This window comes from Camelus ferus, chromosome 18, assembly GCF_009834535.1.
Source record: "Camelus ferus isolate YT-003-E chromosome 18, BCGSAC_Cfer_1.0, whole genome shotgun sequence".
In the NCBI taxonomy this organism is placed as follows: Eukaryota; Metazoa; Chordata; class Mammalia; order Artiodactyla; family Camelidae; genus Camelus; species Camelus ferus.
Genome location: NC_045713.1, coordinates 35,467,857 through 35,753,866, shown reverse-complemented (window position 1 = coordinate 35,753,866; position 286,010 = coordinate 35,467,857). Strand labels below are relative to the sequence as shown.

General features: G+C 48.4%; 3 protein-coding genes and 1 long non-coding RNA gene across 6 annotated transcripts; 2 read left to right on the top strand and 2 right to left on the bottom strand.

The window, feature by feature from the left end:
• The first annotated feature begins 55 nt into the window (after positions 1-55).
• Positions 56-126,107, top strand: ABCC1 (ATP binding cassette subfamily C member 1). Its single transcript, XM_032460972.1, is given in 34 exon segments — positions 56-195; positions 37,161-37,337; positions 39,827-39,952; positions 42,479-42,616; positions 44,895-45,020; positions 55,157-55,218; positions 56,950-57,081; positions 65,128-65,358; positions 66,009-66,186; positions 67,372-67,533; positions 70,581-70,673; positions 72,348-72,551; positions 81,704-81,850; positions 83,455-83,542; positions 85,973-86,048; positions 88,296-88,422; positions 91,125-91,301; positions 93,074-93,241; positions 94,867-95,050; positions 101,751-101,780; positions 104,767-104,857; positions 106,687-106,819; positions 109,868-109,951; positions 109,953-110,076; positions 112,094-112,404; positions 116,997-117,196; positions 118,547-118,673; positions 119,251-119,352; positions 121,600-121,746; positions 123,013-123,171; positions 123,888-124,054; positions 125,127-125,321; positions 125,865-125,913; positions 125,915-126,107. Coding segments are annotated over 34 exon segments (4,623 nt in total). The 5' UTR covers positions 56-147; the 3' UTR covers positions 125,975-126,107.
• On the bottom strand, positions 98,339-100,274 carry LOC116657614. Its single transcript, XR_004312799.1, has 4 exons — positions 99,841-100,274; positions 99,704-99,746; positions 98,589-98,674; positions 98,339-98,452 (listed from the first exon to the last, which is right to left on the bottom strand). It is a non-coding gene; the product is annotated as an uncharacterized LOC116657614 (long non-coding RNA).
• A 6,156-nt stretch (positions 126,108-132,263) lies between the features above and the next one.
• Positions 132,264-200,779, bottom strand: ABCC6 (ATP binding cassette subfamily C member 6). 3 transcript variants are annotated; one of them, XM_032460973.1, is made up of 31 exons: positions 200,565-200,779; positions 199,473-199,655; positions 197,974-198,099; positions 197,689-197,817; positions 195,956-196,081; positions 194,629-194,690; positions 191,914-192,045; positions 187,337-187,540; positions 185,968-186,145; positions 183,088-183,249; positions 180,414-180,506; positions 164,175-164,234; positions 163,320-163,466; positions 161,664-161,751; positions 159,245-159,320; positions 157,446-157,572; positions 157,104-157,280; positions 154,907-155,074; positions 153,818-153,992; positions 152,519-152,594; positions 150,104-150,224; positions 148,027-148,234; positions 143,813-144,123; positions 141,672-141,871; positions 139,596-139,722; positions 138,459-138,560; positions 137,630-137,776; positions 135,456-135,614; positions 135,213-135,379; positions 133,122-133,316; positions 132,264-132,817 (listed from the first exon to the last, which is right to left on the bottom strand). In XM_032460973.1, exons 1-31 carry the CDS (start codon positions 200,598-200,600, stop codon positions 132,709-132,711), a joined length of 4,371 nt encoding a protein of 1,456 aa, XP_032316864.1. In that variant the 5' UTR covers positions 200,601-200,779; the 3' UTR covers positions 132,264-132,708. The 3 variants fall into 3 exon arrangements, with proteins under 3 accessions (XP_032316864.1, XP_006179144.2, XP_014410024.2); XM_006179082.3 differs by having other exon boundaries at positions 164,031-164,234; positions 200,565-200,778; XM_014554538.2 differs by lacking the exon at positions 195,956-196,081 and having other exon boundaries at positions 164,031-164,234.
• Positions 200,780-203,482: 2,703 nt separating this feature from the next.
• On the top strand, positions 203,483-254,357 carry LOC102509479 (nodal modulator 1). The gene is made up of 31 exons (XM_032460970.1): positions 203,483-203,799; positions 207,449-207,538; positions 209,073-209,118; positions 212,233-212,333; positions 213,000-213,106; positions 214,924-214,996; positions 216,459-216,611; positions 217,111-217,248; positions 217,580-217,669; positions 220,145-220,250; positions 220,444-220,594; positions 224,795-224,969; positions 226,622-226,763; positions 227,735-227,866; positions 228,469-228,605; positions 230,138-230,225; positions 232,876-232,939; positions 233,514-233,609; positions 236,684-236,902; positions 236,992-237,074; positions 237,958-238,117; positions 238,263-238,389; positions 239,924-240,037; positions 240,911-241,038; positions 241,943-242,084; positions 245,860-245,943; positions 246,987-247,097; positions 248,852-248,953; positions 250,582-250,701; positions 253,258-253,350; positions 253,718-254,357. Exons 1-31 carry the CDS (start codon positions 203,635-203,637, stop codon positions 253,847-253,849), a joined length of 3,669 nt encoding a protein of 1,222 aa, XP_032316861.1. The 5' UTR covers positions 203,483-203,634; the 3' UTR covers positions 253,850-254,357.
• The last annotated feature ends 31,653 nt before the right edge of the window (positions 254,358-286,010 follow it).

Here is a 286,010-nt window from a genome sequence, read left to right as displayed (position 1 = left end):
CCGCATCCCCGTGACGCGCTGGCCAACCAGGCGGCGTTGCGGTCCCGGCTCCCTCCGCCGCTGCCTCCCGCCCTCGCCGCCGCCGCCGCCGCCACCAGCAGCCGGGCCCGTCCGCCCGCCGCTGCCCGCCGTGCCTGAGCCGGCCGCATGGCGCTCCGCGGCTTCTGCAGCGTAGATGGCTCCGACCCCTTCTGGGTACGTGCTCGGCGGCCGCCCGAGCCGCGTGGGGCTGGCGGCTGGTAGCGGGAGGGAGGGCGGTCGGCGGGCGGGGAGGCCGGCCGGCGGAGGGGAAGCGCCGTGCTGGGCGGGCCGGGCCCGCAGCCCCAGGCACCCTGCCGCCCCGAGCGCCGCGCTCCCGGCTCTGCAGCCGGCCTGGAGGATCCGCTTTCCACCCCGCCCGCGGCCAGCCCCTTCGGGGGTGTAATTGATGGGGGAAAACTTGGGTGACTCGGTTCCCGGGAGGCAGGGCGTTGGGGAGGGATTGCTTGTGCCGGGCTCTGGGGCTTCTGGGGAAAGGTGAGGGGCCAGAGCCTGGGAGAGGGGGCTGAAAAGAGGGGGCTCAAAATAGAAAAAAAAACCCTTTCTATTTTGGGGTTCCCGTTCCAACTAAAAATAACCTCCCAGGGAAGGGGACTCCAGAGATAAGGGAGTGTCTCCCTGCTTAAGTTCCCCCATTTCCTCTGTAGGTTGAGGCCCCCCTTCACAAACACTCGGTTACCAAAGGAGTGAGCGGGGGAGGGGGTCAGGCTATAGAAAGGGGCTTCCAAGTGACAGGGTTGAGGTTTGCCTCTCCCCAGTTATTTTCCATCCACATTACTCTCCTGCTTACGTGTTTTTGTCACCTTATACTTTGTTTCTGCTTAATTACTTTGAGGGGAGTTTGGGGGAACAGGGGAGAATCAGCAAACTTTGGGGTACAGCCAGGAAAGAAGGTAGGGCTACTCAACCCTGCCCTGTCTTGCGTGAGCCTAGGGTCTGGTTTGGGGTACAGCTGAGGATGCCCAGGATCCTGGTAGCGGTGGGCGTGCCGTTCCACCCCTGTAATTTGAGGCGTCTCTCTGTGGGGTCCCGCTTTGGGTTTTATCCCCTGGCACGGTTTCTTCTAAATGTTCTATGCTGAGCGTGGCTGGGTCCCTGCCGTCCACTCTCTGGTTTAATCCCCAGTGTCTTGGTCTTTAGTTTCCCTCTAATGCGATTTGCCTCTGTTACAGGAAGCAATTCTGTGTCCTACCGTCTTGAGTAATTGGTAAACACGGTATGCAAATCTGGAAAGGATAGTTTTTCCACTTTACTTAAGAATCAGGAGAGAGAAACATCCTGGGTTCTTTGGAGGCAGTGATTAGCATCCGAAAATATCTTCTTGTTCTGTTTTGTGGTCCTCTCCTTGCAGACTGCATTTGAAGTGTTGAAAAGTCATCCTTGAGGGCCCCATGGGAAAGCTTTATTTTTTGGCGGTATTACTTGATAGAGCAACCAAACATATCTGGGTACGTCTTACATTTTCAGGCCAGTGGGATCTGAGATTTACTCTGGGGCTGGAAATAGTACAGATGCTTTGCATTCAGGGTCCAGGAATGATTGGAGGGCAGACTATTTGCAAAGTAGGATTCTACTTAGCAGAGAGGAAAATCTGAGGAGTCCTTGCTCCCCATACCAGGTGTAACAACAACAAGATGATTTCTGCAAAAAATCAGATGGGGAATCTGGTTTAGTGTTGCTGTGAACCCTGATGTATTTCCTTGTTTTTTTTCTTCTTGTAAATTACAGAGGGGAAAAAATAGGCTACCATAAATTAGATTTTGTACTGGGTTGTATTTTGTTGATGGCAGCTGGCAGTTGATGGCTAACCAGGTTTTCAGTTTTCCAAAGTTGAATGGGTTTGGGAGTGTCCTCTGTTTAGTCAGCTGAAGAAGCTCATCTGGGGGAAACCAGTTGTTTTTTCTCCTCTCAAGGACTTATACAGAAATTGCCAGGTGTTTGGCCTTCGCCACTGCAGGCTCTTCCATCTTACCCAGTCCTTGGTCTTGCAGGCTTTCCTCTGCCCCTCCTCCCTCTGGATTTCTGGACTTGCCAGATGTCCCAGTTTTCTGAGGTGCCCTGGAACCAGAGTTAAAGAGCAGGCAGCTGGGACATGAGAATTTCCAGGTAGCAGGAGAAACCAAATAGAATAGAAAGCAAGCGACTAATGTGTTTTCCAGGGCGTACACTCAAGGGCAAGAGAGACTGGGCTCCCAGCCATTAGATAACTGTGTGGCCTTGGACAAGCCAATATGCCTCTCTGGGCGTCAGTTTCCTAATCTGTAAAATAGGAGTAGCCGCCCTACCCCTGCCAAGGTCTCAGTCTCTTATTTGTTGAGAAGAGTAAGTGAATTCATCTGTGTCAGTGGCTCAGCCCATGCCCTGCACAGATTTAAGCAATCCTTATTATTATCCTCTCCAAAGATGACGTTGTATGTTTCGAGTTGCTTGTCCTTCCTGTGGACTCATTTTTTCTTCCACTAGGGCATGGGATTGGGCCACCCACCCACTCATGCCAGGTTCCTCCCTTAACTAAGGTCATGTGTTTAGAAATCTGGGCGACTAGCCCACCTGAGACTCTTATCAGAGCTTTGTTCCTGGGCCTTTGCCTGCCTCTCAGCCCCAGGAAATGTCCAGAACAACCAGGATGGGGAGGAACCTGTGATGAGGGTTCGGCTGACTTACTGCCTTCACTCAGACAAATACTCCAGGATGGAAAACCAAGAGGACCTTCATTATCTAAATGGAAAATAGGGGCTGAGTTGACCAGCGCTTGGCTTGCTTTCTTTATTGGAGGTGGCTGGCATGGGGCAGGTAGGAAAGGCTGTTTTGTGGCTGATGTTTGAATGATGGATAGGAGAGTGGGCTTGGGCCTCCCCTTGCAAGTTAATTTTTAAGAAAATATTTGTTTTTTTAATACGTTGCATGTCCGGCATAGAAAAATCAGAAAATGTCCTAAAGTAAATGATAAGTTGGTAAGCAGTAGAGTAGAATGGTGGCTCTGAGCAAGTGCTCACATTCCTGGAGTTCAGATCCTGGCTCTGCAGCTTGGGCGACTTACTTTTTCCCTCCATACCTCAGTTTCCCCTTGTGGATAATGGCGGTGATAACACGGTACCAAGCGAATCCTTATCAGGTGCTTGGAATGCTGCCGCTGGGTATATAGTTAGCTCTCAGTCCATGTATGCGGTCCACTAACTGGAATTCTCCAGTTAATTTTTGTACCTACTGCTGCTGCTGGGAGTGGATGGAAGTGGCAGATCCGTGTCATGGTTCATGGCATCCTGCTTACCAGCCATCCTCCAACTCAGTAACCCTTGGAGTATTCGAATTAGCTGCCAAAGGGTGGGAGAAGAAGCTATTAGAAGTTCCTCTTGGGGTAATGTCTGGCCTTGGAGTTGGTCTAAATCCTGCTGTAATAGCTCCTTTTGGCTTCACAACAATCTGTGAAGAGCCATCCATTCTCCCAAGTTTTTCACTGGATTTTGGATTCATCACTTTGCCTTCATCCCCCTTCCTCTCTTCTCCTTTACACCCACCCCTCCTTCCAGTCTCCCCCCTCTCCCTGTGGAGTAGAGCCAAAGGGACCCTGGAACTGATGGGGTCCTCCCCTCTGCTCACCCTGCTTCATGGATGTTGATTCAGGCCCAGAATGGCAGTGTGACAAGGTAAATAAATGGCTTTGGGAGGAGAAAAGGGACTCAGAGAGGACAAGGCGGGGCAAAGGCTAGTCCAGGGTTCCCAGGCTGCGCTCCGGCCTTGCAAGAAGGAAGCCCCAGCGGCCCCTTTTGGCTTACAAGGAACCGTGATATCCTTCCCCCAGGGGACCAGCTCTGATTGTGATAGTCTTGAGGGAGCCTCACCTCTGGAACTCGGTGGTGGATGAAAAAATCTCTTTCCGTTCGTGTTCTCAACTTTTTGGAACCGGTGTCTCCACCTGGGTGTCTCATGGGTGTCTCCAACTTACTGTATCCCGCACAGAACTTGGAGCCCTCCCCACCAGCACTCCCCCTCTTGGTTGATGGGAGCCCTGTCCTCAGAGGCTCAGGCCACAACCCCACATCTTCCCTGACTCCCCTCTTTCCCTCCCATTTCACATCTGCTCTGTCAGCAAATCCTGTTGCCCATTCCTTCAAAATGTTTCAAATCTTCCTGCTTCTCACAAGCCTCCCCAGCTGCCTCTCTGTCCAGAGCCACCATCAGCTCCATCCTGCGTTTGCACATTCCCACCTCAGTGCTCTCCCTGCTGTCCTCCTTGACTGCTACTGTCTAGGCTCAACCCAGCAGCCAGCAGGATCCTGTTAAAGACACAGATCAGATCCTCTCCTCCTTCTGCTTAAAACCTTTTAGTGACTCCCCGCTTTCCTCAGGGTAAAAGGCAGAGGGCTTAAGGTAGCCTGTAAGGCCTGATAGCATCTGGCCCCATCACCTCTCTGACCACATTGCCTGCTACTTTCTGTCTCCCTCCGCTTCAGACACGCTGTCTACCAGGCTGCCTCGGGGCCTTTGCACTTACTGTTTCCCCTGCCCAGAATGCTCCTGCACCTTTCAATCCTTGTTTAGGTGTCATCTCAGGCAGCCTTTTCCTGACTCCCTGCCACTTTCTTGTCCTCCCAGTCCTTCCCCCACCCCACCCCTATCCCACACCACTTACTGCCATCTAATACACCAAATCTTTTGTTTATGTTGTCTGCTCTCTAAACTCCCACCAAAAGATCAGTGTCACAGGGGCAGGGGTTCTTGCCTGTGTTTGTTTTCATGGCCTTAATCCCAGCACCTGGAACAGTGCCTGGAACATAGATGCTCAGTAAATGTTCAGTGAACAAATGATATGAAGCTTTGGAATGACTTATGAGCCAAGTTGAAGCCTCTTTCCGGAGCCCTCTAAGGATGAAATAGTCACTACACCAGTCAGCATTGAATACTCAGGTAGAGTGAGCTTTCCAGCTTCCACATCTGCCTGCTTATATTTTATCTTGCAAGGGTCAGAACTGAGTCTTGTCTGTCTGTCCCTAGGACTCAGTGCCTTGCACAGGGTAGGCACAATTAACATTTGAATTTCAGTGTCTGAGGGATGGGTTCCATGGGTGTGGGAGGTTAGATCTAGCCCCTTAATATGCTGGTTTGGCTTTCTTTTAATTATGAATTACTGTAATTGCTACTATTTACCGATTGGAAGGTTTCACAGAAAAATCTAGATTTCTGACTTTGGCAAAATCAGAAGAGTTGCATAGCATGAGGGCCTGCAGTTTTACATGGCAGTGGTCGGCTGGGGCTGTCCCTCCAGAACAGGCCTGCTCGCTCCAGGTTGCCACAATCCCCCGCCCACTTATTGCAGCCTTAATTCTAAGGCCCCGTGTCCATTGCCTTTTTTCATTGTGCTTTCTCACCTCGTCTGCTTCTCTCCCTGGTGGAACCCACCTGGCACCTATGTAGGCATTTGCATTGGCTTCTGCTTTGAAGCGCAAACTTTTGGTTAAGTGACTGGGGCTGATCTGGCTCACTCACTAGTTTGATGCTGCGAGTCTGGCTCGGTCCTGTGGGCAGGAGGGGGATGGGTGCACTCATTATGGATGCCCGGAGAACTTAAGGCAGGTGTCTGGTTTGGATGTTGGCTCCAGATTTTCATGGTGGGGTAAGGTCTGCATTTTATCAGACCTTAATGATCGGTAAAACTCTAGCCATAAAAACTTGCCCGAACATTTGGCAAAAAGAAATGAAGTGCTAATAACATGGGTTGGGATAATGACAAGGACTTGAACATCCTGAGGTGAGTGCTTCCCCCAACCTGGCATGGAAACTGGGGCAGCGTCCCCTCTGATGGGGGTGGGGAACCTCTCCTTACCTCTCCCAGGCTGAGGAAGCCAGTGTCAGGGAGGGATGGGAGGGGTGGAGCAGTTTCTTAGCCTGGCCGCTCTGGCTCTGGACATCTTGTGGGGTCTGCCCAGTGCATTGCTGGACTGTCAGTAGCATCTCTGGTCTCTAACCCAGTAGCTTCTCCCCCTGTTTTGGCAACAAAAATGTCTCCAGACGGCGCTGAAGTTCCCCTGGGTGGCAGAGTCCTAGAGCCGCTGGTGTGGAGGAATCTGGAGGAGAAATCTGGGCAAGACTTTTGCATTTTCCAAAGAGTTCTGAGACTTGAACTTCTCACATAATTGGCTTATTGGGGTTGCCTTGGAGAAGCTTAATGAGACGGTGAAGAGGTTAAACTCCAATTAGGCAGAGAAGGAAGTTGCAGCTGTTTCCATGCTGTTTGCCTCTTTCCATCATGGGCTGGGCTTTTCTCCCCTAATCCATTCTGGTTGCGGGGAGTGTGTGTGAGGGTTGAATCCAGGGTGAAATGCCTGTTTTTAGAGGTTAGCTTTGAAGCATTGCTCCTTCATCTGAAACTGCCCCAGGATAGGTGGACAATTACAAAGTCAAGAGTACACTTAAGTGTCCCCTTGGTATAATTACGGGGTTCATCTGCTGGGGGAGGTTGCCAGGTTCCGGAAGCTGGGTCTGGATGACCAGAGAGGGTGGCATCCAGTACTCCTCAGGTAGTAATTGAGGCTTTATGGGGCTTTTCCATTCCATCCCAGTGTGTTGTCTCTTTGAGAACCTCAGCTTTACCTTTTATTGGCCTCTTGGGTAACTATCTGTGTGGGAATGCCTTCCTTTCTGGAGAGCATTTATCAAGTGCCTAAGTTTTCCCAGCACAGAGAACTTCAGCGTGCTCTTTAAACACTGGGTTCATTCTCTTGTTCTTCCCACAACCTGTTTCTCACTCTTTCACTTAGTCAATCTTTTATTATTAATTGAGCATCTACTCTGTGCTTCTGGCACTGTTCTAGACCCTTCGGATACAGGCATGATCAAGCCGTGAACTGGGAAGAACTGGGGTGCAAGCTGTGATAGGAGTATGTCTAGGGAAGGCCTTTCGGAGGGGATGACATTTGACCTATGACTGGAATGGCAAAGCTGGCTGCAACGGGCTGGAGGAAGGGAGTACCAGATAGAGGGAACAGCAAGTACGGAGGCCCTGAGGTGCTTGGGGTGGTCAAAGGAACTGGAGAGCCTGTGTCATGAAAGTCTTGCCTGGAGCATCTGCAAAAACACAGAAAACACTAATAAAATGGCTTGTGGTAATAATAAGGGCCTGGAAACTCCAACTAGGAAGCTTACTGCAGCTCGGAGAGGAAATAGAGTGATAGTCATCGGCTTCTGATCCATTTATGTTTGAGACTCAGGTTTTTAAAAAAAAAGTTTCTATTTTTAAGTCTCATCTGTTTCAGAACGGTAGCTGCACCATTCAGAGTCCGATCAAGTTGGGTTTCCCCACTGCTCTTAATTTCCCTCCAAAGGCTTTTCATGACCTGTTAAGATCTTGAAATGCTTTCCTGCGTGATTAAGATGACTTTCTATAGATCGCTAGAAAACTCTTTTAAAACTAGATGTTGAATTGATCTGGAAGCTCTTGCATGGTAACTTTTTCCCTTGTGCTCTTTTAAAAAAGTATCTTGTTAAAAACTTTTTGAAAAAAAGTTTTAAAATTCTAGAATAAAGCTATATTCTAGAAGAATATACAGGGAAAGTAAAAATTTCAGTACTTCCCCTACCGGTGCTGTGTTCACAGAAGACGCCATTGGTGGTAGTTTCTTACTTGCCCTTCTAGAAAAAGTCCGAGCATATGCAAATATGTCTGAAGAGTGAGAGGGAATGGGCGGGGGTCGGGGGGGAAGGTGGGCAGAAAATGAGAATGGGTATCTTTTTTTCCTCCCCAAATAGGTTCATATTCTAAATTACGTTCTGTATCTTGCTCCTTTCACTTACAAACCAGCGTGGATTTTCTTTCCATGCTAAGTCCTTGCAAATTGAAAGAAAAAGGAAATAATACTTCATTACAAGCCGTGCGTTCTTCCATTACGTGACCGTGCCTGTGTATTCACCCAGTCCCCCCTCGGTTACCCTTGGGGTGGTTGGTTCCAGTTTTCTGCGTGAAGAACCCCGCCGCCTCTTTGCGCTCTGTGCCAGTAGGTGTAAGTGACTAGCAGAGTAAATCCCCCATGAGAAATTGCCTGGGTTGGGGGATACGTGCATTTTGAAATCTGATAGTTCTTATGTCAAGTGGCAGCTGTAGTTTATATTCCCATGAATGGACTCACCAGCATTTATTAAGCACCTGCTGTGTGTGCTTGGCATTTGAGGGCATTGGTTAAGCTGGGAATTGACCAGTCCCACATTGCTTCCCTGTGTATGAGAGGGTTTTGCCCAGCAGAGTTAAACCTTACGGTCCAGACAGTGCTTGGTTTTGGTCCAGTTTTATAAAGAAATAAGTTTAAGTTTACACATTCTTCTCTGTTTAAGAAGTTCTTTTATGCCAACAGTTTAACAACATGTAAAAGTTTTACTTAAAATCCCACCATGCTAATACAACTCTGATTTATTTTTTACACATAAACCTTCTGGTTTAATTGTACAGTTTTCTGGTTCCCAAAGTGACACTCCTTGTGACAAAACACCACCAAGATATTTAAATAAAGTGTTAGCTCTGTCTCTAACCGGTAACTAAAGTATTCTTCCAGTTCTTTCTCTGTAATCATAGAAACGTTTCTAAACATAAATAATATGTTTAAAAATAAAATGGATTATGTTATAACCATTACTCTGCTTATTATTTTTTCTTAACATTTGGTACATGGTGATACCTAGAATGTCACTAGTAATTTTTTTAGCAAGTTATGTAATATTCCAAGTTAAAAATTTGCTGTAATTTGTTCAGCTGTTTCCCAATTAATAATGTCACTTGTGTTATTTCCCATTTTTTTTTGTTTCTGTAAACAATGCTCCAGTAAGCATCCTTGTACACGGGTTCAAATTATGTAAATTTTAATTTTTAATGGGTATTGGCTGGTTATTTTTGAGAAAGATTGTAGCAAGTCCATTCTTAGCGACGGACTGAAAACTCCCATTTCTCTGAATCATTCCCGGCCGGGGACATGGCCAAATTTCTGTTAATTTGATGGATAAAAGATATATCTTATTTTCACCTGCATTTCCCTTAGAAGTTAGAAGCTGAACATGCTACGACATATTCCCTGGTGGTTTCACAGTTTTCTGTGCACGTCTTTCTTTCCGTGATCTTTTTTGTGCATCTTTACTCTGGTTTGCTTTTTCCTGTTCATTTACAGAGGTCTCGGTATGTTGGGAATCTTGCCCCTTTGTCTGTCGTGTGTGTTGCGCATATGTTTCCATCAGGTGGGCAGAAAATGAGAATGGGTATCTTTTTTTCCTCCCCAAATAGGTTCATATTCTAAATTACGTTCTGTATATTGCTCCTTTCACTTACAAACCAGCGTGGATTTTTTGTTGGTGTATTAACATCTGATTCTTGTCCAGGTTCTTATGTGGTCTTGCAAGGTTGCACTTGGAAAGTGTAGTACCATTTTCTATCCCACGTTTTCATTTATTCTTGTAAGAATTTTCCCATGTTCCTGCACAACTTTTGTAATTACACCTTTAAATGTCCAAGCAATAATAGTTCCTGTATTGGTGGACTGTAATTTACTTAATCATTGCCTGTGGTTTGGCATTTAGGTTGCTGTTTTCCCCCTTCTTTTTGTTCCTTTTAAAGAAAACCTTGTAATGAATGTCATATAGCTTGTGCCGGTTGACTTATTTCCTTAGAGCATATTCTTAGGAGTAGAGGGAATATCTCAAATCATTTGAAAACGTTTTGTCCTAGCTACAGCCTTGCTTGTTTTTTAAAAAAGTGTTGGCTCAGTTCTAGCAGGGTCTCTCAGAGTGCCCATCATTTTTGTTGTTGTTTTTATTATTATTAAGAGCTGATGAAAGGCAGTGCCTAGTCCCTCTGATTACCCTTACAAGCCGGGAGGCCAGTGGAAAGTTGGAGCTGCAGGGTGCTGGGCAAGGTGACCTGGAAGTTATAATTTAGTTAGGTTATCTAGGAGCCCTTTGATAAGGCTTCTTCCTCAAAATCATTAATTTCACTAACCCAGGGTCAAGGAGAAGAGACATGTGGTAGATTAGACTCTGAGGACTGCAGTTGCAGTGTAATGGGCCCCTTCATTTTTTTTTTTTTTTTCCCTGTTACTTCGGTCCACCGAGATCCCAAGGTTCACACTTGGTGCTGGGGGCAGGGCTGGCCCATTTCCAGGCTCACTTGCATGTTTGGTGGGGAGGGGTTGGAGAAAGGGCTCACCCCCTGGGTCAAACCCTCTTTATTCCCAAAGACGGTATGAGTTGGCAGTGGTGGTGAGAATACGAGCATTGGCCGCTGCAGGCATGGGGATGTGTATGGCTGGGGTCAAGAGACCAGGTTCAGGAGCCTGGGTTCGAAAATAGGTCCTGTGAGTTCTCAGTGTGCGACCTTGGGCCAGTTACTTAACTTCTGGGAGCCTCAGTGTCCTCATCCATAAAGTGGGGATGATGATCATGCCATGGATCTTGTGGAGCTGTGGGGAAGAAAAGAGGCAAGATCTAGAGGATGCTTAGCAAAGCTCAGCAGGCCCTAGCTGCGGTTCTGAAGGAGGCCAGACAGTGGTGGACACTTGGGGACAGGGCAGTGGGGATTTCTGGTGTGGCGATTCTCTTCTGGTTTATCATCTTACATCCTCTGAGCCTATGCGGACCTTCGTAGAATCAGGACGGAGCCCAGCCTGACCCCAGGGATTCAGACACTGGTCCCCAGCATCTGAGGATTCAGACTAATTCACCCAGTTGTTATAGGGTGTCTGTAGGATGTCTGGGTCTGGCTGAGGCATGCTGGGGTATCAGCTGCCAGCTCTGAAGTTGCACTGTTGGGTGGGGAAATTCATTCTGCAGATTTTCTTTGTAGTTTAGGATTAAGAGGACTTGCTTAACTACCTAAATCCATGACATATGAGTGAAGGTGGGCAATGACAGCTCTGAAAGCTGCTGACAGATGCATGCATACTTGGGAAGTTCCAGGTTTTCTGTTACTATAAACATGGTAGTGATTGAATTTCTTAAAGGGACTTTTTTCTTTTCTCTTATTCTCTTCTTTGTCTTGTATTACAAGAGGTACAGTATAAAATGAAACAGTACAGGAATGAGTATGGTAAAATGTGAAAATCCTCCATAATTAACACTCTTCTAGAGATCACCTCTTGTTAGCATTTTAATTTTCAGTCTCTCTTCTCTGCATATCCTAAGTATAAGGTATTTTTTAGATTTTTTTGGGGGGGGGTAATTAGGTTTACTTATTTATTCTTAGAGGAGGTCCTGGGAATTGAACCCAGGACCTCATGCATGCCAAGCATGTGCTCTACCACTTGAGCTATACCCTCCCCCTAAGGTTATTTTTTAAAAGCAGGAATTTCATGAAAACGTATTCTTTATTTTAGTTTTCATTTACTGTGCGTCTTGGATTTGATCCATTTTTAATTAACATATTTACTGGAAGATGAAATGTCAACATGAACCTAATTAAGTAATTTGCTAATAATTGTTCCCTCTCCAGGCAGTAGGATAGCCTTGTTTTTTAACTTCTGTATAAGGAGAATCTGGGGAAAATGTGAAGCAAGGTTGTGTGGGTGTTGGATGGACAGGTCTTCCAGCCTCTTGGGTGCCCCTTGCAGGAGACAGAACCTCTGAGGGTCAGTGCCCCAGACCCTTGGATTGCACTCAGAGGACAGAGCTCTTGCCCATTGGCCCTGTGGTCTGGCCCCATTCAGTCGACGTTCTCTGAGGGTCTGCTGAAAATCCTTGCCCTGAATTTGATACTGGGAATCCAAAGATGTGCAGAGCAGAACTCCCGGCCATCCTTGAGCTTCCAGTCTTGTGAGGAGGTTGAACAAATGAATGGAAAATCATAGCCGTGAAGTGCTGTGAAGGGGAGCTCTGTGCTCAGGGAGTGTGGTGGGGGGCGAAAGAGGGAGGGGTATGATCTGATTGATCGAAAGAAAGGAGAGCCTATATGAGGATATAGGTTTGGTTGTTGTGGCAAAGACCCCCCCAAAACAGTGGCTTAAGATAGAAGGTAATTTCTCTCTGGTGTAAAAATCCCAGCTTAGTGTGGCAGCTCTGTCCCTGAGGGTGTCAGGTGCCCAGGCTCCTCCCATCATGCTGCTCTGCTGTCCCCAGGTGCTGCCCTCATTGTGATCAGGATGGTGCACCTCCACACCCACATTCCAGCCAGAGCCAAAGGGGCAGAAGGGTGCGACCCAGAGGTCACTCACATCACTTCTGTTCATAACCCATTGGCCAATGACTAGTCTCATGACCACATGTAGCTGCAAGGGAGTCTGAGAAATGTAGTTTCCTTTCTGGACAGACTTGTACGCAGCTGAAGATTGTGTCACTAGGGGTTAAGGAAGAATGGATATTGGGGTACAGCTATCAGTTTATTACATAGGCAAAAGCAGAAGGTAAAAGTGTTCTAGGCAGTGGGAAAAGTGTGCACAGAAGCTCCAGTTTAACAAGGAAGGCTAGTGTGGCTAGAGCTGGGAGAGAACGGGGTGGTCTGGACTTCTAGACTTGGATCCTCTGGGAAGTCTTGGTTGCTTGCTTTTCCCTCTCCTCACTTAGCCATTAGCTCCAAGGCAGGGGTATTTCAAATACAATCCTTAAAGGCAGTTTCCTTTCTAAGTGTTGCAAATAACCCAGCTAAATCAGTTCTAGTCCTTATCTCTGTTTTGCTATGTGACTTTGGTAAGCTTATTTTTGTAAAGAAAATAGCATGCATCAAAGATTACTCTATGTCAAGTAGTGGGCTAAGCCTTCTCTCTATGTACATTTTTTAGGCTCACGGTAATGCTGGGTACATGCTCTTATCCCTTTTTGATGGGGAAACTGAGGCACAGTTAAACTTGCCCATGTTCACACAGCTAGGGATGTGATAGTATTCAGACCCTCCAGTTTGACCTCAGAGCCTGTCCTCTTCCCGACACTGTCCCACTCTCAGTCATTTGTGTGTAGTCTTCATGATTTTGACATTTATATCTCACTTCATACCCGTTAGGATCACATTTGGCAGCAAGAAACAGAAATCATAACTCCAGTAGCCTAAACATAAAAGTATTTATTTTTTTATGTATCAGGAGGTCCAGTACCTCTGGCGCTTGCTGGCATTGGATTAGCGACCCATTGGTGTTAGGGCTGACACCATTTTCTCTGTCTTTCCCTCAAGGCCCCAAAATGGCTGCTACAGCTCTAACCATCACATCTAGGTTCAAGGTAGGAATAGAGAAGGACCACACCAGCCTCAGCTATCTCTTTCTATTCAGGAAAGTAAAAATCTTCCCCCAAAGCCCTTCTGGCACTGTAGACGTCTCATGTCTCCTTGACTAGAGCTGGATCACATGACCACCTCCAGCTACAAGGGAGGCAAAGGAAACGAGCCTTTGGTTTTATGCTTCTTGAGTGGGAGGCAGTAAGAGACAAGGGAGCTGGGAAAGGCTATTGAGTAATCTTGCCAGTTGTGTCTACCACATTTATTAAACACTTTTCTTTAAATAAGTTCACTTTTTTTTTAAAACCTAAAAAAATTTATCCCAAAAGGAATGTTCATATCACTTTAGAATTTTATGAAGTCACAGGTTTTTGATTTCGCCTAATAGCTATTAAATATGTCACTACTAAAATGAGAAAATAGGATACTCTGCAAACTGCCTAGATCAGTGGTTCTCAACCCCAGGTATTTTGCCCCCAGGGGACATTTGTCAGCATCTGGAAACATTTTTGTTTGTCACAACTGGAGGGAAAGTGCCACTGGCATCTAATGAGTAGAGGCCAGGGATGCTGCTGACATTATACAAAGCACAGGGAGGCCCCCAATAACAAAGAATGATTGGGACCCAAATGTCAATAGTATGAAGGTTGAGAAACCCTCACCCAGACTCAGACCACGTGCTGCCATATTTTGGACAAGTCTAGGATTTGTTAGTCACTCAACACTCTCCGTGCAGTTCTGTTTTCTCCTTGGGAGACTGTGTATCAGGAACACTTTACATCTGTGGCTGCTTGTACTTTTCAGGCCTGTTCCCACAGCTCATATCAGATCTCCAGTAAACCTGAGAAACAGTTGACATGTGAATTCAAGATGTTGCTCCTCCCCCGGTGCCTTGTAGAAATTAGGCAGCTTACGGACCCGGAAGTCGTTAAAATAAGAACCCTTTTGCCAGGCACATCCTATCTGAGTGCGTGTTTCAGAAAGAAACTGTGCCCGCAGAGAGGATTTCTCTTGTGGGGCCACGCAGAAACCATGGCTCTTTGGAAAGGGTTGTACGAACTTAGTTGAGGAGGAGATTTTTTTGCGTCCTCTCTGCCTGGGTTTGGCAAAAACAACATGGCCTGGGCAAGGGCCTGGGGAAGGAACTGTGGAGACAAGAAGGCAGCTGGCAGATGGAGATTATCAGATCAGGCTGCTGGTAGTTTTGCCCGAGGTGGCCTGGTCAGGTAGCTTGACAATTACACTCATCCCTCCACCCCAACTCCATTAAAGTTAATTGAGTTGTTGTGGAGCGGTAGTGAGGAGGCGGGCGGGGGTGGTGATTGCCTCTCTCCTAGGGTTAGCTTGACTAAGAAATAAGGGCAATTTTCATTTTTCTTCTTGATTCTGGAAACTTAGAAAAAAGCCTCTTGCCATCTTTCATGGTGCAGTAAGATTAGAGAAGAGGCCAGTCTGAAAGAGGCCCACCGCATCTCATCAAATCCAAGAGGCCGGCCGTTGTGACATGCATCCTAACTTAAGAGATGCTAATGGGCGGTGTAAATGTGGCTGGCAGAGGTGGTAGGATACATTGACTGAGAGACACAGATCTATGATTGTGTGAAGAAACACAGGCCTTAGAATTAATGCAGCATGACGAAAGTTCCTAGTCCCTCCCTCTTCTGTGTATTAATCCTCCTGTTGCTGAAAGTCTGATGCCAAGTGCTGGGGACACAATGTGGCAAGTGGAACCTGAGCCTCCCTGTCTCATGGAGGCCAGTAGTGAAGGTGCAGAGGAAAATAGCCTCACAGGGAGTCAGAGAGTAGCCTGTGTTCAGATCCTGATTCTACTGCTTGCCAGCTGTGTGACCTCGGTCAAGTGACTTTACCTCTCTGTGCCTTCGGGTTCTCATGTGTGCAAAATGAGGATAATGGTAGTGCCCACCGGACAGAGTGGTAAAATTCAGTGAGTAAATATACGGGGAAGGTGCTTGCCCTGTTACTGTAAAGTGCTGTTACCAGTACCATTGCTCTGTGGCCGCTATGACCATCTTCATCATCATCATTATTTTTACACAGCAGTCCCCGCTCTGGTCCAAAGAGAAATCTGAGGATCTGGGAGGAGGCCAAAGTGGAAAAAGTACTGGACAGCTGCGTAGGCCCGTAGGTTGGCCCCTGACTTAACCACAGTTAACTTCTGGTCTTCTGGGTAACACAGCCTCCTGGGGCCAGGCCAGGAAGCCTTTTTATCCTGTGCCTCAGTTTCCGCATCTGTGAAATGGAGAGTCGTCATAGGCCCTGTCTCCCCGTAGGTTTCTTTTAGAGATCAGACAGGTTGAGACTGCCCGGGTCTCTTTAAGGACTTGCTATGAGGGTATCTAAACATCTCCTGGGAAAAAAAGACCTCCCCTTCCACATCCCCTGCCCACAGCACCGGCTGTTCCCCTGAGTTGGGATCTCCCCCTAAACCCTTAACCACAGCTCATAGGTAGACTGTGTCCCTGCTCTTGTTCTTGGTCTGCTTTCACGTGTGGGTTAAAACCCCTCATCAGAGGGCGTATTCTCAGGTGGCCAGTGCCTGCCCCTCTCTCCTGGTGGCCTCTCCTGGGCTGGGGGTGGTTCATGACAGCTGGGTCATTTTCAGCAGGAACCCCTACTGCTGTTTGCTTGGCTCTTGCGTGTCTGAGAGCTTCCTGGTTGTCACCGTGACTGGCCCTGCATGAGAAAGTCGCTCCTTTGCTTGCTGTTTGAGTTATTTCCTTTGGACCTGTGCCCATAACTAGGATTGTTGGGTCACAGACGGGGACAGAGTCTCGGGCTTTTCTTTGTCCATTTCTGGGTTGCTTTGCAGATAGATGTATTCACCCCTCCTTCCATTTGTTGAACGAGTCTTTAATGAGCATCTCCTCTGTGTGACTAAATTAAAAAGACAGGATGCTGCTTTGGGGAGGTTATAGGTAAGAGGAAAGAGACACTTAGACCTCAACAGGGAAGCACTTGGTAGTGCAGACTTGCAGGGCCTTCCCTAAGCTCCAGGGCTGTTCTAAGCTCTGTATAAGTGCTAATGATTTCACCCCGACACTTGTGGAGTAGGGACTGATGGGGAAATGAGGACAGAGAGAGGCGAAGGCAGCCAGCTGGTAGATGGCAGGGCTGAATTCAAACCCAGGCTGTCTGGCTCTAGTCTGGACAATAACCCCTGGTGCCCCATAAACAGAGGGGGCCCTGAAGGAAACACACAGGATTTGGTTCTAGTGAAGAATGGGGGAGGTAGCACTTTAGACGGGTAGGCCTCTCCTCCAGCGTCACAGGAAGGATGAGAAGGAGCTGGCTAGGCCAACAGCATTCCAAATCTGGAACAGCTGGTGGGAGGCCCCGCGGTAGGGAAAAGGTGGGTGAGATTGGAGAACACTGAGGAGGCCATCACGGCTGGAGCATCAGAGATTGGGGGAGAGGATAGTGGCTGAAGTGGGGGCATGACCGTGCCTCACAGGACCCAGTGAGACTGATGATAATAACTAACACTCGTGGTGCTCACTGGTCCCAGGCACTGTACAAAACACTTTCCATTTAATCCTCGAAACAACTCTATAAGGCTAATAGACTGCTATCATCACCCCCGTTTTACAGGTGGGGAATCTGAGTCCTGCAGAGGTTGTGACTTGCCCAAGATCACCCAGCTCATATGTAGCAGAGCTGGGATGAGATCCCAGCTGTTTGGCCCAGAGTCTAGGCTCTCAAGGGTGGCACCACCTCTGCTGTGAATGGAGTTTCCCCAGTTGTCACCATAGTAGCCTGTTTGACAGTAGCTGTTGTGAGTGCTTCCAGGTCAGTGGCGTGGTAGGAGGACTCCGGTGGGCCAGAGTGGAGTCTTTCCAATACACTGTGCCAAATGACTCTGGCTAAGCCTGGAGCCAGACAGATGAGAGAATGTCTCCAGGGGGGGTTTAGCATTCCAGTGGGGGCCTTTATGAGCTCTTGTACTCACTCCAGCAGTGATGACGACAACAGTAATTTGGTGGAAGTAGCAGCAGCAAGCTCAACCGCCCAGTGGCCACCCCCTCCCTTAACACTGAGTATTAATAGTCCAATGAGAGGTGAGCGGCTCCACATCAGAGAGGTAGAGTGTTTTCCCCAAGGCCACACAGCCTGGAAGCAGTGCTGATAGGATTCAGGCCTAGGCCGCCTCCTCCAAAGCTTGTGGTTTTGACCACCAGGTCGTGGTCCTCCCTTCAGCAGTGCCTGCTCCCGGGCAGTGTGCACTGTGACGCCACCTGGTGCGGACAGGGGAGCACAGAGTTCAGATTTCAGTTCGGTGTGGGGAGACCTGGGGATGATGGGCGAGCTGGGACACTCCTTGGGTTGGAAGGCTCTGGGGCGGGTGACCAAGATGGTGTTTCTGGAGGATTTCTTTTGAGGATGAGAGTGACTTTCCCAGTTTCCTGTTCTTTGTTCTTATTCAAGAGAAGAGAATGAGAAGGCGGAAATCTTCCCTCTCGGTTTCACAATTCCTCGGAGCTGTTGCAGCGTGTGGGTGATGCAGCACTTTTCCTGGTGGAAATCCTGAGTGATGCTCCACTTAGCTTTGCTTAACTCAGTCAAGCTCTGGCCTGTCCTCCCAGCGCTGTTTGTGACCCAGTCCCCTCCTGGCACTTTGTTCCACTTCTTGACACATGCCCTAAGCTTGTCCAGCGACAGCCATCTGTCCTGCTGTGTGCCCCTCTTAGAGGGCCGTTCCCGCCCATCTCCACATTGGCGAGTCTTGCCCCCTCCCCTTGGATTTTACCTATTTCAAGAAGCCTGCTCTGTGTTCCCATGTGGAAATAACAACAGTGACGGTAACTTCCACTAATAGAGTAGTCATGGCACCCATCCTTCGTCACGTGCATACTTTCTCAGGGAAGCAGGACCTGCAGCAGGGAGCCAGCCTGCCTGCATTGAAGTCTACTTTGGCCACAAGGATGTGCCGCCTTGGGCAAGTTCCTTTACCTCTCTGTGCCTTGGTTGCATCTTCTGCAAAATGAGAATAATAGTTCCAACTTCACAGGGTTGGGGTGAAGATGAAATAATGTAATGCATGCATTTAGTCTTCCCAGTGACTGAAAAACAGGTATTATCCTTGCCACGTGGACGAGAAAGTGGAGTTTTCTTCCCGTTCAGTTTGTAAATTAACCCTTCTCTTTTTTCTGGATGTGTCTTGCCATTTATGTGTCTGTCTTCCATGACTTGGTGCTTTCAAACTCTCTTAACCATTTATGTACCTGTCGTACCCTCTGCACAAAGTTCTAAGCTTCTTAAAGGCAGGATACTGATGTGGATGTGTGTGGTTCTCGCCTGTTACAAAGTGGGGCTTAGTAAATGTGTAAGGTGAATGGATGGGCAGGGGGACAGGTCTTTAGTGTCGCTGGGTATTGGTGGCAGGAGTGAGGCCAGATGGAAAAACTGTTAGGGCAGTGGATCAAAACTGGGGCAGTTTTGCCTCTAGGGGACATTGACAACATCTAGAGACATTTCTGTTGTCATGACTAGGGGCTGAAAAGAAGGTGTTACTGGCTTCTAGTGGGTGGAGCCCAGGGATGCTGCCAGACACCCCACAATGCACAGAACAGTCTCACAATAGAGAATTAAATGGCCCACAATGTCTCTGGTGCCAAAGGTGAGAAACCTTCGGTTAAGGGAACAGATAATCTAGTTCCAACCAAGATGGCAATGGGAAAAGACATCGCATTAACATTTTTTTAACAAGTGCAAATGAGTCCTGTCTAGATGTAGCCTCTTACTGAGGTGATAAAGTGGGGTCTATGTTTGTTTATTAAATTTTTCGAAGGGTGTTAGGTTTCTAAAGACAGCATATGTAGGGTGAAGATTTCACACAGTCAAAATGACTGTTGGTCTTATTCATCTTTTTTTTACAGCTTTATTGAGATATGATTCATATGCCGTGTAATTTGCCCATTTAAAATGTACAACTAGGCAGCTTTTAGTATAGTCACAGAGCTGTGCATCCATCACCACAGTCAATTTTGGAACATTCCATCATTCCATTTATTCATTTCTGTGTCCTTAAGACCCGGCGGGGTGTGTGCCTGGTGGGATCACAAGTGTTGGCTGCATCCAGTGTACAGCTTGCTGAGACTTATTCCAGTGTCAGCGCGTAGATTCCACAGGTGCTTACCGGGTGCCTGTCACGTGCCAGGAGCTGCAGCTGCAGCGAGTCGGAGTGATGTACATCGAGGAACCAAACCTGGGCATTCACTGCCCTCGCCGAACTGACCATTTAGGGGGAGAGAGGGATGCAGAAAACATAATGTCTTAAATTATTAGCTTTAGATGGAACCATCAGAAATTGCTGGCATTCAGTAATTCTTGATCTACATCTGGAGTTGGCAAACTTTTTCTATAAAGGGCCAAGTTATAAATATTTTAGGCTTTGCAGGCCAAGAGGCAGAATTGAGCCACACCCTTGGTAAAGGTAAATTGTTGTTTTTATATTTTAAATTAAAAAAATAGTGAAATCCATTCCTAGTTCGGGGGCTGTACAGAAGCCAGTGGTGGGCCAGGTTTGGCACGTGGGTTGTAGTTTGCCAGCCCCTGGACTATGCAAATGGCAGTTCATATTGGTTCGTCTTAGTCGTATATTAAACATAATGTATTATATACTGTATTGCATATTCTATAACTAGTGTAATGTAAAGTATTAAATAAGATGATATACAAGACACTGAGAAACAAATAATATCTGAAAGAAGTATTTAATGACAGTGTGGTGAGTGTCCTACAAGACACATAGTGTTCCATGAGGTAGTTAAATGTGGGATTTGATGTGTTTGAGCAGGGCTTGGGGAGTTGGGCAGGCCTTCCTGAGGAAGGGGTGTTTCAGCTGAGAATTGAAGGATGCCTCTGAGTTGAAGACAGGGCAGTGGGGGGAGAAGGGCTATGAGCAAGAGAACTGGCTGTGCAAAGGCCCTGAGGCATAGGGTGGTCCATGAACAGTGAGCTAGGGCTAGACCCAGAGGCTGTGGTGAGGGGTTTTAGGCAGAGTGATGGGATTGGGGTTGTTATCCCCTTGATTGCTGTGTGGACTAGAGGGGGATTGAGTGACCTGTTAGGAGACTGGGATGGAATAAACATTCTTCAGGTATGGAATGAATCAAATCAGTCACATATCTTCTAGTGGTGCATCACTTTTTTCTTACATTATTTCAAATTATAATTCAAAACGATTTTGTATTTGTCAAAGGTCGTGACTATGTCTTATTCTACCAAACCCATGTGATCTCATTTCCTTGATGGTTTCTCTATTTTTCAGTGGCTTACTGAGCACTGCCCAATAGAAATATAACACAGGCCACATACGGAATTTTAATTGTCTGGTAGCTACGTTAAAAAAAAAAAAAAAGGTGAGGTGGAGAGGGTGTGAAGAAAAGGGAACCCTTCTATACTGTTGGTGGGAATGTAATTTGGGGCAGCCTCTATGGAAAACAGTGTGGAGAGTCCTTAAAAAACTAAACATACAGTTACTATATGATCCAGCAGACCCACTCCTGGGCACATATCCAGGGAAAACTCCAATTCAAAAAGATACCTGCACCCCAATGTTCACAGCAGCACTATTTGCAATAGCCAAGACATGGAAACAACCTAAATGTCCATCAACAGATGAATGGATAAAGAAGTTGTGGTCTATATATGCACAATGGAATACTACTCAGCCATAAAAAAGAATGAAATAATGCCATTTGCAGCAACATGGGTGGAAATAGAGATTATCATACTAAGTGAAGTAAGTCAGACAGAGAAAGACATATATCACTTATATGTGGAATCTTAAAAAAATGACACAAATGAACATATTTACAAAACAGAAAGAGACTCACAAACATAGAAAACAAACTTATGGTTACCAAAGGGGAAAGAGGGCAGAGGGATAAATTGGGAATTTGGGATTAGCACATACTAACTACTGTATACAGAATAGATGAACAACAATGTCCTGCTGTATAGCACAGGGAACTATATTCAAGTTTTGTAATAATCTGTAATGAAAAAGAATATATATATAACTGAATCACTTTGCTGTACACCAGAAACTGACACTATGTTGTAAATGAACTATACCTCAATTTTAAAAAAAGGTGAAATGATTGTAATAATGTATTTTATTTAACCCAGTGTATGCAAAATATTATCATTTCAACATGTATTTTTTTTTTCTTTTTTGTACTAAGTCTTTCAAATCTGGTGTGTGTTTGACAGCCCATCTCAATTTGGCCTTGCTTCATCTTAAGGGCTGAATAGCCCCAGAAGGCTAGGATTCCTGTATTGGACACTGAAGGTGTAGGTGATATATTTTATTTTGTTATAAATTAAGCATTATATAATACTTATAGAGCTGTAAACCTCCAAGAATTACATACTCCTTTATTTACTGATTCCCCCCACCTTTACTGAGATAGTTTTGACATACAACATATCTAAGTTTAAGCTGTGCAGCGTGATCATTTGATATACGTGTTTATTGTGAAATGATTGGCACGATTGGTTAGTTAACACCTTCATTCCCTCACATTTATTACCTTTTTTGTTTTCATTTTATGGTGATAATTTTTAAGACCTACCTTCTTAACAGTTTTCAACTATACAATACAGTGTTATTAACTGTCATCACCATACTGTACATTAGGTCCCCAGAACTTACTTGTCTTATAGCTGAAAGTTTGTACCCTCTGACCAACATCTCCCCATTTCCCCCAGCCCGTGGCAACCACCGCTTGACTCTCTGTTTCTCTGAGTTTTTAGATTCCACGTATAAATGACAGCATGGAACTGTTTGTCTTTCTCTCTCTGACATTTCACTCAGCCCAGTGCCCTCAAGGTTTGTCTGTGTTGTCACCAATGGCAGGATTTCTTTTATTTGTGACTGAATAATGTTTCATTGTGTGTATGTATGTGTGCGTGTGTGTGTCACATTTTCTTTACCCATTAATCCTTTGATGGGCATTTAGCTGTTTCCTTGTCTTGGCTGTTGTAACTAATGCTGCAGTGAACACGGGGTGCAGATAGCTCTTCGAGACGGATTTCATTTCCCTCGTGTGTATTTCGTCATGTTTTAAAGACTGCATTTCCATAGGAATTACTGGGTCAGCGTTTATCTTTAGCTTTGGGATTCTCATTGAGTATCTCCAGGTTATCACACTTAACCTGGGCCACCTTGTTTTCTGCCCGTGGAGCTTATGAGCAATTAAGTGAAGCCGTGTTGGTCTTTGGGTTGGGCTGTTCGTGTTTTCTTTGGCTTAAGGAGTAATTTCTAAGGGAATTCATTCTGTCATTGTATCATTGTTTGGAATAGCAAAAGCTTGGCAGCCACCCAAGTGGCAGGCAGTGGGAACTGTGCAGAGGGGACGTGCTTATGGGGAAGAGGGAGGCAGAGTAATGTTTTACTGTTTGCCTTTATGTATGTGTGCATATATACACATATATATACGCACACATATTTCACACATATTTAAATTTGAGTCATATGTTGCCTATTACGTGAAACTTAAAAATGAATGAATATTTTCTGCTGTTCCCAGCTCCTGTCATTCTAAGCAGCTCCCCTGTAGGGGAGACAGGGATGTAAGCCATCCTTCCGGAAGGTGTTAGAAGCACCCTGGGCCAGCAGGACCCAGGACCTCATGGAGCAGGTGCTGTGGGGCTGAGTTTGACTCAGAGCAGGGCGAAGGGCTAGGGCAGGTGAGGTGGGGGCTGCGGAGGCCTGGGGAGGGTCAGCTCGCTGGGGGTACCACCAGCCCTTGTCTCCTGCCAGCTTTCTGCTGTATGAGTTTTCTGTGGCTGCTGTCACAAATCAATGCAAACGTTTGGCTTAAAGCAACACAGATTTATTCTCTTATAGTTCGGGAGGTCAGAAGGCCAAAATACAGTGCTGGCCTGCCTTCTGGAGGCTCTCAGGGAGAACCCACTTCCTTCCCTTTTCCAACTTCTAGAGGCCACCTGCATTGCTTGACTCGTGGTCCTGCATCACTCTGACCTCTGCTTTTGTCATCACATCTCCTCCTCTGACTCCATCCCTCCTGCCTCCCTCTTTTACCTTGTAATTTCCTTGTGAGTCCCTGGGGCCCACCTGGATAATCTCCCATCTCAAGGTCCTCAACTTGATCGTGTCTGCAAAGTCCCTTTTGCCACGTAAGGTAGCATCCTCACTCATTCTGGCGACTGTGGTGTGGATATTTGTGGGGCTCTGGCCAGAACAGTTCCTGGCACATTGTAGGAGCTCAGAACATCTTTGCTGGATGAAAGAATCATTCGGTGAGGCTGGAAATGTAGAAGGGACATAGCAAGGGCATGGCAGTAATAACAATGGTAACAGTGATGTTTGTTGATGCTTCCTTTGTGCTCAGGCTCATGCTTAAGTAAGTGCATGTTTACATCATTTCATTCTTATTCCCACTTTACAGATGTGGAAACTGAGGGTTGGTTGCTTGCCCAGTGTCACATGGTGAGAAACTGCACCTCCATCTGCCTGATAAAGGGTGTGTTTGGGGAATATGGTCTCTAAACTTAGTAAGGGCAGGGATTCTATTAAAACAGGGTTTCTGCCTCAACAGTATTGACATTTGGGGCTGAGTAATCCTCTGTTGGGGGGCTGTCCTATGCAAAATATCCATAGCACAACCCCTGGCCCTACTCCAACAGTGACACCAAAAATGAATCCAAGCCTTGTCAAGCTGTCCCCTGGGGGAAAACTTGCCTCTGGTTGAGAACCAGTATCTGAAAACACAAAGTGGATGATGGCATATCATATCCACAGTCTGCATGTCACTCTGAGTGAGGGTCAGAGTCCCAGCAATGGCCTGTGGGTTCTACACAATATATCCTTCCCTGTCTCCCACCTTCCTCCCTAACTTTACCTCCCATTACTCTTGAGTCATATTGCCATCTGTTATTGCTCCCAGATGTCAGACATATTCCTGCCTCAGGGCCTTTGCACTTGCTGTTTCTGCTGCTTGGAGCACTCTTCTCCAAGATAGCCAATTGGCTTACTCCCTCGTACCCTTCAAGAATTTGATACTCAAATACACCTTCTCAGCAAGCCTTCTCAGCCTTCCCCCTTTTCTGAGTCCTTTTTATCATCACACACACACACAGTATATTTTATTTAATATATAGTTTGCGTGTGTATGTATTTCCTCTAGTTGACTGCCTCCTCTCATCAGACAGTCAGCTCTGGGAGGGCAAGCCCTTTGTCCTGCTGTTCACCGCTGGGTCCTCAGCACCTAGAAGTGGGGGGCTCCGTGTATAGACAGATGCTGCCTTTCTTATTGACTTCTGTGTCCCCGGCCACGTTCCTGTGCTTGGTGCATGCCTGACCCCTCACATGTCCCTGGAATGTGACCAAATGGAGGATTTGGGGAAGCTCCAGAGTCTGATAAGAGGAGAAGTGGCTGGAGATGAACTTGGCAGAGTGGTCAGGGCTGGACTGAGAATGCGAGGACAAGTGTGTGCTTTTTGGGGAAGGGCCCCGGTGAGAGGCCGCGTGGTGGGGAGCGTTGGGGTCAAGGCAGGTCGGAGCAGGCTGCCCGCTGCTGACACGCAGATACCTGTGATGGGCAGTCCTGGCAGTTTGCTTCTCAGCGCTGCAAGTCCTGCTTGGGCCCGAGTCTTCGTTTTGTCCGTCACTCCCGTCTCTTTCTCGCCAGTGTTCAGTTCTGCAACTTAGGTGTGAAGGTTTGGTGAGAGTTCGGGGATCTCGCCTGGACCCCTGGGGGTGAGGCCTGGATGCTGCCCTGCCCCTCCCCCCACGTTTCTGGGCTTTATTCTTAGCTCTGGTGAGTCAGAGAGGGAGGGAGGGCCAAGGTCCAGCCCGCAGCGTGATGCTGGCACCGGCCCCTCTCCCACCATGCCGCCGCCGTGCCTGGACGGCCGCCCTAATGCTGTGTCCTGGGTCGGGGCGGGTGGCCTCAGACCTTGCCCAGGATCTCTTTCAGGACCGTGTAGGGCAGTGGAGGCCCCCTGCTGTCTCTGTAAACAGGATTAATGTCCAGGAGCCCAGCAGGTCCCCTGACCTAACTCAGGCCACCCAGCGTTTTTTCTCTCTTCCCTTTGCTTCAGAGCTGCCCGCTTGTCTGGATCTGGCAGCTGAGTTCTGAATATGGCCTGTCACCCCCACCTCCGCCTCCACCCCTCCATGGTGGGCCCAGTCTTCCGTTGTGTCCTGCACATCTCCTTCCTTCCCTTTGCTGAGGAGCTTCCCCAGGCTCTGGAACCAGCCTCTCTGGGTTTGAATCCAGGGGCCACCAGGCACCGCCCAGGTACCTTACAGCAAGCCTTCTCACCTCCGTTTGCCTGACTCCCTCTCTGCAAAGTAAGACAGAACCTACCTCACAGGGTGATGATTGCTATGGTGATGAAATGGAGCGATGCACGTTAAACCTGGAGCACAGTGCCTGGCATTACAGTCAGGCTGCCGTCTTATTGTTTCTGTTACCGCTATTACTAGCCTGAATTTCAGCCCCCTGGGTTTGCACCCTGTGCCGTCCGTGGCCAGGGTTGCTGAGCTGATCGATATACCCTCCTGGTTCCAGCCCCTGTGGCCGGGAGGGCAGGCTAAGCGCGCACCCCACACTCTGAGTAGTAGGGTGCACTGTTAGTCCTGTTTTCCAGATGAGGGGCCAGGGTGGGAGGGATGAGCTCATTTTCTGAAGGTCAAGAGCCAAGTGAGCAGCGATGACTGGGTTCAAACCCAGACCCAATGGGTCCAGGGTCTCCACTCTTTGTAGCTGTTGCTGTTTGTATTCATTTTATTTATTTCCTTTTTCCTTTCTCTCTCTCCCTCCCTCTCTTACATCTCCATTTATGAAAAGGTGGGCGGGCACGTGGGTCTCTTCCCCGTGCCTTGTGCATTTCCCCGCCTTCCCGATCTTTGCACGGCCGGATGCTTCCGACCCCTCCACCCTGCTGAAACATCCCCTTCCCAGACCCTCACCCTGATACTTGCTGTCCCAACACCCTTCCCCTTCATAGCAAGTGTTGCCCTTTGTAGTTATGTTTTGATTTGCGACCTTATACTGTTAATGGACTGTGAGTCTTAAGGGGGCTGGTCTGTGTCTGACTTATCCCCAGATCCCCATGGTTAGCCCAGAGCTTGGCACAGAGTAGGTACTCAGTACATATTTATTGTATAATGGAATGAATGAGTGAATGAATGAATGAAACCTTACACTTGTGTTTGTTGTTTAGTCTCTTGGCCAAGAACTGAATCTGGAACATTTTGGGTCCTCTCATTTAACCCTCCTGGTCATTCTACAGTAGGTGGGTCCTGGAATTAGTCTGATTTCACAGATGGAGAAACTGAGGCCTGATAGACCTAGAGATTGTCATACTAAGTGAAGTAAGTTAGACAGAGAAAGGCAAATATCCTATGATATCACTTATATGTGGAATCTAAAAAGTGACGCAAGTGAACTTATTTACAAAACAGAAAGACTCAGACTCAGAAGACAAACTTCTGGTTATCCAAGGGGAAAGTAGGGGGAAGGGATAAATTGGGAGTTTGGGATTAGCAGATACAAACTTCTATATATAGGACAGATAAACAACAAGGTCCTACTGTAGAGCACAGGCAACTGTATTCAGTATCTTGTAATAACCTATAATGAAAAAGAATATGTATATATAAATAACTGAATCACTTCGCTGTACAGCAGAAACTAACACAACATTGTAAATCAACTATCCTTCAGTTCAGGAAAAAAAGAGAAAGAAACCAAGGCCTGGCAAGACCACTACATTAGGGGAGTTGGGGCAGTTTTGCCCCCCAGGGGGACAGTTGGCAATCTCTGTAGATACTTTAATTGTCACAGCTGGCCGTGTACGCCACTTGCAGGTTATGTGACCTCATTTTCTTATTCTGTAAAATGGGTTTGATTATAGTACCTACCTCCCAGGGTTGTTGGTGAGGATTAAACCTGATGTGTGCTACTGGCTTCGATTGCACGGAGGTCAGGGATGCTGCTGAACATCCTTCAGTGCACATCCCAGCCCCTCAAAACAAGGAATGTTCTAGCCCCAGATGCTGACCTTGAGAAACCCCTTTTTTCAGGCACGTATCTGTGATCTGGAGGAGGTTAGAATCCAGACCTTGAGCCATGTGTTCCTAACTGTCACCCTGTGCTGCTCACATTGGGTAGAGGGAGTTGTAGGAGATTTCTGAGTCAGCACACTGCTTCTCCATACTGTGCACACGGGCGTGGGATCCCAAAGGCCTGAGGACAGCGTTGCCTTCCAAGCTGCCATAGGCTGGACGGTGAGGCCATTGACCTTGCAGAGCCCTTCACGTTCCAAGCACCTGGTTGAGAGGTGGTGGAGCCCAGGAGCTAAGAACTCAGTGTCAGACTCTCTGTGGGTTCAAATCCCCACTCTACTTCTTCCTGGCTATGGGAGCCTGAGCCCATTCTGTAAACTCTGGGCCTCAGAGTCCTGGCCTGAAAAGGGGGAGTTTCCACAGTCCTGACTTTGTAAGCCTGTTGGGAGGTTTAAATGGACTCATGCTTGGAAAACACTCAGCATGGGACCTGGTGTGGCAAGTCTGGCTGTTTGATAGGCATCTGATAAATACGTGCTTTCTCTTTATTCCCAGCTCAGCATTTAGAAATTTCTACTCTTATATTCCTGCTGCTGCTGTTTATTTGTTTAACGTGTGAGCAAGTCTCATTATTGTTATTTTTTTAGAGGTAATATACACAGAGGAAAAAAATATCAAACTGTACAAAAGATAATAAAACAAAAACTAGTAATTACCTTCCTCTCACCCTAACCCCTGGAGATAATCGCTCTCCATGTTAACAAAAATGTTAGCTTTTGTTATTCTTGTCTCCTGCTAAGAAAATTTCCCTGCCCAGACAAGCATCTGTAAACCCTTCCATTCTGATTTTAAACAGGAACAGTAGAAGACACATATGATAGATGCAAACGGGACATTTTTCTGTGTATGTAGAGATCTCTGCGCTGGGGTTCAAATTCCTGGCTGTGTATATCGCTGGCAGGCTATGTGCCCCGGCCTCAGTTTCTTTATCTGTAAAATGGGTTTAATTGTAAGCCTGCCTCCCAGAGTTGTTTGGGGTGTGAAGTGCTTAGATCAGTCCTGTTACTTGCTTCTAAGAAACTTAACCAGCCATCACTCTCGTGGTAGATGGAAGAAGGTAGCACACATTTCTTCATTTTGTTTACGTCTGTGCTCCAAGGTCATCTTGGTGCAAAGACGTTTTCTGTCCACTTGATACAAAAATAGCAGCCGGTGCCCACCGTGATCCTCTGTCCCCTGTATTCTTCTTCAGGGCGTTTGTTGCCTAGACACACACATAGTTATTTATTTAGTACCTGCCTCTTGTGATAGAATGAAACTGTGAGAATGGAAACTTTTTTTTACCTCCAAATGGTATTGGCATGTAGGAATCTCATGATAAATAGTTGTCCGCTGGGCCACGGAAACCCTATGGTTGGAAGTTGGGACACCTGAATTGGAAAACCGATGCTCAGGCCCCAGGAGAACCACCCAGTACACAACAGGTCGCGTCACTAAACACCCTCAGGGCAGCTCTGCTCCCGGGACGCCAGTGATGCCAGCAGCGGTTCAAGTTTATAACCGCATCCCCTGCCTGTTGTCAGTCCATGCTCTTCTCTGCAGCCTCCTTCCCGTCTTGCAGTCGGCCAGCCCAGTCCCTGGCAGGGCCATTTCCCTTGTCCTCGCAGGCCCCAGCGAAATGTCCCTCCAGAAGCTATGTCGGCCATGCAGGGACAGTAGGAGCAGCACCACGGAGACCCTGGCCCCTGGCCGAGGGGACACCTGGTGCTCGGGCGCTCCCGCGACAAGCACCACTGAGTTCCCTGTCCTTGGCCACTTCCTGCCTGAGCCTGGCAGGACTGTGGTGGCTTCTGAATCTGACGCAGCTGAGGGGAGCAGTGGTGCCCCTGGAGGAGCGTAGGATGTTGGGGTGGACCTGAATAAACCTGAGGGCATGGAAGGCGGAACAGTGGACTCCCCAGAGATGTCCATGGCCTAATCCCCTGAACCCATGAATGTGTTAACGGCTCCGTGGCCGAAGGAATGAAGATTGCAGGTAGAACCATGGCAGCTCATGGGCTGACCCTGGGCACGGGGCATAGTCTTGGGTTATCTGGGTCGGCTTGAGCTAATCACCAGGGTAGAGGGAGACAGAAGAGAGGACTAGAGAGGTGGCAGCGCGAGGACTTGGCCCGATGCTGCTGGCTTCAAAGGAGAAGAAGGGGCCGTGAGCCAGGAATGTGGGGGGCTTCTAGAAGCTGTAAAAGGTGAGAAAGTGGGTTCTCCCTGAGAGTCTTCAGAAGGAGTGCTGCCCTGCCAGCACCTTGGTCTTAGCCCAGTGAGACCCATTTCAGATTTCTGTCCTCTAGAGCTATATGATAAAAAAAAAAAATCTGTGTTTTATGCCATGAAATTTATGGTAATTTGTAACAGCAGCCATAGGAAACTAGTACAGGTTATTTGGTTCTGAACTTGATGGCATTTTGAGGACTCAAATCTTCCTCTTGGCCCAGGTTCCCTGTGGGTGAAGACATGCCCTGCAGAAAACCCTGTGAAAATTCATATATTGCCCATCACGGGGAGTCAGCCTTGGGAGTGGGGTGACTCAGTAGTCAGGCTTTCTAGGTTTGAGCCCCAGCCTCATCCCTTACAAGCTGTGTGATCTTAGGCAAGTTTTGTGACTTCTCTGTGTCTCAATTTCCTCATTACCAAATGGGGATCAATATAGAGCCTCCCTTCTGTGTGATCATGAAAATTAAATGAGTGAATTCATATTTAGTGCACATAGTTGGTGCTCAGTTAAAGGTAGTGGTATTATCAGTAGCTAAGATTTTTGTATTGAAAGCATAGTGCTCTAAGCTTTATTTTTATTACTGATGTAAGAATTAAGGTTACTGACAATAGCTTTTTATTGAGTATTAATATATGACACTGAGCTGGACACTATGTGTATGTAATTTAACCTTTAGAATAGCTTGAGGAGATAGGTATGCTTAGCCATAGTAATAGATGAGGCTCAGAGAGGATAAGTAAATTGTCTCAGGTTGCACAGCAAACAGAGAAGAAAACTGGACCTGTAAGAAAAGGGACGAGGGGACAGATACGCTTTTGGGGAATGGGGTGGGGATGATGGAGAAAAGGAGTGGGTTCCGAAAGAGGATATAAATAATAGTAATAATTAACGTTTATTTGGGCTTTTATCATCCCCTGGGGAGGAGTTGGCAGTAACTCCGTTTTGCTGGTGGGCTATTTGACTCCCAGAGAAGAACAATGACCTACCCAGGAATGTGCTAATAGTAATGGTGTATCTGGACCCTAAATTCATTCATGTCAAATTCTGAATCGTATTGTTGTATAAAGGTTGCCACAGTGGATGAGAAGTTGTATTACTAGGATGCTTGTATTGTAAGTGAGAGCAAATTTATTTTAGATTTGTGTAAATAGTGAATTTATTGGAGAAGTCCAGTGGGAAGGTGGTCTGCAGGTGAAGCTTGACCCAGAAGCCCACAAGAACATGAAGCACCAGTTTCTTCATCTCTGCCTTTTACTGTGTCAGCTTCATTATCACACTTCCCCTGGTGGTACCTTTCTTTTCTCCTCACAGCTCTTGGTCCTTCCTCTATAAATGGCTGAGACTCCTGTAAACCCCACATCCTCATCCTGCGTCACTGGGGACAGGACAATGTGTGTCTTTGCAGTGTTTGTATTGACTTGGATCAAGTGTCTGTTCTAGAACTAATCACCGGCACCTGGGTAAAGGAAGCTGCTGATTGGCTGACGCTAAGGACCTATCCCTAGAGCTTTGCCCCAAGTGTGTGGCTGAGATTAGAGGATTTGTTTATGAACAAGAGCCCCAGGGGTTGTTGCCGGAGAAGGGAAAATATGTATAGAGTTTGGACAATATACACCCACTGCAGCATAGCCTTTGGGAAGGTGTCTTATCTCCTGGTGCCTTGGTTTCCTCATCTGTGAAATGTGGATAACAGCAGTGCCTCTTCTCCTGAGGGCTGAGTGATGGGCCTGGCCCATCAGTGCTCAGAACGTGTTGGTTGCCATTATTCCGCAGAGAGAGAGAACAGTACGAGATGACATCACACAGTAGAAAATTTATGGACTCCCAAAGCTCATGGGCCAGGCGGACTTGGACTTGTTCCCCAGATCCTCGAATGTCAGGGCTGGGGGCAGGGGTGCATTATAGGGTGATGACGGTGTCTTGTAAAGAGAAGCCTTGGTCGGGGGACTTGGGGAATGGCTTTTCTCTAAGATTTCCTTGGGCCAGGTTCCTGGAAAGTGCAGAGCCTGGGCCAGCGCTGGTGACTGTTGCCCGAGTCACGTCTCCCTGAGCTGAATTTCCTTTCCCAGCAGCTGGGCCGATTGAAGCTCTGTTCACAGAATCAGGGAGCAGCGGTCCAACCAGCTTGATTTCCAGAGTTCCCTGTATTAGGAGGCAGAGTCCTTGGGGAGGAAGACTGGGGGCAGCTGTTGCCTCTGGGGTTGGGGACACCAACTAACAGGCAGTCTCAGTGTGTTGCCCTTCTTTAAGCCTTCTAGCGGCTCTCAGCATTCCCTCTTTCCCCTAGAAACCCCAAATAGAGGGGGCCTGTCTGCAGGGGTGGTCAAGGGGTCTTCTTGGACAGAGGATTCTTGAAAGTCCCAGCCAGTGAGGGACACGCAGGAGGCCCCTGACCCTGTTACCGTCACTGCTGCGACAGGTGTGGTCAGGGCCACTGTTGGCGGGTGGTAGGGGCAGCGGCCGAGGCAGTGGAGGGCAGGCAGCGGGAACGGCCTGCTTTCTGCAGCAGTGAAAGTTCACAATCACAATCAGGTTTCCTCTTTTCATGCTCCACCTCCCTTCCGCCTCCCTCCCTTTCTGCTCTCTCAGTCAGGGTGACCATCTGGCCTTGAGCAGGAAGCTGCCTTCTGAAGAATAAACCCCTTCCTTTGCTAAGCATTTCTCCAACCTCTCCGTCCCCCAGGCTCCCTGTCCTTGGATGCTCCCCGATTTCCTCTTGCTCGCTTCCTAACTTGAGCTTTTTTTGTCCTGTAAGCTTCCTGAGGCTGGGTAGTGCTGGGGGTATTATTATTAATTACTGGTGTCTGGGACTCAGAGCTACCGCTTCCACTTCCCATCTCTAGACCGTGCCAGCCTGGGCAAAGCTCCTCTCACTCATCATCTCAGTTAGTATTTCCTCCCAGGTCCATGTGTTTTCCTTACCACACTGGTGAGGAGACTGAGGCTTGGAGAAGTTAAGTGACCTGCCCAGCTTCCACAAGGTCAAGGCCTGAATTTCAATCCATATCCACTGGACAAGAAAGCTGAGTTACAGCCAGGTTCTACATGGATGGATTAAAACAAACAAACAAAAAAACAGAAAATAATGCTGGGGAAGGGAGGCATGGTTTGGGCCATTTATTTACTCAGTAACCTCTGGGTACCTGCTGGGTGAGGAGGAGAGGAGTAAAAGTAAATACCGTACAGTCCTGGCACTGAGGTTGTTCCTTGCATGGTCCTTGCAGGATAGGTATTGACAGATATGTAAGAAAATCATTGCAGTATGGTGGGGTCTGATGTTTTAGGGAGTGAAGACGAAGGCTTTTTAAAGGAAGTATCTAAGTTGGGTTTTGAAGGATGAATAGGAGTTTGTTACTGTTGAAAGACAATGCAAAGAGAGCATCCAGCAAGATGTATCCCAAAGGACCATTTATTTGACCAGCAGTTGGGGAATGCCTTAAAAGCAGGGATCATGGCCCTACTGAATCTCCAGTGCCTTTAGCAATGCCTGACACATGCTTGATAAATGCTCCTTTGAGTGAATAGCTGAGTTGATACATTGGGGAACAGGGTGGGAGAAATTGTAGAAGAAACAGATGGGGTTTGAATGTGGAACGCCTCATAAACACAGCAAGCATAGGCTCTTAAAGATGTTTGGGAGCTGTTGGAGGTTGTTACCCAGGGGAGAGGAGTGATAAGATCTGCCCCATTTATTAACACAAGTGTTTAAGTCAGTGATGTTTCCTCTAAGGAGGAGAACCTGACTGATTTTAAACACAGAAAATGGGAAGATCTTCCTTTTTTTTTTTGTATTTTTTTTTATTGAAGTATAGTCAGTTTACAATGTTGTGCCAATTTCTGGTGTACAGCACAATGCTTCAGTCATACATGAATATACATATATTCGTTTTCATGTTCTTTTTCACTGTAAGCTACTACAAGGTATTGAATATAGTTCCCTGTGCTATACAGTATAAACTTGTTCATCTATTTTATATATACCAGTCAGTATCTGTACATCTCAAACTCCCAACTTATCCCTTCCCACCAACTTCCCCCTGGTAACCAAAAGTTTGTTTTCTATGTCTGTGAGTCTGTTTCTGTTTTGTAAATAAGTTCGTTTGTCTTTTTTTTTTTTTTTTTTTTAGATTTCACATATGAGTGATATCAGATGGTATTTTTCTTTCTCTTTCAGTTTCATTCATCATAGAGAAGGAAGATATTTTCCACTATCAGATTGGTAGAGATCAAAAGCTTGAAATATACTGTGGCTTGGGAAGTAGTTACCCTTGTACCTTGTTAGGTGGAGTGTAAACTGATGGTACCCATTTGGAGACAGTGTCTGTTTACATTTTAAGTGCATGTACCCTTTGATCCAGCAGGTCCACTTCTAGGAAATTATCTTAGAAATATGCCTGCTTGATATGAAATGAGGCATTCACTAAGTTATTTATTCACTGCTACATTGTTTATGAGACCAGCCCGATGCACAGTCAGCAGGAGACTGGTTAAATAAAGTCAAGTCTATCCATACGATGGAATACAAAGCAGCTGGAACAAAAAATGAGGAAGCTGTCTGTGTGCAGTGAGGATGATCTGTAAAGACCTGTTATTAAGAGGAGAGAGGAGGGTACAGAACAAGATGTGGAGTATTCTGCTTTCCATTTGATAACAGAAAATACGTACTAATTTTTGTTATATATGCATAAGATATTTTCCGGAATCAATGCTGTCGCCTCTAGAGAGAGGAACTTAGAGGGGGTTAGGGACCAGGATTGGAAGGTGACTCGTCACTTGCACCCTTTGTTCAAAAGAAATAAAACAAAACTATCAAGAATAAAAGTAGATCGAGGGGCACTGATAGAGATCATTTTCTAATATTAGTTAAGTAAAAAGAAGCAAGGTACGGAACAGGGATGTATTATGGTACCTTGTGGGGAGACAAAATAGAGAAGCTGCATTTGGAAGCACACACCAGGTGTAAGCAGTGGTAGTTTTGCCTGTGGGGTAGGAGGTGCTGCGGGTTCAGGGAGGAGGACTGATTTTTCACAGTTTACCATTTTGTGCAGTTTGGAAAAGTTTTAGCCCACGAATGTGTTACCTATTAAAAGTAGATTAGTACAAAGAGTGAGGCGTATGTGGGTGGGTGGGTGGGTGGGTGGATGAGTTGATGCGTGGATGAGTTCACGGATGGGTGGGTAGTATGGCGTACCTAACATGGAGAGATGTGTGGATAGATGAGCTAAATTTGGCTGCAGTGGGGAAGACTAAACCAGGGGGCGGGGCGGTGCTGGAAGCAGGGAATGATTAGGAAGCGATTGCAGAAGTGCAGATGGGAATCAGGTTAGTGAAATGTCTCAAGCGTGAATGGAGCTTCTTGTACGCACAACTGCATTTATTAAGTGCCAGCATGGTTTTCTTACTGGAAAGGCAGCTTTCTTTGGAATGGGCTTTCTCTGGCAACTGCTCAGAAACTTTTCTGTCTGTAATCATCACCACCAACAGTTTTAATCCTCCTTTGCACCATCACGTTAAGAATTACATGCCGCGTGAAACCAGCTAAAATAATTAGTCTTTGGTATAAAACCGCTCTTCTCCACGATCAGATTATTATTTCCAGGGCTGTCTTCCAAATGCCCAAGTCCACAGAGGCGTGACCTCTGTCCTTTTTTAGGGTTTCTTTGTGTCTAGAAGTTTCCTAGCTAAATCCCTTTGTGTGTGTTGACCTTTTGAAGTTTGCTTTTCAATGATTCCTTGTTCTTGGTTCTGGAAAAATAACCACGTATATCATAGCATAATTATACCTCTGAAGAACCAGTTTGGGTACTTGCTTATTCAATACGTTGGTCTTTTCTCTTTCTATCTCTTTTTAAAAGTCAAATTCTTTCTTTTTTAACCATCTCAAATGGTTATTTTACAGCGTATGCTTCACTAGCGTGAAGTATATTCACACTGTCGTGCACAACTGTCTCTTTTTGGGAAAGCTCAGAACATACATTTTGCTCAGTGGTCAAATGTATCTTTAAGTGAAATGTTCTGCTTGTTTCCATCACTTTCTCTTCTTCAACGTTCTTTGATGTTTTTAAAAAGCTCGCATGGAGTTGTAAGAATCCAGGTTCCTCAGAGTTCCTTGGTGGTCTCACTTATCTGATTGTGGGAGGGCTGTTGGGATCAGAGCTGTCTGGAGGTATCTGGAGGGTGGGTGGGGAGGTGGCGGGGGATAGTGGGCTGCATGAGGATGGCCAGCTGGAACTCATGGACCTTATCCAAAGACTGGCTACTCCTTAGCTCTTCTTAATGGTTGTGAAGCACAGATATGGACCCAGTCCTGCCAGATTTTCTGATTTTTTTTTTTTAGTAACCAGATATCCAAATTTTTATATGAAATTTCCTGATTTTAAGTGTTGGCAGCTAACTTAGGATTTTTTTTTTAAGCATGCTTAAAACACCAGCAACAATAACAACAAACCCATCTGTGGGCCAAATTGGCCTGGGGGCTACCAATTTCAGACCTCCAATTTTTTCCCACCTGATTATGGTTGAGATAGGAAGTTGCAACCCCAGGATAGGGTAGTAACTTTCCCTAAAGTAGAATAATGAGTCAGTGGTCAGATCAGAGCTTGAAATACGTTTTTCTGTTACAGAAGGCTTAAGGGCTAGTTGAAGTTTATTCTTGGGCAGATATACCTGACCTATTTATGTATAGGTTCATCATGTCTCTAATGAAATGCGGGTGGTTTCTTAAAAAATAAAAGTAAAACAAATTTGTTTTACTAGTTAAATGTTGGAACTCCAGAACCAAATTGCCTGAGTTGAATTTGGCTCCGGATCTTACCAACCGTGAGATAACAAATCACTGAACCTCTCTGTGCCTCAGTTTTCTCTCCTGACAAAGGGCTGATAAAGTAATTATAGAATTAAAGGAGAAAATCCATATAAAGAACTTAGAATAGAGCCTAGAACGTGTAACTGCAATCTGGGTATTATTCATGCTGCTGCTTCTAATGGTGGTGGTGGTGGTGCTGGTGCTGATGATTATGATGAAGATGGTGGTGATGGTGATGGTGGTGATGCTGCTGCTGAAGATGATGATGGTGGTGGTGGTGATGGTGGTGATGCTGCTGCTGAAGATGGTGATGATGGTGGTGCTGACGCTGCTGATGAAGATGGTGGTGATTATGATGACCGTGATGACGATGCTGATGGAAGTGATCGAGATAATGGTGATGGTGATGGCATTAATGGTGGTGATGATGGGCATCATGGTAATGGTAATGAAGAGGAATATCAGAAAGCTCTTAATGTACAAGATCGTAAAGTAGGAATGATTTATGTGACTAAGGGACTCTTCAGTTTACAGAATACCTTTCCTTGAAGTGGCAGTCTCCATCTTTCGTACAGCCATGGAACTTGCCACAGGTCCTAGGAACTTGTCTTTTAGGTGAGATGAGACTTACCTTCATTCCTCACTCCTTGTTCGTAGTCTTTCTGGTTGCTAAACTTTCTAGTTTGCATGTTCTGCCCGAGAGGGCCTCGGTGTTGTGCAACCCCTCGGAGGCTAGTTTTGAGCTCCACACGAGCCCCTCACCCCTCTCTGGGGCTCCCCGTTGACCCCGTGCCTGTGTCTCTGTCCGCAGGAGTGGAATGTCACGTGGAACACCAGCAACCCCGACTTCACCAAGTGCTTTCAGAACACGGTCCTCGTGTGGGTGCCTTGCTTTTACCTCTGGGCCTGCTTCCCCTTCTACTTCTTCTATCTCTCCCACCATGACCGGGGCTACATCCAGATGACACATCTCAACAAAGCCAAAACTGTGAGTCACGTGGGATTTGATCAAAGCGGGGTGGGGGTGTGAAAACTGACGCGTTTCTTCAACTTAATTGGCCCTGAGTTCCTTATTCTAGGAGACAGAATTACAATGTAGGAAAAGGCTGGGGCGCTGAATTCAGACATGGGCTCAGATATTGGCTCTGCCACTTCCTCGCTGTGTGACCTCGAGCACATTTCTTTTTTTCCCCAGTTTTATTGAGGTATAATAGCATACTGCACTGTGTAAGTACAAGTGCACAGCATAATGATTTGACTTAGTCTATCATGAAATGATTAGCACAGTTAGTTTGGTTAACACCTACGATCTCATGTAGATAGAAAATTAAAGAAATAGAAAAAAAGGTTTTTTTTTCCCCATGAGCAAATTTTTTTTTTTTTTTTTTTGCATCCTTGAGCAAATTTCTTAACCTCCCCGAGCCTCAGTTTCTCCATCCTTACAGTGAGGATGATTGGATCTATCTCAAGAGATTATCCGGAGGTCTTCCTACCTGACCAAGGATGTCTTTTTACTTCAAAAAAGAGTTTTTATCTTGAAGTAGTTTCAAACTACAGAAAAGTTGCAAGAACTCCCCCAGCCCTGTATACCCATTACTCATAGTCATCAATTTTTAACACTTTGCCACATTTAACATTTTAATATTGTTCCTGTCTTTTGCTTTCTCCATATACACATTATTAATTTTTTCTGGATCATTTGAGAGCAGCCAGCATCCCCCACTCCCCTTTACCCCTCCCTGTTCCTTCAGTGTATCTTTTCTCAAAACAAGAGATACTCTCTTATGGGACAACAGTCCAGTTATTTTCAGGAAATTTAACATGGACGCAACACTTAAAAAAACCCAAACAAACCTACTGTCTACATTCCAGTTTTGTCAGTTGTCCCGATGCTGTCCTTTCTAGCATCCCCTCCCCCTCCCCCAGTTCAGGGTCACACATTGCATTTGGTCACACTGTCTCTGTATTCTTTTGTTATTTTGGAAGCTCTTTTCACCTTTCATTTGTGTTTTATGACACTGTCAAGTCTGGAGAATGTGGGCCAGTTCATTTAGAATCAGCGCCTCAGCTCTGGCTTTGGGGTGATTATTTCTTCAAGGTTAGATTCAGGTAATGCCTGTCTGGCTGGAAAACTACAAAAGAAAATGTGGGGGTCCTTCCCTGAGTTACATCTGAGGCCGTGTGGTATCCATCTGCCCCTCGCCGATCGGCTTCATTTTGATCAGCTTCTCAGTGTGTCAGGTTCTCCACCACGCAGGCACTGGTTTCCCCGAGTTAAGGGTGAGCTTTCTGGGGGAGACCCAAGAAGAGCGTGTATATATCCTGCTCCTCATTCTGCTTTCTCCTCTTGACCTAGCATGTGTGTCAGTTCTTTTAAATTCCCCGTTCCCCAAGATTTATTTCTGTAAGCCTTTGGCAAACAGGAAAACTTAAATTAACTGAAGCTGTCCCCTTGCGTAAAGTACCATCACCCAGACTTGCCTCCTTCATACCACAGTTCGAGCCAACCTCAGCATAGTTTCTACTTCCCTCTCAACTCCATCTGACGTCTTCCTCTTAGATCTGTGGGAACACTTTATACTTTGCTTGGGGAACAACATTTCGCTTTAAAATGTAAGTCAGATTTTGTCCGTGCCTTCCTTGCAAACCCTCTAGTAGCTTCTCATCATGGGGAATCAAATTGGGAAGTCCTCTCAGTGGCCCACCTTAGTCTGGCTTCAGGCTCCTCTGCAGCCATCTCCTACCACATCCATGGCTCATGCCACAGCAGCCATAAATCTACTGAATGTGTTGCTACCTCAGGACCTTTGTACTTGCTGTTCCCTCTGCCTAACTTGTTCTTTGCCTCAAATAGTCACTTCTAGCTCCTTACTCAGATGTCACCTGATGGGAGAGGCCTTCTCTGACCACTCTGTCTCACCTCTTTTGTTTCTTCTCATATCACTTAACCTCTCTGGTATTAAATTACGCGTTTTTCACTTTGTTTCTTGCCTGTTTCCTTTCACTAGAATCTCATCTCCATGAAGGCAGGGACTTTTTTTTGTCTGTTTTATGCACTGTTGTGTCCTTGGCACCTTGGAAAGTATGTGGCTCATGGTAGACCCCCAGTAAACTTTGGTTGGATGAATGTTACTGAATAAATGGTCATCGTGTGAGGGGCCCTGTGCAGGCTGCTAGGGCTGCAGATATAGGTAAGCCAGAGATGTGAGTTTTTACGCTCTGGGGAGAACAGTGACCAAACAGATGAAGTCGTGCCTGGGGTGTGGGAGAGGATACAGACCAGAGTGTGATGGCCCAGGTGGTGGCTCACCCTACCTAGGACTTGTCTATGTTTCTGAGGATACACGCTGTATCTGAAGACCACAGCTGATGGCTTAGGGGCTGCCTGGTTCCCCCCCGAGGCTGAGCGTTTTGCAGGGCTGCAGGGGGAAATCCCAGGGCTGTCCGTTGTAAGATATGTCTGTACTTCTCTTCCAGGCCTTGGGATTTTTACTATGGATCGTCTGCTGGGCAGACCTCTTCTACTCTTTCTGGGAAAGAAGTATGGGCAAGCTCCTGGCCCCAGTGTTTCTGGTCAGCCCAACCCTCTTGGGTGTCACCATGGTAAGTAGGGGCCGGAACTGCAGAGACCAAAAGTAGTGACTGGCGTTTAGAAATGAGAAGACCTCACGGTGAAAATCTAGAAATGTGGCTGTTAGGTGAATTTGGTTTAGTCTTGGAGGTAGGGAGGAAAGGATGATGGAGCTGAGACCTAAAGGATCAGCAGGATGTTAAATAGTTAAAGAGGCTGGAGGCAGAAGATGATGCAGTTGGAGAGAATAGCATGTGCAAAAGTCCTGGGGTTGGAAGGAGAAATGGAGAGTTGGCCTGTGTGGCTGGGACAGAGAGAGTGAGGAGGAGAGGAGGGGAGTTTAGATGGCAGGGAAGGCAGAGGGCTGACCTTTTAGGACCTTGAGCTTCAGGGTAAGTGGGTTTTGTCTTGTTTTTCATGTCCAAAGCTGGGTTCTAAACCTTTTTTATGCCATGGGCCCCTTTCTTCTTTGCCAGTCGGGTCTCCTTTTTAGAATAGTGTCTTTAAAATCACAAAATACATAGGATTACATAGGAAACCAATCACACTACACACACACACACGTACACACACACATAAAGATTTTGTGATATACATTTGTGTTTTTACTTCAGTTTAATTTACATAGAGTTAAATTCACTTTTTTTTTTTGTGCAATTTCATGTTTTGATCAACACATATTGTCATGTAACTACTGCCTCCACCGTTGGGATGCAGAACAGCTCCATTGCCCCAAAGGGTTCCCTCTCGCTGCCCCTGTGTAGTCAGCCCCTCCCTCCACCCCCTCCCCAGCAGCCACTGCTGTGTTTTCTGTTCCTGTTGCTTTACCTTTTCCAGAACGTCACATGAGTGGAGCCATGCGGGCTGGAGCCTTTGGAGTCTGACCTTTCAGTTCCTGTGGTTCCGAAGATCTTTTTTTTTTTTTTAAGTCGCCCAGTGTATTTGATTGTATGGATTCAGCACACATTGTTTATCCATTCTTTGGTTGCAGGACATTTGGGCTGGGGAACCAATTATCTTTAATCACAGTTAACAACAGATCAAAAAACAAAGTAAAAATATATGTGCTTTCTTATTAATGCGTCTGAAATCAGGGTCTACCAGCAGGTGTGGCACCTCCTTAACTTCTGAATAGCGACTGACCGTGCATGACAGCGGGAGACATCTTCAGCTGTCTATTTTCAGATACAATTCCAGTGGTGGCAGAGCCCCCGGCACTGCTGATGCCGCTGTGGCTTGTTGCTTTCACTTGTTCTTGGTGGTGATATAATTCCCCAAGGGGGAAAGTGAGGCTGTAATTGTTTCCCATCTAAGTTTGTGGACCCCTGGGTTCTGTCCAGAGCCTGTCCTCAGACCCTGGGTTAAAACCTGCAGTTCTAAAGGGAAAGGTTTTGAGCAAGGGTGACGGCATGCCAGGCTCTGATACTTAAGAGATGACAGTGGTCTCTGAGTGGAGAATGGTCACCTGGCATGAAGGGATGGAGACTGGCATCCAGGGAGACCAAGGATGGGCTTTGGTGGCAGAGCCAGTGTGAGATGCTGATGGATTAGATGTGGAAGTGAGGGAGATGGGGGACGGACAGACGGGGTGTTTCAGGTTCGAGCAGCTGGGGAGGTGCCGTGGGTGACCGTAGCTCCTCGGGAATCTGGCTCATGACTGTATCTGGGGAATGGCCTTGGCGTTTCCTTCTTTCAAGGAAAAGCAGCTTCATTGTTTTCTGTCTCTGATCGTTAAGTCACGTGTACAGTGGAAGTCAAAGCTCCAGGTATGAGGAATGAAGTAAAATCCCCAGGCCTCCACCACCATCATTGTAATGAAGTTCCCTGAAGACAGTGTGTGACCGCAGCAGGTTTAGTAAGCTTTGCTTCCTGATCTGCAAACTGGGGCTGACACCAGGTTGCCCTGAGTTAGTGTGTGTGAATGCCTCCCACACGGTGACGGGAACAGGAACTCCATAAAGGAGAGCATCACCACTGCTGCCCAAGGCAGAGGAACCAGTCAGTGTCGGGGCTGGATTTCCTGCTCTAAGTCCAAGGTCAGCCCTCTGCCTGTTTTTGTAAATAAAGTTTTATTGGCATGCAGCCATGCCCACTCTTCCATGTAGTGGGTGAGGCTGCTTTCACGCTGCAGTGCAGGCTCAAGGAGTTGTCACGGGAACTCTGTGGCCCACAAAGCCTTCAATATTTACTCCCTGGTCCTTTAAGAAACAGTGTGCTGGATCTCTGTTGTAAACTGAGCTTTCCCCTGACTTTTCCAGCCTGTCCTGCGTTTGTCCATGGTCTCCTTAAATTCCCACAACTCTCGAGTTAGATACTGTTATCTCTGTTTTGCATATGAGGCAGCAGAGGCTCAGAGAGGCTTGGTGACTTGACCAGGGTCCCCTAGCAAGGCAGGAGCAGAGCTGAAACTGGAGCCAGATCCTCCCCAGGCGGTTCTGGTACCACTGCCCCGAGGGCGGTCCCTCCTCCAGGCCTCTCATCTGCCAGCCCTGGACCGTGGGGGCCTTCGGGGCCTGGCCTTCTCCTGACGACTCCTGTTGTGTGCTTCTCTCTTCCAGCTGCTTGCTACCTTTTTAATTCAGATCGAGAGAAGGAGAGGGGTCCAGTCCTCAGGGGTGATGCTAACTTTCTGGCTTATAGCCCTACTGTGTGCCCTCGCCATCCTGAGATCCAAAATCATGACTGCCTTAAAAGAGGTAAGTGGTGGCTTTGGTGTGCATTTTTCTTAAGCGGCCCCTGAGAGGTGCTCCTTCCTTCTGGCTTGTGTGGAAATCACGTGTTGCCATGGGAACCAGGGGATGGCTATAACACTTGGGCCTGGCTTCTTCACTAGGGATTTCCCTACCTCACACAACCTTTGTTCTAGAACCTTCTTTCCTTTGGGCCCCATGTGACTGTGCAGCTCTCAGGGCAGGAGCCGCAGGCAGACACACACCTCCCTGTGAGCCTGTCAGTGGTAGCAGCGAGGCAGTCGGCTCTAGGTGTCTTTCATCTGGAACAGAGCCTGGCGGGGAGCAATGTTTGCAGAGCGGCTGCTCCCCCAGGGGCCCTGGACTTGCCCCTGCATTACGCCGGTGCCTTCAGCCGCTGCTCTGGCTGGGAAATGGTTCCCGTTGGCCACCATCTGCTGCTCCTGGGAATTCTGACCTTTCAGACTCTTCTTTTGTTCCCTGCTGCCTTCGAGCTAATCAGGAACTGGTGTCAGGCAAATGGAACGTTTGTGGAGCGCCCACAGCTCAGACTGTCTTTAACAGTGATGGCAGCTAGCATCCACTGAGTTCGTGTTTTCCACATGCCAGGCAGGGACTGAATCTTTGTGAATAATCTTACTGACTCCTCACCATCACCCTGACAGAATTTCTCAGCCTCGGCACTGACACGTGGGGCTGGAGACATCTTTGTTGTGGGGGGCTGTCCTGTGCTTTGTGGGACGTTTACGGGCATCCCTGGCCTCTATCCACTGACTGCAGTTGCCTCCCAGCACCCCCGGAACAAAAATGTCTCCAGACACTACCAGATGTTCCCTGGGAGGCAAAAATCACCCCAATTGAGAACCACTGGTCTGTTTATAGATAGGGAAACTGAGGCACATTGAGGTTATGTAAGTTGACAAAGTCCCATGGCCAGCATGAGCAGAGCCAGGCCTTCAACGTAGGTCTGTTTCACTCTCTAGCCTGGGGCTCCTCCCCCTTCTCAGACACTCTCACCAGGCAGTGTGGACCAGGCAATGTGGACCATGCTGTTACTTCCCAGGGGAGGAGGGCCAGGGGGGAAAGCATGTCATCCGGCCTGTGGCCTGAGGGAGTGGGCCTTCTGCAGGCTGCTCCCTGGGCTCTGTAGGCTGTTCCCCCACCTCTGCAGGCTTCTCCCCCGGCCTCTGCAGGCTGTTCCCCCACCTCTGCAGGCTGCTCCCCCAGCCTCTGCAGGCTGTTCCCCCAGCCTCTGCAGGCTGCTCCCTGGGCTCTGTAGGCTGTTTCCCCACCTCTGTAGGCTGTTCCCCCGGCCTCTGCAGGCTGCTCCCCCACCTCTGTAGGCTGCTCCCTGGGCTCTGTAGGCTGTTTCCCCACCTCTGTGGGCTGTTCCCCTGGCTTCTGCAGGCTGCTCCCCCACCTCTGTAGGCTGTTCCCCCGGCCTCTGCAGGCTGCTCACCCACCTCTGCAGGCTGCTCCCTGGGCTCTGTAGGCTGTTTCCCCACCTCTGTAGGCTGCTCCCTGGGCTCTGTAGGCTGTTTCCCCACCTCTGTGGGCTGTTCCCCTGGCTTCTGCAGGCTGCTCCCCCACCTCTGTAGGCTGCTTCCCCACCTCTGTAGGCTGCTCCCTGGGCTCTGTAGGCTGTTTCCCCACCTCTGTAGGCTGTTCCCCCGGCCTCTGCAGGCTGTTCCCCCACCTCTGCAGGCTGCTCCCTGGGCTCTGTAGGCTGTTTCCCCACCTCTGTAGGCTGTTCCCCCGGCCTCTGCAGGCTGTTCCCCCACCTCTGCAGGTGCTCCCTGGGCTCTGTAGGCTGTTTCCCCACCTCTGTAGGCTGTTCCCCGGCCTCTGCAGGCTGTTCCCCACCTCTGCAGGCTGCTCCCTGGGCTCTGTAGGCTGTTTCCCCACCTCTGTAGGCTGTTCCCCCGGCCTCTGCAGGCTGTTCCCCCACCTCTGTAGGCTGCTCCCTGGGCTCTGTAGGCTGTTTCCCCACCTCTGTGGGCTGTTCCCCTGGCTTCTGCAGGCTGCTCCCCCACCTCTGCAGGCTGCTCCCCCACCTCTGTAGGCTGCTTCCCCACCTCTGTAGGCTGCTCCCTGGGCTCTGTAGGCTGTTTCCCCACCTCTGTAGGCTGTTCCCCCGGCCTCTGCAGGCTGTTCCCCCACCTCTGCAGGCTGCTACCCCCGCCTCTGCAGGCTGCTCCCCCACCTCTGCAGGCAGCTATCCCGGCCTCTGCAGGCTGCTTCCAGAAAGTGATCTTTCCTTCCTCCTCCCCTCCCTCCCATTTAGGATGCCGAAGTCGACGTCTTCCGAGACACCACTTTCTACATTTACTTTTCCCTCGTGCTGATCCAGCTCGTGTTGTCCTGTCTCTCAGACCGCTCACCCTTGTTCTCCGAAACCATCAACGACCCCGTAAGTGTGGTCACGGGTGATCACAGAGACGTGTGTGTGCCCATGTGTGTGTATGCAAGAGAGAAATACACAGTGCCAGCTAGGGTTGGTTTGAGCCAATGTCCTCCATCCAGGATCTCATTCTGTCTTCCCTCAGACTCCTGGAGGTAGGTGACATCATCCTCAGATGGAAAACCTGAGCCCCTGACGTGGCCAGTGGGGATTTAAGGAGGGAATCTGATGTGTAGTTGTGAACCTGCTGTGTCTCGCAGGCCTGTGGGTTTTCTCGTTTGGCAGGTGTAGTGGTTTTAGATGATGTGAGCACACATTTGAAAATCAGGAAATTTTACATAAATTCTAAGTGTCTAGCTTTTCTAGAAAAATGAGAAGTTCTGGCAGCGTTAGGGCTGTCATCCCACATGGCGGCAGTTGACCAGGGCTGAGGAGCATTGCCCCGGCCTACACAGTCCCCAGCACTCCCTGCTGCTTACCTCGTCTGTGGTGTGTGCCCAGCCCTGGAGGGATTTGAGACCCTTGGTCTCTTCTGTCAGTTTGAGGGAAATCTGTCTGTGCAGAAGGACATCAGTGGGCGGTGTGGGGGTGGCTGCTCTTCCTACAGATTGAAGGGAAGAGGACACAGTGGTGTATCACCCTCGCCTCTCTCCTTTCTCCCTCCATCCTCTTTTCTTTCCTCCTTCCTGCCCTTCTCCCCTCCCCACCTCTACCCAGTGCCAAGTGCCAGGCCGAGATCTGGGCACAGGGCTGTAGCAGTGAATAAAGCTGAGTTCTCGCCCACTTGAAGCTTATGTTGTCAAGGGTGCACAGACAGTAACTCAGGACCCAGGTATGTATCACATCAGTCGGGTGGTGGTAAAGGCTGAGAAGAAGAAAACAGGGGAAGGAAGTGGAGATGATGGTTGGGGGTCATGTGCAGTTTGGGGAAGCAGTCAGAGAAGGAAACCTCATTGGAGCAGAGACCTGAAAGAGCCAGCTGAGTAGATACCCAGGGGAAGAGGTTCTAGGCAGAGGGGTGGCAAGTGCAAAGGCCCTGGGGCAGAGCTTCCTTGGAATGTCACAGGAGCAGCAGGAAAGGCCACTGCAGCTGGAGCCATGAGAGGCAGGAGAGGGCTTGCAGGATGGCCTCTGAGAGGTGGGACGGTCGCCTGTGGGCTGGGTGAGCTGTTCGGACTTTATTCTGAGAGGGGTAGGGATCCTTTGGAGCATTCATTTGATGCTTTTTTCATGGTTAGTTAGCTACTAACAGATGAAATTGCAGTAGGAGCAGTTTTCAGCTGTGGTTCTGTTGGGTTTGGCTTGAACCTCAGCAAAAGGCTGAGGCTGCCTTTGTGGGTGATGAAAGGACCTGCGGGGCATTGCTCGGAGGAGGCAGCTAACACTCCCAGCGTGTGCTGGGGGAACCCGTGTCCTAGAGTGTGTCCCGAGAGGCCCCGTCTGCTATCTCCCCTCAGGAAGGAGCTGGTTGGAGAAATTAGCAAAGTGTGTGTGTGTGTTCATACATGCATATGTATGTGTATGTGTGTGTGCGCACATGGGTGTGTGCATACATGCATATTTATGTTCACATGTTTGCATGTCGATGTGTCTGCACGTGTGGATTTGTGTGTTCGTGTGTGTGCATGTGTGTGTGTTTGCTGGTGTATAATGTTCACAAGGGCAGTGGCTATGCCTGGACACCTGTGGGATCCAGCCCACACCTGGCACTGAGGAGGGGCTCAGGTGTCTCCAGCTGTTGTATCTGCTGCTATTGGTGTTTGTCGGTGGGGTGTGTGGCCTTGGAGTGTGGCCATCCAGGCTGTTCTATGGAACCAGGGATCACACCGAACAAGTCACACCTCCCTGAGTGACTGCAGACCCTGGGGTGCTGTGAGGGCGAACCGAGCTGGGAGAGGCAGATGGGCCCACGTGGGTGGAGATCGCCCTCTGGGGCCTGAGAAGCAGCCTCTCCCAGTGGACCGGCCTGCTTAATGGGCAGTTTCTGAGTTCTGGTCCTCTCTGGGATCTGCATAAAACTCTCTCGCTTCTTTCCTGGGTGTGTGTGCACGGGGGTGACTCACAGAGCTGACTTCCTCTTCCTTTTGTGCTTTTTGGATTCCTGGGGCCTGCTTGGCTGGACTGGGGCCACTAGGGGCCAGGTCTCTGACTCTTCTCCCAGCCATTCTTTTTCTCTTGTGGAAATCAAGGCTTGGAGAGGTTGTCGGGCTGTTAGGTCCTGATTCACAGCCGAAATCTGATGGTGAAGGCAGTGTGGTGATGGGAGAAGAGTCTCATTTTGGAGTTGGGCAGACCCTGGGCTCTCATTTCACCTGGGTCCCTTTATCCCTTCAGCAGACATTTATTAAGCACCGGTTGTATACTGTGCTTGGTTCTGAGGACACCACAGTATGTGGGAAAATGTGGTCCATGCCCTGCTTCGGTTATGTGTTACTCCATGACAGACCACCCTGAATTCGGTGTCAGGAAATAGCAATAGAACTTCATTATTACGTTTCACGGTCGTGGGTGTTGGCAGGACTCAGCTGGGTGGTTCTCACTCGGGGTCTCTGAGAATGAGTGTTCCTAGAGAGAGACCCAGGTTTAGAAGCTGTGTCACTTTTCAGGACCCAATCCCAGAAGTCACACAGGGTCACTTCTGCCATCGTCTCTGGACTGAGGCAATTACAAAATCTTCTGAGTGCAAAGACTTGAGGGACATGGACCCCCAACCTCTAGACGGAGGAAGAGCGTTGCCTGGCCCTCTTTGGAAAGCACAGCCCACCACATGGCCCCAGAGGTTGTGGTCTTGCTGGGAGAGAGCCGTTATGCAGGTCAACAGACCAATGACTCTAATTACAGTTGACGAAGGTTGGGACTCAGGTTACAGGACTTTCAGATTCGTGACTCTGGGCAATTCAGTCCTCCTTTGAGGACCTCAGTGTCCCCTTCTTGAAAACGGGATTGAAGCTCGAGTCAGTGCTTGCTACACCCCCTTCGCACCCCAGAACTGAGGCCCGCTATCTGGGGAAGGGGACAGCGTCAGTGTTCTCTCTGCTGTCTCCCCGTCGTCTTTGGGTTGGACATCACAGCAGAGCCTGGGAGACGGGGAGAGTCCAGCTCCTGTCACTCTCCCATCCTCAGAGCAGCAGTCACACATCGCCTGTCCTCAGAGAGAGGGGTCAGCCAAGCCCAGGGTCAGGCGGGGCCTGCATGGAAGCTAGCAGTGCTGGCCTGCTCCCCGGTCCCCCCTGCTGAGTCACCGAGCCGCTGTCCTCCCCAGTTGGCCCTGTGCCTGATGCGTGACTCAGAGCTCTGTCCTGGCCCTGCTTCCCTGGCAGGGCTGCTCCCCTGTGCATCAGGCCCTGGACCTGGCTGGGCTTTGGGAGCCTGGGTGAGGCTGGCTCAAGGCAAATGTGGCAAGTAGTAGACCCTCACTTCTCAAAGTCAGGTCCTAGAACTGGCCTCATTGACCTTCCCTGGGTGCTCATTAGAAATGCAGAACCTCAGGCCTGCTGAGTCCTGCCAAGTCAGGGACTCATGTCAACAAGATCCTTGGGTGGCTGAAAAGCACCAGTTTAGCACATTCTAAAAAATAAATAAATAAATAAAGAGATGCTGAGCTCTGGCTAATGATTTGCACGATGAAGTGTCTGGGGGAAGGATACTAATGTATTTCAAAGTTGATTTTAGGCACCAAAAATCTTAACCGGCTGGTTGGCTAGAGATATGTGACAAAGTAAGTTTAGCAAAATTTTGACTTGGAGAATCTAGCTGGTGGGCGGATGGGTACTCGCTGTGGAAGTCTTTCAACTTTTCTGGAGTTTTGAAATGCTCTTAGTAAAATATTCCAAATGTGTGGACAAGGACTAAAAATATCTGTCACACCAAATGAAAGGTCAAGGGTGGAATTGGGTGTCACCATAAGGATTTGGAATTTTGATCTGATGGAGGATTTCTCTGCCTAGTTGGGGTAGTAGGGTGACACACTGAGGTTGGACATGTTTTGGAGGATCCTTCTAGCTGAAAGGAGGACACATGGGACATGGAGAGGCTGGTGGCTCTTAGGAAGCCATTGCTGGGGTCCAGGCAGCTTGAGAGGAGCGCTAGGGTGGACAGTGACCTGGTGTGTAGTAGATCATCGAAAACCAGGTTAAGAAAGTGGACAAGTTCATGGGAAAAGGGCAACGTGCACATGGTATGTGCTGCAGTAGAAGAAATTGTGGTCCTGTGCCCGGAGGAGGTTTGCACAGCTGATAAGTGGCAGAGCCAAAAAAAGAAAACACCAGTGTTACAAATTGTACCAACGAATTTCTTATTGTCGGGTGTTTAGGTGGTTCCAGTGAATAATAATAATAGCAGCCTTGTGTTAATACGTAAAATTAACTTACTTAATCCTTAAAGCAACCCGAGTTTGCTTTAAGGTGGGGCTGTGAGTCTCCCCCTATTTTATAGATGAGGACACTGAGGTTCAGAGTGGTGAAGGGTCTTGCCTAAGTTCCCAAGGCTGGATCAAGAGCCCTTCTACTGGGTGAGCCCTTCACATCTGAGCATGTGTCAGCATTACCTGGAGGGCTTGTTAGAACACAGGTCATTGCTGGGCTTCTCAATCAGCAGGTCTGGGGGTGCCCAAGCATTTCCATTTCTAGCAACTTCCCAGGCACTTATGGGGCCGTGTTTGACAACCCCTGGTCTTAGCCATGCTGCTGCCTCAGGCATCCCTTCCTGCTGGGCATTTTGGCTTGCTGAGTCGGAGTAACTGGCAGAAAACTGAATCAAAACCAGAAAAGGTGGGTGGAGACCCAGAGAATTCCTGACGAAAAAGCCAGAAAGCCCAGGGCCCCAGACCAAGGTCCTCAGAGTGCCCCTCCCTGACCCCGTGCGAGGTAAAGGACGAGCCCTTCTGAAAGAACCAGTGCCTGGGGCTGTTGTACCAAATTAGTTTAAACCTCATGATTTCTGGCCACATCGCTCAGCGCCAGGTATAGCTGCCAGGGAATGCAGCCCTCTGTTTGCATTAATCTCCCTCGTTCTCTTTCCCCTCCTGCAGCCAGGGCCCGTCTGAATGATTCTCCTTTCTAAATGAAGTGGGGGATCAGTTAATGAACCTCCTTCCTCCCGGGACAGGAGTTACCCTATTCCAGTCTCACAGGCCCGGAAACCCCACACTGGCAGCCCTGGCTTTTTCACGTCGTGAATTATGCCAGCAAGTTCTGCTCGGCTTTGGTTGAATGGAATGTTGCCCAGATCCTTGTCCAGCCGCCTCCCTTTTTTTTTTCCTTCTTTTTTAATGATCATTTCTTGACTACTTCAGAACTCTGTCTGTTATCACACAAGGCCTTTCCTATCAGATAGGGACTCCCAGAAACCTTACTCCCAAACTGATGTCATTTCTGGTGCCGGTGACAGGACCCGTGTCTGCCCGCTGTGACTTCCAGTAATCTGAAAATCTGTGTCTGATTCCAGAGAAGGGTGGAGGACTGGGGAGACAACTTGAGAAGGCTCTTGGGTTGTACATGTTAGAAACTGAAATGTTTGTGCTGCTAATCCAACCTTACTGCACCTGGAGGGTGAATTTTGTCACCGGGGCTGGAATTTTTAACTAGCCAGAGTGAGGATTAGTCTTTACCCACCCTGTGGGCCATCATCGGTCACAGTGTCAGGGGTAGGACTCCATGTGGGTACCGTTGGGTATAAAGGGAATGAATTCACCAACAGGTTGCTTCATTTTTTTTTTCCTCCCAGTTTTATTGAGAAATAATTGACGTACGGCACTGTAAAATTTAAGGTGTGTAGCATTGATTTACGCATGTTGGGAAACAATGACCACAGTAGGTTTAGTTAATAACATCTATTGTTTCATACACATAGAATCAAAGGAAAAGAAAAAAGCAATTTTTAAATTTATAAATGTTAAAAGAGATGAAGATGGAATTCCTCCTTCCTCCCCCTCTCCCCCAAATTTTATTGTACTTTAAATGATAATCAGTAGTTAGTGCTGGCATTGTTAGGACAATGTAACCATTGTTCCCTGCAGACTCTAATAGAATACTGTGTTTACATCTTTTTTTTTTTTTTTTTAAATTGAAGTGTCATTGACCGGCAGCACAGTTTGAGGCGCACAGCATGGTGGTTCGCTATTTCCATGCATTACAAAATGATCACGATAAGTCTAGGTTGCTTCATTCTTGACCCACCGCTGCTGGGGTTGCCTGGTTTTGAAGAATGCCAGGTCTTGTGAGGCCCCTGTGTGGGTAAGCCTGACACCCCTGCACTCGCACCAGGCCTGTGTGCAGGTTAGAAGAAGGCGTCTCGCCCCCTCTGGGCAGGTGAATTTGAGAAATTTCCCGCTTAGGCTGACGCAGCACTGCCCTCCCACCCGCGGCACAGGCGCGGGCTGCCCTTCAGCCCCGACTCGCCCCCTCGGCTGGGCATCTTTGTGAAGGGGTAGTTCTGTGTTGATGCCAAGACTGAGAGAAGACTGGATTCAGAGGCAAAAGGACGTCGCTTGGCGCTCTGGTTTCTCTCAATTTTTTTTTTTTAAGTATATTTTTATTGAGGTAAAGTCAGTTGACAGTGTTGTGCCAGTTTCTGGTGCACAGCACAACGCTTCAGTCACATAGGAACATACATATATTCATTTTCATATTCTTTTTTACCAGAATTTACTACAAGATACTGAATATAGTTCCCTGTGCTGCACAGTAGGACCTTGTTTATTTATTTTACATATAGTACTTAGTATCTGCAAGTCTCGAACTCCCAATTTATCCCTTCCCACCCTCTTCCCCACTGGTAACCATAAGTTTGTTTTCTGTGTCTGTGAGTCTGTTTCTGTTTTGTAAATAAGTTATTTGTCTTTTTTGTTTTTTTTAAGATTCCACATACAAGTGCTATCTATCATAAGGTATTTTTCTTTCTCTTTCCCTTAAGAATCGTCATCTTTGGTATCTTGAGGTCTGACTTAAGCAGGGGGCAGGCAGCGTTCTCTGTAAAGAGGCAGACAGTAAATATTTTAGCCTTTGTGGACCACGTGGTCTGTCGCAGCTGCTCGGCTGTGCTGCTGTAGCCCCGAAGCCGACGTGGACGACACGGAAATGAATGGGCATTGCTGTGCCCGAGGAAACTGTTTTGCAAGCGGCCAGACTGTGGGCCTCCGTTTGCCAGCCCTGATGTGAAGCATCTGGTACAGCATTTGGTGTGTCATGGTCTGCAGGAAACAGCAGACTTGCTGCTGAGCTTACTGCTAGTGTCACTGCTTGAGCTGTTACTCTGTGCCAGGGGCCGTTCTGAGTACTTCTCAGGCTTTATCTTACTTAATCTCATCATCACCAAGTAAGTTGGCCAAGGCCCCTCAGCTGGTAAGTGGCAGAGCTGGGATCCAAACTCTTCCTCTAACCAAGTTGTTCACACATGAGCACCGCCTGCACCGCTCCCCCTGCCCCTTCCACCCCCAGCCCTGCACCCTGTGTTTCGTTGTTGCTGCAGCTCTCACCATGGATAGTTACATATTTGTATGCATCTTGATTTGCTTACTGTCCGTCTCCCACAAGGTGGGAGGTGATACGGGGTGGAGACCTCACTGTCTTGTGTGTTATCTCTGTCTTGGATGTACTTAGCTGCCTCCTGACATAGAAGCAGGTCCACCCTCAGTATTTGCTTAAGAAATAAATGAATCATTGCCAGCTGTGTCCCTCCCAGTCCCCTTCTCTGCCAGCACCTTAGCTTTTCACAGTGGGTAGGAACTGGGCTACAGTTGAAGTGCATTTGCCATTCCCTGTTAACCCACCCACTCCCGGAAGAAAAAACCAACCAACAGAGCAAACGCCACCGCCTCCTCCAGGAATAATGTTCCTGCCTTAGGTTGGAAAAATTCCAGCTCACGAGACAGTCCCATGGATCTCCTTTCCCTTGTCCCTCCTCGCAGTCCTGTGAAGTAGGCTGAGCAGTAGGACTAATTGCTCCCATTTCCTAGATGTGAAAACTGAGACTTGAAAGTGGACAGAAGTGTACAGCATGGTGTAATGAACTGCCACGGACTGTTTACCCTGTATCGCATGTTAACATTCCAGTCTGTACCTCTGAAAGACAAGGAATTTTTAATTCTTAATAATTTTTTATTTTGAAATAACTTGACTCACAAAAAGTTACAAATATTATAGAGTCCTGTAACTTTCCAGTTTTCCAATTTTCCATGGTGATAATATCTCAGAGATAAGGATTTTAAGCAGTGAAACAGCGATACCTTATGTGGCCTAAAAACATAGATAACAACCCTTTAATATCATTAAGCATTGTAGTAATCCATTGTGGTTGCAAAATGGTACAGCCTCTTACATTATAGCATTCCTCCTTCATTTGTTAGCTGGACCATTTTTATGCAAAGACACTTCTCATCTCTTTGGTCATCCTGGGGCATCATAGACAAATGCTTCTTTCCCTTTTCTGTTTTCAAAACGGCTTGATTCATTAGCATCGTTCATCAGTGATACCAAGAGGCTTTCCTTCTTTTCCAGTATCAAGATGAACCTGTGTTTTTAAACATATGTGATGTGCTTCAGTCCTTTTGACTTATCGTCTGTATCGCAGCTCATATTGTCCCTTTCTGGGCTCTTGGGAGCCACTTCTGGTTGCTTCTGCAGCCTTAACAAGCCGCCTCCTGTCGGGTGTGACAAGATGTTCAGGACTTACTATCTTGTACATTTCTTGCGCAGCCACTTTACCAAGGAGAGTCTGGGAGTTAAAAACAGAAACTCAGTGCTGGGGCCCACCCCAAACCAGCTAAGTCAGAATCTCGGGATGAGGGAAGGAAGTGAGGCAGAAACAGGGTTTTTTTCACGTGCTCCGAGGCTGGATGGAAAACCCCTTGGGTGTAGTGTGTTCTCTCATCGGGCTCTCCAGTGCCTCATCTGTACAATTCTGGAACGTTAAGAGGTGTCCTGAGCTAATGATCTCATCATTGCCTGGCGACCCCACCTTCACTAACACTTGTGTTTCAGAATTTAGACCTGAACATATTGGCATTGCAAGCCAGTCCTTGTGTGCAGTCCCTGAGGCTCTGTGCAGCTGATCCATTCCTTGTTGGTGTGGTGTTGAACTGAAGGTCATCTCTGAGCTCTGGGAAAGAGGTTCTTTGAAAGCTTGCTGAGAATCTGTGGATGACTTTCTGTTGCCCTTGGGATGGAGACCAAAATTCCTTATGTGGCCTCCAGTGTGGACTGCTCAGGCCTCTTCTTGGTTCTGGGAGCCGGCAATGTTCCCCTCTACCACAGGGCCTTTGCATGGATGCGTCTCTCTGCTAGGACTGTCCTGCCTCACCCTTTCACTTATTCTCTCCTCACTCTTCAGACCCCAGTTTGAACGCCTTCCCTGACCTCTGTCAGCTAGATCAGCCCAATGAGGTACCTGATGTTTTGGGGCTCACATTGTCTCCCCTGCTGCTAGCTGTGGGACCCCGGGCAGGTCTTTTCATTTCTCTGCTGTTCAGTTTCTTAACCACAAAGTGAGGACAATGTTTTTACCTACTTTGTAGCATGGTTATGAAGATTAAACACTTAAAACAGAGCTAGCTAGCAGAGAGTGTTTGCAGGTTGTATATTATTATTATGATGATGATCAATATCCCGGAATAGGATTGTGTGTATTTGCTCAGATCTGTATACAGGTGGTAGGCACATAGTAAGTACGTGCTCAGAAAATACTTGTTGAATGAATGAATGAATGAATGGAAGAGATGAAGTAGGAACAGTAGTAACTCCATACTCAAGGTTCTGTGAGGAGGTGAGATGACGCTAGTACTTTGTAGAGTGCCTGACACATTGCAGATGCTCAGTGCACATTTACTGAGTAAGCAGACGAGTGAAGTAAAGCGGGGACAGCAGGAGCACCGGGTTCACCGCGTGGCTGTGGGGACTAAGGCAGGTATGGGACGTGTTGTACCATTTCTGTGCACAGCAGACACGCAGGAAGTGATTGTCCGGTGAAGCTGGAGGATCTGCCATGTGTTTCTTTCAAGGCCACTGGGGCTCAGGAGAGGAATTCTTTCGGGGTGCGAGTTGGTGGCGTGAGAGTGGCTGCTGGTCTCCTGGGAGGGAGAGCGGGCATAGGTGAGAAGTTTAATTGTCCATTTCCCTTTTGCTCCCCACCCTGTGTCTTCTTTCCACTAGAACCCTTGCCCAGAATCCAGCGCCTCCTTCCTTTCCAGAATCACCTTCTGGTGGATCACAGGGTAAGTCCTGGCCCCCAGATGGCGGGCGGGGGCTGGGCTATGAGTGTGCAGCTGGGGTCCCTGCTCTCCCTCCCTCGCTCTTTCCGGCAGAGCTGTGTCCTGAATGTGCCCTGCCCTGGGCCCGGGGTCCAAGACTCCGACCCCGTCCCCGCATTCAGGTGATAAATTCATGGACCTAAATGTCTTGGGCCTCTGTGGACAGCTTAGCCTGGGCGGCTGTGAGCTGCACTAGGGGTCATTATTATCACTGGTGTTGTTTCCCCCCATTAGAAAAATTGATGCTTGAGCACCATAGGAAAAATGGGTGAGAGAAGTGTGCAAAGAACAACAGTAACAAAGCACCAGAGAAGGCCACCGTCTGCAGCTCAGGACATGCCCATCTCACCCTGCTTCCACTTGGGTGGTTTTTTCCTGCACATTGTCAGCATCTTACTGGGGATTATTTAAATCCCTTCCCCCTCCCCCCATAAGCACTGTTCCTCATCTTTATAAACTTTTAACAAACATGTTTTCTTTTAATTAAATATTTTTCTTAATTATTTTTTAATGACTGTTAAAGAACATCGCTGGGACAGTTGGTGCGCTCCGAACACGGGCTGCAGGGCAGGGCAGCCAGGCTCACAATTCTGATTTGGGTTATTGTTCTCTGGTTATTTCAGAGCATGTCCTTTCTCTTAGGGAGATACACCCTCAGGTTTAGGGGTAAAGAGGTGTAGAGTCTGCAGCCTCCTCTGAAATGGTTCAGGAAAAAAGATCCAGGCATGGTTCATTTTTTCACGCTTCCCGGATACCGCGTTATGTACAAACGAAAGGTTTGTCAGTGCCCTGGGTCAGGCACATCTGTTGGCACTGTTTTTCCAACAGCGTTTGCTCACTTCCGGTGTCTGTGTCACATTTTGGTAATTCTCACAGTACTTCAAGCTTCTTTGTTTTTATTATATTTGTTATGGTGGCCTGTGATCCTTGATGTTACTACTGTGACTCGCTGAAGGCTCAGATGATGGTTAGCGTTTTTTTCTAGCAAATAAAGTATTTTTAAGTTAAGCTCTGTGTATTGCTTTTTAGACATAATGCTGTCGCACACTTAATAGACTATAGGAAAGTGTAAACATAACTTTTACGTGGGAAACTAGAAAATTCCTGTGACTCGCTTTATTGCGGCGTCTGGAATAGAACCCACCGTCTCGCCTCGGTCTGCCTGTATGAGTTCACATACATGCGTGTTTAGAGGTGGAGACAGATTGAGCACATGTGGCCATGTTTGACAGTGGTGAACCCGGTGAAGGGTAAACAGAATTCTTTGTACAATTCCTGCGATTTTTCTCTGACTTTGAAATTTTTCCAAATAAGAAGTAAAAGTATTAGATTTACTCTTTTATTATGAAAGAGTTCAAACCATAGAAAGGCTAGTCTGATAAACCTCAATACACTCATCACTCAGTTTGACGATAGTTAACGCTTTGCTGTATCAGCCTTAAAAATTTTTCCTCCTAAATCATCTGCATGTATCTCTAAAACAGGAGGCCGTTTTTCCTCGGTGACCTATCAGAATTAGCAGTAATGGTTAGTGTGCCCAAACATCCATCCATATTCAGATTTTCCTGAGTGCAGGGCTGCCTCCATTCGCAGCGGACCGCCATGGCAGGGAGGGCGGGCTGGCAGGCATGTGTAGAGAGGGCCATTGTCCTCCTCCCGACGCTCATCTCCTCCCCTCTTGTGTCTCGGCTGCAGGATGATGGTCCGGGGCTACCGCCAGCCCCTGGAGAGCACTGACCTCTGGTCCCTGAATAAGGAGGACACTTCAGAAGAAGTCGTGCCCGTTTTGGTGAAGAACTGGAAGAAGGAATGTGCCAAGTCCAGAAAGTGAGTGTCAGCCCTCCTGCCACGGGGAAGCCAGAACTCTCTAGGGCGACCTGGTCATCTCCCTCCCTCCACTGGGGTCCGGAATGGTGGCAGTGCCACCTCTTCCTTAGCTTCATCGTTCCGAGGAGGTGGCTTCACTCCTGCAAGCCTCAGTTTGCTCATCTGCAAAATGGGGTAGAGTCTGACGTGTAACCAAGGCGATTTGGGAAGAAAAAAGGAAAAATGTCAAGTGGGTGAATGATTCTTAGTCGCGCCCTCGGCGAGTGTGGGCCTGGGTGTGCAGCTCTGCCCTCCCGGAGCCAGTCTCGTTTTCTCTGCCCCTCCCTGAGCACCCGGCATCTCGAGTGCCCTTGCTGTTTTAAGTGTTTGGGTTCAGCACGCCAAGGCCGCTATTCCATGAGGTATTCAGCCTGAGAAGCCCCAGTCGAGGATGATTTTGACGCTCCTGGATTTTTGTTTTTCAGTAGACATTGCTTTTTAGAGCAGTTTTGGTTTCACAGAGGTCCTGAGCAGAGAAGGTGCAGAGACACATGCACAGCCTCCCCCGAGTCAGCATCGCCCCCAAGGGGCACATTGGTCCAGTCGGTGAGCCGACATTAGCACATCGTCATCACCTGCACGTTCATGGGTTACGTCAGGGTTCATTCGCTCCTGGTGTCCGGGATTTCAGACAACCCCCCGCTGCAAGCTGCATGCCACCTCTTGATCTCTGTCTTCGGGTTATTTTGAGAATCAGGCCAGGGCCTCCCCAGCACATACCTTATTTCATCAGGTCTAAGACGTCATCAGCCTTGTGATGCATCATTATTTTCTGCACCAATGAGAAAGAAAAACGGCTACCAGTTGAACCAGGGCATGTCATTGACTTTAGAGGCATCCTGTGTCCAGAGGAGCCAGATGAGACAATGGATGGTGGCTGTCTTTACTCCTGTTGTCTTTATGGGGTGGGGCCTGTGATTCGCTTTTGACAGCCGGCTGAAGAGGGGGCCAGCCTGGTGTGTAGGACTCCCCACAGAGCAGCCGGCCTTCCAGGAGCGAAGCCCAGGCTCGGGATCCGATTCCTCACCCGTTGCGGGAACGCCCAAGTTCCAGGTCTTCAGTCAGGCCCAGGCAGTGGGTGGGAATTTGGGACATCCGTGCTGCTGGCCTCCACGACACCAGCAAAAGACTTAATGCCTCTGTGCTGTGGCCCATTCGGGGTGGCATAGATAGAGAAGTTGCCTCGTGGGAGGCGGATTGAGCTTGAGCCTCTGTGGCCGAACGTTGTGAGGAGATGGCCGGTGTTCTGTGCACATGCGGCTGCAGCCGGGGTCCATGACCTAGCTGGAGGTTCTCAGGCAGAGGTGGGGCCTCCGGGTCCCTTCGACCTGGCCCTGCAGCATCCTTCCTGATGAGAACACTGCGTTCTCAGCCTGAGTTGCCCAAATCTCACCGACCACTTGGCTCAGTCTTTTCCCCATGGTGGGTGGCAGGGCTGCCCACCCTGGCGTCCCTTGAGGCTCACCCAGTGAGCGGGTGCTGGAGATGTGGGCGAGGCCGGCCACGGGGCTTCCTGGGAAGAGGACCAGCTTTCTACGTGGAGCTCCATCTCAGGCTTGGCCCTTCCCTGATTCGTTCAACAGGTGGTTCCTGCTGATGTGCTGGGCGCTGTTTAGACCCTGGAGGTTCCAGAGAGTGGAACAAAACAGGCTTCTTGTTTGGTGCCACTTACATTCCATGTGGGACACAGGACGTTGGGAGTCAGGCATACACTGCTGAGAAACTTTGGCGAGCGAGTGTGATGAGGAGGTTAAAATGGGGGCATGAGGGCAAGAGTGACTGAGGGAACTGATACAGGTACGGACGGCGGTCAGGGGTGGCCTCTCGGAGAAGATGCCATTTGAGCAGAGATTCGTGTTGAAGGAGGGAATGGGCCATGTGCAAATGTGGGAAAGGGCTTTCCGTTTGATAGGAGCAGCTAGTGCAAAGGTCCTGCGGTGGAAGTGAGTGTGGCATGCATCTGGAGCAGCAGGGGGCCAGTAATGCTTGAGTGGAGTGAGATATGTGGAGAGCAGGAGGAGGTAAAATGGGAGGAGGAGTTGCCTGGCTCTCAAAGGCTGTGGTACTAAATGCAGTGAGAAGACAGAGGTGGGCTTTGTGCAGGGCAGAGGCATGTCCGGAGCTCTGCTTCAGAACAAGAGTTGGGCTGCCCTCGGGAAGGTGGATCGTGGGGCGAGAGTAGAGGCAGATGTGAGCCTGAGCCAGCCTCTGTGCCCCTTACGGGCATGGGTGCTGATGGGGAGAGTCCTGTGCTCTGTGCTCTGGGTGCCCCCGGGGAGCAGGTGATGGAGGCCTGGGCAGGGGGGCTGCCTTGGCTTCCTGGCCTCAGGTCTGGACTCCCCTCACCGCCAGCTCCTCTCCTCACCCCTGAGGGACTCCTCTCAGGAGTCGGGTCTGAACTGCTCCTCCTGCCACCACGTCTGGGTTTTAAAATCCAGTGCTTCGTTGGTTCTCATCAAATGATTTTGAGTTTAACAAAATGGAGTGGAAATTTCTTGGCGTACAGCCTCCCATAAGTTAAGGCCATTTTGGACCATGGTTGCTGCTGGAGTGACTGAAACATGGTTTAGCGGCTTTGGAAAGGAGTTGGGCGTTTTTTTAAAAAAGTTAAGCAGTTCTGATACCACCCAGCCATTCTACTCCTAGGCATATACGCAGGAGAACTGAAGACATACATGTTCATCAACCTGTATCGGAGTGTTTGTAGCATAGAAGTGTTACGTGTGCTGGCCAAAGCTGGAAGCAACCCAGGTGTCCATTAACAAGTGCAAATCACGGCGTAGCCTTCAAGGGAGCACATCTGAGCAAGGCGAAGGGCTGAACTGTCGATACACTCAGCAACGGAGAAGTCTCGAAATAATTACACTGAGTGAACAAAGCCAAGCAGAAACACATACTCAGTGATTCCATATATACAATTCCAGAAAATGAAAGCAGATCTGTAGTGGTGGGAGTCAGCTCAGTGGTGGCCTGAGGTAGAGAGATGGGAGGGAGAAATTGCAGAGGGCAGGACAGCTCTGTGGGTGTGATGGGTGTGTTCGTGAGCTTGGTTTCCCTGATAGTCTCGTGGGTGTGTAAGTGTGTCAGAGCTCATCAAATTGTACAGTTCAAATATGTGCCCTTGATTGTAACAGCAGTTACGCCAGTAAGGCTGTGTGTAAAAAAGCAGTAGTGTTCAGAGAAGAGGTGACCATTTTACCTAAGAGTCTCTATTTCATAAAGGAATGCAAATAGCAAATAGCAAACAAAAAAACAAAAGAAAACGAACCCCTCAGAAATGTTAAGCTGTTCTCAACCTTTCAGACCCATTGCCCCCTTGAATAGCAAAAGATTCTGTGGCACCTCCTTTATTGTACTTTAAGGAGATATATAAAAGGAACCCACCCATGTATCTAATTTAAAAAATCAGCATAATATTCTTGCTTGACTTGAACAGAAAACTAAAAAGGGGGGAGGATTTATAATAAAATGCCACTTATTTCTGTGTGTAAACGTTCAGGCACATGCTAGCATGTAGAATGAAGAGTCACTGCTTGTTCCTAAGTGGAGAATTCCCTGCGGCAGCTGCAAATCCCAACCTACCTGATCTGGTGGCTCTAGAGACCAGAACCATCGCTGCCCTCATGAACAAGTTTTTGCAAGGTGGTGACTAATGCTTGGCAAAATTCCAAACAAAACTTAATTTGTGCAATAGCTGCATTTCTGAAGAGAGTCAAGGTGTATTTAAAGTTGCAAAAAAAATGTACACACTATATGTGGATTTATGTCAAAGATGGAGTTAAATTCTAGGTGTAGGTGATTTTAGGCAGGCTCTTAACCTGCATGGACGGTCTGGTGGGACCTTTTTCCTTTGGGACGGTTCTATGTGGCAGAGAAGATCTGGTCTCTGGCCCGATCTTTGTGACCATCAGAGAACGAGAAACCCCCTTGACAGCCTGTTTTTGAGAAACAAAAAGCACTCACCAACAACAACAAAAAGTGGAAGAACGCTTTTGAGTCATTTATATTTTGTAAGCAGCACAGTCAGAATCGTGCCAGGACTATATGCTTCCCGTGCCGAGGCCTGGGTGGGGAGGTGGTTGCCGCTCCCTCCCGCCTGTGGTTTCCCAAAGTGTTATCCTGTATATTGTGAGTGCTAAGGAGGATGAAAATGTGCGTGAAGTTTGTAAAACCCATTCTCTGCAATTGTAGGTCACATCTGCCCTCCTATGTTATACCGGGTATTATGAGTCACAGAGTACGTCCAGAAAATTTAGAATTTTCATTGAGCTATGACCTTTTGGAGCTTGTGATTTTGCCTTTGCCGCAACATTAAAGGTCTTACGCATTTAGCAAATGACAAGCGAAGCCTGCAGGAGCTCCTCGTTGTCCTTTGGTTGATTCACGCCCCTCCCTGTCTGTTCTCTCTGTTCTGCTCTGGTCACCTGAGGTTCTTGGAAGGCTGTCTCACCTATTTTCAATATCCTTTAGCTCCAGGCCGGCTCATCCTATTCCTTCTGCCTGGAGCACCCTTTCCTTCCCCAGGCGGACCTGCTCCCTCATCCTGCAGGTCTCTGTTTGGATGTCACCTCCTCCAGGAAGCCCCTATGGTAGCCCCCCTCACACAGGCTTGTGAAGTCACCGCTGCTGATCTGCTTCTCCCACCAGGCTGCTCCATGGCGGGGCTCTTCCCAGTGCCTGGCCCAGAGCAGGGCGTTCGCAGCAGACAGATCGATGGGCACCTTTGCTCACATGGGAATCCAGACGAGGGAGCAAGTTCCTTTTCCTTCCCAGCCTCCAGCTTCCCCACCCCTTTCTGTTCCCCTGTCCTGGGCAGTTTTCTCCTGACTCAGACCTTCCCTCTCCAACTTTCCTTTCCCCTCCCAGCCAGACCATTCACATGCCCTGCTTTCTTCTTCTCCCTCCAGGAGCGCCTTCCTCCCTAGGGGGCCTCTTGTTCACTTGGTATTTTTTGTTTCCTGACCCTGCCTTAACTCATCCCTTCCACTGCTCTTGACCTCTCCCACCCAGGCCTGAGCCTTCCTCCTCTGTCTGCCTGAGACCGTCTCCCGGGCCCTTTGGCCACCCATCTCCTGGCCACAGAAAGCAGCCCTGGCTCAGTGGCAGCCCACACAGGCCCAGCGCCAGGGCCCAGCTTAGGAAGCAGTGCAGGGAGTGGACCAGGAGGGGCCTGCGGCGCTCCCTTCTCCCTGCCCTGCCTCCCTGCCCTTCTTGCCGAGAGGATGTGTGTGTGCTGAACAAAATCCTACTCGAGGTCCCCGCCAGAATCCCAGCTCCAGGGGAAGTCGGGGAGATGAGCAGGGCGACCTTGTGCGGTGACACTGACATCATGAGAAATGATTTCCCCCAAAAGATGCCCACACCCTGATCCCCAGAACCTGAGTGTGTCACGCCACGTGGCAGAGGGACTTTGCAGATAGGATTAATGATCAAGTTCAGGGTTTTGAGACGGGGAGACAATTCCGGGTTACTTGGGTGTGCCTGCTGAAATCGTCACCCGCCTCGTTAGAAGTCAGAGAGACGATGCCACGCGGCCGACGTTGAAGGTGGAGGCGGAGGCCATGTGCCCGGGCATGTAGGCAGCTTCCAGAAGCTGGAAAAGTTGGAAACAGATTTTTCCCTGGAGCCTGTGAACTCAGTTTAGATTTCTGGCCTTCACAACTCTTGAGATGTTAAATTTGTGTTGTTCTAAGCCACTGAGTTTGTGTTCGTTGGATACAGCAACCCTGGGAAATTCTCCAACTTCACACAGAGTTTAGATTTTATTCTGGATGCGGTGGGAGGCCAGCAGTGGAGTCCAAGTAGGAGAATGATGCATTTTAGGAAGGTGCCCCCCGGCTGCCGTGCAGGGAATTGGTTGTCAGGCAGCGAGAGTGGAGGGAAGTAGAGGGAGCAGTGAGGAGGCTGCAGCAAAGGTCACTAGCATGAGTCAGAGGCTGTGGTGGTGGAAAGCATGGCTGGATGACTGCACACATCCCGGGGGTGGGAAGGACAGGACACGTGCCTGACTGGGCCTGGGGAGCATGGAGGAGAAGGGGTCAAGGATGAGTCCCATATTTCAGGTCCTTTCCTGGGGTGAGGAGCTCCGAGGGGAAGGACACGGACTTGACGGAGCCCAGACCTGTGCCCACGGTTTGGAGTAGGGTCAGAGGAGGGAGCCAGGGCAGGTTGGGAGGCTGTGGTCTCCAGGAGGGCATTTCAGCTGGTCCAGACGGTCAGATGCAGCATAGATGGGAGAGGCAGGAATCCTGCGTGAGGGAGTGCTATTCAGGGAGCTGATGCCATGGAAGAATTTTGCAAATTGTGAATGTTAGGTTTGGGTGGGGGTAAAGCTTGGGTGTATATTTCAGGGATGGAGGCCACGTTTGACCATTTGAGGATGTTTCTTTGATTGCATTTTGGGAGAGGGAAGCTGCATCTGTCACTGCATAACAAGTTACCCCAAAACGTAGCAGCTTTACATAGCATGGACATTTACTGTCTCACACAGTGTCTCTGGGCTGGGGGATCTGGCCAGCTGGGTGGTTCTGGCTCGGGATTCTGTCATGGTTGCAGTCAGGATGTCAGCCGGGACTGCAGTCATGTGAAGTCTTGACTGGGACTATGGATCTGCTTCCACACTGCACATGGTTGGCAAGACCATGCTGGCTATTAGCTTAGCTAGGTCTCTGGTTGAGTGTCCCCACCACCCAGCAGTTGGCTTTGCCCAGAGAGAATGGTGCAGTGTTGTGGCATGAAAGAAGCCATGGTGCTTTCTGCAGCCTTGCCTTGGAAGTGACACAGTCACTCTCCATCATTTCTGTAATTTCCTTCTTTGAGTGGGAGAGGACTCAAGGCGCCTGTACAAGGGCTCTGATTTCTCAACATCCTTGCAAATCTTGTTGTTATCGGACTTTCTAACGATAGCCATCCTAGTGCTTGTGAAGCAATATCTCATCTTGGTTTTGATTTGCATTTCCCTGATGACTAAGAATAAGTTTCATGTGCTCATACCATCCTGCATGTCTTCACTGCGCCTTTTAAAACTGGATTGTCTTTTTCATATTGAGTTGTAACAGCTCCTTATGTGCTCTAGTGACAAGTCCCTTATCAGATTTTTGATTTACAAATATTTCCTCCCATTCTGTGGGTTGTCTTTTCACTTCTTGAAGCACGGAAGTGTTTTGGTTTTTTTTTTTTTATCTTTGATGAGTTTCAATTAATTTTTTTTCCTTTTGTTGCCTTTGCTTTTGGTGTCATATTTAAGAATCCATTGCTAAATCCAAGGTCATAAAGATTTGCCCCTGTGTTGCCTTCTAAGAATTTTAGAGTTTTAGCTCTATGTTAGGTCTTTCACCCATTTCGAGTTAATTTTTGTTTACGGTGTGAGGCAAGGGTCCAGCTTCACTCCTCTGCCTGTGGCTGTGTGATTTCCCAGCACCGTTTGTGGAAAAGATTGTTCTTGTGCCATTGAATGGTCGTGACAACCTTGTCAAACATCAACTAGGTTTATTTCTGGATATTTAAATTCTGTCTCATTGGTCCCTATATATGCCTATCCTTATGCCTGTCTTGGTTACGATTGCTTTTTAGTAAGTTTTGAAACCAGGAAATGTGAATCCTCCAACTTGGCTTTTCTTTTTCAAGATGGTTTTGGTTATTTTGGATTCCATGTGAGTTTTAGGATTAGCTTGTCCATTTCTAGGAAGGAGCCCGCCGGGATCCTGATAGAGATTATGTTGATTCAGGAAGGTGATTTTGGTTGTCCTTCACCTCTTTTAACTCATTTAATTTTCACAAAAGTAGGAGGCAGGCCCTACTTTTGTCCCCATTTTACAGGTGAGGAAACTAAGGCCTAGAGAGGTTAAAGAACTTGTCTGTATTTACCGAGCAGACTGGGATCCTGAGTCTGTGGTCGTAAGCACTGTGTCCAGCTGTCTTTCTGTGCGGAATGGTCCACTTTGGCCAGGCCTCCCAGGGGATGGACTGATTCCCTGGCAGACCCCACAGCTGCTTCTCGTGTTCCAGGCAGCCGGTGAAGATCGTGTACTCCTCCAAGGATCCCACCAAGCTGAAAGGGAGCTCCAAGGTGGATGTGAACGAGGAGGCCGAGGCTCTGATTGTCAGGTCCCCCCAGAAGGAGCGAGACCCGTCCCTGTTCAAGGTGTTATACAAGACCTTCGGACCCTATTTCCTCATGAGCTTCTTGTTCAAGGCCCTGCACGACCTGATGATGTTTGCCGGCCCGGAGATCTTGAAGTAAGGCCTCCCCCGTCATAGCTGGGCACCTCTTCCCATCCTTGACTTCCCCCTTGCAACACCCCTGCCCCTCCCTTCGGATCACGTGCCATACCCAGTGTTGGGGTGCACTCTCGGCTAGGGCTCTCCATCCCTAACTGCTTTGCCTGGTGCTTTGCTTTAAGAAAACCGTCTTAATCAAGGCCACGCTGGTTGCAAGTAACAGAAACCGACTAGGTTCCCCTAAAGCCAAAGGGGGAGGATAGAGGATTATCTTGGGAAACCAAGAGCAAGGAAATGTCAGATGGCATGAAAGTTGCAAAAAACCAGAAAGGAGGTCACCTCTCTCTCTGTTTACCTACGTGCATGCCCACCTCCCCCTCTCTCTGCTTCTCTCTCTGTGTCTCTCTCTTTGGGACCACACGTTCATTCTCTTTCCCTCCTTACCTCTGCCCCTTGTGCTCCCTGCTTGGTCACTTTTGGGTGATGACCCTGGATGAGCGTGCTGGGCCACCTGCACGGTCGCCACCACGTGGGCTGGGCTCCCACTCACAAAGCTGAAGCAGTGACGCCCGGTCTGGGAGAAAGTCAAAACACTGAAACCAGGGAACCTGTCCCCGCACATGTGTCGCAGGCTTGTCACACCGGGCCCTGTCCTCGCTGCCCTGCAGGTTGCTCATCAACTTCGTGAACGATAAGAAGGCCCCGGACTGGCAAGGCTACTTTTACACGGCGCTGCTGTTCGTCAGCGCCTGCCTGCAGACCCTCGTGCTGCACCAGTACTTCCACATCTGCTTCGTCAGCGGCATGCGCATCAAGAGCGCTGTCATCGGGGCCGTCTACCGGAAGGTGGGTGAAGGCTGCGCTGGCTCGTCCCCGGGGCCACCCCGGAGCAGTGGCACGGCGGGAGAGTCAGGCGTGAGACCTTAGCCACGCTGACTTCAGGGGTGAGCCTGTGCGATGTCCGTGAGCCCCCAGGGTCTGCTGCGGGTAATTGAATTTCTTCGGTGGCACGTGATTTGGGGAGATCCAGGTTCAGATCCTTGCTCTGCTAGTAATATTCTGAGTATGAATATTCTGACTTTCTAACTCCATCTGAACTGAGCAGATGGTACGTTCCCTGGATGATAAATACTCAGCTGATATCCGTGCACAGGTAGCCTTAAAGGAACTGGATTATCTCCTCGGTCCCTTCGTTTCTTAGCCTCTGGGCCCTGTGCGTTGGGAAGAGACTCTCCAGCAGATTGTCAGGAAAGATGGACTTGATCATTGGTTGTCAGCCCTCTCTGTGAGTTAGACTCACCTGGAGCGCATCAGGATCTGCCGAGGCCCAGGCGGCACCCCCACCAGTCAAGTCAGGATCTCTTGAGGGTGGGGCCCGGGCATCAGTAGTTCTAAAACTCCCCAGGTGAGAGTATGAAACCACATTAAAAAACCAGGGCGAATTTTCCCTCCAGGAGATGTTTGGCAATGTCTGCAGACATGTTTGGTTGTCATAATTGGGGGTGAGGGCATCAAGTGGATGGAGGTTGGGGACGCTGCTGAACATCCTTCAGTGCACTAGACAGCCCCTCAAAGAACGGTCCAGCCTCAAATGTCAGTAGTACCAAGGATGAGAAACCATGGCCAAGACCTTGGTCCTTCAGCCTGATCTGGGGACCAGCATCACCTGGGTGCTTGTTAGAAATGCGGAGTCCCACGCCCTGCCCCAGTCCTGCTGAGTCAGTAACTGCACCATAACAGACTCCCTGATGGGGAGGGAAGTGAAGTGTGTGAAGCCCTGGTTTTGGCGACCTCTGAGGTCCCCTCCGTACCGAAGAGCTCAAGATGGACAGGCAGTGAGCGCTGTCGATAAGAGTAGGGGCTTTGTGACAAGACACATGAGCTGGGGAGGCAGATAAGCGGGCAGGAGAGGCGAGCAGAGCAGTGGCCTTTCCACTGTTGAGCTGTCTTCTTCCTCCACATGGGCCTGGAGGGAGGGCCCAGGGCTGTCACCTGCCACACTCACCCTCTTCCCTCTCCTCTCTCCCGCAGGCCCTGGTGATCACCAACGCAGCCAGAAAATCCTCCACCGTCGGGGAGATCGTCAACCTCATGTCCGTGGACGCCCAGAGGTTCATGGACCTGGCCACGTACATTAACATGATCTGGTCAGCCCCTCTGCAAGTCATCCTTGCCCTCTACCTCCTGTGGCTGGTGTGTGTTTGACGTCGTTCCCGGGGCGCATGGGGAGGGACCTCCATGTGTGGGCAGCGGGGGCGGGGGAGTGGGTGTTGTGTCAGTGATAAGAACCTGCATAGCGCACTGGCGTTTCTTGCCATCATTCACATTTTATTTCCTGGCCTGTCAGCCAGTTCCTTTCTTCAGTTGTTGGGTTATGTTCTCTGTGGTGGCATGTTATTTGTTTGCATTTGTTTCTTCTTGACAGTGTATACAGTTAACAACCCTATAACATTCACACTGTATTTCTCCCTCTGTATCCTCCCAAATGCTAACCAAACTCACTTATTCACTAGTCTCAGATTATGTTGGTCAAGAGTCTCTTGGTTGTAGGGGGTAGAAATCCATCTTAGAGTAACTTAAGCAAATAAAGAGAATTTTGTGGGTGAACGTAACTGAAAAGTCCAGGGGTTTGGCTTCAGATATGGATGGATCCAGGAGTTCAAACAGTGCTGCAAGGACTCATGCTTTTTCCTCATTCCTTGGCCCTGTGTTTCTCTGAGTTCACTTCTTTCTCAATGGGCTTTCTTCAGATGGCTCCATAGCTCTGGGCTTATATCATCGTTATGGATAGTGGTGCCAAGAAAAGAGAATACACTGTTTTCCTCTTTGCCGCAGCCAGAGTCCCAGGGAGCAATCTGATTGGCCTGACACAGTCCTATTCACATCCATGAACAAATCACTGTGAAATAGGAGGCAGAGTTCTCTGGTTAGGCAGCCTGGGTCCCATGCTCTCTCTCATTGTGTGGAGGTGGGAGTGACAGCCCTTCCACGTGGGGGAAGGGCAGTTCCCAAAATATAAATATGACGAGCAAAGATGCTCATAGCCTCATACATGCCTTATTCTTTTCTACCTCTGAGCGTTTGCACATCCCTTTCCTTCCACCAGGAACTCCCTTTTCTCTTTTCTCACGATGGATGAAATCCCACCCAAATTTCAAGGCTATAACAGTTGCCTCTTCCACTGAATTTTTCCCCCCTCAGTTAAATGGACTTCCTCCATCAGAGAGACGTCTTGGGGCATCCACTTCCCTAGAAAGTGCCGTCATGGAACACTTCTTTTAGAGCTGCCTTCAGAGATGGTTTGTGACCTGCTGAGAAAATTGCTTTGTTTTAGATGAGAGTTGCTGAATGTGTTACTGGTATCTGGGGCTGGGTAATTCTTTTTTGTTGGGGTAACCGTCCTGTGCATTGTAGGGGGTTTAGCAACATCCCTGGCCTCTACCCACTAGGTACCAATAACACTACACCTCCCCTCCCCCACACTCCCACCACCACTTGTGACAAGTGTCTTCAGGCGTTGCCACATGTCCCCTGGGGGAATACTCCTCTCTGGTTGGGAACCACTACTTTAGACCCAAGATAGAATTTCTCTGTTTGGTGATCAAGAACACAACATAGGATAGTGTCTCTAAGCCTCAATGTCCTCATCTGTAAAGTGGTGATAACAGGGGAGCCTCATCATAGTGACGTTGGGACAGCTGAATAAATTAGTTCACGCAACGTTCATAGAGCAGGACGCGGTCCACGGGCATGCTTGGTATCTTTTCGTGACCGCTGCTTGCTGTCAGAGCTGATTGCAAATGTTTTAGATCGCTGGTGAAAGTCACCTTCGTTCTCAAAGGTTGATTAATCCTCACTGGGCAGAGAGACACCACAGAAACCATTAGGGGCAAAAGCAGCATTTTGGGGGGAATTCGGGCTGGAGCGCCCGAGTGTGGCTGCTTGGAAGGGACTGCAACACTCTTACCTTAGTTCCGTCTGTCTGTGTCCACTGAGTACATGTGCGCTGGGCCAACTTCTCATCCTGTCTCCTCTCATTTGTGTGACTTGGAAGTTGAAAAATGTCCGTCTGTATCTTGTCCCGGCCAGGGTCACTTAACCTCTCTGGGTGCACTTTCCTTATCTGCAAATGGGATAATGGACCAGTCTTGCAACCTCTTACCTACGAGTCCCCAAATCAAAAAAGCTCTGAAAACTGAACATTTTTGTTTTTTCTCTCCTGCTGTAACATTTTATTTTTCTGATTCCCTTACACAAGTAACAGAATTTGTATTCATATAGTCAAAAATGTGTGGAATATTGATATTGTTGACATCATTTAGGGAGTTCTCTTTATTAGGCCTCAATCTCTAAAACGTGTTTTTGACATCAGTTTCTGAAGTAAAATAATAGTGAAAGTTTTTCTTGACACATTTGGTGGCAAAAACTGACCTGATGTGTGATTTATAATGTTGATTATCCATCTCAGTGGGAATATTCCTCTTTTGCTGCTGAAAAAAAATCTGTGTTTGCTTATGGAGTGCTGTTGCCAGGCACCAATGAGGGTGTGATGTATGACTGTACCTACCTGTGTCGAGGTCCCCAAGACCACTCCAGGTGGGTGATTCACTAGGAAGACTCACCTGTCATTTATGACAGTGAGATTAGCAACATCCGGCGAAAACCAGGGACAAGCTCCCGAAAGTCCTCTCCCTGTGGAGTCACGCAAGATGCACTTAATTCCCCAGCAAAGGGGTGTGACAGTTTTGACAACAAGTGTGAACGTTACCAGCCAGGGAAGCTCGAGAGAGACCCGGCTTCCTGGGGTTTTACTGGGGGCTGGTCACACCGGCAGCCTCTGGGATTAATCAGCATAAACCATATTGTCTGAACAGTTTAGGCTCAGTGAGTCACTCTTATCAGTCCTGAGAATAGTGGGAACCCTCCCAAAATCCAAGTGCCCAGACGCCAGCCAAGGGCCTTTGAACAAGATAAACCATCAGGCGGCCTGCGTTAACTATTTTCTGCTCAACATCCTGTTACCTTCCTGAAATTCTTAAGTTCAAATTTGCAGAACTCAAGCTGATCCCCAGGGTTTCAGATAAAGGATCATGGACTTGAATGTTCTTAAAGAGTTTGTGGGACCCGAAGAGATGCTCAGGGATAAACCTGAAAAGTAACACGGCTGCCCCAAACTCACATGGGGTGGCTCGGCCCGTGGGAGCCCCGTGCTAAGGCCTTTGTTCTCGTTCCTTCCGTAGAACCTGGGCCCCTCCGTCCTGGCTGGGGTGGCCGTAATGATCCTCATGGTTCCCCTGAATGCTGTCATGGCCATGAAGACCAAGACCTACCAGGTAGGCTCCAAGCTGGGCCCCTGCCTGAGGCCTTTCCACTTGGGTTTTAGCTGCGTTCCTTCTGCACAGGCCTGGGGGGTTTCAACCTTGCCTCCCTGTTGGAATCCCCGGGGGAGCTTAACAAATGCTGATGCCTGGGCCCCTTCCCGGGATTCTGATTCCCTTAATGTGGGTGGGACCTGGGCAGGGGGAGTTTTTAAAGCTTCCCAGGTGATTATACTGGGGCTGCCAGGGTTGAGAGCTCCTGAAATAATTAGACTTCCTGGGCCAGTGACCGAAATCACTCTGAACCTCCGGGAAGTTCCTTATTTCCCATGAGTGTATTCCTTTGTGTCTGTGTGTATTTTGAAGAGCTGAGTAAAAATCACCCATCTTTCCCCTCACCCCCTCATCCCCCCCCTTACCTTAGGCTGGTCGCAGTGTCAGACTCTTTATTTTCAGAGATACTTTGTATTTCTTAAGTTTTTAAATACCCAAGTAACAGAGTAATGCCTTCTCATTATAAACAAAAATTTCAAATAAAACAAAATTACGCGAATTAAAATGGAATGTCCCTTTCTCAATCCTCTCAACCACAGTGAACACACTGAAACAGATCCTTCTAGATCTGTGTGTTTGTATAGAGATCCGACTGTAGAGTTAGTCTCAGTGTGTATATGTGTGTTTTGTGGTGGTGTTACCATGTGTATTCTTACCCAGACGGTCCTGTCTGGCAGCACGATAGTATCATTTGACGCCACGCCGAGGGGATTGCTCTGTGGCGTGCCATATAGTCTGACTTCATTCTCTTGAACTCGTGCCTAATGGTCCATAGCAGAGATGGGCCGGAGTTCAATTCTCTGCACCCCTGTTGATGGCTGTTTCTGATGTGCCTGTGGAATTTCAGCCGACAGAGCTTGGCCACACTGATGATGCTGTAGGAGAGATGTTCCAGGACGTGGGCCTGTGGGAATTCGATGTGGGGAGGGGGGGGGCGGAGGATAGACAAGGAAGGGGGCAGGGGGCTGTGTCCCCTTCATCTTCTTGTGCCGGCTTCCCTGAGCCTCTGAAACAGTCACAGCCTTCAACCTCATGTTGCCTAAAGTGTCCTCTGGGACCCAGGAGTAACACACCACTTAGTGATACTGTTCTCATGAGCCTTAAATAACTAAATGCATGTGAAGTGCTTAGAAAAGTGCCATGTGGAAATGCCAGAGGACAGTAAAAATAACAGCCGTGTGGCGTGGGCACCCAGTGGTCGGAATTGGTGCCGGCTGGTACAGAGACATTTCGGCATTTTCACCGCGTACTGGCTGCAAGTCAGTAAAGAAGATAAGAAAACGGAGGCAAACAGTATCATCTCTCTTGTGGTTGGATCAGAATAGGGCCTGGGCCCTTTCCTCCCTGGATGCTGGCAGGGCTTTTCTTGCCTCTGGTCCCCCCTTCTAAATAGAAGAGTTTTCTCTGACATCAGATTTAACGTGATTCAAAGCGGGTTTTTCCCTTGATAAAGGGATCCTCTGGAGTGCTCTGTGGGTCAAGAGCTCGGGTTCGTGGGGAGTGGAGGGCCAGCTTTCTCCCCGTCAGGGAGGCCCATTTTTAGTTAAGGGGGTTGTTGAGGGGTGGTCTGCTGCCTGGGCCAGCACTGGGCGGCCAGTCCCCCAGGTGTGGTGTTGAGTTCTCCCCTCTCTGAAGGTGGCCCACATGAAGAGCAAAGATAATCGGATTAAGCTGATGAATGAAATTCTCAACGGGATCAAAGTGCTAAAGCTTTACGCCTGGGAGCTGGCATTCAAAGACAAGGTGCTGGCCATCAGGCAGGAGGAGCTGAAGGTGCTGAAGAAATCTGCCTACCTGGCCGCCGTGGGGACCTTCACCTGGGTCTGCACACCTTTCCTGGTGAGTGAAGCCAAACCCATCCTGGCCCGCATCCTTTGATATTTTACTTTGTTGTCCTGCCTGAACAGTGCTCAGAAGCCACTATTTCAGCAAGGCCTTCTCCGACTACTCCTTTTTAAAACTGCCACCCCTGCCTTTTATTTCATTCACAGTTTCCCTCCCAGGGGTTTGCAGAGTAGCCAGTTTAGGAAACTGTTACAGGTTCATGAAGAAATGAGAAATTTGTGCCGGAATGTAAGCCGCAGCTCTCTGCTTCCTTCATTGAGAAAGTCTTGCTAAGAAAAACAATGTCTGATGAACTAAATTGCGTGCATGGTGCTGTAGCTGAGTTTCATTCTGATGTCAGCTCCTTATCTACTGCCAGCTGGTCATGGGCTGTGGGTTGGCAGTGGCCCATGGGCCACACTTGGAGTGACAGTGCCAGACACACTCTGAGTCACTTATTTCATGAATTGTCTCTTTCCATTAGAAGGTCAGCTCCAGGAAGGAAGGAATTTTTTTATTTAATCTTTTTTTTTTAATTGAGGTATAGTCAGTTTATGATGTTGTGTCAATTTCTGGTATACAGCACAATTCTTCAGTCATACATGAATTTACATATATTCATTTTCTTATTCTTTTTCACCATGAGCTACTACAAGATATTGAATATATTTCCCTGTGCTATACAGTATAAACTTGTTTATCTGTTTTGCGCATAGCAGTCAGTATCTGCAAATCTCGAAACTCCCAGTTTATCCCTTCCCACCCCCCTCACCCCTGGCAACCACAAGTCTGTATTCTGCCCCTCACCCCTGGCAACCACAAGTCTGTATTCTATGTGAGTCAGTTTCTGTTTTATATGTAAGTTCTTTTTTTTTTTTTTTTTTTTTAGATTCCACATATGAGTGATGTCATATGGTATTTTTCTTTCTCTTTCTGGTTACTTCACTTAGGATGACAATCTCCACAGGCCATTCTTGTTGCTGCAAATGGCATTATTTTTATCATTTTTTATGGCTGAGTAGTATTCCATTGTAGAAATATACCACAACTTTTTTATCCAGTCATCTGTCTATGGACATTAGGTTGTTTCCATGTCTTGGCTATTGTAAATAGTGCTGCTATGAACATTGGGGTGCAGGTGTCTTTTGGAATTAGAGTTCCCTCTGAATATATGCCCAAGAGTGGGATTGCTGGGCCATATGGTAAGTCTCTTTTTAGTCTTTTGAGGAATCCAGGAGGGCAAGGATTTTTGTCTTTTCTGTTCACTGCTGTATACTTGTACCTAAACAGTACACAGTAGGTGCTCAACAAGTACCCGTCATTCATTGGGAAAAAAAATTCAAACCATACAGAAGGTTGTGAAATGTAAAGGATATTGTCCTCCCTTCTACCTGTCCCTTTCCTCCTGAGTGACAGTTTTATATGCCTTTTTGGGAAAAAAAAATATACATATAGATATTTTTAAAATATTTGTAATATATTCAAGTAGAATGATACTTACATGATGTTCTAGGCCTTTTTGGGATGTAATATATACCGTCTCAGGTCATGCATTCATATCTGCTTCGTCTCCCTTAGTGATGCACCAGAGTTGACTTAACCCGTCTCCCGCTGCTAGCCCTTTTAGGCTGGTCCCTATTCTTTTCTGTTGTGACCCATGCTGCACTGAGTGTGCCGAAACACGTCTTTACTTTAATGGGTCTATCCCTGGCCGGCCAACTTTGGAAAGTTTAAAGATAATGGTGCAAGGTACTATTTTCTGAAGCTGGCTGCAAACTAAGAGACCATATAGAGATGGGCCATGGAAACCTTTTAAGCACAGTTGAGAGTTAAGAATGGTTAAGGATTAGGGGTAGGAGGGTATAGCTCAGTGGTGGAGTACATGACTAGCATGCACAAAGTCCTGAGTTCAATCCCCAGTACCTCCACTAAAAGTAGTAACTAAATAAACCTAATAACACTCCCCCAAATAAATAAATAAATAGAACAATAAAACAATTAAAAAAAAAGGAATGGTTAAGGATGACTTCAGATCATGTCCGCCATGTTTGTTTTTTCTATCTTTGTATTAACTGTGTCACTCTTTTTCTTTTTTTTTTAATGCTGTACTAATAATGGCTATTACTTCTTAGTTATGTTGGCAAATATATATTCTTGAGGTTTCTATGACTAAAACCACACATTTTCATAAATAAGAAAATTTTCTGTTAGGCTGCCATCCGCTTCATCACAGTGGAGTTGCAGGTGGAATGTTTAAGGAAACTCCTGCCTTTTCAGCGTTTATCGAAGTGTTTATTCTGACACTGGATTTTATCAGGTTCAGCTTAACGTCTCCCAGAGTCTTACCTAGAGCACAAGAATGGATGGTGGGAAGCAGAGATGCTCAGACTTGAGTGAGCCCCAGGGTGACCTGGAGGGCTTGTTAAAGCGCAGCTCGCTGGGCCTCACCCAGAATGTCAGCCCTGCTGGGTCTGGGTGAGCCCTGAGTATTTGCATTTCTAACGTGTTCCCAGGCGCCCCTGTTGCTTTTGGTTCGGGTTCCACACTTGGAGAACCACTGGAGAAGATCCCTGGTACCCAAGAGTGGGGCCGAAGGACGGGCAGTATGGGCATCACTGGGTTGCTTATTAGAAATGCAGACTCTCAGGCCTTCCCCAGACCAGCTAAAGCAGAGCCTGAATTATAACAGTCTCTCTGTAGGTGATTAGTATGCACATGGAAGTTTGAGAAACCCTGGCAAAAAGGAAGAGTAAGCAAACCTTTTTCTGTATAAGACCAACTAGTGAGTGTTTTAGGTGTTCTGAGTCCTGGGATCTCTGTTGCAGCCGCTCATGTCTGCTGGTGTAGTGCAGACACGGCTATGGAGAACACAGAATGGATGGGTGTGGCTGTGTTCCCATAAAAATTATGTATTTTACGGGGGGAGGGTATATAGCTCAGTGGTAGAGCGTATGCCTAGCATACATGAGGTCCTGGGTTCAATCCCCAGTACCTCCATTAAAAAAATAAGTAAGTAAACCTAATTACCTCCCTGCCCAAAAAACAAACAACAAAAATTAAAAAAAATTAATTTACAGACTCTGAAATTTGGATTTCATATAATCTTCATCTGTCATGAAATATTATTATTATTATTATTATTATTTTACTCATTTTAAAATGTAAAGTCCAGTCTCAGCTCACGGGCCCAGACACAGACGGGTGGGCCACGGGCCATAGCTGGCCAACCCCTGGCTTAGTGGAGTGGAGTGTTCTTCTGAGAGTCAGGACCCCTGCTGAATTCTGCTGCCAGCCCACAGTGTGACCTGGACCTGAAGCCGGTCGTTTCGCCTCCCTGCGTCTGAGGTTCTGAGCATGGAAGATGGAGGGGTTAGGCCACAAGGATGTCACATGCAGGCCCTGTCCTCCCCCCGACTCCCATGCCCCTGGAGACATTCCCCCGGGCAGTCGTGGTGCTCCCTCCCGCAGAGTTAGGCTCAAGCAGCCCTCCAGGTGGCCGCTGCCAGTTGCCTGGAGTTGCTCAGGCAGTGACGTCTCTTAGCTGTTCTGGGACTCTGTGTTCCCTAAGATCCCTTCCGGCCCCAGTGCACCAGCATTCCAGCCTGGAAGGGTCTGCCATCTCATTCTTTTCACACTCAGTCTCCCCGACTTTCCCCATGTCTTTAACGACTCTGTCTGGTGTTTTTTTTTTTTTAATGAAAATATAAGATTGGATAGTAGTTACAGAGGGTGTTTGTTCTGTTATTTTCTTTAAACTGTCCAATAGTGTTTCCATGTTAAATATACCTGTTAATAGTCTAAATATATGGTACATTTTATTTTAAAAACAGTAATGTATTCACATGGTGCAAATAGTTAAAGCTGTTTCAGGGGGTCTACAACTGAGTTTCTCAGTCCAGCACCACTGACATTTGGGACCCAATAATTTGTTGTTTCTCTGGGGAGGGGGGCATCCTGTGCACTGCAGGAAGTTTAGCAGCATCCCTGGCCTCGACCCACTAGAAGCCAAGTGGTACCTCTCCCCTCACCTTCCCAGTCATCACAGTCAAAAATGTCTCCAAACAGTGTCAAATGTCCCCTAGTTTAGAGCCACTGGTCTGCAGTGGGGTACTGCTCTTTCCACCCTCCACAGACCCCCGTCACCTAGCTCCCTTCTCTGTACCAGTTTCTTTTGTGTATTTCCAGAGAGAGTCTGCATCTGTACCAGCACGACACTGACTATATGCAATACATGTAATTAAACATATACAGCTCTCTTGTTTACTTTACTTGTACACAAGTGATAGCGAATCACACAGAAATCCAAGGCATTCGGATTGCACTTCTTTAAATAGGAAAAGGTCTGTGGCCAGTAGGCTCAGGCCACAAGGTGTGCAGTCCGTGGGTTGTGTTACACTTAGAACGGGGGAGCCTTTCCCCATAACCGTCTGCTTTGCACGTTGGATCCTCTGGCAAAACCTGCAGTTTCCAGCTTGTCACCCGAACTGCTAACCGTTCAGGTATCATCTCCTGCCCTGGCCTCAGTTAGGAAGCCACAGCAAGAGCTTGGGAGTGGGACTGGCTTTTCTTGACCTTGAATTTGCCCCTCAGTTTTTGGGCGATGATGGGCTTCCAGAGACAGAGTTGGTTGAGCTGCTTGGCGTGAAACAGATGAGCCCGGGGGGTCAGTCGGGGACCTTGGCCCTGGCCGAGACACCGAAGGCTCTGACTACATTAGGATAAAATATGTGGTCCTCGGTTCCCTTGGAAGGTGTTTGCATGTTCTTTCCACTGGTGAATTCCTGCGCTTCAAGGGTGATGAGGTGTTTACCCACCGGTAGGTGTGATAGAAGACAGAGGCCCTGGGAGGTCAGGCGAGAATGGGGACGCCATATGGCGGGATTGATGGGGCTGTTTTTCTGGAATATGGAGCCTGGCATTTATCATGTCCTCATGTCCACTTAGTGCACTTTCCTAAAATAGCATCCTCAGGCAGCCGTCAGTATTTAGCATTTGCTGTCTTGGAAGATTTGAGAGCTGCTTGCCTTCTATGTGTCTTGAATCCCCCTTCTTTAGAATAATTATCTTTCCATATGTCAATTACCTGTTGTGCAGTTCTCTGCTGACCAGAACATACATGGACCTTGCTTTTTTTTTTTTTTTTTTTTTTTTGCTGTATCCCTGTAACACAGGGAGACTTGGCAGGTGGTACACACTCAGTAGGTTTATGTAGAGGAGTGATTGAATGAATGAAGATGTAAATGTATCATTAGTCAGAAACTATCTTGCAAGTGGCAGAAACCTAACTTAGATCCACTAAAGTGAAGAAAAGAAAGAGATTTTTGAGTCACAAAACTGAAAAGTCTAGGAAAGTGCTGGTTTTAAGCATAGCTGGGGTTTCAGGCATGACTGGATCTAGGTGTTCCAAAGATAGTATTGGGATTAACTTGTTTGTCCCTCAGCTCTGCTTTCTCCATGGTGATTTCTTTGTCAGATGGGTGCTCACCATGCAATTACAGTTCCTCCTGTCATCTCAGTAACCACTGTAAGGAGAGATTCCCCCTTTTCCCATTAGTTCCTGCAAAGCTAGAGATTGAATCTTGCTGGCCACATGCTTGTCCCTGAACCACTGGGGCCAGGGGGACGAGCTGCTTGGATTGGCCAGGCCTGGGTCACGTGGCTTCTGTTGGAGCTTGGGGTGGGGTGTGGGCAGTTTATCTGTGGCTGAAGCTCAGGGACTGAGACTGGGGGAGGTTCAGCTCCGCAGGGGAAAACTGCCATGTTGTTACCAGCAACAGAAATAGATGCTGGCCAGGCAGAAAGAACAGATGTCCACACGAAGAGACGTCAGGTTTTTGAGGCTGGGCTGGGGTAGATGGTGCAGTCACTTGCCCCATTTCTCAGCGTGGAGGCACTGTTAGCACTTAGTGGGGATTTTTTTGCATCTGTGATCCTCACCCATTGTAAGGCTGCAGCAAACTCCAGCTCCCCCCTACCTGCAACCCCAGCCACCTCCACACTCTTCCAAACACCTGGATAATTCCTGTTCTTCACTAGCCCGTGAGTCTCAGAATCTCCAAACCTGCCTCACACTGTGCCCAGTTAATAATTGAAGGGTGAATGAGTGCCCTCCACTTCCTGGAGAAGCTGGAGCTGTGGCTCTGGCAGGGGCCACGTGATGTTGCTCCCTCTGCTTCCCATGCTGCCAGCAGCCACCCCATCGGCTGGGCCACGGGAGCTGGTATATTCTGGTGGTGAGATGCCCGAGGCCTGGTTTTCTCCTTTGCTGAAGACATACCCCGTGTATGCTTTTGTGCCTTCGGGCAAATCCACCCTCCCACCCACCCATCCATCCATCGGCCCATCCATTCATCCATCTACCCACCCATCCACTGTTTACTAAGTATCTGCCATGGCCCACTGCTGTCCTAGGCACTGATGATAGAGCAGTGAATACTGCAGACAGAAATCCATGCCCTCATGGGGAGTTCATTCATTCTAACTGGGAGCTGCAGACAGTAAACAATGAGCATAATAAATTTATCAAATAATATACTAAACTGTCAAAAACGCTATAAAAAAAAAGATTCTGGTCAGAACGATAGGGAAGGCTTACAGTTTTCAAGTAGGATGTTCAAAGGCTTAACTGTGAAGGTGACATTTGAATCTTAATCTGAGGGAGGTGAGAGGGCCGAACAGGGACAGCGAAGAGTGAGTGCCAAGGCCCTGAGGCAGGACTGTGCCTGCCCCGCAGAAATAGCCACAGGGGCCAATGGGGCTGGAACAGAGGGACGGGGCGGGGAGAGTGGAAGGAGAGGAGGTCCGACGAGTACAGAGGAGGGTCGTTTACACATCTGGGGGGCCCTGGGGCCTGAGTCAAGACTTTGGCTTCTGTACAGAGGTAGAATAGACTGATTTTGGAGAGGTGATTTTTAAAAGAGATTTATTATTTTTAGTGAGATACAATTCACCATTTTTATGTGTACAATTAAATGATGTTTAGTATATTCACAAGGTCGCACAACCATCCGCACTGTCTGGTTCCCGGAACATCTCCACCGCCCCAGAAGGAAGCCCTGCACTCACCGGTGGTTACTCCCCACCCCCCCATTCCTCCCATCACCCTAGCCCTCAGCGCCCACTAACCTACTGTAGATTTGCCTATTCTGGACATTTCATTTTGGAATGAAATCATGTAACACGTGTGGCCTTTGTTGTCTGTCTCGTTTCACTGAGCATCTTGTTTTCAGGGTTCATCCATGTCACAGTGAGTGTCAGCCCTTCATTCCTTCTAACGGCTGAATACTATTCCTCTGTGTAGATGTGTTTAGAGAGTTTTGAGTGAAGAGAACCTCTGGTTGAGAGGCAAGTGCGTCATCATTACCTGGAAGAGGGGAGCTGGGATGTGCAGCCATCCCAGGGATCAAGTGTCTGTGGCTTTTTGAGCACCTAACCTCCCTCTTGGCCACGGAGCCTGGAAAATTCCTGTGCCTTACCTCACGGTCACCTCAGTCGTTAATGTCAGAGCCAGAACAGCAACCAGCTCTGCTTTCCAGTGCTTCGTTCTTGGGACCCGGTTAATTGATTCTTTGGAAAAATAGTCCAGGGAGTCTGGACTGAGTCCTGACACAAGAAATAAAACAGCTGCCATCTACTGCATTTTACTGTGCCCCGGGCACGGTGCTAAGCACTTTATAGAGAGCCTGATTTCTTGCTGCTGGAAGCCCTGCCAGTGTGCATCCTGATCCCCATTTTATAGATGGGAAAACAGAGGCTCGCTTGGAGAGGTGAAGTGATGTCACAGCCCAGAGTCACACAGCAGATAAGCAGGCAGAGCTTATGGTTTTAATTTTTAAGATATACAGCCTTCTAAAGGGTCACAAAGAAGTGAGGCAGCTGAGACCCTGCACATACACTGGACCACAGCCACACCAGAATCTTGGCCACACCAGGATCTGCTGATGGCTGGCCATCTGCTTTGAGCTCAAAAAGAAGGTCCCAGGGCAGTTTATTTCCCCAGGGGCTAACATGGAGGTGGAGACCTTTGTCCATCTGCTCGGGGTCCAAGGTGTTCCAGGTGGCTTTGGTAGTGTGGACCAGGTGACCTTGGGGGTGTTACCAGCCTCCCCTGTCAACACCTGGCACTGCCTTCACTGGCAGGAGGACGAGGCACCGAGAGCCACCTGTTGATCTTTTACTTCCCTCCCAAGCCGATCTGAGCAGAGCAGCGCAACCCTAGATTATTCAGGGACCCCTTCCTTTTTCCTGTTGAGGGAGGTGATGTCTCAGAACAACCAAACCCAAATTCCAGTTGGCAAGGTAGCAGAATCCCAGGACCCACTGCAGGGCTTAAGGCAGGTCTGACTTTGTGGAGAGGGGAGTGCCCTTTGGAAGACCCTTGGACCTTTATTTTCTTTCTTTCTTTTTTTTTTTTTAAAGTGTTCCTTTCCTGGGGGTATAAAACCATATACTCTGAGCTAAGGAAATTTAAACAGTGGCCGAATCCTCCACCTCTACCCTCATTTCACAGATGAGACAGTGGACGCTCGGGGAGAGGAGGTGACATGCCCAAGGTCTCAGTGTTCCTTGTGCCCCGGGTCCTTCTAGGCATTGAGGATACAACCGTGTACAAAACAAAGTCCCTGCCTTTGTGGAGTTTACGTTTCAGTGCAGGAGACAGACAGTAAATACCAAAATCTTACAACGTAAGGTAGAAGTAGGTGCTATGAAGAAAAATAAACTGGGATAAAAGGATGGAGAGCTATAGGGGGCTGTTCTGGGTTGGGCAGCCTCTCGGAATGGGGAGAGAGAGTTGCCAGGCAACCATCTGGATGGGAAGGTTGTTTCTGGCAGAGGGAACAGCAAGGACAAAGGCCCGTAGGTGAGCTTGCACCTGTTGGTGTCGAGGAACCCCGAGAATGCCCGTCCAGTGTGCCCAGAGAAAGTTGGTGGGAGAGGCCAGGTCTTTGGGCTCCTGGTCATTGATTTATCAAGTTCATTGTTTGAGTGTTTAGTGAGTGCCTGCTGTGTGTTAGACACTGCCTCGGGTGTTTCTGCTGCCTCCAGCAGCCAGTCATAGGCCCCTGCGGCTCACGGGGTGGGATGGGGAGGACTGGGGACCACGCTGCCCCGGGGGGACTTGTAACTACTCCTGCGACTGTGAATCTGACCCAGCGTCCTGCTTGCAGGTGGCCCTGTCTACGTTTGCCGTCTACGTGACTGTCGACAAGAACAACATCCTGGATGCCCAGAAAGCCTTCGTGTCCTTGGCCTTGTTCAACATCCTCCGCTTTCCCCTGAACATCCTCCCCATGGTCATCAGCAGCATCGTGCAGGTACAGGCGAGGCTGGGGGACTTCAGGGAGGGGATGTCTGGGGAAACAAAGCAAAAGGGCATGGAAGTCCCCCTGGAAGCAGCCGCCTCTGCGTTACCCCTCCCACTGTGCCGGGGTGGGGGGCTTGGTGAGGCCCCGACTGCTGGCTTCAGGCTCTTTTTGGTCCTGCCCTGAACTGAGAAACACCTTTAACTTCTTGAACTCACCCTGGAGTATGTGAAACAGAAGTTGTTGCAACTAGGGTTTCCCAGGATCTGCAAGATTCTTTCTGAGACATCTGGTCCATTCTGTTCTGATTGAGTCTGTTCCACCCTGCCTTGTCCTGTCCTGTCCTGTCCTGTCCTGTCCTGTCCTCTTTCTTCAAAAATTCGGCTCTTGACCTCCTATCTTGATTTTGCAACCCACTCGTAGTCCTTGGCCCAAATGCCCTAGAATTCTCCAGTTCCAAGAGGTGATTCTGGAGAAGAGACCGCTCAGTCACACCTACACCCTCTGAAGCTCCTGCGCTTTCCTGCTGACAGTGTGTCTCACATTCTTCTCCCTAGCCTTGCACACTTTGACCTGAAAACTCTATTTTTAACCACATGAACAAGTCAGCCTTAATATTTGGTTGTATAACCCTGGTCATAGGCTTGTTAAAATATGAATATAAACCAGCACATAAACCCCCTTCTTATTATGAACAGTTTCAAATGTACACAGAAGTGGAGAGTATTATGGTAATGATGTGTGCCCATCACCCGGATTCAACATTTTGCCACAATTACTTCATCTAATCCTTTTTCTGTCTTCTTCCCTCCCTCTCTCCTTCCCTCCCTCCATTCCTTCCTTTCTTTGCTGAAGAATTTTAAAGCAAATCCCAGACATCTTGACACTTCACCCATAAGTACTTTAGCATGCATTTCTTTTTACGTAATTATAGTACCATTACCGTACCTAACAAAATTAACGGTAATCTCTTAAAATAATATCCAATCCATATTAAAATTTTCTAAATTGTCTGACAGTCTTTATAGTTTGAATCAGGACCTTTGCCTTTTTAAACATTTCTTTTTACTGAACTATAATTGACATAAAACGTTGTGTTCAATGTGTACAGCGTGGTGATTTGATACGTGAATATGTTGCGATGCCATTATCACTGGACGCCTCTGTCACACATCTGTTACGTCCTATGATTATCATTTCTTTTTTGTGTTGGGAGCCATTAAGCTGTGGTCTCTTAGCAACTTTGAAGTTTATTTCTCCAGTATCATTGGCCGTAACCACTGTGCTGTGCATTCAGTCTCCAGGACTCGTTTAGCTCCTGGTTGCAAGTTTATCTTAAATGCAACCATTGTCTTTGGCTGTTTCTTAAGTCCCTTGTCAGCTAGAACAGTCCTCTGCCCTCCTTTTTAATACCGGTGTGGGCTTTTAAACAAAACAAAAAGAACCCAAACCCATTTATTCTGCGGCATCCGCTCAGTGTAGGAAGTACAGAGCCTTCAGAAGAAAGGAGGATGTGGGCCCTGCACACCCAGGGAAAACCACTGTAAGTGATCCTCGGCCTGTTTTGCAAAAACACTTTTAAAAATAACCACAGCCTGTCATTGCTTCGTGTGTAGGCAAGTGTCTCCCTCAAGCGCCTCAGGATTTTCCTGTCCCACGAGGAGCTGGAGCCTGACAGCATCCAGCGGCGGCTCATCAAAGACGGTGCGTCCTGGGAGAGCGGGCGACTGCAGGGCCTTACCTAGCGCTGCCCAGGATGGCGGACTTGACCTTGGGTCTTCTAGCTCTCTTGTTGAGAGGCGGCCCCCTGAGCGAGGCCCACCCCTGAGGGCCAAGTTCCGGGGCCTGGACCTTGATCCTGCTCTGAGTAGATGAATGGGCAAATCAAGGACGTTGGAGATTGACCCCCCCCCCCCCCGCATCCCCACTAGCTTTGCATCCCTGGGCAGGTCACTTCCCTGCTCTGAGCCTCAGTTTCCCCACGAGGGCAGTGGAACTCATGGTGCCTTTCTTTGGCGGGGCGTTACATGGATTTTTATTGGTAGGTTTGTTTATTTTGTAGCTTATTAATTTGTCCTTTCCCAGCAGACCTCCTCTGAGCAGGGATTTTACTTGTGGCTGTATCTCCAGGCACTTAATAAAAAGCATTCATAGTGCTGACAGTAGTGACCACTTTTCGCTGAAATGACATTCCCACCATACATGTCCTGTCCTCACCCATCCATACGTAGCTCACTGCAGCTCTCCGAGAGATGCTGCGGAAACCCCCATCTGCAAATGAGGAAACTCGCCCAAGTAACTCACACAGCCAGTAGGAAGGAGAGTCAGGACTCACACCCACAGCCAGTCAGCAGTTTGTGCTCCCACCCACCGCAGTGTCTCCACACTGAGATGTACTGAACACCTACTGTGTGTCGATCACTGTTCTAAGGACTGTCTGTTTTGCTCCATTCCCTCCTCATTACAGCCCTATGAGGCTGGCCCCATTCTTACCAGTCCTGTTTTTACAGGTGAGGAAAGTGTGGCACAGGGAAGTTAAGTAACCCACCTGTGGCTCTCCAACAAGAAGGTGGCAGCAAAATGATTTTCAGGCTTCCCTGACCTCTACCCACTAGATGCCAATAGCACCCACCCCCACCCCCCAGTTTTGACAACTAAAAATGTCTCAAGACATGATGCCCCTTGCGGGGCAGAGTCGTTCCAGACTGAGAACCACTGCTCGCTGCATGTCGCTGACCTGTGGTTGTCCAGTTTCTGCTGTCCTGAGGACTGAATTGTACCCCCGTCTCTCTATCATACACACACACACACACACACACTTACACGTACACGTATACAGACACCCCCCCCATGCCATCTACGCCAGGATTGGATTTCCCTGCATGACACAGGGCTGAAATTTGAGGCAGCCAGGGAAGTTTCGAGCTCCTGGAGTTGTTCACAGCGCACTGTGAGTGTCACGTGATGTTGGAAAACCCCTGGGCTTCAGTCCAGCCTCAGCCCCCTTCCTGCCCTGGTGGCGGTTAGACTGAGATGTTTATCTACACTCACTGGGTGCCAGGCAGGGCCCCCGTTGGCAGCTCGGGGCTAAGTCTTGGGGCCAAGTCTTGCGGTCTGTAGCTTGACCAACTCAAGTGGCTTTTCTTAAATTCCTTAAATAGTACCTTTCAACTTCCTCCTTGTTCTCTGTTTTGGGGGGGCGGGCAATGGGAGAGGAGGAGATCAAGTTAGGTTAACCAGTAACTTCCTCTGTCTGCAGGTTTTGTGTCTTTGATGGGTAGGGGAACTTATTTCTTCATTTGACAAGTTAAAAACACCCTCATCTTTAGGTGGTTTTAAGGTGACTTATAACTAAGAGTCAAAAAAAGTTGTTGTAAGTGAAGGGCATGAAGTAAAAAGAAAATACGGGGGAGGGGAAGAAGATGAAGGCAGAGGTGCTAAACACCTCAGTCACAGAGTGCTCCCCCCACACCCGGCCCCTCCCATAATGCAGACTTTGTCTTTAACGCCCTCCCCTCCCCCGCCACCATTTCCCACTTCCTGTCCCATCCCTGCTGTTTACCGTGAATGACTGGTGCTTTAGAAAGACTGACGTGCTGTGATGTGAGCAGGGTGGCGGGAGGGAGGGGGGAGACAGAGAGAATGCTGGGAAGTGAGTTACCAGGCTGCTGTGGAATCCAAAGGACCCTGATTTGAATGTAAAGGAAGGGCCTGAAGGTGTAGGGAGGGCCAGGGGCCAGTCCAGCCTGATGGACAGGCATCCTCACGAGCCCGCTTCTTATGCCCTGTGACTCTGCTAGGCCCACCCAACCAGAGCTGCAAGAACCTCCCAAGATGGGTGAGGGAGGCCCCCGGGGCCCCCCTTGCCTTTCCAGATGATGCAACCTCCTATCTTTCAAGACAGAGCCCTCTTGGGGTTTCCTTCTGCTTTCTGGGTCTAAGGCTGCCTCAGAGCAGCTGGTTGGGGGTCTTCTTTAGAAAGTGTAACTGATGTAACCAGATAATGCCTAGTCTGAGTGTTTAGTGTCTGGGGTTGACCAACTTGATTAGGAGGAACAAAAAGTAAGAGCCTGTTGCTCACTCTCAGGCCGTGGCTTCATTTCTGCCTGACTTGTCATCTCTGGTGCTTTTCAGCCGGGATCACAAACAGCATCACTGTGAAGAACGCCACATTCACATGGGCCAGGAACGATCCTCCCACGCTGCATGGGTAAGCAGGACGTGGAGAGAGCTGTGGGGCTGTGGGCAAACGTGAGTTTGAATTCCCATGCTCCAGCTGTGTGACAAAGAGTAGGTCACTTTCTGAGCCTAGTTTGGCTCATCTGGAAAATAGGTCCTGTCATACCTGCTTGGGCTTCAGGGAGGAGCAGGTGAGAGTGTATCTGGCTCCGAGGGTTCCCTCGGATTATAAGTAACAGAAACTTTGCACAGATAGACTTAGGCAACAAAAGGAAATTTCTAGTTCACATAACTGAGAAGGTCCACTTTCAGGTACAGTGTGATCAAGGGACTCAGTGCCATCAGGGCTCTCTCCACCTTGTCTTGTTCCCCTTCAGTCTGTACGGCTGCTTTCTCGGGTGTCTTCTCCCATGATCCAAAGGTCCCCCATCCACTCCAGGTGTGCCTCCTCCGTCATCAGGAGGCCCACTTGCCTCTCACGGCCAGGGTGCGTCATGTGCCCCTCCCTCAGCCAGTCGCCGGCCAGGAGAGATGGAGTACACTGACTGGCCGAGCCAGGTCTGAGGCTGTGATGCTGCCCCTGGTGGCAGGCAGGCTGGGTCAGCTGAAAGGAATTCTTGTCTGCTTAGACTTGCTGTTGGGATGGATTTGTTCTCTGTCCTCTCCAAGATCCCCTGTCTGCCTGGCTCCCCCTTTCTTACCATTTCCACATCTGGGACCTTACCCACCCACTTCTTATTTTTCCAAATCACAGCATCCAGGGAATTGACCTAGTTCCTGGGCAGTTTGTCAAGGGCCTCTAATTTCTTTTTGACAGGAGGCCTTGCTCAGCGGCTTTTAGAGGCCTCCTTAAGGAGGCCCCCAAACACAGGGCCAGAGGTGACATTTTTAGGGGCCATATTTATCCCCAGTGCCTTAAACAATTATCCCTTTACTGGATAGCAAATCATTGCTGTTTTATCTTGGGAGGCGGGGACAGGCGAGGGAACAAACTCTAGAGAAAAGAATCTGTCCTTTGAAAATTCATGGTGGGATTGCACGTTTAGGAAGTTCTTCCTTATGTCTGACTTAACTCCTGCATGCTTCAATTTTAGCTTTTCTCTCTTGCCCTGCTTCACAACTAAATAGCCTCTATCTGTCCCCATCCTTCCCTCTGTCCTTCCAATCTCCAAGGCCTTCTTGTTACAGTCACCATCCCCCGCCCCATGAATCCGCCTCAGATTTCTCCATCCGAACCTTCTCTTGTCAACCTGTAACGTATTCCTGTCTCACCTGGACGATTGCAGGAGTTGCCTCACTAGGCTTCCTGTTCTGTTCTGGCCCCGTGATCCATTCCCATCACAGCACAGAACAGAAGAATAATCAGCGAGACCACACAGCAGGTTCACAAGCATCAAACAATCAATGGCAGCAAAATCCATCAGCATCATAGGATGTTGAAATCATAGTAGCTGCAGTTGGAAAGTGCAGCCAATGTGAGTGAACCCGAGGAGGCCCTGGGCGTGCCCGCCTCCCCTGTGTGGGTAGAATCTCAGCTCCAACTTTGCTGTCAGCAGTGGTCGCAGTGGGCAATGGTCCATTGTCCTGTGACAGCCAGTCTTGCCTGCAGAACACTGAGTTCGATTTATTGTACTTCACCTACTGTTATTTGTCAAAGGGCGATTTCAGTAGAGACGCGTTTCTGAAACTCAGACTCACCTGTGTCAGGCCCCGTGCGTGGCTCCCAGCTGCAAAGCGTGTCCTTTGAGGCACTGCTGGGTCTGGCCACCACCCACCCGCCTCTTCAGGACTGGTCTCACTCTCCCTGCTTCATCCTGTGTCATCAGCATGTCTACCTCGATCTCGTCTGTGACTTCACATCCGTGGGCCTTTCCTCAAGCTGTTCCCAGGTGTCTGCATCTGGGGTGTGCTTGTTCTTGCTCACTCTTCCTCCAGAGTTTGTTTTGAAGTGTCCTCTTCCTCTGGGCACCTGCATCAGGCCCCCAGGCAAAGTTAATCGCCTCCACTCATCATGGCTTGGTCCCTGGTCCCTCAGGTCTCTCCCGTAGCCTTTTCTAAGATGCAGGTGCATCCCAGCACCTGTCGTGGGCCTCATTGGTGGAGGATTCTGAGACCATTCACTGAACTAAGCTCATCTTAGAAACGGTGGGAGGAGTTTCCAGACCTTGAAGGCTCGTGACAGCCCTGCCTGCCGTCTCTCTCTCCCACACAGGCACCCCCGGCCCGCCTTAGTTCGGACAGGGGTGTGGCTGAGCCCAGATGTGTCGTTTCGTTTCAGCATCACCTTCTCCGTTCCGGAAGGTTCCCTGGTGGCCGTGGTGGGCCAGGTGGGCTGTGGGAAGTCGTCTCTGCTCTCAGCGCTCTTGGCCGAGATGGACAAAGTGGAGGGACACGTGGCTATCAAGGTAGGAGGAGGCCTGGGTAGGGGTGTGGGGAGCTGACGGCCTGAGGGAAGGCCAAGGGCACTGCTGGTTTCTTTCTTGACGACCTTGTTAATGAAGTGGGAACAGTGAGTCTCTCTCCTCTCATTCTGTCTGTCTGTCTCTTGACATTCTTTCTCCTCAGTGTTGTAGAAAGCAGGATTTTGGTGTTATTCCCTGCCATGTCTCAGCACCTAGGATAGTGCCTGGTACGCAGTAGGCACTCAATAAATACTTAGTAAACACACAGATGCTCCCTCGTCCGCCGGCTGCCTCTCATTCCCTCCTCATCTCCGCCCTGCAGTGTGCGTGTCTCGTGGCCTCCTTACGCAAGAGTCCTTCTGGCTTGTTCTTTCTCTCTGATTCTCTGTGTATCTCTTTGTATAAATGTAACAAAATTTGAAATTTTTGAATTATGTTGTTGGACTATTTTCTTAGAGAATTCTTTTTAAGGGAACTATTTAAATTCTGAGTGTTTATTGGGTTCTTAATGTGGGGCTAAACAGGTACTGTGGTTTTATTGCTTTTAAATAAGGAGTGTTTTGAACTAAGTTAAAATATTCCTTAAGAGAGAGTTTAAGAGGCTGCTTTAGGGAACGGATGAGTCCCTTCAGAATCCAGGGCCTTGTTTTGCGTTTAGCTCTTTCTCCATGCGGCCTTTCCCTGGGGGACAGATTCTCTCCTCGGAGTTTTATTGACACCAGCATTTCCTAGAGCACGGTTTGCAGCAAACTCATTTTGTCAGGATATTGGGGGAATAAAGAGTCCTGGGCTCAGGTAAGCTTGAGAATAGTGCATACTCTATGATTCCCTCCCTCTGGAGATTTAAAATAAATGATAATAAAATAAAGGCTCTGAGAAGTCCTGCAGGGAGAAAAAAATGTATTTACCTTTGGTTAATCCAGCGTGTCCCAGGCATACTTTGTACCTCTTTGTTGTCCATGCAGCAACTCCTTCCATCCCTAAAGTGACTGTCTCCTGGAAGGTACTTTGGGGGATGCTGGTTTGTGCCGTTTTTATTTCAGAGCAAAATCCTTTCTTTGCTGATTATGTGATGCCCTTGAGCCTAGTGTGTCTTAGAAAAAGTTTTAATTTCAAAAGCCAGGTCCAGACTAATGACATTTAGCCATTGTTTTAAGAAATGATCTGTCATTACTTTCAAATACATGTTACAAAGTAAGATTAACGGGCAATGTGTGCTCGGTTAATGGAAGAAAATTCCGCATCACGGCGGGATCCACATTGTGTTCTGTTTCCTTTACCCCAGGTTTGCACAACCACAGCACATTGACATTTCAGGCCGGATAACCCTCTGCCATGGGTTGGGGGAGCTGCCTTGTGCATTGTATAATGTTTAGCAGCATCGCTGACCTCTACTCACTAGATGGCAGGAGCAACCCCCATCTGTGACAACCAAAAGGGTCTCTTGACATGGTCAGATGTCCCTTGGAGGGCAAAATTGCCCCTGGTTGAAAACCACTGTTTTAAAGTAAAAAGCCTTTAAATGTAGAGCTGACGGTTCTAAAAAGTCAGGCTGCTCTGACTTTTTGGTTTGATGGGGTTATAGATTTATTTGTGACTGGTTTTGTTTTTTGTTTTTTGTGTTTGTTTGGTTTTTTTTTTTGCCTTGATAAGGGGAATACTAGAAATGAGTCTAAAATGTTAATTTTTCCCAAATATTTTAGTTGGTAGGGCCTGTGCGTACCATGTCTGAATTATCTGAGGGGTCCAGAGTGAGGCTTTGTGACAGCTTGGCCTCTTGCAAGTTAGGCGTGAGCAATTTATTTATCTGAGAATGAAGATTAGGAGTCCCAGCCTTGTCCTCCTAGAATTCCTTCATGTAAGAATCTCCGACGGCTCCCCCTTGCCCTTTCAGTAGAGCCCACGCTCCTCACCAAGACCACCAGCCGGTGTGAGCCACCCCTGCCGCCCCTCAGTGCACTCCTGCCCATCTTCCCCTCACACCGTGTTCCAGTCACACCAGCCTTCCTGCTCCTCAGACGTGCCAATTTCTTCTCTTCTCCAGGCCTTTGCACATGCTGTTCCCTCGGCCTGAAATGCTCTTCTCCCTTCTCTTTATCAGGCCAGCTTATCCTCACCTGTTAGTCCTCATTTAAATTTTTTTTTGCAGTTGCTAAAATATATGAAACAAATGCCCTCCCCCTAGTCTTTATTCTCATGGCATTCTTGACACCTTACCTTAGTGGAAGTAAAGACCAACAGCTTCAGAAATGGACAGTTTTATACAGAAGTCCTTGCTTAAATTTCATCAAGGAAATTTCCTCAAGGACTCCTTCCCTGACGTACCACACTAAGTCTCCCCTTTTAAAAGACTTTTTTTTTAAGTCTCAGTATTTTTCCATCCTGGCATGTATCATAACAATAATCAGTGTTTGTACCTATAGGCATTCAGTGAATTGTTACTAAATACATAACTGTAATCTCATCAATGAGGATTTCAGCTCTTGAGCTCCCAGTATTGGAGCCAGTGATTGACCTAGTGTGGGCTCTGATCCCAGCCCTGGTGTCCGCAGTCCTTTGGGCATCAGTTTCCTTTTTGTTAAAACCACAGGTGTGATGAAAGGATCTTGTGAAGTAGGGCTCTCCTGGCAGGTAGGTGGGTAGTCCAGCTGCTGTCATGTTAACCAAGTCTGTCTGTCTTGCCGCCTTCTCCATTTGCCACCTAGGGCTCAGTAGCCTACGTCCCACAGCAAGCCTGGATTCAGAATGTTTCTCTCCGAGAAAATATCCTTTTTGGACGCCAGCTTCAGGAACGGTATTATAAGGCTGTGATAGAAGGCTGTGCCCTCCTCCCAGACCTGGAAATCCTGCCCAGTGGGGACCGGACGGAGATTGGTGAGAAGGTCAGTAGACTTCAACACAGCCACTGTATCAGTTAGCTATTGCTGTGTAACAAACAACCACAAAAATCTGAGTGGCTTACGATGTTAAACACTTACTCTGATTTACGTGTGAGTCGGCTGTGACTGGGTAACCCAGTTGGGTGGCTCTACTCCATGTTGGGGTCAGCTGAACCTGGCTGCAGGCTGGCTCAGGTCAGCTCCATGTAGCTCCTTGCTGGGGCCTAGGTGATAGGGCAGCAGCTCCCGAGGGGGAAGCTCTTCTCATGGCAGCAGCAGAAGCCCAAGGGAAGCAAGAAAAAAATGGTGTTCCTTAAAGCACACTGTCCTTTCCACTCACAAAGCCAATCACTTGGTTGAGCTCAAAGACAAGGGACCAGGAAGTACACTCTACCTTTGTAGTCATGTGACTGCAAAGTCACATGACCAGAGACACTATACAGGGAAGGGGTTTGTCATAGGTTCACATGTCCACAGTCCCTTTCAAAACAGTGATAATGGTAGAAGCAATAATACAATAGCTAACATTTATTGAGTAATTTCTATGTACCAAGCACTGTGCTAAACATTTCATGCATATTTCGTCCTTACAGCAAGCTCACGAGATGGGATTTACTGTTAATCCTGTTAAATGGTTGAGGAATAGGAGGCGCAGAGAGGCATAGCCCAAGCCCCTTCCTGGCTGGCTTGTGCTCGCGCCCCCTGGTGGTTATGCGGTTTGCGCTGTGGTGGTGTGACTATGCCATGGCAGCACCGAAGAGCTTTCCCACCTTTGTTCTTAGTTACAAGCTACTGGCTCCACCGGCTTTCTTAGTTGGTGAGTGATTTCTTTTACTTGAGCGAAATCTGCAGCTCGTTGGAAAGAGAAAACAAATTATTAGGGCTTTGGGGGGTTTTCATGTAGCAAAGGAGCCTGAGTTAGTGTAAACAGAAAATCACAGGAAGAACTGAGTTTGATACAAATGCATCACATGGAATCCAAAGGCTGGAATATGGTGGGGGCTCAGGGGGGCCGGGACAGTCAGCCTGGTTCCTCCTCTGTCTTTTGTCTCTGTTTTTCTGCACATCAACTTTGTCCTTTCTTCACAAGTGTTTCTGCTACTCGGAGACTCCTCATTCTCCCTGGTTTAGGTCCCTGTGTCAAATTCTGGAGGGAGAGGACATGATTGGTTTAGTTTAGGTCTGGTATTAGCCACGTACCGAAAAGCTGTGGTCAGAGGGACCCTCAAAATGAACCTGGCTGCCAGGACCCCACCTCAGAGCAGGGAGAGAGTGGGCATCCCTTGGGAGAGGGGCTGAGCAGTTAGCGCAGTGGGTGTCCATTTTGATTCCAGCCAGATGTGGAAGTGATGATGGTTTACCTGTTGCAAGAGGGCTGTGTGGTCCACGTGCCTTGATTGAGATTAGAAAGTGGTGCCCTTCGTGCAGGACGCAAGCTGGGTTTCAACACCCTGAGGGCACAGCCTGCCTCGACTGTGTGGCTTCACCAGTGAGCGATGCAGAGTAAGGACCAGACTCCAGGATCAGGAGCCTTTCCTGTAGCCAGCACCATTTGGTGCCACCAGCCCCCCTTTCCTGACTGTGCAGAGCACCGGGACTTGAACTCCCGTTGGTGCAGGCACAATCTCATGCTTTTTCCACCTGCTATATCAGTGGGAGGCAGGTGCAGCCCTCCGAGGCCTCTGGCCACGGTCTGCTGCATCCCAAGCAGGTCTCCCCCTCTGCCTGTCTCTGCTTCCCAGGAGACCCACTCTCCTGCCACTGTCTCTCCCCAGGGCGTGAACCTGTCTGGGGGCCAGAAGCAACGCGTGAGTCTGGCCCGGGCGGTGTACTGTGACTCTGACATCTACCTCTTCGACGATCCCCTCTCTGCTGTGGACGCCCACGTGGGAAAGCACATCTTTGAGAACGTGATTGGCCCCAAGGGGTTGCTGAAGAACAAGGTACCTGCTGCAGGGACGGCTTGGGGTCTGGCCCTCATTCTTTGATCAAGTCACAATGTGTGTCCCCTTTGAGAATCCTTTACTTAATTGGACTTGAGAACATATTTCTAATCCTTCCCTTGGCAGCCTTCCCAGGACAGTCTTCTTGCTCCTGTCTTTATAGGTGGACGTCCTGGGCACTGGAAGTCAGTGCCTCCACTTGGCCTAAGGAAGCCTCTCTTCCTGTTTAAATAATGGGGATGGCTTTGCAGAGGGAGGTCCCACCCCAAGATCCGCTGTGAGCGAGGAGGCTGTGGGCTGATGGACAGAGGTTTGAGCAGGAAAACTGCCACCATATCTTTACATGACAGGAACTGGTTCCTTTCCTCTTCTGTTATTTGTTTGTTTGTGTAGGGGAATTCTAGGGCAGGAAGGTGTGCTGGCTTTTCCTCACCTGCCCCCATTAAAGATGTAGCAGATTCGGAACACTGAGAGGAAAACGGAAGCAGTTATGCGTAATCCCACCACTTAAGGGTTTTTTGGTATTTCTTTCCAGTCTTTTTTGCTGTATGAGCTTTTTAATAGGGTTATCACATCATGAATATATATATTAAGCATCATGCCCCTTAATCTGTTGCAAGCATCCCCATGCACACCACAAAAATTCTGTATAAACGTAACCTTTAATTAAAAGATGTTTTTATCAAAGTAATAGATGCCCATAGTAACAAAATCAGAGACTATAAGAATATATGTAAAGTTAAAAAAGAAAAAGATTCTCCCTTATCCTGCAGCCCTAGCTCCTCCCTCAAAAGCAGGGGCCAGCAGATCTGGCCTGCTGCCTGTTTTTTTGTGCAGCCCACCAGCTAAGAATGGTCTTTACATTTTTAAGTGGTTGAAAAAAAGCTGAAGAAAAATAGTATTTCGTGACATGAAAATTGCATTCAATTTAAATATCAGCGTTCGTAAATAAAGCTTTATTGGAACACAGCCATCCCATCTGTTTATGTCTTGTGTACGGCTGCCTTCAGAGCTGGCAACAACCAGAGGGCCCGTAAAGCTGAAAATATGTACCATTTGGCCATTTAAGAAAAAGTTTGCCAACCCGTGTAAACAGTTCGATGAACATCCTCCCAAACTTTCAGACAGTTAGAGAAAATATATACACATGCACAAATTTTGTAGTCTTTTTGGGGTGGAGGGGGAAGTTGAAAAAATGAAGCCATTGCTGTGCACATTTTTTACAGCAGTGTCATTCTTGTATTCATCTACGCTTGGCCAGATTTGGAACAGATTTTTGTTCAAAAATAACTTCCTGCACAACCCTTGTTAAAACTGCACCACCCTCCCTCTGTATCCTGTCTCCTTTGTTGCTATGTGCTCGCCGTCCAGCACTCTGTTTTACATGCATTGGTCATGTCTGCCCTGACCCTGGAATCTGGGGCAGGGGTCTTTGTTTCCCTCCCTCCTGCCCCGACCCCTGCCCCAGCTCCGCACTGTGAGTGAAAGCACGCACAGGATGGGGATGCTTCTGCGCGCTTGCATCCCAGGCGCGTGTCCAGCCTTGGACTTGAGATCTGAAGTCCAGGTGTGGAGGGAGTCCCTCTTGCATGTGTGCGCTGAAGCAGCCTGGTCTTTGCCCGCAGACACGGATCCTGGTCACGCACGGTATCAGCTACCTGCCCCAAGTGGATGTCATCATCGTCATGAGCGGCGGCAAGATCTCTGAGATGGGCTCCTACCAGGAGCTACTGGCCCGGGACGGGGCCTTCGCCGAGTTCCTGCGCACGTACGCCAGCACCGAGCAGGAGCAGGAGCAGCCCGACGACGGTAGGGGTACGGCCGCGCGGGGCTCCGGGCACAGGTGGTGCCCTGTCCGGCCCCAGTTGTCTCCTGGAGGGTCCCACCAGCTGCCCTGGGACTCGTGGGACATCAGGCCCCTTCAGGAACCATCTGGAAGGGCTGTCTGAACCCTTTCAGGGCTGCATTGAGAGGGGGTCCCAGTGCTTCATGCCTGGGTCAGCAGAACTGGATGCACGTCCCTATGCTTTTCTGCAATGTGGCCCTGGGCGTGTTGAGTTTCAGGGTCTTTGTGGCAAAAAAGGAGATAGTGATAATTACAGCTCTCCTGGCTGCCCAGAGGCTGTGAGAAGCCAATGGCTGTGTGCCATAATCCAGAACAGATCTGAGGGTCATGAGGTGAATTGTGGCTGAGTGTGCAGGCTGGATGTTGTCAGGACCTGGGGCCGAATCCCAGCTGCTGCTCTTACCAGGCCCGTCGCTGATAAACCAGGGTGACGCAGGACCGACCTCCTGGCACTTAGTGTAGATTTAGTGTGCTCGACTACGTGGAGCCTTTGACATGGTGCCGAATGCAGCTGCTGTTAATACTTCCCTGGGAAGAGTGCCCCCCTCACATCCCTATGTGCCCGGCATCTGCCTGGTCCAGGTGGACCTGCCCACTTCCAGCCGCCACGCCTGCTCTGTCCTCCCAGGCCAGGACTCGGAGAGCAGGAATGGTCCCAGAGGCACACTTTGAACCCTGGGCTGGGACCTCACCCTGTCTTTATTTGAAGCAAGTGGGGTAAGACTTCTAAAAATCCTGTTGTCTCATTAGTTGGTTTAAAATTCAGGGACTGCTTTGCAACCTTGCCAGGCTGCCCTGTGTTTATGTCAGATTAGCATCTGGAACAGATCCTCTGCAGGTCCTTGTTCTCAGAGCTGTGACCTGTGTTAACATGGAGCAGGGAGAGGTCATCTGATGCCTCTTCTGCTTTGGTTTCAGCTGTTGCTAAAAAGAGTGGAGCTAGAGAGAGATCACCTGTCCTACCCCGATCTCCCTCTTCCAGGAGCTAATTACAGACTCAGAACCTTTGGGGCGTGTTTGTTACATGCTTAGTCCGCAAACAGGTCTCAGATAGTCTGTTCCCCAGGGAGGGGCTACAGGGCTTCCTTGCTGCACAACTTCCACGGGCAGAGTCGTCATCGAGGTGTCTGTGATGTGAAGACACACACAGCAGCAGTGACTGGTTGTTGAGTACTTCCCGGGGCTTCTGCCCTCTACAGGCATTATCCTGTTGAATCCTCTCAACACCTTCCCATGAGGGAGGTAGGATTGTTGTGAAGAAACTGAGGCTTAAAGAGGCTTGTCCTTTCTATGCCAGGGGTGGGCAGGTCCTTGTCTTTGTGACTGGGGCCCATCACTAAGAAGGATTCATTGATTTAGTCATTACAGGTGTTTACTGAGCACCTACTATGTGTTAAGCCTTGTATTATTTTTCTAGGGTTGCTGTAACAAAGTAACAAAAACTGAGTCACTTAAACAACAGAAATGTGTTGTTTCCCAGTTCTGGAGGCTGGGAGACTGAGGTCAAGGTGTCAGTAGGGTTGGTCCCTTCTGAGGGCCATGAGGGTTCATGCCTGTCCCCTAGCTGAGTGGTGTGCTGGCCATCTCTGGCGTTCTTTGACTTGCAGAAGCATCAGCCCAGGCCTCTGGGCTTATCTTCACACAGTGGTCTCCTTGGGGGTGTGTCTGCCTCCAAAACTCCCTTTTTATGTAGGGCTGGGGCCCATCCTCGTGACTTCATCTGAATTAATTATACCTGCAGAGACCACATGTCCAAATATAGTCACACTCTGAGGTCCTGGAGGTTAGGGCTTCAGCATACGGATTTCATTGGTTGGTAGGGTATATGATTCAGCCTGTAACATTACCGTCCTGGGTTTTGGGGAGACAGAAGCGAACAAGGTACAGGCAAAGCCTGCCCTCGCACCTTGTGGAGCTCAGAACCCAGTGTGAGAGAAAGGCAGTAAACAATCAGCAGATTAAGACGGTTCCATCCAACGCGAAGCGCCTCGAAGGAAAACATGTAGGGTGGCAGGGCTGAGGAGTGGTGGGGGTTTGGGCAACTCAGGCGGGGGGGGGGGGTCAGGGAAGCCCTCTCTGGGGACGTGACATTGGTTTGGGGAGGAGCCAGCAAGGAGAAGATAGGGGAACAGTGTTCTGACACAGGGAACAGCAACTGCACAGGCCTCAGCCCAGCATGAGATCAGTCTGTTTGAGGAACAGAAAGGAGGCTACTGTGGTCAGACCATGGTGGGTAAGCGATGGGGGTGGGAGACGAGGTTGGCTAGGGGGTCGCCCTGCAGGGCCTTTGGGGTGAGGAGTTTGGATTTTGTTCTCAGTGCAGTGGGAAGCCACTGAATGCCAGAGAGGGAAAGGTTCCCTGTCTAGGACACAGCGAGAACTCGCACGTTCTTTCCTCTGGGTTAGGGTTTGCTGAAGTCCTAGTGGTTTTTAATAAGTGGTTTGTTGAGATATAATCCACACAGCATACAGTTCACCCAATTCAGAATTTTAAAAAATATTCTAATATTTTCCTTGTGCAACCATCACCATGATCAGTTTCAGAACATTTTTGTCCCCTCTCAAGGAAACCTCATCTCCACTGGCAGTCAGTCCCCATTTCCTCCCAGCCCCCTCAAGACTTAGGCAAACACTAATCTACTATTTTTTCTTTGTTTTGAGATATAATTGACACACGGCACTGTATAAGTTTAAGGTATACAGAGCAACGATTGGGCTTACGTACCTCATGAGATAATGACCGCAGTAAGTTTAGTGAACATCCATCATCTCATACAGATACAAAATAAAAGAAATAGAAACTTTTTTCCTTGTGATGAGAACTCTCAGCATTTACTCTCTTAACAACTTTTCATATGTAACAGAGAGCAGTGTTAATTATAGTAGTATGTTGCACGCTGTGTCCCTAGTGCTTATTTTTACAACTGACAGTTTGTACCTTTCGGCTATCTTCATCCAGTTCCCCCTCCCCGCTCCACCTGGTGACCGCAAACCTGATCTCTTTTTTATTTATTTGTTTGTGTTTGTTTGTAATTGACCTACAACACTATGTTAGTTCCTAGTACACAACATAGTGATTTGAGATTTCTGTACATTTTGAAATGATCACCACACTAGTCTGCTTTCTGTCTGCATAGCTCTGTCTCATTCTGGACATTTCATATAAACAGAATTCTGTACCATTAGGTCTTTTGTGACTGGCTCCTTTCACTCAGCGTGATGTGTCCAAGGTCCATCTCTGGGTGCTTGTATCAGCACTTCATTTCTTCTGATTGTTGAATCATATTCCATTGTGTGGATCCATTCATCAGCTGCTGAGCATTCGAGCTGTTTCCGCTTTTTTATGAGCAGTGCTGCTCTGAACTCTACGGGTTTTAAAGAGAAGTATTTTCTTTTGCCAGCTCAAGATAGCTGACACTCCCAGAGGGCAGGGACTGTCCTTAAATCCTGTTGGCACAGGGCAACCCCCTAGCCAGCCTCGTCTCCCACCCCATCACTTACCCACCATGGTCTGAGGAATGGTTTTTCCCTCCCCTTCCTCAGCAGCCGCCAGCATATCCACAGCAGTTTGTGCTGAATATGGAATGCTGCCAATTAAAAAAAAAAATCTTTATGTGTGTATGTGCACCTCAGCACTTAATTTGGTGGTGAAAATGCTACCCACCACCCTGGCACCAATGTGGGGGGTCACTTCCCCAATTCAGCCACCCAGCCCCGTGCTGGGCAGGGCACAGAGGTCCTCTGTCTCGGGGTCTGAAATCAAACTGTCCCCCTGCCCCCAGTGCTTTCCACCTCTCTGGAGGGGCCCCTGCGATAAGGCCGGCGTCAGGGTCCAGCCTTGCTCAGCTGTAGCCAACTTTAAGCGCCAGTGACCTTGGATTTGTTTGAACCACATTTTTGGCTCCTTCTGAAGGGAAACTTTTGTTTCCTTGTTGAATTAATCAGGTCACTTTTAGAACACCCAGGCTGAAGGGCGAGTGTTCGGTCTGAGGGGATTCTTTCTCTGGGATGGGGAGGGAAGGTGCAGCAGGAGCTAGGCTTGGGGTAGTGAGAGACTGACCCTTCCCCAGGGATATTCATTATATTATTTCTAGGGGTCTTTTTTTTTTCTTCTTGGTTTGTTTTGGTGGCAAAGAGATTTACAAAGTAGTTCATTAACCTTTGTACCTGGAAGGTATAGAACATTTTTATTTTCTCTGGTTTCTTTATTAGGAACCTGAAACTTACTGTGGTTTTCAATGGGGAACATTTGTGCCTCCCAGGGACCCTTGGCAGTGTCTGGAGACATGTGTGGTTGTCATACCTAGCAGGGTGGGGGTGCACTTCTGGCATTTAGTGGGGAGAGACCAGGGATGCCGCTCAATTCCCTGCAATGCACAGGACGCCCCCTCCGCCCCCCACTGCAGAGAGTCATCCAGCCCCCAATGGCAGTGGTGCCGAGGGTGGGAAACCCTCCCTGCTTCACACCCCCCAGGTTCTTGCCTTGTCAAGATGGGATAAAGAACTTTATTCCAGCAGTGTGGCTGCTCTTCAGAACCTTACTCCTGCCATCTCTCAACCTTGTGACTGATTGTTTTTCCCTTTTTCCGATTTTTGCTGAATTTTTGTATTTTTACCTGATTGTAAAATCAGTATGTGCTCCTTATAGACAATTGGAACCTATAGAAAAGCACCAAGAATCAGCAAAAAGAACATCCTTCCACTCTCCCACCGCCCAAAGGGCACCTGTGTCGGCATCTGGCCTCTTTCCCACCTGTCTTCCTAGTCCAGGACTTGTTCCTCGAGCAGAGTAGGACCCTAGGGTGCACTCTTTTGCCATCCTTTCTCCTGTCCCTCTTTTTCTTTCTTTTCCTAACGTCGGGTCACAGGCGCTTCCCCGTGTTGCAGGAAATCTGTCATAAACACCGAACAGCAGCTGGAGAGTCCATCACACAGACAGCACATTCCTCCCCGCTGTCCTCAGTGTCCATATTTCTTCCCCTTTTGAGTATGAAGAACTTGCAGGGCCGAGGCGGGAGGATAGGGTCGGGTGATGTAGCCGGTCAATTCCGTTTTTGGTCAAAAACCCGGCGTTGACTGTAAAGCAGTGACTTGAATTCTTCCCTCAAGGGAGGCTGGCCTGCTGGCTCTGGCCCAGGCAGAGTTCCAGAACCTTCTTGAGAATAAACAGCGAGCCTGCGAGGTGCCAGCTTTGAGGGCCAGCGGCTGGCTGAACACACAGCCCCGTGGTGCTTACGTGGTTTAAGAGCAGGGATGGTGCCTGGCTCCGCAGCACCACAGCCCCATACCCAGTGCTTAGAAGCACTCAAGGAAGTCTCGTTGGATTACGAGTTTCATGTCTTTGTTTAAATAAAAAAGAATTCTTAATTATTCTACAGCATCCTCCCTCCCCAACCCTGCATCATTTATTTTTTCCCATACCCTGTTTTATTTTTCTTTGTAGCACTTATCACTGCCTGACAGTAAATCTGGATCTATTACTTTATCATCTCTCTCTCTCCCTTGGAATTTAAGCTCCGTGAGGGCCTTTTGGTTACCTCTGTTTCTCCAGGATGGAGAATAGTACCTGGTGCATAGTAAGATACTCAGAAAATGTGTTAAATAAGTGAATGAATGAATTACACCTTGACTGTTTAAGGCCTGCCCTATATAAGCATTGGACATTAATGCAGCTGCGTACCTATCCCAGATTAGAAAGAAACAGGAGCTGATTTTACCCATTTCCCTTAGGGTTGGTTTAGAAGCCAGCTTTGCAGGTACTGGCTATGGGGTGACACCACTGTGGCCAATGTCCTGCCCCTTCTGGCTTTGGAAGGTCAGCTCTGCTTGCTCACTTGGTCGTTCATTTGTTAATCCACCCATCTGCCCATCAGGTGTATAGAGAGTGCCTACTGTGCGCCACAGAGATGTCTGGTGCATGAGCCACAGTGTGGAATGGTGCCCCTTGGATTGTGCAGTGCACATCCTGTGCAACCTCACATGGCCATCTGGTGTTCCAGGCGCTGGGGGCAGAGTAGTAGATAAGACCTAGGCCATGCTCTCAAGAGCTCACAGTCTGATGGGGGAGATAAACACTAAATAATCAAGGACATCATGGTGCTAAACACAGTGATGAAGACGAGCCTGGGGGGCTAGGAGAACCCTTAGAAGGGTTCCATGTCCTCCCAGCCTGGAGGGTTCAAGGTGATATCTGAGCCAAGTGACCTCCTCTTCTTTTTTCTCAGCTCCACGTGGAGCTGGCTCAGGGCAAGGTGCTCATGTCCTTGAAAAACCAGAATCTATGGTCTGGCAAGAGGCCCGTGCGGCCTCCCAGCTGGCATGCCTGCCCTGCACACTGTAATGTTTTCTCTCTCTCCCTCCACTGCTGGGAAAACAGGTGTAAAGACAGAAGGTCAGGTTTGCATTTTTCTAGCTGTCTTTCTGTGTGAACACTTACAGCTTTTAGAGAAGGAGCTGGCCCCAGGCAATGTGCTCGTCAGGGATCCATCCAGAACGTGTGGGATGGGGACACTGGCGTACATGCAGCAGGTCCGTCAGCCGTCCTTGCCCCTCACCCTTAAGGGAAGCGGTTCATCTGTCCCCTCTGGGCATTTAAACAGGGGGCTCAGGGTTGGGAGTTTTGCCTTGGTTCTTAACACTTTCTCGGGTCTTGTGAATCCCCAGGCATCAGCGTGGTGAATGAGGAGGAGGAAGGTCAGTGACGGCTGGGCTGGCGTTGGCTATGCTTGCAGAACGGGGCTGGAGGTGGACTTGTCCTGTTTCTGCATGCCTGGGAAGGGGCCCTTGAGCATCTGCATTTGCACCCCCTTCCCCCGTTCATCCAGCATTTATTAAGTGCCTCGTGTGCACCAGGCTTTGTGGTTGGCACTTGGGGATACAGTCTGAATCTCCAGAGTGCTCACTGATCAGCTGAGTGACCTTGGCTAAGCCTTACTGTCTCACAGGTCAAATGACCATGACCAGCTGGCCTTGGAGATCCTGGTTGTGAAATGCCTGGCATGCAGTAGATGGACAGTGAATGGGAACAGTTTGATTACTACCATCCCACCGGTACCTCCTGGGCATGACCCAGACCCAGGCGGGCCAAGGCAGCTCAGAGTGATGAGCATCTGATGGGGCAGCTGCAGGTGGTGGGGTGCCCAGAGGAGGGATGTCTTCTAGCAGAATTTCAGCAGGAAAGGTTGTTCTGTCTCCCTCCAGTGACAGAAAAGTGTGAACTGGCCCCTGAAGGGAACCCATTTCTCCTGTCTTCCTTGACCAGCAGTGTGTGGCTGAGGGTCCAGACAGAGGCCCCTTTTGGAAGCCACAGAAGGCAACTCTGGCCACATGAACAAGGTGTTTCCAGAAGGATACTAGGGAGCTCAGAAATCAAAGGCAAAGCTGGACAAGCAGGACTTGGGCAGTGGGAACTCTGGGCATAAGACTCCTTTAGAACAGAGCAGTTGGAAAGATCTTTGGTCCTTGTGAGGCCATAGATGATTCAAAGTCCTGGGGGAGGGGTTCTGTTGGGCTGACCTTGGGCAGGTTCCCCCTCAGCTTGGGGAGTCTGGCCACCCACCCCCCTGGTCAGACAGGCCTGGGAGACTGTGGGGAGAGGGACTAAATCCTTTGCAAAGAAGGCACACGGGGTGGTGCGCCACACATGCTCACGTTCTCCTCCTGGGACTCTCGGTCCCTCCTTTGAAGATGAGCATTTTCCAGCTGCCCTTGTTGGTGTATCACATGTTGGGTAATTGGGTTGAGCAGAGGAGGAGGCAGCCACGGAGGCCACTGTGGGGCCCTGCACTGAGTGGGAAGCAGGAGGAGGAGAAGGAGGCTGAGGCTTACAGAGGACACCTGGGCAGAAGGCTCTCTGAAGCACCTGCCACAGGACCCGTGTCTCTGGGAGTGTTTTTTTTGTTTTGTTTTTGTTTTTGTTTTTGTTTTTTGTGGGGGAAGGTAATTAGATTCATTTATTCATTTTTAGAGGAGGTACTGGGAATTGAACCCAGGACCTTATGCATGCTAAGCATGTGCTCTGCCACTTGAGCTGTACCCTCTCCACTGGGAGTGTTTTAAAGCATCTCCATTCCTGCACAGAGGAAGATGGTCAAGGCCAGCCTTGGGCCCAAGTGCCATGCATGTGTATCAGCACTGCCTGCATGTGGCTGCATGGGAAGTCCTGCTTGTTATCCCTCTTTTTTGTTTGTTCTTTTTTTTTAATTAAAAAAAAAAAGATGCTGACGTTAAAGGAAATACTGAAAACAGCGGTTCTCCATCCTGGCTGTGTTCCAGAGTTATCTGTGGGGCACATTTTAAAATGCAGATAATGGTAAGCACCACAATGGTGTCCCCTTCACCAAGCCTCGGGCACCACCTCATTTCATCCTCTGGCTAATGAGGGCAGGTGCTGTTGTTATTCCCATTTTGCAGATGTGGAAGCTGAGGCTCAGAAAGTTTCATTGCTTCCATAGTACACACAGTGAGGAAGTGAGAGGACATTTCCCATAGGTCCCAGCTACTTGACTGTGCTATCAATGTGGGGCCTGGCCTCCCTGGCAGAGTTACTGCAAGGACCAGGGCCGGACACAGGGCATCTCCAGGTGATTCATCCATGGCCAAGATTGAGAGTCACCAGCTCAGAGCTCCTCCCATCCACCCAGGAATGATCCCTAGCCCCGGTTCCCTTCCTGTCTTCTGTTTCTTCCTGTGGCTGTCCCCTGAGAGAGCTTGCCTTCTTGGATTCTGCTTTAATTCATGTCACATCAGCATGTTCCCAGGGTCACTGCTGGCTACTATTTCTCCCTTCTCGTAACTTCTCTCCTGTGTCCCCCTCCTCCTCTGGGGTCAGCCCCTTGGAGCCCTACATAATGCTGTTCTCTCGTGCCCTCTCACTCCTGGCACCAGAGAGCGAGGAGATCAGTGCAGAGTGGGGGGTAATAAACATTACCACTGAGTTGTTGGAAAATTAAAGGAAATAATGTATTTCAACAGCTCAGCAGCTGACACTTAATAAACATTAGCTACTGTCTCTAAGGTGACGGTGATCACTGTTGATGCTGGATGGATGCTTCTTGGAACTGGGGCAGATGTCTGTCTGGCTGATGTGCCCAGCAGTGGCTGTATCAGTTGCTGAAATCCTGAAATAGTTCCTTATTACTGGGGAAATAGCCACTGCCCCAGCAGGGCCCCCGGGCCCCCGACTTCAGAACCTCCCTGTGATCCGGCAACCGAAGGGTTAACTCCTGGCCCTGCTGGGGGCCTCTGGGTCTCCCGTGTCTGATGCCCTTGTCAAAACCTGTTGTTACTTATTTTGAGTTTCACCCCTGCTTGGGATGCTTAGGGACCAGAGGACTGCGGCCTTTCCTCTGCATGGTTCACTGCCTCCTGGCACCATTAGCCAAGCTTCACGGAGCAGAGATACCATTAGCAGAGTGGATTTTACCAGTCACTGCTGGTACAGGGCACTTTCTGGGGCCCAGGGCCCTCAAGACAGTTGCAAAGCACCATCCCTGCCCCAAGGGAGCTGGCCCCGATAGCTCCTGCACCCCAGCCGGAGAGCCTGTCTGGGGGCTCAGCAAAGAAGTCTTGCTTTCTGAGCTTCCTGGCAGCCAGGTCATGTGCCGTCTCCCCGCTGGAATGACAGGATTTGGTTCCAGCTCTCGAAACCACGATTCTGCCCCCCTTTCTCTCCTGCCAGGCTTAGCAGGCGTCAGCGGTCCCGGGAAGGAGGTGAAGCAGGTGGAGAACGGCATGCTGGTGACAGATGCTGCGGGGAAGCAACCGCTGAGGTAAGGCAGGGAGGGAGACCACTCCTGTGGCTTCTTCCCCCGGCTCCACGTTTCTGCCCCATGAGGGTGCCCGCGGCGAGGCTCCACCTACCAAGAAAGGCCTTCAGCTCCTGCCTTCCCTCCCGAACCCTTGGGGGCACCTCACTTCCCAGAGAGCAGAGGCCCAAAGGGGAAGCCTGGTTCCATTCCTGCCAGGTGGCACGTCTCGCACGGGCCTCGTGACTTAACTGTCCACCTGCACTTCTGACACCCGAGCTCCCTACGTGGTGCGGCTCTTCACTCACGTCTCTCAGAGGGACCTGGAAATGTTCGGGCTTTAAGAATGCGTTCTGTGCGCCGTTAGGAGCCGGGCACGGCACCAGGCACGGCACCAGGCTCTGTGCAGTCTGCGAACCTGGAGGCAGTTACTGTCATTGTCCCGTTTCACAGGCGAGCAGACCGAGAGCTCTCACCTTGCAGCTGGAGAGGAGCTAAGCTTGCGTCTGAACCCAAGCTCGGCGTCTGAGCCGATGCGCCCAAGTTCTACACTTCGGTGCTTTAAAGGAGGTTGCTTTGGTTTAGATCATTGGGTATTCGGGGGAGCGGCATTCCATGCTTAACCTCTCCATGCCTCGGTTTCCTCAGCTGTCAAATGGGGTCTTCGGTGCACTGACCGCACAGGGTCATAGGAAGGCTTAAGTGATAGAGAACGTGTGAAGCCCTTAGACCTGTGCCTGCGCCATCAGCACTCAGTAAACACCACTCAGTTGTCACTCGCAGCTGGGGCTGCCTGGGGCTACTTCTTTTGGGGTGGGGGGATTTCACAGAAGTGCGGCTGGGAGGGAAATTGGCATGAGTAGCTGTGGCCCTCAGAGCCTTGCCCACGGTACCCTCCTGGACCCAGCTCTGTGTCATATGGGAGAGGTGGAAATGCTTCCTTCTCTATTGGCGCACCTGTCAAGGTGGTGAATGCGGCGTGTGTGTGTGTGTGTTTAAGTGTAAGTGTAAGTGCTTAGAAAGGCGCCTCACCCAGAGTCACGCAGGGGTCAAGGAAGCACTCCTGTGGTTTGGGCAGGCAGCCAGCATAATCAGTCTCAGGATTAGCTGAGAGGAGGCAGGTGACCGTGGGATGCTTGCAGGAGAGAGGCAAGGTGGACTGAGCAGAAACATACAGGACATGTAGTTTCTGTGTGTCCGGGCACAGCTTAGCTGGATCCTTTGCTCAGGGTCTCCCACAAGCTGTCACCAAGGCGTCAGCCAGGCTGGGGTTTCATCTGAAGGTCTGGCTGGAGAAGGATCCGCATCTAAGGTCACATGGCTGTTGGCAGGACTCAGTTCCTCGGTTCCTAACTGGCCACATCCTGGACGCTGCCCTCAGTTCCCAGCTCCCTGGACCTCCCTCCACCTCCACGCTTGCTTCCTCGAGGTGTTCAAACCACGAAGGCAGTAGAGAGAGTCGATGACCAAGGTGGAAGTCGTACCCCATCCCTGCGTTCGTGTGGGTCTGAGCTGTGTGAGAGAGGGGCTGTTCCTGTGCACACACACCTGTCCCCCATGTCATTCCCCACGCATCTTCTCCCCAGGGAAAGGGACGGCCCCAGGGAGGACAGAGCTCTGGGTGATAATCTGTCATGATCTGCATAAATCTAATGAGCACTGGTGGGGCCAAAAAAGGTTTTTGAGTAGAGTCTGCATAAAGGAACAGTTCCTCCATGGGGCTCTGGGCCAAGACCCTTCCCCTCTCTGGACCGCCTGGGTAAAGTCAAGAGTGAACTAATTTGGTCTTTAGGGGCTGCCGACCCCGCCTGAGGCTTCCATCCAGCTAACACCCGTGTGCCTTGCTTCCCCAGACAGCTCAGCAACTCCTCCTCCTACAGCGGTGATGTCGGCCGGCACCACAACAGCACCGCCGAGCTGCAGAAGGCCGGGGCCAAGGAGGAGACCTGGAAGCTGATGGAGGCAGACAAGGCTCAGACAGGGCAGGTGAGGGCCACGGCTGGGCATCCCTGGGTACCAGGCCCGTGCAGAGTACTTTGTGCATCTTAGCTCATGTCTTCCCCCAACAGAGCCACTAAAGGTACTGTTTTAAGTGCCAGAAACCAGGCCGGAGGGCCCGAATGACTTGCCCCGGGCGCAGCTGGTGAGCGGCAGCCCTGGGGTTGGAACCCGGCCGTCAGACTCCAGGGCTGGCGTCTGTGGCCTCTGCTCTCCTGACCGCCGCCTCCTTTGAGCAGCTGGGGCTCATGTTAGCCGTAGGTGCCCTGGATGCTTTAAACCAGGGCTTCCCACCTCACGGGGTCCAGTTGTATGTGAGATGGTTTCAGGTCGTCACAGACTCAGCACAGAAGAACATTAATTACGTGGTCAGAAAAAATTGTTTTACATTGCCTTTTTAATTTCTCTTTTTTGCCTTTGTGACCACAGGCAGACCTCGTTTTATTGCGCTTTGTTTTATTGCACTTAGCAGATAACGCGGTTTTGTTTTACAAATTGAAGGTTTACAGCCACCCTGCATTGAACATTGGCACCACTTTTCCAACAGCTTTTCATTTGCTCACTTGGTGTCTCTGAGTCACGTTTTGGAGGTTCTTGCAATATTTCAGTCTTTTTTATTGTTGTTATATTTGTCATCTGTGATCTTTGATGTTACTACTGTGACTCACTGAAGTCTCAAATGGTGGTTAGCATTCTTTAGCAATGAAGTATTTTTTAAATTAAGGTGTGTGCTTTGGTTTTTTTAGACATAATGCTGTTGCACACTTAATAGTCTACTGTATAGTGTAACATAACTTTTATATGCCCTGGGAAACCAAAAAATATGTGTGACTCACCTTAATGCAGTATTCGCCTGGTGGTGGTGGTCCGGAACCCTACCCACAGTATCTCTGAGTTGTGCCTGGTACATTAGTGAGAAAGTCTCAGCTGGGGCTAGCTTGCCTTTAATCCCTAACTGTCTTAGTCTGTTTCGGCTGCTGTAACAGACAACCACAGAGGGAGTGGCTTAGAAGCAACTTACATTTATTGCTTATAGTTCTGGATGCTGGCAAGTCCAGGATCAAGGCGCCTGCAGAATCATGCTGGTGAGATCTTCATGGTTCACAGACAGCCCTCCTCTCCCTGTGTCCTCACATGACAGAAGGGGTGAGAGAGCTCTCTGGGGTCCCTCATGAGGGCACCAGTCCCATTTACGGAGGCTCCACCCTCGTGACCAAATCACCTATCAGAGGCCCCACCTCAGATATTGTCACATTACAGGGGTAGGACTTCAACTCAAAATTTGGGAGGAGACACAAATATTCAGTCTATAGTACTAACAGGCAGGAACTTCTCTTTGTAACAAGGAGAGCAGGTTTCAGGCTCTTGTTTTATCATGTTTTTTTACGATCATCTAGTTTGGGCGAGTGTCAGTAATTTCCTGTTTATGGTAGTATTCCAGAGTTTATTTTTTAAAATAAAATGGTATATTTAAAAAAAAATAGGGGATGGAAGTTTTTAAAATAAGTAAAAAAAATAAGTACACAGATAAGGAAAAACAAAGTAATTTTTCCAGGAAAATGATAAGGGAAACAGGCAAAGTCAGGGCACTGTTCTCTCAGACCTACCTGAGTTCATCCAGCATCTCCTAGGCCCTCTGTTTCCTGCTTCTTCACTCATGTTGGTCACACCCGGGGCCAGGGACAGAGGTGGCTATAGCGTGTCCCCCTCCCTTGCTCTCACTGACCTTCCAGGGAGCCAGAGAAATGACTTGAGAGGGAAGGGCCTTACTTAAGCCCCACAACCACCCAGAGCAGATGGGTCCTGCCCATTCTCCATACCAAAACCAAGACCTGGGGGGCTTATAACTTGCCAAAGTCCGAACAGGAGCGGAGCTGGGCTCAGTCCACCCTGATCACTTCTGACTCCACACCCACCTCGTTCGTCTGCTCAGGAAGAGGAGTCCCAAGTCCTGCAGAGGAACTCCAGGGTCAGCAGGCAGCTCGGCTGCGTGATGAAGCCAGATGGTGAAACAGGCACGCTCTTTATTCTGACACCCCCTCTCCAGTATTCCAATTTGAAGAACAGAGACTTGAAAAAGAACCTCCGGTCTTCCACCTGCTTCCTTTCAGCCAGACTGCAACTCTGATGATGTTTATAATCCAAAATGCAGCATGAGAGGCTTGACGTGACAGGGAGCACACACAGGGAAAGATGCCTGGAGTTTGCTGTAACCATGCCTAACGGGTGGGCGTGGGGCTGACCTGAAGCACATTGCCCCCGTCTCTGGTGTTCAGCCACCCTTCACGCGGCTGCACGTAATGATGGAGCCCCCATGCTGGGCTCCACGGGAAATACAGGGATGAAAGAAGCCCCCGACTATCACTTCATACAGGCTGAGCAGGCACAAAACACTGAGAAGCCAGTTGCAGTGGCGTATTGCGTGATCAGAGGACGTGGGGTAGACGTGACACTTGGTCTTGGTTGCTAGGCAACATGTCCCACCTTCCCATTTTCTTCAGACTGTTTGATGGCTTTCTGATGGTCCTGGCGTAAAGATTGAAATCCTGGACAGGATCTCCCAGGCCCTGTGTGGTCTGGCTGCTACCCATTCTCCAGCCTCAACTTGCTCCAGCTACCCCTGCTATCTTTCAGGCTCCCTCCTACCTTGAATCCTTTGCACATGCTGGTCCCTCCGACTGGGGTGCCCGTTTTCCATTTTCACCTGCCTCAGTAACTCCTTGATGTGCCTTCCTCAGGAAGAAGCTCCTCACCCTGATACCTCCCCACCCTGGGTTAGGTCAGGTTGCCGCATTTTGTACCAGCCCTTCTCTGGGATTATGCATTTTTCTGGGCAACTGATTTGCTGAGCCTGTCTCGCCCCTCACCTGGAAGCTCTGTGAAGGCAGAGGCTGTGCCTTTGCTGCTGACTCCTTTGCCGAGTAACTAAGGGGGAGGGATCGGAGGTGTGAGCACAGGAGCTGTTGTAGTTCCTGGCCTTGGATGGGCATGGCTGGTGGGTGCGTTCTGTAAGATGCCCTCTCTCCCTGGTCTCAGGTCAAGCTCTCCGTGTACTGGGACTACATGAAGGCGATCGGACTTTTCATCTCCTTTCTGAGCATCTTCCTTTTCCTGTGTAACCACAGTTGCTGCCCTGGCATCTAACTATTGGCTCAGTCTCTGGACTGATGATCCCATCGTCAACGGGACCCAGGAGCACACGAAAGTCCGACTGAGCGTCTATGGAGCCCTGGGCATTTCACAAGGTGGGCCTCCCCACTGCCTCCTGATGTTGGCACTTGGATCCACATCCATGTCTTGTTAGAGAATTGGGTCCCCCCACTTGTCAGGGTTTTGTAGACTCACAGACCAAGCCAAACTCCCATGAATAGTAGCTGTCACGTAAGACACTCAGATATTTGTAGGAATGTTTCTCGAATGCTTTGTTTCATATGATCCTAGGAGACAGTGGGGAGGGGAGCAGAATGTGCCCATTTTGCAGATGAGGAAAGTTGAGAATCAGAGGCCACATGGAGCATTGGTGAGCAAGGGCCCTTGCCCCTTGTTGCTCTCAGGGTGAAGGAGCTTCTGTGAAGTCTTATTTGTGGACTTTTACCTGCTGTCTAAAGGTGGGAGTTAGTTTATACTAGTGGCTCACAACGCAGGCAGTGTTGTCTCCCAGAGGACAATCAGCAACATCTAGAGATACTTGGAGTTGCCACAGCTTCAGAGTGGGAGTGGGTGCTCCTGGCATCTATAGGCCGAGGATGTTGTGAAACGTCCTGAGGTGCACAGCACAGCCTCCACAACAGGATTATCCAGTCCCAAGTGTTAACAGTGAGGGGGTTGAGAAGTCCTGCTCTACGCCCTTTCTGTGGTCCCGTGAAGGTCATAGGAATAGCTGATGTTTACTGAGCACTTAACTTGATGTGGTTCCATTTTAAACACTTTTAGGTGTTTTAATTTATCTGACTTTTGCAGCAATCTTAGGAGGTAGGAGCTAATATACTACTTTCCCCATTTTAGAGATGCAGAAACTGAGGCCCAGAGGGGTTAAGTAATTTGCCCAAAGTCACACATGGCAGAGCTCACAGTGGTCAAGGCATTATGGCTCAGAGCCCAGCCTCTTAGCTAATGTGCTGCACGGTACATGAACTATGTGTTTATGTGCTCATAAAAATGATGTTTTTATGATGCATGTATGTATACAAGAAATGTATACATTTGATGTTTTTGAGCACTTCTGTGCCCCAGGCACATTGCCAGGTAGACCCTTTACATTCAGCAGTGCTGCAAGATAAGTATCATTGTCCCCATTTTACAGTTGAGGAAACAGAGTGCAGGGAGAATTAAGTGACTTGTGAAAGGTCCCATGGCTGGTGGGTGGCAGAGACAGGATTTGGCTCCAGAGCCTACCAGTGCCAACCCCGAGAGTCCATCCTTCTAGACCCTACCTCTTGGCTTCCTTCTTTAAGGAGACTTGGATAGAAGCCTCTCCATTCCTGTGGAATCACCTCTCTGAACAGATCAGGGTGCCCTCATCTGGGTTGTTTGGAGGGGCTATAAATGTCTCATGATCTTTGAAAAAACCAGAAGAGCAGACATGGGGTTCTTAAATGTCTCAGTCCCTGAAACCCCCTCCTAGGGCAAGGGATTGTGGTAGAGAAGGTGGAGCACAGAGAGGGTGTGATGTTGACCTGGGCTTACACAGCAGCAGTGTCTGTTCTAGAGCTGTGCTGTTCAGTGTGGTCACTGCTGGCCACATGTGGCTAGTTGAATTTCAGTTCCTAGAGATTAAATAAAATTAAAACACCAGTTATTCATTTGCAGCAGCCATGTGACGGATGCTGGTAGCTAGTTGGTACCACACTGGACAGTGCAGATGCAGACCATTTGCATCATCACAGAAAGTTCTGTGGTTGCATTGCTGGTCTAGAGGAGACAGCATACAGATCAAGAGCATGGCCCTGGAGCAGGCTGCTGGCATCGGAACCGCAGCTCTGCTTCTGATCGGCCGGGTCTATAGAGGGCAAAGGAATTCACCCATCTGAGCTCCAGTTTCCTTATCTGTAAGATGGCACCACTAGAACTTACACAGGGTCCTCATCAGGATCAGATGCACATAAAATGCTAGTAGTATTTTGCCCATGGTAAGTGCTCGATTAATAACAGCCACCATTGTTATTATTAGAAGCTGCTTTGTCCACATGGTTGCGTGGCCACTGGCCCCCGCCCCAAGCCTGGCCCCTCTCCCGTGGTGGAGTTTAACGTGAGTGCTTGTAGGGATCTCGGTGTTCGGCTACTCCATGGCGGTGTCCATCGGGGGCATCTTCGCCTCCCGCCGCCTGCACCTGGACCTACTGCATAACGTCCTGCGGTCGCCCATGAGCTTCTTCGAGCGGACCCCCAGTGGGAACCTGGTGAACCGCTTCTCCAAGGAGCTGGACACGGTGGACTCGATGATCCCGCAGGTCATCAAGATGTTCATGGGCTCCCTGTTCAACGTCATTGGCGCCTGCATCGTCATCCTGCTGGCCACGCCCATCGCCGCCGTCGTCATCCCGCCCCTGGGCCTCATCTACTTCTTCGTCCAGGTACTGAGGTAGGGCCCTGGGGTCCTGGGGTCTGAGTCCTACTGTGTGTTCTGCTCCCATGTTGAGGATGTGCTGGAGGAGGGTTAGATTTGCTTCTGTCAGTTTTGAATACCTGGGTTGACTGCTTTTAGTTTGCAATAACCACAGGTCCTTTTTCCCTAATAATAAGGATTTGCTTGTTTTTTTGTCTTTTCCAGCTGTAAATTATAAAAGAAAATAAGCTATAGCCATACAGACATCTTTATTAAAATTTCTTTAAGCTTGAAATTCTTTAGGTCCTCAGTTCCCTGGCAGATAACAGAGACATGAATAACAGCTTAAATAAGACACTTTTCTCCCTCGTATTAGAAATCTCGAGGTGGGCTATTCAGGGCGGATATGGGAGCGCCATGGGTTTGTTAACATCCCAGACTCTTTCACTGGGTTTTCGTTGTTGCTCTTGTTTTGCCATCTTTGCTTTCCATTCTTAAGTTGGTCTCATGGTCCAGGATGGCTGTAGGAGCTCTAGCCAACACATCTGTGTTTCAGGAAATTAAGACTGAGGAAGGGGAACAGGGTGAGGGAGCATATGATAGCTGAGTCATCATCAGCTGGGGTGCTTCCAGGTTGACAGATGAGCATGTGGAGGCCCGAGGGGCAGAGCTAGGAATGTGAGCTTGCGTCTGATCCCAAAGCTCATGCTGGTAACTCGGTGCCACACAGCCCGTCCCTGTCCCTGAACGGTTACTACATCAGGATTGCCAGCGGGGGACGTCTCTTTAGACTGGAGCATAAGGACTGCAGCACAAAATAAGAGTGAGGAAGCACAAGGTGCTCCGTACGTCAAACCGCACCGGTTTGTGTGTGTGGCCGGTTCACGTGGGTTCCGGGAGGCCTGGGTCCAGTCAGCCAGCCCCCAAACCCGCCACACTGTGGCCAGAGATTGGTGAGCATGACACCAGACAGATGGAATCAGAGCAGGTCCAGTTCCCGGACCCCTCAGTGTGTTCTCTTTAAATTGGTGCCAGCTTTTCGAGAAAGTCATCCAGCTGCATTTGCCAAAAATGTTATCTGTGTTCATACCCTGGCTGGAAAGTTTGCCGAAGGATCCAATCCAAAAGAACAAAATAGGCCAAATGCAACATTTGTGGCAGCTTAGATATCTGCCAGTAGCAGGACCTTAAGCACACGATGGAGCGATCCTGTGATGGAATGTTACGTACCTTCAACCAGGATAATTACTGAGACACTGTTGCAAAACTGGCAGTTTTATTTTTAAACAACAAAGGAAATGAGTCAAGCAAAGGACTGTGTTGTAGGGACACTGTCATTCTAACTAAGACAAAATGCATAATGCGTGTGGGCAGAGCTGGAAAGGGAGGCAGAAAAATGAAAACATTGCCTTTCTAAGGGTTGAGGTTATGGGAGAATTTATTTTTTTAATGGCTTTTAACTAAATATACACTTGTCCTATAACCCAGAAGTCTCATTCCTCAGTGTTTATGCAAAAGTAATGAGAGATCAAGCCAAAAAAGAAAAAAGAAAAGAAAGTGCTAGAGTGTTCTTGGCATCTTGATTCATAATATCCCCGAAGGTCCATTACAGGAGGACGGACACATACATTGTGTATTTACACAATAACTCAGCAGTAAAATGAAATGAACTACTGATAACGCAACAAAGGTGAATCTCACATATACTGTATTGATCAAAAGAAGCCAGACACAAGAGTCCACATGTGTGGTTCTGGTTTGGTTTTTGTTTTTTGTTGTTGTTGTTGGTTTTTGTTTGTTTTATTTTGTTTTAGGATTGAAGAATTAATTAATATAATTTTATTTTTTATTGAAGTGTAGTTGATTTACAATGTTGTGTTAGTTTCAGGGGTTCAGCATAGTGATTCAATTATATATATGTATATATAGACACACACACACATATATATCCTTTTTCAGATTCCTTTCCATTATGGTTTATTAGAAGATATTGAATACAGTTCCCTGTGCTACACGCTAGGTCCTTGTTGTTTATCTGTTTTATATATAGTAGTGTGTATCTGTTGACCCCAAACTCCTCATTTATCCCTCCCCCCCTTTCTCCTTTGGTAACCATAAGTTTGTTTTCTACATCTGTGTGTCTATTTCTATTTTATAAATAAGTTCATTTGTATCATATTTTAGATTCCACATATAAGTGATATCATATATTTGTCTTTCTCTGTCTGACTTAGTATGATAATCTCCAGGTCCATCCATGTTGCTACAAATAGCATTATTTCATTCTTTTTTATGGCTGAGTAGTATTCCATTGCATATATATATACCACATCTTCTTTATACAGTCATCTATCGAAGCTCATTTAGGTTGCTTCCATGTCTTGACTCTTGTAAATTGTGCTGCTATGAACATTGGGGTGCAGGTGTCTTTTTGAATTAGAGTTTCTATCTCTTCCAGATATATGATCAGGAGTAGAATTGCTGGATCATAGGGTAACTCTATTTTTAGTTTTTTAAGGAAACGCTGTACTGTTTTCCATAGCGGCTGCCCCAATTTGCATTCCCACCAACAATGTAGGTGGGTTCCCTTTTCTCCACACCCTCTCCTGTGTTTCTGTTTTTATGAAGTTGAAAAACAGGCGAGAGGACATAGTGATAGAAGTCAGAATCGTAGCTCTAAGGGGTATTGACTGTGTGAGAACAAAAGAGAATTTTCTGGGCTGCTGAAAATATTCTAGATTTTGATCAGGTAGTGGGTATGCAGGCGTAGATTAATGTGAAATTCATCAAGCTGTAAAGATTTAGTGTACTTTCCAGTGGAGGTACATCTCAAAAAGTAGCTTTTAAGGATGTGTGTCTGTAAAGGTATATATTCCTCACCCACCTCAGGGAAAGATCTAAAAGGTTATATACACTGAAATCTGAATAGTGCTTGTCTCAGGATCATGGACTTAATGTTTATCTAATCTTATCTATAACACTCCAAAATTTTAAAAAATGGAAACATTACTTAACTGTTGTAACTTAAAAGCAAGTCATTTTTAGAGAAAGGAATGTAAGAGGTAAGATGATGGGGAATTCTGGCAGGGCTTCTACGTGGCTGGAAGAAGGCACTTCTGCCCATGGAATTGTTTGGCATCTGAAAATCATCCGGCCACACATCTTAGCATCTAAGCTCTGAGCCTGTGCCTGACACAGGCAGGTGTTTGTCGAGCAGTTTTTTTTTTACTCATGAGCACCAAGCACTGCCTTGGTCTCTGGAAGAGTAAGGTAAGTCCATGGGGTGGAGTATGTCTCCTGGAATAGAGTTTCAAAGGAAAGGTAATAATTTTTTTTTTCAATCAGATTATTCCTTAACAAAAATAAGTCTTAGGTTAGCTTTTCACGGGAAATAAAAATTCTGAGGACATGACAAGTGGAATAAATTGAGCAGGTAAAACATTTTGGAACAGTTTCCATCCAGGATGAAAGCAAGCCAGTGAGTGGAGGTGATCCCAGGAGAGGGTGATGAGGACGGATGCCACGGGGCCTTAAGCCCGGCCAAGAGGCCTGGATTTCGTTCAAGGCGGTGGGAGCCGCTGGAGAAGAGATGTCCTCTGAGCATGTGCAGGGATTGGCAGAACCACTGTTCTGAGACTGCCTGGGTTAGTTTTCCGAGTTTCTGGGGGTCCCAGGAGACTGCCCAACTTGTGGCTCAAATTACTGTGTGAGCTGCTGCCCAGAAAGAAGTTGCTGACCTTGGAGGCCCCATTAAGAGCCACCCATTCCATTAGTGCTCTCCATGGAAATGGCCCAGGGCACCCAGCGCAGGGCAGGTCCAGGGAGGTTGTGTTCCTGAGCATCCTGTGTTCACTTGTCCAGCTCTGCTGTTGATAACGCAATTGCAGATATGTTACATCTTCACGTGTGGATTAGGGAACCTCAGTTTTGGCAGGTCTTTTTGTACAGATGAGGAAACTGAGGCCGAGACACTGAGGTGTCTTCAGATTACCAGCCCAGCCCATCATGGCTCCTTGAAGCTTCCAGCGGGCGGCTCGCTTTTGTTCCATCTCTAACAAGCTGAATGCCTGGGTTAGGGCCAGAGCAGAACAGATGTGGTCTCTGTCCACAGGGGCAGGCAGAGTCAGGGATTGAGCTGAGGTCTGGGTGTCCTCAAAACCTGTGCTTAAAACCACACTGCCGGGTCCGTTAGCCCATAGGTGCAGAGGTTAGCACTCTGTGGCCTGCCTGTTGGGGTTCGAATCCCAGCTCTGCCTCTACCTAGCCATGTGACCTTAGGAAAGAGGTTAGCCTTAGTTTATTCATTGTGAAATAGGAATGAGCACTTCTCAGGTTTTTGGTGAGGATTAAATGAACTGATACATGTGAAAGCACTTGAGACTGTGCTAGGATGAAGGGCTCTACTTGAGTGTCAGCTATTATTATCATCACCGCCGCCGTCGTTATTGTTGTGGGCGCGTGCCTGCGGTTCACCAGGTGAGCCGGGACACCCCCTAAGAGCAGCCCAGCTCCAACATTTTTTCCCCGGACCTCGGTTACGTCCGGAATTTCTCCAGCGCAGCCCCGGAAAGGGTGGGATGAGGGACCCTCGCCAACTCCGCATCCGTTCTTCCCCTGCAGAGGTTCTACGTGGCCTCCTCCCGGCAGCTGAAGCGCCTGGAGTCGGTCAGCCGCTCCCCAGTCTATTCCCACTTCAATGAGACCTTGCTGGGGGTCAGCGTCATCCGCGCTTTTGAGGAGCAGGAGCGCTTCATCCGCCAGAGTGACCTGAAGGTGGACGAGAACCAGAAGGCCTATTACCCCAGCATCGTGGCCAACAGGTGAGCAGGCGGGGCGGGGCGGGGTGAAGGGAGGCCTCCCATCCTGGAGGAGGGTGTGCAGCCAAGCGGAGGCCTCTGGGGAAGGACGGTGAGACTCGGTGAGAGGAAAGGACAAAGTAACCATTAAAAGCAGATGGAAGCACGGTCAGCACACAGCTCCAGGGGCATTGAAGTGCAGGGACAAGCAGTTCCTCCAGAGTCAGAAAATACCATCCTTCAGCTTTGATACAAGATCATCAGGCCTGGCGGACTGGGCTGTTGGGTGTTTCTGTGCCGAGCTTCGCATCGCACCACCCCTGTGTGATGAGTAGTGGAAGCAATTTACTAATACTGGGTTGAACCATGCAAAACTGCCATTTGGGGGTTCAAAATGGCTGAAGAGCATCAATCAAAAAAGGGGATAAAAGTTGGTAATTATTTATTGAATTTAGAAAAGTATCCTCCTCACTTGCTTACATCCTGATATATAATTTTTGAGGGGTGGGATAGAAAATTCTGGGAAGGGGTAACAGCACCCTGGAAGTGACCCATCAGAACCAATTATCCACCCATCATGCACAGTGTAACCCCAACAAGTGTAAGGCTGGGTGGAGAGATCCTGCCTTCTGCAGAATTTTTAAGGCATTTGTCAAAAGCTGGTGTCTGGGAGCAGCTCATGTCCTGAAGACCAGTCACATGGATCTTAAGGGCGCTAGTGGAAAAAAGATTGATAATACTTGGCTTCCTAGAATGGCTTACATTTTGAAACAGTAAAACAATATTCCTAATGCTATGTGATATCTTACAAAAGTTAGCTTTAAACCAATTTTAAAAAAATGTTTATAACTTAAAACATTTTAACATTTCTAAAATGAGGGTGGTCTGCATCTGGGAACCCTTAACTACGTTGAAAATGGTGGTTTATTTCTCACTCCCCTTCCCCCTCTCCTGCCAAGAGAAGGTTCTTTTAAGTCAGTGGTGCTTCTTACAGTTGATGACTTCTTAATATTTAGGAATTTTCCAGGACATCTTTTTTTTTTTTTTTTTTAATGCACACATGGGTATATTTTAAAGGTTTCAGTGAGGGGAAAAAATGGTTCTTCAAATGGCAGGCTTCAGCTTTCTGGGAAGGTCACTTCTGGAGAACTCTGTTTTAGTCCCTTGGGGATGCCGGATTAATGAGAATTCCTGAAATTGTGTCCCTTCAGCCCTCTTTCCCCATGCCCCCTGAGCAGGACAGAGAAGGCCCCTGACGGGAGATATCAGGGAATTATTTCAGTTAGCAAAGCGCCCCACTTTGAGCTGGAAACCAAGTTTCCAAGATGCTGACACTGGGCATGTGTCTGTCCATCTGCCCGTGTCTCCACACAGGTGGCTGGCCGTGCGGCTGGAGTATGTGGGCAACTGTATCGTCCTGTTTGCCGCCCTGTTCGCCGTGATCTCCCGGCACAGCCTCAGTGCTGGCTTGGTGGGCCTCTCGGTGTCCTACTCACTGCAGGTAAGGGGGGGCGCTTTCAGCTGGGTTTTCCAGTTCTCTTGATGGGGAGCCAGTTGTCACATTCTTGGACCCTTTGTTTTGGGTCCCTGAGGAAGTGACAGGGAGAGGAAAGGGGCCAGGTGAAGTTTGAGGAGCAGGTCTTCGAGCCCAGTGATGACTGGAGCAGTGAGAAATTAGACATGCAGCCAGGATCCCCCCATCAGCCAAGGAAAGTCCTTCGTAGCCTGAGAGGATGCCTCCAGCTACAAGAGAAATGCATTTTTAGTGCTATAAATTTCCCTCAAAGCACTGCTTTAGCTGAATCTCCCAGATTTTGATACATTGTGGATTTTTTCCTATTATCTAGTTCAAAATATCGTCTTGTTTCCTTTCTGAATACTTTAGTGGCCTGCAGATTATTTTGAAATGTGGCACTTGCTTAAGACATGCAGTGTAGTAAGTCTCTCTGATGGCTGTATGTGAGGTTGCTGTTTTCTACATCTTTCTTACCTGAAATATTTCATAATCCATAATGATTCCATGAAATGCAATAAATCATGCTCACTCTAGAAGCTCCATGTGACTCTTCCACTCACAGGTCACCGCATACTTGAACTGGCTCGTTCGGATGTCGTCCGAGATGGAGACCAACATTGTGGCTGTGGAGCGACTCAAGGAGTATTCAGAAACTGAGAAGGAGGTAAGGCAGGTCCCTGGCCTGACCTTTTGCCCTTGATCTTCCGTGTGGCTTTACCCAAAAGAATCCCCTGAGCTGTACCATGTGTGCCTTCAATAGGCAACCTCTATCTGACAAAAAATAACCTTCTGTTGTTTGTTATGTATTTTGATGAGGGCTTCTCTTATGCAAAATGAATGATACAAGTTTCCTCTTTAAGTCTAAAAATTAAATACAAAGGAATTGCTTAAAAGTATTAAAAGTCAGTAACAAGAGAATCAGTACATGGATATTACAAAAATCATGATACTGCTAAGGAATTGACGAAAGTTTGGGAAACCCTGCAATTACTTAACCTAAGTCCCCATTTCATAGATGGAGGAAATGGGCACCTAGGGAGGGACAATGACTGAGCTAAGGTCACATGTGGTCAGTAGGACAGCTGGGAATGGGACCCAAGTCTCCAGACTTTGGTGCCACATTGTCCATAAAAACTGCCTTATTCTGCCTGCACACCATCTCCTAATAGCAATAGTAGTGATAATACTGATGGTATCTCCAGGCATTATTGCTACAACCATCCCCCCATCCCCCTACCACCACTGATAATAACAGGGGTACATAGTATGCCCTTGTGGGCTGTCAGGCTCTGTACTAAACATTTTGTATAGAATAATTCATTTGTTCTTTACACAGTCTTATAACTCACATTCTATTATTATCCCTATTTTACATGTGAGGAAACAGACAGAGAGGTTAAGTTACTTGCCTGAGATCACTTGGCTAGTAAATGGCAGACCCAGGATTTGAGTTTATGTCTTTCTGCCTTCCAAGGAAATACCTCTTGGGAATGAGACCAAGGTGACCCCTGGCTACACTCTGTCTTGAGGATTTACAGAAGTGAACTATGCCAGGTCCTATGATGTGTTGATGGGTGAACCAGATCTCACGTCATCAGAGAGCGTTAGTCAGAATGGTGTGAGCGCCCCCTGTAGACATAAGAGCACATTACACCAGGAGTTTCCCACCCTGCATTGATTTTTATCTACTTTTTTGTAATATTTATTGAGATGTAATTCACATATCATGCAGTTCACCCATTTAAAATGTAATATTCAATTTATTTTTTAAAACATTTTGCTTGTTTTTACAACTTTTAATTATTTATTCTCATACTTTTAGAATAAGAGCATATTGGAAAATTACAAGGATCACCAAGAGTGCTACCACTATTAAAAAATATGTATTTGCTTATGTTTATATAATATACATATTTATAGTTAGAAAGTTCCACCCACTTCTCTCCAGCCCCCTCTGTGTTCTTGCAGCATGTCCCCTTCATTTATATACATAAATTATAAAAGGGAAATATGTTCATTGTAACAGAGGAAAATTAAGAAGTTTATGGTGGAGAAAAAATAAATCAAAATAAAAGTCCTATTTTATTGTTCTCTCCATTCCTCTCTTTCCACAAAGATGGCCCTGAGCCTGTCCCAGAACATATCCAGTTGTAGACCTCAGAAATGATGAGCTGTACTAAGCAGCTTTTCAGAACTAGGGGCTGTGTGACCCCAAGCAAGTTACTTTCCCTCTCTGTGTTTGTTTCCTCATGTGTAAACTGGAGATAAGAAGGAACCCAACTCATGGGATTATAGTGAGGATTAGATGAGGTAACGTGATAGAATGATTTTTAAGTATTAGCTGCTGCTTTTACTGTTGCCCTCCAGACCTGGCAGCCGTCGGAACAGCTCACCTGTACCTTTGTGTTTTATCTAGAGAAAACAGTTCATTCACTGATTCAGTCAGTCAGTATCTTTTGAGCACCTACTATTGCTCTAGGCCCTGGGATGTAGAAGTGAGCAAAGAGATCCTATCTCATAGAGTGGATGTTGCAACTGGCGTGGGTGACAGCATAAACAAATACATACATACTTAAAATGCTAGGAGGTGGTGAGTGCTCTGAAGGAGAGTGGAGCAGGGGAGGGCATGGAGGGGCATCTGGCCAGGAGGGAGGACACACTGACCTGAGATTTGCAGCAGAGGAGGGAGGGAGCAGGCTGAGAGGGTAGTCTGGGGAAGAGCCTTCCAAGCAGAGGACTCTGCAAGTGCAAACACCCAGGAGCAGGATGTGTGCAGAAGTCGTAGCAGAGTGAGCAAGAAAGAGGGCCATGAGGTCAGAGGAGTCCTGAGGACCGCTCACACAGAGCCCTGGGGCACGTGAGAAGGACTTCACATCCTTACCTCCCACCTCACCATCCCCTGTGATCGCAGGCTCCCTGGCAAATCCCGGAGATGGCTCCGCCCAGCGCCTGGCCCCAGGTGGGCCGAGTGGAATTCCGGGACTACGGCCTGCGTTACCGAGAGGACCTGGACTTGGTTCTGAAGCACATCAACGTCACCATCGAAGGAGGGGAAAAGGTGGGTGCATCTTTTCCGCCACCTGTTCACAGCCGGGCATAGGTTACAACTGGGCGGATGAAACCAGCTTCCTCGTTTCCCCAGTCTGCCCCTGCCCCAAACCAAGGGGAGGAGTGTTCTTTTTGGGAGAGGCTTGTGGAAGTAAAAGATGCGCAGAGAGTGTCCCAACAGGGTTGCAGACTGGTAGCCCAAGGGACAAATGAGGCCCACAGTAGATACGTTTCGAAAAAAAAAACCTGAGTCATTTGCAAATATTGAAAAATCTGGAATGTTTTATGTGAAAATACATTTTCTTTTTCTTAAAAGATGAGAACACCTAGCAGCGCTGGGTCTTCCTAGAGGAGACAGGAGCCTCCCAGTTCGCTCGGTCGCTCCCTGCCCCATTCGTGGGCCCACTTAGCCCCACAGGCGTTCGGGTTGGCGATCCCTAGGACAGAAAGGCGGCGGCAGCACTAGTGGTGGCTCAAGGGCCGTGTGAAACTGGCAGAATTTTGGAACGTATCCCTGTTCCTGGAAGACGTCTTTGCTCTGAGACCCTCCAACCCTCCTCAGGAATCAGACCAAGGGTCTTCCTGGCCATTTGCCAGGGGAAAAATGTTCCTTTCATCTCTGAACATACGGATTTGTTTAACTTTTTACTGCAAGGCTCAGAATGTTCCCATGAGAGAACTGCTCTAACTTACAAGGGGAAGAACAGAGTGGGCGGTGTTCTCACTGAGGCTTTATGGCTTAGGTCAAGTCGTGAGACTCTGCTCTGTGAGGTTCGCTGTCAGAGGGGGGAAGAAGCCTGCCTCCCCAGAGCCCAGAGGAGAAGGGGAGCGCTGTAGCTGGGTGTCAGTCAGTGCCACCAGTCCTTGGCCACGCACGGGGGAGCTTGGCTTCCTCAAGAGGGGATAAGTGGAGACAAGGTCCCATCCATAACCTCTTTTTGCTCACTCATTTGGGATGGGAAGAGGATTTGCTTGGACCTAACCATCAAAGGACTGAAAAACAGTGAGAGGGAAATTCCTGATTATTACTTAATATTGTCTTGAGTTGAAAATAACTAACTTATAAAAAAGAGCCAGCAAAGAGAAGGGAGTCCTTCTTGACCCTTGGCCAAACGGCCCTTATAGGAGTGTCTCTGGGCAGCTGCTGTGGTAGGAGGTGGGTTGACCAGATGACTGAACTGCTCCAGGCAGGTACTTAAAACAAGGGCCTGTGGCGCAGGAGGTCACCCCAGATACCAGCACTGCCACCTCACCCCAGGCTCTTCCTGCCCCACAGGTTGGCATCGTGGGGCGGACGGGAGCCGGGAAGTCATCCCTGACCCTGGGCTTGTTTCGGATCAACGAGTCTGCGGAAGGAGAGATCATCATTGACAACGTCAACATCGCCAGGATCGGCCTGCACGACCTCCGCTTCAAGATCACCATCATCCCCCAGGTGGGGCCGGGGTGGGGCCGACGGGGGGGAGCTGGGCACACTGAACGCGAAGCACACGTGTTTTCAAGACAAATGTACATTTGCTCCTACTTTGTTATTTTTTACTGAAATTAGGCTCTGTTTCTTCTCCACTGACCTCTTAGAATATAAATAACAGTGGGAATTAAGCAGGTATCATGCACTCCATCACTCTGCCACCCAGGAGGCAGCCTCCTGAGCATCTAACACTGGCTTCTCCCACGGCTGTTGGTAAGACAGGAATCTTACTACCTCTGCCAAGAGCTAGGTGAGAAATACAAATTTTCTAGACTAATTCCTGTAGGTAGTGATTCCTTAACATGTTTCCTTTTAGTTAGTGTTGTTTTGCCTAAAATTTCTTCTAAGATTCTAATTTGGAGGCAGGAGACGGGGAGGAATCCACAGTACCTTGCAGTTAAGAATTGCCCTTGTGGCATCTCCCTTCCAGAAGGCTCCCAACACATTTGCATACTGAAGGCTCTGGGAAGTCTTAAGAAAGAAATCTATTTTGTGTCACTTACCCCAACGTTCTCCAGACTTTTTTCCCTATGACTAACAGTTCAGAAATGATGATTCTGAGGAACTCTGAAACCCCCTTTTGAACAATTCTGGCGTGAACATTTTACATCCCACCTCTCTGCCCCACCCATGTCCACCGCGGCCTCTGCCTCACCGTCTGCCGTCTTCCCTCCCAACAGGACCCCGTTTTATTTTCGGGTTCCCTCCGCATGAACTTGGACCCTTTCAGCCAGTACTCAGATGAAGAGGTCTGGACATCCCTGGAGCTGGCCCACCTGAAGGGCTTCGTGTCAGCCCTTCCCGATAAGCTAAACCACGAGTGCGCGGAAGGCGGGGAGAACCTGAGGTAGGCAGGGTGGGGGGGACCTGAGGAAGTTTGGGGGGGGGTGTGGCGCCCGGTCGAAGTCCCCTCGGTTCCACCTCACTCAGGATGGTTAAAGATTTTGTTCTTTTGTGTCTGTGTCAGACCTGGGTTTGAGGCCAAGCTCTGCCCGATGAGCTGTTTGTTTGTCTCTAACCTCTTGGGGCCTCCGTTTCCATGTCTAATATGGGTTTCAGTCCAGGCTCTTTTCACCGTGAGGTGTAACTGGGACAGCCAGCACACCTCCTTTCTTACACCAGGTCCATTCAGGAGAGTGGCTGTCAGGTGTGAAACTTTTGAAAGGCTCCTCTTCCTGTCAGTAAATAGCACTGCTCTGAGCTCTCGCGTCCCAACCCACTGCCCCAGCCGCCTTGGCCCTTCTCTCTAGCTCCCAGGGTCCACCTGTCATCCAGCAGCTGAAGTGTTTGTTAATGCCTGGTGCAGCAGGGATCCTCCCAGTCCTGCCCTAGTTCCTTTATCAATCACCATGACAACCAACCATCAGGCCTCAGGTGTGTTCAACAGGAGCCTGACCCCTCCCATGCTGGGGCGGTCAGTCTTGGCTCACTCAAGTGGGTGGGGGCTGTAGGCTGATCTCATTGGCCTCTACTGGGGCAATTAGGGTCTGCTCCACGTGTCCCTCCTCCAGCAGGTCAGCCCAGGCGTGTCGTCGTGGTGATGACAGAGGTGCCAGAGAGAGCAAACCCACTTCAAGCCAGTTCTGGCCTTCTGTTTGCCAGCATCCCACTGGCCAAAGCAAGGCGTGTGATTGAGTCCAGAGTCCACTGTGAGGGCTCTCCAGAAGACATGGCTATGGGGTCATTTTTGCAAACTGTCACTACTTATGCTGAATTGGTCACATATTTTGGACATTACCTGTGAGCCCTGCGTTGAGAATGAACCTGAGCCTGCTTCTAGCTCAGCGGGAAGACCGGGCTGAGGGATTAGTGATGTCTGCCGAGGGCACGGATGTGGGGCGCAGAGTGCTCTGCTCCCTGCTCTCAGGTCAGGAAGGGGTGGTTTTGACGCTGCCTCCTGGTCTTTCCCTTCTGGTCAGCGTCGGGCAGCGCCAACTTGTGTGCCTGGCCCGGGCCCTGCTGCGGAAGACAAAGATCCTCGTGTTGGATGAGGCCACAGCGGCCGTGGACCTGGAAACGGACGCCCTCATTCAGTCCACCATCCGCACGCAGTTTGATGACTGTACCGTCCTCACCATCGCTCACCGGCTCAACACCATCATGGACTACACGAGGTGACGCCCCTGGCACAGAAGGCCTCCGGGCCTTGGGGGTCCCCTCATTCACTCAACACTGTCCTAATGCCTCGTGACAGTCCCAGCTAGTGGAAGCTCTCTTTGTCCCAGGTAGTACCAGGTATTTCTGACACCACGCACTCATGTTTCAACCAACACATCTGTGTGGAGTGTCTGCCACATTCCTAGCTCTGCTCCAGGCCTGGGGACACAGCGGCGAGCTGTCAGACTAGGAGCCTGCCTAAGGGACCTTATAGATGAGTTGAGGGCTGAGTGAGGAGACAGACGATAAACACAGTGACAAATAAAAACGCATTGTACCAGGAAGGAAGTATGAAAGATGATAGACAGTTCTGGGGCTGCACTGCAGGACACTGACATTGACGAGAACTGGGACTGAGGATGGGCAGCCCCTTGGAAGGACAGTCCAGGCAGAGGGTGTTACGGGCCTGACCCAAAGCAGGGACTTGCCCAGGTGGGCCCTTGGGGCGTGAGGTGCCAGCCCCTTGCCTACCCCTCAAGTCTGCATCTTCTCCGTTGCAGGGTGATCGTCCTGGACAAAGGCGAGATCCGGGAGTGCGGCTCCCCCTCCTGACCTCCTGCAGCAGAAAGGTATCTTCTACAGCATGGCCAAAGACGCTGGCTTGGTGTGAGCCGCGGAGCTGGTGCAGCTGGTCAGAACTGCAGAGCTGACGTGCCAGCAGCCAGGGATGACTCAGCATCCTTGGGAACCCAAGCCTCTCATAGACTGAAACCAAAAAGAAAAAAAAAAAAAAAATCAAAACACAAAGCAGCCACCATTTGGCCCCCTGCCTGGAATTGGCCATGAAGAAACAGGAGAGACAGAGAGATGCAGTCCTCCCAGAACATGCAGCCTGGCCTGTTACCCCGCAGACATGCCCCTGGGAGGGCCGTGTGCTCTTGGTGCTCCATGGGGAGGTTTTGGCCGCCAGACTCCCAGAGAAATTGGCTGCGTAAAATATGCTAGTGACCAAATCCAGCCAACTGCCTCAGATCTCTCCAGCTGAAGTCTGTGGGTTCCAAGCTTTTGAGAAGCTCCCTGGTCCCTGGCTCCTCTCCGTCCTCGCCTGGCTCTACCCAGATGCTTTGTTTCCTTGGGGCCGCAGTCTGGAGGTGAGGGGTCTGGTGAAGCTCATTCTCGCCCTTGGGCAGTGTCCTGAGGGCCACTGACACTCGCCTCACCAACCATCTGGTCTTCCAGGTGCTCAGACACTGGGAACCAACATCCCAGCGCTGCCCCCCCCCCCCCGGGATCTGCCCCACAGGCCTGCAGCAGCTTTGTCTCCTAGCGCTTCTTGTTGACAGGACTGGCCTGGACGTGGCAGGGGTCTGTCCCAGGAGGTCTCTCTCAGTGCCGACTCCCCTGCTCGGCCTCTCTCCTCCTCACCCACCCCAGGTTTCTTGCCTGCCTTCCTCCCTCTTTACCCATGGCTAGAACGGGTTTACTCTGCGGGGACCCGAAAGACAAGACCTGCTCATGGTTGTGCAGCGGCCAAAGCCAAGAGCACCGGGTACTTTCTGGAAAAAGGCCACTGAGTCGTCTCAGTTTAGACTTCAGTTTCTTACCCAGGGCCTCTGCTTAGTGGCAGTGGGGAAGACTTGACACAGTTACTGAGTCTCTACCAGGACAAGAAAGAACCTATTCACGAATATCAGCGATTTCTTACTCTTTTCCTTTTTCTTAAAGTACCTGCTCCAGGGAGAAATGTCGGTCTCAAGATGTTAATTTCTTGGGAGGAAGTACTGGGCCAAGGAGCAGCATCCCAGGGAAGGGCCAGATTGGCCGGCGTCTGGCGGTTGGTCCATGTGTTCCTGGAAGGAAACGGGCAAGTGGGGTCCTTAAGGTCCCTCGATTGGAGACCAAAGTGTGACCCGAAAAGCAAAACGAGGTCACGGCTGCCCCAAGAGTCATGCTCGCTGTGTGAATTACATTGCTGACTTCAAACCAGAGAAGCATCTTTTAGGTGGAAATATATATTTATTTTTTGTAAGTTAAACCATTCTTTCACATTAGATAAACCAAGTGTTTCTTGGGGATCTTTTTGTAATGACTTAACACTGGAAATGTGAACATTTGCAAATAATTTGCAGTAAAAAAAAATATTTTATTTCTTTCTAAATGACTGTTGTGTTTTCTTTGGGGCATCAGCAGAGGTTCCCACCATCTCTCCAGGAGTGTGGATGAGGCCCCCTCTTTGCTGCTGCTACTCTTTCTTCTTGACAGACGGACTGTTCCTAGCGGGACCTCTTGGAAATGGGAACCTAGTGGGACCTAGTGGGACAGGCAGCTCCACTCCAGGCTCACCCACTATTCCTCTCTGGTCCGGAGTCCCCTGGGGAGGCCTCTGCAGAGCACGGAGCCCAGGGCCTGGCATGGAGCAGGTGCACAACTTCCCCCTTTCCCTCCCACAGCACTAAGGCACTTACCTGGAAGAGCAGGTCCGCAGGTCCGCCCACCTCTCACCTCCACTGAAGTCTGGCCCCACCCACTTCAGGGTGAATGCTGCACCCACCTTCTTTTTATAAAGCAGATCAACTTTAACCCCTGCCTGGGGCTTTCCATTCCTGAGCATCCAGCTGCCCCACGACACGCCCACAGGCACATACCAGGTTGTGCACCTGTTTAGGATCTGACCCAGGATTTTAATCCTCAGGATCAGGCGCAGAGACAGAAACACACCCACGTCTGAAATCAGCTCCCTACCCATTGGGCACGGCCATAGGCTTCTCATTCTAATGGTGACAACCTTGCAGCTTCTTTTCACTGAGTACCTTCAGCTCCCAGTCCCTCAGGTAAGGCTACCAGGGGACAACCTCACGGGGGAACTGGCTGTGCAGGGCTCTTCCACCTGAGCATGTCCTTGGAGCCTGCTTCTGGGGTGAGTGCTCCCCAAATCCTGGCATTTCTCACTGCCCATGCTCACCAGTTCAAACGCAGACTCCAGTACCTGTCTCACTCCTCCACTATCCAAAACTCAGACCAGTTACCACAGCGGGGGCTCCCTGCCTCAGGCATCCCGACATCCCTGGCCGCCTCCGTGGTCTGGTGGGGCCACGTGCCTGATTCTGGCCAGCAGGCTGCGGGTGGGGCTGACTTGTGTCACTTTCTGGTTTGAGACACAGGGGAGCAGGTGTGAGTTGCCCACATCTTCCCCTCCCCTGCTGTGGTGACTCAGAAGCCAGCCCCTGAGAGGTGATGTCATAAAACCAGAACAGTCTGACCTCTGTCGCTGCACAGAAGGTAGTGACCCAAGAGAGGCACTGGATGCTTATCACGAAATATATAAGCGAGAAATACACCCTTGTGTTCATTTCCCAAGAGTTTATGGCTAGTTTGTTCCTGCAACACAGCCTAGCCTTGCCTAATACAAAGGGGTTGTCAAGGGTAATTCTGGCCACAGGTCGTGTTTGCCTTGCCTGTCTGTGTCTTAGACCTCAACCTGGCCCATGCATGTAACACATACGTCACTGCTCATCTTCACAACAAGCCCAGAGGCAGGTATGGTCAGCCCCATTTTACAGATGAGGCAACTGAGGCACACAGACTAACTTGCCCAGGGTCACACAGCCAACAGATGACAAGGGCAGGATTCAAGTCTGTCCACCGTCCTTCATTCTCACGCCCTATGCTGGGTCCTACAGCAAATTCGGCTGCCTTCCTCCAAGACACCTGGAATCTGACCATTTCTCATCCCTCCCGTCACTGCCACGCTGGTCCCAGCCACATCGTGTGTCCCTCGTTTCCCCAAGACAGCCAACCCAGTGGTTTCCCTGCTTCTGCCTCTAGCCAGCCCCCCACCCCCCCAATCTGTTCTCGACCCAGCAGCCTCAGTGAGCCTGTGAAAACATGTCAGGTTGTGCGGCTCCTCCGTCACAGCACTCCTGTGGTCCCCATCTCGGGGTAGCCGCCAGCCTGGCCTCCTGCAGCCTCTGTCCTCAGCTCCCCTTTCTGCCACCACTCAGGCCTCCCAGCCTCGCACACCTGCTCACCTGGCTGCTGTTCCAATGTGCAGGCGCATCCTGCCTTGGTCCTCCCTCTTCCCCTGATGTCAGCATTGCCTGCCCCTTTCTCCATTTGCTTGACAATGGCAGCTGCGTGAGAACAGGGCTTTAATCTCATTCCGTGCTGAGTGCCCACTTCTAGGGCACAGCACACAGCACGTGCTCAGTTACTGCATTCTCTGATCCGGGATGAGCCAAGAGGTCACTGGGGACCCTAGAACCTGCCCTTCCAGAGCCATAGCTTCCTCAGCGGAACAGCTGGATCATCGTATCTACCTGGCCACGTGGCTGTGAGGATGAAAACAGATCAGGGGTAAAGCTCCCAAACGTGCCTGGCTCTTAGGACACGTCATACCTGGTGTTACCAGTCACACATTCAATGTCCGTCCATCCATCTGGCCATCTGTCCAGTCACACAGTCAGCATCTACTGAGCCCTCGTCCGGGCTACACGCTGTGGCAGGTGCTGAGGAAAGCACAGCGAACACGGATGCGCAAACCTCTCGCCTTGCTCAGGAAGGAGCGGAGCCTCCCTTCTGGTGGGATGCTGGAGTGGAATTCAGCCCTCGTCAGTGAGCTGATGTTCCAGGGGCAGCGTGCACATTGGGAGGATGTGGGCTCTGGATTCACATTCCTACTTACTTAAGCTCTGTCTCAGTTTTCTCATCTGTAAAAGGGGCCTAACAATAGTACCTTCCTCAGCAAGGCGTCCTAGGAGCAAGCAGGATGGCGTACCTCCCCCTCCGACTGCAAGGATGAACTGGGTGACCGTGGCATTTAGAGCAGGGCTGTGTGTTTGCAGTGACCAGCAGGACACGGGTGAGGGTTACAGACCTACGGAGAGAGGCACTGACCAAGGGAGGAATGGATGTGGCTTTCCTGCATCTTCACTGCTCCACCCGCCAGCCAGGCTCTCCTGGCAGGAGCTGCGGCAGCGGGATTAATGGCCTGGATGGCCCTGCAGGCTGGCCTCCAAGGAGCCGTGCGGCGGGCGCGACAGCAGCCTTGTCAGCGGGCTCTCACAGGCACTGGCTCCGTGGCCCACACGCTGCTTGCTGGCAAAATACCTCCTTCAGGGAGGCTCTTGTAGCCCTGGAATGACCCCAAGTGAGTGTGCCAAACACACAGCTGCGGCTGCCTTTGCCTGCGGTCACTTTGCTGGGACAGGAGGTGGCGTGGCTCCAGGAAGAGACACAAGAAGCGCCGTGTCTGGTCCCCTCCGGGCTTCACAGTTGGACAGATGCCCTGCGCAAGATGATTTGGACTCTGGTGTTTCAGACCCAAGAGCAGATCCCTGCTCTGCCACTTAACTTGCCAGGTCACGTCCACTCTCCGAGCCTCAGTTCCCTCATCTGCAAAATGGAGCAAAATCATGAGTAACAATGGCATTTTGTGCGTGATGGGGGGGTGTTCCCAGCAGACCCTCCCCAACCCATTTTGAAGGCATCACAATGAACTTCTGGCCACGTCCTGGAAAAGGGAGGTAGAAACTGTGATTGGGCCTAGATTTAGATTACTTGGGGCTGAAAACCCTAAGTCAGGAGGGACCATCAGAAAGTCCTCATGACCTGGCTGGGACAAGGCGGGCCCTGCATCCTGGCAGGTAGGTGGGTGTCCACAGACCTGACACACCAACACAGCTGTTGTCCAGGCATCGGTGGATTACTGACGGCAAGGGGTCCCTAACTCCCAGCTAGCAGTGTCCGAGAAGATATTTTGTCATGAGAGGAGAGGGTGCTACTGGTTTCTAGTGGGTAGAGGTCAGGGAGGCGGCCAGACATCCTACAGTGCACAGGACGCCCCACACAGAATTATCCAACCCACATGTCAGTAGTGAAGAGGTTTCTAAAAACCCTTCTCTGCTGCCTCTTGGAGGCCCACAAACATAACAGTGGTAATAATAGCAAATGATTACTGAGCACTTACTTTGCGCCCAGCTGGGCTCTGACCCTGTCTGAGTGTTGACTTGCCTCATCCCAGCAGGCAGTGGCCTGGGGTCAGGGAAGAATGCTGGGCTGGCAGAGCCGTGATCCATGGGCTGGTCTCACTTCTCACACTGCCCTTTTCAGCGCTGTCCCTGTGACCTCAGACTCAGCTACTTTTAGGCTCTCACCGCTTTCCTGGTGCCTTAAGCCGGTTTTATTAGAATGCTGACAGCTGTCTGAAATGGGCCGCAGCCGCGCACACAGCGCACTGCCCTTCCCAGGAGCAAGTGTCAGATCTCCACCCGCCAGACCTCTGCCTTTCAACAGCAGATCTGCAGGCGCCTGTTGGGGCTCCCCCAGGAAGCCAGAATTTGGTCTTTAATAAACGAATGTACAAAATGTGCCAAATCCTGAGCAAATGTCCCACCCCTCCCCTCCCCCAAGTCACAACCAGGAGGCCTGACTCCTCTCACCTTGCTTTTGGAACTGAACGGCATGCTGGGGGAGAGGGGGAGCTTGTGCCCAGAGAGGCCCATCCCCAGTGTGGGTTGTGGCCTGTCCATCTGTTCCAACAAGACGGTCCTTGAAGCTCACACACAAGGGTTGGAGCAGCAGTTCTCAGTCCTGTCTGCACGCTGGAATCATATGGGATGGAGACCACACCAGTGGTGGCAGGGAGGGAGGTGGGCGGGCATGGTTACAACATGGCAACTTGAGGGGCTCACGTGGAGACGGAAGCGGTCAGCATCCTGACTGCGGTGGTGGGTGCAGGAACCTGTACGTGTGGTGCAATTGCATAGAACGCACACAAGCACGCACACACACACACACACACACAGAGTCACACACAGTGAGTTTAAGTAAAGCCGGGGTATCTTAGCCGGATCAGTGGATTGTACCCATGTCAGCTTCCTGGATGTGACACTGAAGTATCATCTTTTAAGGTGTCACTACTAGGGGAAAGGGAGTAAAGAGCACACACAGAGCCCTCTGGGTTATTATTATTATTACTTTTTACAACTGCTTATCAACCTACAATCATATCAGAACAAAAGGGTTAATTTGTAAAAGATACACACACCATTGGTCCAGCCCCAGCCCCAGGGATTCTGATTTCATTGGTCTGTGGTAGAGCCTGGGCAGGGCAGGTTTTGGGGGTCCCTAGGCGAGTCTGGCAGGTGGCCAGGACAGAGGGTCACTGTCAACTTTGGCTCTGGGGTGGACGAGGCTGGATGTGCCCTGATCAGGCCCACCCAGGAGTTTGCTGTGTCCTCCTGGTCCTGTGGTGATGAGGCACTTTCTCTGCCATCTTCCTCCTAGAGAGCAGAGGGTTCTGGACTGTTTCACAGGGCCACTGATAACCCGGGTCACCGCATCTTCAGGGCCTGGTAGACTCTGCAGGTTGGTGTGGAGGGAGGAGGACCGAGCAAGGGGCCAGGCTCAGACCAGGCCTGACTCCTGTGCCAGCCTGTAAAACAGGCCCCTCTGGGCCAGCAGCTGGGCCGGGCTGCCACTCTCGGACACCTGCCCCTCATCCATGACCAGCACCCTGTGGGGGAGAGGGAGACAGGCAGCTCTTTGGACATCAGCCGAGGCACTGAGCCACCATGAATGCCCAGCCTGCCTGGTCTGAGTGAGTCTGGCCTGTGCAGCTTCCTGACCCTGATGGCCGGGTTGAAAGGATCTGCTGAGCACACGTCCTCGGGCTCATCCTTCCTCTCCCGGCATCAGTCTTGCCACCTGTACAATGGGTACCTGATGACCTAAACCAGCTCTAAACCCTGATGCCTTACTCTGCCTTGCAGGGGTGCCCTGGGGGCTGGCTGCGTGATGGGGGCGGTGAGGGTGCTTACCTGGCACAGTCCATCACCGAGCGCAGGCGGTGGGCAATGAGCAGCACTGTGCAGGGAGCAAACCAGCTCCACAGGGCGGCCTGCATTTGGCGCTCCGTCCCCGGGTCCACAGCGGCCGTGGCCTCGTCCAGGATGAGGATCTGAGTTTTCCGGAGAAGGGCACGTGCCAGACACAGGAGCTGCTTCTGGCCCACGCTGGGAATCAGGGGGAGAGTCAGGCCAGATATTTGCCCACAAACATGTCCCCACCGCAGCTCCAGAATTAGGGATGGGGTGCATACATGCATGTCCACACATGTGGATCCCAGTCTACACAGCCGGTGGGGGTCCCTATCCTGCCATTTTTCAGCAGGGTGACTTTAGGCAAGTCATTTAAACCCTCTGTGCCTCAGTTTCCCCGTCTGTGGAATGGCTATTTCTATTTCACGCTCTGGTCTTCACCTTGTACCAGACACATCCTTGTGCACCTGGGTAAATACTGACTCACCTCAAAGACCACAAAGGTAGGCACTGTATTAGTAAGTCTTCCCTCACTGGGTTGTGAACAGCAAGATAAATCATATAAAAGCACTCAGAAGTGTGCTTGTCACAGAGTTAAGTCCTTTTTCTCTGATGACAGATGAGGAAGTTGAGGGTCAAGGTCATGCAGTAAGTCAGCTCCCAGAGCCTGGAGACTCAAGGGAGTTTGGGGCTGTTTCCCGCCACGTTCAGCTGCCTCGCGGAGTAAACCCTCTTGGGAACCAGGACCTACTGTGGCCCTGCAGGTGTCAGGTGCCTGGGCTTTGCTCCAGCCTCTCCACTTATGAGCTGGGTGACTCGGCAGATCTTTCAAACCTCAGATTCTCTGTGAACTGGGCTTAATGCAGCTTTGAGGATTAAAACACTGAAGTGAATAGTTCTGACATGCCAGGGACTGTTGCAGCAACTTTACAAAGTGTAACTCATTGAATCCTTGTACAGGTAGGTAGGGTCTAGTTATCATTCCCATTTTACAGATGAGGAAACTGAGGCATAGGAGATTAAGTAACTTGTCCAAGGTCCTACAACTGGTAAGTGGGGGAGCCTGGATTTGAAGCCTGTCTGTGCTCTTGGTCACCAAACTCTGCTCCCCCTCCAGTGCCATTACAACCCACGGTCCCTCTTCCTAATACCTTTGGAGTCCGGTAAGTTTTGGAATCCAGAATGTCTTGATTTTTAGCAAGTATTCTATGATTACAGCAGCACTATTCACAAGAGCCAAAAGTAGAAACAACCCAAGTGTCCATTTATGGATGAACAGATAAGAAAAATGTGGTCTAACCACATAATGGAATGTTATTCAGCCTTAAAAAAGGAGGAAATTCTGGCACGTTACATTACAGATGAAGCTGCAGGACATTATGCTACATGAGATAAGCCAGTCACAGAAAAACAAATACTATAATAATATTCCACTTAAGTGAGGTACCTAGAATGCTCAAACCCAGAAAAACAAAGTGAAATGTTGGTTGCCAGGGGCTAGGGGCGGGGTGGGGAGAAGAGAGAATCGTTGTTCAGTGGCAACAGGGTTTGGGTTTTGATTTTTGCAAAATGAAAAAGTTCTGGAGATTTGTTACACAGTGATGTGAATGACCTCAACGCTACGGAACTGTACACTGATAACTGGTTAAGATGGTACATTTTACATTATGTGTATTTTACTAAAATCTTTTCAAGTTTTTTAAGACACACACCATATGTTGCTCCCTGACAACCCCAGGGAGCATGGGGTTAGCACCCAATATCAAACACAATATTTTTGTAGCAAAATAAATGCTGAGCGAGATAAATAAAGCCTGTAAGTAGCCTCATGGTCAGCAGTGGTTGGGTTTTGCCACCAAATAAATTTAGAAACGAACTTAGGAAAAAGCAGCCTGATACTCAGAGCCCGTGTTGGAGTTTGGACCTGCTGAGCAGGGAGGGGACCCGTACTGTGATTATGAATAGAATGGAGTTGATCATCTGATGTGGGGAGGCGGTTTCCAGGGCATATTACCCTTGGGGGGAGCCTTGGCCACACCCACCTCTCCCCCCAGGCCCTCACAGGACCCAGCTTGGGTGGGGCCACCCTACCTCAGGTCGTCGCCTCGGTCAGCACACTCGTAGTGCAGCTGGCCGGGCAGGCCAGCCACCAGGGCTCTCAGCTGCACCGTCCCCAGGGCCGCCCAGATGGCCTCATCCGTGTGCTCGTGTAACATGTCGAGGTTCGTCCGCAGAGAGCCAGGGAACAGGACGGGGTCCTGGCCAAGAGGGACAGCGGGTCAAAGTCGGGCCCAGCCAGGCCTCCCACCTCTGCCCACCCTTCCCAGGCCTCACCTGAGGGATGACGGTGATCCTGGACCGCAGTGTGTGCAGCCCCACTTGGGCGATGGGGACTCCGTCGATCCAGATGCCACCCTCAGCCGCCTCCAGGAGCCGCAGCAGGCCCCTGGCCAGGGAGGACTTTCCGGCCCCGGTCCTGCCAACGATGCCCACCTGCCAGGGGAGGGGAGGGCAAGGCCCGTTCTGACCAGGCACGGCCAGAAGGCAGGCCACAGCCTGGGGGGCTCCTGGGCACATCTCTGCTAGGTGTTTCCACTGCACCCAAGATCCATCCGTCCACTCATCATCCTTTGAGTATCCATTCTTCTATTTGTATCTGTCCTTCTGTCCATGCATCCATTCATCAGTCCAATACTTTTTGTCTGTGCATCTTCTGCTATCTTCCCCTCATCCTAACACATCTCTCCCATCTTTCAATCCATCTCTCCACCCTTCCTTCTATACCCCTGCCCTACCTCCTGCTCCTCCATCCTTCTATCCACACCCCTCCATCATCCTTCATCTTCCCTTTCATCCCTGTGTCATGTCATTCTATTTCTGTCCCATCCTCCTGTTAGTTCCCCTTCCTTCTATCCACTCCTCACTCACCCTCCTTCCATCCATCCCCTCATCTTTCCATCTGCCCTGCATCCTTCCTTCCACACACCATCCTTCCTTCCACGTCCCATCCTTCCCTCCACCTCCCATCCTATTCATCCATTCATCCTTTCATCCATGCCTCTTTCTTCTTTCCATCCACCCCCCATCCTTCCATCTGTCTGCCCATCTTTTTATCCACCCCCCTCAACCTTCCTTATCTTTACTGCTGCATTCTCAATGTCCGACATGTGGTGGGGGTTCAACACTATTTGTTTAATAGATGACTGAAAATAAACAAATTCATTAATAAATGAATGAATGCCATTGAATGACAGGCGCTTTTTTAGGCACCAGGAATACAGAAATTAAGGAGTCCTTGCCGCAAAAGGCTCACCATCTGGTCTGGGAAATAGTGCAATGGAGTAAACTTAATTTTAATACAGTGTGATGAACAAACACTCTCTGTAATCAAGCTCTGGGCCTGCAGCAATGGAGGGAAGCAAGAAGGTGCTGTTCATGTTGCCTGGGATGGGGGTTAATGGGGTAATCAGAGAAGGCTTCATGGAGGAGAGGACATTGGGTGGAATCTTGAAGGATGAGTAGGAGTTCAGAGAGGGGAAAGATTCCAGGTGACCCACATCAAGTGCCAGACTGCAAGCTCCCTGAGGGCAGCACCATGTGCGCACCTGGCCCAGAGGTAGCTGCTCCACAGATGTTGGCTAGGCCCAGGCAGGGCAATGAATGAAGTGGAGAACTGAGTAGGGCCTTGAATGCCAAGCTCAGGAGTTTGGGCTTTGCCCTGTGGGAAGCTCAGAGGAGGAGGAAGGTCTGGAGCAGGTAAATGACGTGCTCAAACCAAGATCATAGGAGAACAGATTGGCAGTGGTGAAACAGGAGGCTGGGGGCTCAGTTGGGGGCCTGGAGAGGTGGCAGGGAGGACAAGGGGGAAGTGTCACTGGGTGGGGAGGGATTCGATGAACTGGCCTGACTAGGCACCTGTCAATGGGATGATACTAGGGTTGTCAGAATAAAAATGCAAATAATAATGAATAAAAGCACTGGCCTTTTCTGTGGCACTTGCTGTGTGCCAGGCACTGTTCCAGGCCTTTCTGTGTATTAACCCAGTTAAACTTCACAACAGCTCTATGAGGGTGACATTATTATTCCCATCTTACAGATGGGAAAACTGAGACCAAGGCATGCAGTGACTTGCCCAAGGTCACCCGTGGCAAAGCCAGGAAGTGAGCCCAAGGAAGCCGGATAATGTACATGGAACATTCAGCACTGGGCCCAGCACACAGTAGGTGCTCAACTAATGAGAGAGAGAAGGAAGAAGGAAGTTAGGGAGATGCCACCTCATCTGAGACACCAAAGTGCGTGGGTTTCACCAAAAAGGGAGCAGGTTTGGGAAAAATGATAAATTCAGTTTAGGGTGTGGTGGGTCTGAAGACTGGGGGACCTGAGGCGGGGACACGGAGGAGGCGGCTGGTGCCCTGGGGTGATGCCCAGACTGGCCATGGTCCTGAGGCCTCTCCAGCCACCCTCTGGCCTGGCCGCCATGAGAAGGCAGCTATGGGAGAGCCACTCACCTTCTCTCCTGCATGGATCTTGAAGGACACACCCTGCACGGCCAGTGGGAGCTCGGGTCGGTATCTCAGTCCAAAGTTCCGGAATTCGATCTGCCCTCCACAAGGCCAGGGGGGCCGGGCCGCACAGGCAGGCAGCCTCCAGGGTGCCTGGGGCAGGAGAGGACACTGCGTCAGAGGAGTCTTTCTCCAGGCTTCTCATAAAATAGCCCACCACTCTGAGCCTCAAGTTTCCTCTTCTGTAAAATGGGCATATTTCCTGCTATTTTACAGGATTATTATGGGACATGGAACATGGCAAGGCTAAACACATGTAATATTTGGTGTCGTGAAAATAATAATGGTGTTGGCTACTCTTCATCTATTTTTATGATTAACTGTCAAATAATACTCTCTCTTCCACCAGGAGAGGTAGACACTCTCCTTTTTCTTGGTGAAAAGGGCAAGTCTGTGCAGTGGGGAGACCAATGCTGCTTGCTATTCCTGTGACCCTGAACAGGTCCCTCCACTCCCTTGAGCCTTGGTTTCCCCATCTGCAAAATGGGGCTAATTAGAGCAGTGGATATGTGTTGAGTGTTTATGGTGTGCCAGACACCGTATGAAGTCCTTTACTGTGGGCTGACCTGACTTGCCCAAGCTAGGTAGTAGAGGAACCAGGATTTGACCTGGTTCCAGACTCTACCCTCTTAACCATTACTGCCACCTTGGCTCTGACTCCAGCCCACAGTGGTGGGGGCTCCAAAGCCCATGGCAGATGTCAACCTGGGTCTGCTGTCCTCCACTGTAAGTCCTGGATGGGCCACACCCCCTGCCCCCATCTCCTGGCCATTACCTCCTTGGGCGTCTGGGCATAGTCCTTCATCCGCTCCACTGACACGATGCTGCTCTCCAGGTCTGTCCAGCTGCGAACAGCCCACTGCAGCGTCTGGGTCACCTGGTAAGAGAAGACACCTCAGGTGACTCCAGCAAGGCCACCAAGACCTCTTTCTCCCTTCAGCATGCAGAGTATGCAGAGCAGAAAGGAGCCCTCAGACATCAGCTTTCCCATCCCTTCTTAAAACAGGTGGGGAGACAGGATCAGAGAGGGTGCATGGCCCTCCCAAGGACACCCAGCAGGACTGTAGCCCACTGACTTCCATTCTTGAGAGGTTTCCCTCTATTGATTTCCCATCATACTTGGAACCATGCCAAGCTCCTCACTGGGGCCCCCTTGCCCTGCCTGCTCCACCCCTGCACCCCCACCCCGCCAACCTCATTTCCCGCCCACTCTCTCCAGCCACAACATCTCCTTGCTGTTCCTCTAACACACCAGGCACGCCCCTCCCTCCATCCCAGGGCCTTTCCTCCTGCTGTTCCTTCTGCCAGGACCACTTCCTCTCTCCCTCACTTCCTTCAGGCCTCAGCCCACAAGCCCCCTCCTCAGGGAGACCTTCCGGGCCGTGCAATAGAAAAACACCCTCCCCCAGTCACACTCCATCCTCTTCCTTGCTTTTTCCTTAAGCTTAGCTGCCTCAGTAATAAAATGAGAGCAATAATAGTACCCTTGATGGGGCTGTGGGCTGGATTAATATTTATGAAACTTTTAGAACAATGCCTCATTCATAGCAAATGCTATGTACATAGGTGTGTGTATATATATATTTCCTTTATAGATATCATAACCTGACATTAAATGTCATTATTAATAGTTAACAAAAAGTTAACAATGCACTGGGAATGGACACTATATACTTGATCTCAACGAGTCTTTACAACATCTGAAGTGAAAGGCCTCTGCCCATTTTCCAGGTGAGAACACTGAGGCCCCGAGAGGGAAGAAGATTCTTGCCCGAGGCCCGGCCTAGGCTCTTGTAGAGCTGTATTTTCCTCACTGGTTGGAAGTTTGGACACAGGTCTTTGAAGGTCCCACCAGCAGGGGTCTGTATTCCTTCTGTCCAGGCCCCAGAGCCCAGGCGGGTGTCGGGAGTACCTGCAGGGCGGCGGAGACAGAGAAGCCCACGAGGCCGGCGCTGAGGTGGGCCTTGCTCAGCACCGCACACAGGGCGGCTGCGAACACCAGCCCATTCCCCAGGAGCTCCAGGTTGGCAGCGAGCCACCTGCAAGGGGAGGCAGGTAAGAGCGGGGTCACCATGGGCCTCTCGGCAGGACCTGCTTCTCTGGGCACAAGGACTGGTCAGCGTGCCGACTTGAGTGTCCGCGGGGTCCCAGCAATAGTCTCCCCTACACCCCACGGCCCTCCTGAGCTCCGAGGGTTGGAGAGGCTGATGCTGTCCTGTCTGTGCTCAGGGCCTGGCACACAGTAGGTGCCCCAGTAAAGCTCTGCCATGCTGTTGCTTATCTGTCCCCAGGCTGTGCCCAGCCACGTCCCCTGTGTTCCCTCTGTCTGAACCTGACTTCCATCTTCAGGTGACCAACATCTCATCACGCAAGTCAGCTCAAGCATCACCTCCGCAGAGGGCCTTCCGGTCTGCTCCTCCCTTTTCTCTCTCTTTAGAATGACACTATTTAATCAGCCTTGACTATCGGCCTCCATCAGCAGATCATATGCTCCACGAGGGCGGCAACTGTGTCTCGTTCTTGGCTCTGTCCCCAGCACTGGACCTAGCACGCAGTAGGTGCTCAACAAGTACACACTGAATGAATGAAAAAATATGTGCCCAGTCTATTGAACTCCTACTCCACCATTCATTGGCGTAATCATTCGTGCACTCATTCAGCAGGTATGTATTAAGCACCTACTGTATGCCACGCATGCTGGAGACGCTGGGGACACAGCCGCAAACCAAACAAACAAACATCCCTGTCTTCAGAGAGCTCTGAGCTTCACTGTATACAACACCTCGTCCTCCTAACAGTCCCACAACGGGGCTACTGTGTCCCCAACTGATGAGGACCCTGGGGCTCCGAAGGGTTAGGTGCTTGCCCAAGTCCACACATGCGACAAACACTGGGATTGGAAGGCACATCTGCTTGACTGAAGGTCTGCCACTTCCTAGATGGCTGACCCTGGGGGAGTCCCTTCATGTCTCCAAACCCCAGCTGACCCACCTGTGGAATGAAGCAACATTTGGCTCATTACAGCTGAGAGGACTAAATGAGAGATGCCCACCAGATATGGTGCAGCAATCACTGGCCCCTACACCTGGGTGCTTTTAAATGTTCATAAGGTCCCTGCTCCCAGGCTAGGACCCCAGGAAGCGGAAGGGCAGGTCACCCAGAGGCACATGGAGTTGAGACACTGCACACAGCTAGAGGGGCTGACAGTCCCAGCTGGCAGGGGACCTGGGCAGAAGGGAGGAAGGAATTCACATTTATTGAATTCACACCTACTGGGTGCCTGACCCTCTCCACACTCTGGCACCAGACTGCCTGGATTCAAATCCTAAATCCACCATGTATTTGCTGTATGGTCCTGGGCATGTTCCTCAATCTCTCTGTGCCTAAGATTCATCATCTATAAAAAGCGTCTCTTCCCAATGGAGTTGTTCATAGGATTAAATAAATTAATGCACGGAGGATGCTCAGGACTGTGCTGGGCATGTGATAAGCATGTTACAAGTATTAGCTGTGAGTGTATTTGTTTAACCCTCACAGCCACACCATGAGTGCAAACCCACTTTGACAAATGAGGCTCAGAGAGGTTAGGCAACTTGCCCAAGATCACCCAGCTAATAAGTTGCAGGGCTGGGATCTGCATCTGTGCCTGTCTGTGCTCAGAACTTGTGTTCTTATTTTTACGTAGTACTGGAAGGAAGCTGACGATGCTTATGTAGCTCCTTTGTCACCAAGGAAACAGAGGCTTCTTCCCTTTTGCTGACACCTGTACCTCCTGCCCACCTGCTATTGGGGACCCCTCAGGGCACGTTCCATCTGCTCCCAGCGCAAGCCATAGGCACCCAGGGATTGATCTAGCCTCCACTTTATCCCTGATTTGCTGTGTGACCCTGGGCAGGCCACTTGACCTCTCTGGCCACACAGTATGACCTTAGGTCTCATTTTCTGGGGACACACATGGATTACAGGGTCTCCCTTGCCTCCTTCTTACCTGTCAGCCACCAGCCGCGGAAAACAGACTCTCTGGCTTTCATCCACGTGCGCATCATTCTGAGCCACAAAGGGGCCCTGGGCCTGGAAGGCCCTGACCACTGCCCCGCCCTGGAACGTCTCTGCCACGTGGGAACACACGAAGGAGTATCTGGCTGTCTCCAGGCGTCTGAGTTGACACGAGCTGGCCACATACAGGCTCTGAAGTAGGACAGTGGGGAGCAGAGAAGTCAGACACACAGAGAGAGTTTGAAAAGCATAGGGAGGTCTGTTACTGCTTGCTGTGTGACAGTGGGCCAGCTGCTTCCCGACTCTGGGCTCCAATTTCCTTGCAGAATCAGAGTTCCACATTAAAAAAAAAAAATTGTCTTGGAAGCTTCCAAAACTTCCAATGCCTCACTCCAGGGCTATTAAATCAGAATCTCTGGTGGCATCAGCTTGGTCTTGGAATTTTTCCTTCCGGTGATTCTAATATATAGTCAGGATGGAGAAACCACTAATCTACTGTAAAAGTCTTATTCTCAGCTCTAAGGGCAACTGCTTCACTGAAGGGCCAGTCACTGTGGGAGCAAGGCCACGAAGGGCAAGGAAGGCACTTGGCCACAAGTCAAATTCATTCACTTAACTTGAGGGTTACCTGCCAGGTGCTGGGAACACAGTGGTGCACAAATAGATGATGTTGTTTGGTTTGAGGTTGGAAGTTGTGTGCAGCTGGCAGGCAGAAAGGAATCTGCCTTTGCCAAACTCCCAGGCTGTGTGCCAGGCTCTCTTCAAAGACAGTTGATTCTTGAACAACATGGGTTTGAACCGCACGGGGCCACTTACGCCTGGAGTTTTTTCAATAGTAAATACTACCTGATCCACAGTTGTTGAATCTGTGGATATGGAGGGACTGCGAACACAGAGAGCCAATCACAACTTATAAGCGTATTTTCGATTTTGAGGAGGGTCGGCTAACCCCTGCATTGCTCAAGGGGTTATGCAGTATTCAGTCATTGTGGGGTGGGTATTTGTGTCGTTCAGCTTACAGGTGAGAGACTCAGAGGGATTAAGCAGCTGGTTCAAGCCTCTGCAGTGAGCAAGCGGCAGGGCGTGGATTCAAACCCACCTCCGCCCGACTCCAAAGCTCTGAACAGAGAAGCAGTCCCTCTCCCAGGTCAGGAGGGTATAGAGAAGACTTGGGACAGTTGTGGAGGGCAGTGATGGCCATGGTTTCTGCCTGGCTACCATGGTTTGTTCTACTTCTGATTTCCTTGGTGGGGGTGGGAGGTTGGCAGTCAATAGTGGGACCTGATCATGGAGGTGGTCACACGACACAGCCCCACTATCCCCACGGTCACAGATAAGAGCTCAGGGATGAACACGTGCCCATGAAGGGCCAATCAGAATCTTCCCCAGGACTGATGTATGAATGCTGAGTTGGAGAAAAGGCTGCTTTGCGTTGGGGTTGCTAAGGTGGGAGGCCGTGAGGACAGCAGTCCCCCTGCAAAGGGAGCATGTGCAAAATTAGGCCAAGCAGAGCTGAGCCAGTGGTTCTTAAATATTAGTCTGGATCAGAATCACCTGGAGGGTTCGTTAGACCCCAGATTTCTGGGCCCCACCTCCACGGTGTGAGTCAGTAGGTCCTGGGTGGGGCCCAAGAGTGTGCAGTTCTCACCAGCTCCCACGTGAAACTGCTGCTGCCGGTCTGACACCACACCTTGAGAACCACCGAGGGAAGATATGGAGAGAGGGACAAGATCTTGGTGACAGCTGACCCCCTGGCACTCTAGGAATGTAAGTCATTAAATTCTGTTCTCATGTTGAAGCTAATTTAAGTTGGTCTCTGGTTCTGGCAACTGAAAGAGACTAGCCTAAGACAACAGTCTATGAGAGCTTGCAATGCCTTTCTGGTTTCCTGATCACTGGAGAAGAGGAAGCTGATTTCAGCAGCAGCAGGACAAAATAGTCAGAACTTTGATGTGAACATACGAAAGACAGACAAGAGTGAGTGTTAGAAACAGACTGGTGTATCTGTTTCTGAGAATTCTTCTAGGGGCGGCCCCGAGGTTTCCAGCTGGGTAGAACCCCTTACACTGAGTCCTGCCCAGAGACAGGGGACTGGCTTAGGTGACCCCAGGAGCCTCCTCGACCTCTCCTTACCTGAAACCCAGCATAGAGGAGCAGCAGTGGCAAGATGGCCACAACAGCCAGCGGGGTGGCCACCATCACCACCAGGCTGACTTCCAGGAGTCCGAAGGCGTACACCAGTAAGGACCGGAGTTTGTCTGGGATGTCCACATCTACTGTGTCTGTCTCCTTGGAGAAGCGGTTCAGTAGGTTCCCGATGGGCGTCCGCTCAAAGAAGCCGATGGGAGACTGTGCCACGTCCCACAGGAGCCCCCGGAAGAGCAGGCTGGATGCCCGGATCCCACCAAGGAGTACCGTGGCCATGGAGGCAAACAGCCCGATCGCTGGGGAAGACAGGGTGTCAGAGCATAAGGGCTGGAGACGCCCCGACTGCCCCATGGTGGCTGTCTTATGGTTGGCCACCCCGATGATCTCTTGATGGAACCACCATGCAGTGGACTGAACAGTGTCTCCCTCATCAAATTAATCTCCACCAGGAACCTCAGAACCTGTGACCTTATTTGGAAATAGGCTCTCTGTAGATGTGTTTAGTCAAAGAGCTTGAGATGAAATCATTCTGGATTTAGGATGGGTTCTAAATCCAAGGACTAGTGTCCCTGCAAGAAGAGGAGAGGATACACAGAGACATGGAGATGAAGATGATGTGAAGACAGAGGCAGAGACTGGAGTGACGGACAACACGTCCAGGAAAGCCCAGGATGGCCAGCACCCAGCAGAAGCTGGGAGAAAGGCATGGGATAGTTTCTCCTTCAAGAGGAACCAATCTTGCTGACACCTTGATTTTGGACTTCTGGCTTCAGAACTGTGAGAGAATAAAAGTTCTGTTGTTCTAAGCTACCAAGTTTGTGGCCATTTGTTTTATGGCGGCTCTAGGAAATAATATACCCCCTTCCTAATGCCAATCTACGTACTTGGAATGGGGCTAACTTCACTCCCCACTGTTTCTGGGGTGGGGAACATTTAACCCCTGGCCAATCCAAACCACTGCAGTTGCTTCAGGGATGAACACATGACCCAAGTCAGGCCAACGAGAGTGAGACCTGGGACTTTGCTAGGACTTTTGGGAAAAGGTGCTCACTTTTTTGAGGTGGCCAGGCTGGAGCTATAGGATATCATCTTACCACCAGGGCGAGAAGTCTGCTTGGACAGGAAGCTACCACAGAGGAAGAAAATGAAGCCAACCTGATAGCATTTGTTAGACCCCTGGATCCAACCATACCTGAAACTAGCTACCTATGGATTCCAGTCCCAGAAGCCAATAAATCCTCTTGTTGCTCAAACTAGTTTGAGATATAGTTTTATATAGTTAGTATATTACAGCTGTATAGTTAATAGCTATACAAATTTCAAACAGAGCAGATTTCACAATAAGGAAAGTTAATAGGGATAGAGGGGCATTACATAATGTGGAAAGGATCTTCTACAACTAAAGATATAAAGAAGGAATCACAATGAAATGGGCAGGAAAGGGGGAGACACAGTACAGTCAAGACCCACACCCCCGAGTGGGTGACCCACAAATGGGAGGATTTACAACTGCAGAGCTTCTCCCAAGGAGCACAGTGTCTGAGCCCCGCATCAGGCCCCCCAGCCCAGGGGTCCTGTACTGGGAAGATGAGCCCCAGAACATCGGGCTTTGAAGACTAGCAGGCTTACCTTCTGGAGAGCCAGAGAGCTGTAGGAAATAGAGACTCCACTCTTACAGGGCACACAAAACATCTAATGCAGAAGCAGTAATTTGAAAGGAGCCTGAGTCAGACCCACCTGCTGATCTTGGAGAGGCTCCTGGAGGAGGAGGCAACGGGAGCTCACCCTGGGGATACAGATGCTGGCAGCAGCCATGCTGGGTGTCTCTCCACCACAAGGACAGTGGTGCTGGCAAGCAGCATTTTGGAGTACTCTCTCAAGCTTGTCAGCCTTGGGACCCAGCCCTGCCCAGCAGCCTGTCAGCACCAGTACTGGGACGCCCCAGGTCAAGCAGCTGGCCAGGTGAAGACACAGCCCCACCCACCAGCAGGCTGGCTGCCTTACGGCTGTCCGAGCCTCTAGACACCCCAGGACCCAGCCCCCCAACCAGTGTGCTGGCACTAGCCCTCAGAACCTCAGGGCCCCCAAGCCAGCCATTGGCACACAGCCCCACCCAACAGCAGACTGACACCAACTCCAGGACACCCAGGGCCCTGCAGCCAGAGACCTGAGGACCCAGTTCCACCCACCAGCAGGCTGGCACCAGCTCCAGAAGAACCCAGACCCTAGAGCCAGTCCGTCAGGAACTGGCCTTACATACCAGCAGGCCAGCACCAGATTTGTGACCAGAGCTGCAACAAGCCACCCTGGGACCTGGCTCCACACGAGTGGGCCAGCACTGGCCTTGGTATGCCTGGGGCTCTGCAGCCAGCCGCCTTGTGGCCTGGCCCCACCAGAAGCAGTCAGCAGCCTCTGCACAAGGCAGGGCCTAGCAACCAACCAGACTGGGGATCGGTCACAGCCCACCAGACCAACCATAGTAGCCAGCTAACAGTCAGACAGAAGGGCCCATGCATCCCACATACAGGGCACCCCTAGAGCATTGAGGTCTGTGACAAGAGGGGTGTGTGCAGCTGGGAAACACAGGATGTCTCCTACAAAAGGCCACTTCTCCAAGATTAGGAAGTACCAGCCTACCGGGTACATAGAAATAACAATATATCACTCAATGGTGAAAAGCTCAAAGCATTTCCTGGACCAGTAACAAGACAAGGGTGTGCATTATCACCACTGTTAGTCAACATAGTATTGGAAATCCCAACCACAGCAATCAGAGAAGAAAAAGAAATAAAAGGAGTCCAAATTGGAAAAGGAAGACATAAAACTCACTGTTTACAGATGACGATACTATACATAGAAAATCCTAAAGATGCCATCAAAAAACTACTAAACCTATCAATTAATTCAGTAAAGTTATAGCATACAAAATTAATATACAGCAATCTGTTGCATTTCTATACACTAACAGTGAACTATCAGAAAGGAAATTAAGAAAACAATTCCATTTACAATCGTATCAAAAAGAATAAAAGACCTAGGAATAAATCTAACTAAGGAGGTAAAAACCTGCACTTGGAAATCTGTAAGACCCTGCTGAAATTGAAGATGACACAAGCAGATGGAAAGACATACCATGCTCATGGACTGGAAGAATTAATACTGTTAAAATGACCATACTACCCAAGGCAATCCAAAAATTCAATGTAATCCCCACCAAAATACCAATGGCATTTTTCATAGAACTAGAAGAAATAATTCTAAAATTTGTATGGAAACACAAAAGGTCCTGAATAGCCAAAACAATCTTGACAAAAGAACAAAACTGGAGGTAACACACTCCTGATTTCAAACTGTATTACAAAGCTATAGTCATCAAAATAGTAAGGCACTGGCACAGAAGCAGACACATAGCTCAGTGGAACAGAACAGAGAGCCCAGAAATAAGCCCACATTCATATGGGTAATTAATCTATAGCAAAATAGGCATGAATATACAATGGGAAAAAGACAGCCTCTTCAGTAACTGGTATTGGGAAAAGTGGACAGCTCCATGCAAAAGAATCAAACTGGACTACTGTCTCACACCATACACAAAAATAAATTCAAAATGGATTAAAGGCTTAAATGTAAGACCTGAAACCATAAAACTTCCAGAAGAAAACATGGGAGATGTACCACTCTGGTGTGGGATGTTGATCATGATGGAGGTTATACACGTATGGGGTTGGGGGTACAAGGGAAATCTCTGTACCTTCTGCTCAATTTTGCTATGAGCTCTAAAAAATAAACCTACTTCTAAAAAAGGAAGAGAAGATGGGAGGTGACGATGGTGGTGACGTGGTACAAGGATTTGACTCCTCTGGGGGTGGGGTGCTGGAAGTCACCAGCAGTCAGACCTTGGAGCTGTCCTCTGCTTGGGGGAGAGGCAGAGTCCAGCTGACCTGCTGCTCCACCCAAGTGTTCAGCAGCCCCAACATTTGGGGGCCAAGATTTTGCATTTGTTGATGAGGCTGGGAGAGATTCTGAGGGTTCCAGAAAACTGGGGATGTGCCCCACCCCCTACTTCCCCAGCCTCACCTTAAGGATGCAGGTCTATGTTTGGACCCAGGATTCTTGCTCAGATGTTTAGGGAGAACAGGGTGATCCAGGGAGCACTGAGAAACCCTTGGGTGGAGCTAGAGGAAGGCCGGCAAGGGTACCTTGGAGGCAGCCCAGGAGCCCGAAGACCCAGCCTCGCAGAGCGGCCTGCGTCTGCCGCCCGTCCACCGTGGGGTCGTCTGCCCACAGGCTCAGCCAGTAGCCACGGCAGAAGGAGGCCACTTGCTGGCAGAAGAAGAGGAAAAACGCATAGAGGCAGAGTGGGGTGCCCACAGCTCGTAGGTAGGTCAGGTACATGGCGGCCTTCACCTGTAACACATGTAGGAGAGATGGAGGCAGAGAGAGGCCCCTGGAAAGGCAGGTGGGGTTGGGGGGAAGGCCAGGTGAGGCTCCCAGAATGTACCAACGGGGCATGCGGAACCACCATGCAAACCTCACAGGTCCTCTCTTAGCACCTCCCCCTACTACTACATGCCCTGTCTAGCCTCGGGAGCCCCTCCCTCTATGGCCCCTAGACTGCCAGTGGGACCCTAAAAGGTGATAGGTTTTGGCACTTTCTGGGTTTGAAGTGATTTGTTGAACACCTACTATGGGACAGGCATGTGTCTTCATCCTCATAACTCTCACCTATCAGATAAGGAAACTGAGGCACAGAGAGGGTAAGCCACTTGCTTAAGGTCTGGTTCCTACAAATCTGAAACTCTCCACACAGCTGCAGTCAGAGTGAACTTCTGAACACATCCACCTGACCCCATCTCGCTGTTACTGACCTGCCCTTGACTTCTTCCTGCTCTTAGAAGAAATTTCAAACTTCTTGGACACTCCTTGACCTTACCCCCTACTATCAGCTGGTCTCATGTGATCGCTTTCTTTTCCCTGGCACTCCAAGCTCCTTCCCACCTCAGAGCCTTCACACCTGCTCTTCCCTCTGCCTGGAATGCTCTTCCCTTGCTCTTTCCCTGGCTGGTTCCTTCACATCCTTCAGGGCTCAGTTCAAATGTCACTCCTCAGAGCATCCTCTCCAAGGAGGGCCCTGACCCTTGGTTGTTTCCTATCTCATCGCTTTCTTTATTTCCTTTGTAGCATTTATCATTATCTGATATTAACTTATTAGTCTCATTGTTTTCTGACTGTCTCCTCCCTCCACTAACATGCAATCTCCACCAAGGCAGAAACTTTGGCACATAGTGGGGGTTCTGTAAATGTTTTCTGAGTGGATGAGTGGGTAGATGGTTGAATGGGACAATGAGTGGTTGGGTGAACAGGTGAGTGGATGGGTAGATGGGTGGGTGGATGGATGAAAAAGTGAGTGGGTCTGTAGGAGGACAGGTGGATAGATGAGTGGATGGATAGATGGGCTGGATGAGTGGGTAGATGGATGGGTAGGTAGATGGCTGGTTGGTTGGCTGGTTGGTTGGTTGGCTGGCTGGCTGGCTGGCTGGCTGGCTGGCTGGCTGGGTAGGTGGATGGATGGATAGATGGGTGGGTGGGTGAGTAGGTAGGTGGATGGATGGGTGGATGGGTGGGTGGGTGGGTAGGTGGATGGATAGATGGATAGATGGGTGGGTGGGTGGGTAGGTGGATGGATGGCTGGCTGGTTGGCTGGGTAGGTGGATGGATGGATGGATGGGTGGGCGGGTGAGTAGGTGGATGGACAGATGGGTGGAAGATTGGATGAGTGAATGGGCTGATAGTTGGGTGAGATGAACAGATGAGTGAGCAGATGGGTAGGTGGATGGATGGGTGACTAGGGCGATGGGTGGAAAGGTAAATGGATGGATGAATGAATGAGCAGGTAGGCAGGTAAATGGGTGGGCAAAGCAGCCTAAAAGAGAAGAAACAGTACCAGCTTCAGATTCAGACCATCTGAGATTTAAGTCCCAAGTTGGTCACTTGCTAGCTGTGAGAATACAAACAATCTCTAAACTCTTTAAGAACTCATTTTCTTCATCTCTCAAACAGAGCTAACACCATCAAATTTTAGGGAGGTTGTGAGCAGGTTGTAAGAAGTATGAAGTGCCTAGAATCTTACTTGGCACACAGTAGGTATTTAATAATAAAGGTGAGCCCTCCACCCACCCCACCCCTCACCCAAGGCTGCATCTGCCCGGAGGTGTTGAGCCCCCAGGGGTAGCAGTAGCAGTGGCTGTAGAGGGGGGAGGGAGCCGCTGGCGTTACCCTGCCATACTGCAAGCTGTCCTTTCCTTTTGGCCGTCCTGATCCCTCAGGATCATCTAGGGAAGGCCCTGTCTGGGCCTCTGAAGTAGCGCTGTCCTTCTCAGGGACGAACTTCATGGACCTGTCGTCAAGAGGAAACGAGGACATGTCAGCGTCTCTCTCTGTGACGGAGTGTGCCCAATCTCATGGCCACAGGTAGCCACTGAGCTCTGGGTACACTCCCCACTGGCTCATGCATTCAACTAACATCTTGAGCACCACTAGGTCCTCCCTCTGTGGTGCCCAGCTAGACGCCATCCACTATCCTGGAGTCGAGCAAGCCTGCTCTTCCAATACCCTTCCACTGAAGGGACTCATCCACCCAACTTTGGAAGTTGGTTTTCAGAGTTTTCATTTTGGTCTAAGCTTTGCTGCATTCAGGTTGCACCTGCTGTTTACTCACAGATTTTTGTCAGTCTAGGTTGTCAGGATGTTAATTCTGCACAATTCAAATGCTCAAGACTTCTTGAATGCTCCTCTATCTGTGGATGAGTGGGCCAACAACTTCAAATATGAATTGCCATCTGCTAACTGTGAAACCATGGGCAGCTGACTCTGTGCCTCAGTTTCCTCAGCTGCAAAATGGGGATAATCTATGTCTATCTATCTGCCTATCTGCTTATCTACCTACCTACTTACCTATCCATCATCTATCTGTCTATTCATCTATCAATCTATCATCCATCTCTCTCTCTCTCTCTCTCTCTCTCTCTCTCTCAATCTCTGATATCGTGATTCATATTAAGAAATACAGGTTTGGTCTCTGACCCCATCCCTGGCACAGAGCTCCTAAAACCCTTCTAAATTCCTAAGTCATAAGAGAACTAGGAGCATCTTATGTTCTATTGAGGGGACTCTGGGTGGGCTTCTGGATGGCTCCTGGACACCAGAAAGATTAAGCCACAATCAGATGCTTGGAATTTTCACCCCACCCCCCATTCTCCAGAGAAGGGAGAGGGGCTGGAAATGTAGTTAAGAATTGATCACGCCCACATGAGGAAGCCTCCATAAAATCCCAATAGTACGCGATTCGGGGTGCTTCCAGGTGGGTGAACACATCCACATTCCCAGAGGTTGATGTACCCAACTCCACAGGGACAGAAGCTCCTGTACGCGGGACCCTCCCAGACCTTGCCCCGTATATCTCTCCATCTGGCCGTTCTGTATCCTTGATCACATCCTTTAATAAACTGGTGAATCTATGTGCTTCCCTCAGTTCTGTGAGCTGTTCTAGCAAGTTAATTGAACTCGAGGAGGTGATGATGCCAACCCCTGATTTGTCCCCAAGTAGGACAGACATTTTGGGGAACCTGGGGACCTGCCACTTGTGACTGGCATCTTAAGTGGGGTGGGAGCAGTCTTGAGGGACTGAACCCTTCACCTGTGGGATGTGACATTTTCTCCAGGTAGACAGGGTCAGAATTGAGTTAAATTGTAGGACATCCTGCTGCTGTGGAGGCTTGCTGGGGCGGTGGTGGGGCACCCACCTGGTGTCAGGAGTGCTGTGAATGTTGTACAGTGAGAGTAATGCAGGGAGAGAGGGAAGGCTATCAGGCTTTTCCAACAATACTCATCTACCTCCATCCATCCACCTACCTACCTACCTACCTACTTAACTATCTACCTACTCTCTCTCTCTCATCTGTTTACACATCTATCTATCTGGTCTTACTCAGGATTACTGTGCACTGTGAAGACAGTGGGACTGCCCAGTGTGTGACCCAGGATGCGCTTGGTCTTGGTGGCTGGCTGGGACGGGAGGAACGGGGCCCGACCTCAGGGACCCTCAGTTCTCCCTGTAGTCCCACAACAGCTGGTACCTAAGCTCACACTGTCTGGTGCCTAGTCATCTGTTGTTCTGTTTTACGTCACTTTCCATGAAAAAGGAGACACCACGTGGCCGGGTCCCCCTGCTGCAGACAGCCCCCTCAGTGGGTCCAGCTATGGTCTGGCTAGAGGGGGCTGGAGAAAGGGGGACAGCAGGCCTCCTCCTGCTGACCCCCATCAGCACCAAGTGAGGGTGATGTCACTCAGCATGAACGACAGGGCCTGACAGACAACGTAACCACTGTGGGGTGGATCCTTCTCTGGACCTGGCCCTGCCTCACTCCGGCAATGAGGCAACTCTGACAAACTTCAGGGCAGTCATCACATCGGCGGGCAAACTGGTCATTCGTGAACAGGACATCTGGGGACTGATTCATTTTGGCCAACTGACTGTCACATAGTTTTTGGTGCTGCAGCCGAGCACCGTGGTGGGATTCAGCAGGTGTTCAATCCAGGAGGGCTGTGGCCGTGCCCATCTGTCTGCGACGCAGGTGGCAACTCAGCTGCCCTGCTTCTGCCCTCCCCAGCTCAGCACCACAGCAAACTCACCTGTCTGGGTCCCCCTCAGGCCTCCCGCCTCCGGCAGAGCCTCTGGGATCCTCTGCGCTGGCCAGGGGTTCTGTTTCTGCAAGGTCAAGGGGGCACTGTCACTCGATGGGGCCAGCACCTCGAGGTCTGGATGCTGGCTTTCACGCCCACTGGCTGGGCAGCCTCCACTCGCCGAGCACCTGTTTCCTCTGACCTGGCTCCTGCTCCCTCTCTTCATCCTCCCTGGGTTCCTCCAGAAACATTGTTCGTTCATTCACTTATTCACTCAGCAAATAAAACTGAGCACCTGCTGTGAACCTGAGGCAGGGTAACAGCAGTAAACACTGCACAGCACAGCTCTGGGTTCCCCCGATACCCTTACAGTTCACTGTGCCTGGAATGTTCTTTTCCAGGTAGCTCTCACACCACCTCAGGTGTCATCTCCCCCAGGAAGGACCCTCTGCCCACCGTCTCCCAGGCCAGGAGGGTTCCATCCCCAAGCTCCAGGATGGTGACACCGTGAATCCACACTTAGGTTTTCCCCAGGGTGAGTCAGTGCCCAACAGATGTCCTCAGAGGAGGGGGAGCCTGAGACTGAGGGGACCTGGCCGTGAGTCCTTGCTCTGTGATGGAGGGGCGGTATACGCCTACGGATGAAAAGCCACATGCTTTACAGCCACGTTGCTTGGGTTCAAATCCAAGCAGGGCCACTTAGGAGCCAGGAAAATGTGGACCAGTTCCTTCACTTCTGGCCCTCAGTTCTCATCTGCAAAATGGAGGTAACTGCTGACCTCAGAGGGGCAAAGTCGTGATCAAACTGAGGTAACGGAGGTGCCTCTGGCTGTTCTTTATCACCCACTATGGCTGAGCTTGGACTGGTGGCTTCACTTCTGCAACACTGTCATTTTTCCAGCGGGCACTGTGCTGATTAGAAGCAGCCCTAGCTGGCAGGTTGGGGGCCTCTGGCTCCAAGGCACCAAATGACCTTCTTTCTCAGTCTCTGCAGCAGTTACAAGCAGACTCTGGAGTTGAACACACCAGAGTGCTAATCTTGTGACCTCGGGCAAATTATTTCTCTCTTTGGCCCAAGAAGCTCATCTGTAAAATGGCACCAACAATGGGAGATGCCTCACAGGGGTGTTGTGATGATCAAATGAGACAATGGATGATCATAGAAGCACTCAGCACAGACCCGATGGCTCTGGGCCTGCAGGGAGGGTGTGGCCAGAGCACTCCACTCTTGCCAGTGGGACCCCTGCAGCCTTCTTCCCAAGGGTAGCAGAAGCCAGGCACAGAGAACCAGCAGAGCCCAGCCAGTACCTCCTTCTCCTCCATTTCCTGGCTGTCTGGCTCGATCCAGAAGGCCCACCAGGGCCCCCTTCCTCTGCAGAAGCTCCTGGAAGGAACCCATCTCTGCAATGGCCCCATCTTCCAACACCACGATCCAGTCAGTCTGGGGCAGGATGTGGAGCGTGTGGGTTACGAGAATCCGTGTCTGGGCAGGAAGGGAGGGAAGTTACACTTGTGTGCTTGGCTGGCCTTCCAGAGCTGACATAGAGGGGGACAAGCAGTGTGCTCCTACCCTTCTCGGAAACAGAATGTCCACACAGAGAAATAAAGGGGCTCCTTCAACCTGCCTGGAACCCAGGAGACACGGAATTCACCTGAACCTGGCCAATGACCTGAGGCAGAGCTGTGGTGAAGGAGCAGGAGACGAACTAACTTCCCTGATGCTAAAACTGTTTGCTGATTCTTTCCGATTAAGAAATCCTATAACTTGCTTTCTCTCCCTTACTGCTTTTGTGCTAAGCAACCCCTAAACTTCTTCCTTACATTCTTTACAATAGCTTTAACCCAGAGGCTATGCTCCAGGAAGAAGGTAATGGGCAGATCATCTCAGAAGAATGGACAGACCCTCTGCAGTTCCCCCACAAGTCAGAAAGATTCATTGAGGTTAAGAGGACTGTAGCAGCACCCTGTGAAGCGCCCTGATGGTTATCACCTTTTCTGTTCCATTCAGTTTTTCTATAAACCATCAACACCCCAACTCCAAGATGGATTCACAGTCTCAAAGGCATTAGCCTGTTGTGACTCCCCTTTGCCTGGCAAAGCAATAAAGCTGTTCTTTTTTCTCCCAAAACTCTGCCTCTGAGTCTCAATCTGGCTTTTAGGGTGCAGAGGCAGGTTTTGCGGCAACAGTGGTAGTTTAACCACAGAGCCATAAGCAATAAATGACTGCCACTGTGGACCACTGAGATTTGGGGGTTGTTTGTTATGTAGCATTGTCACAGCAAAAACTGACCATTACAAAGAGGAAGGTTGGACTTGATGAGGGTGGGTGAGACAGACTTGGGTTAGGACTTTCTCTGCCTTTGACCTGTGACCTCTGACATATTTTCCCAAACTTACCTTTCCCTGGAGCAGCCCATCAGGCCCAATGACCTGGTTGAAGACATGCTGGCCAACATGGGCATCCAGGGCCGCTAGGGGGTCATCCAACAGGTACACAGCAGCCTTCCTGTACACAGCCCGGGCCAGGCTCAGCCGCTGCTTCTGGCCCCCAGAGAGATTCATGCCCTGTGACCACAAAAGAGAGACAGGGACCTGGGTCTATACCTGCTGGGTGAAGCCAGTGTGATGGGGGCTATGTCTGCTCAGCAGAGTGACCTACAGCTCACAGTGCCTGTCCTCCAGAGCCACCTCCAGCTTGAAACACTTGCTCTCAAGCCAGCATTCCCCCAGCCTGGTTCCTTCCCTTCCCAGCCAAGCTTCCTGGAACTGTCTGCACGACTTCTCCCTCCGCTTGAGTCTGGCTTCACTCCGTTTCTCCACTGATATAGCCTTCCTCGAGGACACCAGTCACTCTCCTGTTGCCTAATCCAGTGGTAGCTTTTCAGTCCTTATTTTCATCCATTTATTTGTTCCTTCCACTCATATTTGCTGCATCGCTATTGTGCACCCAGCAGTGGGGACACAGTGATGAATAAAACCCTGTACCCACTCCCATGGATCTTTCACTCTAATGAGGGTGGGGTGGGAGACAAATAATCAGTAAGCAAACAAGTGAAATACATCACCTGTAGGATGGTGTTATGTAGAATAATAATAAAGCAGGGAAGAATAATAAAGCAGGGAAGCGTGTAGGATGTACCGACGTAAGCAGGGTTGCTGTGCTGGGTAATGTGGTCAGGGAAGGCCTCTCTCCACTAAGAGACTTGACGGGATGAACCATGTGGATTCCTGAGAAAGAGCTTTACAAGTGGAGAGAACAGCAGGTGCAAAGGCCTTGAGGTGGGGAGCATGCTTTGGATTTTCAAGGAACATCGTGGAGATCCATGTGGCTGGAGAGAAGCGGGAAAGGGGGAACATGATGGGAGATGAGTTAGAAATAACTGGGGGTCAGATTGCAGGGGATACCTTGTCAGTGATGGTCGGGACCATGGCTTTGACCTTGAGGGAATGGGGAGACCCTGGAGGGTTGTGAGCAGAGGAAGGACGTGAACTGACTGACGTTTGAACAGAATCCCTTTGGCTCCTGTGCTGGGATTAGCCTATCAGGGGTGAGGACAGAAATGAAGAGGGCAACCAGGGGCTCCTGCAGCCATGTGGGGAGAGTTGATGGTGGATGGGACCAAAACATTCTGGGTCTGACTCAAAGGATTTGCTGATGGATTAGACGTGGGTGTAAGAAAAAGAGAGGAATCAAGTATGACCCCAGGGTTTTGAATCTGAGCTCTATAAGGACAGAGATTCCATCACCTGGGATGTGGCAGGTTGGCGAAGGGGCGGTAATGGGAAATCATGTCTGGTTTAGGATGTGACCCAGCTGGACAGACGCAGAGGGCAGCGGGCACCCTGTTCCTCCTGAAACACCCTGCCCTTGGCCACATGATGCCTCATCCTCCTCCCTAGATGTTTCTTCTCAGCTGCTCTTCCTGGCTCAGCCCACACAAGGGCTGCTCCAGACCCTTTCCCCCTCCTCTTCTCTCCAGAAAACCTCACCCATTTATGTAACTTTAACTCCCACTTTTCCACTCTCAATTCCCTAATCTAGGGGTCAGCAAATGTTTCCTATACAGGGCCAGATAGCAACGATTTTAAGCTTTGTGAGGCCTCTAATCTCTGTCACAGCTGCTCATCTCTGTCCTTGTCATGCAAGAGTAGTCAGGCACCACAGGTAAAGGAATGTTCATGTGGCTGGATCTCAATAAAACTTTATTTACAAACCCAGATGGTGGGCCGGATTTGAACGGTGGGCCATAGTTTGCTAATCTCCACCCAACCCATAGCTCCTGTTTATCGGACATCTCTGCCCAGACCCTTTGGTGAGGTCCAGAGAGCAGAAGCAATCTGACACAGAAAGGCAAGGCAGACGCCTGCACTGCCTCTTTCCCAGGTGTTGGAGATTCCCTTACCACCAACCCCTGCCATGTCTCCCTGCCTCTTCTCTGTCTCTCTTTTAACCATTCATTCACTAATGACTATTTATTGAGCATCTGCTATGCGCTTGGCCCTGAGCTGGGCCCCCATCTCCCCAGTGTCCCTCCCAATGCACCACCCTCAGCCACAATGCCTCCCTGTCCCGGGAAGGCCTTGAGACCCTCACCTGCTCCCCAATTTGGGTGTGGACTCCTGCGGGGAAGCTGTCCACGTCTGGCCACAGGGCACAAGCCTCCAGGACCCTCTCCAGCCACAGAGGGTCTAGCTCCTGACCGAAGCACACGTTGTCCACCACGGACATGTTCTGGACCCAGGCTTCCTGGGGCACGTAAGCCACGGGACCCTAAAACACAAGGAGGCTGATGGGGACGGAAGTGGGAGCAATGCTGGAAGAGTGATGGGAGCTGGGCTCTGGGTGGTGGTGGGAGGGGGCGGAGCCTGGCTGGGAGGTATGGAGGAGTGGGGAAGGGGGAGTCTTTCAGGACGAGGGGTGAGGGCTGGGCCTCACCTTGATGCCCACAGAGCCCTCCACCTTTGACAGTTCCCCGAGAAGGGCAGACAGCAGGGAGGACTTTCCTGCGCCCACGGGACCGACGACAGCCAGCAGGCAGCCCTGGGGCACAGTGAGGTTGATCCTGGCAACACAGAAGGGGCAACGTGTCCCTGGGTAGGACTCAGCCCAGGTCTGTGCAGAATTGGTGAATCCCAGACAAAGCCGGCCTTTCCTGCTGGTGACTCACTCAGGGGGTCACTAAAAGGATGTCTGGGGGCAATCCTTCCCTCTCCTGATCCTTGTCTGGTTATGCAGGCAGCTATCCTGCCCAACGCACGTGCATGTGATCATACCCACACACCCATGCACACCACTCAAGTGCACACACTCCTGAATGTTCCCACTTACTACATCACATAGGCACACACGTACACAGATGCACACATATGTGCACACACTCACACGTCATACAGATGCATACCCTCACACAAGTACACACGCATATGCACATTGCATGCGTACCACACACGTGCACACACACATGCACAGACATATTCACCCCAGTGCATGCACACACATACTCTCACTCTGCCCGTGCACACACATACCTCTGCACGCACGTACCTGCACTCACACAGTTTGTTAGGGTTGGGGGTTAAACCAGCATCCCCTCTTGCTCAGGTTGTTTCCATAGGCTCCTCACCACTCTCCTTGCTTCTGCCTTCGCCCCCCCCACCCCTGTCCACGTCCCGCAGCCCGTCCTCCACACAGGGTCTGAGGGGCCTGTTCAAACCCAAGTCAGACCATGACACTCCCCTCCCGAAGCCCTGAGTGGTTCCTGTTTCACTCAGGGTAAAAGCTGAGGTCCTGACAATCATGAAGGACAACCAATGTCCCATTGCTTTGTCCCTCAGCTGCACCCACAGCCACGCTGACCTCCTGTTTCTCAAACACACCTGGGGGATTATACTCTGCAGGTGTCATTTGGCAACATCTAGAGATATTCCTGGTTGTCACACATGGTCGGGGCTGCTGCTTGTGGGTACATACTGGGGGGGGGTGCTACAGTGCACAGGACAGCCCCCACAACAAAACTATCCAGCCCCAAATGTCAGTAATGCCGAGGTGGAGAATCTTGGGTCTAGACATACTCCTGCCTCAGGACCTTTGCACTTGCTCTTCCTACTGCCTAGAAAGCTCTTTTTCTGGACATTTGCAAGGCTCATCCCTTTCCCTGATTTTGACCTCTGTTTAAATGCCAGGCCTTTCTTCCCTGCACATGCCCCTCCCTCGACATCACACTCTGCCCCCTTACCCTGATTTCTCGTTTGTGTGGCTCCCCCAACCCCATCAGAACATCAACCCCAAGAGCCCAGGGCCCTCGTCTGTTTTCTTCACCCTATTCCCAGTGCCTAGAACAGGGCCTGGCACATGGCAAGTGCTCAATAAATACTATGAAATGAGTGAAGGACAATCAACACAAATACGGCCCAGGGTGTTTTCTTTCCTTTCAAAGGGAGTTTTAGGGTTGGCTGGGGTTTTCTGCCGCAGAGACCCAGCCAGAGAGTTGGGGGCTGGAGATGACAGTGATCTGGGGACTGACACAGGAGGGGCAGCTGACGAGGCTAGGCCCTGGGCCACGCCTCCTTTGGTGTCACCTTGTCCAGCATGGTGATCAGAGCAGTGTCACCTCCCTGATGGGCAAGGCTCAGATGCCCTGTTCCCCTTCCACTGGAGCTTTTGCTTTCCCAGCTTCCCCACCCCACCTTGTCAAATGTCAGCAAGAAGGTGGTTACCAGGGAAGCCACGTGTACCTGTGCAGGCAGGGAGGGCTTTCCCGGGACCAAGCAAAGGTGCCTTCCTGTACTCTGATGCAATCCTCTCCGGCAGCTGCAGGGCATAGAAGTCCAGTTATACGAGATGCTCCAAGAGACCCCAGGCGGCAGGAGATCTCTCCCACTAAACAAAACCGTCCCTCTATTCCCTGGCTTGGGTGTGACCCTGCGGTGGTCACATTCTCTACCTGACAGATGGGAATACAGTATTATAATTCAGGGGTCGGCAAACCATGGCCCAAGGGCCAGATCCTGTCTGCTGCCTATTCTTGTAAAGTATTCTTAGAACACAGCCAGCCTCATTCATTCCTGTATTTCTGACTGCTTTCACAAAGGCAGAGGAGACCAGCTATGACAGAGAACACAGGGCTTGGGAAGCTGGCGTATGGACAGGTGGGTCCTTTACAGAAAACATTAGTGGGCTTCTGGTACAACTTATCATCCGATCTGGGGCTTTGGAGGGTGAAGGGGGCCTTATTAACTTCACTGGGACCACAGGTGTAACCAGGGGCATATGGTCTCCCTCCATTTCTGGGTCTCAGATAGTTTATCTGCATAATAAGGGAGGAGCCAGATTACTGGTCCTGGACCCTGAATACACATTTAGAATCACCTGGAAAGATTTTTTTTTTTTTTAAAAAACACAACGGCTCAGCCCAAAGCAATAAATCAGAACCTCCTTGGGGGTGAGGCCTGGGAATCTTACATCTAATAAGCAGTTAACACCTACTGACACCCACTGGGCTGGACGGTCTCTAGGGGAGGGTTGCAGACAACACGCAGGACGCTCAGTTAAATCTGAATTTCGGATGAACAATGAGGACATTTTAAGGATAATAATGCCCCCACATACTGCTGGGATATACTTATACTAAAAAAAAAATGATCCTCTGTGTCTCTGAAGTTCAAATTATTATTTGTGAATCTGGTTACTCTGGGGGGCTTGTCCTTTCCTAGCAGTCTGGGGGGTGGGGATGCTTCTCCATTTCCCCATCTGTGAAATGGGGGTGGGTCGCAGAAGCAGTGACCCCAGATGCCGTGGGGAGGGAGCATGAGGTCACCACTACGGACAGCACTTTGAATGTGCTGGCTCGTGGTACGTGCTTGGTCAACATTAGCTGTTGGTGTTTGTATTAATCTCACGGTCCCACATCTTTGGGGGAAGAGCAGGGGCTGGGATGAGGTGGGGGAGAGCGAGGCTCTGGCCCCGGGCAGGTGACCAAGTGTGTCAAACTCATGAGTCAAACAGCACTCAGGGGTCTCTGGTCCAGCATCCAGGGGGCCCTCCTGTGGGGATAAAGGCACGACACTCCAGACCCTAAGCTATCTATTGGACAGCTCTGAGAGCCAGGGGCCTGCTGTGTCTCGGGGGCCCTCAGGACAGTCCCTCTGGAGGTGGGGCACAGCAGTGGGGAGCAGAGGCCAGAAGCATGGGCATTACTGCCCAGGGCCACACAGCCAGGAGAGGCAGGCCTGGAATTTTAGCCCAGTGCCCAGTTCTGAACGCTCGCATCACACCGACTTAGCTGAACAAAGCTGCGCTCAGCTGAAAATGGGCCGGAGCTGGAAGTAGCCTCAGAGACACCAATTTGGGGTTATTTAAAGGCCTCTTTGCTGACTTCTGTGGGGTTCTCCCTAAGTTCTAATAATACAAAAATGCACCGGAGGCTGATGCTGTGCAGGGCCATAAGTGTGACGCTTCAAAGGACTCAATGAACCCTCGCCACAATCCTGTCATCATGTCCATTTTGCAGATGGGAACACTGAGGCTCAGAGAGATTAATAACTGGCCAAGGTCACCCATCTTGGGGTCAGTGCTGGGGCCGGAATTTGCATTCAGGCACAAAAGTCACAGGATATACTTTTAACCACCATGCAGGTGATTCTGAGATAAGCGGCTCAATGCTTCCTTAGTTACAAGGGGAGGGTCCTGACCTGATGACGGGTGCCCCTCCCACTGCAGCAGCTCAGTTTACATCACAGCCCTGGAGGTGTAGGGTTAGAAGTGGACAGGGCAGGCAGGGAAGCCCAGATCACCTGAGCTTGGTGAGTCTCATCATAGGATGGTCCTCGTCATTGCTCTGACTTTGTTTTCTGGCTTGATGAACACACTGCCTGGACTTTCGGCACAAGGACAAGGACCTGGTCTGTTAGAGTGTGTGCTACTACACACCCACAGTCACACACAGTAGGTGCTCACAAGTAGTCGCTGAGAGACCGGCAGAAAGAAGCATCTCAGTGCCTGTTTCCAAGTTACACGGTGGATGGCATGGTCCACACACACCATCCCATTGCCAGCAGACCCCCGTGGGGACCCTGGAATTCCATTAGTGGGAAGGGGGAGCCCTGCTGGTCCCCTCATCCCTCCCACACCCCTTCTGGTGAACTCAGCACTCACCACATCTGGAGGGACTTGAGTCCACGGCCCCAGGGTCAATTTCTTCCAGGCAGAGGAAGGTGGCCAGGCGGTCAAAGGACACCCGGGCCTGGGGACACCAAAGTCCCAAGTCATCCACACCAGAAGAGCAAAAACAAAACCAAAATACTAAAACTCAGACTTCGGGTGTTGGGTGTCTCAAGACGGTGGGAAAGCTTCCTACCTACCAATCCCCATGCATTTATAAGGCACCAGCACAAAGCCTTCCAGGTCATGGAAAATGTTGCACGTGGGGTTGGTGACAACAGAGGTGGTGACCCCATACCTCCTGGCTCCTGGTTAGCATAACTGGAAGGAGCTGGGAGAGGTGATCAGGCAGGCTTACTGACCCTGGCTGATTCACAAGGGGAAGCAAGTGCCAGGCTGATGAAAGGCAGGGCATTTCTCTTATCCCACAGCTGGCTCCTTAATTCCAAGGACATAGTCCTACAACAGGACAATTTATGTCCCACAACTGCTGGCTAAATCCAAGGACATACCCCAGTATCTCTTTCTTTGTTATCTCTCTCCCCCTGAAGTTTCTGTTTCAGGGCTGAGCTCCAGGGGAGAGAAGAGCCACTGGTAGAAGATGATTGGCACCACGGGAGTGAAGACAATGACGGCTGAGCCTTCCAATAAAAGACCCCGCGGCCCCATCAAGGGCTGGAGCCGTCTCTACCAGCCACCTGGCTGACGGCTCCCCACACGCATGTTTTCTTTTCCTCTCTCTCTCTGAGCAATAAAAACTGCTCTTTTTGATTCAGTTTGTCTCTCTGTCTCTGTTGAGAATCCTTTCTCAGTCAGCGGGCAAGAACCCACACATTTGGGGGAATCTTCCAATTTGGGGGTCCCTCTATCTGATAACAGGTCCAGCTGCCATTCTGCAGACCAGACCCAGGAAGCAGATGGTGGCTTTTCCCATAGCGTCATCTGGCCTTTATCAGGAATGATTCCAATCTTTATCCACCTGGGGGCGCTCTCTCCACTCCCAGCCCCAAACCCATCTTCAGGGATGAAAGAGGTGAGCATTCAAATAGGGATGGCTTAGAAACATTCCCAGACATAGAAAACAAACATAGAAGGGGTGAACTGAGAGTTCAAGATTTGCAGATACTAATATATACAAAATAGATAAACAGCAAGTTTATACCATACAGCACAGGGAACTATATTCAACATCTTGTAGTAACTTATGGTGAAAAGGAATATGAAAATGAATACATGCATGTTCGCGTATGACTGAAGCACTGTGCTGTACACTAGAAATTGACACAGCATTGTAAACTGACTATACTTCAATAAAATAGACATGTATACAAAAAAAACCCAGATATGAATGGCTCAGGTAGACAACTGACTTCTCATTTTCATCACAACCAAGGAGGCACAATGTAAATTGAGACAGTGAAGGAAGAGAAATGAAGTGAAACTGATCTGTATAAAAAGGGAACCAGAATGAACTTCTGCACAGGGAGTTGCTGGGTCCGTGAGGCTGCCTATGTTGAGGATGTCTGCTGGTGTCTTTCCCTGCTCCTCCGCCCTCCCACCTCTCTCCCCACTCCGCTCCATTGCTCCAGCACAGCCTTCTGCATCCCTGCAAGGCTCCTGCAGGCCAGCGTCCCCTCCCCGCTGCCTCACCTGGACGACGGAGTGGATGGAGAAGGGCAGGAAGGCCTGGGCCTTGTTGAGGATGTTGAGAACCGTGAGAGTCACGAAGGCTTTCTCGGCGTCCATGGCACTTTCCTCGGCCACCAGAGTATGGACAGTAAACACAACCAGTGCCACCTGGGTGGGAGACACAGGTGGTAACATTGAGCGGCTAAGCGTGGCCAGGGAAGGCAGGCCAGCCACTGTATCTCCAAGGGTCCATGTGGCCACGCCTGCCATGTTGGAATGGGTTCCCCTCCACCCAGATCTCCCCCCAAATTCTGCTGTTGATGGAGTTGTTTCTAAGTATCAGAAACTCTTGGTTCCAGGCATTGAGGGACATCACAGTTTTCCATCTTGGTAGCATTTCTGTGGTTCTAGACATAGGTGAGACTTGTGACTAGAATCTCTGGGAGGATGACTCTGGGGAACCCCGGGTATCAGCAGCACTCCAGGGCTCTAGGTACTGCGGTTCCAGATGTCGCTAGGGGGTGGTTCCTGTCCTGGGCTTCGTGGTGTTTTGGTTCTAGGTGCCGTTGAAATGATGGTCACTTGCTGTGACAGTCCCTCTATGTGATGGTCAGTGTGATGGTCACTTGGTGTGATGGTGACCCTGTGATCCTATATGGGGAGCCGTCATCCCCCGGCCCCAGCACTCCCTCCCCCAGCTCACGCTCTGCAAGGAGACCAGAGTGACATCACCAGAAATGTGGACAACTGGAAGGACACCAGAGATACTGAGAAGAGGAGGCTGGAGGTCCTCAAGGCGCCCAGCTCCTGGGCCCGGATACGCAGGACTCTGTCCAGAAAGGCTCCCTCCCAGCCGTGGTACTTGACCGTCCTCACGTTCCTGAGGATGCAGCTGGTGAGCCGCGCCCGAGCATCCTTCTGCCTCATTTGCTCTTCCTGGGACCGGAAGAAAGAAGAGAGGAGAGGATAGGGACAAGTCTAGAATTCTCCTTCCTGCCACATTCCCCCTTCACCAAATCCTGCTGATTCTATGTCCAAACCAGGCCCCAACTGTCTTCTCTCAGCATCTCTGTCCCTATAGTCCTGGTCCAAACCACAGTCATCTTGCACCCAGTCCTCTGCAGGAGCCTCCTCCCTCCCGTCCCTCTTATGCCCTCATCTCGGGTGGTGGAAGGTGCCCCCAAAGCCCAGGGAAGAAGTGGAGACCTGAACCAGCCTGGGTGTGGTGCCACCTGGAAGGCTTCCTGGAGGTGGAGGTGACCCAAGTTACATTTTAAATGACGAGGAGGTGCTGAGCAAGCAGAGAATGAGTGGATGGAGGGGGTCATGATGGGGAGGACGTCCAGTGTGGTCAGAGGAGGGGATGGGGCTAAGACGAGGGCACTGGGCTGGATCACGCTGGGACTTGAAGTCAGGCAGAAGAGTCTGGGGGCCACCATGCTTCACCATGGAGGGGCATCGTCAGGGGGCAGGTGTGTGGACAATGTCTTAGGGAGGCCCAACGGGAGGCCAGAGAAACAGTCTCTGTGAGACCAACCTCCCTCCCTCCCCACCTCCATTAGGTCATAGGTATTTACTGGGCACCTCTGTGTGCCAAGCACGATTCTAAAAGCTGAGATGACATCAGTGAGCGTCCCTGCGGCTGGGAAGCTCTGAGTCTGATGAGAGAGACAACACAAGGAAGAGCCAGGTGTGTCCCCCAGCAGGTGACAAAGTGACAACAAACAGGGTAGGCAAAGGAGGTGCGCTGCAGTAGGTGGACGGGAGGGGAGCGAGGGTGCTCCTGGCAGAGAGAACAGCAAGAGCAAAGACGCCCCTGCCCCAGAGTGGGGCTGGTTAGGGTGGCAGAGCGCAGTAATAAAGGTTGAAGTTTTATGCAGTTATCAGAGGTTCAACTCCTCTCCCTAAGAAAATGTTTATAACCAACACTCTCTCACTCTTCGTCCCAATCCTCCTAGCTGGGGTCCTCCTCACACTGATTAAATGAAGAGTCCTAGGCTAAATGCAACTCTGGAAAGGACCCAACCCTGTAGGACCCTTTGGCTACTACAAACTATTGCCGACGCAATTAAATTATTCACCAAAGAACCACTGTGACCAGCCACATCCTCCATCTCCACATTTATCACTGCACCAATCTTAGCCCTAACCCATGAACTCCCCTCCCACTTACCCTACCCTCTCATCAACATAAACTCAGGGCTGTTATTTATACTCGCTATGTCAAGCCTAGCCGTCTACTCCATCCTGCGATCTGGGTGAGCATCCAACTCTAATACGCGCTACCAGGGGCCCAACGAGCAGCAGCACGAACAATTTCATAGGAAGCAACATTAGCAATCACCCTGCTATCAGTGCTTCTCATCAATGGACCTTTTACACTTTCAACATTAATCACAAGAACACCTAAGAACGATTTTTCCCAGCCTGACTCCCAGCCATTGTATGCTTTATCTCTACCCAAGCACAAACTAGTCAAGCCCCCCTGGACCTGACAGAAGGGGAATCAGAGTTAGTATCTGGAGTCAACAAAGAATAGGCGACAGGTCCGACTGCCGGGTTTTCCCTCGCAGAACATGCCAACACTATCATAATAAATATCTTCACCACGATTTTATTCTTCGGAGCGTCTCCTAATCCTCACACACCAGAACTGCATATGGCCAACTTCCTCGTTACAATGCTTCTATTGACAGTGTCCTGCCTATGAATTCGAGCATCCTACCCACGATTCCAACAGGATCAACTCACACGTTTATTATGAGAAAATTTCCTACCACTAGTATTAGCCCTATGTATGTGAAACATCGGATCACCCATCCTAACATCAAGTACCCCCCCGCCACAGACATAAGAAATATGTCTGACAAAAGAGTTCCTTTGATAGAGTAAATTACAGAGGTTTAAGCTCTCTTATTTCTAAAATGATAGGAATTGAACCTACCCCTAAGAATTCAGAATTCTTCATGCTACCATATTACACACTATTCCAAAAGGTTGGCTGAATAAGCTATTGGGCTCATACCCAAAGAATGGTGGCTCACCTCCTTCCTGTGCTAATAAATCCAGACGTCTTTCTAATTATGCTAACCACTATTATTTCCGGAACCACAATCGTAATAGTAAGCTCATTGATGACTTATCTGAATCGGATTTGAAATGAATATGTTAGCCATTATCCCATTTTAATAAAAAAAAAAAAACTAACCCAAGAGCCATAGAAGTGGATGCACTGAGTATTTAACACAAGCTACCACATCAATACTACTCATGACAGCAATCGTTGTTAGTTTACTTCACTCCGGCCAATGAACTATCACAGACGTCTTTAACCCAACAGCATCGACACTGATAACAACGGCTTTAGGAGTAGCCCCTTTCGAGTGCCCGAAGTAATACATATAATCTAATCTTACTAACATGACAAAAACCTGCACATCTATCAGCACTCTGTTAAATTTTACCACCCATCCACCTACATGTACGATTAACAATAACCATCCCATCCATTATAATTGGAGGATGAGGTGGAAAAACCAAACTCAATTACGAACAATTACAGCCGACTCATCAACTGCCCACCGAGGATGAACAACAGGCATCATGCTGCGTAATCCCACCGTAACAATCCTATACTTACTAGCTCTTATCACAGTAACGCTCTGTTCCTACCATTCGTCCACAGCTCAGCCACAACCACGCTATCATGGTCTCATCTAGGAAACAAAATGCCCATTATCACAGCCTCAATTCTGACTGTCATGTTATCAACAGGAGGTCTCCCAGCCACAATCAGGATTTATGCCTAAAAGAGTAATTATTCAAGAAATAACAAGAAATTATAGCATTATTCTACCCACACTAATAGCCATTACAGCACTACTTAACTTATATTTTTATATACGACTAACATATGCCACAGCACACTAACCATGCTTCCCTCAATAAAGAATACGAAAATAAAATGACAGTTTGATACGCAAAACGATTAATTCTACTGCCAGTACTAGTAGTAACTGCTACACTACCATTACCCTTAGCACCAGTACTCTCAGTACTGGACTAGGAATTTAGGTTAAACCAGACCAAGAGCCTTCAAAGCTCTAAGCAAGTATAATTTACTTAATTCCTGCCCATTAAGGATGGCAAGATTCTACCCTACATCAACCGAATGGACATGAAACACTTTAAGCTAAATCCTCACTGGATTGGCAGGATTACACCCCCATGGAATTTTAGTTAACAGCTAAATACCCTAGTCAATTGGCTGCAATCTACTTCTCTGGCCGTCAGGAAAAAAAAAAAAAAAGGTGGGAAAAGCCCCGATGGAATTGGAGCTGCTGCTTTGAATTTGCAATTCAATCTGTTAATTCACCACAGGACTTGGCAAAAAGAGGGCTTAACCTCTGTCTTTGGATTTACAGTCTAAAGCTTACTCAGCCATTCCACTTACGTTCTTAAACCGCTGATTATTCTCAACACATCACAAAGATAGTGGAACCCTGTATTTGCTGTTTGGTTCTTGAGTGGCATAGCAGGCACTGCCCTAAGCCTAAGCCTGCTTAGATCCCTGCTGAGCTGGGTCAGCCTGGAGCAACAGGGGGATGAGCAAATCTTCGATACAGTTTTAACAGCTCATGCATTTGTATTTTTTGCTATTAATACTACCACTCCCAGTGCCAGCAACCGGAATTACTATTGTGAATGAAAAGTACTGCCAGCCGTATCAGTAAACAGAGGGTGCTGTGGCCATCAAGTCATCAGCCACACATACCACCCCACTGCAGTCAGCGAGAGGGAACGCAGGATGCAGACAAGCAGGCAGCCCCGCCCTGCCTCTGATGCCACCCCCAACCATGCACCCTGAGGGACTCAGAATGTGAAAGAACAGAATACTGGCCCTAGGCAGCTAGGTGCACAGCAAAGGAATGATTTCCATGAGCCCAGACCTTTGCACCTTCCCATACATAGAGAGGCGCTAAATTCCTTAACTTGAGGTATCTGGTTTTCTCTAACAGTAATCTTTTGATGTTCAGATTACTCGGTCTTTGTTGCAAAAACTCCTATATACCCTGGCTTCTACCTTACCACTTTGGTACAGTCCCTTAGAGTGATCTGAGAGGCTGTGTTCTGGGCTCCAGTCCTCAGGAAGTCTGCCGAATAAAACATAACTCTCAACTTTTAGGTTGTGCATTTTATTTCAGTCGACATTATGCTACTGAACAGATCAAAGTCTGAATACAACCCTTTCTGATCCTGCAGGGGGAGGAGACCCTATTCTATATCAACATTTATTCTGATTCTTTGGACACCCCGAGGTTTCCATTCTTATTCTACCTGGTTTCGGAATAATCTCACATATTGTGACCCATTATTCAGGAAAAAAAAAAAAAGAACCTTTTGGATATACAGACGTGGTGTGAGTTACAATATCTATTGGCTTTTTAGGGTTTACTGTATGAGCTCATCACATACAATAATAAATCACAAGGAATCGAACTCTCTTCAGTTGGTTTCACAGGTTCACAGTAGGCATGGACATTAGCACATGAGCACACTTCACATCAGCTACTATAATTATAGACATTCCTACAGTATGTATTTAGCTTACTAGCAACCCTTCACAGAGGCAATATCTAGTGATCTCTCATTATATTATGGGTCTTAGGCTTTATTTTCCTTTTCGCAGTAGGAGGTTTAACAGGCATTGCATTAGCCAGCTCATCCCTAGATTTCATCCTTCAAGACATGTATTTTGTAGCAGCAGCAATTCCACTATGTCTTACTGTTACGGAAACGACAGGCCAGCCAAGAAACAAGCACCACTCGGAGGGTTGGAGTACTCAGATTTATTACACTGGCGGGCTCAGAGGGGCTTCTGCTCCGAAGCTCTGAGCACCTCCAAGACGTGCGCATGAGGTTTTATAGGGTTAAGTACAAGCTTGGGGTATTCGGCCAATAGGCATGGAACAGCTTTAGCAACATCATTATCACAAAAGTAGAGGCAGTGAGGCAGCAAATCAACATTTCAAGGCCAGATAGGTCTCTTTGAAAATCCAGCTGGCTAGCAAAAACATGAACAGGGAATCAGCAAACTGACACTTATTAACTTAGATTTATGAGTTAGCCCAGCAGAACTCAGATCAGTAATCCGACACTTGTTACACTTAGATTTGTGATTTAGCTTGTTAGCCCAGCCGGGCTTTTCCTTCACATTACCAATAGGAGCTGTATTTGCCATCACAGGGGGCTTTGTACATCGATTTCCACTATTCTCGGGTTATACATGTAACTCAACATGAGAAAAAAATTCATTTCATAATTATATTGGTGGGTGTAAACATAACCTTCTTCCCACAACACGTCCTTGGCCTTTCTGGAATACATGACGATATTCTGACTATCCGGATTGCATATACAACATGAAATATTATTTCATCCATAGGCTCATTTATTTCATTAACAGCAGTAATACTGATAGTTTCCATCGTATGAGAAGCATTCACAACAAAGCGAGAAGTCCTAACAGTAGGATTGACTACCACTCATGTGGAATGATTACACAGAAGCCCTCCACCATATCATACGTCTGAAAAGCCCACCTACATCAACCTAAAATAAGAAAGGGAGGAACTGAACTCCCTTCAGTTGGTTTCAAGCCAACAGCATAACCATTATGCCCTTCTCGATAAAAGAGGCAGTTGTAGAAATTTACATAACTTTGTCAAAGTCAAGTCATAAGTGAAAATTCTATATACCTCTATGGCATCCCCTTTTCAACTAGGCTTCCAAGATGCAACATCACCCATCATAGATGAATTATTACACTTTCATGACCAAACGCTAATAATCATATTTTCAATCAGCTCTCTAGTTCTCTGTATTACTTCACTCATGCAAACAACTAAGTTAACACACACAAGTACTGTAGATGCACAAGAGATTGAGACAATCTTAACAATTTTACCAGCTATTATCTTAATCCTAATTGCCATCCCCATTACAAATCTTTTACATAACAGATGAAATCAATAATCCTTCTTTAACTAGAAAAACAATAGGCCATCAATGTTACTCAAGCTGTGAATATACAGACTAGGAAGACTTAAACTTTGATTCCTACGTGATGCCAACATCAGACCCAATACCAGGAGAATTATGATTACTAGAAGTAGATAACTGAGGAGAACTACCAATAGAAATAAGAATCCAAATACTGGTCTCATTCAAAGATGTCTTGCACTTGTGAGCCATCTCTTCACTAGGCTTAAATACAGATGTGGTTCCAGGGTGCCCGAATCAAATAATGCCAATGTCAACACAACCAGGTCTGTCTGTATTAACAGAGGAACGCTCAGAAATTTGTGGCTCAAACCATAGCTTTATGCCCATTGTCCTTGAGATAGTACCATTAAAATATTTTGAAAAATGATCTGCATCTAGAGCCTAAATTCATTAAGAAGGTAAATAGCATTAAATTTTAAAGTCAACAAATGGGAGTGTAAATCTCCCCTTAATAATATGCCACAGCTGGATACATCAACATGATTTATTACCATTGTATCAATAATCCTAACCCTATTCACTATATTTCAACTAAAAATTTCAAAATATACTTATATATCAAATCCAGAACTAAAATCAAATGAAATACAACAAGTTACCCCTTCAGAAACAAAATGACAAAAATTTATTTACCTTTCATTATACCAACCATAACAGGACTCCATATTGTAGTCTTTAAAAAAAAATTTTTTTTTTTGGTGGGGAAAGTAATCGGTTTATTTATTTATTTATATTTAATGGAGGTACCCAGGATTGAACCCAGGACCTCATGCATACTAAGCATGTGCTCTACCACTGAGCTGTACCTCCCCATCCTTATAGTCTTAATCATTATATTCCCGAGTATATTATTCCCTACATCTAATTGACTAAATCAGTAATCATCTTATTTCTATCCCACAATGATTAATTCAACACACATCAGAACAAATAATAGCTAACCATCACTCTAAAGGACAAACGTGAGCATTAGCACTTATATCACTCATTCTATTTATTGGCTCAACAAACCTACCAGGCCTCTACCACACTCATTTACCCCCACAATTCTCAGTAAACTTGGGCACAAGGCGGCTTTCAGCTTTTCACTGCTGAGTATTATGCTGGCTGTAGGTTTGTCAGAAATACCTTCTATTATGTTGAGATATGTTCCCTCTGTACCCACTTTGGTTAGAGTTTTTATCATAAATGGGTGTTGAATTTTATCAAATGCCTTTGCTGCATCTATTGAGATGATCATGTGATTTTTGTCCTTTCTCTTGTTGATGTGGACATGTATACAAACCACCCCCCCAAAACAAAAAAACCACCTTAGTCATGGCAACCCCTCTATGAGCAGAAACTGTAATAACGGTTCTGCCTTAAGACAAAGGCATCACTAGCACATTTTCTCCCCCAGGGAACACCAGTTCCCTACCTCTATGCCAGCAATTATTGAAACCATCAGTTTATTTATTCAACCAATAGTCCTCACTGTACGATTAACAGCCAGTATTAATTACAGCAGGCCACCTATTAATACACTTAATTGGAGGAGCAACCCTCGTGCTGATAAATATTAGCACTGCCACAGCTTTCATTACAGTTATTACCCTTATTTTACTAATTATTCCTGAATTTGCTGCAGCCCTCATTCAGGCCTATGTGTTCACATCACTAGTGAGCCTTTACTTACACGACAATACATAATGACCCACCAAGCCCATGCGTATCACATACTAAACCCAAGTCTCTGACCTCTTACAGGGGCGCCCTCAGCCCTTTTGATGACTAGTGGGTTAGTTATATGATTTCATTTTAATTCAATATGAGTACCATCACTAGCCCTACTGACCTACACCCTAATGGTATACCAGTGATGATGGAATAGCATCCAAGAAAGCACCATGCAAGGTCACCGTACACCAACTGTTCAAAAAGGACTTTGATGGAATGGTCCACCAGAAGCCCTCTTCTTTACTGGCTTCTTCTGAGCCTGCTACCACTCAGGCCTTGCCCCTGCACCTGAATTAGGTGGATGCTGACTGCCAACAGGTATTTGCCCCCTAAACCCATCAGAAGTACCACTTCTTAACACCTCTGTCCTACGAGCCTCCAGAGTACCCACCACAGCCTAACAGAAGGTAATCGCAAACACATCCTTCAAGCCCTCTTTATCACAACCGCCCTCGGTGCTTGCTTCACATTCTTATGAGCCTCAGAATATTACGAAGCACCTTTCACAATTTCAGAGGGTGCATAGGGATTAACATTCTTCACAGCAACGGCTTCCATGGCCTACGTGTAATTATTGGCTCTACTTTTCTAGTTTGCTTCTTTTACGTCAAGTAAAATTTCACCTCACACCTAATCACTGTTTCGGATTTGAAGCCGCTGCTTGATACTGACATTTTGTAGAGGTAGTATGATTTTCCCTTGATGTCTCCATTTATTGATGAGGCTCTTGTTCTTTTAGTACTAATTAGTACAACTGATTTTTCAATCCATCAGTTTTGGTATAGCCCGAAAAAGAATAAGAAGAAGAAATCTCAAACTGGTGTTGTTTACAAATATAGTATTAGCCTCACTGCTTGTATTCATTGCACTCTGATTTCCTCAGCTAAATATTTATAAAGAAAAAACAAGCCCCCTATGAGTGTGACCCTATAGGATCAGCACACCTATCTTTTTCTGTAAAATTTTTCTTAATTGCTATTAAATTTCTTCTCTTTCATTTAGAAATTGCCGTTCTCCTGCCTCTACCAGGAGCATCCCAAACAAATCACCTAAAAACAATACTCATTATAGTATTACTTTTAATTTCACTGTTAGCAATAAGTCTAGCCTAAGAATGAACTCAAAGGACTTGAACGGATTAAATATAATTAGCTTAAACTAAAAATAATTGATTTCATCTAATTTATAAAGATACATGCACTCCAGTGTTCACAGCAGCACTATATACAATAGCCAAGACATGGAAGCAACGTAAATGTCCATCAACAGGTGACTGGATAAAGAAGTTATGGTATATTTATACAATGGAATACTACTCAGCCATAAAAAAGAATAATGCCATTTGCAGCAACATGGATGGACCTAGAGATTATCATTCTAAGTGAAGTAAACCAGAAAGAGAAAGAAAAATACCATATGATGTGACTCACATGTGGAATCTTAAAAAAAAGGAAAAAATGGACACTGTGAACTCATTTACAAAACAGAAACTTACAGACATAGTAAACAATCTTATGGTTACCAGGGAAAGGGGTTAGGAAGGGATAAATTTGGGAGTTTGAGATTTGCAAATGTTAGTCACTATATACAAAAATAGATTAAAAAAACAAATTTCTTCTGTACAGCACAGGGAACTATAGTCAGTATCTTATAATAACCTTTAACAAAAAAGAATATGAAAATGAATATATGTATGTATATGCATGTCTGGGACACTGTGCTATACACCAGAAACTGACACACTGTAAGTGACTGTACTTCAATTTAAAAAAATAATTGATTTCAACTCATTAGATTATTAATTCATAATTATCAAGTGCCTTCAGTATAAATATTACTTTAGCATTTACAGTATCCCTTATAGGACTTTTTTTTTTTTTTGGTAAGGAGAGGGGAGGTAATTAGGTTTATTTAATTTACTTATTTTAGTGGCCGTACTGGGGATTGAACCCAGGACCTTGTGCACGCTAAGTACGTGCTCTACCACTGAGCTCTACCCTCTCCCCCTCTTATAGGACTATTACTATATCAGTCCATCTAATATCCTCCCTACTATGCCTAGAGGGGGTAATATTATCACTATTTGTTATAGCAACCCTAATAAACTTAAATACACACTTCACTCTGGCCAGCATAATGCCAAATATTCTACTAGTATTCGCAGCCTCTGAGGCTGCACTTGGACAATCTTTACTGGTAACAGCATCAAATACACATGGCACTGATTACGTACAAAATCTTAATCTACTGCAATGCTAAAAATGATTAGCCCAGCTATATTAATACTGCTAACTTGACTATCAAAAAATAATATAAAATGAATTAATTCTATAGCCCACAGCCTACTAATTAGTCTCACCAGCCTTCTTCTGCTCAACCATTTCAATAATAGCCTTAATTTTTCACTAGTATTTTTCTGACTTTCTATCAGCACCCCATCAACTCTAACAACACGACCGCTACCTCTAATACTTACCACCAGCCAATTTTACCTGCCCAAAGAATCCACAATCCGAAAACAACTATATATCACTATACTAATTGTACTGCAAATATTCTTAATCATCACGTGTACCACAACAGAGCTAATTTAATTCCATATCCTGTTTGAAGCAACACTAGTTTCAACGCTAATTATAATTACTCGATGAGGTAACCACACAGAACGACTCAACGCAGGCCTTTTTTATTCTACATGCTAGCAGGATTCCCGCCACTTAGTTGCGTTCGTATATACCCAAGAACACCACAGGCTCACTCAGCTTTCTAATAATGCAATACTGAACTCGAATAATACCAACTTCTGATGGCATATTCTCCTACAACGAGCATGCACTATAGCCTTCATGGTAAAAACACCCCCGTAAGACCTTCACCTCTGACTCCCAAAGCGCATGGAGAGGGTCCTATTGCAGGATCGACGGCCCTGGGGCTGTTTTACCCAAACTCGGTGGCTATGGTACATTACGGACGACAACAATTTAAAATCCACTAGCAGGCTTTATAGCCTACCCATTCCTTATACAATCTTTATGAGGAATAATTATAATCAGTTCCATTTGTCTCCATCAAACAGACCTACAATCATTCATCGCACATTCCTCAGTCGGCCACATAGCACTAGTAATTGGAGCAATCCTCGTTTACACGCCGTGACACTGCAGAGGGGCTACGGCCCCAGTAATCGCACACAGATTTGCATCACCCAGATTATTCTGCCTGGCAAACTCAAACCGCGATCGCATTCACAGTCGAACAGTGATTCCAGCCCGAGCCTTAGAAATGTTCCTTCCATTCATAGCAACGGGATGACTGCTGGCAAGCCTGAACCCAGCGTTACCCCCAACAGTCAACCAAATGGGAGAACTACTTGTAATCATATCCTCATTCTCATGATCTAACATTACCATCATTTTCATGGGAGTTAACATAATAATTACCACCCTACACTCCTGATACCTATTAATCATGATACAATGAGGCAAACCTACTTATCACATTAACAACATCACAGCATCGTTACCCGAGAACATGCCCTCATGGCTCTCCACATGTTACCCCTTCTACTCATCACTCAACCCCAAAGTCATTTTGGGGTTTATAAACTGTAAATATAGTTTAAGAAAAAAAACATTAGATTGTGAATCTAGCAATAGAAGGCCAAAACTTCTTATTTACCAAAAACGTATGCAAGAACTGCTAATTCATGCCCCCCCTATTTAACAGTATGGCTTTTTCAAGCTTTTAAAGAATAGTAGTAATCTGCTAGTCTTAGGAACCAAAAAATAGGTGCAACTCCAAACAACAGTAATAAATCTACTGGCCTCCTTCTCATTACTCACACTATTCACACTAATGCTCATAATCACCGCCTCCAACATCTACAAAAGGAATCTATATCCATCCTACGTAAAATGCACTATCGCATGCACCTTCACCATCAGCCTAATTCCCACAATAATATTTATTTATTCTGGGTAAGAATTATCTCAAACTGACACTGAATTACAGTCCAAACTTTAAAACTATCACTTAGCTTCAAAATAGACTATTTCTCAAAGGTATCCGTACCAGCTGCACTGCGCGTCACGTGACCCATTACAGACTTCTCAATATGATCTATACACTCAGATCCCAACATCGACCGATTCTCCAAATATTTACTTCTATCCCTTATCACAACATTAATTCTTGTCACCGCCAACAGTCTCTTCCAGCTCTTCACTGGATGAGGAGTTGGGATGACGTCCTTTTTATTAATCGGATGATGACACGGTCAGATACAGCTGTCCTCCACGCAATCTTATGGAACCACCTTGGAGATACCAGATTTGTTACACCAACAGCCTGACTTTTATTTAACCTAAACACAAGGGACCTCCAACAAATGTTTATACTTACCCAAGACTACCCTAACCCACCCTGAATAGGACTTCTCCTGGCTGCGTCTGGAAAGTCCGCCCAATTCCGCATCCACCTTTGACTCCCTTCAGCAACAAAAGGCTCCAGAACAGAACATAAGGCTCCAGTCCCCACCCTCCTCCACTCAAGCACAACAGCAGTGGCAGGTGTTTTTCTGTTCATTCCATCTTATTCTTTAATAGGAAATCATAAAACCATTCAAACTATGACACCATGCCTTGGAGCGATGACCACACTCTTTAAAGCAATCTGTGCACTTACCCAAAATGATAGTTTAAAAAAAAAAAACAAAAAAACTGTTGCCACCTCAAGCCATCTAGGCCTCATGAGAGTAACAGTCGGTATTAATCAGCACTACTTGGCATTTCTCCACATTTGCACACACGCCTTCAAAGCCGTCCTGTTTGTATGCTCTGGATCTACTAGTCACAGCTTAATCGATGTATAAGACGTCCAAAAAATAAACAGGCTATTTAAAGCGATACCTTTTATCACAACCTCCCTCATTACCAGCAGCCCCGCACTAACTGGAAGACCACCCCTTACAGGCTTTTATTACAAAGACCTTATTACTGAAACCACCAACACGTCTTCTACCAGAGCCTCCTCCCTCACGGCTGTGTGCGGTATCCGCAGTATCTTCAATGCACCCCTAGGACGCCTCGCTTTCCCACACTAATTGTAATCACTGAAAACAACCCCCTTCTAATTAACGCTATCAAATACTTACTAGTTGGAAACACCTTTGCTGGTTTTCTCATCTCCAGCAGCATTCCCCCAATAACAATTCCACAAATAACTACACCTTAGTATCTAAAGTCAGCTGCTTTCACAGTAACTATTTTAGGCTTCATTCTAGCATTAGAAATTAACCTCAGGGGGACGGTACAGCTCAGTGGTCGAGTGCGTGCTTAGCATGCACAAGGTCCTGGGTTCAATCCCCAGTAACTTCATTAAAAAAGCAATAATAATAAATAAACCTAACTACCTCCCCCCCCAAAAGAAATTAATCTCACTACCCAAAACCTAAAATTCAATTATCTGTCAAGCTTCTGCAAATTCTCCAACCTCGTAGGATATTTCCCCACTATTATACACCGCTTTTCACCATATCTGAATGTATCAGCAAGCCAAAAATCAGCATCACTCCTACTAGATATAGTTTGACTACAAAATATCCTACCAAAATCCACGGCCCTTGTGCAAATAAAATTTTCTACTCTAGTATCAGGCCAAAAGGTTTCAAACTATATTTCCTCTCTTTTCTCATCACCCTAACTCTAAGCATAACTATTTAATTACCACGAGTAATCGCCAAAGTATCAACTACCCCAATAAGCAAGGCTCAGCTGGTAAGGATCACCAATTACCCTAACTATATAGCGATTCCCACCGCTTCCTCACTAAAAACTCCAGACTCACCTGTATCATTAATTGCCCAGTCCCTTATTCCAGTAAACTGAAACACAATCCCCACCTCTTCATCTTTCAAAACAGAAAGAACCATAACAGGTTCCATTACCAATCCCGAAAGAAATGCTCCCTGCATGGTTTTATTAGAAACCCAAACCTCAGGATACTTCCTAGTAGCCACAGGTATTGTATAACCAAATACCACCACCATCCCTCCTAAATAAATTAAAAACACCATTAAAACGACCCGCCAAAACTCAACACAGTTCCACCACCAACACCACCACTCTATCCAAGTCCGCTGTAAACAGGTGAAGGTTTGAAGAAAAAAAACAACCAAAAGACAAAAATAGTACTTGAAATAAACGAAATGTGTGTGATCATTATTTGTCCACGGAATCTAACCATGACCAATGATTTGAAAACCATTGTCGTATTTCAACTATAAGAACATTAATGATCAACATCTGAAAGTTACACCCACTAATCAAAACTCTTAACGACGCATTTATTGATCGATCTTCCTGCTCCATCAAATATTCCATCCTGATGAAACTCTAGCTCCCTATGAGCCGTCTGACTAATTATACAGATCTGAACAGGGTTCTTCCTAGCAAAGCATCACATGTCAGACACAGCGACCGCTTTCTCATCAGTTACACACATTGTTCGAGACAAGAACTACAGGTGAATTATACAACATCCACAAGCAAACGGAGCCTCCATTCCTGTAGGATGAGGCTTATATTATGGGTCCTGTGTTCTCCTAGAGACATGGAATACTGGAGTTATCCTCTTGTTTACAGTAGTTATAGCACTGATAGGTTCCATATTACCCTGAGGACACACAGGCATCACCAGCCTCCTCTGAGCAATTCCATACATTGCCACCACCCTAGTGGAATAAACCTCAGGTGGCTTCTCAGTAGATAAAGCAAGCCTTGTGCGATTCTTTGCTTCCCACTTTACTCCACCCTTTATCATCACAGACTTAGCAGATGTCCACCTCTTACTCCTTCACAAAACTGGCTCTAAAATCCCACAGGAATCTCATCCGACATAGATAAAGTCCCACTTCACCCCTATTACACAATTAAAGATATTCTAGGTGCTTCATTGGTAGTACTAGGACTATTAATACACGTCCTGTTTTCACCCGATCTGCTAGGATCATCTCACCCAGACAATTATACCCCAGCTCACCCCCTCAATACACCCCCTCACGGTAAACCGGAGTGGTGTTTCCTATTTGCATAAGCAATCCTACCATCAATTCCCAACAAACTAGGAGGCATGCTAGCCCTTACCCTTTCCATTTTAATCCTAGCATTCATGCTAATACTCCACACACCTAAACAATGGAGCATAATATTCCAACCCCTTAGCCAACGCCTATTCTAAATTCTAGTAGCGGACTCATGGACACTAAGTTGAATTGGAGGAAAGCCAGTCGACCCCCCATTCATTGTTATTGGACAACTAGCATCCATCTTACATTTCCTTTTAATTCCAGTGCTAATTTCAGTAGCAAACATCACTGAAAAATCGTCTCTTAAAATGAAGTGTCTTCGTAGTATATTATATTATCCTGGTCTTGTAAACCAGGAGACCAAGACCGGAACTCCCTAAGCTTCAGCTCCACCCTCAGTACCTGAAACTGAAATTCTTTTAACTGTTCCCTGACTTTTTGCTATGGGACATTCACAGAGCCCTTAAGTGCTATCCAAGTATTAAAACAGCACCCTTTACCAGCAAATGGTTATGTAATATGTGCATTTTATGTATGACCACATCCATCAATCCGTACATAGTACATCATATGAATAACCATGCATCAAACTACCTGCCGCATGCATCTAAGCATGCACATTATAGTACTGATATTACACGGTACATAATGTTATTAATCTTACATAGCACATTAAGTCAAATCACTTCCAGTCAACACGTGTATCATATCCAATAGACCAGGAATTTAATCAGCAAGCCGCGTGAATTCATCAACCCACTTAGCAGGTGTCCCTCTTTTCGCTCTGGGCCCATTACCTGCGGGGGTTTCTCCAGATGAACTTTATCAGGCATCTGGTTCTTACTTCAGGACCATCTCACCTAAAATCACCCACACTTTCCTCTTAAATAAGACATCTTTATGGACTAACTGCTCATCAGCCCACACTCATACATAACTGCGATTTCATGCATTTGGTATTTTTTTAATCTTGAGAGATGCAGCATCAACTCTGCTGTAACACAGGTAAACACAGGCAAGCTGAACTTCGGTTGAACAATACTGACCAACATCATCAATTAGAAGGTGTTAGTTAGCCAACGGTTACGGGACATAAGGAAAATCTGCACACACGTACACACGCTCACACCAGGCGCCCCCTCCCCTCCCCACTGCCCTGCACCAGCGCCGGTCCCAGGCTCCCCACCCCCTGCACCCTACACTCCCATCCCGCTCCCTGCCTGGAGTGTCCCTTCTTCCAAATGCCAAACCTGATGGTGATTCCTCTTCTTGGTGATGAAGAAATTCAGGGGGAGGAGGCCCAGGAAGACAGCAATGGCGGTGAGGGCAGAGGGTCCTAGAAGCTGGAGACAAAAGAGGGCAGGATGTCACGAGACACCTCCAGGAGCCCAGCTGTCAGTACTGGGGGGCAGGGCTCAGACTTGGGTTCTAAGGTAGGAATGTGTCAGGGAGACCAAGGCTCAGGACGCTCCTTAGAAGGAGCTACCTGCGGAAGGAGTGCGTCTACGTGGGGGGAGGGGCCTAATGACGCAACTCACGTGACAGGGTAGGGGGCGGGGTCAGACTCAAGACCCCAGGCATCCAGGTGGGCAGGGCTGTGCCTGGTGAGGATGGTGAAGTCAGCCTCTGGACTCAGGATCTGGGTTCAAGTCCTGAGTCTACACTTACCCGGTGTGGTCTTGGGCAAATCACTTACCCTCCCTAAGCGGCAGTTTCCTCATATTAAATGGAAATAGAGTTGTTCTCACTGCTTGTCATACTTAAGTGTTGATGTCATACAATCAATCAATTACTATCCTAGTCTCCATTTCATCCCCCCTCCCCAACCCCGCAAGGGCCGTCAGATTTACATATTCAACTGCAAATAAACATATTTAACTGTTGGCCCAGTTAAATTTGAATTTCAGATAAACGGCAAATAAGTTTTTAGTATACGTAAACAGCAAGTGAGTTTTTAGTGTAAGTATGTCCCATGCCATGTTTGGGATATACTTAATTCTAAGAAATTCTTCCATTTATCTGAAAGGTGGTAGATAGGATAAATGACTTTTAAGTGGCTGTGATTTGAGATTCCTCCAGAGGTCAAATGGGCGCACTCTCTAGACAAGCCCCAGCCCCTCTCCAATCCGTGGGCCTCCGTTTCCCCTTCCAGCCCTTAAAAATGCTATCTTCTAATCTTGAAACCCTAGCAAACCAGCTTGTTTCATTTGTGCAGCAATAGGGCCACCTGGTGGCTAAATGCAGAGGTGCCCAGAAAGCAAACACCAGCCTACAGCCAGGGCTGGGAGAATTCAAAGAAACGCGAATAGAAGGTTAAACTCTCTCTGGCAAAAATGCTACAAATGTTAACTGTAGCAATCCCCATACCAACCCGTCCCCCTTGACCAGGATCTCATGGTGACTTTCTGATGTCAGGGACCATCTGCTATGAGGCCAAGAAATTGACAGGTGTGTGGTCTGCAGATTCACTTGGATCCTAGGTCCACCTGCATTAATTGCCCTGCATTTCCCCCAGTGTCCTTCCTCCCTCTCTCCCTTTCTAATAATAACAGCTAACACTTATGTGATTGCTGAGAACCTGCTGGATGCTAGGTCCTGGACTACAAGGTAGCAAGTTAGAAAGCATCCAGGCCCTGTGCCCTTACAGGGTGGGTGGGAGTAGTAGCCATGGCGCTATTGCAGTGAAAACACACAGCTGTTATTTTGAAGTATTCCACACTCAATCAACACACCACTGATACACCCACCAGGGGTCCACAAGCCACGGCACCCTGGCCAGATCCCTCCACCCGTTTATGTGCGGACCTCGAGCTGTACAAAAGTTGTTCAAAGCTTTTCCATTTTTAAATGATGGAAGAAGATTGAAGAAAATCAAACGAAGCAGATTTTGTAACGTGAAAATTAGGTGAAATTCACACTTCAGCAACCATAACGGAACACCACCAGGACTGTTTGATTAGTATTGACGATGGCTGCTTTTGCAGTAGGGCAGAGTTTTGAGAGAGACCTATGGCCAGCAATATCTATAGTATCTATGATCTTGTCCTTTACAGAGACGTTTGTGAGCCTGGCATCCATGCTTGGAGCAGAGCAGACCAAGATCTTCAGACAAACTGCCCTACCTCTATGAATAATCAACAAGACAGTTAAGGTATAGGGTATAGCTGTGTCCCAGACAGGACCTAAAGGCTTGACAGGTGTCAGCTCATTTAACTCCTTAACAACTGAAGGGCAGGGGCACTTTTGTTAATTACAATCCTTACTTTGCTGAGAGGGAATGAGGCACAGAGAGGCTAAATTAAGTTACTTACAGGAAGATTTTTACAACTAGTAGGCAATCCCACTGCAAGATCTGTGATTTAAATTAAAAAAAAAAAAAAAGAAAATGGGGGTTATACCTTAGTAGCAGAGTGCACTTTAGCGTGCAGGAGGTCCTGGGTTCAATTCCCAGTACCTCCATTTTAAAAATGTTTTTTAAAGGAGAGGAAAAAAAGAAAATCCTATACTGCAAAGTAGATGTAAGGGAGTCAGAAAAGGTTTCGATTTTTTTTTTTTCCCAATGCCCACTTTATGCTTTTTGAAACCTAGGTAGAAAATCTTTGCCCTAAATGTTCTCTCTCTGTCCTTTCTGTTGGTGGTGCTGGTGCCCCAGGGCTACTGGTAACTTCAAAACATGCCTCATCTGCCTGCTTGGTACCCCAATATCATACCCAAGAAGTGTCAGTGTCATCACCATCATCAGTTTACAGGTCAAGGAGACAGGCCCAGAGAGGGTAAGCATCCTGCCCAAGGTCAAGTGAAGGCCATACTCATCTAAGACTTTGCCCATTATATGAGCCCATGGTGTTCAGACGGAGGGAGGAGGAAAGGAAGGGGAGGGGGACGATTCAGCTCAAATCCTGGCTCCCTCTGCCCCCAGCACACCTGCCAGAGGTAGATAAAGCAAACAACGATCCAGATGAGCGGCAGCCACAGCCCGTTGAGGTAGGTGATGCTCTCAGACAGCCGCGGCACGTCCACAGACACCAGGTTGACCACGTTCCCCACGGCGCTGGCCTTTCTGGAGCTGCTGGACAAAGCTAGCACCTGGGAGGGGCAGGAAGATGGAGACCTGAGTCAGAGGCAAGGAGAGGCAGGTAGGGAGGCCATTGGAGGCCGGGAGACCCATGGCAGGAGGGAGACCCCTGGAGGGAGGGAGGTCCACGAAGACAGGGCGGCCCACGGCTTGGACTGAGCAAGAGGACAGCCACCCAGCAAGCCTGGGTCTAAGCCACGCTGCCCCTGCTGGCTGAGGCAGGTTTCTTTATCAAAGGGCCTCACTTCATTCATCTGTAAAATGGACTAATAAAATCTCCTAAGCCAACCTCCCAGGGCCATTGTGAGAATCTAGAGAGAGGACAAAAATGAAAATACTCTGAAATCCCTAGAGCCCTGGAACAATAACAATGCATAATACACTACATCAAAACCTGGGATTCATGATGGTAATGGTGGTCATCTGCCGAGTGCTGTGTCCTGGGCATTGCGCTAAATAAATGAGCAGTTTCACCATTTTCTGCAACGCAGCACATCAGACAACTGTAGGGAACAGACACTGCCATATTGCATTCAATCTGAAATGCTGTGGATAAAACACTCCCTATTTTTGAATCCCTAAGGAAAAAAAATCAATGCCAACTAAATTGAGACACATAAGACACGTCCTGATTTCAGAAGTAAAAAAGAGGGAAAAAACAGTGAGACTAGAATCAATAAGATGCAGAATTATTGACCCTATTTTACAGCTAAGAAAACGGAGGCACAGAGCAACTGACCAACCTGCCTAAAGCCAGAGGGCGTGTAAGTGACTGGGCCAGGATTGCAATCCAGGATGACAGAGGCATGACGTGGGCTAGACAGGGTGTTAGACTGACCCCTGCAGCATTCAGTGTGCCTCTCAGACACCAACCCGGTTCTCTGGCTGACCCCAGTTTGTCCTAACCCTGGGGTCCCAGTGGACCCCTTCTAGCCTGTTGAATGCTAAGTTCTACTTGCAATCCTCTCTCTGCAATCCCTGTAATTGTGTGAGGGAAGAAGTGAGAGGGTGAAGGAGTGAGCCTGGAATGACTGTGAAAATTCTCCCAAAACGTCTTCAAATCTTTATTGAGCATCTACTCTGGGCCTCACTCTGAGCTGAGTACTGAGAAGATGTGAACCACGGGGGCGGGGGGGGGGGGCTTGCTCTCTGGGGAGTGGAGTTTGAGTTGGGGAACAGAATTAAACAAAGACTTACATGGTTCATCTTTTAATGCTAGTGATGATGAGTGCCATGAAGAAGTGTGTAAAAATACAGGTTTTGTTATTATTCAGGTGTGGCAAGCCCACAGGTCAGAGAAGACTGCCACTGATGAGGGTTTATTATACTCACAGATCTCGAGGGATCTCAAGGGGGCACGCCATGCTATGGGGGGCCCACGTGGGGAATCACCAGGATGGGCGGGGAAACCAGAGGCAAGAGCTTGTACTGTGGTTCTCACAGGTGGGTCAGGCAGGGTAAACAGTCTTAGGACTGGCTAGTTGGAGTAATTCTTGTAGACTCTGGTCATCGGAGCTGGGCCATGTGGTTCCTGGCCCTGGGGTGATTAGGACAGAGGACAGTGGCCCAGAGCCTGAGAACCCTGCAAAGGAGGGGTCAGGGGTGTGATGCGACTGGCTGGTTTGCATGTGAAAGGCAAGCTTTCAGGTAGGTCACTTAGCATCTCTAGGGACTGTCTGACCCTGGGAGTGGTACTCCCTCCAGTCAGCAAGGGCCCAGATGTCAAAGAACCAGGTACAGAAAATAAGACAACACAGTTAAAACAGAAGCAGCGCAGAGGGCAGAATGGGGGCGGGGGGCAGTGTCTGACCTCATCAGGAGAAGAAGAAGGCTACCCTAAGGGTGGGGAGCGGGAAGAGCAGGCCCCCAGGCCGTCTTCCTGCAGCCTCAGCACTACATATGGACTCAGGAGACTGGACAGGCCACACGTAGCTTCAGAACGCTCGGGGGACACGATCTGAAACTCAGCAGGTAGGGCTGTATCGGGAGCCACTCACACAGCCATCCAGGAGCTGCTCCATTTGCCCCCTTCTTTCCCAGGTCACAGCTCAGGTGTGAGAGAAAGGGACTCACATGGGACTGGGTCATCCTGGCGCAGATGCTCCAGACCCCAGAGGAGCCAGCATCTCTTATAGCAGCAGCCTCACCAGCTTTGTTTCCAAGGTCCTCTGAAGGGCAAGAGTCAGGGCACAGAGGCGCCCAAAGCTACAGCTTCCCTTCAGGCGTCCATAGCTCATGGACAGAACTTCCAGCCCAGACGCAATTTACCAGTGGCTCAGGTGTCATTTTAACTGTAAGCTGTGTTACCTGGTAAAACAGCTAACAGTCCACCTTTATCCAGTTTCTACGTGGCCCTTTATCTTCAGAGGGGATGAGTGGAAGTTAACTACATGAAGGGTTGTGGAAAGGGTTTCCAAGCAGTAGGAATAGTAAGTGCAAAGGCCCTGAGGTGGGAGGGTACTTGGCTTGCCTGAGGCACTGAAAGGAGGCCTGTGTGACTTGAGAAAAGTGGTCCCAGGGTCAGATCATGCAAGGTCTTACAGAGATAACCAAGAAGGTGACGGCATCGTGTGGGCAACTATGAGCAAAGTGATGCCTGAGTGTGTTTTCAGGCACAGATGATATTAACAGTTCAGTGACATTCCTCTTCTTGGCTGGAATGTTTGTCTGTAAATTGGGACAGGACGGAGAGAGAGGAAAGGCCATGCCTCTCCCCAGGGGAGGCTCACCTTTCTGTACACCAGGCCAGTGATGGCCGTTCGCAGCCTCATCTGTAGCACCTTGAGCCTGTACATGTGCTGCTGCTCGAACAGCGTTTGCAGGCAGGCGGAGAGGAACATCAGCACCGCGAGGAGACAGCCCTTCCAGGCCGGCATCTCGGGATCGGCAATGAACTCCAGGAAGAGGCTTGTGGGAGAGGCGGGGAGAAGGCACGGCTGGTGAGAAAAGGTGCGAGGCACCCACGGCTGCTGCCTTTGCCCAAGCCTGGCCAGGTCTGGAGGACCAGACAGTGTGGGAGTTTTTGTTGTTTTTTTTTTGCAAAATTGATTGCAATTATTTCCCCCACTGTCCATGCTCATTTCAACGTGACTTGTGGCTCCTCCTATCAACAGGTGGAGTTTTTATTGCCACCTGTTGTGGGCTGAACTGTAACCCCACAAAACATGTACACTGAAGTCCTAACCCCCAGTACTTGAGAATGCGGCTGTAGTTGAAGACAGGGCCTTTAATGAGGCGATTAAGTTAAAACGAGGCTGTTAGGATGGGCCTGAATCCAATAGGACTGGTGTCCTTATAGGAAGAGGAAATTTGGACACTCAAGGAGACACCAGGGCTGCATGCGCTCAGAGGAAAGGCTCTGTGAGGACACAGTGAAAGGGTGGCCGCCTGCAAGCCAAGGAGAGAGGCCTCAGAAGAAACAGCCTTGATCTGGGACTTCCAGCCTCCAAAATGTGAGGACAAAAGTTCTGCTGTCGAAGTCACCCAGTGCTGTGATACGGCAGCTGCAGCAAGCTCGTACCTAAAATAGGGGACTGACTCTTGAATCTGGGCAGCTGTGCAACCCGCTTTGGCCTCAAGAGAAAAGGCAGCTTGAGCTTTATGTCTGTGATCCCTACCAAGTGGCCCTGTGAACTAGCCTTCTGGGGATGAGAGACCACACTGGAACAGAGGCAAGCTGTCCCAGCTGGGACCATCTCAGACCAGCCAGTCCCCAGCCAGCCCCGCAGATGACCAGAGGCCCACGAGTGAACCAGGCTAAGGAAAGAAAAACCGCGCAGCTGAGCCCAGCCTGAGTTGCGGACCCACACCATCGTGAGCTAAAAAAGTGGGCTTTAAGGTCCTCACTTTTGGGGTGCTCTGTTGTACAGCAAAAGCAAACTGATGCCGTCAGGCTGGAATTCACTCATTCTCCCTCCCCGAGGTCAGTCCCTTTCTTATTTATCTTCTCTTTCCTCAGTATCCTTTCTACCCACTCTCAGCGCCCTGAGCACCAGAGGTCTGGGCAGGGGCAGAAACAGAGCTGAGGGCCCCCAGGCCCTGGAGGGACACCGTTAAGGGACCACCAGCCTCAGCAAGGCACCCAAGGCCTGGACCCACCTGAGGAGCTTGGGGACAGTGAATCTGAAGACATCACTGATGATGAGGCTGAGCGTCCCCAGGAGGAAAGTGGAGCGGCACACCTGCCAGATGGCCCTCAGCAGTGGGCCCCTCTTGCTCCCTTGGTGCTGCAGGAGGGCCTCCATCTCTGGGGTCTCCGTGCCATGGTTTCCTTTTTCTTTGAATGCTGTTGCCTTGGTGTGCCTTAGGGGAGAGGAGAAATTGGCTCTAGGTCCTTGCAATAGACTGAATGTTTGTGTCCCCCCCAACCCCCAACCCTGCCCAGCAAATTCATGTTGAAACAAATTCCCAATGTGATCATATTAGGAAATGAGACCTTTGGGAGATGATTAGGTCATGAGGGTGCAGCTCTCAGGAATGGGATTAGTGCCCTTATAAAAAAGACCTCAGAGTGTGCCCTCATCCTTCCACTATATGAAGACACAGCAAGAAGACAGCCGTCTATGAACCAGGAAGCAAGTCCTCACCAGACACCGAATCTGCTACCATCCTGATCTTGGAGTTTCCAGCCTCCAGAACCGTGAACAATAAATTCCTGTTCCTAGAAGCCACCCAGTCTATGGTGTTTTGTTATAGCAGCCTGAACAACGAAGACAGTCCTTTTTAACAATCTCAGAGATGACAGTGGAGCTGCCAGCGGCAGGACCTGATGTCACAGGGAGGTTTTCCCAGCCGGGGGTGGGTGGGCATGGATCCAGCCTCACTCCCTCACCTGCTCTTCCTTATCCCCTGGAAGACTCAGTTATGAGACAATCAGCAAGGATACGGGTGGGGTGGGGCAGGAGGGCAGCCCTAAGTTCTCAAAGAAACTAACAGGAATGCCCACATATTGAGCACCTACTGTGTACTCAGCAATACTCAGTCCTCCTAAGAACCCAGCAAGCAGGAGTTACCCCATTTCATGGATGAGGAAACTGAGGCTTGGAAGATGAACCTGTCCAAGGGCACAAGCTGAGATGTGAAACAGCTAGGATTTGATTCCCCACCTTCAGAGCCCAGCACTTTTTGATTCATTATGGGGCCCTCCCCATCTTCTGCAACCAGCCCTGAGGTAGTTTAGAACTGGTTCAGAGCCAGTTTAGAATCACAGTCAATGTCCGTGGGCCTGACACTCCTGGTTTGAATGAAACCACAGATGGAAGCTCAGGCAGCTGTAATGTGTAAGATTCCTGGCCCTCGGTCATAATCAGGGGCCACAGGGAGAGCTGGGGGGAGGGAAGGAGAGGAGGAGGGGAAGCCCTAGGGCCCTACGGGAGGCAGGCTGGTCCTCGGCCGCAGGAGAGGCTGACAGCGATGCAGCTGCTGACAGCACAGTGGCTGTGTGGCCTTGGACAGGCGGCTCCACTCTCTGTGCCTCTGTGTCCTCATGCATGAAAGGATGGGGCTGGTCCCACTCTCCGAGTCCCTTCCAGCTCTGACAACCTATGGGGTTATCAGAACCTCAGTGCTGTTTTCAGAGTTAGGACGCAGGGCCAGGCACTGGGATCAGCCTTTCATACACACAAGCTCATCAGCACCTCCTGACCTCCCTGCACCGTGGGTATCACAGTTTCCCCACTTTACCCAGGAGGAGACTGAGACCCTGAGAGGTGGTGACAGTTGTCTGAGGTCACACAGCAAGGACAGAGCAAGGATTTGAGCCCAGATCTTAACTCATGATTCAGAGAGCCTCTTTGTGAGCCCCACCCCCACCCAAAAATTAAAAAGAAGAAGAAGAAAAAAAAAATAACCTTGGCAAGTGCAGGTACCCAGACTCTTACTGACAAGGTCAAGGTCTTGCCCCCTCACCCCTTGGCCTGGCTTATTGTGTAGTTTGGAATCTCTGGAGAGCTGGGGCTTGGCATCCGTCATGAGCTGGGCAAGGCCTGCTGCTCACAAACATTTTGCTATTTGGGTCTCGAATGCCAAAAGGATGTCCCCTTCTTATAAAGGCCACCCTGACCTCCCCTCCCCATTGGTCCCGTCATTTAATTCATTGCCTTCATAGCCATGCTGTCTCTAGCTCTCTCCTTTCCTTCTCTGTCTTGTTAGAACTCCAACTGGGTAGATTTTTTGCTTGTATTTTCTTTTAACTTGCATTTTCCTTAGTGTCTAGTTCAGCTCCTGAGTGCAGAAAATACTTGTCAAGTGAAAGGAAAAAAAAGATGGAGTGATGTGTGCAAAGGGCTTAACGGAGCTCCTGATGCATAATGTTAGTAAAGATTTGTGGAAGGAAAGAAGAAAGGGAGGGAGGAATGAATGAAGGAAGGAAGGAAGGAAGGAATAAAATGGATTTAGTTTGGTTGACAGAACCTGGCCTTGGAGCCAGGAGACTGAGGTCCAAATGTCTGCTCTGTCCCCTCCCCTTTGAGCCTCAGTGTTCCCATCCATAAAATGGGGCAGGTGAAGGGACAACTGCAAAGGTTTCTTTCCAGCTGGATGTTTTGCTCAGTTCTGTTCCAGCTGCTCGCCCTGGAACTCTGAGTCACTGTGTTCAGTCTGCAGTCTCTGGAGCAAACTTCTTCCTTTCCAGCAGGTCTCATTTTCTATCAGGGAAGGTCTCTAGACTAGTGGCTGGTCTTTGGTCTCTGGACACAAGGCCATTTAGTGCAAAAATGACCACAGGGTGAGGCAGGGGGTGGTAGTGAGTGGCCGGGTGTAAGTTGGGGGATATAAAAGGGAGTGGTGGAGACTGTGGCAAACTGAAGTGCACGTGCCCTGCCCAATGGGGCAGCTGCGACCCAGATCCACCCTCCTGTTTCTATGCAGGGATGTGACCCTGTACTGCTATTCTACTCTAAGAGAGACCAGAATTCCAGATTTTTATGTGACATCTCCAACATTTTACATGTTGGTGACTTATTAAAAAACAAAACAAAAGACCTTAAACAGTAAGAACAGCAAGACACCAGGCTGGCCAAACACACTTGTGACCCTGACTCGGCCAGCAGATGGGCTGCTCTGTGACCTCTCAAGGTGACGTCCTCTCCCTTCCCCCAAAGGTTGCAAAACAATTTAGAAATAAAAGCAAAGTTCTCCCGGTGTGTAATCAGTCAGCTCAGAAAGTGCCTGTGCCGGATCTCCGGATAACCCGGCCATCCTGCTCTCTTTCTGTCAGTTGTTCATGGAGTCTCAAACTATTCTGAAAAATGTTTCTCTGTCAGCTCTGATACTGGTGACTATCATTCTCATGCCAGCAGGGGAGGCCAGACCTGGGAGAGGATGGGTACGATCTGTAGGACCCTTTTGAATAAATTCTGCCACTCAAGACTCAAGAGTGCAGGGGCAGCACAGCATGACATGCCTGGGGCGAGAGAGCTGCTGTTTTGATTTGTTCATATTACTTACCCTTTCTTGGAAAACATACTCCCTTCCTTTGGGGAGCAGCCCCTTCCTTCCCTGTGTGGCTCTGAAGGGACCATCAATCAAGGGGACTGCCCTCTGGCCATGGGATTGGCCCCTGAGTGGCACATGACTCAAGTCAGCCAATCAGAGGCCTTCCTTGGGATTTTCTACATGGATGCTAGGACAGAGGGTCTCCCGGTCAGCTGGGGTTGCTGGGCTGGCATGGGGTGGCACAGGCTTATGGAGAGACCAGTGCACAGATAGCAGCTGAGTTAGGAGATGGAGGGAAGGAATTTGGACATCACGCAAGTCCTGGGTCCAGTTACACCTGAGACTAGACCCACTTTCTCAGCTGTGTGAGCCAATAGACCTCGCCTCTCGCTGGCTTCTTCTAATTGGTGGGATTTAGCCATCTATAACAACCAGCGCAAAATCCTGGAGTATGCAGGGGAATCTTGTGACTTCCCAAAGAGCTGCTTTTGTCTGTGCCCTGAAACACGAAGCTCCAGGGAGGTTAAGCGCCTTGCCCAAGGACGTCAGTCACTCGATGACAGGGCTACATGTAACCCGGGTATAAATATTCTTAAGTTGACAGCTCATTTCTCTAGACCAGAGGTTCCCAAATTGGGTTCCTCAGACTCTGAGGGCTTCACAGAAGTTTCCAGAGATACCAGAGAGGGCAAGGGTGAGGCATTGTGGGCAGGCTTAGAAAAAGATTGAAATCCTCCGGATAAGTGATGTGGCTTGAGCTTTTACCATTTTTAAGGAATTCACTAAGTTCTTTTTCTATAGATCTTTTTTTTTTTCCCATCTTCCACAAGCTATGAGCTAGGGGCTAATGGCATTCCACTGAATGAATAAGAGAACTGAGGCCCAGGAAACTAATCACTCAGCTTAAGTAAGAAGTGAGTAGTGGCCTGCATGTTATGGACCATATCCAGCTCTCCACCTCCAGTCTTAAAATATCCCTTCTGTTCCATGCCCCCATCCCACCATTCAAGCTGCCTTCTGGAAGCCTCAAGCCCCCCCCCCTCCTTTGTCAGTCTCCTTTTGGAACCTGCAAAGCACTCTTGGAGGAAGAACATCTTGAGCCCAACCGGCTAATGCTTGGTGAGGTCAGCAGACAGGCAGGGGACTGTGGTGGTGGAGCCCAGAGTAGGCGCTGGGTTGTATTTGGGGCCAAGTGACCAGCTTTGCTGACTGAGCTGAGCTCTCGTCTTCCATACACTCACCTGTGGGCTGCACTGCGGCTCCTCGTCCATTCCTTTTCAAGCTGGGAAACAAGTTCTTCTGAGGAGTTTTCTCTCCCAAGTGACCAGAGGTCTTTTGGTCCCAGGGGCCTCTGGTAGCCCCTCCAGATCAACCTGTAAAAGAGGGTCACCAGGGCAAGCCCCACCTGCAGTCCACCTCTGCAGGATCCTAGCTTAATAGCTGTGTGACCCTAGGAAAGTCACTTCACCTCTCTGCACCTCTGCTGGCCCCTCGGTACAAGGAAAGCAATGACCCTAACTGCACTAACACGGCTGGGCACATATCAGTCTATAAAGATCATCTCATCTAATTCTCCACATGAGCCTATATGGTAGATTACTATTGACCCATTGAGCAGATAAGGAAGAAAACAGAGGCTCAGAGAGATTAAGTGACTTAACCAAGGGACAACCTGTGGCAGGGGAAATAAATCTCCCTCGGAGTCAGAAGTCCAGAGTTGAAAACTATCACCACAGAGGAAACCTTCTTCAGTTTTAAACATTCCCACTCTCCTCCTCATTCACTGCTCTAGCCATCTGGCCTCAGGACCTTTGCATATGCACATTTCTCTGCTTAAAACTCTTTCCCTGTTACTTCTTACTTGTCCTTCACCTCTGGGCTCAGATGGGATTTCCTTAAAAGTCCATTTGATGGTGCCCCCCACCCCACGTGTAAGTAGATTTTCCCATTGTAAGATCCCCTAGTTTTCTGAGCTTTTTCTTTATAATGCTTGCTGCAATTATCATTATTTACATTTTCGGTCTGATTATTTATTTAATGTCTTTCTCCTCCATCAGATGGTAAACTCCATGGTGGTAGCGACAGTACTTGCCTTGATTCTCCCTCCTCTGTATCCTCACCTCCTGGCTCAGGGCACAAGATTTCTCCAATAAAATCACCACTTTTCAGCTCTGTGACCTTGGGCAAGTCATTTCCCACCAAATGGACTTCAATTTTCTCCCCTTAAAATGAGAGTGTTTCCCAGGGCTTAGGCCTGGTAGATGAGATGACTGTAGTTGGTGCATTGTTGGAAGAGGTCATTGAGAGGAGGTGACCTTTGATGGACCTGCAAGCTGGACCCAGGCAGCCTGAGGCTCCTCACCCCTCCCCTGTCCTTGCAATGTACATTGTGACCACTGTTCCCACACTAGGAGCTACTTTAAGGATGTAGCCATGAGAGAGAAGTGTTAGACCATCTGGATGGTGTATGTGACTGAACCCCATTAAGGCGTCTGTAAGCTGTTGAGATTCTGGCGGACGGATGTAGAGATACACTCATCTCACAGTGCCCAAGACAAGACTTGTACATAAGTTCCCTTGCTTATTAACCCTGCCACCTACCAATCTGAATGGCTGCCTCTTTCTTCTGTCTCTCCTCGCCCTATGTCTATGGGGGCCAGTTTTCAAAACAACACACACACACAAAAATTAACTGCTGCAGACTTCCACCGCAGGAGAGTCATTTTCTTTCCAGGTCTCTTTAATCTTTCAAGTGACACCAAGGAGGTCTCGTTTGGAGCTGGTCTTGAGCTCCTCTCTGAAATTTTCCAAGTCCTCTTCCTAACACAGAGCAAACTCAGGCAAGCAGCAGTTCAGATCCAGAAATTATTCATAATACTTGGTTCTCACTGAAAATATTTTTGACATTCTGCATGGCAAGGGATTCTAGATTTTTCTGATTTTGGTAGCGATAGAAAGTTTCCCTTTTAAAAGGTTATTAAAATAGAAAAAATGAGTTGATTTAAAAAAACTAAGTAAATAGAGTATGACTGATACCCCAACAAGGCAAAAAGTTTGACAGATGGTCCACAAATGCCCACATTTGGGAAATGGAGGGCTGGATTCTCTCTAGAGGTGTTTAGCAAATTTCTATGCTCTTTTCACCAGTTCCACACCCCAGAGCATCCTAATCTTCATTTATCTAACAACCACTTTCTATAACACTCATTATGGGTCAGACCCTGGTCTGAGTGCTTCCCAAACCTTATCTCATTTAATCTTCAAAACCCATGGGGTAGATGCTATTTTTATTCTCATTTTACGGTGCAGTGACTAGGGCACAGAGAGGTTAAGTAGCTTGCCCAAGGTCACACAGCGAGGAAGCGGTGGGAATGGGGTTCAAATCCAGGTGCTACTGTGATCTAACTGCAATGTGGTCAGGAGGGGGCCTAGCAGGTGGGCCTGGTGCCGGGGCCCTGGAGAAACATCTGTCTTCTCCACCAGCCTGGGAGCCTCCAGTGAGTAAAGATTGGGTCTTTTTACCTCTTCACTCTTGGTGCTTAGCACACAGTAGGTGCTTATTAAAGTTGGCAGGATGATTGAAGCCAAGAAAGTAGTATGATTTTATTGAGCACCTATTATGTACAAGCACTAAGCACTTTACATTGAATGAAGGTAGAGCTGTTCCATTTTATAGAGGGGAAAACTGAGACTCTGGATGTTTGCAATATGGCCAGCTGAGAGACGGAGTTAGGAGTCAAATGCAGATCTCACTCCAGTGAATGAATGGGAATGGGATGTGGATGATGGACACACTGAAATCTGAAAGGGAAGCAAGGAGGTGTGGATGGAGAGAGCCTGGCTGAGCTTGGTAGGCTCGGGAGGAAACCTGGGGGAAGAGCTGTGGTGCTGAATAAGAGCAGCAAATGCAGGTGGGCGGGGCGCCACCCCAGCCCCTTCCCTGCTACTTTACTTACCCAGAAACCCACCAGAACATGGCCTTGGAGGGGAAGGAGGCCCCAGCCTTTGGACATGGATTCTGCAAAGACAAAAGATGTGTGTTGGGGGGTGGAGAGGGCTCAGTCTCATAATCCATGGCTAGTATGTGGCAAGGAGAACCAAGGGCAGGAAGACAGGATGAAATGACCATGAGCTTAATGCTTAAAGTGCACACTGAGGTATCCTGCCCACTTATTTAAGGTAGACACCAATGGGTTTGGTGCTTCCTAGCAGGCAAGGTAAAAAAGGTATTCTGTCACAGGATTGAAAGTGTCTACAAGGCAAAAACTAACAGTTGCTCAAATACGACTTTATTAGTACTGAGACCAAGAAGTTCTCAAAGCAAAGACCACGCATGACTCAGACAACAATGTTCTTAACAGTATCCCTCAGTGAATGTGGTGAGGAGGTGAAGAGGGTCTCCTGAGATTTTACCAGCAGCTCCAGGAAGACCACACAGATCTACACTCTTCATCAATAGGGCATGAGAGTGCCCATTTCACCACATCTTTGCCATCACAGCTTGTTATCAATTTTTAATATTTTTATGCCACTCTCATAGGAAAAGAAAGATCCTATCAAAGTTTAAACTTGATTATTCAAGCAGTTGGGCATCTTTTTAGATGATCTCAGGCCAACTGTCTTCCTCTCAGAGAATTCTTTCCTGATTTCACAGACTTACTCAGTTTTACCTGATGTAAACTCTTGTGGACCATGGACTTCTCCTGCAGAGCACTTCTATTGGGCAAGTCACTTTAATCTTTAATCTTTATCACTGGTCCCAGTTGTACTTTTACATGCGTTTGTGTAATTGTGTGATTAGTGTCTGGTTCCCCTAGTTGGCTATTAGCCGCATGAGGACAGAGACGTCGTTTGGTCACCATAGATCTTCAGCTCCGAGCTGGGGAATAAAGTAGGTTGGCAAACTGCAGCCCCCAGGCTGAATCTGGCCCACTGCAAACAAAGTTTTATTGGAAAACAGCCATGCTCCTTTGTTGACATATTGTCCAGCCTACTGCAAATAAAGTTTTATTGGAACATAGCCATGTCTCCTTTGTCACTTAAGCAGACTTGAGTAGTTGCCATACAGAGACCATATGGCCCACAAAGCCTAAAATATTTTCTGTCTTGGACAGAAAGAGTTGGTCAACCCATGGCATAGAGTATATATGGAATAAGCTTCTTGCTAGATCATAAAAATTAAAAGCCTGAGCTCTAGTTTAACTCTCTCCTATTACTCGAGGGGTACTGAGGACCAGAAAAGGAACAGGAATAAAGCAAGGCACTGGGGATGGGGTGACTTACAGACTGCTGAGGCCCTTTAGGGAACAAAGGGGGTCGATCGGCGAGGCAGGACAGTGCAAATTGTGCCACCACCAGAGACAAGCACAGGTAGGTTGACAGGTGGTGGAAGGGGTCACTCTGAAAGTCCTGCAGGGGAGGAAGCAGAAGTCCCACTGACTCTGGGCCCACGGGGAGTGGAGCCTGGGGAGGGTGTCGGCAAGGGGAGAAGAGGCTGAGGCTGAACAGGGTTTCTGATGCTGGGAGCAGGTCCCAGGAGGGGGCCAGAGCCACCAGATTTGAAAGCCAGAGCCCCCAGCCTTCCCAGACTTCTTGATTTACAAGCACCTGGCTTATATATATTCGTCTGTACAAATGGCAGGTGGGGCGTTTGCCTTTAGTCAGGTGACAACTGGCCTTAGCCACCGGGACCTCAGTTGAAGGGACACATTGTCTTTCTCCTTGTGCTGCAAAGGAGCCCCACCCCAATCTCCCAGCCCACTCCCTTGTGACCAGTGTTCTCCAGTTTCAGAAGGGAACTGGTTTCACGGAGCATTTACTCTGCCTTGGGCATGTGCTGGAGACTTCACATGCTCTGGCTTATCAGTCCCTCCCCACCCTGGCCCCAAATGGGGTTCACCTGCTCTGTGTAACACTTTGGGAAACCAGGGAAAAGGCTCAGAGAAGTGATAGCATCTTGCTCAAGGCCACACGGATGACCTGATCCAGATCACAAGCTTTTGCTGCCATGCCATGATTGCTTTCCCATCTCCTGCCCCTTCCGGCCAGAGCACCCTAATTTTTCCCCCTGTGCTCAGGTATGTGGTTTCTGCAGAACTGACTTCATCCCAGGGCGTGGATAGGGGATGGAGGCCTGACAATGAGCATGTTCCAGTCCCCTGGCTGCTGTGACTGGGCTAGAAATGGACATAGGGCCCATGATGGGCCAATGAGAGCTGGAACCACGGGAGATCTTCTATCGGGTTTGCTACACTGGTGGAACGTAAATGTGGAGCAATTGGGGCTCTTCTTGCCCTCCCACTGGAGCGTGACACTAACAGGGCCGAGCTGAGAGACACAGAGGAATGGAGATCTGATGGTGTCACCCGAACACCTGGATCAACTATGCCCGGGAGGTCCCACTAAATTCCCTGGGACTTCTTTCCCTTAAGCTAATCTTGCGGCGCCTAAGACAAGCTTCATATGTAAGTTCCCTTGCTTATTAAAATCTCCACCTACCAAACTGGAGTGGCCGCCTCTTTCTTCTGTCTCTCCTGGCCCTCTGCGTACAGGGCCAGTTCCAAATTTCATCTGGGGACTCCTGAGGTTTTGAACCAACCGTGTGTCAGTGCCCAGGCTGTGTGTGGGAAGGATGTGTGACTGCGGGAATGTGGGATGTTTGTGCCTGAGTCGTGGGTGGCAGCGGGTGGGCACGTGCAGGGGACAGTGTGCGTGTGTGATGTTTTGGAGCCTGTGGTAGTGTGATGCATGAATGAGGGCACATAAGTGAGTGCAAGTAAAGTGTGTGACATGAGTGTGTAAGACAGTGGCATTTGGGCTGATAAAAAAAGGCATGGGATGATGGGTACTGCCACGCAAGGGAATGCGTTTGTGTGTCGCCTGAGTTTAAGCGACTGTGGTATGTGTGTTTCTCTGCACAGAGAATAAGCCACGGGTGGAAAGGGGAGGAAGAAAGATGGGACCCAAGGCCTGGAACTGCCATATTGGTTTCCCAGGTAGCCCAGGCCCCTACTTACCCCTTGTGAGGCCTGCTGGGCGGTGCTGGTGGCTGGGAAGAGGAAACAGAGCAGCCAGTACCCAAAGAGCAGCCCGGATGCCTGGACTCCCTTCCTCCTCTCGGCATGGATCAGGAACACAGCGAAGATCTGGATAAGAGAGCCAGGATGGGCCCCTTGAGGCGGCTGGGGCTGGGGGGTGGGGGGCCTGGGACAGGGAAGGGGAGGGGATGGAGAGGGAGCCCCCCTCTGCCCCACCCCCTCCAGCAGGGCTGGAAAAGCAGCAGGTCTGGGGATGTCATTTACCATTGTGGTGAGCCACAGGGTAGGGTGTATGAGGAACTCCGGAGCTTGGGGCATTCCCTGCTGGATTCTCCAAAGAGTCACAGACACGCTGGAGGTGCACAGGATTATGAGGGCAAACCCAAGCACCTGGGGAGACAGGTTCTAGATGGGGCACTGTAACGTACCAATGTCATCACTGAACAGTGCTGATGTGAAAGATGTATAAAAAAAAGCAGAAAGGGATGCTGCAGATCAGTCCTGACCTGTAACTGTCATATACAGAGTGTACCATGAGGGCTGGAGCCAGCTCAGTGGTTTTCCAAAACGCAGGCAGTGCTCCAATCGTGCATGGGAGGATGCTTTAGGAATGAAGGAACAGCGTGAAATGGAATTTACTCTCCAGGTAAAAAAGTCAAGCACTTTTAACGTCTCTTTCAACCCCTACTATTAAATCAAGGAGGAATCCTCTGTTGGGACCAGTATGTCTCTAGACCTTCTCTAAGATGCCTTCTAAGATGTCTCTCTTTTGAACAAAAGAAATCAAGAAAATGAGAGAGTGTGCAGACTTGGGCACACCGGAGAAACTACTGAACATACTTCAGTTAGTCTCAGGCAGGGGTCAAACCACCACCTGCAGGCTGAGTTTGCCTTGCAGACTATTTTTGTATCACTGCTGAGCTCAAAATGGTTTTGATATTTTTTCAGTTGTTGAACAAAACTTTAAAAAGTCTATTATGTCATAACCCATGAAAATTACAGGAAATGCAAATTTCACTGACTGTAAATAAAGTTTTATTGAAACACAGTCGTGCCTATGTTTCCCCTTGTCTGTGGCTGCTTTCCTGGTGCAAGGGCAGAATCGAACTGTTGGGGTGGAGACCTCGTGATCCTCAAAGCCTCAGACACGTATTGTCTGGCACTTTAAGGAAGAGTGTGCTGACTGACCCTGGATAGGTGATGGGCAATAGGTCAAAAATTAACAAGGTGGCATGGGAATGAATGAACCTTGGAGGGTGTTCTTGTAGAAGTTTGGAGAAGGGGTGGATGAACAGAAAAGCTGACACTTGGAATGCCAGTGTTTTTCTAACACTGTAAAATAAATACAGAACAATTTTAAGAACTGTCCTTTAGTACTGCCATTGGGAAACACAAAAATCAATGCATAACTGTTAAACATTTAAAAGGTTCATCCTAGCGTGGCCCTAAAATCACCTTGTGTATCCCAGGGGTATACACTGCACACTCTGGGGAATACCGGCTGTGGTGGCCATAAACTGGGCACGTGAATGTCCCCGTGTGTGTTCCATTATTACCACATCTGTTTGGGGAAATCTATTTCACTGAATCCACCTCTATAGCCTCTGGGGTTTTGCCCTGTTTTATTAACAGGTTCCCTTTTTGTCCCCATCCTGTGTGCTCCTAGATAAGAGTGTCCACTTTGAGGTCTCTGCCAGGTTCCAGCGGGCTCCCCCCACCTCCCACCCATTGTCTGGTTGCAGGCTCCCAGGGGCAGCGGCTACCATTTTGGCCTTGAAGAGGGGGGACATCTGGAGGTAGCCCTTGTCGTGGCGGTGGATGTAGAGGAGATGGATGGGGCCAAGGACCCAGAGGTACATGGGGGGCATCCAGACCCCTGCCGTCTTCAGGAAGCACAGGCTTAGCAGGTGGGTGGCGGTGGGCTCCGGCTCCGTCTGGTTCCAGACCTGAGGGAACACCAGGGTGACCCTTATCACGGGACAACCCAGGGGTCCCAAACTCACTTCCTTAGAGGGCCAGGAAACTTTTTGGACTCCTATCATTTACATGAAACTGTGCTAAGCACTCTCTGGAGTACCTCATAATCCTCATCTCCTTTAATCCTAGCATCAGTCCTCTGAGGTAGATGCAATTGTCCTACTGATTTTGCAGATGAGGAAGCTGAGGCCCAGAGAGGTTGAGTAACTTGGCTGACGTCACCCAGCTGGACAGTGGTGGTGCTGGGATTTGACTAAGGGGGTTGGGCCCTAGAATCTAGGAGACCCCAGCTCCATAACGAGGGCTGGGCACAAACCTATAACAACCCCAAGAGGGAGGTATTACTGTCCCCATTTCATAGACCAGTAAACTGAGGCATGGGGAGGGGAACAGCCTCCTTCAGGGCCACACGAACAGGAGGTGGCAGAGCTGACTCCATGCTGGCCTGTTTGACTCCAAAACTTGTCCTACTGGGGGTCTCGATTTGTGATTCTTATCTCAAACTTTCCACTGGTCTTTAGTCTGAGAAAAACTTTGAAAGTGACATTTAGGGGATATGGCTGCTTTGATTCTCTCTCTACTGGATTACTGTCACCCTTCCACTAGAGTCCTTTGAAGAGACAGAGACAGGAACTAGAGAGGTGGGAGGGTCCTGTAGCTGGGAGGTCTGGAGATCCCTTTAGCAGGGCTGGGCTCTCTGGGGAGCCTCTTGGTTAAGCGGGTAGCCCTCTCCTGCCGTTAGTCTGGCAGGTCTCCTGCCTTCTCAGGGACCGGGAACTTGGGAGTCCCTCCCTTCCCCTGTACCGCAGCCCAAGAAATCTCCCCCAGGGATCTCTCGAGCCAGGAAAAGGAGGATGAGGCAGCATGGGGACACTCACCCCGGGGCCCGCGCAGGGCTCGCCTGGCGCAGCCATTGGGCGCCGTCTGTCCTTCTGTCTGTCCGTCCGTCAGGCTGTCGGTCGGTCCCTGGACAGCTTCCCTGGCCACGCTCGGGCCTGGGGGAAGGGGAGGGGATTCGAGCTCCGGGATTGCGAGGCCCGGGCAAGGTCCGGCCGCGCGGCGGGGGTGGGGCGCTCCGGGGTGAAACGAGGCGAGGTGGACGGGGCGCTCAGGGAGGCTCCAGCGGGCAGCTGGGGAGGGGATCCCGGAGCCCCTGAAAGTGCAGTGCCATCCCCGTGTAACCCTCCTGCCCCCTGCAATCAGTGTCATCTCAAACTTCCTGAACACTATGGACCAGCAATTCCAGGAATTTATCCTGATAAGTGAAATCAACAGGTGTGCACATGCTAAGTGTCCAACAATTGGCATGGGGGATGGGAGGACTTCTGGGTTAAGGTGGGAGCAGCATTCTCCTTACCTGTGGGATGAACATTGTCTGCCTTTAGGGCGGTGGGAAAATTTTAAGATTACTAATAAAGCGTTTAACACAGTGCCCGGCACAAAATAAATGCTCAGCTTTAGCTGTTATTAGCTTTAGTATTATTATTTCATCCCTAGGTTACTAAGCAGTGGTTCAAAGTGCTATTGCAGAAATATATTATTACAGAAAGATGGTTGATTAATGCTAAATAAAAAAAGAGATTATAATACAAAATACTCGATGATATTTTTGCAGAGAAAATTATGTGCTGAAGCTGGGAAAAGTGGGGAAGGAAGTCAGGTCATTTACCTTCTTATTCTGAGTCTTAAAGCAAGGTGTGTCCCAAGCCACGAGTTCTTTTTGGAAATGACTCTAAGTTTTATATATATATATATATATATATATAAAATATATAGTTATATACATATAATATATATATAATATATATATATAAAATATATAGTTATATACATATAATATATATATATATATATATATATAAAATTTTTTTTAATGAAGGTACTGGGGATTGAACCCAGGACCTCGTGCATGCTAAGCATGTGCTCTACCACTGAGCTATACCCTCCCCCTCTGTGTAACATATATGCATAGATACAAAGATGGAAATGCACTAAATTGATCATGGGAATCCTAATTTTCTTTTCTTTTCCCTTTCCTTCCCTTTTCCATTTTCTTTCCTTCTGCAACAAGCATGTATTCCTTTCAAGACAGGAATGAAAGTCTCAGCTTTTTCAGACAGACAAGCGCAGGTGCTCAGTTTGAGTAAGGAATTCAAACCCTCTGCACTCACCACGCTGTCCTGTTAACTTCTTTGAGTCTTGTTCTCAGCTTTTACTGCAGGGCCTCCACAGCATGGGTTCCCTGGCTTATTTACCCCTTTCTTTCTGAGTTTCCCCAACCCTTGTCAGCCTTCAGCTGTCCTTTCTGCTTGGGCCTTCTGGAAGACCAGGGACACAAAAACACAAGGATTTGTCTTAAAGCTGAGTGGTGGGTCTGCTGTTTACATTCTGATTGCATGTTTATTTCAGGTGGTTTTAGTGGAGGCTGATGGGAATTAAAGGGAGGCTTGATCCCCTCTCCCTGCACCCCCCCCCCATCGGCACTGCTGCAGTCCTAGTGCTTTGTTTCTTTGTATATTTGAAGATAAATTGAGGGGTATGGTGAAAGTTGGACAGGGAATAATCAGGAAGGAAGGAAGAACACAAAGGAAATCAGCCAGGTAAGCCAAAAACAGAACTCAGGCATCCCAAAGCCTACATTTTAGCTGTGTGCAGCACCCTAGGCAAGTCCCTTTCCCTTTCTGGGCCTCAGTTTCCCATTCTGTAAGATAAGATGATTCCATGGGCCAGGATTTCCTAATTGATGGCTTTCAACCTGCTGGTGATTTGCTAAGACAAACCAGGGATTTATGTTAGGGAGAGCAAAGAGAATCTTTTTAATTCAGTTATAAATAATGAACCTCACAAAATAAAACAATTAAATAGTTTCTCTTTATAACTGAACAGTTGAGAGTATCACTGTATTTGGAGTGAGAAGGCAGAGTGAGAAACTGAAATCAGATGTACTCCTTACTGAGATCCTGGAAAGTATCATTCATTGTATCATTTCATTGTAGCCAGCATAAAGGTTTTGACCATTGTGTAGTATATAAGTCATTGTGGTTCATAGTTGCACATTGTGTATTGCTTAAGTCTTAGCCACAATGATTCCAGCTGGGAAATCTTCTCTTACCTCACCATTTAGAAACAAAGTATAACGACTATCAAAATAAAGCACTTGATTTTTCTTTTTTTAGGAATGAAGTGTAAGAATTTCAAATATCAGGTTAGAAAAACAGTTTTGTCTGTTTTGATGTGGTGACTTGTAGTCATCTACATTATTCAATCTTGGGACAAAATATAACATGCTGATATTTTAACGTATTTTCAGACAAATCATACATCATCTCACAGAGCTAATTCAAAGTAAGTCAAACTGTGTGCATCTCTTGCTTATGGGGAAAACCCTCAAAATTTGTTTCTATGCAAATATTATTATAGCTGGGATTAAATAAAATTTAAATACCTTTGGAAAAGATTATGCTGGACTTAAATGACTTACCTCTTGCTTAAAAAAACCCTGATTATTTATCATGGAAAAATGCACTGATTTACACAAATCTCTAAAAGGGGTTTGAGATTATACATCACTTGCGAAATTTAGGTCAAAAAGATTTCGGGAAAGTTTCTGGACACTTCGGTCAACAGTCACTCGTCAGTTTCAGTGCTACTGAATTCCAAAGCCGGATTCACCTACACACGCACCTTGCAACTGTACCAGCCAGACCGCGCGCGGGGTCCTCCAAGCCCCCAGAGGGCGCAAATGGTCCCGTTTTTGTTGCTGAGCATGCGCTGTAGATATCGTGTTTGGGGGCGTGGGCGTGGGGCCGGAGCGCGCATGCGCGGTGGCGGCGGGAGGGGCGGGGCCTGGGCTGTCAGCCGCCCGCAGAGGAGGAAGCCTTGGACAGCGCGGGGTGTAAGGGGCGGGCCCGGGAGGCCTGCTGAGGGTCGGGCGGCAGAGGCCGGGCCATGCGGGAGTGCTGGGCCGTGGGGCCGCCGGGGCCGGTGGTGGTGGCCGCCACCGTGGTGCTGCTGCTGAGCGGCGTGGGCCCGGCGCGCGGCTCCGAGGACATCGTGGTGGGCTGCGGAGGCTTCGTCAAGTCGGACGTGGAGATCAACTACTCGCTCATCGAGGTGAGCGCCCGCCCCGCGGCCCGGAGCTCGCTGTGTCACCCCGGGCCAATCGCTCAACCTCTCTGAGCCGCGGTGGCCTCGCCTCTGACACCAGGCTGTTGCCACCAGTCCCCCATTCCAAGAGTCCTTTCCTCTTTAAAGGCGCCGTTTTCCGCGGGCTCCCCACTATCTCCTGCCCAGTCGTGCTGGAGTGAAGGTTCTTATCTTGGGGTCAGCTACAGAGGGGGAACGGGGGCGGGAGCCTGAAAATACGTGATCTGGGGTGTAAGGGACATTTTTGGTGACGATGATGGTGGTTCATAACTTTTATCAGGTCACGCAAAACTAAGGATCCCCCAAGTCAAGACCTCGGGTTCTTCAAAACCCAAACTCTAGATCCGCGGGATCCAGGCCTCAGATCTCTTAAAACCCAGTCTCAGCAGGACCCAGACCACCTGAAACTGATTTCAGAACCAAAAGACCGCAAGTTTTACCCTCACAACACAGAATACCCCCCAATACTGAAGTTCTAATCCACTGCTTCTCCAACCCCCTGGGAAGCTTTTAAAGGGCATAGATTCCCATCCCAGAGATCTTGACCCGGTTTCTCTCTGTTGGCATCTCTGGGCTGAGAAACTGTATTTTTAACCTCCCTGATTTCCCCCATAGGACTGCTTTTCTTCTGAAAATGGAGAGTTGTCAGCTCCCCTGATTGCCTTACTGGGTAGTTATTGGAATTACACTAGAGATTTGTGCAGAAGTCTTATTAAGTTGCAGAGCCCTGTTCAGTTAGATTATTATTAGCCCAGTGGAATGATGACCCAGAAAGCTTTTGTGAGGAGGAAGGGGTAGGTGGAGCTAGGGGTAGATGGTCACTTGCAGGACAGATGGGAAGGGATCTGAGGGAGGGCTGGCCTCTATTTGAGGAGGGTATTGAAGGTGAGGCAGGAGAAGGGGATTTGAGAGAGGAAAAAGGAAGAGGCTGGGAGATGCCAAAGAGAAGGGACTGAGGACTGAGACCCCAGGGGCTGTTGGTCTGAAAGCACATTGAGCTGCTCCAGTGCTGGTAACTGGAGGGCTGCGATGAAGGGTTGAACTGGTGTGTTCTACAGAGCAGGTCACTGAGGATTGGGGGAGGGGTAGGAAGTAGATTCCACATCCCACTAGCTCTTTGGCCTCGCTCCAAGTCCCACAGTTTTTGTTCCTGTAGAATGGTGTTGGGAGGGAAGCAGCAGAACCCAGCACCATGTATTTTCTAAAGCAGTTCATCAGTTATCACCTTCAAGACCTATCTTCTCCACCATTTTTGGTCTTAAGAAGTCAGGTATTTAGTGAATCTACACATTGGCAGTGGCAGGGCTCCTAGGATCTCTGGGTGCCCATACCACCTCCTGGGTTGTGGGCACAGGGCATTTCAGCAGCTGCCTTGAAAGCCTTTTTGCAGCTTGTTTCCTGGGGCTTCAGGAGGAAAGTGAAGGCAGGTCTCCCACCCTGAACACTGATAATGACCTTAACAGCAGAGAGCAGGTTTTGTGATCTAGTATGAAATGTGTTCCTTCCCTCCCACACTGTTGGTGGGAATGTATTTAGTGCAGCCACTATGGAAAACAGTATGGAGATTCCTTAAAAAACTAAAAATAGACTTACTGTATGATCCTGCATTCCCAGACCTGGGCATAGATCCAAAAAAGATGAATACTCTAATTCAAAAAGATAAATGCACCCCAGTGTTACTAGCAGCACTATTTACAATAGCTAAAATGTGGAAGCGAACTACATTTCCACCGACAGATGATTGGGTAAAGAAGTTGTGGTATAAATATAAAATGGAATACTGCTCAGCCACAAAAAAGACTAAAATAATGCCATTTGCTGCAATATGAATGGGCCTAGAGATTAGCATACTAAGTAAAGTAAGCCTGAAAGAGAAAGAGAAATATATGATGTCACTTATATGTGGAATCTATTAGAAAAAAAAGACACAAGTGAACTTATTTACAAAACAGAAACAGACACACAGACATAGGAAACAAACAGGGTTATTGGGGGAAAAGGGGGTGGCGAGGGATAAATTGGGAGTTCAGGATTTGCAGATACGAAATACTGTATATGAAATTGATAAACAACAAAGTTCTACAGCGTAGCAGAGAACTATATTCGGTATCTTATAATAGCTTATAATGGTAATGAATGGGAAAAAGAACATATGTATAACTGAATCACTATGCTGTACACCAGAAACTAACACAACATTGTAAATTGACTATACTTCAACTAAAAAAAAAAAGTGTTCCTTGAGCCCTAAGACTGCCTGTCCAGATGATCTGAAACACTCATTGTTTCTTAATTTCTGATTATGAAATCAAATGTTTCATATATGTGGTGTATGTTGCCATCTTGCATCCTGATCTATGCTTTATGAAAGACATGTAAGTAAATTATTTCACAGTAATTCTTTTTTAAAAAAAATTTTTTGGGGAAAGTAATAAGGTTTGTTTGTTTGTTTGTTTGTTTGTTTATTTATTTATTTATTTATTTATTAATGGAGGTACTGGGGATTGAACCTAGGACCTCATACATGCTAAGTATGGGCTCTACCCACTGTCCCTCAACCGCCCAGTCATTTCTGGATTGTTTTCCTATGTTCCAGTAAAACTACCTTCACTCTTCTCCAGCTTTGTTCCCTTCTAGGTGTTTTTCCGTCATATTTATCCAGTCAGTAACTACTGAGTGAGCCCCTGCACGTGCCTGGTGGGGATAAAGCAGTTCAGTGACAAAAAGCCCTACAAAAGAAAAACCATATTGGTTGCTGCTACTTTAATAGTCAGGAGATTTCACATTAAAAACTGCATTCCTGATTTCTCTGGAAAACCAGCTGATCTTTGGGCTGTGGGTTAAGTAGCAATCTGTCTCTCTTTAGAAGAATGCCCGCTGATAGTACTTCCCTTGCCCCTCTGGACAGGGGCGTTTCAGCCCCTGCTTTAAGTGCATGCCTCTGAATTTCTTTGCAGCCTGTGAACAAGCTTGGGTATTTATTGAGTACCTACACTAAATAAGACACTGTCCTAGGCGCCATAAACCGTGATCACTGCACATGAAAAGCCTGTGGTCTGTACGTAATTTCCCTCTGTTCCTTTCCTAAATGTGCACATTGTGAGTTTGCTGTTTTATACATCTTAGCCAGTATGACCCAGTTCTGTTATTTCTGTATCATAGTTACTGATGATTAACATTAAGAGATTCTGGATGCGTGTTACTCCAAGTACTGGGACTCTTCGAGGTTAGTAATGCAGGTCCCTGGCCCTCGCCTGACACCTTCCAGTTTAGACATAGAAGTGAGGCTCAGGGATTGCATTTTAACAGGCACCTAACTGACAGCCAAATTCGAAAATTTCTTTTAGACCCAGAAACAGCATCGAGACAGCCACTAAAATAAGCTGAAAAGCACTGAAAAATGCAACTTCTGGCAGTAGTTTCTAACTTGAAAAATATCGAATCACATTATTTTGGGGTTACTTTGTGTCATTTCCCTCTGTCCAAAATGCCCAGTGTTAACAGCTGCACACGTCGGGTCCTGAGCAAGTGCCTTGTGACTGGATGTGTTCAGGTGCATTCTGTGTAGCCAGTTCTCAGAGGTGATAACTATGACTTCTCTTTCCTTCCTTTCTAGATAAAGTTGTACACCAAACACGGGACTTTGAAGTACCAGACAGACTGTGCCCCTAACAATGGTTACTTTATGATCCCCTTATATGATAAGGTAAGAGGAGAGAGCACTTTAGTCTTTTACGATGGGAAGTTGTTACCGTGACCCACGGAGCTGCGCTGGCCGGGAGAACGGCTTTCCCATGTGAGAAAATACTCATCTGCTATGTAAATTATAAGTGGAATATGACAGTTCTGAAGGCCAGATTCCAAGGGAGACAGCTTCTGAACTGGTTGGACTGAGTATAGTGATTCTCAGTGTCTCCAGGGACATGTGGCAACGTCTAGAGACATTTTTGGTTGTTACAACTGAGAGGGAGGGAGAATGCTCCAGTTACCTCGTGAGCAGAGACCAGGAGTGGAGCCAAATATGATGGGATGCTGTACGGAACAGGCCAAGTGTCTGCAGTGCCAAGGCTGAGAAACCCTGATTTAACAGAACCCTCTCCTACAAGCACCTTAAAATATAGTTAAAAAGAATTATACAAACAATATGTGAATTTATGAGCTTTGTGGGAAAAAAAATCAAGGTTTTTAGAAATATCTGGAGCAAATTTTGTCTTTTATCCTCCAAATCCCCCTCCGTAGTGATAACCTCTGATAAAAATTTTGGTGTGTATCTTAGCAGACTGCTTTCTCTGTTCTTAGAGTTACGCAGGTATCCAGGAATACACATGCACACATGTATGTAGACACACACAAACATGTATGCACACAGATGGGTATCCATGCATACCTGTACTCCCACACCTCATCCTCCCCACATTTCAACTTTTTATTTGGAAATGTAGCTTCATAGAAAGTTGTAAAAATAGTTAATATGCTACATAGTTTTGCTTTTGTTAAAAAAAAATACAAGTGGAATCAAACACCGTTCTGCAGTGTGATTCTGCCCCTCCCCCCATGGTGATATCTTGGTACATTTAGACATCAGTAGTAGGTGTGTGGACCTACTACTGTCCTTTTAATGGCTACACAGCGTGTCAGAGTCACACCAAACTTATTTTACTGCTTCTCTATAGACATAGAAGCTTTTCCCAATGTTTAAAATTGTTATTACTAACAACATAGCAATAAATATTCTTGAACTTAACATCTTTATGCACAATACATAAGATTGCTTTCTAGAGGTAGACTAGTTGGGTCTTGAAATCCAATTTATCTTTTTTGTTTTTTAATTATTGAAACATTCTCAAGGAGCCCTTTACTCAAGGGTGTATGAGTAAAATCGAGTTTTTTAAGAAATGGCTTTAGTTCCTGAAGATGCGTTCTGATCCTGGCAACCTCAGGCATATGAAGTGCTAACCGGCGACTGGGTTAATAGTACGTTTTCGCACCAGACCAGGAGTGGCTGAATATAGTGTCTTCAGAACTCTTTGGTGGCTTAAAAGGGAGCTTCTGGAGTTGAGCTTGCTGCGCCTGAGGGGAATCAAGAGCCCACTACCACTTAACAAGTACAAAGTTGACGCCTGGAATTCCATTTCAGGTGTGGACATTCTATATTACATGATAGCGCTGAACTAAATTAAACTAGTTGAAGAGTTATCACTTCTCAGTTCTTGACATTGATTTTATTTTTCCCCTTGTAGGGAGATTTCATTCTGAAGATTGAGCCTCCCCTAGGGTGGAGTTTTGGTAAGTTAACAAGTAACAAGTAAGGTATACTCTGTAAAGGAGTAGGTTGTATGCTGAATATTAATTTAAATTAACGAGTGCATAGATTGTTAAAATAGTAAGGGTTCATTTCTAGTGTGGAAGAGGGTATTTTTTTTCACCGCCTCCTTATTACTTTAGACTAGGTTGGATTTACCTTAGACTTACCTTAAAGATTTTCTGTCATCTTTTTTAAAATAGGCATCATTTCTTGAACCTCTCAGAAAAGTCTGCTTTTGCAGTTTCATTCACTAAATGCTAGTAGAGCTTAATAAATATGGAGGTCAGGAGTGGGGACTTTGTTCCTGTCCCAGGATGACTTCTGTCTTAGCCCCCTCAGGGTTTCTTGTTTTGTTTTTAAAACTTGTTTTTAGTGAATTAGTAGCAACATTAAACATTGTGAGATTTGACATAAACATCCAGATCTACTTGTCTTAAGAGATCAAAAGATCTGGCAGCCTTAGGCCTGACCAGCCCTCTGATAACCTTGGACAAGTTACTTACACTGGGTGGGCATCCATCTCCTCATTGGGGGCTCGGGAGAGTGGTGGTGCCAGACCCACAGGCTCCGTGGGGGAGTCATGGGCCAGTGTACTTCTGTGTTCAGAATGGCTGGCACATAACTGGCAATCAATTAGTAAACACTTAGAAGAAGTCCTTCCACACGTGCAAACAAAAGCTCCAAACTTTCCAGAGGTGACTGCTTTTTAGCAAAGTTGGAGAGGTGGGAGTGGGGTTGAGATCAGAAGAAAGGGTCTTGGGGGATGGATAAATCAGGAGTTTGTGATTTGCAGATACAAACTACTGTATATAAAATAGATAAACAACAGGGTCCCACTGTGTAGCACAGGGAACTATATTCAATGTCTTATAATAACCTATAATGTTAAAGAATTTGAAAAAGAGTGTATAAATATATATATATATATGTAACTGAATCACTATGCTATACACCAGAAACTAACACGACAGTGTAAATCAACTGTACATCAATTTAAAAAAAAAAAAAAAAGAAGAAGAAAGGGTTCGCTTTGGCACAGCTGACGTTTTTGGAGAGCAGAGCCGTCACAGTTCAGTAGAGGGCTGTGTGTGACCCAGTTCCTACCAGGCCGGCCTGTGAATTAGAGGAGGAAGAACTGAGCCCCTGTCGTCACAGAGGCAGCTACAGCTAGTTTGCTCTGGGAGACTAGTTGTTTCCCTGTTCACAGGCCAGGGCACCTGGCTGGTGCAGCCCCCAAAATGCAGGGGAATCAAACCCAGCTCATAGCCAGAGAGGTCACAGACCAGTGGCCGGCGAGAGTGTTCTGTTTGAATCCTCTTCTCTTCTTGTCAATTCTTTTGATAAGCTTTTTAAGAGTAAATTATAGTGTACTTGCAGAAAATTGTACTCACAATAAGGTTATTGGGTGGTGACTTTTCACAAAGTGAACACCCTCATGTAACCACTGCCTGGATAACAAGATAGAACCTTGACCAGGGCCCGGAAGTGCCCCATCCCAGGCACTTACTAACTGCCCCACCCCTCCCCACAGGTGACCACCGCCCAACCTCAAATTATAGATTATTATATCTGTCTTGACCTTCATATAAATGGAATCATACAGGGTACATTTTGTGCCTGGTTTCTTTCTCTCCACATTGTTCACGGGATTCATCCTTATCTGTGCAGCTCTGGTTAGTTCGTTCGATTGCTGTATGAATATAAAGCTATTTACCCCTCCTACTGTTGGTGGGTATTGGGTCGCTTCCCGATTTTGGCCACTAAGAACAGTGCTCCTGTGAACATCCTTGTTCATACCTTTTGGTACCTAGGCATTTGCGTTTCTGTTGAGTACATACCAGGGGTGAAATTGCTGGGCGATAGAATTTTCACGTGTCCAGCTCTAGTGGATATTGCCAGACAGCTGAAGCAGATGGCGCAGATTTTCGCTCTACCAGCCGTGTGTAAGGGTTGGGTCCTCCACATCCTCACCAGCCCTGGCTCTGTCAGTCTCTTCCATCCTAGCCGTCCTGGTGGTGATGTGCTGGCATCTCATTGTGGTTTTGATTTGCATTTCCTGATGGTCCATGAGACCGAACACGTTTTCATATGTTTACTGGCCATTTGGATGTTCTGTTTTGTGAGGAGCCCGTTCAAGGTTCTGTCCATTTTTCAGTGGCATCTTTCCCTGTGTGTGTGTGTGTGTGTGTGTGTGTGTGAGTGTGTGAAATTCTCTTCATTTTCTTTCATTTTTTCTCTACTTGTCACTCTACATTCTTCCTAATTTTTAAAAAACTCAGCTCTAACCCTTATTGTAATGAACTCTTAAAATTTTTAAATTGAATTAGTTGCTAATATTGAAAACTCCAGATTCCAACTTACAATCCAGATTTCCAGTTTTTCTCGAGAGGTTGGAAGCTCTGGCAGCACTGGGCCACGCGGTAGCAGTTGGCGGAAGCGGGGTCGCGGCTGCCCCTTTTTCCATTTGCCGTGCTCCTCACTTGGCCTGCCTGCTTCCTTCTAACCCCCCGGCTCCTGTGGGCATTGGAGTTTATGGTGCTGGTGTGACGGACGTGGCTGAACTCATGTCCTTGGTCAGGAGACAGATCTGGAGCCAGACTTTTTGGGGTTGAACTTGGGCTCTGTCACTCACAAGCTCTGTGATTTACTGTTCTGTGCCTCAGCTTACCCCTCAGTCAGCTGCAGACATTGCTACCTACACGTCTCAGGTAGTCATGAGGATTAAATGCACTTAGCTCAGTGCCTGGTCTGTAGTGAGCGCTCAGTAAATACAGCTCTTTGGCGCTCACTGCGTTTCCCCTGGGACTCTGAGACACACCTCGGTTGCAAGACTGTTGTTAGAGTATATTATACTCTAAACCCGGTTCCCTCTGGAGTGGGGGAGCGGGTGTCCAGGGCATGAGAGTGGGAGGGAGACTTTTCCTTGCATAATTCCTGTGCCTTTGGATCTTGGACCATGTGAGTGGCTCAGAAATGAATAAAATGAAAGTTAACCAGTAAAATGTGTTTTACCCAGACGGTTTCATCTTATCCCAGAACTCAGCTCCCTCTCGTGTCCTCTGCCCCGTTCCCTCCCCTCCCGTCTCGTTGCTCAGAGCCGACCACCGTGGAGCTCTACGTGGATGGCGTCAGCGACATCTGCACAAAGGGCGGGGACATCAACTTTGTGTTCACGGGCTTCTCTGTGAATGGAAAGGTTTGGCATTTGTCATGTCTGCTCTGTGGTACAGACCGAGTCTTCTCTTACCTTTAAAAAATAAGACATTTCAAACTGGGGGCTTTGAGCCCACAAGGGACCCACATAAGCTTCAGGAGGGTCTGGAGACTCCATGAAATTGCGTGTAAAATGTAGCGGGTATATTTTGGGGTCGGGCCTAGGTTGCTGGTCACTCCCCTGTCCGGGTATAGATGCCAGGATGGACTTTTAGAGGCTCAGGCGCTCAGGGGGAGTTGTTCCTCCCTGCATCCAGTGCCAGGGTTGAGATGGGCCTGTCTCCTTGCCTTCCCTTTGTTCGTGGCGGGTTTGTTCTTTCCCTCCACCCTGAGAGTGAGGGCGTTTGGCCCCGGCTCTATGTGTGGGCTTCTTGTTAGAGGTGAGGGGCGTGGGTATTTATTTCTCAATAGTTTGTAAAATAATCGTGCATCCTTACCTGGTGGTATCTCAGAGTGTCACTTTACTGTTGCCTGTCCCAGACCCCAAGCCTCCCTGGGAAGGGCACCCATGACCTCTGCCATCTTTTCCAAGGACTCCCGACCCAGAGAAGGTTGTGGGCCCCGAGTGGGGAGCGGGGTGGACAGTGCTGCTGGGAGGAGCACGCTGCTGCTGGGCAGCTCCCAACCTCCTCCTCCTTCTCCCCGGCAGGTTCTCAGCAAAGGGCAACCCCTGGGGCCCGCAGGAGTTCAGGTGTCTCTGAGAAACACGGGCACCGAAGCCAAGATCCAGTCCACGGTCACACAGCCTGGTGGAAAGTGAGTCATGCGTGTGCTGTCCTGCCCGGCAGCTGGAGGGGGGCTGTGATAGGGGACAGCGGGGAGCTGTGGAGTTAGGGAGACCTGGGTTCAAATCCTGATTCAGCCTCTTAACTTAGGACGGGTTCATGCCCCTCAGGGCCTCACATGCCTCATCCGTAAGTTGGAAGTCATTTGACCCATTACCTCTGATAGGATGATTAAGTGTGAGATAAATAACGCACCTGCTGCGGGGCCTGGCAAGGGGCAGGCCTTCACGGAGTCGGGACTGGCTCTTGGGCCAGAATCCTAGTTCCCCCATTTACTAGCTGTGTGCCCCGGGGCAAATTACTTAATGCCTCTGTGCCTTAGTTTCCTCATTTATAAATGATGATAATCATGGAACCTACCTCCTAAGGTTATTGAGAAGATTAAATTATAATACTGCTGTTTCAAACTGTGTGGCATAGACTATGTGCTTAATAACTTAGCTCAATACAGATTAGCTCAATTATGATTTTTAAACATCATTTTATCACTATTACATCACAATCATTTTGTAGTTGAGACTGATGACTATTTAATTAGCCTTGTTGAGTCAGATTTAAAGCATTTATTTAACGGATTTATATCGTTAAGTTGTAAACGTTAATAGATGTGCCAAGATTAATATCAGAATAGTTCCAGCTCATAATTTTGAAAGCATACAAATCACTGCTGACTTCAGTACACAAATCTGACTAAACTGCAGAACAGAAGTCCGTCAGTACGTCATCTAATTTTTAAATAATCATTGTTGAAATTATTTTTCAGTTTTGGAAAATACTGATTGATGCCTCTCCATCCCCCACCCTGGTCTGTAGAAGGAACATGAAACTTTCATTTTCTCTACTTTCTCAGTCATGGGCTGTTGACCTTGCTGGGAAAAGTGACTTGAACATTCTGAAACTCTTTCATGTGCACTAACTAAACCGACAGCAACTTGTAGAACTCGGATGCTCTGAACATAAAGTAGAGGGTAAATCTTACCGAGACCAAAATTCAGTGGCCCTGTCAACTTTGTTGTAGCAAAGTGATTTTCAAGCCCAATCCAGTTAGATTAGGCAATATTTGATGTAGTAAAATGCCACAGAAGAAGAAGCTGAATGAAATTTCTGTAGTTCATGTCACTGGAATTAGCCCTGCAAATCTGAATGTGTCAGAATCCTGGGGGTAGCATTTCCAACCTCAGCTCAGCCCACTCTGGTCTCGGTTTTGCCCATCACTACTAGAGTAATCTTCATTGGCTTCTGGTTTCATCATAATTGCTTTGTGCAAGAGCAGAGAATGGCTTGATTTGTTTCTGATAACGGATCTAAACTTTCTGGGGTAGGAGTCAAAGCTCACTATCATTTGCTCTCCCCTGACCCTTAAGTGTCATCTTGTGTGAGCGTCTGTCTCAACCTATGGGGTCCGTCCTCTGTTCCCTACCCACCCCTCCTCCCTTCCCACGTCTCCTCGCCTATCCTCGCCTCTCACTCTCAACACACACTTGACTGATCCCTGCTAAACCACAGTGACTAGTTTTTAGGCCAGAAGTCCCTGGGGCTCAGGGAAGCATCGACCTTCCTTCCTATTGGCACGTGGAACACCTGTCCTTGGCACACACAATACTCAGTACATGCTGCCTGATGAGGATTTGTACAGCAAATGTTGAATTTCATTTATGCTCATTTAACTGGCTAATGGCAAGTTTGTGATCTTTTAGACATTATTTTCTTGTGCTTCCAATAGTAGTCCTAAAATTAGAAATACCTGGGATGTTGGGAGAAAGTGAAGTGGTACTTTGTATTTCTTAGGTTTGCATTTTTTAAAGTTCTTCCTGGTGATTACGAAATCCTTGCAACGCATCCGACCTGGGCACTGAAAGAGGTGAGCATTGATTTCAGTTCTGTCGATAAGCCGTGCCGATAGTGTACTGGTTTGGGGACAAATGTAGAGGTTTTTAGTTCAGGATATGAAATGAGTTTATGGTTTTTCTAGAAGTAGATGAAAAAACAATGGTGCTGCTGATGAGTTTGGTGGTATTTATCCATGATAGCAGATGTTGCTTATGTCGGTTTCAGTTTTAGGTGACAATATTGTCTTCCTGCTGTGAAATAGGTTTGTTATTAACTGTAGCTATTTTGAGCCAAAATCAACACCAGAAGGACCCGATGAGTCCTTTTTCAGTCTGTAACAACAATCTTAGTAAGATTCTAGGAACTCTTGTACATGTGCCCAAGGAGAATGTCTAAGAATATTTATTACAGCTTTGTTTGTAATAGCAGAATGTTGTAAACAACCAAAATATCCACTAAGAGGAGAACGGATTGTGGTTTCATCACACAATTGAATTCTGTTTGTCAGCAATAATGAATATGCTTTTTTAAACTTCTACACTTTTCCACCTTCCAAATTTTCCATCTCCACTCCTTTATGCTCTTCTGTTTTGTACGCTCCAACTTTTTTTAAATGAGCATGCTTTATTTTTTTCCCATGTTTAAAGGTATGTTGGCATGTATTTTTAAACTCTCTGTTAATGTACAATTCACATAGAGAAGAGTGCACTTAGTCTCCATGTCCAGCACAGTGATTTCCCCAAACTAAACACACCACGCCCCCAGCACCAGACACAGAACAGAACCAGCACCCCAGGAGCCCCCTCATACTCATTGCTAGTCACTGCTTCCCCAAAGGGTGACATTATCCTGACCTTTAACAGCAGCTTTACTTTAAAACACAAATTTACATAAGCTCAAATTCCTTTAAGCATACTCTTAACAAATAATGCAAACCTTAAAATGTATTCTATTTGTAATGTGTAAGCTATTGTCTCTTCACAGATACTACAGAAACTCACTTAGTAGGTTTCCTCCTTTTGTGATCTTTTATTATAAGATATTTCAGCCAGACAAAAAGATATAAGGATATACTAAAGAACAAGCTCCAAACAGCTGAAGAATAAGAGAGAAAAAATACAATCCCAGGCCCTTGCAGACCCCCATGTCCCCTCCTCCCTCTGCAGATCAGTGTCATAGTGAATATGGCATTGGCCATTCTCATTTACGTCTGTATGATTTTTCTGCATATGAATATATCCGTAGTGGTGCTATCATAAATGGTTTAAATTACTGTATAAACAGTATCATATCTCCTCATCTCCATTTTGCCACATTTCCCTTCACTTCATTTTATGCATTAAAAATAGTTGTGATCATCCTACACATGCAATGTCATATGTTGCTTCCCCCCTCTCCCCCACCCAGTTAATATGTTCGTGTAGGCATGTCCTCATGTTGTTAAACGCTTTGTGAGTGTTTGTTCTTTTGGAGGTTAAAGTCTTCTTTTGCAGGCAAGCACCACTGTGCGAGTCACCAACTCGAATGCCAACGCCGCCGGGCCCCTCATCGTGGCTGGCTACAACGTGTCTGGCTCTGTCCGCAGTGACGGCGAACCCATGAAAGGCGTGAAGTTTCTTCTCTTCTCTTCTCTAGTAAGCAGAGAGGTGAGCAAAGAAGAGTGAACAGGAGAGACTGTGGGCAGTGGGTGGAGGAGATGGGGGATCGCAGACTAAGAATACATGGTTTAAAACGCAGGTCAAGGTTGACTTATAGTCTCAACATTTAAGAACCTTGTGCTTCTCTGTTGACTCACAAGAAACTGAATGTCTACCCTGGGAGGCAGTGGACTTTGGTGGAAAGTGCACAGGCTTTGAAGTCAAATAGATCCAGGTTCAGACAAAGCCCAGCTCTGCCTCTGACCATCTGTATGAGCCATTGTCGGGGGAAGGGGAGCAGTCAGGTGGTTTTTTCCAAGGAGATGGTGCCATTTTTAACTTTTCAACTTGAATGTAAAGATTTTTGTTCTTTTTAATCTCTGCTATGTCCTAGGTTTCAGAAATATATATTTTGTGAAATAAAACCTATACAATTTTTTTTTATAGTGTGGATGTTTGATGTAAGTGGAGAAGGAAGTGATTTTGGCTTTTTTTTCCCCTGGCGTAGGATGTTCTGGGCTGCAACATCTCCCCAGTGCCCGGGTTCCAGCCACAGGACGAGAGTCTGGTGTATTTGTGCCACGCGGTTTCCAAAGAAGACGGCTCCTTCTCTTTCTATTCCTTGCCAAGCGGGGGCTATACTGTGGTGAGTGAAGCAGACTTCCGTTCTGTTCATGTCTGGGGCTCTGATGGCACAGTAAGAGTCAGTGCCGTTTGGGTATCACAGGACTGAATGGTTGGCTTGCAGTTGCAGGAACATTTTATTTAGCAGTTACTTAAGATGAGATGCTGACCCCTCAGTAACAGCTGCAGAAAGTGCAAGCCTGTCTCTTTTAAATCTGCAGCCGTTATGATTAACAGCGTCTCCTTGCCTGCCCTGAACCCCTCGTCACTTGTGGGCTGCTGGATCGAGTATTCCTATTGATGGCTGAAACATGTTACTTGGCTCCTGGTGATTAACAGACTCTTCCTTCCAGATTCCATTCTATAGAGGGGAGAGGATTACCTTTGACGTTGCTCCTTCCAGACTTGACTTTACGGTGGAACATGACAGCCTGAAAATTGAGGTAAGACTTCCTTGCCTTCTGGAAGGACAGGTGTTAGAGTTCCCACCCCTGGGCATGGGTGTTGCAAAGGTATCTAAAAAAAAAAATCAATATTTTATCTAGAAGTGCCATTGGAAAAAATGGAATCTTCTCCTCTGTCCCAGTTTATTCTGGGATCCTCTAGATTCTTCACCTTGTTCACATAGTGTCTTTATCTTAGAGAATTGGAGCCCTAGTTATAGCTACTTCATTCAGTGAAATGTATTTATTGAGTGTCAGTGGCATATTTCAGGTACTATTCTAGGGATGGGGAAATAGCAGTGACCAAAAGAGGAGGAAATTCTTATTTTTGTGGAATTCACATTCTAATGGCAAAAAGAGACAATGTACATAAATTAGCATATTAGAAGGTGTTGTGTTCTTTAGAAAAATAGAGGGGATTATACAGTTTCAGGATTAAAACGGATTATGGTCTTATAGGTTGTTCTTGGGAGGTCCTCACGCTGAAGGTGACTTATGAGTAACAACCTCAAGGGGAAGAGGCAGTGAATTGTACTGTGGGAAGAGTGTTTAAGACCGGGAACGGCAGGTGCAAAGGTCCTGAGGCAGGAGTGTGCCTGGAAGGTTTGAGGGTCCCCAAAGAGGCTAGGGTGGCTGGAATGGAGGAAGGGAGGAAGGGAAGAAGAAGAGAGTCAGAGAGATGATGGGGTATGTCGTGGAGGTCCTGTAGGCCATTCCAGACGACAGCTGCACCACTGAAAGTTTCTGAACAGAAGAGAGGTTGCCGTATTGAGAAGAGTCTGCAGGGGACAAGGTGGCAGTGAGGGACCAGTAGGAGGCTGTGGCAGGAGACCAGGTGAGAGCTGACAGAGCTTGGACCACAATGGGATGATCGGTGGGGTGGTAGGTGGCCTTTCCAACTCCCTGGACCCTAAAATAGATGGTAAATGTGTTTTTCATCATATTTCTATCTTTAATTACAGAAATAGAAAATGGTTATTGTAGAAAATTTGCTAGACCAAGCAAATCCCAAAAGAAAACAGCAGTCTTTCCTAAGTGGACCACCCAGTGTTACAGTTATTAAAAAAATTAGATTTTAATTGTTTTCTTTTAATGTTTCATTAGAAAGTACAGCATTAAAGTAGCTTAAACTGGTGGGAGCTGGCTTTTAGGTCCCATGCTCAGTGGGGTTCTGACTCTGCCTTTTAAGATTCAGTAGAGCATTTGGCTGTTCTGCTGTGTGCTGGAGGTGGGGATGGAAGGGAGAAGGTGAAGTCCTTGGTTGCTTCACAGGGCTTGCAGAGAAGGATGAGGACAGGTGAGCCAAGAAAGACGTTCCCAGATCACAGCCAAATACATGTTTTTAAACAGACTTGAATGGAATTTCAGGGAACAGCCTGTAAGCTGTATGAGGTCAGAACCTGTTGAGTCTTATTCTTTATTGTGTTGCTCATATGTGATTTAGTGTCAGGCACATGTTAGGGGCCTAATAAATGTGATTGTTGAGTGAATATATGATTTAATAAGTGAGTAGACCATGTCTTTATAGGAGGCTCAAGAAGAGCTAGCTGACTAAAAAGGAAGCCATTTTATTTTATTTTTTAAATCTCTCTCAAATGCTGTTGCATGGAAGCATGTATCCATCCATCCATTCATTCATTCAGGAGTCTTTTATTGTGTGCTTACTGTGTATCAGGTGATTAAGACAGAAAAGGTCCCTATCTTCATGGAGCTTACATTCTAGTGGGAGGTAGACAAACTATAAGAAATCAAAGGACATACCCGATATTGGAAGTTTTTGGATGGAGCCTATAAAGTAGGTTGATGTGATGGACAGTGACTGGCTGGGGCGAGAGGCAGGGGCTCCTGAGAGAGGATAGTCAGGGAGGGCTTCTTGGAGGTGGTGACAGTTTGAGCTGAACCTGAAGGAGGAGAAGGAGCTGCTGCTTCTTGGATCTCCTCCAGGTCGGGGAGGAGATCCAGGCTGAGGGAGCAGCTGGCTTAAAGGCCCCACGTGGGGAAAGCATGTGGGAACCCAAGGTCAGGGTGCTGGGACCCAGCAACTGCAGAGAGCCAAGGCCTGGCCCTCACAAGGAGGAGGGCACAGGTGGGCCCACCAAGTGTGGAGGATGTTCGGCAGTGGAGGTTCAGTGGGGGGGTGTAGGTGGAGTTAGTGAGACTTGAATTCCCAGTTATGGTGGGAAGACGGGAGAAGGGCACCTGAGACCTCGCAGAGGTGGAATCCACAGGCCTGACTGTTGTTGGCGTGTGGGCAGCAGGGTGCAAGGTGATGCTGGGGTCCGAGCTGGGGAGACTGGAGGATGGCGTGGCCCACAGGACCGGGGCGAGGCAGGAAGGGGCAAGGGCTGGAGGCTCTCATGTCTGACTCAGTGATTTTTAACTGAGGAAAGGTTAGGGTTAGGTGGCATCGTGACATCAGGGAGGCTTTTGTGGCCCAAGCATATGGGAACCTTCTTTCTGTTCCTCATCTTCCAGCCTGTGTTCCACGTCATGGGATTCTCTGTCACCGGGAGGGTCTTGAATGGACCTGAAGGAGAGGGCGTTCCAGATGCAGTGGTCACCCTGAACAACCAGATCAAAGGTGGGCTGATACTTTGGGCCCTGGGCCGCCTGCCGGGGCTAGGTTTGGATTACAGAGAGAAATGGAAAGGAAACAGAACCTCAGTGACTCTGTGAAAACAGGCCAGCTTTTTGTCTCAAGTATCCTCACGCAGATGAGGGATTTGCAGTTGTTCTGGGCTCATCTCGTGTTGGCGTGTTTTTTTGTTTTACAGTCAAAACAAAAGCTGATGGCTCATTCCGTCTGGAGAACATAACAACTGGGACATACACCATCCATGCGCAGAAAGAGCACCTCTTCTTTGAAACCGTCACCATCAAAATCGCACCCAACACGCCTCAGCTGGCTGACATCATCGCCACAGGGTAAGGTGGTCGTGTGTGGGTCTGGAGGGGCTGGGGCTTGCGTTGGCAGCCAGGGGAGAACAAGACCGCCTTCCGTCTGGCTGTGCATTTCTGCCAAGGACCCCCATGCAGTCTCAGGCACCTGCTGGGATCCAGGCTGGCTTCTTTAGAAAGATCAGTGTTGAATCTTAAAACTGAAGATAATTGATGGATGCTCAAAGAAAATTGCCCTCCTTCAGAGTTAAAGTGTGTTTAAGTTAGAAAAAGATCTTTTGTGTCTGACTTCACATCTGTGGAGCCTTCCTTGGCTTAACTGGAAGGTGGTACAGCTGGTTGAGAAAGTTTGTAAGTTGCTCTGTAAGTTTCTCCTGCTTTGTTGTCCTCATTTACTGTGACTTGTGGGGGGACATCCCGGGGTGGGATTTCTATAGATTTATCATGTAGTGACTCCGTCTAATGCAGAGAACCCCGGCCTTGGAGTCAGAGCTCGGATCTCTCGCCTGTGTGTCACCTGTGGACGGGGGAGGCTGCCGTCTCTCTCCCAGGCAGCACTGGATGCTCGCTAGACAGAACCTCAACAGGGACGGGGCAGGATCTGCTTGGAGAGAGGCATCTCCGAGCAGCCCGATGTGGGTGGGAGCGCAGTGCTTGGTGCTGTTGGAGCATAAAGTACTGGGCGGACAAAGCGGGCAGATCTCAGAGAACCTCTTCACATCCCATCGGAAGGCGGGGTCTTTCTCCTCCAGGGAGAAAAGTCAAGGGGCCAGTGAACTGTCGTGTACATGGAGGTAACACGGTTAAATTTTTGTCTTCAGTGAGCCACTCTGGTGGTCTGGTGGAAGGAGACCTTGGGAGAGGCAAGGCAGAGGCTAAGGAGACACAAAAATAGAGTTGATGAGAGCCTGTCTTATGGGGAAGTCACGGACACATTGGAAAAGTATCTCGGTTCCCAGACTGCGGGGCTTTGACTGGGAGAGGAGCCAGTTAAGGACGAGGGTTCAGTTTTGGCTGCAGGGGTCTGTAGGCCCGCTAGGTGGCACTCTCCAGCAGGTGTGAGGATCGGTTGTAAACCTGCAGGTTAGGCAGCAGGCGGCAGCCAGAATCCTGAATATGTAAGAGCAGGTGGAATTAGATCAGTAGACTAGAAGTAGAATGTCAGCCTTCGAGGGGTGACCTCAGGAGAACCTGGGGCGGTGGGTTTTAGGAATGACCTCCCAACGGTCAGGCAGGTCCAGGAGCTGAGCCCTGAAAACATGCTTTATGTACTTGGTCAGTGAGGAGGCCGTGGTGACCATTTTCTGTAGGCAGGTGGCAGGGTCCAAGTCAGGGGTTCAGTGTCGAAAGGGAGGTGAGGAAGCAGATCATCCGTGGAATTTGGTACTGAGTCTGTCCTGGTGGAGCCTCAGACAGGAATTCCTGGACTTAAATGTTCCCTCCTCCTTTTCATAAACTGAGCAGCTGCTCCCGGTAAGGCACTATGATAGATGCTGAGTGTACAAAGTGAACCAAACTAACATTACAAAGGCGGGGCTGTCCTCTTATGGGGGAGACAAACTTGAGACGAGACATTTGTGATTGTAAATTATGGGGTATGCAGGGAAGAGATCAGGGTCTCTGAGGGGACTTCATTTAGAGTGGGAGCTGTGGAAGGCCTTCCTGGGTGGCTGAGACCTCCGGGAGGGCCAGAAGGTAGCTGAGTGAAGGACCTCACGGGCAGTGGGAGGAGTGTGCTCCAGGTCCTGGAGGGGACAAGGATGCTCCGTGGGGGACAGCCAGTATGGCTGGGGGCGTCCGTGGGGCTGGAGAGCTCCGTGACCTTGTAGCCATCTGGTGGAGATGAGCTTTCCCCAAATGCAGTGGGAAACCATTGAAGAGTTATCAGCAAGGGAGCCATGAGGATCTGGGCATTTAAGGATTTTTTTTTCTTTTTTTTCTCCTGACTGCTGTGTGAAGAATGGATCTGAGGGAAGCCAAATGGAGGGAGTAGATGGGAGGTGTGACAGTTGTCTGAAGGAGATGTGGTGACTGCTGGGACCTGGGACTAGGGTGCTGGTGGGGGAGGGAGCACGGAGGAGAGGTAGGTGGATTTGATTGGTAATACAGAGCTAGAATTCACAGGCCTCATGCTGTCAGAGCCCAGGTTTTTTATTTGAGCATCTGGGTAGATGGAGGAGGTACTAATCACAGAGATGGGGACATGCTTAATTTTATATTTATTTTCTTCTTTAAAGTGGATTGTTTGGGTCAAAGAAAGAAAAACCACATTTGTTGAGCATCTTTAGAAAAATTTATCATTTTCCTTCCAGCCCACATAGCACATTTGCCTTTTAATTCATTGATATTTCTTACTTTTTCTTTTTTTCCTTTTGGAAAAATTATTTCTTAATTTATTTGAAAAACAAACTCTGACTAACGTCCAAATGGCAATGAGAATATAGTTGTCTCACTATGCAGCAAAATTACTAACTCCTCTCCATAAATGTAGTAAATCCTGATGAAAGAATTATTGATACCAGTCAGTTTTGAGGCTCCAATGTATTAAAACACTCTCCTACCAGCTTTTTAGTTCTTTTTCTAAACTAAGTCAATATACATTTGAGGTCTAGGGTAACTGACCACTTCTCTTTAGTTGAGAATATGAGCTAAAAGAGATCGTATGATTAAAATATTTAAAATTCAGGCAAAGAGGCTCAACTTGGAAGAAATAAGGGACATCCCCCTGATGTATATACAAATCAAGAGACTACGGAAGGTCCTTGAAAATAATTCCATCGGGGTATGCCCGTCCTGTCCATCTCTGAAAGTGCACAGTAGGGAACCAAAAGGCATACCTCTGAGTCTAGATCAGGGGCTGGCACACTTTTTCTGTCAAGGGCCAGAGAATAAATATTTCAAACTTCATGGGTCCAAACGGTCTCTGGGAAAACCCAGCACAGTTCATAAATGAGTGGGTGTGGCTGTGTTCCAGGGGGACTCAGCGCACACTGATGTTTGAATCTCACGTCATTTTTATATGTCACGGAATAGCCGCCTTTTGATTTTTTTTTTCCTTTTAATCTTTTAAAAGTGTGAAGATAAAGGTGTGAAAACCATTCTAAGCTCATGGCCCCTCCCACAGCAGGTGGCGGGTGTGACCTGGTCCGAGGGCGATGTCATCTTGCCCCCAGCGGTCCAGCGTGAGCCCCCGTGGCCGGGCTGGTCCCTGCCCTCTAGAGAGAAGCAGCTGTGCTTCCATCACCCCCGGATCTCACACACGGCCTTCCACCGCTTTGCGATTCCCTCCATGGTCTTTCCTTTGCAGCAGAGAGGGTGTGCCATCACTAGTGCACCCCGTAATTATCCAACATTGAATCCAACGTTTCTTCTTCTCCTTCTGTCAGAAATAACAACTGATTTTTATCTAAAGTGATTCCCTTTAAGATTAGAAAATATAACCTTTAGGCAGTTGAAGAAACATTGTGGCCTCCAGCTGTGGTACCTTATTACACTGTAACACATCAGCTGACTAACAATGAAGACACCGGCCTTTGCTGGTCTTTATCAGTGAACGGATGCGCCTTTCATGTGCTCCTCGAGGTGCGCCTTGTAGCCCTTTACACTCTGCTCATCTGCAGTCTCCCGTCTGAGTCATTACCTTAATAGGGCTTTTCAATTATAAATTCTTTCTGTGGCTCCTAGCTCCTAAGGAGTTCAATTTTAGCTTCGCATTTTTTTTAACTTAATTACCGTTCCTATTCAGGTCTCTCAGATTGCTTTTATCCATGCATTATATATAATCACAGGCGAGGAAGGCGTCTTTGATAACCCTGCCTTGTTTTATCGCCTGGGTAATACCACGGTTTCTTAGGCAACTTACAGCTCTTGCTTTTAAGGACTAGTCCATGTTCTCAATTCGAGGCTGCTGCATCGTCAATGATCCAATTGCCTGAAACATTTTTATCATCCGCAGATTGTCTGAAAATCGCTTCTGCAGTGGGGGATGGCCAGCTGTCACCCAGAACACACAAACAGCCCCGCCCTGGGCCCTCGCTCTGCCTTTTCCGTTCTTTCCGAAGGTTGCTTTTACAACTGGGGTCATTTGGGCTGCCTTTCCGTCTCTTCATTAAGGTCAAACTGGTCTCAGGGACGAGGGCTGGAAGAGGCATGCGCAGTTCTGGTTGCTAAGTGCCTTTCCTGTGATGCCTGAGTTCTCATGTTGGCGTGAACGGTCCCTCGTTGCAGGTTCAGCGTCTGCGGCCAGATATCAATCATCCGCTTCCCTGACACTGTCAAGCAGATGAGTAAATACAAAGTTGTCCTGTCCTCTCAAGACAAGGACAAGTCTTTGGTCACTGTGGAGACAGATGCTCAGGGATCATTTTGTTTTAAAGCGAAACCAGGGACCTACAAAGTCCAGGTATGACGAGTTTTGTTCTGTTTAAGATATTTGAAAAAAAAAAAGCAAATATTTATAAAGGGTTAAATGGGGTCAGAGAAGGTGCATTTCCACTTCCAGCTTGTCGTTGTGAAATCTTTAGCTTTCTGCATGTCACAGTTAGTAGAGCAGACAGCAGCCAGCTTAGAAACAATGCAACATTCTTCCTCTTCTCGAGTCCCGATGCTTACGAGCGCTCAGTGTCAGGCTGCCGGTCACACCGCCACCTTCTCAGGTTCTGGCTGCTGTGGGACATCCTTGGGTCCCCAGAAGAGATCAGAGTGAACTCTTCCTTCACAGCAGCTCAGAAACTTCCACAGCGCAGGGCTTCTGGGCCCTGAAGCCACAGTGGAGTGTCCTTTTTCCTAATTGTAGATACTGGGCAGGCACTACCTGATTTCTCCACCCAGGCAGCTGGAGAAGCTGGAGACTCTGGCCTGTCGTGTCACTGCCAGGGTGAAGGCCTGAGCATGGGGTTGGGGGCAATAGGTAAGAGACCAGACAGGAGCAGAGGTCGGTCCAATGGCCCCGCGCCGAGACCATGTCTCAGTGGCTCTCAGGCTCTCGTCTAGCAAGTCAGCCTCTGCTTCTCCCTGGGGAAGAGCAGGGTTGGGGGGCGGGGGTTGCTGGAAGCGTCCTTCTAAGACAGCGTTTCCTCTAGGGCCGCCTGGATCTGCTCCGGGGAGATGGGGTGGGGGCACAGCCTTCTCCCTGCTTCCACAGACAGCATGCTGTGTAGGATGCCAGCTCCTTGTGACGGCCACATGGACAAGCCTTTGGAGTCCCTTTCAGAGGCACAATAAGGGACTTTTCCAAGGAAGGGCAATTCTGGAGGGTAATCTCTACTAGGGATGAAGAAGGCGACCACTGCCTCCTCTCCCAGTCTATCCTGGGAGCCTGAGGAAGGCATGCAGAAGAGAGGGGAGAAGAAATGACCCAGTTCCATGCTGGTTATCCATGTCACATCCACAAATTAATAGCTTATGTCACCAGTGACCTCCCTTCCTGCTAAAATCTGGAACAAGACAAGGATGCCCGCTCTCACTGTTTCTGTTCAATATAGTGTTGGAAGGCCTAGCCATAACAATCAGACAAGAAAAAGAAATAAAAGGGATCCAAATTGGAAAAGAGGTAAAAATGTCACTATATGTGGAAGACATGATACTATATATAGAAAACCCTACAGACTTCACCCAAAAATTACTAGAGCTGATTAAAGAATTTGGCAAGATAGCAGGATACAAGACTAACATACAGAAATCAGTTGCATTTCTTTACACTAACAATGAAATATCAGAAAAGGAAAGTAAAGAAACCGGTGACCTCAAGCCAGGAACAGGTCCTGGGACCTAGTATGGTTTCCACCAGGGTACACATGGTCTGTGACAGCTTCGTGTGCCCCGCTGTGCTTTTGTATACACGCTGCCACTGCTGAAGGCTGGTGTTTCATGGCTGATTAGAAGCATGTTTTCTTCACACAGGCTGTTTGCAGATTTGTTGTGATTATAAAACTTGGCTTAGGAGTGAACATTTGTCCTACAAAATCTGTTGAGCCTTAGGCTCAGGTGGTGCCCCAGAGGCCCGGGAGTGGCAGTCCTGATGCAGCCACTGACCTTTTCCCACGTGTCCCACAGGTGATGGTTCCTGAGGCGGAGACCAGAGCTGGGCTGACGTTGAAACCCCAGACGCTGCTTCTGGCTGTGACTGACAGGCCTGTGATGGATGTGGCCTTTGTGCAGTTTTTGGCATCAGTTTCTGGGAAAGTCTCTTGTTTGGGTAAGATGTCAATAGAAAGCAAGAACAGAGAGTTCAGAGCAGTCGGCAGGCAGAGGTGGGATTTCCGTGAGCTTTTCCTCGTCAAAGGGGAGAGTGGAAGCTGCTCCCGGGGAGTGGTGTCTGAGAGTCCATGTTGTGTACAGTTCTTCCTGAATAATCGTCACCATCACCAGAAACATTTCTCTTGGAGTATTTCTGCTTTGGCTCCCAAAAGAACGTGTGGGTTTCTTTTTTTTTCCCTCTGACTCTGAAGACGGGATTAGGTCCAGGTTTTAGTCCCAGCTCTGCCACTGACCAGTGTGAGACTAAGCATTAACTTGCCAGCCTCAGTTTTTCTCCTGTCAAATGGGACTGTTACTGCCCTCAGAAGGTTTTAATGATGCTTACATACGGTCATGTCATGAGGCAGTGTAGCACAATGGTTACATTCACAGACTCTGGAACCAGACTACATGGGTTTGAACCTTTGCTGTGTGATATGGGGTAAGTTACTTAACCACTCTGTGCTTTGAGTCCCTCTTCTGTAACACAGAGATGTTAATAGTACCTGCCTTACAGGGTTGTTATGAGGATCAAATAAGTTAGTGTATGTATAGCTGTTAGAAGTACCTGGAACACAGCAAGAGCCATATAAATCTAGTAAAATTACTATGTAAAATTATGATGATGATGATAAAGGGCCTAGTTCTGTACCTGGTATGAAGCGGGCATTCAGTCACGTTTCATCACCTTATCTTCCTCTGGCTCCTGTTGGTGCTCCATACATATTACTTCCCCTTGTTTGGTACGGATGACCTTCATGGGGAGAGACTCCTTAGAAGCAAGCAGATGCATGTTAGCTTTGAAGGAACGCTCCTGGCGCTGCCCCTCGGGAGCTGAGCGGTGGCAGGCAGCAGGCCGGGGGGGAGGGTTCGAATGGGTGCTGGGGCTCGAGAGGCAGTCCGATGAGGCCCCGCGTCTCTTCTCTGCAGACACCTGCGGTGACCTGCTGGTGACCCTGCAGTCCCTGAGTCGCCAGGGCGAGAAGCGGAGCCTGCAGCTCTCCGGCACCGTCAACTCCATGACTTTCACGTTTGACAATGTGCTGCCTGGAAAATACAAAAGTAAGAGCCGAAGGCGGCCTCTCGTGGCCTCACACCTCCCGTGTTTCTAAACTTTATGAAACCCGGCCCTCTAACTGTACCCCAGCTGCACAGCTTTACCCGGTTAACTCTCGTTTGCCCCTTGACCCTGAATGTGCATCGTTTAGCTTTGGGCAGTAACCCCGGAGTCGAGGCTCTGTGAACTGACTGCTACCTCATCAGGACGCCCCACACGCTGCGCCTCATGCCACTTCATTTCTTTCTTTCTGCCGGAAAAGAGTGTGAAATAATTCCACTCGTGTGTTCTGCCACCTGGCAGCTGGGCAAGCGTGGCAGGTTACTTGATCTCCTGAGAGTCAGTTTCTTCTTCTAGAACAGGCGCAATAGAACCTTCCTGCAGAACGTAGGGCTAATGGGATCCGGGTTGTCAAGCCCCTCGCGTGACGCCTGGGAGGCAGCAGTGCTGGCCAACTCCGGTGCTCTTCCCCCTGCCCCTCTCCAGAAGCTGCCTGTTGCCTGTATTTCTGCCCTGTCAGAGTTCAGCTTGGAGCTGCTGGCAGTGAATAGCTTATAAAGTGGTGTGCTCTGTGCCCACGTGTGTGTCTGCGTTGCATTCTTTCCAGTAAGCATCATGCATGAAGATTGGTGCTGGAAGAACAAGAGTCTGGAGGTGGAAGTTCTGGAGGACGACGTGTCCGCGATTGAGTTCCGGCAGACGGGCTACATGCTGAGATGTTCCCTTTCTCATGCCATCACTCTGGTATGTGTGGCTTGTGAGGAATCTTCTGTTTGGAAGGGCACTCGCCTTTTGGAGAGCGAGCAGGACTAGCGTGCTGAGAGTGTTATCGGCACAGTCAAGTTGGATTTCCTCTTCTGCCCCTCGACCCACCCACCTGCTGTGGAGAGAATCATCAGGAAGCATTTAAAGCCACGTAGTGCAAAGATGCCTTTATTAGGGAGAGGTCCTTGTCCTGGGTCCACATTAAATTCTAGCTTTGACTAGTGATTGGGGGAAGCCGCTGATGTAGTGCAAAGCACGTGGGCTCCATAGCCTTGGGCAAGTTCAGTGAATGTTTCTGAGCCTCAGTTTTCTCGTCTAAAATTGAGATCATAATCCTCACTCCCCAGGGCTGTAGTGAGGTTTAAGTAAACCTCTTCCATGTCTGAGGTTTTCCTGGCATGCACTGTTATTGATGAACGGTGCGACTGAGGACAGAGGTATTAGACAGGGTCTTATTCTCTTGTGGACTCTGTGGCTGGGTTAGCCGTGTATCTGGTGGGTTTCAGGAAGGGGAACACCTGTGTAGGCCCAGTCATGAACTTTATATGATTTTTTGACTTTAAGCAATGGTGGATGTCACTGTCAGGTCCCAGTGGAGGAACGGAGGCAAGTGGCAATTAAATGACTGCTTATGTGAGACACTAGAGGAACTGAAACTGGTGTCTCCAGTGCCAGTTGGATGCTGTAACTGCTCAACTACAGATGTTCAACAGACAGCTTTGTTACACGAGATGGGTCCATTGGTATCCAGTTGAGAATAAGTAATGGACATTTAGGAAATCATTCTGCCCCTTAATTCCGCTAGTGGGTTTCCATGTCCCCTAGACTAAGATCCATATTTGTTGACGATGGCCAGTAGTCCCTTCATTAACTCGCACCTTACCTCCTCCCACCCTCCGCCTTGCTCACTGGGCCCCCGCACACCAGCTGCCTCCAGTTCCACACCAGGCTTGTTGCCTCCTCTGGGCCTCTGCACGTGCTCTTCTCTCTGCCTGGGAGGCTGCATCTTCTCCAGAACTGAGCGTAGTTGCTCTTTCTCATCATTCAGGCTGCAGCCCTACTGCTACCTGCTCAGGAGGGGCCTGCCCTGAGGCCAAGCTGAAGAAGCCCCTACAGTGGAAGCCCCTTTCTGTTCTGCTCCCTGTTTATTTCCCTCTAAGCTCTGTTTCTTCCTGGCTGAACTCTTGCCGATTTCGTTGTTGACTACATGGATTTTCTCTCTTCCCATATTAGAATGTAAGCCCTCCCTGGAAACAGGAGCTGTGTCAGCAACCAAGGCCCAGCCATGGGTCTACTGCATAGCAGGTGCTCAATAAATGTTAGTTGATTGAATGAAAAAAAAGCACGTTTTTGTTGGAAGTTTTGGAAGGTTTTTAATTTTCCTGTGGCACCCAGCTGTTCAAATGATTAATGGGCAAAACAGATGACTGGTTCAGAAACACAAATATTATTAATCATCTGGGTGTCTCCATCTCCCCTAGTAATTCATTGTATTGGCTTTGGTCCCTTAGGAATTTTATCAGGATGGAAATGGACCTGAGAACGTGGGGATTTATAACCTCTCCAAAGGAGTCAACCGATTCTGCCTGTCCAAGCCTGGTGAGTCTGGGAGGATTGATGTGCTACGAGTTAGAGAAATGGAAAGGTACCAGAGGGTGGTTTTAAAGGCGACTTTTCCTACCTCAGTTCAATTTGCATCAAGCTATCAATTTTGGTTGTGGTTAGCATACTCGTTTCCTTTTTCTTTCTTCTGGAGGGAGCCACGTTTTTACCCAAAGAATTAGAGCTGGGGGTTGGCATGGGTTCCCCATCTCTTGGGTTTGAGTTGGGTCCAGACCACTGGGCCCTTTCACTTCTAAAAATATTACACCATCAGCCCATGACCTCTCCTGATGAATGATCTTTTTAGCATAAAGATTGGATCATCTCCCATCTTGCTTAAAATCTTTCAGTGGCTTCTCTCTCTGTTAACAACTTTATTGAGATGCAATTTGCAGACCATAAAATTCACCCACTTAAAATGAACAATACAATGATTTTTAGTAAATATACCACATTGTACAGCCATCATTATAATCCAGATTAGAACATTTTCATCACCTGAGTAATAACCTTCATGCATGTTTACAGTTAATCTCCATACCTAGCTCCAGGCAGCCAGTATTCCATTTTCTGTCTCTATGGGTTTGCCTTTTCTCAGACATTTCATATAATGAGATTACATAGTACTGGTATTTCTTCAGGCTCCTTTTACTTAGTATAGTATTTTTGATGTTCATCCAGGTTGTAGCAGGTATTAATAATTTGTTCCTTTTTATTGGTGAATAGTACTCCACTGCATGGATATGTAATTTAGTGTATCCATTCACCAAGTTGATAGGTATTTGACTTGTTTACAGTTTAAGGCTGTTACGAATAACGTTGTTATAAATATTTGTGTATAAGTCTTTGTGTGGACATCTATTGGGTAGATACCTAGAAAGAGAATCATATAATAAATATATGTTTAATTTTTAAAGAAACTGCTAAATTATTATCTAAAGAGGCTATATTTGCCATTTGTTGTTCCTATCAGCCATGCCCCCATGCCCGAGGGTTTCTGTTTTTCCACATCTTTACCGATGTTTGTGCCTGTCTGTCTTTTTTTCAGCCATCCTGGTGGGTGTAAAGTAGTATCTCATTGTAGTTTTATTTTGCATTTTCCTGATGAATAATTCAGTGACTTCTCTTGGTTCTCAAGGTAGAATACAGTTGTCCCCACTTAACCATGGTTTCACTTTCCACAGTTTGTTGCCTGTGGTCAACTGTGGTCCAAAAATATTAAATGGGAAATTCCAGAAATAAACAGTTCAGAAGTTTTAAATGGCATGGTTCTGAGTAGCATGATGAAATCTCTCACCATCCTGCTCCTGTCCAGCCCAGGAATGTGAATCATCCTTTTGTCTGGCATATCCATGCTGTGTACGTTACCTACCCATATTAGTGCAGGTGAAAACAAAACATATGCAGGGTTCGGTACTGTCTGCAGTTTCAGGCATCCACTGGGGGTCTTTGAATGTATATTTTGAGGATGTGGGGGACTACTATACAAAACCCTTAGTCAGACCTTGAGCTTCTGTACAATCTAGCTCTATCTGTTACTCTCTGCTCCAACCACTCTATCCTGTGTTTTATTAGGATGCCTTTGGCTGCAAGTAACAAAATCTGTACAAAAGAACCATCAACAAGTAGGGGTTAATTTGGCTCAGTAACAGAGTCGGGTAGCACATGGCTTCAGGCATGGGTCCAGCAGCTGGTAGATGTTAGTTTAGGGTTGGTGTCTCTGTGATTCTTTTAGTCCTGTCCCTTGTATGTTCTGCCCCTGTGTTTTCAGGGTGCCTACTGTTGTCCCAGGAAACCGGTTATGTTTAAGGCAGAAAGATGAGGAGAAGGGGCAGGCAAACATTTTTTGTGCCCCACTCTCCACCCAGCTCTGCTGCCCGCCCATCACTTCTTCGTTCAGCTATTACTTCCGCAGGGACGCTGGACCTCCAGTGTCATTGGGATCTCCCCGCTGTGCTCTTGCCATGTGGCTGTCAAACACTTCTCTCTCTCTCTGTAGATGTGAAGCCCCATCTGTTTTGTTCCTACTGTGTCCCCGCACCTGGCACAATACGTGGCCCAAGCAGGTGCTGGTGCTCTGTCAATATTTGTCGAATTAAGAACAAACAAAATGAATGGAGAAACCTCATCATTTTTTTCTATTAGTAACTGTACTGGGGCTTGATCCATGTGACAGAAACAGCAGAGGTTATTTGAACTAATTTCATGTTTCAGTTCGGTCACACAGCCAAAATGTCAGCTAATGCACATTTGGGAGAATTCAATGTTACACTTTGCTCCTTTCTGAAACTGTGCTCTTCTGGCAAATGGCATCATATGCCCTTAATCTGAGTGTTACCCTGCATGAGCTCATGGTGTAAAAAGTGTTTTCTGCAATCATTTCACAATTTTTTGGGCCTTCCCCTGCCCCATGCCCCCTTTGAGGAGTACTTGTAGGAAGGGACTTCATGAGCGGGCCTTTACGTGGATTGGGTCATCAGGAAGCCATCGTGGGCCACGGAAAAGGCATCTCTGACACCATATTGCACGTCTGTGATATGTTGTGAGTCTTCAAGTGAGAGGCACTGCCTTTGGATTTCAAATGTTGGAACTGCTCGGTGTAACTGATGCCCTTCTCTGAAAATGACTTTTGATTTCCTGGCTGCAGGCGTGTACAAGGTGACCCCTCGCTCCTGCCACCGGTTCGAGCAAGCATTCTACACCTATGACACGTAAGCTGGGTGCTGACCGCGCTGTGGGGCGTGTGTGCCTCCCGTGGAGGAGAGTCAGTGCCATTCTCCTCTTCAGTCATTTCTGAAAACAAAGGAGTTTTTTATGCCTTTTCTGGAAGTGGCAAGTTTAGGCACTGAAGAGAATTTCTAGATAAGGGCTTGTAGGCACGTGGGTCAATTACAGAGGAAACGAAGATAGGATCTCTTTCCTGAGAATTTTGTAAACCCAGGATGGAAGGCTGTGGTTTTGAAGTGGTTTGAATATCATGTGTGTTGAGTCCTCCAGCCCTTGCTGATGGGAATTCCTCAAGCTCAAGTCTAACCCTTTTTCAATTTTGACAAATGCTGGTGGGTTTTACTGGGAATTGGAGGTGTGCAGGTTCGGAGTGGAGAATCAGTTTACCCTCTAAGGCACTTGTGTGCATTCCAAGTGTTATTTCGTGCTGCGCTAACAACGATTTCAGGTAGTGTATTTCAGGGTCAGGAAGGTCGCCCATAAAGGGCGTTGCTTGTGATCCTTTGAGGACCATGAAGTGATGCTGCAGTGTTTTCTCTCCACTTCTCTGATTTATAGGTCTTCACCCAGTATCTTGACGTTGACAGCCATTCGCCACCACGTCCTTGGAACCATCACCACTGACAAGATGATGGATGTCACCGTGACCATCAAGTAAGGCTAGTGTTCCACGGTGGGACGTGGTGGGAGGGTGGTGGCCCCGGGCCGGGGGACTCCTGTCATACACGCTCTGAAAACCATTTTTGATTTGTTATCTCTGGGTGTGTATACAACAGGCCTTCCCTCTTACACTTATATGACACAGCCGTAAATTCACAACAGCCTTGATCCTTTCCTTTTATGATTCAGGAATTAGCTGTGGATGAGGAAGAGCCTTCTGACGGCTCGTTTCAGTGTCTTAAATTTCTGTTTGGCCTCTTTGCACCTCCTGTCTTTGCTAAGGGAAAAAAATCTCTGGTTTGTTCACTGTATTTCAAGTGTTTTAGCAAATTCTAAAGAATTGCCTGTTTTTCTTTAGATCCTCTCTCAGGATCTTTACATGAGACCCTGCCACCTTGTATGAGAAGGGTCACGAGTGAGTATGTGAAAGGCAGTCCCTCACGGAAGGTTGGGTTCATGTGAATGCCACCTTTGCGAGGAATTTTTTCAGTGTGGTGGGTGCACCTGACACTCTAATTTTCTCAAGAAATGAAAGAAAGCATTTTGACAACATGATTGTCTTTGTCAAAGAGAACGGAAATCTGAGTAACTTTCTCCCAGCCTGCCTTACTTGAAGTTGCCTTTCCAGCTATGTCTCCATCTTTCTGTCCACCTCCTTGTCATCTGTCCACCCGTGCAGAATATACTTATGGAGATTCCTCAGTGTTTAGGGCTCTGGGAGTAGGCGACAGCCCCTGCCCTCGTGGGACTTACAGTCTCATGGGGGAGACAGACAGTAAGTGATCCAAGAGTCACACGCAAAGCTGTAAAATTACAACTGCGATAAGTGCTTTGAATTCTGACTTTGGGGGGGTTTGGGGTCCATGCAGGAGAGACAGGCTGCTGGCGGCCAGCCCGTGTTACGGGTCTTAGCTTTGTCCCATGGACACTCTGACATATTTTAAGTAGAGGGACCACTTTTTTGTTTGTTTCAAAAAGGTCCCCCTGGCTGCTGAGTGGAGAACAGGTAGAAGGGATCCAAGAGTGGAAGTTGATTGAGGGAGGGGCAGAGGCTCATTCAGGGGTCCAGGTGGGAGATGATGGGGCTTCAGCCGGGCTGGTGGCAGTGGGGATGGAGAGATGTGGATGGATCGGACAGTGTTGAGGAGACTGAATTGATGGGATGTGGAGATAGGCTGACTCCGTCGGGTCAGGAAGGGAGAGGTGTCAGGGACAGCCCTGGGTTATTGACCGAATTGATGGGGTACATATTCACCAGGGGACGGGGTTTCTACGGGAAGGACTGGTTCAGTTTCTCCTGTTTCTTTGCCTGGTGCTGGAGCAATAATGTCTTTTTCTATTTTCCTGCTTGGAATGTGTGAATTACTGGTATGACTAGAAATTCATATCTTTACCAGTAGTGACTCCGTATTATGTTGTTTTTTGGTCTTTATTAAGTTTATTTTTGTAACTGCACAAGGGTTTTGTTTTGTTTGCTTGAGCTGAGGTTACATGAAACGCATCTTCAGCTGGACATGACCGGTGGGATCTGTAAAGGGGATCTTGGACTCCCCAGATCAAAACTGGACTCCTGGTGGTCTGTCACCCTCCACAGACCAAGTCTGTAGTCTCCCCTGTTTCAGAAACGGCAGCTCCATCTTTCTAGTTTGTCCCTGACTCTTCTTTCTCTTGCATCCCACACCCAACAAGTCCATCTGCAAGTCCTCAGCTGTACAATCCTCGGTATCCATGGGGAGTTGGTTCCAGGACCGCTGTGGTTACCCACATCCCAGGATGCTCAAGCCCCTTATAAGACGGAGTAGTATTTGCATGTAACCTATGCACATCTTTCCGTATACTTTAAATCATCTCTAGATTACTTTCAACGTCTAATACAATGTAAATGCTACGTAAATAGCTGTAAATACAATGTCACTGTTATGTAAATAGTTTCTGGCATGTGGCAAATTCAAGTTTTACTTCTTGGGATTTTCTGAAATTTTTTTCCCCCAAATATTTTCTATCTGCCGTTGTTTGAATCCTTGGATGTGGAACCCTCAGAAATGGAGGGCCAACTGTACATCCATCACCTGGCCCTTTCTTAACACTTAGCCTCTGTATGTTGGTTCGACCTACTGTTGTCTGGACCAGGTTGTTGCTACAGCTTCTTGTCTGGCCTCCCTTTTCTGGCTGTTGCTTCATAACAGTGTGTTGTTCATGCAGAAGTCAGAGTAATCTTTAACAGTAGAGATGCTGTCATTCCTCTGTTTAAAATTCCACTGGCTTTCCACCCCTCTAGGGTCCACACCAAGGTTTGCAAAGCCCTAGTCTGACACCTGATCTGACTCTTCCTGGGTCCCTCTGCCCAGGCCACCCTGGTCTCCTTGCTCTCTCGCAAGCACACCAAGGGAGCTGCCTCCAAGGCTCCAAGACTTTGCACTTGCTGCCCCCTTGCTGAGGCCCTCTTCACCAGAGCCACGTGGCTCCCTCTCTCCCTTCCTTCGAGTCGGCTCGGTGTCACCTTACCAGAAAGGCGCTGGCTGAGCCCCTAATGAAAGATAGCCCCTGACTCCCAGCTCTCCATCTTTCCATGCTGCTTTATTTTTCTCTATTGTACTTACCATCTGACGTCATTTTTCTCTTTTATTCTCTGCCTCGTCCACAGGGCATCCGGGTGTGGATCCCACAGGGATAGGGAATGCTGTCTGTCCTGTTCACAGTGTCCCCAGAGCCTGGTTCTCTAGCAGGGTATCTTCTCAATAAAGACTGAAAGAAAGACAGAGATGGTGGTGTGGAAAGAATCCCATGTCCTACGGGAAATCTCACAAGTTTCCTTCAAGGCACAAAGTCAGTGGTATTTCATGCCAGCCCAGATCTACCAGATACTGCCACCACAGCAAAGAAGTTCAGGTTTTTTTTTTTTTAACTATTAGTTTGTTCAAAACAGGAGAAGACTGTGCCACGGTTGGTGGCATTGTGAGGTGCTCGGTTTTTTAACTGATGGTCTCTGCTCGCAGAAACGTCCGATTCCCCGCAGCTGCGGGGATGAGGGGGCCTCACCTCCCGGGCTGCTCACCCTTTTCTCCCAGGTCTTCCATTGACAGTGAGCCCGCCCTGGTCCTCGGCCCCCTGAAGTCCGTGCAGGAGCTGCGGAGGGAGCAGCAGCTGGCGGGGATCGAGAGCCGCAGGCAGGAGAGGGAGAAGAACGGCGGGGAGGACGGCAGCGGGGGAAGGACCAAGCCCCCCGCGCAGGAGATGGTGGACGAGCTCCAGGGCCCCTTCTCCTACGACTTCTCTTACTGGGCACGGTGAGCGCTCTTGGGCTTTCCCTGCAGTGTCCTCTGTCCCAATACCCTTCCTGATGGGGAGCCCCACTGATGTATCTTAATGACTTTAGGTCCGGAGAGAAAATCACTGTCACACCCTCGTCTAAAGAGCTGCTCTTTTATCCTCCTTCCATGGAAGCCACCGTCAGTGGAGGTAAATGTCAACTCAGCCGATGACACACCTTTGCAGCAGGTCCTTTCCCTGCATTTAAAATTGTGGGCTGTGCTGTTGTTACAGTGAAACCGTCTTTGCAAGGCACCTTCAGTCCCCTTTGGCACATAGTTGTTACTGTTTGATGAGTCAGTGAATGAGTGATTGAACGGGCGAATGAATGAAAGGTCTAAATCAGTAAAAGTAACTTTCACTATGAGAACTGGGGTGTCTTTTTGGAAAAGGACTTGGTTTTCCTTGCTGTTTTCCAGTTGACACCAGGAGGTGGCAAAACCATCAGTTGCCAAAATGTCTGAAATGTCTTCATGTGTCTGAGCTGTTCCTGATGTTTGCTTTTTGGTCGGGGTGATGGGAGGGTCTTTCTGAGCCTGGATAACCAGAAGTGATTGCCACTGGAATGTTTAGGCTACCGGTAGCTTTTTCTGGCATTCTGGGTTCACTAAACCCTCAGCGTTTGCATGTTTGGAAAGAGAGTGTTGAAGACTGCAGGTGTCTGGCAGGCAGTCTGTCTGGGGCCGTCTTCCGTGCTGGGTCCTCTGAGGTCCAGCCGCACAGGTTGTCACCTGTGATGTCAGCTTGTCTCCTCACCTGTGGCCTGTGAGAGCCGAGGGAGAGGAAAGGGGAAACCCAGCCTTTGTTTGCCGTGCCTGCTAACATTCCTGGCAGCTGAACAAGGTCTTTTCATTGGTGGAGAGAGGCTTGGGCCATTGCAAGTATCGAGGATTCTGGTTATATTCAACCGCCTCCTCGCGCTAGTTCCAGTTTCTCAGTGTTCGGCCCTTCTTTAATGGGAAGCCCCAACCAGAAGGCTCCCTCCCCTCTGCCTCTAAGCCCTGTTCTTCTGTTTCTCTCTCCCCCTTTTTAGAAAGCTGCCCAGGGAAGCTGATTGAGATCCAGGGGAAAGCAGGCTTATTTCTAGAAGGTCAGATCCACCCAGAGCTGGAAGGAGTTGAGATTGTCATCAGTGAAAAGGGGGCAAGTTCACCCCTGATCACAGTCTTTACCGATGACAAAGGTGCCTATAGGTAAGTCTGTGACTAAGCAACATTTGCTTGGGACCAATCGGGGAGCCTCGGAGAGACACTGGGGAGCCAGGTTTCCTTGGGGCGGGTGATGCTTCCTGCAGGATCTGAAGCCAAGCCATCTCCAGCATTTCTTTCTTTTATCCAGCGTTGGGCCCCTGCATAGTGACCTGGAATATAGCGTGTCCTCACAGAAGGAGGGCTACGTTTTGACTGCAGTGGAAGGAACCATAGGAGACTTTAAGGCTTATGCCTTGGCAGGCGTGAGCTTTGAGGTAACACCGTATGTTTTTTAAAAAGCAGCTCTATGAGGCATAATAGACATACAGTAAACTGCACATAAAGTGTATAATTTGACAGTTTCGACGTGAAAACACCACCACAATCCAAGTAGTGGACACATTCATCACCCTCCAAAATTTCTTCATACCCTTGGTAATCCCTCCCTCCTGCCCCTCCCACCCGTCTGATCTGCCGTCTGTCACTGTAGGTCAGTTTGCATTTTCTAGAGTTTTATATAAATGGAATCATTCAGATCGTCCTCTTTTTCTGGCTTCTCTCACGTGGTGTCATTTGGAGAGCTGTTGCCTTTAGCTTGTGTGCATACCTTTTGGCAAGTATTTTAAGCTTTCATCTTCAACTCTGTTCTCTGTCGAAGGACGCAGAGTGTTCTTACAGTGGTATTTGATGTCTTTCTTTCTTCCCTCAGTCCTTCTTGGGAAGAAGCATGCTGTAGGATGTACGGCATGAGTCTGGAGATCCTTGAGAATGAATATTTTCAACCTAGAGGCCTGAGGAAAAGAAAGACAGATCACAGTCCATAATAAATGAAAATTCTATATTGCAGAATGCATTTTAAACCAAATTTAAAAATAGTCAAACTGGGAAGTGGGAAGAAATATCTATACCATAAATAATATCCCCAGTTTACAAGGAACTCCTAAAATTGATGAGAAAAAGACGGCCCAACAGAAAAAAGATAAACAAAGGATATGAAAGGCAATTCACAGAAGTCATACAAGTCACTAACAGACATACAGGAAAGTGCTCAGCTTCACTAGTGACTGGGGAAATGCAGAGGAAGTTACCATCGAAACGCTGGGTTAGATTTGCAATAATCAAGACGCTATCCCTTTTTTGGCGAGCATGTGTTTTCCCACGCATAGGTAAATTACAGAGCTGGAATGGTTACAGCCACCCTGGAGTGCAGTTTGGGAGTTTCTTTCTGAATTTCAAGTGCACACATCCAACAATTCCACTCGTAGGAACTGACTGTTCGGAAAAAGAGAAACACTTAAGCTCACAAAGAGACACACGCTCGGGGACATTCAGATCGTCTCTCTTTCTCCATCACAAAACTCCTGCTTGTTGTGGTTTGCCGACCTCTGCTGTAGAGTGAGACACAGCTGTTCCGAAACAGTGAGGCTGATCTGTGGGGACCGATAGGGGAGGGAAAACGGGGAAACGGCTGAGGGAGGAGAAAGCAAGTTACAGCTGCAGAATGGTACAGCTCTGTGGGCGCTTCTGTCTTACCTCCTAGCCTCGCCCCAACCCCACCACATCACTCACCAAGTCCGCCAGCAGTAGCCATAATGTTGATGACATTTGTGTGGGCATAGAGTAGTCTGAGGCTACACACCAAACTGTTAACATTGGTTACCCTGGAGATGAAGAACAGACCTTTTGTTCTCCCTTCCAGTGAATAACAATAGAAGAAAAACAGTCCATTAAGAATTACCTCTTGTGAAATATTCCCTTCATGGGTAATAGGAGTTAACCTTGCTCTGGGGTTCCTTTGTTGCCCCCCAGATAAAAGCTGAAGATGACCAGCCCCTCCCCGGGGTCCTCTTATCCCTCAGCGGTGGTGTGTTTCGTTCGAACCTCCTGACTCAGGACAATGGCATTCTGACCTTCTCAAACCTGGTAAGGTGTCCTGTAGTTTACTGCCCGCCTGTCTTCCCCAAGAGAGCCCGGGACACCTCGTGACTTGTGTACTGCTTGACAACGTGAGAACAGAAAACCAGCGTGGAGTGTTTTATGTTTCTTGGGGGACCAGACGTAATTAGAGGATTGCTCTCACCAGAACTTAACGCTGCCGATTCATGTTCCCTCCTGCACACATGTCTTGTTTTCTGGTTACCCACTTGTCACTGAGACAATGTAATTAATTACCCCGGCCACAGCGGCTCCTGGCTTGGGCGTCCCCTTGTTTCACCACAGGATTGTGTATAATAATGCCGAGTCTTGTTCGGTGGTGAGCTCGTGTTTCTCCTGCAAAGCACGCTCCCCGTGGTGGGAGGATAGCATCCATTTTTCCACTGGAGATCTAGATGAGGCCCTGAATGGTGGGGACTCAGGAGTGGCTACATCTCCTTGGCTACTTCGTCAGTCCTGGGAATAAAGTGACTGTCACAGGGATGTCGTAAACAGGCAGTGAGGTGTATGCTGTGCAGTGATGCACACACACCTTCAAATCTTCCTTCTCCTACTTATTTCTTGTGTCATCTCAAGCAACTTAACATGACCTCTCTGAGCCTCAGTTACTTCATTCGTAAAATTTAAAACTATGTCTAGCCCGAAGAGTTACTGTAGGCACACGATAATGACGGCTATATTAGAACTGTAGTTGCTGTCACCTTAACTATTTATTATAGCATTAGAGTTACCATTTCTGTCTGTCCTGGAAGCCCTGGTGCTCTTGGGGTCCGATTCTGGTCCATCACAACTTTAGCTGCCCCCTTTTAAGCCACATTGAGATCTGCAGCCGAGGCTCAGTTTGCGGTGGTCTCTCGGCAGAGCCCCGGCCAGTATTACTTCAAGCCCATGATGAAGGAGTTCCGCTTCGAGCCATCCTCACAAATGATTGAGGTGCAGGAGGGACAGAACTTGAAGATCACCATCACCGGCTACCGCACAGCCTACAGGTGAGCAGCCCCGCCCGCTCCCCTCTGTCCCCGGCCCCGGTTCACCTAGAAACCCACCCTGGTCTTCAGCGTGACTATTTGGAAGACAAGGGAAGTAAGAGACGAGGTCCACAGATTTTTAACTGCTGCTCTTTTGTTCAAACATCTCAAACTGTTGATCGAGTCACCAGGTTCCTATTTTGCAGTCAGCCTGTGAGAGCTCATTTAGTTCCTAAAAATTTCTATTTTTTAAAAAATGTTTGAAATGTGAGTTAAATTTTTGAAAGGAAGAAATGCATTCACTTGAGTACAACTTGAAAATGTTGAAAGAGTATATACAATGTGAAGTTTCCCTCCTTTCCTTGTCTCCCAGCTGCCTAGGTTTTCCAGTGTTTCTGAATACTTCCAGAGATGATTTATACAAATACTAGTATCATTTATACACACAGACACACGGACACGTATATTTATACACGTTTACAAAAGCACTTGAGGCAAAGATTGATTAATCAGAAGGAGCAAGTTTAGAAAAATGGACCATTTTCAGTTGAATATGAAGGTGGAATGAAAGGGGAAGCGATTTATTTTCATTTTATTGGATGCTTCGTTATTTAAAATAAAGGGTAACAGAAATATAATAAAGTGGAATAAAGTAAAAGCTTAGCCTTTTTAAATTACAATTTTCTGGAGCATCCCTTAAAATTTCAACAAGAAGAGAAATTGATGACAGCCTTCTGGCAGGAAGGCTCGATTTGCAAGTGCCATGGCCAGAACGGAACTGTCTGGGTCAGCTGGGGCACCGTCCTCCACTGAACTGTCTTGCACTGTAAATCGCTGGTAAGTGCAGGACACTTCCCTGAACTCTTTTGTGTGCTTCAGAAAACCACGAGAACGTCATGTTCTGTTTCTTGTCTTATCCCTCCAGTTGCTATGGTACAGTTTCTTCCTTAAATGGAGAACCAGAACAGGGTGTTGCCGTGGAAGCAGTGGGACAGAACGACTGCAGTATTTATGGAGAAGACACCGTGACAGATGAAGAAGGGAAGTTCAGGTTACGTGGATTGCTGGTGAGACTTTGGACCTGTTTCACTAGAGGATTTTTTCCTACTGATTCAGGGGTGTCTTGTGGTGCCCCCAAGACTGCTAGGAATGGGCTGGGCAAGAGGGTTAGGGGGATGTAGGGCTCTGGAACTCTTCCCAATCCCTGTCTTAGCCGACATGCTTACCTTTTATCTAGCTGACATACTGCATTGGGGTTTTGTGGCAAAATAAAGGTGGAAAACCATGGGTTTGACATACCTTTTGCCTAGCAGAAGGTTTTGGCTTAGGCCAGGGCTCTCAAACCCAATACCTGTAGAGCCAGAAGAACACTGTGAAAGGCTGGAGGAATCTGGGTGCACAGTAGGGAGTGGTGTGGACTGTGGTGCGGTGGAGAGGACGTAGCCCACGTGAGGGGGCAGCTACCACTCAGCTCCAGCTCTTCGTAGCCATGTGGGAAGATGGACTCTGGGTTGCCAGGCTGAGTTTATAAAAGAAATGAGAAATTCAGACTTTCATGTGAAAACTCTGGGTTTTCAGATGTTTATATCTAGTTACAAAGAAAAAAAAAAGAAACCCACAACTTCTTTGTGTGGGCCAAATAACCAACTGATCTGTCCTTTTGGTTTCTTGGCTGCAGCATTTGGTTCAGAATTTATGATGCTTTTTTCCCTTGGTTTTGATTTGTGCACCCATTCATTCATCTGCTCGTTCAGCAGACACTAAGTAGCAGTCACTAAGAGGGAATGTGGGTGGACTGGCACCCACTGGACTGGGCCACTTGGACCCGGGGTTTGGTCCCAGCTTTTTCAGATTCACAAACTGGCTGTTCTTATTTGGCCCCAGAGATAGTCATACACATCTTGGCAGAGGATTACTGTTTGCCCGAGTCATGTGAGCTAAGAGGCACGTCTGCTTGCCAGTTTACTTGGGCACTACCTTGGGGCCATGCTGTCCTTTCCCAGAGATAAGAATACTCACGTCCAGTGTCGGGCATGCCCACTCTCAGACATCGGGGTTCCTGGAAGTCAGGTCAGAAGGTTGCTCGGTGAACATGGAGCGGTCAAGCCGAGGGAGGAAGGTGGACTTAGGGGTGTCCTGGGGGCCGTGCTGAGGACTGAAGAACGTGTATTCTGCTGGCTTAGCTGGATGCACACTGACCCAGTGGGTGCCCTGTCCCCTCTGCCCACCGGTTTCCCTCTGCGGTGTCTTCTCATCAGATTCCGCGAGATGACAGTCATCCCACCACCACAGGAGTCTGGGCGGCGTTACCCCACACTCCCTCCTAGCTCTCCTCAGCCCCGTGGGAAGCCCTGCCCCTGTGGAGGTGCTGCCACCCCGACGTGCTCCATGGGGCCCCGGGACTGCCCTCTGCCATCCTCCAGGCCTGCTTTCCTTCCATGTAGCAGTGGTTCCGGCAGCCGGGGCCCCGGGAGAGGCAGTGAGTCCCTAAAAGCAGGTTCTCCATCTCATGCATTCAGTGCATTTTCATCTTTCGGTGGCTGCACAGATGCCTTTCTGCCTGGGTTTGAATCCTGCCTCTGTCTTTTCTTAGCCGTGTAAGGTCAGGCAAGTGTGTCATCCTTTCTGTGTCCGTCTCATCATCTGTAAAATGAGGATGAGAACAATGTCTTCCTTATGGGCTGGGCTGGCTGTGGGTATTAAGTGAGTTATTACACGTGAAATACACGGAGCAGCGCCTGCTGCACTGACTCAGTAAATGGTTAAAAAGCAGGAACAGACAGCACCGCCCCCTGTGGTGCTCCTCACCAGCACCCCCGCTTCTTCGGGCCGTGTGTGCAGCTTTTTTCGTTGTTAAGTCAGCAGCATGAGGAGGGCCCGGAGGCGCCTGTGCACTTCAGTCTGCCTCGCGCTAGGGTGAGCTCACCTCACTCTTACGAGTGCAAGCTTGCAGATTCAGGTCACCTTCTTGGTTCCCCCAGGGTCTTGCTGGTCCAGATGTGTTTTTCTAAACTCACCAACTTAACACATTTTATTTAATTAAACTGAATATAGTGTCCTTCCCCACTGCAGTAGATGTCCATTTTAACCGATGCTCCCCGGCACCCTCCTCCTGGTAACAGGTGTTAAGTCATTAGCACTTTCAGTGTTGTGGCAGCTCACACCTTCCACGGGCCAGGCCTTGGGTTCTGGAGGAAGAGCCTTGAATGTTTCTCATCAAGGGTTTGGACTGGGGTTTGCCAGTCTCCCAGAGGACGCCGGGCTGGAGATCCCTTGTTGAAGATTTCCTAAGGATTTCGACCCCCATCAGAATTCATTTCCCCAGGTGATCTTTCCGGGCAGTGTAGCTGTCAAGGCATTTGGGGTGAGACACTCCACCCCTACGTGCTGCCCCCAGAGGCTGAAGGTGCCTCCTCGAGTCAGCCGGCCAGGGGCAAGGAGTCGGGCGGGTTGCGATGGGAGCAGCCACCCTGTGGGCTCTGCCCAGCCTGGGGACAGGAGCCAGGGGGCAGTGCTCGCCCTTCCCAGCTTCAGCTGTGCTGCCTCTGCGTTTCTTCCCAGATAGCTACACACGTCTTTCCTTTCTGAGGCACAAACAGCTATTTTGAACTAAACCCAGTGCTGTCTGTCCTCACTGAGCTATAAAGCGGCTTAATACGTCTATTGGCGATCATAAACTTGAATGTTCTGTCTTTTTAAAGAATAACTGCTTTATTGTCTTTGTAAAGGTACCATGTGCTCATTATAAAATAGTTCAAGCAACATATCGAAAAGGACAATTTTGAAAGGGGGAGAAAAGTCACCCTTAAGCTACCACTTGGAAGGGCCCCTGGTTAACCTAAAGCGATCACCGTTCCCGATGCTGCTCTGCCTGCACGAAAGAAGGCTGCAGCGCACTGTTTAGGAGAGCAGAGCCGTGTTACTCACACCGACTTGCAAATAAATGATGACAGTCTCAGGGTTGCCCTCTTGGATGCACACAGTCACCTTTGACCTCAGCCCCGTGCTTTAGATCCTAAGGTGTCATCGGGTCCCGTGTGCTGTTGGTGATCGGAAATTGGTTGATTTAAGTGTTTTAAACCTTGCTAATATAAGTGATCTGTCACCTTTTGGGGACATGATGCAGATCTCTTTTTAAAATAAGCATGTAAGAAAAAAATAGTTCAGAAGTTTACAAACAGTGGGCTCATTTCTACTAGTAAAGCCTTGCTCCAAGCTGAATTTTATTTGATTTCTAGCCTTCCGAAAAACTTCCCTTTGAACTCATATATCTATCAGAGTTGCCACTAGCCAGCCCATACAGCAGTGTGATAAACAAACAAAAAACTTCATTTTTTCAAGACATTTCACCTCCCTCTATTGGGGAAAATTGTCAGAATGTGCTGGCTTTCTTAGAACAAAATACTGCTGTCTGCCAGAAAATTATCTGAGTAAATAGTGTACATCCTTCATGTGTACAATGTCAACAAAAAAGTTTTTTCTGAATAGTGACTTTTTTGGTAAACATGGTCTACGCCTATAAATTGGAGGAATAGAATAAAAAACATACAAAGAAGAAAAATGTTTTTTAAAAAAGAAAAAACAAATAAGAAGCCACATTTAATTTTCCTTGGGTAGAAGAAACTGAATGGTGTTTGAAGGAGTTGCAGAACTTCAGGGAAAAGTTTCTACATTGGGGTGCTTTTTAAAGGAACTCTTAAGAAGGTTAACAGGTGCAGTCTGGGCACTGAGGTGGGACGGGAAGGCCCCTGTCCTATGTGGGCCTGCAGGCAGAGCAGGCTCGGATCAGGTCTCACTCGACAGGACCCTTTCCCAAGATGTGACTCCTGCGTTTGTTTGCAGCCGGGATGTGAATACCACATTCAGCTCAAGGCAGAAGGCAACGACCACATCGAGCGGGCCCTCCCCCACCACCGGGTGATTGCGGTAAGGCACGGAGTTCTCCAGCGGAATCGGGGGCATGATTGCTTCCCTGATCAAAAAATCCCTTAGCACTCCTCTGGCTGCCTGCCTTTCATCTGCTGTGGGGGGGACTTTAAATCCTAATTAAGGGTCCTCTTAGAATAGTGTCATCTTCACAAGCAGCATCTTATGTGGGTTTTTAATGAACAGCATTGCTGTCAGGCATCCAGAGAAGAAATCTAAAGTGTTGTTTCCCCACTTCCCCTGCAAGCTCTGATCATTATTCTGCAAGTTAAGGATCCTAAGGCCTAAACAGCATTTCAAATCAAGGGAGGGTGATAAAGAGAGCATAGGCTTAATTGGTGTTAGGGCCTCCCGCTTTATTATATTCAGATGACCTTGTTTTTCCCACCAAGGACAGAGACTCTTGACCTTCAAGATCATGGCTTAACTAATTGATCCCTGAAGAGGCAGCCCTCCAGGTCCCAGGAAGTGGCTCTGGAGTCATTTGAAGTGGACTTTTTCCCTATGGAATAGGTCTCATTGCTAGACTAGTAAGAGGGCTTGGGTGGGACAAGAGGGTTGCCTCTTGGGGGCTTTACTGGGTGGCATTAGGCACGAGATTATGAGGGTTTGGGGTCGCAGGCAGTCATGTGGACTGTGGCCCGGCGATGTGAAAAGGTGACAGACGGGTCACATGCCCACCCAGAGGGGCAGCTGGGCTTGGCTCCTCCCATCGCTGCCAGGCAGGAGCATCTTCCCCTTTTTCCAAGAGATGCTAGGAGATCTGGCCTTTTTTACATGAGGTTCCTTTTTTAAAACTGTTGACAAGTAATTAAAACTTAGAAAAACAATACCGTGCTTGTCAAATAAAACGTGCCCGTGGGCAGGTGCGGCCCATCTCCTGTCAATGTGTGGCTGCAGACTGAGGCTGGCTTGAATGGCAAGCTTCGCCCACTTCATATGAAGCGAAGCGCACTAGGAAATAGCTCCCAGGACATCACACAGCGAGAGCAGAGGTCCCTCTTCCTGCTTTCTCATCCCCAGCCCTCCTTGTCTCCGCGTAGGTCGGGAATAACGACATCGATGATGTGAACATCATAGTTTTCCGGCAGATAAATCAATTTGACTTAAGTGGAAATGTGATCACCTCCTCCGAGTATCTTCCCACATTATGGGTAAGGCCAGCCTTTTCAGGTTCAAGTGCTCTGTTCTTTCTGACTTTGAAACAGGAGGGAGCGGGACACCTGGGCCTGCCTAGCACTTGCTGAGGGTTGAGGTTGAGATTTAAGACTCTTTAATCCCAGCGTGTATCTGGGAGGACGGTTGCTGATCTCTGGAGAGAAAAGATGTGGTGTGGTTTCACATGACTGTTTTGCCAGCAGTGTGTGTCTTTGGAAGCATCACAGTAGGAGCCTAATGGACAATCAGTACGATCTGGAGTCTGAAACGGAAAGACGATTTTAGGGCAAAGCGCCTTATAACTTTCTAGATCCTGTCAAAGGTAGGAGTGGTGTGCAGTGGACTCGGAGTTAGACAGTCCGGGCTGGCTCCTGTCCCCACAGTTACTCACCTGGCCGCCTTGGGCATCACCTCATTCCCGTGGGCCTTGGTTTCCTGCTCTGTAAAACCAGGGAGTTGGACTCAGTGGCCTCTTAAGGGCTCTTCGAGCTCTAACAGGATCTCTGTTTCTACAGTGAATGACAAACTGTCCACCATGCCCTGTGATCCCCTGAAAGGTGTTAATGAACTGCCATAGGGGTGTATTTTTCGGAGGCACTTGTAATTTACATATAGTGAAGTATTTGACTGGGTGAGAAGGTGCACTTAACTGACCTCAGCCACCCTTTGGGGGCTGCAGGCACATTACCTGTGGGGCCAGGCGGGTGATGTCCGATAATAAAGAGGGCTAGGCAGGGGTGGGGAGACTGGGGAATGGGAGGGGAGGGGGCGTGGGTTCTGATTCTTGCTGCCTTGGGATTCTGGCCCAGGGTTGGCATCACTTCCCAGTTTTACATAAAACTGGAAGTTAGAGTTATGTGAAATTACCTGATTTTTAAATATAGGCGGTGAATTCAGATTGACTTAGAACACCATACAGGGCAGAAGAGTGTATACGTGGTTTTGGATGTGACCCACAGGCTTCTGGTCTGTGACTTTTGTTTTAGGATAACTCCTCCTGACTTGTGTGTTATGTAGAAGAGTATCCGTGGGAGCCCTGGGGAGGGTAGCTCTGGCCTCCTCCTGTGGTGGGGGCAGCGTGGAGCCCTCACAGCCAGGGGTGTACCTCCCTCTTCTCATGCCCCATTACATGTGGTAGTGGGACCAAGCAGCCAACCTGGGCTGGAGAGAAAGTTCAGCCACAAAGCACTGAGCTGCTGCTGGAAGCAGCCAGAGAACGAAATGTGAGATGGGAGTGCGCTCCCAGGTTAAGGGAAACCTCTGGGGTTAAGGCTGCAGCATGTGGGGTGGCCACGCCAGGTGGGCCAGGCTCTCAATGACATTGGCTGGGTCCTAGGCTCCACTGCATGATAATGGCGCGACCTTAGGTGATGCAGTCTCATGGGGATGATAACAATGCCCTTTTCGTAGCTGGGACTGGTGACAATGAATGTAAAGTGCCCGTGGCAGGCCTGGCGTGTTACAGATATGTTCAAAGCTGTTCTTTTTTAACATTATTACTATGTTGAGCATTAACGTAAATTGTCAGAATCTATTTTAAAATCTTAACATTTCCACCCGTGTCACGTAACTGGCATCTCAGATGCCTTAGAAATGGCCTGTCAGGGGAGAGGACGATTGCTTCTTTAAAAACCCACGTTTCCAAAGATCCTCTCTCCCCAAGAGATAAGCTGTCCCGAGGATGTCTGAAATGAAATGTTTATCGTGGTTCAGTTTCAAAAGCCCGTCCTGCTTTGTTTCTGCTCTCCAGGTAAAGCTTTACAAAAGTGACAACCTCGACAACCCGATCCAGACGGTATCCCTGGGCCAGTCCCTCTTCTTCCACTTCCCGCCGCTGCTCAGAGACGGCCAGGTGACGCCCGCTCCATGCTGCTGTCTGTCTGTGTCGTAGCAATTCCACTTTTCACAGTTCTCTTGCCTTCCGCTTTCTTACCGCCTGCAGATACGGTGGACGCCGTGCTCTGAGTCAAAGGCAGTGGGGCTCTCCAGGGATTATTTTTTCAGAATTGGCTCTTTTTCTGTTTACAAAAATAATGCACATTCAGGGCAGGAGATTTGGGAAAGAAGGGAAATCAGACATAATCCCATCATCCAGAAATAAGCACCAGGTATCCTTTTGGTCTTTTTCTAATGCATGTGCATGTATGTGTTTATACACATACATGCACATGCATTTTTATTTATTTTGATCATGCAAAACTAGGACTATTTGGTACATTGTTTTCTAATCTGTGCTTTCCAATGAAGACTATGCCACAAATATTTTCCCCACTGTTAAATCTTCTATAGCATGATTATTTAATGTTTGCACAGTTGTCTATAGCATAGGAAATATCATAACCTATTTAAGGCCTGGGTGTTGGACATCGTTCCCTGATTATAGAATGTTTGCTGTCAGTTCTAATCAGGCAGAGCAAACTCTTGTGGTTGGTGGGGTGAGTGCATACTTTGCAAAGAATTTGGTTCCTGTCTGGGGGACCTGCCCTGAGAGGGCGAGCAGTGAACCTGTGTGTGTCATCCCCACCTACTGCAGGGATGGTACTCCATGGCCTTTTTCGGCATGAAATGGCTGTACAGTAATGAAGCAGGTTGTAATGGAGTTTTGGGCTTCCTCTCTGCTTCTCCAGATGCCCTTTGTTTTTTATTTTTCTTTAACATTTTATTTACTTTGGGGGGAAGGTAATTAGGTTTATTTTATTACTTACTTATTTTAATGGAGGTACTGGGGAATTGAACCCAGGACCTTGTGAATACTAAGCACGCACTCTACCACTGAGCTATATCCTCCCCTCTCGGATGCCCTTTGAAATCAAGCCACATTAGGCAGCACAGCGCTGTGGAAACCGACTCTACCTGGGCTCACAGCCTGCTTGGAACTTCACCAGCTGAGTGACCCGGGCAAGTCACCCTTAACCTCTTCAGGCCTTGCTCTCCCCATCTGTGAAATGGGGGCAGTGATCCCACTCTTCAGTGGTTGAGAGCAGAGTGGGCATCTGCCTAACATGCTCACGGTGCCTGGCCCTGGTCCGGGCTCATCCTGCAGGCCTGTGACTATCACTGGAACTGTTCCAGAGACACTGCGTTCTTAGAACTTGCCAGCTAATGAGCCACTTAAGTATTGTCCCTTGAAAGTCAACCTCATTTCGGATTAAAAAGTCTTCCTCATTTTGATCCTCATCAGGATTGGCTCATAATAACTGTGTATTTCATAAAGTCATGGCCTCCAAGGACCGCAGCTGGAGGTTGGATGTGCTTGTAAAGATATGCTGCAGGCTCTGAAGGTGGGGATGCACGGCTGTCACTGCTGGATGAGCCCGCTGACACTATCACTCTAAAGTTAGCAACCTTGGTGTGGAGGTGTAAACTGCAGTTTATGTTTAGAAATATAAAAGTCCTTTACATCACAGTCATACGTTAGGATTTAGTTTTCATTTGCTTTGCTCCAACTGTTCTGTATAAATACTTCTTCCTTGTGCACAGAATTACGTGGTGCTTCTGGACTCCACGCTGCCCAGGTCCCAGTACGACTACGTCCTGCCGCAAGTGTCCTTCACGGCAGTGGGCTACCATAAGCACATCACCTTGATTTTTAATCCCACGGTAAGGAGAAGGCGGGTGCAGGTGTGAAGAATGGTTCCACGTGTATCTGTTCCCAGATGCCATCCGTTTACTGCCGAGTGCTTTTCAGACCCCATTTCGTGTGGGAAGTTGGTGGGGATTATCATCCCCGAATCAGGGAGGAGAAGACTGGGGGCTCGTGTGTGGCAGAGCCAGGACTTGAACACGGCGCTCCCGCTGCTTTCTGGCTCATGCTTGGTGACTTGGCAAATAGGATCTTAGCCTGCATCAGAGGTTCCTCCTCTGTCCCCGGGAGGAAGCACGTACCTGGTTCCCCTCAGCAGCGACTCGGTCAGAAGGTGCCAGAGAGACGGGCACATAGGGGACCGTTTGTCTCTGCATGGAGGCACATGGTGACCCCAGGGGAGGGTGAGGGCCTCTGGTGGGGCACTGAAGACTGCAGCCTACGACTATGACACCCGTGAGGGCTCCACCAGGACAATCCCTGAGTCCAGGGAGCCGCGTGGGCAGCCTGGGCAGCACAGAGGGGCCACTCGGTGGGGGCTGAGCAGCCAGGCCTAGTAGCTGCTGGCAGGAGTGTGACCCCACTTGTGAGAACGAGAGAAACGATGCCCATGAGAGCAGGGCCACGTGACAAGGGCAGGGAGGGCCATTCGGTGCAGGGCCTCTGCCGGGTTTCACGACAGACTTTCCAGGGAAGATGCTGCTCTGCTGTCTTTACGGCGGCTCAGAGAGGCTGAGTGACTTAGCTGGGGTTGGTCAGCAGAGCCGCGTGGCCGTCGGCTGGGCGGCTCAGAGCCGCACGCTTACTCAGGCCTCCATGGGTGCGTCGCTTCGTCCTGTGTTCGGTGTCATTGCCGACAGCCCCGTTCCTGACGTTTTACCTGGTATCTCATGCCTTGCTGAGCACCCCACACACCTCGTCTCGTTGGATTTTCACAGTGTTCCCCTGCAGCAGGTGCTATTCGTATTATCGCCATTTTATAGTTGAATCTTAGAGCTGAGTCTTATTAAAGTGACTGCCCGAGGTCACCTGGAAAGACCTGGACCCGGCCTGGACCGCTGTCCTCACAGCTGGTTCTCATCCTCGCCCTCCCACTGCCCACTAAATTCAGCTTTTCATGAAGGATTTGCTTTGATGGAAAACGGCTTGGGATCTGAGACAGAAGTAGGCAGTTGGAGATGGAAATCTGTTCCCGCCCTTATTCTTCCCTTAATTAGGGGACCGTCTCATTCTGCCTCAACCAGCTCAGGTAAAAAGGCCCCCACAGTCATCCTCCAGCTTCCGTGTTCTCAGATGTTTTGGTCTTGGGGCCCCTTCACGCTGTTAAAAATTACGGCAAATCTCCAAGAGCTTTGGTTTATATAGGCTATATGTATATTTATCATATTAGAAATTAAAACTGAGAAATGCTGAAAACACAGGAATCCACAAGCCACACATTCCATTACCTGTCAAGAGTCATGCCATCATTACATTTGATGCCTCTGGGAAAGTCCATGGTACACTTTGAAGAGTGTGGAAAGGCACACAGAGTATCTTTGTATTATTATGAGAATATTTTGGACGTTGCAGATCTCCTGAAAGGGAGGCCCCTGGGCTCTACCTGGAGAACCAGTGTTTTTTTGTTTGTTTTTTATTAACTTGTTTTCTCGTCATCTGAAAGTTCTCCTTTATTTGTTTCGGTTGTTGAGGTGGAGTGAGCTGGTTGGGATATAGGTCCGTTTGCTGTTACAGACACAGCGTTGCAGGGGCCTCAGCTTTAGGAGCGAGCAGTGCAGGGATTGCATGGAAGCTCCACGGTGTCGGGGCCCCTGTTCCTTCTTCCTCGTGGCTCTGCTGTCCTCCAGCATGTCACCCTTCTCCGAAATGGTGCGCTTAGTCGGAGGCTGTCTGGCCAGCAAGGAGGGAGGGCACACCACTTCTCTCCTAGGGTGCAGCCTGGGTGTTGCACCTGTCACTTCTGTTCATGTACCACTGGCCAGAGTTGAGTTCCAGGGCCCACCTGGCTGCAAGGGAGGCTGGGCAATGTGGCCTGTATTCCGACTGGCCCTGGTGAGAGTTGGGCCTTCCATGGGAAGAAGGGGTGAATGGCCACTGGGATCCAAGCACTGCCTCACCTCCTCACTGGGAGTGACCTCTGGGACTAGCTTGCTCCTCAGTATGGCCCTGAGCCTGGAACAGTGGGTTCTCGATGCCTCCTTGTGGGAAAGAGTCCGCGTGCAGCTGGGACTCAACAAACTGAGACCTGTCGACTTTCCAGCCACAGGAGTTCCCTGCTGCCCACAGCCGTCTGTTTTCTCAGTGTAGATAGTGAAGGTCTGGGGGTGAGGCACACCTCGCTATCAGAATCAGTTCATTCCCAAGCTTCAGAGAGCGAGTGATGAGAGTCTGTACAGCACAGGATTCACTTGACATTTATCCACGTCGCCTGGTTCCTGGGTAGCGAGAGTCTGGATCGCATGGGTGCTTGGGTGGCCCTGGGGAGCCGGCTCAGAAGCGGGCTGTGGCGTGGCTGCGGGTGGTGCACCAGTGGGGGGGCTCGTCCGGGGCTGACGGTGCCTCGGTGTTTGCAGAGGAAGCTGCCCGAGCAGGACATCGCGCAGGGATCCTACATCGCCCTGCCGCTGACGCTGCTCGTCCTGCTGGCCGGCTACAACCACAACAAGGTAGGCAGCCCTGAGAGCTCACGGGAAACAGATGTGTCAGGGAGGGGGTCTCTCACAGCAGGGACATGGCAGCCGAAGAAGTTACAGCACTTGAGGTCAAGTCCCGTCCCTAAGGCCTCCTTTCAAGGCCGTAAACCTCTTGCGACAGGTCTCCTAGTCCTTAAACCTGGGATATTTTGGGGGCCCTGGTGACCCTCTCTGGTGCAGAGCCCTGCTCTGGTCTGAACTGAGATCTCCCGTTAGCACAGAGCGGGTGGTGACCGTGCCTGGGGGAGGAGGTGCACTGATGGGGGGGACTCAGATGTCCCACTGCACGGAAGTCTCCTCCTCATGGCGCCCACCTCTCTCACACTCTCTCTCTTTCCAGCTCATTCCCTTGCTACTGCAGCTGACAAGTCGACTGCAGGGAGTCCGAGCCCTTGGCCAGGCGGCCTCTGACACTAGTGGCCCGGAAGACGCAAAGAGACAAGCCAAGAAACAGAAGACAAGGCGGACGTGAGAGAAGAGGCCACAGAAATCTCCCTGGGGACGGGCTGTGACCCAGGGGCCACCACCCGCCCCTGGCGTGAAGGACGCATGTGACTCACCCCAGCACGCGCCGTTGGCCCTGGGCTCCTCCGTCGGGTCTGCGTAGCCGCGTGTCCCCGCCCTCCTCTCGTCCAGCCCCTGGTTCAATGCCGTGAATGGATCCTCCTGTCACTCTGCTGAACACAATTTGTTTTCTGAGTTGAAGATAATTTATTAATATTATTTTTGTCAAAGAAATATTTAAGCTGTGCTGGTGGTGTGAGAATGTAACCCCTCATTTCAGCGTTCATGTGTAAGAAGAGCTCCAGCAAACGTGGGGTTTGGCACGTGATCAGGCACCCGTTGGATTTACCTTTCCCTTCACTTCCCTTTGCATCTGAGACCCCTGCTAGAAACTGCATAGCCTGTATGTACCACTAAGAGGGTATGTTAGGAGGTAAAAATCAATAAAACTGACCATTTGTTTGTGTCATGGCTCATCTCAGGTGTCGTACTTAGATGACACTGGCGTCATGCTGGGGACACAAACTGAGCTGCCTGGAGGGGCACATAGGTCCTGAGTGAGGGGCTGGACAAGAAAATCCTCAGCAAAGGTGAGATGATTCACAGCAGCTGCCTTCTGGGCTCAGTGGTAGGAAAGTCGGAGGTGGGGGTGGCGAAGTGAACAGCCCCACTGTGTCCGGAGGAGCCCGATTCTCCTGGCTCTGGCTCCCCAGTGCTCTGCGGGAACGTGCATCCACTCTTCTAGAGAAGCCAGGAAGACAAAAGTTTTCTGTGAACTCCTCCAAGTTTTAAAGGTTAGTGACAAATTCAGTTTGTAACTTTTGGCCAAAGTGCAAACGTAGGATGCGTGAAGCTTGAAGGCTGCCAGTTTGCATAAAGGATCCACAGGAATTCACCGCATTTGAACAGCATTAATTTAATTCTTATAGAAAGTAATTAAGTTAATTAAGTTATTTTGGAAGCAAGGACATCCATCCATCCATCCAACATTTATTTATTGAGTTCCGCGTCTGACAGGCAGCAGGGATACGAAGACAAGGAGAGAAGACGATGCTATAGACAGAGCTGGACGAGGATGGGGCCCCCTCGCCCTTGTTCCTTATCGTGTGCCCAGCGCTTAGTGTGCAGTGGGCATTCTGGAAGGAAGGAATGAGCGAATGCACACATGCCCGCATGCATAAACACGGACATAGGCACTCGGTGCCTGCCCTAGGAGTGCAGGACCCATCCATCACTGCGGGGCGGACAAGCCGACAGGTGGACAGGGGCAGTGTGGAGAGCAGAGGGCCTCCAGGGGGAGGAGACTGAGGGGTACAGAGCAGAGGTCTGATCCCACCTGAGGGCTTAGGGAAGCTTCCCAGACATGATGTTTCAGCCAAGTCTGGGAGGACACAGGATGGAGAAAGACAAAATAAGGCAGAGGGTCTTGCTGGGAGCCTGACCTGGGCGGAAGGGCAGCTTGAGGATTCCCGGGCTCCTGCCAGCCACTGGAGGAGCGGCTGTGTTTCCAGCCAGTGGCTTTGGGCTGTTGGCCATTTCACTGGTTTTACTTTTTCCCCATGAAGAGAAGTAAACTCTTGGAGACCTGGGACAGATGAGATACATAATCCATTTCTTGGAGTGTTTTCTAACTCCTGTTCCAGTGGGCACCCAAAAACATCCCTTTTAAATGTTAATGGGGCTTTTTATTGACACAGTGTAAAGGTTAAGAGCTCGTGAAAGATACAACTAAATGTCAGAATGTTTCATCCAGTTCCGGACGCTGCCATTAAGTGGCAGTCTTCCCCCGTCGCTGCTCCAGGTCACCTTTGTGTTGGTGGGACTTCTCAGGGGCTCTGTGCCTGCAAAAAGGCTGCTGTCTTTCTCGGTCCATTTGCAAGTTGGGCCTGTCCTGTTGTCTGTAATTGTCTCCATTTTCCAGCAATCTTGGGACAGCTCCTCTGATTCCCTTTGAGGAGTAAGTACTCATGTTAGAGGATTTTGCATGGGGCAAAAATTATGTGAGACAGACCTTTTCCCACCATGTTTTCCATTAAAAATATCTGAAATGGTGGATTCCCGAAGAACTCCGTTGCTTGCACATTTTTGCTTATTAAAGTGGCCCCAACCTCCATGAGGTCCTACAAAGACCGACAGGGAAGTGCCTTTCTAAGATGCTGGCGTCACCTCAGTCTTTTCCGGATTTCCTTGCTTTGAGTGTCATCAACCAACCAGCAAGGATGGTTGGAGTTGGGAGTGGGAGGGGCCGAAGGGGGCAGGAGTCGTGTGTGTGTGTGTGTGTGTGTGTGTGTGTGTGTGTGTGTGTGTGTGTGTGTGTGTGTGTGTGTGTGTGTGTGTGTGTGTGTGTGTGTGTGGTGGGGAGGGGCTGTGGCTGCGAGAGAAGGTGGAGGGAAGAGGCAGTCCATGTGCTCAACTCTCAATGGTCTGTAAGGAAAGAAGATTCAGGAAGTCAGGGAAAAGTGGATGATTACCTCCCTGAATTAAGAGCTCTGGCAGAAAGGCTAGCCTTCCTCAAGCGGTTGCTGTGTGCCAGGCACCGTGCTGAGTCTTTTCAAGCATGAACTGTTTCGTCCTCGTAACGTTACAACACGGGTGTATTTTCAACCCCATTTGAAGAGGAGGAGTTGAAAACTCAGACTTAAAGATCTCACAGCCACTAAGTAGCAGAGCTAGGATTGGAAGCCCGGTGTGAGCGTTCTTAACCATTGTGCTCTACTGCCTCCTGCTGTACAAAATGAGACAAAGCATTTATGTGCCAGGTTGGGGATAATTCAGGGGTTTTGAAAGTGAATCTCAAGAGATGTGGGAGTAAACTATGATAAATCTAGTAAAGGGACAGTGACATGTGGCCACATGTGCAATGGAAGATTGGGTTGTAGGCACGTAGATGATGGAGGGTCTTTTAATTGTCCCATCAGCGTTGTCTGTGGAACCAAAGAGTTACGTGACTAAATGCTTAAATCTGATTCCTTAAACACAAATCCAAATTTAGTGGGCAAGGTTCCCCTTTCTTCAAAAGCTGGAGCAGTCTGAAGAGAGGGGTTGGGAAGGACTTTGGGGACAAAGTTTGCGTGGATGCATTCTGGTTTTTCTAGGCTGAGTGTTCATTGTCTGCATTTCCAGTCCTTCGCACATGGTGGGTGCCTGGGATAGGAAGCCAGCCTCAAGATGGCCCCCAATGATCCCCTTTGTATGTGGCCCCCCTTTACACTGAATCAAGGCTGGCCCCATGTGACCAGTGGAGTGTGGTAGAAGACGATGTGTGTCCCTTCTCAGGAGGGGTCATAAAAGGCATTGCACTTCCCACTTTGGCTCTGGGGGGAGCCAGCTGCCTCATGTGAGGATACTCCAGCAGTCCCCTGGAGAGTTGTGGCCCCTGGCCAACATCCAGTCCAGCTCGCCAGCCGAGTGCTTGAGGAACCCTGGAACTGGATCCTCTGGTCAAGCCTTCAGATGACTGCAGCCCTAGCTGATATCTGACTGCTGCCACTTCTGAGACTCCCCCAGATGACACTGCCCAGCTGAGCTCTTCCCAGATGCCTGACTCACAGAATCTGTGAACATGATATATGATTGTATTAGGCCTCTTAAGTTTTGGGGACAACTTGTTATGCAACATTAGGTAACTGGAGCAGTACTCAGAAAAGGGATATCATGAATGGATAGTGACTGAGAGCCTCCCAGTAAATCAATGCATTTCTACTTTGCATGACTCAAGGCTTTTTTGGTTTCAAGTATCAGGAACCCAACTCCAACTAGCTTAAGCAAAATGGGGCATTTCACTGACCACATAGTTGAGAAACCCAAGAGTGTCTGGCTCTCTGTATGGCTGGATCTGGCATGTGTGTGTCGCCTCCCCTCTCTGCTTCCCTTTGTGTGTTGACCTTGCTCTTCTCCTCGTCAAGGCTCTATGTCAGCTCTCAGGGGTCGGCTCACTCAGTGAAAGACCCCTTTGCTGGAAACAGACAGTGAAACTAGGCCCAGGGCTGTCTGTTCAGTCACTGCTCTGCCCGAGGCAGGGGCAGGGGCAGACGTGGGGCAGACTCCACTGCAAGTGGAGTTTGGGAAGACTGGCTTTTGACTTCTGCTGATTTGTTCTGCTTCCGTGGAAAACGGTGACACAGCAGCATTGGGCCTTCGTCATCCCAGTGTGCAGGTCCAACAGAAAGAGAATGTCCGTCTCACAGACCCTGTGTCCATCTGGGGGAGGTGCAGGAGTGACAGGCCATCTGTGGACTCACTGGGGCCTGGCCAGCCCTGAGCCACACCCCCATCCATTCCATGTGCAGCTCCTGCAGCAGGGATGCTGTGTTCCCCAGAGTAACGAGGGGTCCCAGGTGGGCAAAACCAATGGAAGTCAGCTCCACTTCCTTCAGAACTTTGTAATAAGGCCTGGTCAGTGTCACCCACGACTTTTGGCTTTATTTTTTCATTAGCAAATAACTGACCTTATCACAACATGCTTAGAGGAGGAGAGAAACTCATCATCCTGTGGGCCTACTGTGTGCTGGGGCCCTGGAACTGGGTGGAGAGGGGGAAGGTATGAGGTGACTCCCTCCCTCCCGCTTCTCAGTGGGAGCGTTTATGCTTCGTGGTCCAGCGGTGGGATCGCAGATGAGTCACGGCCACTTTCTCTACAGCCCTTCTGCTGTCCCAGACACCTGGGGTTCAGAGTCCGCCCACTTACATACCCTATCGGATGCGTGACTATTTCACTGTTCCACTGTGTGGATGAAACAGTAGCCCATCTTGCGTTTGCTTTTTGGAATTTGAAGATTCTGTGAAATAGATGAACGCCTTGGAACAAGTCGTCCCCAAGTCTGTGCAGAATCCACGTCTCCGGGGACTGACAGCTGCCCCTCCCTGTCTGGTCTCTGCGGGGGAGGTGGCTGGCAAGAGGAGGGAAGCTGATAGCTGCTGCATTTTTATCCAGTAACTGCTCCTGGAGCCAAGAAGGAGCAGTGGCTAGCAGCCACGGAGAGATCAGAATTGAGGTGGCCTCTCCTGCTGCCTCGTGGGCTGGGTGGGCAGGAACACGGAGGAACACCTTGCTGCCTACTGACAGTGCTTCTCCCCTTGCTCAGCTGTAAGAACCTCGCCTAAGTGATGACCCAGACTCAGGTAATGATGGCGAAGAACTGGTCACGTCTGAAGGTGAGGTCTAAGGCTCAGACTGGTCGAGGGCAGGGCTCAGCAAACTCTGGCTCCCAGGCCAGATCTGGGCTGCCACTGTGTTTGTAAACAAAATGTTATGGGAACACAGCCATGCCCATTCATTTAAAGACTATTCGTGGTTATTTTCATCCTACAACATTGGAGGTGAGTAGTTGCGGCGAAGACTGCATGACCTACAAAGCTTAAGACATTTACTCTCTGCCCCTTTATGAGAAAGGTCTGCTGACCTCTTGTCTAGTGGCCACTCTGTAAAAGTTTGTGTTGCAGTGTGTCATTAATTCATTCAACAAGCACTGATGGAGCACCCAGGCTGAGCCAGGTACTGCTCTGTGGACTGGGGGTTTAGTGGTGAGAACACGCGGCCAGGCCTCAACTCTCCTGAAGCGAAATGCGGATGGAGGACAGGGTCAGCGAAGGAAAGAATGAGCATTTCTTGGATAAGGATGCAGTAGAAAAAAAAGAGAACTGCAGAGAGCAACGTGGTAGTGGGTGATTGTTGTCAGGGAAGGCCACTGCGGAGGTGAAGAAGAAAAGGGGCCAGTTGGGTGCAAATCTGGAGGAAGGGGGAGGGGACAATAATCACAGAGGACCCGAGGAGGAAATGAGCTTCCCAGGTCTGAGGAACAGCCAGGAGGCCAAGCCCTTCAGAGGATGGGGGTGGGGACTGCCAAAGAGACCGAGAGGAAGTGGCCAGTGAGGTGGGAGAGCCCAGGAGAAGGTGGTGTGTGAATAGTTAATGCTCCACCGATTCACTAATGGGTGAATGAATGAATGACTGAATGGTCATTAGTGATAATGTTGATCCTGATGCATCCACATGACTCACATGGAGACCAGGTCACCAGTTCACACTTGTCTTCCATTTAGGATGAATCATATGAAACTGCCATTTTTATAGGTCAAAAATGGTTGAATAACCAACCATTCTTCATGGGTACTGAAACTGAACAAGTAAATGGATAGTGGATGTGGGGGCCGGGTTTCTCACTGTGGGAGTTGAAGGATGCAGATAAACAAGGGAGAGAAGACTAGGATGATCCATGCAGTGATGGATTAGAGCTGGAGACATCAGGATGAATTCACGTTTCACAGAGACACAGATGGTTGCATGTAGAAATATTTATACACACGTGCATAGACACAGCCTAGTGACACACAGATGCTTCCCTGCTCTGCCAGCTGAACGGGGCTAGAAGCAGTGACAGCTTAGTAGCACCGAACACCCAGTGCCTATATCTCCATCCTGTGATAACACTCCTCTCCAGTAGCAGGAACCTGAGCTCCGTGGAGAAATGTCTGTCTCTAGGACTAGGGTAGGAAATATAGACGATCAGCTGGGAGCATCATCTAGTGTCAGAAAGTAAGGAAGTAGTAAAGGAAACAAAACAAAACACACCACCACCTTGATGGGAGTATCTCAGAGGGACACAGGAGCCAGCTGAAAGAGGTCCCACGGTCAAAGCTGGAACAATTGAGCAACGAGATAAAGTAGGACTGGATTACACCCCCAAGTACAGAGTAAATACCCATGGTTCCACGCTGACATAAATCAGTGATTGAATAAATGGCCCAGAAAATGGACACTAAGTAGAAACTAAAGAAATCTGAATAAATACGGACTTTAGTTAATAATAATGCATCCATATGTGGGCCTACGGGAACTCTGTACTATCTTTACCATTTTTTCCAAAAATATTCGAAAATAAAAAGTTTAAACATTTATTTTTTAAACAGTGGTTGAATGCAGCAGCGTCATATGCGCAACTGAGTAGTTTTTCCTGGTTTGGTCTGTGGGCACGAATTCGTATTGTGCCATCTAACCTCTGTTGCTTGACCTTCAAAATAGCCAATGACTGACCCCAAGAGACAAAGAGCCCGAGTTAGGGAAATATCCTGTCATCCAGAAATGGCCCAGCATCCAGACTGCACGCATCGGTTAGGATAGGCAGTGGGCGGCAAACTGTAGCCTGTGGGTCAAATCCAGCAGGCTGCTGATTTTTGTCAATTAAGTTTTACTGGAACATAGCTACGCCCATTTGTTTATGTATTGTCTATGGCTACTATTGAGTAACAATGGCAGAGTGAATAGTTACAACAGAGATCATATGATCCACAAAATATTTACTATCTGGCCCTTTAAGGAAAAAGTGTGCTGACCCCAGGTTGGGGACACAGTTCTGACATCCCCTTCCCCTAAGCAGGAAGGACAAGGAATCCCCGTCTCAGGACAAGCTGGTCTTTCAACAACAGAGCACACAGCTCACTTCCTTGGGACTGAAATGGATCATTAATATTGAATGTTTACAACCTACTTGCTCCAGATGATTCCATTTAATTTCTACTGTCAATCGAAACGGGGCCCTCACGTGCAGGGGTCAGGGCTGTTTGTCTTCCTTGGCTTTCTGAGGCTTCAGAGCATATTGATTCTATGAAATGTACATTTCTCTGAAAAGAGCATCTCCCAACATGACAGGCGATCACACGTCGTTTGTTTCCTGTCCCTTTCATTCCCCTCTGAACATGATAAAATCGTGATCCCAGCATCACCAAGGGACCCTCGTGTCTCTTGGAAGCAGGGCTTCTCTTACTTGCCTTCTATTTTAATCTCTTTCAAGCCAGTGAGGTGGAGTGGAAAATGTTTACTGGCTTTGGAGGCAGACAGGTCTGAGTGTGAGTTCTGCCCCTGTTATTATTTACTGGACTTGTGACTTCGGGTGAGCTGCCTAACTTCCCCCAGCCTGAGGCTGTTTCACAGCAAAATGGGGGAAAATGGGGGCACTACCAGGTGGTTCTGAGGATTCAGAAAAGTGATGCTCACAGGGCACCGGCTGCAGGGCTTCCTTTGTGGCGTAATCCCTTCTCAGAGGTGGGGTTGACATTCAGCTGGGACCCACTGGTGTGGCTGTGGCTGTTTTACAGCCTGCTGTTGGGGTTGGTCAGTGCCCATGCCGTGTCAGATGCTCAATATTCTGAACAGCATCCCTGAGTAGAGATGAATTCTCCTCTTCCTTTCAGAGCTTCAGACAATTACACTGGTCTACACTGGTGCAGACCCTGTTGGCGTCCTACCAGATCCCATTTACTTGGCCAGTGCCCTGTTTCCCAGCTGCGGTGAGTGCTGACTGCTAAGAGCTCACAGCTGTCCCTTTTCTGGAGAATTGCCCTCTCCAGATAGGAGCCACCTCACCCAGGAGGGGATGCCTTGCCCCAGTGAGTAACTGACACAGTAGTAGGGATGGCTGGCCCCTGTCTGACGGTGGTGCAGTCTGTGCTTGAGAGCCCCGCCACCGGATCAGGTTGGGGGAAGATGTAACAAATCCCATTCTTGCTCAGCTCTTTCCCCTCTGTCTCCTGGGGCCCTCACTTTCTTTCTCTTGAAAGCTCTCCCTTAAAGGCTCACATCACATTGGCTCTGCTTCTAGGAAACCTGGCCCAAGGCCGTCAGTGCCCGGCTGTTACAGATTTAGATCTTTCTGCAATTGCCGGAATAGTGGTCAATCTTCAGGGGCCCAGGGAGGAAGGGTCTGAGGGGCCGTGTGCCTGGAGCTGGTTTGGTGGGGTCTGCAGGCAGGCAGGGACCTGGTGGGGGATGTGACTCAAGAGTTTTGTCAGATATCTTTATCCCCCTGACACTGGTAAAAAAAACTATGGGATCAGACCTGCAGGGTTTCCCCCGTGCCACACTGTGCCCCTGTTGTCTGCTGTGTTATCAGCAGGTGTTGAGTTTGGGAGGAGTGTGTGTGTGTGTCTTATATGTGGGTGTGTGTATGTGTATGTGAGATGTGTGAATGCCACTCTCTGGGTGTGCATGCACTTATATGTGGGGTCCTGTGTGTGTGTGAGCTGAGGTTGTGAGCCCCACTTCTGGCTCAGTGACCCTACCTGAGCTTGCCTTGTCTGCCTGTTGCTCTGGGCCTTAGGTAGTGGCTAGCTGACAAAAAAGGAGGACACTGAGATGCCTTGCTCACTGGGACTCTGGACCATCCCCACCATATTGGGTCTTTGGCCTCATGGGCATGACTTGGCCTCTGTTGGCTTTGAGGGCCTGCCAGAGACGTCATCTGTTCTGGGAAATGTTCTCAGCCTGGGCACAGCCTACTGACCACTGCTGGCGTGTGACTTCTCTGTCCAGGGAGACAGCCTAGCCCGCCCTGAGTGGGCACCAAGGATGAGGCCCTGTCTTGGGTAAGGCTGCTTTGGGGTCTACCTGGTTTCTGGACCTGGTTCTACCACTAAGGTGCAGAGGACACTGGGTCAGTGACTGCCGACTGACTCCATCCTAAGCCTGCCTAGGGGAGAGCTCATCTCTCCCTGGGTTTGCCTAGGCTGGGTGATGAGTTGGAAGAAAGACACTAATGTTTAAAGTAGTGTTGTATTAGTCAGTGCTCTGGTTTTTGAGCGTTGGAAACCCAGCTTGTGCTAGCTTAGGCAAATATCTTCAGACTCCAGGGAAGAGCAGGATGGACTGGGCTCCTGGAACACTTGGAACCATTGCCTGGGCCCCGTCTTCATCTCAGGCACAGAACTTTGGACTTTACAGTATTTTTCTCACTTGATACTTAAAACAGACTGATGAGAAAACTGAGGTTCAGATCAGTGAAGCAACCTCCCAAAGTCACCCAGATCGTAAATGGTGTCACTGACCCCAAAGCCTGAGCTCTTAGCCACCAGGCAGGTATCAGCATATTTGTTAGGGTTAGCTAAACTGTTATAACAAACACCCAATCTGAATGGCACACACGCAATGGAAGTTCTTTTCTGACTCATGTTACTGTTAACAGTGGTCCCAGGTAGATGGGGAGGGGCTGGTTTATGTTATGCACAATTGTTTGGAGCACAGGCTCAGAGTCCCTGCCATCTCTAGAATGTGGCTTCCAAGGTCACTTTAGAGACACAGCATGGTGGAGCACGAGCTGTAGGATTTTATGGGCCAGAATAGGAAGTGGCACATCACTGACTTGAACTCAGTCCTATGGCCCTACCTAGGTGCAAGGGCTGCTGGGAAATCTGGTTAGCTGTGTGTCCTGGAGGAAGGGAAGGACCACAACCGATGGGCAGACTGCAGCCTCCACCACACAGAGCAAGTATTTCTATTACTTCTTGCTTTCTTCCAGTCCTCCTTGGTAAGTAGTTTTTTTCACTTGAGCCAGAATCTATATTCCAGTTTTTATCTGATTTCTTTCACTTATCATAATCCTTTTTCTGTGTAGCTCCACTGAGTTCTCATGACAATGATGATTACAGGCTGTGTACTCTGATTGCTGGACAGTTAAGCTGTTCCAGGTGTTTTCAGATAATAAAAACAGTAAACACCTTAATGCAAAAAAAAAAAAAACCCCAAAAAAACCCCTTTGCTACTGTTGAATCATTTCTTTAAATTTTTAGAAGTGGGAACACCAAGTGTAATGAGAAAGCATTTTTATGGTTTCTGTGCTTATTTCCATTGCTTGTCACCTTCACAATGATGCTTGTTGTCTTACCAGCATTGGGTGCTATAACTTTTTCTATTTAAGCTGTAAACTGGTTCATTATGACGGCCTTTTTCAGGTCTCAATCCTTTTGAGGAGGAAGTGTTTGATTGTGTGTATGTGTATCTGGCCTAAGTCGTCACCCCTTCTGTATTTTTAGCCTCTTATTTTGTCTTTAGGGGTGACAAAATCATTTATTTCCCTCAACAAAAACTTGGAGAGTACCTGTTATGTGCCAGACAGTAGTCTAGGTGCTAGGCATACAGGGAATCAAAAAAAAAAAAAGACAAAGTTTTATAATGGGATCTAATCAAACTTAAAAGCTTTTGCATAGCAAAGGAAACCATCGACAAAATGAAAAGACAACCTCCCAAACGGGAGAAAATATTTGCAAACAATGGGACTGACAGCGGTATATCTAAAATATATAAACAGCTCATACAACTCAATAACAGCAAAACAAACAACCCAATCAAAAAATGGGCAGGAGAACTAAATAGACATTTCTCCAAAGAAAACATACAGATGGCCAACAGGCACATGAAAAGATAATTATTAGAGAAATACAAATCAAAACCACAATGAGGTATCACTTCACACTGGTCAGAATGGCTATCATCAGAAAGTCTACAAATAGTAAATGCTGGAGAGGGTGTGGAGAAAAAGGAACCCTCCTACATTGCTGGTGGGAATGTCAGTTGGTGCAGCCACTATGGAGGACAGTATGGAGGGTCCTTAAAAAACTAAAAATAGAGTTACCAGATGATCAATCAATCCCACTCCTAGGCATATATCTGAAAAAGACAAAAACTCTAATTTGAAAAGATATATGCACCCCATTGTGCATAGCAACACTACTTACAATAGCCAAGACATGGCAGCAACTTAAATGTCCATTGACAGATGACTGGATAAAGAAGATGTGGTATATATACATATAATGGAATACTATTCAGCCACAAAAAGAATAAACTAATGCCATTTGTAGCAACATGAATGGACCTAGAGAATCATGCTAAGTAAGTCAGACAGAGAAAGACAAATATTATATGATGTCACTTATATGTGGAATCTAAAAAAAAATACAAATGAATCTATTTACAAAACAGAAACAGATTCACAGACATAGAAAACAAACATATGGTTACCAAATGGGGAAGAGAGGGAGGGGAGGGATAAATTAGGAGTATAGGATTAACAAACACACACCACTGTATATAAAATAAATTACAAGGAGTTACTGTATAGCATAAGGAACTATATTCAGTATTTTGTAAAAACCTATAATGGAAAATAAAAATATATGTATAACTATAACTGAATCACTGCTGTACATCTGAAACAAACACAATATTGTAAATCAACTATTCTTCAACTAAAAAAAAGACAAAGTCCTCACTCTCAAGGAACTTTATATTTTAGTGGGAAGACAGACATTGGTCAAGTAACACATGAATAAATGCAGTGATTTTAGTTAGTGATCAGTGCAAAGAGGAAAATTGTGCTGGGTGATGGGATGGTGCCTGGGCGATTATTCCAGACTGGGGAGGGGGGATTCAAGGAAGGCCTTTCTGAGAAGGTGGCATGCAATCCTAGGTGATAAGAAGAGCCAGCTATTTGAAGAGCAGAGGGAAGAACATTCCAGAATGAGGGGACAGTTACATGCAGAGGCCCCAGGGAAGGAGTAACAGTGGGGAGTGGCGTCAAGAAGCAGCAAACAGGACAGTTTGGCAGGAGAGAGAGCTGTAAGAGACAAGACCAGTGACGTCCACAGGCAAGATCATAAATGACTTCGCCATGTGAGATAAAGAATTGAGATGTTTTCTGACGGAAAACCCGGAAGCCACTGGAGGGCTGTTAGCAGGGGAGGAGAATGATCTGACTGCCATTACAAAAAGATGAATGATTACCACAGGGAGAAAGGACTGCAGGGCAGGGACTGGAGAACTTTTCCCTCAAAAGGCCAGAGAGCAAATACTCTGGGCCTCGTTCACCATGTATGGTCTCTATGGCAACAATTACTATTATTACATGGGAAAATAGCCGATACCTCATGTATAGATGTGACTTTGTTCCAATAAAACTTTATTTACAAAAACAGGTGGCTGGACAGATTTGACCCAAAGCCCATAGTTTACTGATCTCTGCTGCAAGGGATTAAGAGTCCAGACAGGGAGACTGGCTAAGAGGTCACTGGATTAATCCACAGGAGACATGATGGTGGCTTGGACCAAGGTGGCACCAGTGGAAGTACGAGGAACAGACAGGTGTGGGATGTGCTTAGGAGGTCAAATCGACATGAACTGCTCTGACTGGGGAAGTACTGAATATCTTTTCACCACAGTCTTTGGGGGTTAGATCTGAGTGGAGCCTGCTAGTCACATGCTTGGAATGTGGTCAGTCCACCCCAGAACACCAAGTAAATTGTCCAAGTCATGTGGCTAAGGGGCTGCGAGGCCAGATTTGACCTTAGTCATTTGACCCAGTCACAACCATGATGCCACGTCATCTCCCCTCCTGGCTCTGGTGAGGACTCTGGTCATCCTCTGCATCTGACTGATGCTCTGGGTTCTCCAGGACACCAGCTAGGGGGTGTGTGTGTGGAGGCTTTGCAGGAATGCTCCCAGGATGGGGGGCTTACAACCTCTCCAAGTCTCTCCTTCTTTCTTGAGTCAGCTCCGGGTGCTAAACTGCATAGATTAACAGTTACCAGTGTGAATTTGGGGGCTAGGCAGGCCTGAGCCCCACCACTTACTGGCCATGCAACCTTAGGCATGTCACTTTTATCTCTCAGCCTCAGTTTCCTCAGCTGTAAACCAGAGTTGTCAGAGAGTCCCCCTGAGGTTGTTGGGAGGACTGGGTGAGCATCCAGCCTTGGAACTGGCTCACACAATGGCAGGTGGCTCTCTCTCTCTCTCTCTTTTTTTTAATTGAAGTATAGTCAGCTTGCAATGTTGTGTCAATTTCTGGCGTACAGCATAGCAGGTGGCTCTTTATGCTAAAAAATCTTCAACCGATGCTCCCATCAAAGATGTTGCTCCTTCATCCTCACCGCTCCATCTCTGCTATCTTAAATTAAAGGGCCATTCTGAGGCTTTTGAACATCTCTGTTCTGATCCACTAGGTGGTTTTTTTTTTTAATTGAAGTATAGTTGATTTACAATGCTGTGTTAATTTCTGATGCATAGCAAAAGTGACTCAGTCACACATGTATGTATATATTCTTTTCATATTCTTTTTCATTGTAGTTTATTAGAAGATATTGAATATAGTTTCCTGTGCTATATAGTAACTCCTTGTTGTTTACCTATTTTATATATAGTAGTTTGTATCTGTTAATCCTAAACTCCTACTTTATCTCTCCCCACCCCTTTCCCCATTGGTAACCATACGTTTGTTTCCTATGTCTGTCAGCCTGTTTCTGTTTTGTAAATAAGTTCATTTGTATCATTTTTTTAGATTCCACATATAAGTGATATCATATGATACTTGTCTTTCTCTGTCTGACTTACTTCATTTAGTATGATAATCTCTAGTTCCATCCATGTTACTGCAAATGGCATTATTTCATTCTTTTTTTTTTTGGATGAATAGTATTCCATCATATATTTATACCACATCTTCTTTATCCAGTCATCTGCCAATGGACATTTTGGTTGCTGCCGTGTCTTGGCTATTGTAAATACTGCTGCTAGGAACATTGGGAGGCATGTATCTTTTTGAATTAGAGTTGCTGGTGTTTTCCGGATATATGCCCAGGAGTGGGATTGCTGGATCATGTGGTAGTTCTATTTTTAGTTTTTTAAGTCACCTCCATACTGTTTTTCCCTGTGGCTGCACCAATTTACATTCCTAGGTGTTGGCTTTTATTGTTAACTCGGTTCAAGCTTTCTTTCTTAGTTTTCGGTGGGAGTGGAGAAGTCTTTCTCCCTCATTGAGGGTTCGAGCTCTTCCATAGTGGAGCCTGGGCTTGTGTTCAGTGAACCCCGCATGCGCGGCCCACACGCACAGCCGGGCACATGGGCTGGATGAATAAAGTGCAGGCTCGGCTGTTGCAGTCCTTGGGAGCTCCGTGACCACTGTGTTCTTGCTCACGCCAGTGCTTCATCTGGTGCTGGGACATAGTAGGTGCTAAATAAATGTAAAGCTGACTCCTTTGAACTACACTCACATTTACACTTAGAAGAGTCTGGTCTGCTAGGGAAATTTTTTGAATCCAATGCTGCTTAAGGATGGCTTGGGAACCAGCAGCCAGGACTGGCTGTATAATGTGTGGGGCTCAGTGTAAAAGAAAGGTGAGGGATTCCCTGCTAAAAAATTAAGACCCTAAATGTGATGACAGCAGAGCATTAAGCCCAGCCTGGAGCCCTGTGCAGTGCACAGCGGGTACACCCTTGAAGCTGGCCCTGCTGGCTGTATCAGCACAGCCTGGGAGGTTGAGAGGGATGAGGCTCTCAGGCCCTGCCTCAGACCTACTGAGTGGGAGTGTCTAGGGGTGGAAGCTTCCTGGTGATTCTCACGCACAGGAAAGTTGGAGTTCTGCCTTAATCTCTGGGGGAAGTCCCGGAGCCCTGTCGGAGACAGAAGCCTGCATAAGCTGCTTCATTGGTCTCACCCAGCCCAGCATTTATCATGTCATAGTCTCCCTCTTGGTGAGTGGCTTTGACAAAAGGGGCCATTGCTTAAGCTGGTCAGGGACCAGGTACTTCATCTGCTCCAAGTGTCCGATCCAGTGGCTGGCTCATTCTTCAAGTGCCTTCCTCTGGTGCCGGGTCCATCCATTGCCTTGGACGTGGTGAAATGACTTTTCCTCAACAGGCGGTTTGAATCCCATCCGGGCCTGGCGGTATGGGACTCTTCAGTCTGATTCTTTGCTAGAGAAGGGGTGAGCTCCCCATCATGACAGCTGTGCAAGTAGAGGTTGGATGATTACCGGGCAGGGATGCTATTAGAAAGAGCCCAGCATTCCATGTGGGTGGGACTGGATGATTCAGAAGGCCCCCTCCATGTGAACAAATAGCCCCGCTCCTCTCCTTTTAGCAGCAGCATCTCTTTCTCTCTTCACCCCATGCCTGTTCACCACAATCTATGCACGGTCCCAGGCTGAGAAAGAATAAGGAGGAGTAATACCCACTGTGGTAGAATGTAATGGCTCTGGATTTTAGAGTCAGACCCTGCTGCGTTGAATGATCCCAGGTGTCCTCTATATTGCTGAGTGGCCTGGGCATGCGCAGCAGACACTCTCGCTGCCTTGCCCACATCCCTCTGGCTCAGTGGTGTGCTAGCACCAGCTCACAAGAGCCAGCTGTTAAATTTTCAGGAATTTTGCAAGTCAGTTGATATCACATTGGTAGCTTGAAATCAATCATCTTTACACTGTATTTACACCATAGAAATCAGCAAATATTACAAATCAGGGCTTTATTTTTTTTCCTTTTTCATCTGGAGAGCTAGTTGTTAAATATTTATCACCACATCACTGCTCTGGCCTTACTACATCAGTAAGTGTTCGCCAACTTCCATCTGTTGGTGTATGTGTCTCTCCCTGACTGAGGGCTTTCTCCAAAGCTGGGGAGTGCTACTCTATCCTTGCAGAGGGCAGGCTGGAGGTGTCCAGGAATTAATGCTCCTGAGAGCATCCCTCCACCAATGACTGACAGGGGTGTAGGTACCCCAGCTCCACTGTGTTTTGGCCGGGATGGCTCTGTGGTGTGCATTTCACATGGACTCGTGGTACTTGCCCACTGGGTTATGCTCCAGTGGCCACAGCCGGAGCTGTCTTGAGAATACATTCTCAGCTGCCTTCTCTTCCTTATCTCATTTCCCTACAGGTAGTTTTTGCACCTCCCAAACCCAACCACTGGTATTGAATCCTTGCCTCATGTCTGCTTCTGGGGGAGCCCAAATTATAACTGCCTATAACTTCACCTCTCCAGGCCTCAGTCTCCCAACTAAAAGTGGACTATTAATAGCTGACTCACAGGCAGCTGTGGGGGTTGACTCAGCACAGTGGACGTAAGAAGCTGGCCCCGAGCAGAAGTTGGTCTACTTTGAAGTGCCTGGGATGTGCTCAGAAAGCATGATTGACAGTGCATGGTCCACAGCAAGCACTCAGCAAGTGGTCCAGCAGCATCCCCTATGGCTAATCCTATTAGTTGCCTCTCTTTCAGTTATAAGTGACTGAAGCCCACCTCAAGCACACTTAAGCAAAACTGGATCTTAGGGGTTCACAGATTGGAAAGAATTGCTGCATGGGCCAGGGACTTAGTGGCACCAAGATGCTTCATATGTCCGTCCATCTGTCACCTCTGCTGGCGTTAGCATCTCTCGGTGACTTGGCCTCATTTTGTCCTACCACAGAAAAGCTCCTCTTACGTGGCAGGGAACTTGGAGTGAGTGAGGAAGAACCTTTGTGGCACTAAGCTAAAGATATTTGGAGATTTATTCAATACATCCATCCCATCCTGACTAATACAGAACTTTCCCTACGTTATTTATAATTCTCTTAACTGCTTTACAAAGTAGGGATTTGTATCTCCACTTACAGGTGGAAAACTGAGGTTCAGAGAGGTTGAAAAGCTTTCCCAAGATCCCCCAGTGGGTAAAGGGCAAATCCAAGATTCAAACCCAGTTCTGACCAGTTGTAGAGCCTGCTTTTTTGCTCCACCAACCTGGGGGGTCTTAAGATGTAAATCAGAATTGAGGAGGTGGGGCAGGGGGTGCAGGGGGCCGGGGTAGGAAGGCTGCAGAACTGATAAGTAGAATGACGTGGAAGTGGATGTCAGTCCAGCCCACCTCCTGCCAGAATGGCCACTGTAAAATGTTAACAGATTACACAGTGAGTCTGGCACTTGGGATATTTTCAGATGAGCTATTCTGGAGCATTCGCTTAACACTCTGAATGTGTCTTCAAAGACCCCCTTCATATTTCATGCAGGCAGGCAGAGCAGGATGATAATGCATGCTAATGCCCCTTCAAGGGAGTCCAGGAAGACTGCTCTCTTTAGTCCCTCATTAAAGCTGCATGTGCACTTCTGAGGGAATGACGGTCAGCATCTGGACCACACGTCAGAAGAGCCATAGTTGGGAGGCCCCTCAATCCTTGGCCAACTGGCTTTTTCCCAGTGAGGCTTCTGGGTAAACTTCCCTTGCTCTCAGGATAAAATAAATAAATGCCCCCAGCATGCCTCCTTTCTCATGAGAATGACTTTCATCTTCTTTCCCATCCCTGCCATTCTGACCCTAGAGTGGGGTCCTGCCTCCACGTGCCATTGACTGATTTGACACCAATGCTCCCTGGCCACAGATGATTGGCACAGAGGTTGGCAGATGACCCAAGCTGGGTCAGTTGGGGCCCTTCCCTGGGATTTTGAACTTGGAAGGGTGAGAATGTCAGTCTGTCCTCCTCTCTGGTCGAGGCTGTGAGACATGAGGCCGGGGGCTGTAGGGAGCCTCGTCTCCTGCCAGCAGGAGGGAACCTCATCAGCTGTGAGAAGGAAAGACTGGCAGAGGCAGAGATGAGGAGTGAGCACTACTGAAATGCAAGTGCTTAGTTGCAGTTACACTCTTATACTCAGCTCTTCCGGTTACTCTTCCTTTGATTATAGTCTAAAAGTGACGGGTACAGCCTCTGGAGCCAGACCATCTAGGTTCAAATCCTGGCTCATGGCCCAGGGGTGTGACAGCAGTTTCTGCCTTCTGTAAAATGGGATGAATGAGGACACCTACCTTATAGGGTGGTTGTGAGGAATACGAGATACAGGCAAAGTGCTTGGAGTAGCACTTGGGAGGTATTAGGTGCTGCATAAATGTCTTTTCTCCCCCTTTTCCCTCTTCCCCTCTCCTCCTCCTCATAATAATAATAATAGCAACAATAATGTTATTATATCTACTACTATTACTAGTAAAATTGGATATAATAATATTTCCCCCAGATTTATTGAGATATAACTGACATATAACATTGTGTAAGTTCAAAGTGTAAAACAAGATAATTTAGTATTCTTACATATCGCAAAATGATTACCACCATATTACTAGCTAACACCTCTATCACATCACATAACTACCATTTCTTTTTTGAGGTGAGAACATTTAAGATCTACACTCCTAGCAACTTTCCAGTGTATAACACAGGATTAACCATGATCACCATGCTGTGCATTAGATTCCTCAGAACATGTTCATCTTATAACTAAAAGTTTACACTCTTTGGCCAACATCTCCCCATTTCCCCAATCCCCAGCTCCTGTTAAGCACAATAATATTATTATATCTAATAATAGTATTATTATATCTAACAATAATATGCTATTATGTCTAACAACACTCTAATAATGTACTACTTCTGTTATTACATCTAATCTTTAATAGTAATAATAATATTATATCTAATAATAATAGTAATAATTAAAGATTCTTCAGTATCTTACCAGTAAGTCGGGCTTCTATCACTTGCAGCAAAATGCAGTGACTGACTCCAGAGACAAAAGCGTCCTTCAGAAGGTGGGGCTGACACTGGAACCAACTTTATCATTCATTGGGCGCCGGTTCTGACAGTCAAATGTGCTCCACCAATGACCGGAGAGCTGACAGGAAGTGGGGGCTAGACAGTAGAGCCTTGAAACCGGAAGAGGCAGGGTTTCTGCCTCAGCTGTGGGACAGAGGTGAGGTGAGTGGGGGTGGGGTTGAGAAGGTGGAGCTGGGACTTCAGGTTTAAGCTGTGTTGACTCCAAAGCTTGGAGGTCGCCTGGCGAAATTCGGAACTGGCCCGGTGCCGCTCCAGGTTGGTAGGTGGTGGTTTTTAACAAGCAAGGGAACTTACGGACCAGGCGTGTCCTGGGTGCCGCAAGGTGAGGCGCACCTCGCGCCAGAATCCTCACAGTTCGTAGAGAGGCCTTAGCGGGGTTCAGTCACGAATCCCGTGAGATGGTCTCGACAACATCTTACTCTCTCAAGGCTGCTTCCTTGAAATGGCCCCTGGTGTGGGAACACTGGTTAGAACGTACCTTCCAAGGACAGCGGAGGGTGAGGAGCCGACATTGTCCGGGACGAGCTCGTGGGTCAAATGGCGGTCACAGCCTCTCGATGACCTCCTCCAAAACGCTGGAAGCGGAACAAAAGAAACAGCCTCCCTGCAGGACCGAGCTGGCCAAATGAAGCGAAATGGGGGCGGGCGCTGAACTCCTTTGCTCAGCCTGCTTCTCTTAACTGTACTCCCTTTTGCTTCTTCTTCTGGCTGGAGATTTCTCTTCAGCTCTTGACACCTAGAGTCACCAGAAGCCACCACATGGCTCCACCGGGGAGGAGAGCAGAATCCAGAGATAGAGAGGTTGATCCTACAGTCTTGTGTGGGCTCCTAAATCCTGCTGTACCTGAAGGTAGCCCTACCCGTGGACTCTTGTGAAACAATTTATTCACTGTTCACTGAACTGATTCCACCTGTTTTCTGTTGCTTTGCAATAGAAAGAGACCTGGCCAATACCACTTCTGAAACCAGCAGGTGCTAGCCAGATGCCAGCTCTATTTAAATATTTGTGACAATCAATTCAAAGCTTAAAAGGAAAAGAAAATCCTAGGGATGGGGACTCTGACCACCTGTCCTGGAGAATCACTCTGAACCAAGCAAGAGTGTGGGCTGCTGAGCTGCAATCAGCAATCTGAATCCAGGCAGGACTGGGCCAGAAAGGGAAGGAAGGACCTGTAGTGTAGACTGACAGTCAAGAATGGCAGCAGCATAAATCAAGGCTCCAGGACTGGTACGCGGTTTTCCTTGGAGGAGGAAGTGCAGTGCAGTCCATGCCTGATGGATGAGAAGGGCTCAGCTTGAGACTAAGGGACCCTGACTGTTCAGGAGTGCTTTGTTTTATGCGGTGAGTTTCTTGTGGAAGAGAAGAGATGATGGGAAAGAGAAATTAAGAAAACTTGAGTTTATTTTCCAGTTGATTTTTGTACTAGCCACGGTTGCATTTGTTGAGCCCCTACCATGTGCTAGGCACTCTGCTTGTCCCATTCATATGTGGTATTTACTCCTTCCACCAGGACTGCCATGTACAGCTGTTCATGTTGCATAGCTTCTGAGCAGCACCCCTGGGAACTGTGCAGTGCACAACCTTTGCAGCAATATAGGGCTGTCCTGTTTCCAACAAACTGTAAGTTAGGGGGTGTTATATCCCTGTCTTTTTTTTTTTTTTTGAGTTGATATGGGACTAGGCATAGAGGTGATAGGTGAATTGCCCAAAGATAACATAGCTAGTGGGTGGGAGAATTCTAACTCAAACCCAGCTCAAATTAACTTACTTTACATTGTATCACTTAGCCCTCTGTGAGTTAAAATGCTCTCTAGGCTAAGTTCAGTTGCTTTTCATATCTCAGACTTAACTTGGAAGGTGGACCAGTGGTGTCTTATTGATACCTCCGGTTCTTAGCATGGTACCTGTATCCAGTGGGCATTTGGCAAGTGCTTGTTGAACTGGCACTGAACAGTGTGGCAGGGCTTCATGAAGAAAACCTCATCCAGGGGGCTGGACAGAGGAAAATGAACTTAGAGGACTGGATGTTTTCTGGTTCCGATTAGGAATAAATCCAGCAATATGTCTTGAAGTTGATGATGAAAGGACTAATTTCTGCAGACATCTCCAAACTCTGAGAACTTTCTGGGAGCTATATTGTATCTTGATGGAGTACATAGCCAGGCCTGTCTGGCTACATAGTGGAGACTTGTTTATCACTGGTATAGCCTTCCCTGTTCCTAAAATACAGCAGGGACTCGACAGTGTGTGTAGAATGGGATTTATAAAGAATCATACCTTCGTTGGGAAATGCTTCTTTGAGATGCTCAGCTAGGGGAAGATAGAGGCTGTGGATTACAGATTAACTTAAAGATAGAAAAATCCATTTGTAAGACGCTAAAGGGATTTACTGTTTCTTTTTGAAATTGGCCTTCAGGTGGGGCTTTGTTTGACTTGTACATTGTTTTAAGTAAACTTGAATTAAAAGCAAACGTTTAAAAGTTAGAAGAGTTTATATTAAAAATCCTGAGTTTGAGCTCCTGTTAAAAATCAGAATATGGACTCACATTCCTACAGGCCGGTAATCAGCTGGAGGTGAGAAGCAGCTGCAGCCTTTAGACAGAGTGTGGGCTGTCCAGTTTACCACAATTCCCCAACTCTCTATTGTTTTACGCCCTCATGTCTGCTACTGACTGGTCCTTATAGACGTTTGAGTTTGTGATTCTTATTGTGGAGTCTAGGCTGGAAGATCAGCCATTCTTGTTTTTTTGTTACAGCTTGTTATTTTTATCACCTAAATGAGTCTCAGAGATTCAGTAGTTTCTTGTCTCTTTTGGAGGTGGGGAAACTGAGTCCAGGTAGAAGTTAAATCTCTTATCTGGGGTCATATGTCAGGACAGCGCTGGTCCTAGAAAGTCCATTGTTTTTCTCCAGTGAGAACAGCTTCTACTGCTGTTTTTGACTTGGCCACCAGGGAACTCAGAGCCACATTTTCAGATCCAGTTTAGGAGCTGACCTGGCCTTTGTATCTTTACCATCTATACTGCTCTATTCCTGCTTTACCTCTTATTCTAAATTATTTTTCTCTAGTCCCAATTTTAAATTTATGTTCTGTAATTTTGACATACATCTTTCTTGAAGTCTACTGTAAGTTCTGTGTGAGTAGTGAATGAATAAATAAAATGTGATGAATTTTGAAAGTCCAAGAAGGGCCTGAGTCACACCAAACTTCCTGCTGAATGACTTGTCATAGACTCAGACTGTGGCTCTGTTGTAACCAATCAGCAGTTTTGTTTCATTTTGTTTTGTTTTTAGCCCTTTGCTAACAATACATTTTGCTTTTCTGGCATCAAAGTGGCCCAGGCTGATGGCTTCAGCCTGGAGTGGCTCTGATGGGGTCAGTCTGGTGTCAGGAGAGGGTTGGTGGACTCTGTCCTCAGATAGGCAGAGTGGGTAGAGGTGGTGTAGGGGCAGCTTCACTACCTGCCTGACATTTGGGTCTTCGTTGGAGAAAGACTTCCAGGCTCTGCTGACTTCTGTTCTGTCTCCCATGGTTCTACCAGTGCGGCCATTCCTGCAGAGATAGAAAATTTCCTGCCAGGAGTTTCTGGCTTGTTTGATTTTGAACTTGTTCCCTCACATCCCTTTCCCCACCCCACCCTGCTGGTTCATGGGCATTTTTTAAAGAAACAGTTGTGAGGCAAAATCAAATCCAAAAATTCAAAACAGAGGAGTCATTTAAAAAAAATTCTGGCTGTTTCAGGGTAGTGAAGTGAAGAGAGCTTATGTTTTTGGACCTTATTCTGTACCAGCCCATGTGCTATGTTCTTAGCTGAGTACCTGCTTCCTTTTGATTTCAGAGTAACTTAGCAATGGATGGTCAGCTCCTGTGTGGTCTGGTCCTGGCTGACTCTGGAACTGCCTCTTTGTTCCTTGCTTCCTCCAGCTGAACTGGCCTCCATTTGCTGGCCCCCTCCCTGCCATTCCCCTAGTATAAGCCCAGTTCTCGCAGTCTTTCTAATTTCGCACGTGCTACTCTCTATATTGGGAAGGGTTGTCCCTCCTGGTCTTTGGCCAATTCCTTCACACCCCAGGTATCAGCTGAAATATCTTCTGAGGCCTTCTCTGATGCTGAACTGATTACCTCACAGAAACCTCTTTCTTCCTTTACCACACTTGTCAGCTCTTTTAATACTTTTTATACTTGGTTGTTTACAAATACATTTCTTTTGTTATACCATAGGTCTGTTTCTTCCATTATAAGTTTCATGATGGTGGAGTCACGTGTGTCTTGTGTTCTGTTGTATCTCTAAGTGCCTAGCACATAGTAGGTGCACCATAAAATTTGTTGAATGGACACTGAACCCCACGATTCGAATCATTAATAAATCATTATTGTAATTATTATTACTAGCAGCTACATTTACCAGGCTCTGACTGTGTGCCAGGCACTGTGTTAATTTTTCTGTAACTAGCATCTGTATTTAATTCCACAACAATCCCAGTGGGGTGGATTGTATTGTCCCCATTCCTCAGAAGAGGACACTGAGGTTCAGGTCCTTGCTCAAGGCCACCCTATTAGTTAGTCATAGAGCTGGGATTCAAACTCAGGTTAACACTAAAGCTATGCTTCTCCCACTCTGCCCCCATGTCCTTCTCCAGAGGAGGGGTCCTTGTACTGCCAGGGCTTACTGTTTGACACTCACTGAGACAGGTCAGTCCGGGGAAAGAAGGGGGAAAGGGACAGGCTCATCAGATGGGAAGGCCCTTTGGGTGTCAGCTGGGAAGACTGATGGGAAAGTGGGGGCAGGGATCTTGCTCTGCATAGCTGGTAAGATGGGTGGGGAGGGGAGGGGAGAGAGGGAGAGAGAGAGAGTGAGTGAGAGAATGAGAGAGAGAGAGAGATCTCTTCCCCTTTTTATAAGGACACAGTCCCATCTGATTAGGTCCCCACCTTTATGACCTCATTTAACCTTAATTACTTCCTAGAGATCTTTTCTCCAGATACAGTTACACTGAGGTTAGAGCTTCAGCATGTGAATTTTGTTTTTGGAGGGGACGCAGTTCAGGCCATAGCAAGTCTCTAGAGGGCTTTGAGGAGCCCAGGCTTTGGGGTCAGACAAATGTGGCTCCAAACCCCTCCTGGCCCTTTTCTAGCTGTTGGACCCTCCTTTTCTGAGTCTCAGTTTCCTTCTCTATGAAATGGGGATACCATGCTCTGCCGTGCTTGCCTCACGGGGCGCTAAGGAGCAGATGACGTAATGTGTGGAAATGCAGTTGTTTTTATTGGTATTACTTATGGTCATTATCTCTGTTCTCGACCAGACTGACTGTAATTTTTCTCCCTCTCTTTTCTTCCTACCTTTGAGTTGTTTGGAAGTTATTTTTAAAAGTCTTTGAAATGTCCTTTTCTGTATTTGGCAAAAGCAAAATGGAAATTGATAGCATTGTCACAGCCGTCGTCCCCCTCCCCCTGGCTGCCCGGCTTGGGGAACAACTTTTTGAAAACACAGAGGTTTCTGTTAAAGTGGCTGGTTTATTACTGTGTGAACGTTTCCTGCAAGACCTGACCATCTCTCCTCTAAATCAATTTGTCCTTCTCTGTTCCTTCTCTTTCCCTGCCAATGTCAGGTCTTCTGTGTCACAGATGGATTCAGAAATCCAGGCAGCAGGATTTGGACCCAGTCTGGCCACTTCCAGCTGAGAAGCCCTCCAGTGGCTTCCTTTTGACTTAGAATAACATCCAAATTCTTTTATCATTACCATAGGCCCTGTGTGGTCCTCCTGTCTCTCCCTCCTACTTCGCTTAGCCCCACTCACGTGGCCTCCCTCTACTCAAATGCCCCTCATTCTTTCCAGCCCCAGGGCCTTTGCATGGGCTCCTCTCTCTGCCTGGAACTCTGTTCCCCTCTTGTCACGGATGTCTCCTTTACTGACATCTCTGCTTAAGTGTCCCTCTTTTAGAGGGCCTTTCCCTGACCCCCCCCACCCCCAATTAAAAATAAATTCCTTTTGCTATTCAGTCACAGTTGGGCATAACCTCAATTAGGGTTACCAGAGAAAAACAGGGTGCCCAGTTTAGTTTAAATTTTAGGTAAACATCAAATAATTTTCTAGTGTGTGGGACATGCTGTACTAAAAATTATTCATTGTTTATCCGGACTTCAACTTGTACTGGGTGTCCTGTATTTTCTTTGCTAAGTCTGGCAGCTCTGCCCTTAAGGTCTGTGTTGAACAAATGAGCGAAGCTCTCAGCATGGAGCCTGGCGCATAGCAGGCACTAAGTAAGTGTTAGCCATCATCTCCATCCTCCCCATACAGTTGCTTCTTGGAACTACAGTCTCCCTGCTCCCTCTTCCCTCCTTGGAGATGGATGAGAAAACATTTTCTACCAGAGGACCATCGCCCGGCTCCTTAGAATAGCATAAAATATTCTCTGCTGAAGCTTTGGAATCCGATTGCACTGGTGTTTGGCAGGGAAATGCAGTGAGTTATCACGGAGCGTTCCCTCCAGCTCTGGGTCATGCAAATATTTATTGCAAGCGTTAAATAATAAATGGAACAGCCTGCCCAATGGTAAATCTGTCATGTTTGGTTTCAGCCAGGAGTTGTGACGACTCTGGAATTGCTGCCCATTCTGCTGCCTCCGCCTGCCCTCCAGAGGGGCGAGGCAAACAGCCGGCTCTCCAGGGCAGAATCAGCGGGGTTGATTAGACACCTGGATGCCAGAGGTGGCAGCAGGGGATGCTCAACCAGGTGTGGAAACTGGCAGGTAAGGCCGGAGCCGATGGATGAGATGCTGGGCTGCCTGAACAGGCAGTCAGGGTTCTCAGGGAGGCAGGGCTCCTCGTTACGTCTTGAGTCATCTTCAGTATTGCCCTTGATGCTCATGTCAGTTTCACTTTGGCTGACTGGCCAGAGCTGGCCAGCTCCTGAAAGTGGGGTCAACATTCTGCCCCCTTTTCTCGGCTGAGCGTTAGAGGATGAGCGAGGAATGAGCGTCTTAGACATTCAGATGCGATCATGTTTCCTGAGACCCTGGCGTGTGCCAAGGACCCCCACACATGTCATTGTTGTTTAAGCCTGGCCTTACAACATGGAACTCAAGCATGTGAGTGCGTGAGCAAGACGGATCTGAATTGAGATCCTCTCTGTGCTTACAAGTGGTAGGACCCTGGCCTAAGCCACCTAACCTCCCAGAGTCTCAGTCTGTTGAGCTGCGGTCGGGGGAATGATAGTCTCCCTTCATAGGGTTGTATGGCAGTGAAGTGAGATCATGGAGATGAAGGATTTTGTACCCTGCCTGGGTGAGTGTTCACCGGATGTTAGCATTAACAGTTAAGAATGGTCCAGGCAGGAAACTAACTTGCCCAGATCCCCAGACAGAGCTGCCCTGCTCAACCATGCAGGGGTAAGTCACATCCTGGAGTATGGGGTGAACAGTGTACTACTGGTCACACAGCCACTGAGTGGTGGCCATGCAAAAGCAGGTGGCGGTCTGGGTTTAGCTCATAGGCTGTGGTTTGCTGACCCTGGCTAAGACTGATCCAGATTCATGTCCTGAAACCGGGGAGGGCCGAGCTTCCTTTGAAACATTGCCCCTGTCCTTAAGATAATTGGAATCTGGTTTACAAGGAAGAAGGGGCACATGGTGGTTGTGTATTCACCTGCAGCGTTTGCCACAGCAGGCCTTCGGATATCAGTCAGCAGAACCATTCCTGCCAAGAGTCAGCTTACTCAATGTCTTGCTTTCAAGTCTTGGCTTAGTTTTATTTCTTAGGTAGCTTTTCTGTTTTTCCACTGAAGACAGTCTTCATTGTCCTGAAAAGCCTGTGCATAACCCATTTTCATACCTGAAACTCCAGCTCACAATCCCAGGTGACATCAGAGCCTGGGAAGGTAGCAGTAGGTGTCTTCAGGACACTGGTTCAAGCTTCCTGCACCTTCTTTGTGATCCTCTAAGATGGAAATCCCTACTGACATTTTGTGGCTGGGGAAGCTGACAACTGAGAATCAAAAGATGACAGACCCAGCATTGAGAGCTACCTTACCGTTTCTCAGTTCTGTGATTTTCTACCAGTTCTCTGGGCTACTCCCTGGAGGGTATGCAATCCATGGTCTGGCTGCTGGCCTCCTTCTTTCCTTGGTGAAAGATACTAATAAAAATACTGATAGTAACAACAACAATAATAAATAACTACCATGAGACTGAGTGTTTACTATCTTCCAGACACCATCCTAAGCACTTTGTATAATTATGTCCTTGAACTTACATGCATATTGTAGGTGGAGGAACTGAGGCACAGAGTGGTGAAGTAACTCAGGGTCACCACCAGTGAGTGGGAGGTTGACCCAGTTCTGAACTCAAGCTGTTGGGCCCTAGAACCCAAGCTTGATTAATTACTAGAAGGAGGCCCAGTATTAAAAGAGAATCAAAAGAAATATACAGACAACTTGAACTCTGCCATTCTTCCCCCACCCCCTGCCTCAAATCTTTTGAACATGAAACATAATTGTTCTGTTTTGCTTTTGTTGCTTTCTGCCTGGCTAATTGAGGTCCAGTACTCCTACTAAAGAAACACACCTGTAAATTTTAGAACGGCTATAACCCGCCATAAATAAGATGATGGATAGGAAAAGGGAATGCATTGTTGTTTTCCTTTCTAGTATAGAGAAGAGAGAATCGAGGTTCCTGTGATTTGTTGTGAACCATGGACTGAATTGTGTCGCTGCAAAGTCCTCATACTGAATGTGAAGGTATTTGGAGGTGGGGCCTTTCGGAGGTGGTTAGGTTTAGATGAGATCATGAGGGTGGGGCCCTCATGATGTGATTAGTGTCCTTAGAAGAAGAAGAAGAGAGCAGAATATTCTTTCTCTCCACCACGTGAAAACAGCAAGAAAGCTGCTGTGTGTAAGCTAGGCATAGAGCTCTTACCAGAATTTGACCATGCTAGTGCCCTGATCTCTGACTCCCAGCCTCCAGAACTGCAAGAAAATGAACTTCTGTTGGTTAAGGCACCCAGTTTATGTTATTTTGTTATGGCCAGGAGGATTGAGAGCATGGGAGTCTATCCTGGCCTGTCAGGAATATCAAATCTCTCAGAATAAAGGGTGAGAGGTGACCCTTCAAAGCTTCTCAGTTGGCTGCCCTCCACCCCTCATCATCACCAGTCTTCAGGATGTGGGCACACCTGGTGTGGAATTGAGAAGGGTTGGAATTCATGGAGGGAGACTTGAGAAGTTATAGTAAAAACAGCATCATAGCTAATAGCTGTCTTCCTAGAACTTGCTGTATTCAAGGCATGAAACTATAGGTGCCAGAAAACCCTGGTTTAAGCAAATAGGGGGCATTTTTCTCCTATAACAAGATGTCTGGAATGGGGGCTTTTGGGATTGTTTTTGGCTCTGGTTGGCTAGTCCTGGGTCACATGACCACTCTACACAAAGGACTGAGCCAACTTTCTCGAGATAAGAATCCCTAAACAGAACTGGGGTTCTGTTTACAAGAAGAACCGGGATGAGGAGGATGGCTTTGGGTGGCTGTCGACAATGTCTGCCATAGTGCTTTACACATTTGCTCTTTAGTTCTCCTAACAACCTTGCAAAAGTTTGATTACTACCCATGATTTGCTAATAAGGAAAATGAAGTTCAGAGAAGTTAGTAATTTCCCTAAGGTCACACAGCAAATAAGGTGGGAGAACCCAGGCCCATCTAGCTCCAAAGCTTGCACTCTTTCCACTGTGTTGCCTCTCCCATCACAACAGTGGTTCTCAATTGTGGGGAGGCCGGGGGGGATTTTGACCCCCAGGGGACAATTGACAATGTTTGGAGACACTTTTAGTTGTCACAACTGGGGGTGTTATTGTCATCCAGTGGGTAGAGGCCAGGGATGCTGCTGACCACCCTATAGTACACTGTACAGCCCCCCACAACAAAGAATGATCTGACCCAAAATGTCCCTAGTGCCAAGGCTGAGAACAGGTTCTTGGAGGGCAAGGATCATGCTATCTTCGTCACTTCTGAGACCTCTCCGCTCAGCCTGGTCCTGGTAGATTGTAAGCGCTTAGTGCTGACTGAGTAAATGAACAAGTATGTTTCACTGAATTCCAGAGTCAAAGCATCATAGACTTGGGGAACTGCAGGGTAGTAGGGGTGGAGAGCAACAATCCCCCACAATAGGCTCAAGTCTCTAGCTTCCCCTGATTTCAGGAGGCCTGGTGGAGACGTGGTCCTGCACTTGAACTTGGTCCAACACAGCCTCTGCCCCCCATGTGTGAAAGGGGACTGACCAATAGGTGGTAGTCAAGCTTGGCCACCTGTTCCTCTCTGACATGACAGAAACGGAAGGACTGAACAAAGAAACACTTCTCTGAATCTACCCATTTCTAAATGGACTAACCACTGAGGAGGAAACATGATAATTTATTTCTCACTGCCCTTCGATCTGCACTGCTCTTTGTAGGCAGTTGCTGGTGCTTCAGGGCAAAGATAATGAAAGTTCTTTCTTGTGTCAAACTCCTTTCCCCGGGAGTCAGAGCCCCAGCATCAGCCAAGCAGAAGGCCTGGCCTCTGGGAGCCTGGTTCAGAGGCCCAGAATGTCCATGCACGTGCTTCCCTGGGAACAGGCTGAACTTGCGGAGATTAATAATTACATTGATATTTCAGTGCCTGCTGACGTCTTCATTGGACGTTTCTGTATCACATCAGGTTATGAGAAAAAGCAACATTTTGTAATGGCTAGACAGGACTGAATTTTTTCCCCCTAGAGGTCAGTTTTTGCAGCAAGGAAAGAGCCTTGAATTTACTCAAAATGTGTCCCTGAGCATAAGCACCACAAGCAGAATATGCATCTTATCCTCACAAACACTCATGAACCAGTATCTCCATTTGCAGCAGAGGAAACCAAGGCTCAGAGAGGTTACGTGACTTGCCCCAGATAACACAGCCAATAGGTGTAGAGTGGGGATTTGAACCCAGGACTGTATGTCGACCCCTCTACAACCCTGTAGTCTCCATGTCTCAGGACTGGCTGGCTCAAAAGGCCATACTGTATTCCCTTGGCCATGCCCTTGTGGTGACCTGCATTCCTTCTACAGTCTTGACTACTGCCAGAGATGGAATGTCTGTGTACCCACAAAATTCTGTGTTGAAGTCTTGACCCTCAGTGTGATGGTGTTTGGACGTGTGGCCTTTGGGGGGTGATTAGGTCATGAGGGTGGAATTGATTTAAACACCCATGTCAAAGCAAAGAATTCTGGAACAACACGTCTTAACTGAAGATGTGCAACAAATCCTGGTTGGGAGAGATTTGGACTCCACTATCTCCTGAGTTATCTTCATTTTTCAACCACTGACCCTCCCATCTTCATGTGACCTTTCACCTGATGTAAGTACTGCCATGGTATTTGTTCAAAAGAAAGGAAATGTAAGTCTGAGGTCTAGTCTGGAAGCCATAGCACATATCCTGAGGAAGGCCAAGCAAATTGGTAAGAGTTAAACAATTTGTTGGAGGTGCTCGCTAACACTGGTGGTAATTGTATTTACAATATATAAATGCATCAAATCAACAGATTGTATACCTTAAACTTACATAAAGTTGTATGTTGATTATATCTCAGTAAAAATTACATTTGACTAGAGAAAAACAGTTAAATAAGATTACATTTGTGAAGCCAAATTTGGGATTTCAGTAGGAAGCTATCCTGTTTTTTTCCAGAAATGTTAACTCTCTGCCATGTAAATCTCCATCAGCTAAATAAAAATGGTCCCACTCCGTGGCTGCAAAGCTGACTTTTTCTTTTCACGTGACCTGCTCTTTAAAAGACCCCTTGCAAACCTAGAAAGATCAAGGGCAGGTCGAAGAATTAATTTTCTTGAAACAGGGCTACCAAAGCACAAAACATATGTGTGACAATGAAAACATATTTTCCACACTGGTCTCCTGACCCCTTTCTCAGTAATGTTTTTCCTTGGCCTCTTCCCATGGACTCTTAGGGGCCCTTCTGTGACTCGTTAAAGGGAGATATGGATGGAGGAGAGAGAGCTGGTCTGTGGTTCCTCACATCCCAATCATGCCGCTTTCTTGTGTGCTGGGTCATCTGCTGTCATGTGTCCAGCTGGCAGGGAAGCTCAGTTTTCCTCTGGCCCTGCTGAGGGTCTGATTTTGGAGGAGGCTGGGATCAGACTGAGCCCTTGGGGTCTAGGAGGGTGGAGTTCTGGCTCAATGGGCTGCTGGTAGCCACCATCTGGCTGTCCTGGAGAAGGGCTGAAGGAAGTAGTCCCCACCTTGTCGGTGTCTGAGGGAGTTGTTGGCGGAGGGCTGGGAGGCGGCGGGGACAGGAGCAGGTGCAGGGTGTGCCAGGGAGCTATAGCCAGCTGCTCCCAGGGCTCTCGGTGACTTTGCCAGGAGGCTGTGTCTAGACAGCCTCTGTCTGGTCCCTCCTCCTCTTCCCCCACCATCCCGTCATGGCACCTCCCTGTCCTGAGACTCCCCGCCAGGCTGCTGCAGGACTGTGGTGTTGAGCAAAGTCTAGGTTGGCCGTCTGCACAGTACTGGGCTAGGCATCACTGGAGGATGAAAGGCAGCTTATCTTAGTCCATTTGGGCTGCCGTAACAAAACACCACAGGCTGGGCGACTTAACAGACATTTATTTCTCACAGTTCTGGAGGCTAGAAGTCCAGGATCAGGTTGCTGGCTGATTTGGTTCCTGGTGAGAGCTCTCTTTCTCGCTTGCAGATCGCCACTCTCTCGCTATGTCCTTCTATGGCAGAGAGGGGGCGGGGGGAGAGTGAGAGAGAGAGAGAGAGGGAGAGGGAGAGGGAGAGAAAGAGAGGGAGAGGGAGAGAAAGAGAGGGAGAGAAAGAGAGGGAGAGAGAGAGAGAGAGATCTCCATTAATCCCATCACAAGGCCCTGGCTTCATGACCTCATTTAACCCTAATCTCCAGCAGCCTCATCTCCAAGCAAGTATCATCA

Bases quoted from the DNA above. Each gene is read 5' to 3' on its own strand.
- LOC102509479 (XM_032460970.1), top strand. From the start codon at position 203,635: ATGCGGGAGTGCTGGGCCGTGGGGCCGCCGGGGCCGGTGGTGGTGGCC. The intron at 212,334-212,999 runs GTTTGGCATTTG...TCTCCCCGGCAG, and splicing joins GCTTCTCTGTGAATGGAAAG to GTTCTCAGCAAAGGGCAACC. The intron at 240,038-240,910 runs GTAAGGTGTCCT...GTCTCTCGGCAG, and splicing joins TTCTGACCTTCTCAAACCTG to AGCCCCGGCCAGTATTACTT.
- ABCC6 (XM_006179082.3), bottom strand. From the start codon at position 200,600: ATGGCTGCGCCAGGCGAGCCCTGCGCGGGCCCCGGG. The intron at 159,321-161,663 runs GTGAGTGCTGAG...TATGCCCTGCAG, and splicing joins CTCAAGTCCCTCCAGATGTG to CTGCCGGAGAGGATTGCATC. The intron at 153,993-154,906 runs GTAAGTTTGGGA...CTTCCTGCCCAG, and splicing joins ATGGGCTGCTCCAGGGAAAG to ACACGGATTCTCGTAACCCA.